Source organism: Pseudophryne corroboree, chromosome 1, assembly GCF_028390025.1.
Source record: "Pseudophryne corroboree isolate aPseCor3 chromosome 1, aPseCor3.hap2, whole genome shotgun sequence".
In the NCBI taxonomy this organism is placed as follows: domain Eukaryota; kingdom Metazoa; phylum Chordata; class Amphibia; order Anura; family Myobatrachidae; genus Pseudophryne; species Pseudophryne corroboree.
The window spans coordinates 1,135,181,673-1,135,470,030 of NC_086444.1; the positions used below are offsets into that span (position 1 = coordinate 1,135,181,673).

Consider the following 288,358-nt stretch of genomic DNA (forward strand, 5'->3'; position numbering starts at 1 on the left):
GATCCACTTCCACCTCGTGCTGAAGCTGCTGCCACTAGTCATGGCCGAGACGATGAAATTCCATCAACGTCGTCTGCCAAGGCCGATGCCCAATGTCATAGTACAGAGCATGTAAAATCCAAAACACAAAATATCAGTAAAAAAAGGACTCAAAAATCTAAAATAAAATCGTCGGAGGAGAAGCGTAAACTTGCCAATATGCCATTTACCACACGGAGTGGCAAGGAACGGCTGAGGCCCTGGCCTATGTTCATGGCTAGTGGTTCAGCTTCACATGAGGATGGAAGCACTCAGCCTCTCGCTAGAAAAATGAAAAGACTTAAGCTGGCAAAAGCACAGCAAAGAACTGTGCGTTCTTCGAAATCACAAATCCACAAGGAGAGTCCAATTGTGTCGGTTGCGATGCCTGACCTTCCCAACACTGGACGTGAAGAGCATGCGCCTTCCACCATTTGCACGCCCCCTGCAAGTGCTGGAAGGAGCACCCGCAGTCCAGTTCCTGATAGTCAGATTGAAGATGTCAGTGTTGAAGTACACCAGGATGAGGAGGATATGGGTGTTGCTGGCGCTGGGGAGGAAATTGACAAGGAGGATTCTGATGGTGAGGTGGTTTGTTTAAGTCAGGCACCCGGGGAGACACCTGTTGTCCGTGGGAGGAATATGGCCATTGACATGCCTGGTGAAAATACCAAAAAAAATCAGCTCTTCGGTGTGGAAGTATTTCAACAGAAATGCGGACAACAGGTGTCAAGCCGTGTGTTGCCTTTGTCAAGCTGTAATAAGTAGGGGTAAGGACGTTAACCACCTCGGAACATCCTCCCTTATACGTCACCTGCAGCGCATTCATCATAAGTCAGTGACAAGTTCAAAAACTTTGGGCGACAGCGGAAGCAGTCCACTGACCAGTAAATCCCTTCCTCTTGTAACCAAGCTCACGCAAACCACCCCACCAACTCCCTCAGTGTCAATTTCCTCCTTCCCCAGGAATGCCAATAGTCCTGCAGGCCATGTCACTGGCAATTCTGACGAGTCCTCTCCTGCCTGGGATTCCTCCGATGCATCCTTGAGTGTAACGCCTACTGCTGCTGGCGCTGCTGTTGTTGCTGCTGGGAGTCGATGGTCATCCCAGAGGGGAAGTCGTAAGACCACTTTTACTACTTCCACCAAGCAATTGACTGTCCAACAGTTCTTTGCGAGGAAGATGAAATATCACAGCAGTCATCCTGCTGCAAAGCGGATAACTGAGGCCTTGGCATCCTGGGCGGTGAGAAACGTGGTTCCGGTATCCATCATTACTGCAGAGCCAACTATAGACTTGTTTGAGGTACTGTGTCCCCGGTACCAAATACCATCTAGGTTCCATTTCTCTAGGCAGGCGATACCGAAAATGTACACAGACCTCAGAAAAAGACTCACCAGTGTCCTAAAAAATGCAGTTGTACCCAATGTCCACTTAACCACGGACATGTGGAGCAGGGCAGGCTCAGGACTATATGACTGTGACAGCCCACTGGGTAGATGTATTGACTCCCGCCGCAAGAACAGCAGCGGCGGCATCTCGCAAACGCCAACTCTTTCCTAGGCAGGCTACGCTTTGTATCACCGCTTTCCAGAATACGCACACAGCTGAAAACCTCTTACGGCAACTGAGGAAGATCATCGCAGAATGGCTTACCCCAATTGGACTCTCCTGTGGATTTGTGGCATCGGACAACGCCAGCAATATTGTGTGTGCATTAAATCTGGGCAAATTCCAGCACGTCCCATGTTTTGCACATACCTTGAATTTGGTGGTGCAGAATTATTTAAAAAATGAGAGGGGCGTGCAAGAGATGCTGTCGGTTGCCAGAAGAATTGCGGGACACTTTCGGCGTACAGGCACCATGTACAGAAGACTGGAGCAACACCAAAAACACCTGAACCTGCCCTGCCATCATCTGAAGCAAGAAGTGGTAACGAGGTGGAATTCAACCCTCTATATGCTTCAGAGGTTGGAGGAGCAGCAAAAGGCCATTCAAGCCTATACAACTGACCACGATATAGGAGGTGGAATGCACCCGTCTCAAGCGCAGTGGAGAATGATTTCAACGTTGTGCAAGGTTCTGCAACCTTTTGAACTTGCCACACGTGAAGTCAGTTCAGACACTGCCAGCCTGAGTCAGGTCATTCCCCTCATCAGGCTTTTGCAGAAGAAGCTGGAGACATTGAAGGAGGAGCTAACACTGAGCGATTCCGCTAGGCATGTGGGACTGGTGGATGGAGCCCTTAATTCGCTTAACAAGGATTCACGGGTGGTCAATCTGTTGAAATCAGAGCACTACATTTTGGCCACCGTGCTCGATCCTAGATTTAAAACCTACGTTGTATCTCTCTTTCCGGCAGACACAAGTCTGCAGGGGTTCAAAGAACTGCTGGTGAGAAAATTGTCAAGTCAAGCGGAACGCGACCTGTCAACATCTCCTCCTTCACATTCTCCCGCAACTGGGGGTGCGAGGAAAAGGCTCAGAATTCCGAGCCCACCCGCTGGCGGTGATGCAGGGCAGTCTGGAGCGACTGCTGATGCTGACATCTGGTCCGGACTGAAGGACCTGACAACGATTACGGACATGTCGTCTACTGTCACTGCATATGATTCTCTCACCATTGAAAGAATGGTGGAGGATTATATGAGTGACCGCATCCAAGTAGGCACGTCAGACAGTCCGTACGTATACTGGCAGGAAAAAGAGGCAATTTGGAGGCCCTTACACAAACTGGCTTTATTCTACCTAAGTTGCCCTCCCACAAGTGTGTACTCCGAAAGAGTGTTTAGTGCCGCCGCTCACCTTGTCAGCAATCGGCGTACGAGGTTACTTCCAGAAAATGTGGAGAAGATAATGTTCATTAAAATGAATTATAATCAATTCCTCCATGGAGACATTCACCAGCAGCAATTGCCTCCACAAAGTACACAGGGAGCTGTGATGGTGGATTCCAGTGGGGACGAATTGATAATCTGTGAGGAGGGGGATGTACACGGTGATGAATCGGAGGATGATGATGAGGTGGACATCTTGCCTCTATAGAGCCAGTTTGTGCAAGGAGAGATTAATTGCTTCTTTTTTGGTGGGGGTCCAAACCAACCCGTCATTTCAGTCACAGTCATGTGGCAGACCCTGTCACTGAAATGATGGGTTGGTTAAAGTGTGCATGTCCTGTTTATACAACATAAGGGTGGGTGGGAGGGCCCAAGGACAATTCCATCTTGCACCTCTTTTCTCTTTCATTTTTCTTTGCGTCATGTGCTGTTTGGGGAGTGTTTTTTGGAACGGCCATCCTGCGTGACACTGCAGTGCCACTCCTAGATGGGCCAGGTGTTTGTGTCGGCCACTAGGGTCGCTTATCTTAGTCACACAGCTACCTCATTGCGCCTCTTTTTTTTCTTCTTTGCGTCATGTGCTGTTTGGGGAGTATTTTTTGGAAGGGCCATCCTGCGTGACACTGCAGTGACACTCCTAGATGGGCCAGGTGTTTGTGTCGGCCACTAGGGTCACTTATCTTAGTCACACAGCTACCTCATTGCGCCTCTTTTTTTTCTTCTTTGCGTCATGTGCTGTTTGGGGAGTATTTTTTGGAAGGGCCATCCGGCCTAACACTGCAGTGCCACTCCTAGATGGGCCAGGTGTTTGTGTCGGCCACTTGGGTCGCTGAGCTTAGTCACACAGCTACCTCATTGCGCCTCTTTTTTTCTTTGCGTCATGTGCTGTTTGGGGAGTGTTTTTTGGAAGGGCCATCCTGCGTGACACTGCAGTGCCACTCCTAGATGGGCCAGGTGTTTGTGTCGGCCACTTGGGTCGCTGAGCTTAGTCATCCAGCGACCTCGGTGCAAATTTTAGGACTAAAAATAATATTGTGAGGTGTGAGGTGTTCAGAATAGACTGAAAATGAGTGGAAATTATGGTTATTGAGGTTAATAATACTTTGGGATAAAAATGACCCCCAAATTCTATGATTTAAGCTGTTTTTTAGGGTTTTTTGAAAAAAACACCCGAATCCAAAACACACCCGAATCCGACAAAAAAAATTCGGTGAGGTTTTGTCAAAACGCGTTCGAACCCAAAACACGGCCACGGAACCGAACCCAAAACCAAAACACAAAACCCGAAAAATTTCCGGTGCACATCTCTACTAGAAACTAGATTATACACAATATAGTCAAAATTGCCTTGACTGCACAGTCTATCTTTTCTTGCGATACCGACCCCACGGGAGAGCGCATCGGTTTCGCAAGCTGTGTACACACGGTGAGATATGTGTTAACTTTTCTTGCGATTTCCACTATATAGTCAAAATTGGAAGCAAACATTGCACTGTGTGTATGCACCTTTAGGCAAGGTTTTCAGATTTTGGGAAAATAAATCCACTCAATTAAGCTGTCATGTTTTCATGTTATTCCCAGGCTATATAACTGAAATGTGAATTAATATTCCATTAATTTTATCTGGAACTTTTTGAATTTTTTTTTTTACACCATTAGCCGTAGCATATTGACAACTTTTCCATTATTAAACAACCTTTAGTAAATTCTATTGTTGTGTTGATTATTTATGAGCCAAGCAATGACAGGTTATCTTGAAATGCTAAATTTTAAGCAGATATAGTTAGGACAATGATAGATCTGATTAAAGTAATTTGAGGTAAGTGTGGGCAACCTGAAGAGCACCCAGCCAGGCTTTAGCTTTGGGTAAACCTGTCTTTATGGTGGTAAAACAGGTTAACAAAGTTTACTTGTGGGGGCATGGCCTGGAGGCTGATCGGGCAGGCTGTGCTTTCCAAGACCTCCCAGGGACCTGGGAGTTTTTACAGCTTATATAACCTCCCCACGCTCGTTTTCTGTTTAAAGGCCCTGTCCTGCATCACCCACTTGTGGAAATAGCAGTGAGCTGGTGCTGCAGAGTCGGGGAGCTGGTTTCCTGACTCCTGCGGATTGCGGCCCACTCACTGCCCTGAAGCCGGGGCCTTGATTTGTGACCGTCACCCCGCCGTGTGGAGAGATCCCCTGGGACGCCTCACCGGGACTCCTAAACCTTGCTCCTGCCCTGCGCTTACCCCAGCCTGCGCTCCGGAGTCCAACGTGCGGAGGGGGAGACTCGGGACCCGACCGGAGCAGAGCCGGGAGCTCCGGAGTTCCAGCGGTGGCCATCTTTACTAGTGGAAGGCGGAGGGAGGGACAGCCGAGGCCCGGCGGAGGTGACCAGCGGCGCCCGGGTGTGTCTATTCCACCGCCCCGACCTGCTTGGGGTGACCTCCTTCCCCCTCTTCCCTCCTCACGAGCTCTTTGCAAGCGTGCGGTCCCCGCTGCTGTGGGCGGACTTCCGGCGTGGCCACGCCCCCCACCCCCCGGCTAGATTTGGCAGTTTTCTGAGGTGGCACCCCTGTGCTTCTGGGGGTTCCCCCTGCTGCCATGCTGCTCCCACCGCACCCCACATTGCCTCTCCCCGCCCCATGTGGCAAATACCGTTAGGCCAGGGGCTTTTTTAGCTACGGCCCTCGGGTCATTTATAACACATAATCCTGCCCCTCCGGTTGCTGACAAGGCCTCATCTGCACAGGCCAGATTTATGGGGCACCGTCTGTCCTGCTCCGTGCTAGGCCAGGTAACTTCCCAGGGTCACACTACTGACACCCCCCCATCCCCCCCCCAAGGGTGAGTCATACTTTAGCAGCTTATTCTTGCTTCCAATTACCGGTACCCTGCTCGTTTATGGGGCCCCTGCCTTCCTCGTTTCTCCCCGTTGCTGATTGACGCCCCGTCCCCTCGGTGCTTCCTGCGGCTCTGTTGTTAGCTGCCAAGGTTACTGCTCCGCACTGTAATGCACACTCCTGAGCTCTCATTCTCTACTATTCTACCCGGGGCCACCTGATGGCCGTCTGAGACCAGGCACGGGGAGTGACCGCTCCACGGGAGCTATGCTGTTGTCTGTATTTTGCTAATCTTGACACATCCTGAGCTACTTGCAAACATCCTTCTTGCTGTTTCCCCCGGAGTATGGGGCGTACCTCAAAATCCTCTAGGCAGGGCAACAACAACCAACCTCAAAAAGTCATGAGGTCCCAAGCTGACCTGAGGCCTTTCCTCCACCCTACGACCTCCCCACAGATAGAGAACCGCTCATCACCCTGTCCCCGACTTCTCCCTCTGCTTCCTCGATCTCGAATCCGGCTGATGACATGGCTGACCCTGCGTCAACAGGCGGTCGTGATCTCCGGGAAATCCTGACCTTCATGAGGTCCCTTCCAACTAAGCGAGACCTTCAAGACACTATCAGGAATGAGCTCGCCTCCATTGAAAGCGATATCTCCCACCTGTCTGACCGCTTGGTGACTCTGGAAGAAGACCAAGAGGCTGGAGCTTCCTGTATGTCCTTGTTGAGAGACTCCGTCCTTGCTCAATCCAAGGAAATCCAGGCCTTGCAGTCCAGAATGACGGATATCGACAACGGGCAGGCAGAACAACATCCGCGTCCGTGGTCTCCCGGAGGAGGTTCACCAATCTGGGCTGGTGGACGCTCTGACCAAGATATTTAGCGAACTCTTGAATAAGGATTCGGATAATGTTATCACTTTTGACAGAGCCCACAGAGCCCTCAGACCGAGAGGCCTCTCCACCGACCAGCCTCGTGATGTCATTTGCCGGTTCCATTATTTCGCCCAGAAAGAGGAAATTATGTCCAAAACTCGGCAATTGGATGGTATCGACTTCAATGGCTGTGATTTAAGCCTCTATCAAGACCTTTCTTGGTATACACTCCAGCAGCGGAAATCCTTGAAGCCCCTAACGGACGAATTACGAAAACGCCAGCTACTTTACCGTTGGGGTTTCCCTTTTAACCTCCCCGTAGCATATTACTGTAACACCCCAGGTAGCAAATCCAAGGGAGTGGCTATCGTTTTCTCCAGGGACTTGCGTGTTTCGGACGTTACCGTCCATAGGGTAGTACCGCGTAGGCTCCTCCTTTTGACTTGTAAAATCTCTGAGCAAATGTTCACCTTTGCTGTGATTTATGCCCCGAACCAGGCCCAATTGTCTTTCTTCAATTCCCATCTCCCGAGGTTAGACTCTCTATTCCAGGGTGTCATCGTTTTAGGTGGTGACTTCAACTGGACATTGGACCCCAGCACTGACAGGTCATCCCAAACCTCTAGATTCGTTGCATCCAAATATCGCCGTGTTAAACGCCTATTCCACACACAACTAGCTGACTCCTGGAGAACCCTCAACCCCTCAGGGCATGACTACTCCTTTTATTCACACCCTCACCGGGTTTACTCCCACATTGATTACTTATTTCTTAGCCATAGACATCTCCCGCTTCTCATAGATGCCACTATTGGCTCCATCACCTGGTCTGACCACGCCCCAGTGACTTTGACTCTAGCCCTTCCTCATGGTCCCCATAAACAATGGACCTGGAGACTCAATGAGTCTCTTCTCTACGATACACACTGTAAGGAAGCCTTAGACAAGGCCCTAGATGATTATATTGCCACAAATGTCACAGACCCCACCTTACTGTGTGGGAAGTACATAAATGTGTCCTTCGCTGCAAATTGATACAACTGGGCACTTATAAAAAGAAACAGAAGCAATCTCTGATCTCAGGACTTTTACTTAAGATTCATGCCCTCGAGACCTCTCACAAGGTATCCCTGTCAGATGTGACCCTTGTGGAATTGTCGGAAGCCCGCTCACAGCTGAATAAACTCCTCTCTGATAATATAATTCACTCCATTCGTAAATGTAAACGGAAATATTATCAATGGGGCAATAAGCCTGGACGAGTCCTGGCTCACGCTATACGTGCCCAACACTCGGCTTCATTTATTAGTTCGGTGAAGGACGCCAGAGGGATCCCCAAATTTAAATCACCTGAGATTGGGGCTTGCTTTGCACAATTTTATGCCTTGCTAGACCTAGAGAGTGCCCCCTCAGATTTAGACCCCACCTTTCACTCCAAAAAATAAGGGACTATCTGAAGTCCATTGACTATCCTGTCCTCCCGCCCTCGAAGCTCAGTATACTGGAAGCCCCTTTCACTGCCCAAGAGCTAGATCAGGCCATCTCCTCTATGCCATCTGGAAAAAGCCCTGGCCCCGAAGGATTCACTATCGCATACTATAAGGTGTTTAAAGATAGGTTGCTCCCCCTACTCCTCCGAGCGTTTAATTCGATTGCGTCTGGCTCGCATTTCTCCCGAGATTCTCTGGAGGCCTATGTTTCGGTGATACCGAAACAGGGAAAAGACCCTTCGGTCTGCTCCAGCTACAGACCCATTTCCTTCCTCAACGTAGACCTCAAAATCTACGCGAAGATTTTGGCGAATAGATTGAGTGCGCTGATCACCCTTTTGATTCTTACTGAACAAGTAGGTTTTGTGGTTGGCCGAGAGGCCAAAGACAACACAACCAAAATCTTCAACCTCATCCATTTGGCATCCCACAGCTCTACCCCTACTATTCTTCTCTCTACGGACGCCGAAAAGGCATTTGATAGGGTCAGTTGGAAATTCATGGAATCCATTTTGGAGCATATAGGCTTAGGTCCCAATGCATTTTCTTGGATAATGGCCCTGTATGACTCCCCGACAGCAAGAGTCCGCGTAAATGGCACCTTATCTGACCCATTCACCATAAGCAACGGTACTAGACAAGGCTGCCCATTATTTCCTTTGATTTTTGTGCTGTTTATTGAGGCGCTGGCTAGGTCTATACGGGCCAATCACGCCATCACGGGTTTTACCATAGGTGATGGAGAATATAAGTTAGCCCTGTTTGCCGACGACCTCTTGGCCATAGTATCCCATCCCACGGACTCTCTACCGCACCTAATGAAAGAACTCAACCTATTCGGACAGCTTTCCAATTTCAAAATTAATTATGCTAAATTTAGTGCTCTTAACATTTCCGCCCCTGCAGGCTCCATCACGGACCTTAAACACTCTTTCCCTTTTTCGAGGCAATCCTGCCACATAACTTATCTCAGTGTTAAGTTGTCCGCTAACGAGTCCCAGTTGTTCCCACTGAATTATTTGCCTCTTTTGCAAACGATTCAAAATGACTACTCTAGATGGAATATGAAATATCTATCTTGTTTTGGGAGGATTAACATAGTTAAGATGAATACCCTCCCTAAATTATTATATGTAATGCAGACCCTCCCGATCCGCATCCCGGAGTCCTGGTTCCGAGCTGTTTCACTTTTGATCCAGCAATTTGTTTGGCAGAGGAGGAGACCTAGGCTTAAACGCTCCCAGTTGACCAAATAGATTGAGAATGGCGGCCTCCAGCTTCCTGATATAAAATATTACTATCAGGCCATTCTTTTGAGTAGAATTATAGACTGGACGAGACACCATGAGCTTAAACAATGGGTGGAACTGGAGGGCCTGTACGTACAGCAATTCTCAGAAATATTTCCTTGGCTCCTCTGCTCCCCTAAGTTGCGCCTTCCCCATCCAACTATAACTCCTACACTTGCTGCCTGAAAGTCATTGCGGGAACTACCTTATATTTCTTCTAAATTCGGCCCCTTGACATCCTTTCTGGCCAACCCTGACTTTGCTCCGGGTGTCAATCCTGCCCACTTCTCGCAACGGGTGCCGTGAAAAAAATTCTGATATTCAAAGGCGCTGTGACTCAAAAAAGGTTGGGAACCACTGCCATAAGGCAAAAGTGATAACTAAGTGGCTTGGGGAACAAAATATTGACATTTTGGGTCCTCGGCCAGGTAACTTCCACAGACCTTAATCCCATTGAGAATTTATGGTCAATCCTCAATGGGCGGCCATCAGATGGCCCAGTATGTGGCCCAGAAGTTGACTGACAGCATGCCAGGGCGAATTGCAGAGGTCTTGAAAAAGAATGGTCAACACTGCAAATATTGAATTTTTGCATAAACTTAATGTAATTGTCAAAAAAAGCCTTTGACACGCATGAAATGCTTGTAATTTTACTTCAGTATATCATAGTAACATCTGACAAAAAGGTCTTTAAACACTGAAACAGCAAACTTTGTGAAAACCAATACTTGTGTCATTCTTAAAACTTTTGGCCAAAGCTAAACTGTGGGGTCGCTCATATATTAAAAAGCGGTCTCCTCCTTCAAATGATGTATTCCCCTCAGCAGCTATTGTCTGGTAAACACATGTAATCCAAAAATAGTTTTCCAAACATTTGGCAAAGACACCGTGGACCTGATTCAGGACCCGATGGATATGCGGTGCAGTATGGGTCTGGCGCAAATGCCAAGTACCAAATATCTCATCAGGGCCAAAACTAGGATTTTAGTCACCCGGGGCAAGTAATTTGGCACCTTCCCACAAAAAAAACCCCACAAAACAAAAACAAACCCTATCAGACTAAAATAATCAGATTATCAAAAATTTTGAAAAAAGGGGCTACTACTGGACAATATTCCCCTACGTGCCTGAAATGCCCTATGCGTCACATGCCCCACCAGCGTGTTCAACTACATGCTCCTCTGTGTGTTCCCATACAGTGCACTATATCATAACACTTAATCACTGCGCTACTCCCCTATCCACTGCACTACATCACTATACTACATCCCCTACACGCAGAACTTTTGTACATCACTACACTACTGCCCCTTTGCACTGCACTACATACCCTATATGCTACACTACATCACTACGTTACATCCTCTTAAATGCTACACCACATCAGTGCACTACATGCCCCTATATACTGCAATACATTACTACACTACATACCCTGTATGGTACACTACATCACTACACTACATCTCCCTATAAGCTACACCAAATCCCCTCATCTGGGAGGCAAAACGGAGGTTTGATACTGCTAACTGGGAGCACAGTGCGCTTCTATAGCTTGCAGGGTGCACCGCACGCTAGTCGCAGCACTGCATGGCAAAGAAGAGAGTTTAAGACAGTAGCCTACATAGGAGAGATCCCAGGTACTGAAGCTCACCTGCACAGCGTCAGAGCTAGCTGTGGGCAGACAGGTGGGTCAGATACATTGCCCTGGAAGCTGTCTGCTGTCTCACTGAAGCATCCCAGCACTGCCGGTTAAAAAAACAAAACCCTGCTCCTCTGTAACTCCTTGGCGCCCCCTCAAATCCTGCACCCGGGGCGCGTGCCCCCTTAGCCCCTCCCTAGTTATGGCCCTGATCTGAGTTTCAGGTGAGATCCGCAAATCCAAAGCAGACTGTCAGTGACTGACAGTCTGCTGCCGTTTGGGGTTAGGGAGGGGGCGGCGATGGCCTCCACTTCCTGAAACAGAGGTGTGGTGCTGCCATTGTGGCGGAGGGGCAAGGTCAGGATCTCCGTCAGAGCACGGAGAATTCTTGGCCTTTTTGTTGTTGCTACGGTAGGCGGGTTGTGCAACCCCATGGGTCATGCAGCCGGCCCTATGGTGTTGCAGATAATCCATTACTACGTCCAAGGACGCAGCTTCGATCGCTAATGCTAGCAGGAGGCGTGATGCCTACTGCTGAATTACCATATTAGTGCTGGGTGTGGTTCATAGGGTCGACCACACTTAGGTCGACAGTGTCTAGGTCAACCACTATTGGCCGACAGTGACTAAGTCGACACCCAAAATAGGCCGACGCAAGCACTAGGTCGACTTGAGTAAGGTCGACATGACAAAATGTCGACTTGAGGTTTTTGGGGGAAGTTTTGGGTGTCGTTTTCCTCGTAGATTGATCGGGAACCCCAGTTAGTGCACCATGTCCCCTCGCATGGCTCGCCATGCTTCAGGCAAGGTGCCTCGCTCCACTACCACTGCATTCGGCACTGGTTACCGTTCCCAATCGTAGTCCACGTGGATCGTAAAGTATGAAAACGTTTTACAAATTTAAAAATTGTGAAAAACTCATGTCGACCTAGTACATGTCGACCTAGTGACCATGTCGACCTAGAAACAATGTCAACCTAATGCATGTCGGCCAATAGTGGTCGACCTAATGTCTGTCGACCTAAGTGTGGTTGACCTAAAGACCGGATACCTTAATGTTTCCATGTTTCAGTGATATCAACTCCAACCACATCTGAATCAGACCCCATGTGCCCTATCTCCTCTTTATCTCCCCCTTACTGTCCCACACACACATGGGGGAACACTGTTTTGTAAGAGGGAAGTCTTCTCTTTTCAAATGATGTGCCCCTTAGTAGTTATCACCAGACAATAATTAAACCAGTACAGAACAATTTATATTTTCTCCCCCATCAAATCAAAACAGTGATCCCTTATTTAATGCTGAAGGTTGACTAGATAAAACGGTAGGCTTTAATGGGCTATCGTATTCTTCCTACACATAATAAGCGTTGAAATCAAGCCAGCGAAATTTTGAAAAAAAAATAGAATTTTGATAACCTACCGGTAAATCCTTCTCTCCTAGTCCGAGAGGATGCTGGGGATGACATCAACGCCATGGGGTATAGACGGGATCCGCAGGAGAAATGGGCACTCCAAAGACTTTTCATTGGGTGTGAACTGGCTCCTCCCTCTATGCCCCTCCTCCAGACCTCAGTTGTAGGAACTGTGCCCAGGGAGACTGACATTTCGAGGAAAGGAATTACTTAACTAGTGGTGAGATATCTACCAACTCACACCCTCAACCATGCCGCACACATGGCATTCAACACAGGGACGTGCAGTCAGGGGAGGCAGTGCCTCCCCTGTGATTAATTAGTAAAAGAATACATAGAATATGTGTCATAAGTATCTTCTATGTCATAAGTATCTTCCTTATGTAATGCCATATTTTTTTTTGTGTGAAATTACTTTGGGAGGCACTGTTAGCAGTGCCTCCCATACAGAATAGGAATGGGGAGAGTGCGGGGGGGCGGAGCCTAGCACTGGGCTGTAAAAGCCCATTGAAAAACAGTGGCAAAGCGGCACTGAAAAAAGTGTCTCGCTGACAGGGACACCACCCCCATGTCAGCGAGGCAGCTGTGATTGGACTGCGGATCCAGCACTGGATCCGCTGTCCAATCACCAAGACGCGGCGGTAGGCCGAAGTTGGGACGGGAGCAGCAGCAGCGGTGGGTCTGCAGTGACTGCTGCTCTCCCCTGTCATGCTCCGCCGGCTCCGTCCCCTCCTCCCGCACACAAGCACCAGACGTCTCTCCTGTGGGCTGCTGACACCTGCCAGAGTCCGGCGGCTCCGTCCTCCCCTCCCGCTGACTGCCACTTGTCCTCTGTGGCTGTGCGGCTCTCCCAGTCCTTCTCCGGCAGCTCCGGCCCCTCCTCCCGCACACAGGCACCAGACGTCTCTCTCTCCTGTGGGCGGCTGACACCTGCCAGTGTCCGGCGGCTCCGTCCTCCCCTCCCGCTGACAGCCACTTGTCCTCTGTGCGGCTCTCTCCGGCTGCTCCGTCCGCACACAACAGCAGGCAGGTTTTTTTTTTATTGGTCTCTCTCTCTCTACCTCTCTCTCTCTCCCTCTCTCCCTCTCTCTCCCCCTCCACTTTCCCCCCTTCCTGTGGATTGAAGCATTTATGTGTAACTTACTTATTTTCCCAGGTATTGGATTCTACTGGACAAGTGGACGTGACCGGCGTGGGATGTAGGCAAGTAATCTCTCTCATTTTTACAGGTCCCCCTATTGGATTCTACTGGACAAGTGGACGTGACCGGCGTGGGATTTAGGTAAGTATGTGTGAGTGTGTACGTGTGTTATAATAAAATTTTACTTTCACGGTGTATGTGTTGTGTTTTTATTTGGGTATTTTTGTTGTAGTATAACTACAGGTACCAGCGGACCCATTATTTCCCCGCATGCTGGTACTTAAGGTTCTCCAAGTACCAGCAAGCGGGGGAGGCTTGCTGGCCCTTGTAGTTCCACAACAAAAAACAATATTTTTTTTTTTTTTTTACACACATGGCTATCAGCCCGGCACCCACCACCCAGGGGTGCTGGGGACAGCCTCGGGCTTCACCCCTGGCCATTGGGTGTCTGGAGGGGGGGACCCCTTGATTTAAGGGGTCCCCACTCCTCCAGGAAACCCCGGCCAGGAGTGACTAGTTGGGGGGGTAATGCCACGGCTGCAGGGACCTACATAAATTTGTCCCCTGGCTGTGGCATTATGTCCCTGGCTAGTGGAGCCCGGTGCTGGTTTTAAAAATACAGGGGACCCCTACATCTTTTGTCCCCCATATTTTTGGAACCAGGACCGGACTAAGAGCCCGGTGCTGGTTGTCTAAATACGGGGAACCCCTGTCCAATTGTTTCCCCAGTATTTAAACAACCAGGACTGGCTCAAAGAGCCCGAGGCTGGTTATACTTAGGAGGGGGGACCTTACGCATTATTTTTTTTTACATCAAGTTACTGGAAGCCCTGGACAACAAAATTGCATTCATGTCCTCCTCCCACTCCCTTCCCAGTCCCAAACACTAATTTTTATTTTTTTATGATGAGCAGGCAGGCAGCGGGCATTGTCGGCATCAGACTGAGATGCAAATTAGTGGTGGAGGGCTGGGTCAGTTGATGGTGGCCGAGTTTGTAAGCCATTGTCGGTGGCAGTGGGCAGCGGCTCAGAGGCAGTAGCGGGCATTGGCTCGGCAGCGGTAGGGGTCATCGCCAGGATTAGGCGGACATTATGGTAGTGCCTCACCAGCCACTGACCTCACCGCACGCCACTAATTCAACATAACACACGCCAACAGGCATGAACTAATTGCAGCAACATGCTGAAACCAAGATAACACAACTTGTGTAACTGTAATAACTAAACTGCAGGTAAAGTACGCACTGGGACGGGCGCCAAGCATCCTCTACGGACCAGGATCGGCTCAAAGAGTCCGAGGCTGGTTATGCTTAGGAGGGGGGACCCCACGCAATTTTTATTTAGAAAATAACCACTTTCCCACCCCTTCCCACTGATATACAAGCACGGATCTCATGGATCCCTGCATGCCTATACAATCACGGATTAAAAAAGCAGGTCTGTTTTTTTTTAGCACTTTTTTACGAGTTGTAATTTTTCACGGCAGTGTTTTATTTTTTTTTGCTTTGCACTTCTTAGTAAATGACCGAGATTCATACTTAAACAGCCGCGTTTTGACCGATGGTGTATTCATTCGTAATTATTTTCATGGACTACCCAAAAAATACGAATGCCCTCATCACTGCCGTGATTTGAGTTTAGTAAATTACCGAGATGACACTTTGAAGAAAAAACGGCATCTCGGTCAAAATCGGGACCTTAGTAAATATACCCCTTTGAATCAGTGAATGTGTCAGTAACTACTGGCACCACAATAGGTTGGTTTATGTGAAAAGCAGAAACCACCTTTGGAAAAAAATGTTGGCGAGTTCGCAACTCTGCCCTATCTTCATGGAAAATCAGGTAAGGGCTCTTGTGAGACAAGGCCCTCAATTCCGACACCCGCCTTTGGGATGCCAATGCCAAAAGCATCACCACTTTCCAAGTGAGAAACTTCAACTCTATCTTTTGTAGAGGCTCAAACCAATCCGATTGAAGAAACTGCGTTAAGGTCCCATGGTGCCACTGGAGGCACGAATGGAGGCTGGATGTGCAGAACCCCTTTCACAAAGGTCTGAACCTCTGGAAGAGAGGCTAATTGTTTTTGGAAGAACACTGACAAGGCCGAAATATGGACCTTGATTGATCCCAATCGTAGGCCCGTCTCCACACCATCCTGCAAAAAATGGAGAAAACGTCCTATGAAACTCTTCCGTAGGAGCTTTCTTGGATTCACACCAAGACACATATTTTCTCCAAATACGGTGGTAATGTTTTGACGTTACTCCCTTTCTGGCCTGAATAAAGGTGGGGATGACCTCCTTAGGAATACCCTTCCTGGCTTGGATACGGCTCTCAACAGCCATGCCATCAAACGTAGCCGCGGTAAGTCTTGGTACACACACGGCCCCTGCTGCAGCAGGTCCTCCCGAGGAGGAAGAGGCCGGGGATCTCCTATGAGTAACTGCTTAAGATCTGGGTACCAAGCCCTTCTTGGCCAGTCTGGGGCAATGAAGATTGCTCAAACCCTTGTCTTTCTTATGATCCTGAGTACTTTTGGGATCAGCGGAAGTGGAGGGAAAACATACACTGACGGAAACACCCACTGGGTCACCAGTGCATCCACTGCTACTGCTTGAGGGTCTCTCGACTTGGAACAGTATCTCTGAAGCTTCTTGTTGAGACGAGATGCCATCATGTCTATTTGAGGAACTCCCAAAGACTTGTCACCTCTGCGAAGACTTCTTGGTGGAGGCCCCACTCTCCTGGATGGAGATCGTGTCTGCTGAGGAAGTCTGCTTCCCAGTTGTCTACTCCCGGAATGAATATTGCCGACAGAGCTTGTAGATGTTTTTCTGCCCAGCGGAGGATTTTTGTCGCCTCTGCCATTACCGCTCTGCTTTTCGTTCCGCCCTGCCTGTTTATGTATGTGACTGCTGTTACATTGTCCACCTGGATCTGCACGGGACGGTCTTGAAGAAGATGCACCGCTTGTTGAAGGCCGTTGTAAATGGCTCTTAGCTCCAGAACGTTTATGTGAAGGCAGGCTTCCTGTTGTGACCAACGTCCCTGGAAGTTTTCTCCCTGAGAGACTGCTCCCCAGCCTCGGAGACTTGCATCCGTTGTTACTAGGATCCAGTCCTGAATCCCGAACCTGTGTCCCTCTAGCAGGTGAGAGCTGTGCAACCACCACAGGAGCAAAATCCTGGTTTTTGACGACAGGATTATCTTTCTGTGCATGTGTAGGTGTGACCCCGACCACTTGTCCAACAGGTCCCACTGGAATACCAAACTGTATGGCCTCGTAGGCCGCCACCATCTTCCCCAACAACCGAATGCACTGATGGATCGACACACTTGATGGTTTCAATATCTGTTTTACCATTTTCTGGATTTCCAGAGCCTTTTCCAGCGGAAGAAATACTCTCTGAACTTCTGTGTCCAGAATCATCCCGAGGAAAGACAACCTTGTCGTCAGTTCCAACTGTGACTTTGGGTAATTTATGATCCACCCGTGTTGTTGGAGTATTGACAGGGAGAGGGATATGTTTTGTAATAAATGCTCCCTGGATCTCACATTTATCACGAGGTCGTCCAGATAAGGGATTATATTGACTCCTTTCTGACGAAGGAGGACCATCATCTCCGCCATCACCTTGGTGAATACCCTCGGCGCCGTGGAGAGACCGAAAGGTAACGTCTGGAATTGGTAATGGCAATCCTGAATCGCAAATCTCAGATAAGCCTGGTGAGGAGGATAAATGGGAACATGCAGGTAAGCATCCTTTATGTCCACCGACACTAAGTAGTCCCCCTTCTCCAGACTGGAAGTGATTCCATCTTGAACTTGAACCTTTTCAGGAAGAAATACAGATCTTTTAGATTTAGGATCGGTCTGACCGAGCCGTCCGGCTTCGGAACAACAAAGAGGCTTGAATAAAAACCCTGCCCTTATTGTGACAACGGTACTAGGACTATAACCTGGTCTTGACGTAATTTTTGGATTGCCGCTGTTACTGCTTCTCTCTCTGGCGGAGAAGCTAGCATGGTCGATTTGAAAAATCGGCATGGGGGAACGTCTTGAAACTCTACTTTGTATCCCTGGGATACTATTTGCAACACCCAGGGATCCAGACCAGACAGAATCCAATCCTGGCTGAAGAGTTTGAGACGTGCCCCCACCCGAGCGGCCTCCCACAAGGCAGTTCCAGCGTCATGCTGGGGATTTGGCAGAATTAGGGGTAGACTTCTGCCCTTTGGAACCTGGAGGCGGTGTGGGCTTCTTTCCCCTTCCCCTACCTGCAAAGAAGGAGGAACCTCTCGCCTTTTTGTATTTATTGGGCCGAAATGACTGCATTTGCGGGTGATAGGTCTTTTTTTGCCGGTGCAGGCGCAGAGGGCAAAAATGTTGACTTACCTGCGGTAGCCGCCGAGACTAACGCATCCAGGCCATCGCCAAATAAGGCCTCACCTTTATATGGGAGAGCCTCCATGTTTCTTTTGGAATCTGCATCCACGTTCCACTGGCGAATCCACAACGCCCACCTAGCCGATCCTGCCATGGTAGCGGCTTGTGAACTCAAGAGTCCAATATCCTTCATTGCTTCCAGCATGTAGGCGGCAGCGTTCTTGATATTCCCTAACTTGAGGAGTATCTCATCTTTATCAATCGTGTCAATTTCTGATGACACGCTTTCTGACCATTTTTCAATAGCGCGACTCACCCATGCGCAGGCAATAGTGGGCCTGAGCAGTATACCATTGGTAACATAAATGGATTTCAATGTCATTTCCATTTTGCGGTCTGCCGGCTCTTTAAGAGAAGCCGTGCCAGGAGCAGGGAGAATTACCTTCTTTGTCAACCTGGAAAGTGCACTGTCTAACACAGGGGGTGACTCCCATTTTTTCCTGTCTTCAACCGGGAAAGGATAAGCTATGTGAATCCTTTTGGGAATACAAAATTTTTTATCAGAATTCACCCACATCCCTTCAAACAGAGCATTTAGTTCGTGTGAAGGAGGGAACATGACTTTGGATTTCTTTTCCTTACATAAATAAGCTTTCTCCTGAGGTACAGGAGTGCTTTCTGTAACCTCCAACACGTCCCTTATAGCCACAATCATATATTGTATACTTTTTGCCAATTTACGATCTTTCTCTCTGGATTCACTATTGTCAACACAAGAATCAGAATCCGTGTCGGTATCAGTGTTTACAACATTTGCAAATGGTCTCTTATGTGAAACAGAGGGGCCGCCCGCATAAGGAATAACAGCATCCTGAAAAATCACATCTTCCACAGATTTTCTCCAGCATGCAGCCTTAGATTCAGACTTATCTAATCTACAGTTAATCAGATGCATACTATCACGTAGCTCTTTCACCCATGCAGGCTCTTGGTGTGCCGGTAGCGCCACCACATTACAACTCTGTGTCCCTAAAATGGCTTCCTCCGGGGAGGAACTCCCTGTCTCAGACATGTCTCACACGTGTACACCACACTCACAGACACACTGGGACTTATTTTGGGGTCAGACCCACAGTAAAATCTGTCAGAGGGACACAGGATAGGAGCAACCAGTTCTTATGCATCTTATGCCCCCTTTTAGCCAGTTTGAGGTATTTTTCTTGCTGCCCAGGGCACCCCCCGCACCCTGCACCCTGCAGTGCCTGTGTGTGTGTGCAGCAATGGAGCGCTGCGCTCCTGCCAGCCGCGCCGCACCTCAGCCGTCACTTACTTGATTGAAGTTCATTCTTCTCATACTCACCTGTCTTCTGACTTCTGGCTCTGTGAGGGGGAGTGACGGCGTGCTGTGGGAGTGAGCATCTAGACACGGCTAGCGTTCAGTTCCCTTCAGGAGCTAATGGTGTCCTGTCAGCCAGAAACAGAGCCATGAAACTCTGAGGAAGTTGGTTCTGCTTCTGCCCCCTCAGTCCCACGAAGCAGGGAGTCTGATGCCAGCAGATCTCCCTTAAAATAAAAAACCTAGCATAAGTCTTTTCAGAGAAACTCAGTAGAGCTCCTCAGAGTGCATCCAGTCGACCTGGGCACATTTCTAAAACTGAGGTCTGGAGGAGGGGCATAGAGGGAGGAGCCAGTTCACACCCAATGAAAAGTCTTTGGAGTGCCCATGTCTCCTGCGGATCCCGTCTATACCCCATGGTCTTGATGTCGTCCCCAGCGTCCTCTAGGACGTATGAGAAAAGCATTTTAATTTCAAGTGCAGATATGTTTTGTCAAAACCTACACATTGGGGCATATCCAATTAGGGTTTAATGCCCAAGGCTGTAAATTATTCAGCGTTTTCCCTAGGTAACGCGGTAACCCATAGATTTTGCATAAAATGCTGGAATCTACGAGTTTATCCACACATTAGATCCCACAAAGCAAGGGCGTAGCTACCATAGGTGCAGGGAGTGCAGCTGCTATGGGGCCCAGAGCTGAGAGGGGCCCATCTTCCCTGTCAAAGATACATGTGTTATATATATTTTTTCCCACTGGGTGATAAATAGAGGCACTTACAAACTTTTGCCTTGGGGTCTACAATATATCTAGTTATGCCCCTGGACCTGCTCATTGTAATGTAATATAAAATAAACATGAGGGTACTATACTGTTATATAATAGGAAGTAGGGGCACTGTAATGTGGCATACTGTGAACTAGGGGCACTGTAATGTGGCATAATATGAACTAGAGGCACTGTGTGTTATAATATGAATTGGGAGTACTGTGTTGTATAATGTGTACTGACAGCTATAAAATGTGACATAATGTGAACTAGGGCACTACTATGGTTCATAAAATAAACTAGGGCATTACTATAGGGCATAAAATTAACTTTTGCAGAGAGGTATTGCTCTAGAATCATTGGGACAGGGCCCCTTCAAAATGTTGCTATGGGGCCCACATAGTTCTGTCTACGACCCTGCCACAAAGTGCATTTTAGCGCAGTCTCTCAGCTCCTGAGGCAGTCTCTGAGCTCGTGAGGAAAAGTGCCCCTTCTGGGGCTTAAAGCGTGGGGTATTGACAACTAACTGAATCAGGCAGCATTGACCTTTAAATCATACTTGCCTACCTGACCCTCTCCATGAGGGAGAAAATACTCTGTTCCTGGACTTTCCTGGTAATGTATGATTGCCATCACCTGTGGTGAAACACCTTTCTTATCAATTACCTAGCTCACCACAGGTGATGGCAATCATACATTACCAGGAAAGTCCAGAAACAGAGCATTTTCTCCCTCATGGAGAGGGTCAGGTAGGCAAGCATGCTTTAAATACGTATGCCCCATACAATCCTGCTCTTTGCTTCTTTGGAAAGCTGGATTATTGGTGTGATGTGGCAGAATGGTATTTTCAAAAAACATATAAAGGCCCAGATTTATCAAGCCTTGGAGAGTGACAAATTGCACAATATAGTACTACCAACCAATCAGCTCCTAACTGCCATGATACAGGCTGTGTTTGAAAAATGACAGTTAGCAGATGATTGGTTGGTACATTATCACTGCAATTTATCACTCTCCAAGGCTTGAAAAAATATAGACCATTTTCTTCTTATAATAACAAGGAATAATTTGTGTGACAATGATATTGGAATGTGACAAGCACTAACCTTGGAAGATGGCCTCAGCACATGGGTGAGAAAACTGCAGAGCAGGGGTTAATAAATAAAATACATCCATTTACCAATCATTCTTCAACCACATCTTAACAACAGTCCTGGAGATGGTGCCCCTTCCATTCTATTTATATTCAGTAGCATTCAATGAGGAATCCCAGCTGGCTTAATATACAATACATCCCTAGTGGTGCTGAGAAGCCAGGTAATTGGAGGAGGGGAACAGCAGGTGCTCTCTTCCATTGCTGCTGCTCTAACTCTCCGGGGATGTGTGTTCTGTATTTATTTGTCCCTGGCTGTAACACTAATGTTATTGCTAATCTTTCCCACAGTAATATCATATTCTATCGAGATAAGGGTGCACACTTTATGTGTCTATTGTCAACACACACTGACCTCCGTGGCGTGAGACACTGTGGGGTAAATTTACTAAGGTGTGAGCTTTTTTAGAACTGGTGATGTTGCCGCATACTTGCCTACCTGACCCTCTCCATGAGGGAGAAAATGCTCTGTTCCTGGACTTTCCTGGTAATGTATGATTGCCATCACCTGCGGTGAGCTAGTTAATTGATAAGAAAGGTGTTTCACCACAGGTGATGGCAATCATACATTACCATGAAAGTCCAGGAACAGAGCATTTTCTCCCTCATGGAGAGGGTCAGGTAGGCAAGTATAGGTTGCCCATAGCAACCAAATTATATGTAGTATCGTCTAGAAGCAAGCAGCTAGATCAGGGGTTCTCAAACTCGGTCCTCAGGACCCCACACAGTGCATGTTTTGCAGGTAACCCAGCAAGTGCACAGGTGTATTAATTACTCTCAGACACATTTTAAAAGGTCCACATGTGGAGTTAATTATTTCACTTGTGATTCTGTGAGGAGACCTGCAAAACATGCACTGTGTGGGGTCCTGAGGACCGAGTTTGAGAACCTGTGAGCTAGATAAATGTTAAGTAGAATCTGGTTGCTATTAGCAACATCACCAGTTCTAAAAAGAACTCCCATCTTAGTAAATTTACCCCTAATTTTCTCATACAATTATGTTTTAAGAGACAGATATTGACTGTGAGACAAATAGAATGATAGTTTAAATAATATAAAAAGGCAAAATGTAAGTTGTTCATTATCATTGTGGTTCATAGTAGCTAATGCAAAAGAGCTAAGCCAATGATGTGGGAGAAAGGATAAGGAAGGGAGATTTATGGGGTTTTGAATGCCTGAGAACAGAGGGGATGTAGTTATGTGGCCGGCGATCACAATACCTCCCCGTACATCCCGCCCCCTTAGAATCCCGACAGTAGGCATGCCGACTAGCTATTTCTATTCCCACGACACCCATAGAGTGGGAATAGAACCTGTGGCGAGCACAGCATGGCGAGCGTACTGAGGCCCACCCACCCCCCCGCCGGCCATTTTGATGCCGGGATCCCATCGTTGGTATGGTGACTGGTCACGCATACCCAACCTGACCAGAGAACAGTGGCCTGCAATAATAATAACAAGAGCCTGCAATAATAAGATAATGAACAAAGATATATAATCATAAAGTTTAGAAACAGGCATCCCATCTGCGGCCACACACACGAATGGGCGCGGAAGTCACCTTACACACCCACAAAACTCCCCGTAGACAGCCATAAACATAATCAATAGTTTTTCAGCTCCATTCTGAAATGCTGGAAGGCGGGTCAAATTGTGATTTAGAAACATATATCTTATTAACAGGGGTGTACCTATAATTATACCAATGAGGCACATGTCTCAATCAGCAACAGGGAAGTGTTTATTGAGAAATGGGTGTTTATTGGCCTGAAATGTAAATACATTGATCATAGAGCATTATGGCATACCATGACCAGATGCCGGCTTCTTTCAAGGCGGTTTAATACTAGAGATGAGCGGGTTCGGTTCCCTGAGAACCGAACCCTACCGGACTTCACCACCCGAGCCCGGATCCGAGCCCGGCTCGGGTTGTCCCGCCTGACTCGGAAACCAGAACGAGGCAAAACATCATCATCCCACTGTCGAATTCTCGTGGGGTTTGGATTCCAAATATGGAGCTGCGCGCCGCCGCCATTTTCACTCCGACATTGGAGAGTGTAGCGAGAGGACATGTCTCCATCCTCAGTGTCCTGCATCAGTACAGTGGTAGTGTCTTGTGCTGCATCAGTCCAGTCACAGTGGTGGTGTCCTCTGCTGCCATATGTCCAGTGCTGCTGTATAAATCCAGTCCAGTGGTGCTGTGTTGTGCTGCATCAGTATAGTGGTAGTGTCTTGTGCTGCATCAGTCCAGTCACAGTGGTGGTGTTCTCTGCTGCCATATGTCCAGTGCTGCTGTATAAGTTCAGTCCATTGCAGTGGTGCTGTATTGTCCTGCATCAGTCCAGTGGTGTCACTGTGCTGCTGTATATGTCCAGTGGCACTGCAGTATAAATCCAGTGATACTGCTGTATAAATCCAGTGGTACTGGCGTATAAATCGAGTCCAGTGATACTGTCGTATATGTCCAGTGGTACTGCCGTATAAATCCAGTGGTACTGCCATATAAATCCAGTCCAGTGATACTGCCGTATAAATCCAGTCCAGTGATACTGCCGTTTATGTCCAGTGGTACTGGCGTATAAATCCAGTCCACTGATACTGCCGAATATGTCCAGTGATACTGCCGTATATTTCCAGTGGTACTGGCGAATAAATCCAGTGATACTGCCTTATAAATCCAGTCCAGTGTTACTGCCGTATAATTCCAGTGATACTGCCGTATAAATCCAGTCCAGTGGTACTGCCGTGTAAGTCCAGTGGTACTTCCGTATAAGTCCAGTGATACTGACATATAATTCCAGTGATACTGCCGTATAATTCCAGTGGTACTGGCGTATAAGTCTAGTGATACTGACGTATAAATCCAGTCCAGTGGTACTGCCGTATAATTCCAGTGGTACTGGCGTATAAATCCAGTGATACTGCCGTATAAATCCAGTCCAGTGGTACTACCGTATAAGTCCAGTGATACTGCCGTATTATTCCAGTGATACTGCCGTATAATTCCAGTGGTACTGGCATATAAATCCAGTGAAACTGCCATATAAATCTAGTCCAGTGGTACTGCCGTATAAGTCCAGTGGTACTGCCATATAATTCCAGTGGTACTGGCGTATAAATCCAGTCCAGTGATACTGCCATATATGTCCAGTGATACTGCCGTATATGTCCAGTGGTACTGCTGTATAATTCCAGTGATACTGCCGTATAATTCCAGTGGTACTGGCGTATAAATCCAGTGATACTGCCATATAAATCCAGTCCAGTGGTACTGCCGTATAATTCCAGTGATACTGCCATATAATTCCAGTGGTACTGGCATATAAATCCAGTGATACTGCTGTATAAATCCAGTCCAGTGGTACTGCCATATAAGTCCAGTGGTACTGTCGTATAATTCCAGTGGTACTGGCGTATAACTCCAGTGATACTGCCGTATAAATCCAGTCCAGTGGTACTGCCGTATAAGTCCAGTGGTACTGCCGTATAATTCCAGTGATACTGCCATATAATTCCAGTGATACTGCCGTATAATTCCAGTGGTACTGGTGTATAAGTCTTGTGATACTGCTGTATAAATCCAGTCCAGTGGTACTGCCGTTTAAGTCCAATGGTACTGCCATATAATTCCAGTGGTACTGGCGTATAAATCCAGTGATACTACCGTATAAATCCAGTCCAGTGGTACTATCGTATAAATCCAGTAGTACTGCCATATTATTCCAGTGATACTGCCACATAATTCCAGTGGTACTGGCGTATAAGTCCAGTGATACTGCCTTATAAATCCAGTCCAGTGGTACTGCCGTATAAATCCAGTGGTACTGCCGTATAATTCCAGTGATACTGCTGTATGGTTTCTAGTGATACTGTCATATAATTTCAGTGGTACTGGCATATAAATCCAGTGATACTGCCGTATAAATCCAGTCCAGTGGTACTGCCGTATAAGTCCAGTGGTACTGCTGTATAATTCCAGTGGTACTGGCGTATAAATCCAGTGATACTGCCGTATAAATCCAGTGGTACTGGTGTATAAATCCAGTGATACTGCCATATAAATCCAGTCCAGTGGTAGTGCCGTATAAGTCCAGTGATACTGCCGTATAATTCCAGTGGTACTGCCGTATAGTTCCAGTGGTACTGATGTATAATTCCAGTGATACTGCCGTATAATTCCAGTGGTACTGGCGTATAAATCCAGTGATACTGCCATATAAATCCAGTCCAGTGGTAGTGCCGTATAAGTCCAGTGATATTGCCATATAATTCCAGTGATACTGCCGTATAATTCCAGTGGTACTGCCGAATAAATCCAGTCCAGTGGTACTGCCGTATAACTCCAGTGATACTGCCATATAATTCCAATTATACTGCATATAATTCCAGTGATACTGCTGTATAATTCCAGTGGTACTGGCATATATGTCCAGTAATACTACCATATAAATCCAGTCCAGTGGTACTGCCGTATAATTCCAGTGATACTGCCGTATAATTCCAGTGGTACTGCTGTATAATTCCAGTGATACTGCCGTATAATTCCAGTGATACTGCCGTATAATTCCAGTGATACTGGCGTATAAATCCAGTAATACTGCCATATAAATCCAGTCCAGAGGTACTGCTGTATAAGTCCAGTGGTGCTGACCCGTGCTGTATATTATTTACTCCATTTAAAGGGGTTATTAATATTTAATCCAAATAAATTTGACAGAGTTTGCCCTGTGTGGTGTAGGGATATGCTGTCCTGTGCACATATTTTGTTATATAACTCCAGAAAAATAATGGAGAACAAAAATTTGGAGGATAAAATAGGGAAAGATTAAGAACCACTTCCTCCTAGTGCTGAAACAGCTGCCACTAGTCATGACATAGACCATAAAATGCCATCAACGTCGTCTGCCAAGGCCGATGACCAATGTGATAGTAGAGGGCATGTAAAATCCAAAAAGCCAAAGTTCAGTAAAAAGACCAAAAAAAATAAATTGAAATGGTCTGAGGAGAAACGTAAACTTGCCAATATGCCATTTACGACACAAAGTGGCAAGGAACGGCTAAGGCCCTGGCCTATGTTCGTGACTAGTGGTTCTACATGACGATGGAAGCCCTCATCCTCCCGCTAGAAAAATGATAAGAGTTAAGCTGGCAAAAGCACAGAAAAGAACTGTGCATTCTAAGATGGTATCACAAATCCCCAAGGAGAGTCCAAGTGGGTCGGCGGTTGCGATGCCTGACCGTCCCAACATTGGACGGGAAGAGGTGGCTCCTTCCACCATTTGCACGCCCTCTGCAAGTGCTGGAAGTAGCACCCACAGTCCAGTTACTGATATTCAAATTGAAGATGTCACTGTTGAAGTACACCAGGATGAGGATATTATTATTATTATTATTATTATTATTATCCTTTATTTATATGGCGCCACAAGGGTTCCGCAGCGCCCAATTACAGAGTACATAAATAATCAAACAGGAAAACAGCGACTTACAGTTGATGACAGTATAGGACAAGTACAGGTTAAATAAACAGTTACATCAGCAGATGACACTGGAATAAGTATCAGGTGGCAGAAGACTGCTGGATGTGGTACAGTTGAAGATTATTAAAGTAAGACAAAGGATAAGCACATGAGGGAAGAGGGCCCTGCTCATGAGAGCTTACAATGGGTGTAGCTGGCGCTGGGGAGGAAGTTGACGATGAGGATTCTGATGGTGATGTGGTTTGTTTAAATCAGGCACCGGGTAAGACAGTTGATTTCCGTGGGATGAATAAGCCCATTGTGATGCCTGGTCAACATTACAAAAAAGCCACCTCTTCGGTGAGAATTATTTCTCCACAAATCCGGACAACAGGTGTCAAGCCGTGTGTTGCCTCCGTCAATCCGTAATAAGTAGGGGTAAGGACGTTAACCACCTAGGAACATCCTCCCTTATACGTCACCTGCTGCGCCTTCATCAGAAGTCAGTGTCAAGTTCTGAAATTTTTGGTAAGAGCGTAAGCAGTCCACTGACACCTAAATCCCTTCTTCCTCTTGTACCCAAGCTCCTGCAAGCCACACCACCAACTCCCTCAACGTCAACTTCCTCCTCAGTCAGGAACGTCAGTAGTCCTGCAGGCCATGTCACTGGCAAGACTGAGGAGTTCTCTCCTAACTGGGATTCCTCTGGAGAATCCTTAAGGTGGTACGCCTACTGCTGCTGTTGTTGCTGCTGGGAGTCGATCGTCATCCCAGAGGGGAAGTCGGATGACCACCTGTACTACTTCAACTAAGCAATTGACTGTGCAACAGTCCTTTGTGAGGAAGATGAAATATGACAGCAGTCATCCTCTTGCAAAGCGGATAACTGAGGCCTTGACAGCTATGTTGGTGTTAGACGTGCATCCGGTATACGCCATTAGTTCAGTGGGACTTAGTGAATTGATGGAGGTAGTGTGTCCCCGGTACCAAATCCTCTCTAGGTTCCACTTCACTAGGCAGGTGATACCTAGAATGTACAGAGACGTCAGAAAAAGTGTCCTCAGTGTCCTAAAAAATGCAATTGTACCCACTGTCCACTTAACCACGGACATGTGGACAAGTGGAACAGGGCAGACTAAGGACTATATGACTCTGACAGACCACTAGGTAGATGTATTGCCTCCCGCAGCAACAACAGCAGCGGCACCAGTAGCAGCATATCTCAAACACCAACTCGTTCCTAGGCAGGCTATGCTATGTATCACTGCTTTCCGTAAGAGGCACACCGCTGACAAACTCTTACGGAAACTGAGGGACATCATCGCACAATGGCTTACCCCACTTAGACTCTCCTGGGGATTTGTGATATCGGACAACGCCACCAATATTGTGCGTGCATTACATCTGGGCAAATTCCAGCACGTCCCATATTTTGCACATCCAATTCATTTGGTGCTGCACAAGTTTTTGAAAAATTACAGGGGCGTGCAGGAGATGCTGTCGGTGTCTCGAAAAATTGCGGGCCACTTTCGACATTCAGCCACCGCGTGATGAAGACTGGAGCACCAGCAAACACTCCTGAACCTGCCCTGCCATCACCTGAAGCAAGAGGTGGTAGCGAGGTGGAATTCAACACTATATGCTTCAGAGGATGGAGGAGTAGCAAAAGGCCATTCAAGCCTACACCAGGGCCGAAACTAGGATATGTACCACCCGGGGCAAAGCAGTAATTTAGCGCCCCCCCCCCCCCCCCCCAAATAAATAAATAAATAAATAAATAAAAATATAATAATAATAATAATAATAAATAATAAAAAAATATATATATATATATATATATATAAATAAAATAAAAATTAAGAATAAAATAAATTATTACAGTTTTGACAAAAATACAAGATCTACAAGTTAGTTTATGAGTGCTGTCCTAATATGTGTGTGTGTGTATATATATATATATATATAGAAGTATAGAAATGCACAAAAATACATATGTATTCGTGTCAAAAAGCACAACAATATATATATATATATATATATATATCCTTGAATGTTATCCACTTTAGATTATGTGAGCATCTATCTACTTTATTGTGGAATTATTAGTTAGGTGTAATTATTTGTTACTCAGCATCGAGCATTAATGTGCTGTAGCACACAATAAAGTAGATAGATGCTCGCATAATCTAAAGTGGATAACATTCAAGGAGATATATATATAAAAAAAAAAATATATATATATATATATAACGCCAGGGTACTTAATAACTCCAACTTCCCACCAGACACATGCCTGCATTGGGATTGTGAGTGTGCAGTGTCGCAGAACTGGTATATTACTATACGTGGCAGAGGCTGTTCAGCAAACCTCACGTTGTCAATCAGTGTACGATGCTTGGGGTAAACAGTGCTACGTTATTTTTGTCAGCTGGATAAATATCAAGGATTTAGAGTTATTTATTTGACTATAGGACAAGCAAGAACAAAGCATTATAGGAGTTTCCCTAGTGTAATGAACATTTTAAAAGTTGTATAATAGTACAGTAATGTTGGCTAATTAAGCATACATGCAAATTCTGAAAAGAGGTTAAAGGTACCTCAATGGAGAATCAGTGGAGGCCAACGCTGCAACAACTGTGCTGCTCGCTGGGTCATGGGCGTACCAGTGCCTCCACTCACACCTTCAGGGAAGTCCCAGGGGAAGCTCCTGATCAACTGTGATGACTACTGGCTGTGCTCCCGGGTGACCAAGAGGAGCTCATCTGCTTCTTGGTAGCTCCCAGCATGAGCGCTGCCTCCTGCCCTCAGAGTTACTGCCTAGTTGTTAACATGTGTCTTCACTGGCGGCGGGGGACTGGCGGTGAAGAGCGGCTGGAAACTTGCAAGCTGGGGACGGTTAATGACAGCAGCGGCAGAAGCAGGCTGGCTGCCGCTGACTGTCACGGCAGTGGCTGCAGCGGCGCAGTACCGTGTGCGGGACTCGGGAGGCAATCGCGGGTGGCGGGAGAGGAGGAGCACTGCAGCTGGACGAGGTAGCCAGGTAACGTTCCCCGCGCCCCCTGACCTCCCGCGCCCGGGGCACGTGACCCCTTAGCCCACCCCTAGTTACGGCCCTGCCTATACATCCACCTACGATATAGGCATAGGAGGGGGAATGCACCTGACTCAAGCGCAGTGCAGAATGATTTCCATCTTGTACAAGGTTCTCCGACCCTTCGAACTTGCCACACGTGAAGTCAGTTCAGGCACTGCCAGCTTGGGTCAGGTCATTCCCCTCATCGGGCTTTTGCAGAAGTAGCTGGAGAAATTGAAGGAGGAGCTAAGGCAGAGCTAAGTATGTGGGACTTGTGGATGGAGCCCTTCATTCGCTTTGCCAGGATTCAAGGGTGGCCAATCTGTTGAAATTAGAGCACTACATTTTGGCCACCGTGCTTGATCCTAGGTTTAAAGCCTACGTCGTATCTCTCTTTCCGGCAAACACAAGTCTGCAGCATTTCAAAGACCTGCTGGTGAGAAAATTGTCAACTCAAGCGGAACGTGACCCGTCAACAGCTCGTCCTTCATTTTCTCCCGCAACTGGGCCTGCGAGGAAAAGGATAAGATTTCCTAGCCCACCCACTGGCGGTGATGCAGGGCAGTCAGGAGCAGGTGCTGACATCTGGTCCGGACTGAAGGACCTGCCAACGATTACTGACATGTCTACTGTCACTGCATATGATTCTGTCACCATTGAAAGAATGGTGGAGGATTATATGAGTGACAGCATCCAAGTAGGCATGTCAGACAGTCCATACGTATACTGGCAGGAAAAAGAAGCAATTTGGATGCCCTTGCACAAACTGGCTTTATTTTACCTAAGTTGCTCCCCCTCCAGTGTGTACTCCGAAAGAGTGTTTAGTGCAGTCGGTAACCTTGTCAGCGATAGGCGTAGGAGGTTACTTCCACAAAATGTGGAGAAGATGATGTTCATCAAAATGAATTATAAATTCATCCGGGAAGACCTTTACCAGCAATTGCCTCCAGAAAGTACACAGGGACCTGTGATGGCGGATTCCAGTGGGGACGAATTAATACTCTGTGAGGAGGAGGATGTACACACTGAAAGGGGTGAGGAATCGGAGGTGAGGTCGACATCTTGCCTCTGTAGAGCCAGATTGTGCAAGGAGAGATTGATTGCTTCTTTTTTGGTGGGGGCCCAAACAAACCAGTCATTTCAGCCACAGTCGTGTGGCAGACTCTGTCGCTGAAATTATTGATTTGTTAAAGTGTGCATGTCCTGTTTATACAACATAAGGGTGGGTGGGAGGGCCCAAGGACAATTCCATCTTGCACCTCTTTTTCTTCTTTGCATCATGTGCCGTTTGAGACTAGTTTTTTAAAGTGCCATCCTGTCTGCCATTGCAGTGCCACTCCTAGATGAGCCAGGTGTTTGTGCCGCACACTTGTGTCGCTTAGCTTAGTCATCCAGCCACCTCGGTGCAACCTTTTGGCCTAAAAACAATATTGTGAAGTGTGAGGTGTTCAGAATAGACTGGAAATGAGTGGAAATGAATGTTATTGAGGTTAATAATACAGTAGGATCAAAATTACCCCCAAATTCTGTGATTTTAACTGTTTTTATGTTTGTTTTTTTCAAAAATCATCCAGATCCAAAACCAAAACACGAAAGGGTGGTTTTGGCAAAACCAATCCAGATCCAAAATACGAGCATGGAACCAGAACCTAAACCAAAACAGAAAACACGAAAAATGCCCGCCGCACATCTCTATTTAATACCCAGGGCAACAGTGAGCATTAAGGTTGCCACGTGCATTAAGAGCCAGCAGTTCTGCATGATTAACTATTGGACCTGCCTCTAGTTTGGTAACACATGTGAACAGCAAGATACTGTACACATCCATTCATACAGTTGGCCGATGACTAAGCTCACGGTGATAGCAGTCGCCATTCGTTAGTTGGCAAACAGCTAAACCCACCATGGCCTCAGGCCCTTTGGTATAAATAGGCCAAGCTGGCAAACACAAATCGAGCTCATGTAACATCTGTTGTAGTAAACCAGTATAGTGGTCACTCGCTAAATTATCCTGACCTGTGTCTGTTGACACCTAATGATGACTCTGTCCTACTGGATTCCGAATAGATTATAATCAGATGGGCTGGAATGTCCGGATCGCTATTGATCCTGCAGGGGGTAGTGTAATTGGCTGATTAAATATGGGACCCCCGTGTAATCTTAAGATGCCAATACACTACAACGATTTTAGGGAAAACGGGACGATTTAGATGCATTGTAACGATAAAACCTTCAGAAAAGTGAACGATAACGATCCCATGTGTGGTCCCGCTGCTCGTTAGACTCATCCTCTGATTTTCCCTCCTGCAGGGAAGATATGGTGTCATATCGATCGTTTTTGGCCAAATCGTTTGTGGTTTTTCACACCAATGTATCTAACGATACATCGTCCGATCAGTATCCTATCAGTCGTTCTAGTGTGTGGGCACCTTTTTTTTTTACCATGTTTATTTCAAAAAAGTACACAAAATACAGCAAGTACTATACGACTGTAAACAAGTAGTAAAGAGAAATGTATATCCGTTTGATAGAAAAATAGGTATTAGCCAATGTACATGGATAACACAGCAGTAGTGACATATCTGCAAATGGTATGAAGAGATAGCCACAGTCCACAATTGCGGGTGTAGTAGGGTATGCCGACGGCTGGGCTCCCGGCGACCAGCATACCGGCGCCGGAAGCCCGACCGCCGGCATACCAACAGCGTGGCGAGCGCAAATGAGCCCCTTGCCACTCTATTTATTCTCCCTCCAGGGGGGTCGTAGACCCCCAAGAGGGAGAAAAAGTATCGGTATGCCGGCTGTCGGGATTCCGGCGCCGGTATAGTGTGCGCCGGAATCCCAGCAGCCGGCAACCTGAAGACCACCCCACAATTGCATATGAATCAATTAAAAGACCAAAAAAAAATCAAAAATCAAAACTGTCACTAAACTGTGACAGCTATGGCAACAATGGAGAGAGAAAATGAAAAATAAAATGAAAAAGGGGAATACAATACAATAAATCAACAGATATAGGGTCTAATTCAGACCCGATCGCTAGCCTGAAGTCCTTTCTGGAGTTTGCACGCGCAGCGGCCCCACTACGCGTGCGCACAGAGTGAGATGCGAAAGCGGGGCAGTCACGGGAGGGGGCGTGCCAATGGTGTTAGAACGCCGTTGGGGGTGCCCAGTCGAGACATCACAGGCATGTCCGGACCATCGCGGGGGCCGGCCGTGGCAGCTGCGTGATGCCACACGCAGCCGCCGCTACCCTGAACGTGTCGGGTAGCCGCCTGCGAAGGTAGGGGGCTACTTGGCGGGTGCGAAAGCATCGCTGCCGTGCGATGCTTTCGCACCTGTGCGGGGAGGGGGGGTGCAGGGCCTGACATGCGGGGCGGACTAGCCCTGTGCTGGGCGTCCCCCCGCATGTCAGAGAAATCGATCGTAGGTATGCTATTTTTAGCACATCTACGGTCAGGTCTGAATCACCCCCATTGTCAGAGTGAGGACCTGGGAAGAGTAGTAGGTACCTAAAACCAAAGTAGGTACGAAAAACCATGCATTTCATAATAATAATCTATCAGTAGTGTGAGCGTATCTCTGCCCACTCATACAAAGAGATATTTTACACAGGCGTGACGTGGTCTAAGTAGACAACAAAAAATACAATCTCATGGGCATGGAACGCAGCGCGCATGCGCTTAGTTATTTAACTAAAAACGTACCAGTTTTGCTATTGTTCGTGTGGCGCTTTTCAGTCGCACTGTTGATCGGTGAGTGATTGACAGGAAAGGGGGGTTTCTGGGTGGTAACTGAGCGTTTTCCGGGAGTGTTCTAAAAAACGCAGGTGTGTCAGGGAAAAACGCGGGAGTGTCTGGAGAAACGGGGGAGTGGCTGGCCGAACGCAGGGCGTGTTTGTGACGTCAAACCAGGAACTAAACAGACCGAGCTGATCGCAATCTAGGAGTAGGTCTGGAGCTACTCAGAAACTGCAAGAAAATATTTAGTAGCAATTCTGCTACTCTTTCGTTCACTATTCTGCTAAGCTAAGATACACTCCCAGAGGGCGGCGGCCTAGCGTTTGCAATGCTGCTAAAAGCAGCTAGCGAGCGAACAACTCGGAATGACCACCATTGTACAGTGCATCCGGAAAGTAGTCACAGAGCTTCACTTTTTCCACATTTTGTTATGTTACAGCCTTATTCCAAACTGGAATAAATTCATTATTTCCCTCAAAATTCTATACACTATACCCCATAATGACAACGTGAAAAAAGTCTTTTTGAGATTTTTGCAAATTTATTTAAAATAAAAAACTAAGAAATCACATGTACATAAGTATTCACAGCCTTTGCTCAATACTTTGTTGATACACCTTTGGCAGCAATTACAGCCTCAAGTCTTTTTGAATATGATGCCACAAGCTTGACACACCTACAGGTATCTTTGGGCAGTTTCGCCCATTCCTCTTTGCAGCACCTCTCAAGCTCCATCAGGTTGGATGGGAAGCGTCAGTGCACAGCCATTTTCAGATCTCTCCAGAGATGTTCAATCAAATTCAAGTCTGGGCTCTGGCTAGGCCACTCAAGGGCATTCACAGAGTTGTCCTAAAGCCACTCCTTTGCTATCTTGGCTGTGTGCTTAGGGTCGTTGTCCTGCTGAAAGATGAACCGTTGCCCCAGTCTGTGATCAAGAGTGCTCTGGAGAAGGTTTTCATCTAGGATTTCTCTGTACATTGCTGCATTCATCTTTCCCTCTATCCTGACTAGTCTCCCAGTTCCTGCTGCTGAAAAACATCCCCACAGCATGATGCTGCTACCACCATGCTTCCTCCAAACATGATGCCTTGCATCCATACCAAAGAGTTAAATCTTTGTGTCATCAGACAAGATAATTTTGTTTCTCATGGTCTGAGAGTCCTTCAGGTGCATTTTGGCAAACTCCAGGTGGGCTGCCATGTGCTTTTTTTACTAAGGAGTGGCTTCCGTCTGGCCACTATACCATACAGGCCTGATTGGTGGATTGCTGCAGAGATGGTTGTCCTTCTGGAAGGTTTTCCTCTCTCCACAGAGGAATGCTGTAGCTCTGACAGAGTGACCTTCGGTTTTTGGTCACCTCCCTGCTAGGGCCCTTCTCCCCTGATTGTTCAGTTTAGACAGCCGGCCAGCTCTAGGGAGAGTCCTGGTGGTTCTGAACTTCTTCCATTTACGGATGATGGAGGCCACTGTGCTCATTGGGACCTTTAAAGCAGCAGATATTTTTCTGTACCCTTCCCCAGATTTGTGCCTCGAGACAATCCTGTCTCGGAGGTCTACAGACAATTCCTTTGGCTTCATGCTTGGTTTGTGCTCAGACATGCACTGTCAAGTGTGGGACCTTATATAGACAGGTGTGTGCCTTTCCAAATCATGTCCAATCAACTGAATTTACCACAGGTGGACTCCAATTAAGCTGTATGAACATCTCAAGGATGATCAGTGAAAACAGGATGCACATGAGCTCAAGTTTGAGCTTCATGGCAAAGACTGTGAATACTTATTTACATGTGATTTCTTCGTTTTTTATTTGTAATAAATTTGCAAAAATCTCAAAATAACTTTCTTCACGTTGTCATTATAGGGTATTGTGTGTAGAATTTTGAGGGAAAAATGAATTTATTCCAGTTTGGAATAAGGCTGTAACATAAAAAAATGTGGATAAAGTGAAGCACTGTGAATACTTTCCAGATGCAATGTAGTGCTAATGGGTCAAGTGGAATTTGTATGGAGAACAGAGCACTAATATATTGCAACACTTTACCCCAAAAGACAGGTATTTTCCCACATTCCCAAAAATCATGACTGAGCGTGGCATGAAAGGCACAACATTTGGTGCAATGCCCTGTTTCACCTGCATCCGTGTGTCACCTCTGTCCTTGTGCAATATATGCTCGGTGTGTCACTTTCACATTTACCTCCTGGAGCAGCGCTGAGGAAAGATTTTCGAGTGTAGATCCGTAGTGTTTAAAAATAGGGTCCGTATCAGCAATTGAGGGAATAGTCAATTTCCAATCCTTAAAATGACTGGCCCATAAGGCGGACGGGTTGGTGTGTGGGCACCTTCACAGTTCAGATCTTTGTGTGACAATGAAGCAGTGCCAGAACACAGTAGACTACATGGTCACTTTAACTTTCTTCCAATGTAGAATTCACATAACGAGGATCAAAGTGAATACCAACCATGGGCCAGATGTAATGACACCCGAGTTATATGGCAAAACCAAGCCTTGTAAGTTATTGCCCCTTTAAAAAATGTCCGAGTTCAGCCGGCCGCCGAACTCTGGCATCATTACCAGCGGTGCAAGTATGCAGGTACGCTCGGGTACGGGGTACCCATAAGAATTTGGCAGCGGGTACTCAGTACCACCTGCCACACACTTTGCCATTACCACAATTATAATGCACCACAAAGCAAAAAGACCATTGTGCTTGGCAGCATCACGGCTCCTCCTACAATGTCAGGGTTACTGGGAGTGCGAAAGTGGCTGTATTTTCCTGTTATAATGGAGGCAGGGAGCTGTTGTGTGGCCACGCCACTAGTGTCATGTAGCCACTCCCACTAGCAGCATGTGGCCATGCCCCCTCACAACACGTGGCCACGCCCATTTTTTTTGGACTCAGTACCACTAAGAAAATATTTCTACTTGCACCACTGGTCATTACATACTACCCCATGTCTTTTAACATAAGGATTATGCTATATATCAAAGTTCATCAGAGGTATCCATCATAAACCCACCCTGTATCCCTTGCTGCCCATAAACAATGCACCAACATAAATGCCACACCCCTACCCCACCTCCCCTAAATACTGCATCCCTATCCCACCTCACCTACATGCTGCACCCCTACCCCACCTCCCCTAAATACTGCATCCCTACCCCACCTCCCCTACATGCTGCACCCCTACCCACCTCCCTTAAATACTGCATCCCTACCCCACCTCCCCTACATGCTGCAACCCTACCCCACCTCCCCTAAATACTGCATCCCTACCCCACCTCCCCTACATGCTGCACCCCTACCTGACCTCCCCTAAATACTGTATCTCTACCCTACCTCCCCTAAATGCTGCACCCCTACCCCACCTCCCCTAAATACTGCATCCCTCCCCCCTCTCCTAAATGCTGCATCCCTAACCACTACCACCCCTTCTCCTAAATGCTGCATTTAATAATAATAATAATAATAATAATAATTTTATTTATATAGCGCTCTTTCTCCAATAGGACTCAAGGCGCTTAATAGATACATAGCACAATATAGTACAGAAAATAATGAGGTACAGAACAGCTTTTCATAAAATACAGAAGCATGTAGATACTAAAGGGACATTATGGAAATGCTTGAGTAAACAGGAAAGTCTTGAATCTACTTTTGAAGGATTCTATAGTTGGGGCCTCTCGCAGAGTCGGAGCCGCATGACTAAAAGCTCGACCCCTAAATGAATTACGGGAGATTCTAGGTACTGCTAAAAGTCTTTCATCTACAGATTGCAGTAATCGTGTGGGGTAGTATAGAGTCAGAAGATGCTTCAGGTACCTTGGGCCCTGGTCATGTAGTGCTTTGAAACTCAGTAAGCCAATCTTGAAGATGAAAACAAAGACGATAGAAAGTGCTGGCACTGTGTAGTAAAAAGGCTTTTTATTATTTATTTTTCCTTTCTATAGCATCCTAAAACAAGAAATTTCATACTTCACACATTATCTTCAATATAATTTTCACACGTAATATGCGACAATAGAAATATTATTTATTTTGGTTATTTCTCCAAGCTCCAGAGATCAGATACATCAAACCAATTCAGCTATGCTAACAACCTCTGCTGAGCTTGGACAAACAACGATACATTTGTTGCAGCTTGCTTCCTAACCAAACATCCACATCTAAAAATACTATTAACCACTGTATAAAAGATATATTGTATCCACAGTTCCCTTCAGAGGGGATTATCCACAACCGTGGATTTAAAGCACCATACCATAATAGTCCTGGTTATTTAACCACTGAGAGTCTTAATCAGTAAAGAGCAATCGATTAAACACAATTGTGCTCAGGTTGTTTCATCGATCCATTTGGTGTAACAAAAGTCATCAGCAATCAATTAAGGATATAACTCTTAGAGTGGCAAGCATCCCTCCAATATGATTAAAACATGGCCATGTATAGTGATTTCAAAAGTCAGTTTTACCGCATCCGTCCTCACTGAACTAATAGGGAACACTGATCCGTCCACTCCCGGCCCTGGTAGCAAATTCCTTTAGTGGGTCATATCTGGAGGTCCGGACCCAGTTCCGCAGCAAAAGGAGATATTGTATGTATAAAAGTTTCTCCTGATGTCCAAAGGGTAATAAAACGCGTTTCTCTGCCTTTACCCATTTTTTGGCATCTTCCTCAGTAGGGGATTTGGTTGGTGCCAGGAAACTTTGTTGTTTTTACAATCTTGAAGATGATTCGCCATCTTACGGGCAGCCAGTGAAGGGAGTAGAGGATGGGTGTTATGTGGATAGAACAGGGATGGTTGGTTAACATCCTGGCAGCTGTGTTTTGCGCCAGCTGTAAGCGGTGCAATTCTTTTGCTGGGAGACCAAGGTAGAGGGCATTACAGTAGCCTAATCGAGATGATACAAATGCATGTATGACTTTTGCCAGATCATCTGAGGGAATTAAGTGCTTGATTCTGGCTATGTTCCTCAGGTGAAAGAATGAGGATTTGATTGTGGCTGATATCTGATGTTTAAGTGTTAAGAGCCCTACACATTTAAAGATCAGCCGCCGAGCTGCCCGACGGCGGATTCGGCCGACGGGCGACCCGGCAGTGGGGGGGCAGTGACGGGGGGAGTGAAGTTACTTTACTCCCCTGTCACACGGCTTCATAGAAGTGCAGGCAAATATGGACGAGATCGTCCATATTGGCCTGCATGCACAGCCAACGGGGCACCAGCGATGAACGAGCGCGGGGCCGCGCATCGTTCATCGCTGGTATCTCCACACTCAAAGATATGAATGGTATCTCATTCATTAATGAACGAGATCGTTCATATCTTTGAGTGATATTGCCCAGTGTGTAGGGCCTATTAATTGTTGGGGACCTACAGAAACTACAAAATTAGAACACAGCAATACAACTGGGAACAATTAATGTGGTTTTATTCTGCAGGATAAATTACGTACTTATTACAATAAAAAGTGATACTGAAAATCAGCAATATGAAGATGAAATTTAAAAAAAAACATGAAAAAATACCATGCATATGGTACATACTTGCATGCATACAGTACAGGGTCTGGGACTCAAGGTCGAGACCACTTAGGTCGACACCAATTGGTCGATACATCTTAGGTTGACACCTGAAATAGGTCAACATGGACAAAAGGTCGACATGAACAATGTCGACATTGAAAAAAGGTCAACATGAGTTTTTTATGGGGGGGGGGTTTGTGTCGTTTTCTCAGTAATGTGACCGGGAACCCCAATTAGTGCACCGTGTCCCATCGCATGGCTCGCTTCACTCGCCATGCTTCGGGCAAGGTTACCGTTCCCAACTGTAGTCTACGTCGATCGGAAAGTATGAAAAAGTTAAAAAAATTAATAAAAATGTGAAACTCACGTTGACCTTTTGCCCATGTCGACGTACTTCAGGTGTCGACCTAAGGTGTTTGACCAGTTGGTGTCAACATAAGTGGTGTCAACCTTATTGATGTCGACCTAGAGTCCGGATACCACAGTACATACATACATAATTTGCATACAATATAGGACTAAAATTCCAAAGGTGGTCCCAATGATTATGCAGAATACACAATTGTTAAGAACAATGCTGCCCTCATTACAGTATTTAGTGGTGTTGTTTGAAATGGGAACACTTAGTTAAAAAATAAACTCAGATATACAGATGAAATATGAAAAATCACAAAACATTTATCATTATTATTATTATTATTAGTATTATTACATTTTATTTATAAGGCGCCACAAGTGTTTCGCAGCGCCGTACAGAGCACAGTACAGGAAGACAAAACTTCACATAACAGTAAATAAATAACAGAAATAGAGTACAGGTAACAAAGAGCACCACAATTCTCAAAACATAATACAGCTAAGATGTAAGTAGTGAGGGAGTAATCATCGTACTACTTGGGGCTGGTGACTATAGATGGAGATGAGCCTTTACCAGCAGGAGAAAGAGCGGGTAAAGATGGTCGCTGAGTAGGAGAGAGCTGCGAGTGAAATGTGTCAAGAAGAGGGCTTCGATAACAAGAGGAAAGAGGGCCCTGCTCTGAAGAGCTAACAATCTAGTGGGAAGGGGAGACAGAAAGATGACATCAGGTGCAAGCAAACGGGAGGTAGCCTGATGGCAGGATGTAAGCAAAGCTGAGATGTTCACGGCATGAGGCAGGGGGGTGGAGGTGCAGCTTCAGCACTGGGTTATGCATCGGGAGGGTATGCTTTGATGAATAGGTGGGTTTTCCGTGCCCGTTTGAAGCTTTGTAAGGTCGGGGAGAGTCTAATGGAGCGGGGGAGCGCGTTCCACTGAAGGGATGCAGCACGGGCAAAATCTTGAACTCGAGCATGGGAAGCAGTGACCAGGGCGGTGGAGAGGCGATGGTCATTGGCCGACCATAGGGGGCGGGAGTGAGTATGAAGGGAGAGGAGGTTGGAGATGTAGGGAGCAGTGGAATTAGAGATGGCCTTGTATGTGAGGGTGAGGAGTTTGAAGATTATTCTTTAGGGGAATGGGAGCCAGTGTAGATATATGTATAAACTGCATACATATATTCATACATACATACACATTACAGTATGCCAAATGCACAGGCATTCATACCAATGTTGCTTTATTAAACAAAACCCTTAAACAGAAGTCTGAATTGTCTGTTCTCCTATTTTCTTCCAGTACTAAGGGCCTGATTCAGAGATGTATGGAAACCTGGTGGTTTAGAGATCAGCGCATGGCTGCTTTCCTTCTGTGAGATCGCTTGTAGAGTCACCAACCCACAGCATGAGTGTAATGCTGCAGCCGTTTGGAAGCGGGGCAGGGGTGGAAAGGTCTTTCCAGGCATATATACTGGCCTCACAGGTGGGCAAGCAGCGGCCATTCTGAGTAAACTTAGGCTTACTCAGATGACCTCTGCTGCAACCACTGTGACCGATGGTTAAGATGTAAGATGCAGAGAGGAGGTGTCTTGTACCTTCAGATGCCTCAGCATATTTACGCACAGCAGCTGCGGTCACAGTAATGCTAATCACTACGCCAACTGTGTCATTTTCATACGTGCAGATGTTTTTCCTTTTCATAAAATGGTAGCACCAGTTTTGACCACGGTTAAAACGATCCAGTCCCAACTGCCGTGCCATTGCAAGCGTATATTTAATGTGAAAAAATATAGCTCTCTCTCACTTTGGCCCTTTACCTGCTTCTCACTGAGAAGTTCTCAGTATTGTCTTCTAATTGTGGTCAGGTCACTACCCCACTTTGTCTAGCACGTTTAAATCTTGCCATTTTCTCCCAGTCATCATTCTCCTGTCTCCAGAGCTGAACACAGCTGTCATCAATTTCACTTTCACTTGCTGCAACTCTGCTGCCAATCTCCTCCGCTCTCTTTAACACCATTATTTATTTCTTAACAGTTTACTTATCTAGCGCCAGCATATTCTATTGCGTAATGCAACTTAAAAGGGATAGTGTAGCCATAATGGTATTTTAATGTCATCTTTGCTAGTCACACGAACATCTGACCCAATTACCAACACAGTCATTGGTGCAAAGATATGAGTCATCACTGAAATCAGCAGAGTGCCACAGGCCTGTTTCGTGCGCCAGCGTCACCGCTGTACCCATCGCAAATGCCCCAGAAATAGGTTTAAAATATGTAAACTGCGATGTTTGCACAAGAAAATAAGGTAATTAACTTGCAGTAATTGATTTTAAGGGTATACTCTAGATCAGAGGTTCTCAAACTCGGTCCTCGGGAGCCCACACAGTGCATGTTTTGCAGGTAACCCAGCAGGTGCACAGGTGTATTAATTACTCACTGACACATTTTAAAAGGTCCACAGGTGGAGCTAATTATTTCACTTGGGATTCTGTGAGGAGACCTGCAAAACATGCACCGTGTGGGGTCCTGAGGACCGAGTTTGAGAACCTCTGCTCTAGATATTCGTTAGCTAATGCAGCTTCAGTTACGGGGGGTATGGGACTCAAGGTCGACACCAATCAGGTCGACACCAATTGGTCAACACGCCTTAGGTCAGGGGTGGGGAATCTTCGGCCCTCCAGCTGTTGTTGAACTACACATACCAGCATGCCTTGCTACAGTTTTGCTATTTGGCCATGCTAAAACTGATGCAGGGCATGCTGGGATGTGTAGTTCAGCAACAGCTGGAGGACCGAAGGTTCCCCATCCCTGCCTTAGGTCGACACCTGAAAATAGGTTGACCTGGAAAAAGGTCGACATTCATTTTTAATGGGGGGTTTTGTGTCGGTTTCTCCGTAATGTGACCGGGAACCCCAATTGGTGCACCGTGTCCCCACGCATCGCTCACTTCACTCGCCATGCCTAGGGCAAGGTGCCTCGCTTCGCTACCGCTGCACTCAGCAGAGGTTACCGTTCCCAATTGTAGTCCACGTGGATCGTAAAGTATGAAAAAGTAAAAAAAAAGTGAAAAACTAATTTCGACCTTTTTGCATGTTGACCTAGTTCATGTCGACCTTTTCTCCATGCCAACCTATTTCAGGTGTCGACCTAAGGTGCGTCGACCAATTGGTGTCGACCTTATTAGTGTCGACCTGGAGTCCGGATACCGTTATGGCAATAGACAAACCATTGAATGAACATGAGCAAAGCATTTTATAAAATGTCACTGATGTTTTGAACTATTTTTGCATTAATCCGGCAGCTTTATCTGTAAAGCTCAGGCTGGATATTTGACATACCAGGTACAACTATACAGCGGTATCACATCACAAGGTTTCAATGACCCCTGTTGGCCTTGCAGCCTGTTAATTGACCGTCTGGCACATTTTTCTATTCATACGATTTAATTAAGTCCGGCTGAATGCATAAAATATACACATGCTTCATAAGATACATTTGTGCAGAAATACAATGCTTCCTCCTATTACTATGACCATAGCGCAATGAAGAAAAGACAAAACAGACCTGTAGGTGGCAATTATGGATTAATTGCCATGGCTACCTTTGATGATGCACTAATCCTGGTTTATCCTACTACTATGATTAATTAGGGATGAAGCTGGAAGTCATGAACTATTAGATCCATGTGCACTATATATAATAGCATTAAATGACACTTAAATATATTGATGCTGATGTCTGTCCATTTACAGAGGCAATGTGAAAACTACCAAAAATAAAAGATGAGAAGATCACAGTGATGTCGTCAGCACGTTATTGTCCGCCGGTTTTTCAAAGCTTTGATTGATGCATTTAAAGCGGCAACAAGAAAAATTGCTAAACCGGCCTGGTTTTAGAAAGTATACAAAAAACAAATATATCTCCTGTTCTCCGAAGCTGGGTGTAGCTTAGTGCATAAGTGGGAATCTCCAACCACAATAACAGTACCAACATATGAACAAGCACTCTCTTGTCAGAGTGAATACAATGTATTTCGCACACAACAGGAACAATCAGAAACACAATCCCTTTTTGGGGTCAAAAGAGTTCCAAAATCATAGATTGAAATATACAGGTGCTAAACCGTGGCCTGAATCATGGAGGTATCCGCACTGAGGGGGTAATTCTGAGTTGATCGCAGCAGCAAGTTTGTTAGCAATTGGGCAAAACCATGTGCACTGCAGGGGGGGCAGATGTAACATGTGCAGAGAGAGTTAGATTTGCGTGGGTTATTTCGTTTCTGTGCAGGGTAAATACTGGCTGCTTTATTTTTACACTGCAATTTAGATTTCAGTTTGAATACACCCCACCCAAATCTAACTCTCTCTGCACATATTATATCTGCCCCCCCTGCAGTGCACATGGTTTTTCCCAACTGCTAACAAAATTGTTGCTGCGATCAACTCAGAATTAGGCCCTGAATTCTCCGTGTTGCGGGAGTGCAGCTATACTTAGAAATGAAACAGAAAAAGCACTTCATTAGAAAGTGTGAAAGTCCCCAGTGTATGACAATTGTCTGGAATCCTTGCTACCTCCAAAAGAATAGAGATGACATGAGTGGAAATGTAAAGACCACTCTGGAAATTACATGTGGCTAAATGTCTTGTACGTAGGCATATAGTGAAAGGTGGTGTCAATCGCGTCGTTTTCCCTCTGAACTTTACTCTGTATAAAAAAAGGAGAACAACTCCATATAGTGTAAAACCAGTTAAACCGGGGGATGGTATCGGAATTCCGGCGCTTGGGATGCATGGCAGTCATAATACTGACAGCGACATCCCATCGCTCAGGATCCCGACACCTAATAGGTAAGTAGTCTATGCTAATTCTCTTAACCTCCTTAACCCCAACCCTAAACCTCCTTCCCCCTGTAGCCTAAACCTAACCTTGTTGCACTTTACAAAATGAACAATAGTACTAGAACAAACCTGGATAATAACAGACATAGAGGTAGGAGGGCCCTGCTCGCAAGCTTACACTCTATAGGGAAATAGGCACTGATACACAAGGATAGGTGGTGTCTATTGAATAATGGTGTGGCCAGATTTCAGAGGTTCTTGGTGGGCTGTATGATAGGATTCAGTAGGATATCCTGGTTGACTGGATCCCGGCGGTCAGGAGACCGATGACAGGATCCCGACAGCCAGAATACCGGTGGCGAGCGCACCACGATGCAGGGCCCACACCCAAGTGCCACGATGCAGGGCCCACACCCAAGTGGGGAATGTGGCCTGTGGTCAGGTTTCTGGAGTCTGCATCCTGACCGCCGTGATCCCGACAGCCGGTAAACTGATTGCCTCCCATATGATATAGTCACACAGCAAAGTTGACCAGAGGTCAGGAGGATGTCAATTTGAAGAAAAAGAAAATATTATGCAATTACAGTTTTATGTATCACATGTACTGCAACATTTCTCTAAAAAAGACTGGAATAACTCTCTAGATTCCCACCTGCTTATACCGCCACCTCAACGCAGGGCGATATCAACTCATAATATTTTAAGGGACATTTTGGACATTGCTAAATAACCGGGAGGGATGTCGAAATGGTTAGACCACTTCCCAACCGAATCGATACCAACCCTGGAGAAGGCTCTCCTATTTTCTAAAAAAAAAACTGTCAGCCAGCATGTATATGGAGTTGTCCCTGAGCACATACCATCATACTTACCTGTCACTGCTCAGGCGTTATCGTATGGGCTCCTCGGAAAGCCACACTTGTTTGCGCTACCACCAAGAGGAAGCTGACATTTTTCATTGTCTATAGGCTTGCCCCTTGGTTAAATATTTTTGGCACCTTGTCCGCAGGTAAGCGGAAGCAAAACTTATTAACCATGTCCCATTCACTCCGGAATGGGCAATACCAAGGAATAATTGATCCCGCCCAGCGCACTACGGTGGTCATTCCGAGTTGTTCGCTCGCTAGCAGTTTTTAGCAGCCGTGCAAACGCGATGCCGTCTCCCACTGGGAGTGTATTTTAGCTTAGCAGAAGTGCGAACGAAAGGATCGCAGAGCGGCAGCAAAATTTTTTGTGCAGTTTTAGAGTAGCTCAATACCTACTCAGCGCTTGCGATGACTTCAGACTGTTCAGTTCCTGTTTTGATGCCTGCATTTTTCCTGGCACTCCTGCATTTTTTCGAAAACGGTCAGTTGACACCCAGAGATGCCCACTTCATGTCAATCACTCTGCGACTGAAAAGCTTCGCTAGACCTTGTGTGAAACTACATCTTTCATTGTAATAGTACTTCGCACGTGCACATTGCGCCGCATACGCATGCGCAGAAGTGCCATTTTTTTGCCTCATCGCTGCACAGTGAACGAATGCAGCTAGTGATCAACTCGGAATGACCACCTACTCCCGAAAGTAAAAAAACTCCTACTCGCATTGAGTGCGGCGGGGAGAAAAACTATACTCCAGGGTTGGTTGGATAGTACACCTCCGCAAATACCCCTGAATTTGATCAAGCTTAACTTTTTATTTAAGATGGATTGGATAGATACGCTTTTGCAAAAAGATAAGAAGGTGGAGCGGTTCTTTACAATGTGGGAATCATATATAGATACATTACCTCTCTTTGTCAAACAACAACTCCACCATAGTTTAAAAAATGCAATGTGGTATTTGCAGAGCAGGCCTTAACCAATATGATGCCCTAGGCAAGATTTTGGCTGGTGCCCCCTAGCACCGCCGCTAGTTCTGCAGGAGATGCCTGGTATGAGTCAGCTGGCAGCTCTGCTAACGTCGGGCGCCTTTTGTTTATGAAAATGCATCTTATTTCCATTACTATGTGGCTAGGATGCACAAGCAGCTTCTGAATGATATGCAGCATGCCTATATTCTGTGTGCGACTGTGGCTGTATCTGCATACGAAATGCTACATTACAGTATTTTCCAGGAATACACTGCAATATAGCATTTCGTATGCAGATACAGCCGCAGTCACACACACAATATAGGCATGCCGCATATCATTTTAATCAGCAGAAGCTGCTGGTGCCCCTAAGCATACCAAATGCCCTAGGCATTTGCCTATGCCTAAGGCCGGCTCTGGGAATTTGACGAAAACTGCTGTGGGTGAACCTCCAGTTGTTTTTTCTTGTATCTCCCAGGCTTCCGCTGACTAGTTCACGTAGACATGTGTTTTACATATCTGGTATGTCGCTTTTCATTTATTACCCTGACGCAAATTTTCGGATCCGATGCTAAGAGTGCATATCATATTTGTAGTCCAAAACTATTTCAATTGTTGCTTCCTACTACTTTGTGTATATGCAGGAAGATGTTAACTGTTATGCCTTTGTTGTATTTTGGCTTGTTTTCTTTTGTCTTTCCTGTAACTTGTTTGCAGATGCCTCAATAAAAAATGTTTAAAAAAAAAAGAAAAAACTGTATGTGAGAATGTCTGGACTGTACAGAGATGTAATTAGACATGAATATATGACAATGGGGGTCATTCCGAGTTGTTCGCTCGTTATTTTTTTCTCGCAACGGAGCGATTAGTCGCTAATGCGCATGCGCAATGTCCGCAGTGCGACTGTGCCAAGTAAATTTGCTATGCAGGTAGGTATTTTACTCACGGCATTACGAGGTTTTTTTCTTCGTTCTGGTGATCGTAATGTGATTGACAGGAAGTGGGTGTTTCTGGGCGGAAACTGGCCGTTTTATGGGAGTGTGTGAAAAAACGCTACCGTTTCTGGGAAAAACGCGGGAGTGGCTGGAGAAACGGAGGAGTGTCTGGGCGAATGCTGGGTGTGTTTGTGACGTCAAACCAGGAACGACAAGCACTGAACTGAACGCACTGGCAGAGTAAGTCTCGAGCTACTCAGAAACTGCACAGAGAAGTCTTTTCGCAATATTGCGAATCTTTCGTTCGCAATTTTGATAAGCTAAGATTCACTCCCAGTAGGCGGCGGCTTAGCGTGTGCAAAGCTGCTAAAAGCAGCTTGCGAGCGAACAACTCGGAATGACCCCCAATATTGTCAAGTTATGCCACAGCGCAATTTTGGTAAGGATGAATCACCTGATCCATTAACTTCTGAAAAGAGGCTGGAGCACCATGCTGAGTTGAAAAGGCAGTTTTCTTCTTAGCTTCCTCTGTCAGCTCTATCTGTCAGTACCCCTTCGTCAAATCAATGGTAAAGATATACCTGACCGAGCTTAGAGTGTCAAGCAGCTCATCCACCCCTGGCATTGGATGGACGTCAAATTTTAAGAAATCTTGTGGAGCAATCTGATATTGGAACCAGGACAATGGGGCTCTACCTGTCACTAATTTTAACATCTCTTGCATTCTTGATTACCTGCTGGTTTCTCTCCTTGGAAGCCTATAGGGTATTTAGGGCACCACTATTTCTGGTGGGCTGGCAAATGTAATGCAGCAGTAGCCTGATCCTCCATGGCTTATCAGAAAAGACATCTGAGAACTCTTTACAAACTCAGCCAAGGAAGTGTCATGACTGAGGTTTTGTGAACCCGGTGCTAGCGAAGTCTGCGCGGGCGACTGGAGGACTACACGAATACCACCACTGACCTGGTTTGGAAGTGTTGTGGACTCGGGGTCTCTTCCGGTGACTGGGAAGAGGAACCGCGGCAGAGATGGCCGAATCCAGGTTCTCCTCATGCAGGATGAGGTCGGCAGACAGGAAGCACGTGTGGGCGCTGAAGGTCTCCTGAAAGAGAGAACTGGAAAGGCGCTGATGAATCAGTGAAGAATAACAGGTACAACTGTGCTAAAGGGCACGGGGTGCTTGGGGACACTGAGATGCTTGGAGACACTGAGGTGCTTGGAGACACTGAGGTGCTTGGAGACACTGAGGTGCTTGGAGACACTGAGGTGCGTAGAGACACTGGGGTGCTGAGGCACGGAGGTGCTGGAAGCACGGAGATGCTGAGGCACGGAGGTGCTGGAAGCACGGAGATGCTGAGGCACGGAGGTGCTGAGGCACGGAGGCACGGAGGTGCTGGAAGCACGGAGGTACTGAGGCACGGAGGTGCTGAAAGCACGGAGGTGCAGAGGCACGGAGGCACGGAGGTGCTGGAAGCATGGAGGTACTGAGGCACGGAGGTGCTGGAAGCACGGAGGTACTGAGGCACGGAGGTGCTGGAAGCACGGAGGTACTGAGGCACGGAGGTGCTGGAAGCACGGAGGTGCAGAGGCACGGAGGTGCAGAGGCACGGAGGTGCTGGAAGCACGGAGGTACTGAGGCACGGAGGTGCTGGAAGCACTGAGGTACTGAGGCACGGAGGTGCTGGAAGCACGGAGGTACTGAGGCACGGAGGCACGGAGGTGCTGGAAGCACGGAGGTGCTGAGGCACGGAGGTGCAGAGGCACGGAGGTGCTGGAAGCACGGAGGTACTGAGGCACGGAGGTGCTGGAAGCACGGAGGTACTGAGGCACTGAGGTGCTGAGGCACGGAGATGCTGAGTCACGGAGGTGCTGGAAGCACGGAGGTGCTGAGGCACGGAGGTGTTGGAAGCACGGAAGTACTGAGCTCTGGAGATCCCAACTACAACAGTAGTAAAACTGAAACACGACAGCTGTGGTTTTCAGTGGAGAACATGGAATTCAGTACTGTGCCTTTAAGACGAAACATTGCAGCTGTGCCTTTACATTGAGACTCAGGGAAATGGTGAAATCAAATGGCAACACACAAGTAAACCAAACGGTAACAAGGGAACAGAGTTTCCACAGGAACTTAGGTACAAAGGTTACCTTAAGGGAGCTCAGCATAAAGACTCACACAAGGCTGTATGTGACACGAGGAACTGGCCCCGTTTCTAACTCAGCCTCCTGATTTATACTTCCTGGTCCTTGGTGATTGGTGAGCAGGATTAGGTGATGCAGAGAGTCTCAGGCTGGCAGAGGATTGAACAACTCTGGGTCAGGTGAACAGTCACTGTCATGTAACTACTCTAGCCAAGGCTGTGATGTAGAATGAGGCCTAGCAGGCCGAGAGAACACTGAAGCCTGGACTTCTGCACAACACAGGATGCTGGCTTTTAGACCTAAAGTTCAGATTACTGAATACAGCCTCACACAGGAGATCACCACAGGTGGAGCTAATTAACTATTACCTCTCAGGCAGAGAACTCAGGAAAACTCAGTGCTGACAAGCTGTTTAACTCCGTGAGTGAAAAGACACAGGATCCAGGACAGATGGCAGGGGTAAGTCACCAAATATAAAACCTACAGTCAGGATTGTGACAGTATCCCCCTCTTCAAGGGTGGACTCCGGACACCCATCTTGAATCTTAGAGGAACTTGAGAAATTCATACAGAAGAATTTAGGACCTTCGTTGATGCAGATTCCAAAGGTTTAGGACTAAATTCTTTAACTACAGCGTTACTAAAAGTCTGTAAGTCATGGAACACAGGATCATTACTCTCAAAGAGCATGTTGGCCCACTCCAAAGCTCTTCCTCTGAATGCCAGGAACAGATATCGAGTAATGTTGGAAGGAGTTACTGCACCTGAAGGATCAGACTCCATCCGAGAGAGAAATTGTTCAACCAGAGCGGCATATTGCAATAAATCTCCATCAAAGTAAATAGGTGGAAAACCATCAGACGAAAGCTTAGAGGATGAAACTGAAGAAAGCTTTGGCTGGACGAGTAGGACTGGATTGGATCCGAGGATACTTGAATTGGCTGGAGCCAAAGGAGACTGACCAGGCTGGTCCTGGAGTATTGCTGGACCGGCTGGAACTGGGACGGACTGACCAGGCGGAGCCTGGAGTATTGCTGGACCGGCTGGAACCGTGACGGACTGACCAGGCAGGGCCTGGAGTATTGCTGGACCGGCTGGAACCGGGACGGACTGACCAGGCAGGGCCTGGAATATTGCTGGACCGGCTGGAACCGGGACGGACTGACCAGGCAGGGCCTGGAGTATTGCTGGACCGGCTGGAACCGGGACGGACTGACCAGGCTGGGCCTGGAGTATTGCTGGACCGGCTGGAACCGGGACAGACTGACCAGGCTGGACCTGGAGTATGGCTGGACCGGCTGGAACCGGGATGGACTGAGCCCTTTCTTCACGGGGCTGAACTAAGGCAGGAGCCCCCTCTTCACGGGGCTGGGCTGAGGCAAGAGCCCCCACTTCACGGGGCTGGGCTGAGGCAAGAGCCCCCTCTTCATGGGGCTGGGCAGCACTCTGTAGAATCTCTGGCTGGGCAGCACTCTGTAGAATCTCTGGCTGGGCAGCACTCTGTAGAATCTCTGGCTGGGCAGCACTCTGTAGAATCTCTGGCTGTGCAGCACTCTGAAGACTCTCTGGCTGGGCAGCACTCTGAAGACTCTCTGGCTGGGCAGCACTCTGAAGACTCTCTGGGGCTGGACGCTCTGAACCCCTCACTTGGGCTGGACGCTCTGAAGACGCCCCTCCTGGGGCTGGACGCTCTGAAGACGCCCCTCCTGGGGCTGGACACTCTGAAGACGCCCCTCCTGGGGCTGTGGACACGGACTCCTCTGTGACTGTAAATGGCTTGAACATTCTTCTCTGGACACCCAACTTGGGATAAGGTCTTTTAACCACCGGACCCCAGTCATAAATTTGAGTCTCTCTCAGAAGAGTAGCCTTCTTGATACCCCCGTCAGCAGCAGAAGGATCGGATACTGTGGATGACTTGTAGACATGAGCACTATGATACTGAGATTTGTCACTATTACCTGGCTTGCGAAGAATGCAGTCTTTAACAAAATGACCAGAATTTCCACAGTAAAGACAGAGATGTAGCTCCTTACGCCGCTGACGTTCAGCTTCAGAGAGCTTGGGCTGTGGATAGCTCTGATGAAAAACTTTCCCTTGCGCAGAGGAAGAGACTCTATTAACTGGATGGGACAAAACAGGATCAACAACGTTGGTAGTATTCCTGAGGAGATCAGGCATCACAGAGAGAATACTAGGCAAAAGTTCTTGTAACTGTAGTAACATCTGGTAGAAAATCTGCAGTTGGTCAGGAGTCTTAGAGCAGAAGGTCAGAGAATCTCTGGAGAAAGAATTCCGCTGCAGACACTGTGCTAATTGATGCTGAGTCGACTCCAGACCTTCCAAGCGTCCTGCAATATTGCTTAGGAGGTCCTGCGTCAGACAAACACTTTCGGCCGGGTCCATGTGGCCAGTTCCTACTGTCATGACTGAGGTTTTGTGAACCCGGTGCTAGCGAAGTCTGCGCGGGCGACTGGAGGACTACACGAATACCACCACTGACCTGGTTTGGAAGTGTTGTGGACTCGGGGTCTCTTCCGGTGACTGGGAAGAGGAACCGCGGCAGAGATGGCCGAATCCAGGTTCTCCTCATGCAGGATGAGGTCGGCAGACAGGAAGCACGTGTGGGCGCTGAAGGTCTCCTGAAAGACAGAACTGGAAAGGCGCTGATGAATCAGTGAAGAATAACAGGTACAACTGTGCTAAAGGGCACGGGGTGCTTGGGGACACTGAGATGCTTGGGGACACTGAGATGCTTGGAGACACTGAGGTGCTTGGAGACACTGAGGTGCTTGGAGACACTGAGGTGCTTGGAGACACTGAGGTGCGTAGAGACACTGAGCTGCGTAGAGACACTGGGGTGCTGAGGCACGGAGGTGCTGGAAGCACGGAGATGCTGAGGCACGGAGGTGCTGGAAGCACGGAGATGCTGAGACACGGAGGTGCTGAGGCACGGAGGTGCTGGAAGCATGGAGGTACTGAGGCACGGAGGTGCTGAAAGCACGGAGGTGCAGAGGCACGGAGGCACGGAGGTGCTGGAAGCACGGAGGTACTGAGGCACGGAGGTGCTGGAAGCACGGAGGTACTGAGGCACGGAGGTGCTGGAAGCACGGAGGTACTGAGGCACGGAGGTGCTGGAAGCACGGAGGTGCTGAGGCACGGAGGTGCTGGAAGCACGGAGGTACTGAGGCACGGAGGCACGGAGGTGCTGGAAGCACGGAGGTGCTGAGGCATGGAGGTGCAGAGGCACGGAGGTGCTGGAAGCACGGAGGTACTGAGGCACGGAGATGCTGAGTCACGGAGGTACTGAGGCACGGAGGTGCTGGAAGCACTGAGGTACTGAGGCACTGAGGTGCTGAGGCACGGAGATGCTGAGTCACGGAGGTGCTGGAAGCACGGAGGTGCTGAGGCACGGAGGTGTTGGAAGCACGGAAGTACTGAGCTCTGGAGATCCCAACTACAACAGTAGTAAAACTGAAACACGACAGCTGTGGTTTTCAGTGGAGAACATGGAATTCAGTACTGTGCCTTTAAGACGAAACATTGCAGCTGTGCCTTTACATTGAGATTCAGGGAAATGGTGAAATCAAATGGCAACACACAAGTAAACCAAACGGTAACAAGGGAACAGAGTTTCCACAGGAACTTAGGTACAAAGGTTACCTTAAGGGAGCTCAGCATAAAGACTCACACAAGGCTGTATGTGACACGAGGAACTGGCCCCGTTTCTAACTCAGCCTCCTGATTTATACTTCCTGGTCCTTGGTGATTGGTGAGCAGGATTAGGTGATGCAGAGAGTCTCAGGCTGGCAGAGGATTGAACAACTCTGGGTCAGGTGAACAGTCACTGTCATGTGACTACTCTAGCCAAGGCTGTGATGTAGAATGAGGCCTAGCAGGCCGAGAGAACACTGAAGCCTGGACTTCTGCACAACACAGGATGCTGGCTTTTAGACCTAAAGTTCAGATTACTGAATACAGCCTCACACAGGAGATCACCACAGGTGGAGCTAATTAACTATTACCTCTCAGGCAGAGAACTCAGGAAAACTCAGTGCTGACAAGCTGTTTAACTCCGTGAGTGAAAAGACACAGGATCCAGGACAGATGGCAGGTGTAAGTCACCAAATATAAAACCTACAGTCAGGATTGTGACAGGAAGCCTCCAAATTTCCCAACCCCAAAGGTCCACAGGAAGGAGGGGCACCATCATACTGGGGACCCTATAGACCAAGATCACTGTGGCTACTACAAGGATGCACAGATACATTTTCCTGTTCCTTGCATGTCTTCAATAGATTAACATGGTAGATCTGTCAACCTTTACAGGAGTCAGGTTGGGCGATCTAATGGTTAACCTCTCCTATCTTCCTGATTACTTCAACAGCCCCTGCCAGTTTGCTAATAACTATCTTTCCTGGGTAACAAAAGGACTTTGGGACTAATTTAGATCTGATAGCAGCAGCAAATTTGTTAGCTTATGGGCAAAACCATGTGCACTGCAGGGGTGGGGGCAGATATGACATGTGCAGAGAGAGTTAGATGTGGGTAGATTATTTTGTTTCTGTGCAATTTAGATTTCAGTATGAACCCACCACACCCATATCTAACTCTCTCTGTACATGTTGTATCTGCCCCCCTTGCAGTGCACATGGTTTGGCCCATTAGCTAACAAATTTGCTGCTGCGATCAGATCTGAATTAGTCTCCTTATCCCCTGGTGCAAAACACTAGCCTGTGCAAGTTGACCTTTAGAACACAAAAGAGAATAACTCTGCGCTTTAGAGACACCTTAAAATTATGTTACGTGTGGTCTGTCATGTCGGATAAATAACTCAGTGAGACTTTGTATATTGATATTTTTTATCTAAGATTGTCAACATGTAACATTTATTATACAAATCTGAGTAATTTAGTAGCTTTTATGTATAAAATCTAATTAGTAGTAGATAGGCAGTTAAAAAGACTTGAAATTCAGCACTAAAAATTACACTTTGTATAACAGTATAATTAGATGTTTATAAACACATGGTAACAGGGTGTGAACCGTTACTCTCCAAGAATAACGGTATAATTAAACATTTAATAACAAAGAATAAAACGTTACTCTCCTAGTAGCTATTAGTATATAGTATTGCACTGGCGTCCCAGTGTGTTATAGGAATAAATGTCCCGCATATAGTTCTCAGTAATTAGAGTCTTATTAAGACAGCAATGGCTTAGGTATAATTACCCCCGTGTTGGTTCCTGACGGTTCCGTTTGGTAATGTTACACGTGGTAAACTTATTGCTGGATAGTACTGTGCAAAACAGCCCCGCTGGGAGATATATGTGTCCCCACTCTCCCGTCAATGCTGCCCGCTGTTACACTCTGCGGCTACTTGATTTTGAAAGGGTGTATAGTCCTCACGGCGGAGGTCAGACCAGACTCACCCGATACACAGCAGCAGGTCCCCGTTATGGTTGATGCTTATGCTGTTTGATGGGGTCTTGTGCGATCACCCGTAGTGCTGCTCAGCAATCTAGACCTCCGTGGCAGAAGGCGTGGGATTCAGCCGAAGAGAGCCGGGTGCATTTACAGCGGTGTGCGGGAGCTGTTTGAGATGGCGGTGAATAGCAGTCGGAGAGTACTTTCAAAGAAGTGGGCGTCAACGCGTTTCGTCTCCTAGCAACCGGAGACTTCCTCAAGACGGATCACACCCTGTTACCATGTGTTTATAAACATCTAATTATACTGTTATACAAAGTGTAATTTTTAGTGCTGAATTTCAAGTCTTTTTAACTGCCTATCTACTACTAATTAGATTTTATACATAAAAGCTACTAAATTACTCAGATTTGTATAATAAATGTTACATGTTGACAATCTTAGATAAAAAATATCAATATACAAAGTCTCACTGAGTTATTTATCCGACATGACAGACCACACGTAACATAATTTTAAGGTGTCTCTAAAGCGCAGAGTTATTCTCTTTTGTGTTCTAATTGTCTTTGTTGTGCAGCTTAGCAAGCTGTTTTACTCAGCAGCTTTAAAGAGACAAAGATCTTAATAAAATAAAATATAACTAATTAGCGCCGGTTGTGGATATTTGGGACTCCTGTCTCAAATTATCCGTTTTTTTCCTGTGCAAGTTGACCTAGCAGATACATGCGGTTACTCTAGCCTGGGCAAGTTGCACTAGCAGGTACATGCGGTAACTCTAGCCTGGGCAAGTTGCACTAGCAGGTACATGCGGTTACTCTAGCCTGGGCAAGTTGCACTAGCAGGTACATGCGGTTACGCATCTGGACATGTTGAATAAGATCTCCCCCTCTATTGGCTGTTCTCTACATTCTTCGAAAGCATGGGAAGGACAACTTGCAGCTTCCTCCCATAGAGAAGGTCAAAGGGGAAATAACTAGTAGAAGCCTGGGTACCTCCCTGACTGCAAATAAAAAGTAGGGGAGAAGCTCATCCAACTTTTTTTCTGTCTCAACAAACTTCTTTAACATGGACTTAAGAGTGCGATTGAATCTTTCCACTAAGCCATCAGTTTGAGGATGGTATACTGAGTTTCTGACAAACTTAATGTTTAACAACCTTCACACCCCAATTAAATTGGACATAAAGTTTGTGCCTTGGTCGGTAAGGATTAAGTAGTAAACCTTAAGAAAAGAAAATACCTCCAGTAGTTCAGTTGCAACCTGTTTGGCCGTAGCCACCATCAGGGGAAATGCATCTGGGTAGCAGTTGGCATAATCAACCATGACAAAAATTAATTTATAGCACCGAGATGGTTATTCAAACAGGTCCATTAATCAACCCCTATTTTCTCAAAAGGGGACCCTTACAATTGTGAGGGGAATCAATGGAGCAGGAGAGGACCAGTTCACTGCTGTCTTTTGACACTGAGAGGGCAGCACAAATCAAGGAATTGCGTGGGATAAAGAAAATAACTTGCTTTTTGAAGAGGCTTGGGACCACCTCCCCCATTTGTTTGTGTTTGTTTAGACAATATAACATCTCTCGGCACAACACAAAACAAAACAAGGATATCTTCATTTCATTTTATATGGAGCTACATGACACCTTCCACTGAAAGTACATTTTCAAAGGCCTATTTAAGAGCAGGGTCTTCCTGTTGGTCCTTTCTTAAATAATCCTGAGGCACAAGGTGAAGAGTTAAGACCTTTTCATTGAATATGACTTATCTGCACCCTAACATGATCATCCCTACTCTCATAGTCATGGGTAGTGGCTTGACCATAGATGAACCACATGACTTCAAGACACATAGGGCCTCATTCCGAATTGATCGCATGCTGCAATTTTTTGCAGCCCGTGCGATCAGATAGTCCCCGCCTATGGGGGAGTGTATTTTAGCTTAGCAAGTGTGTGAAGGCATGTGCAGGGGAGCTGTGCCAAAAAGTTTTGTGCAGTTTCTGAGTAGCTCTGAACTTACTCAGCCGCTGCATCACTTCAGCCTGTCAGGACCCGGAAATTGACGTCAGACACCCGGCCTACAAACGCCTGGACATGCCTGCGTTTTCCTCGACACTCCCAGAAAACGGTCAGTTGCCACCCAGGAATGCCTTCCTGCTGTCAATCACCTTGCGTTTGGCGCTGCAATCCCAATCTTTGTTAGTTTCATCGCTGCCCGGCGTCCCCCGTCGCCGGGCAGCAATGCGCCTGTGCATTGCAGCCACAGCGCATGCGCAGTTCAGACCCGATCGCACAGCTGTGAAAAACTGCAGCGTGCAATCGGGTCGGAATGACCACCATAATTCCTAAGCGTCTCCGCATTAACAGGCCAAGTGCCATGGTAAAACAAAATAGCATTAGCAGGCACATTAGCATTGCTAGGTATATCAGCAATAGGCATAGTATGGTTATATAATCAGCATTTATATGCATATTACGAGGAGTAGCGTTACCAGTCTAAGTGATCCGTCTGTTGTATCCTGGATTTAGGGGACTTTAACCAAAACAGAAACAAATCTGAGGAGAAAGGAAATGTCTCTCCAAGAGTCACTGCAGGAACCTGAGCAGTCACCTGGTCCTCAGGCAGGACAAGAGCCTGATATATTTATGCCAATATGCAACAATACTTACCCGCCGGGACAGCTCTTCTATTATAGAGCTGTCCCGGCAAGGAAGTGACGTCCAGGTTTATGACCTGGGAATCCTAATGTGCGTTCACGGCCATAAGACAGAGCATGCGAATGCCTTGGGAAACACAGAAAGATCCTTTGAGTTCCTTTCTGGGGACTTCTTGTGAAAAAGAGGCCCACAGGCTTCTTTAGGCGTTGCCAATAATGGGGGTAATTCCAAGTTGATTGTAGCAGGAAATTTTTTAGCAGTTGGGCAAAACCATGTGCACTGCAGGGGAGGCAGATATAACATGTGCAGAGAGAGTTAGATTTGGGTGGGTTATTTTATTTCTGTGCAGGGTAAATGCTGGCTGCTTTATTTTTACACTGCAATTTAGAGTGCAGATTGAACACACCCCACCCAAATCTAACTCTCTCTGCACATGTTATATCTGCCCCCCTGCAGTGCACATGGTTTTGCCCAACTGCTAAAAAATTTCCTGCTGCGATCAACTCAGAATTACCCCCAATATTGGGCAAAAGCTCCAGAAGGTAATGCTACAACTCAAAACTCTGCAAGATCAGGAAATTAGGGTGAGGAAAAAATTAAGATAGGCCGACTTGGGAAACAACGGGATGCTCCGGGAAAAAACTGAGACAGGCCAGTTTGCTCATTACTGGCAGTTTACTAGCAAGGGAAACCAGGAGGGCTAGATCTATTGGTGGATATTTGGAATAACCACCCAATTGTTAGGATTGCTTATAAATGTTATGAGTCGCTCACATGCAGGGGCGTCACTATAGGCTGCCACACCAGATGCTCCAAAATAGGGGGAGGTGTCCTCATGGAAAGGGGGCGTGGCCTCACAGTCCGACCCCATTCTCATCACTCATGAGGCACGCACAGCATCTCCAAAGATGCTGGTCTGCGCCTAGAGACTTGTTGGGCTGCACTGCGGCTCCTACACTGTGACAGGATCCCTGAGCTGCATGTAAAGTCACTGAGGAGACGGAATTTTGGTGTCACCCCTTAGAGCAGGGGTCTTCAACCCGTGGCCCGCGGGCCACAGGTGGCCCGCTGCTATGGTTTCCATGGCCCGCCGACGCGCCCGCCCGCAGCGCACATATGAACACAAAAAAAAAAAAAATTTTTTTTCCCTTTCCCGGAGTCATGTGACTCCCCCGCACTGTCACTGGTTGCCTGTGAAGAAGGGGAGTAGCTCCTCTTAGGCTGGTCAGTGGTCTGGTCACCCTTACTGTGTCTCCCTCCCTGTGTCTCCCTCCGCCTGCAGTGTTGAATAGGTGGGTGAGAGCGGCGGGGACCCGGCTGGGGGGGGGTGCGGCAAGTTACCATTGAGAGCAGGGGGCAGTGCGGGAACCCGGCGGGCGGGAGCGGAGGGGGTGCGGCAGCATGTATGCAGCCTGAGCATGGCTGTGTGCGGCGGGGACCCGGCGCGGAGGGGGGGGGGCTGCGGCAGGAGAATAAAAGTGTATAAGTGTTGAGGGCAGGGGGCAGTGCAGGAACCCGGCGTGCGGGAGCGGCGGGGACGGGGGTGCGGCAGCCTGAGCATGGCAGTGAATAAATTAGTATTGAGGGCAGGGGGCGTGGCGGGGGACCCAGCAGGGGGTGTATTAAGTATTAAGAGCAGAGATGGCAGGGAGCATGCTTTGACAATGCTGCTGTCTGTCTGTGATGGGGAGGAGGGAGGGTATGATAGCACCTATGTCTTGACATAGGCGCTATCATACCCTCCCTCCCCCCATCACAGACAGACAGCAGCAATATTGTGAAAGCATGCCCACATTATACCCACCAGTCCAGTGATACTGCCGTATGAGTCCAGTTCAGTGCTTACAGACCAACATCTTGAGAATACTCTGCGCATAGCGACTTCTAACATTGATGCCAACATCGACAAGCTGGCCAAGCAAAAACAATGCCAAGTTTCCCACTGATATGAACTTATTATAATAACAAAGGTAAAGTAGACCATGTTTCATTCATTAAATTACAATAATTATCTTTTGAAGTCTTTTTTATGGTCTTATGAGTCTAGAAAAGGTCTCATTACAATCATAAATTAAAATTTAGATTCTAAATACCGCAGTATAGCTTAGTGGCCCTCGGCTTCGTTTCATTTTTTTATGTGGCCCACACTGTCTTAAAGGTTGAAGACCCCTGCCTTAGAGGGTGAGACCCGGGTGTGACCCACACCTCCCTAGTGATGCCACTGCTCACATGTATTTTGTTGCGGTTACAGCTAAGGTATAAAAGCACTGTTGTGGACAGCCACGAGCTGTGCAAATGGTGGACAAGGGGAACCTTCCCCTCACATCAGGGCTGAAGTACACAACATCACCATTGCGGAGTCCTACTGAAGTCAGGGAAGGAACAAGAACGCTACAGTCACTGCCTGGGTGTTATAGCTGATGCTGGCGTCTTGCAGTAACCTTTGTCACCGCAAACAAGTCTCTCTGTTTATGTTTACTTGGATTATTTCTAGTATAAATGGTTATAAGGTAATTGGGAGGGGAAGACCATCAACATAGGTAGTTTATATTCTTTAGTTCCCTTTTATCTATTTCATATATTCGCACACTTTCTAATTCCAGCGGCATTATAAACTAATAACCAGGAGACAGCAGGAATATCGAAGTTTAAATCCACCAAAGAGTAATTTCCACAGGTGCATTCCATCTCCACACTAAGGCGCATACATGGGATTTGGGAAATGTTCGTCTTCTGGCATCTGGCCACGCTGATCCTCCAGATGTAGTTTGTGTTAAAGGCCGGGAATGTATTCTTCACGGAACTCATTTTATTTTTCTCCACTGTTCATCACTGCAGGAAGTTGTGTGTGTTTTCATGTACTGTGGGGAAGAGCATAGTCGCAAGTTTCAATACAAAAAAATAAAAATAAATGTTAAGTAGTGGCATTAAGAACAAGCCTATCCCCTGTGAATAGTTCGTTTAACTTACAGGAAGAAAAAGCAATACCGTAAATACTCAAATGTTCAGGCCGCTGCGACCGCTAAGCGTGTGTGTAAAACCCCTATGAAATGTGTACACGTTGCGTAAGCACGCCGTCACGCTGTAAGCACAAAGTAGCTAAACGTGCGGCGCAATACACTTTATAGCCCCTAACAGGAAAAGAATGCGCCACCAATTGTATAGGTAATGTTGTGGTCCAACGCAGCAACAAATATTTACTTAAAAGGGGGTACAACAGAAATACAATAATACAAGAGTCCAGTAGCCGAGAAGCAGAGCCCTTAAACTAAGAAGAAGTAGGTCCTGCTTCTTTCCCCTCAGTCCCACGATGCAGGGAGCCTGTAGCCAGCAGGTCTCCCTGAAAATAAAAAACCTAACAAAAGTCTTTTCTAGAGAAACTCAGGAGAGCTCCCCTAGTGAGTGTCCAGTCAGTCCTGGGCACAAAGTCTAACTGAGGTCTGGAGGAGGGGCATAGAGGGAGGAGCCAGTTCACACCCAGTTAAAGTCTTTTCAGTATGCCCAAGCTCCTGCGAATCCCGTCTATACCCCATGGTCCTTTTGGAGTCCCCAGCATCCTCTAGGACGTAAGAGAAATACAATAATACAAGAGAAAAAGGTACAACCAATGGATACATACGTTTGTTCGCCTGCGCCACCCGATTCCGGTCCTCAGTCAATCTGGAAAGATGACTTGAGAATGTGTGTGACCGGCCAGGAGGCTTGGCTTTTATACAATAGTCCAAAGCATGAAACAAAGGAAACTGTAATCTCTTCACCCATAGGTCAAAGGGCTGGTCATTTACAGTACATGAGGGGTCATAGGTTGGTTTGAATAGGTGGGCGATGCCTGGTCCAGGTGCACTTGCAGATGTCCTCCACTGGGTTCCCGTCGAATATCAAGAGTACAGTAAATACAGTGTAACATTAATATGGTACTCCTGCGCATATATATGCACAGGAGCGTGCTACATTCTGCAAACTGCCATCGGAATATTGCCCTTGAAATACTGTACAGCTGGATACCAAACACCACCTCCTAACCTAATTCTGTCCCCTCATATCCTGTAAAGTTGAATCCCTCTGTTGTTATGCCTCTGAAACAAATGTAACTCGCTGGTGTGGTGCGTGTAGGCTATGTGTAAATTCTGCACTATGTGGAGTAAATATCAAATATGTCTTTGTGGTTTTTCCATGCGAATGCTAACGTATTAACTCATACCACGCGTTAATACGCAGGACTTCGTGAGCCAATATACGCAACGTGCGAGTATGCGCACGCACGGCAGAACAAGCACGCGCACGGAGGCCACTCTGTGTGGTGTTTGCACGTGATGCGTGTGGGTATAATATTTGTGACTTCGACACCTGGAATGATTTATCTAGTAGTGGCTTGTGTAATGATGGCTCGCAGATCAGGTCCCCTCTCTAGATATTACTGTGCCATGTATATGGGTGTGGATTATTAGATCTACACCCATGTCGGCCAGTCCTACTGTCTACCTATTCTATGTCGCCCCTTTTGAACTTGTCGACCTAATACATGTCTACTGTTAGTGGTAGACCTGTTGACCTTTTTAGTTTTGATCAGGTATTCCCAACCACGGTCCTAAAGGCACACCAACAGTGCAGGTTTTAGTGATATCCAGGCTGCAGCACAGATGGTTAAATCAAAATAACTGAGCTACTAATTAAGTCACCTGTGCTGCAGCCTGGATATCACTAAAACCTGCACTGTTGGTGTGCCTTGAGGACCATGGTTGGGAATGCCTGGTTTAGATCTATAGTCCGGATACAGGTTGAGTATCCCTTATCCAAAATGCTTGGGACCAGACGTATTTTGGATATCGGATTTTTCCGTATTTTGGAATAATTGCATACCATAATGAGATACAGGGCTGTTTCTAGCCAATTTGGCTCCCAGTGCGAGATTTAAAAATGCGCCCCCCCATGACATTAAAAAATGTGCCCCCCCCCACACACACACACACAAACACACACCTAGATAAAAAAAAAACATGCACGCGTACCCGGCAAGGGGGCGTGGCCTCATCTAAATGGGTGTGGCCTCATTTAAATGGGCATGGCCTCGTCTGAAAATACTACCTCACAATCCAGTTTTTGACCCTGCTTAAACAGATCACGACCACCACAGGAAAAAAAAATTCTACCATATTAAGCCCCACACAGTAATGCCCCCTGCACCATATTATGTCACACACCGCAATGCCCTTGATACATTAAATCCCCACAGTACGGCAGGCAAGAGTCCCCATTTCACACATTACGGCAGGTGTCCCCATTTTACACATAGAGAGAGAGAATACTTACAGAGGCGATTACCGCTCTTCGGCCCGCCTCACCAGTCGCTCCTCGCGCCGGCCTTTCCCTCTTCCTAACTTGGATCCCCCTCTGTACTCCGCTCGGGGGGGGGAGTTTCGCGGAGTGATGGGGTTGCGTCGTGACGTAACGACGCAACCGCGTCATTCCGTGAAACTCCGCCCCTGAGCGGATTACTCGGGGAGAAATAGGAGGGGAATTAGGGAGCCACAGTTAGTGCCGCGGCGGGCGCCCAGTGCGGTTGCACTGCTCGCCTGCCCCAAGAAACGGCCCTGATGAGATATCATGGTGATGGGCCCTAAATCTAAGCACAGAATGTATTTATGTTACATATACACCCAACCTGAAGGCAATTTTAGCCAATATTTTTTATAACTTTGTGCATTAAACAAAGTGTGTTTACATTCACACAATTCATTTATGTTTCATATACACCTTATACACACAGCCTGAAGGTCATTTAATACAATATTTTTAATAACTTTGTGTATTAAACAAAGTTTGTGTACATTGAGTCATCAAAAAACAAAGGTTTCACTATCTCACTCTCATTCAAAAACGTCCGTATTTCGGAATATTTGGATATGGGATACTCAACCTGTACCACATATATCATGGTAATCTTTCGATTGTGAAGCATGTAGGAATGGCCATTATATAGTAGCAACGTTGGCACCATTGCAAGGCAACCATTCTACGGATAAACCATTGATAGTTAATTAATGCACATGTGCAAAGGACCCCTGCAGTTTGTGTATGTGCAAAAAAAGCTCTGCAGCTGACACTCCCCTCTCCAGTACGCTCCAGGATGCATGTCAGCAGACATAAGAAGCATCTCAACATCCCAATACTGGCCTCAAATGGAAAAAGTCTACACACAGAGTCGGAAACATTGTTGGTTCTTAACCATCAGTTTCTAATGACCACCATAGACGCACGTGCCAGGCCAGCCACCTACTTACCTCCTGTAATCCTGTATCACCTACAGATACGTTGGTATAACTAACCAACATGTCAGTAAAAATTGCAAGTTATAAGTAATTTTATAAACAACCTCACATAAAAAATAAATACTGACACAGATCCTATATTATAAATTAGCAATAAAGAACCCTGCAAAATAAACAATACAACTAGCAATAGTGACTCCCAGCCCACTCTGCCTGCAGAGCATTGCAGTACAAGCGCTCCCAGAACAGGTGAGACCCCCACACAAGGAATGCAGCTTAACAGGAAGAGGGGAGTGCTGCTGACCTGCACACATAGAGAGTGGAGACAGTCACAGGAGGAGTAGGAGGGAGAGTGCACATATGGAGATGAGACAGTCGTCAAAAGGAGGGAGAGTGCACATATGGAGATGAGACAGTCGTCAAAAGGAGGGAAAGTGCACACATGGAGGAGAGACAGTCAAAGGAGTGAGTAAATTCAGGGAGAAGAGACAGTTACAGCATGGAGAGTGCACACAGGAAAGTGAGACAGTGACAAGACTATGAGAGTGTGCGTACAGAGAGGAGAGACAGTCACAGTAGGCGGTGGGAGAGTGTACACTGGGTGTAGAGACAGTCGTTACAGGAGAAGGTGGGAGAGTGCAGACGGAGGAGAGACCGTAACAAGTGTGAGACTACACATAGGGAATAGAGAGATAGAGTGCGCGCACAGAGAGGAGGAGGGAGAGCAGCACTGGAGGAGGAGGAGGAGGAGGGTGACATACCGAGGAGGGAGGGACCTCCCATCCAGGAACAAGAGCAGCACCTGCAGCGCCGGCGGTCACGCTGTGTCCCAGGCAGAGAGAGAGAGAGAGAGAGAGGAGGAGAGAGACCCCTCCGAGACCCCCCATGCCATAGGTCTGTGTGCTCAGCTGCCTGGGCTCCAGCAGTCTCTGGGAGAGAGTGCGGGAGAGAGGCAGGAAGGGTGTGCGTAGTGGGCTGTGAGGCAGGGAGGGGTTGCGCTGGCTGCAAGGTGCTCTGAGCTGACAAGTAGCTAGCTGCAACTTTCTACATATCTATTATTATTATGTGTCACGTCTATTGTCTTCATGTTACAGTGTGGCCAGTCAGGGTGGTTGCAGTAACCCGTAAGTGGTGACAAAAATGCTGTTTTGTGAGAAAACTGTTTTTATTGTTTTTTTCTTATTTTTTTCCTTTACAAATTCAATGAGCTTTATTCATCTATAGTTCATGAATTCACTGACCTGTTAGTGTTGTCTGTTCTGTTTTTTTTGTTTTGTTTTTTTGTTTTCTCTTTTTTTTGGGGGGGGGGGGGGGGGTTATTTATTTATTTATTTATTTTTAATTCCACTGAAATGAGTTCCAACAAATTGATATAGTCTGGCCTACACTGCCGAAGAGATCAGTAGTCCTATATAGGAGAAGGGGTCATTATTTACCATAGAGTGGTCATTTGCAGGGATGTTGTGAGTTTGTAATTAACACGCACCTGTTACCTGCACCAGGTGGAGGCGGCCATGTTTGTGGTCTGAATCTTATTCATGAGGATGCTACCTGTTAATTCACTAATGGCATCACTGAAACATGGGCAGATTTTTGTCTAAAGCTGGGTACATACTAGACAGTTTGTGGTGCAATCATGGTACCTGCGACCACTGGGTAGTGTGTACACACAATTCATCGTTTGGTGAATCGTGTGGTCGCATCATTCCATCTGATGTGCTGCTCATGGGATAGGACGATGCTACGCAGTTACATTCATCATGTTTTGTCACTGTACTGAGGATTGTGTAGTGTGTGCATGGACACGATATATCATTACATCATGTTGGTCTGTGTGAGATTGCTGCACCGTCCAAGTGTATACCCAGCTTTATTCATTTAACTGATGGACTGGTTTGCTGTGTATTGGTTCCGGAAGCAAAATATCTACTGCCCCTGGGTGTAGGTGAGACTACACGACAAAGGGCAGCACCTGAATTTTTGTTTTTATTAGACTTCAGATTATAAGGGGTCGATTCAATGTGGCATTGAAACGTTTGTAATGGTGGCACATCACAATGTAATGTAATTTTGCTCATTTGCCCATATGGCCGATATTGTGCTACCTTATTTCCTAGTCATGTCCACAACCACCCACTGCTACTGTACATTGTTCAGAATTGAATAGGCTCCTTAGTGTTCTCTTTCCTGCCGGTGATGGTAAATTATGAATGGTCTATAGTAACTGTTATAAATGCTTTTTTTTTTCTGAGCCATAAGAACACTTTATTTTCTTACAGGTCTTTATTAACTTCTGGACCAAAAAATGGCCTAGCATGACGCACCTGTATCACAGTCCCACGTTCTTTACGCTTTACAGTTTTTGCTGGCAATGTCACAGCATGAGCTGGAGAAGAATGGAGGTCACAATTACCAAGGTAATGCCAGCTTAATTCATTTCCAGTTCACCTGCAGGGCATGACGAGAAGAACTGTGCCAGGGTCTAGGGTGTTTTTGTGTGTACAGTGAAAATAGATCCACTTTCTGCAAGTTCTAGAAGTATGTGTCTCATGCGTGACGACGCAGGAGGCCTTCTCGCTTTGCCAGCTGTCAAGCGTTGCATCCTGTGTTAGCTTTGCAAGGCTGTGGGCTCGCTCATTCTTCCCCCTCTTAAGATGCTTTTGTTTTCACCCTGGGCATTCATCACATTGTAAAATAACTCCTGCTGCCAAGTTTAATCTCTTGCTGTAGAGTTGCAGAACTATAGGCTACTTGCAGTGTGTGTTTGTGTGACTTTTGGTTTTATTGGTTTTCCTTTTATATTAATTTTCTTTACATTTTGTATGTTAATGAGTTTCCTCCCTTAATCCAAAAACATACAGATATGTTTTCATACATCTTTGCTGCAGTCAAGCCAAACAGCCCCTCTTGAATCTTCTTCTAGCATCGGGCATCTTTTTTGTTTCTTTTGCAGAGAATGCTTCTTTGTCGCAGTGGAGTGTGACTAGGATGCACGAGGACACTGCACTGATTAATTTGATATGACACTTGTGCAAACCGAGTCTCGGAATCTATACACAAAGTGCTACAATGTAGCAGCTGCAGCTTTTTTCCAATACAAGTTCTGCTCAGTATACAGACTCAGTCACACAGATATGCAATTGTTCTATATCAATTTAATCAACAGTCTCCTCATGCATCTTAATCGCATTGCTCGACAGTTGCACGGGACCTGGCTGCACACTCGCACCAGGCATCTCATGCTGCATGGCATATTGAGGCTGGATGTATTAGGATACGTGTACAAGGTGGTTTATTGGCTGCTGACTGAAATTGACTTGAGTGTGTGATAGGGAATTTTGGAGTCTATTTATCATCATCTGACAATACTAAACCACCGCCGCTAACCACTGCTTGTTTCTACAGGCTACAGCAGGCATTCCCAACCGCGGTCCTCAAGGCACACCAACAGTGCATGTTTTAGTGATATCCAGGCTTCAGCACACATGGTTAAATCAAAATAACTGAGGTACTAATTAAGTCACCTGTGTTCAAGCCTGGATATCACTAAAACCAGGACTGTTATAGGCCTTACACACTGGGCGATATCAGTCAAAGATATGAACGATCTCGTTCATTAATGAACTAGATACCGTTCATATCTTTGAGTGTGGAGGCACCACCGATGAACGATGTGCGGCCCCGCGCTCGTTCATCGCTGGTGTCCCGTCGGCTGTGCATGCAGGCCAATATGGACAATCTCATCCATATTTGCCTGCACTTCTATGGTGACGGGGGGAGTGAAGAAACTTCACTCCCCCCATCACTGCCCCCCCGCCGCAGGGTCGGCCGTATCCGCTGTTGGGCAGCTTGGCGGTGGATCGTCAATAGTGTAGGGCCCTTCAGTGTGCCTGGAGGACCCGCGGTTGGGAAACACTGGGCTACAGCAAGATGCCTTACTCTTGTGCTCACCCCTCCCTATGAATGCCTTTACTGCATGCTATGTACGTATGGGGCTTTCTGCACATATGGAGTGAAATTGGAAGCCTGAACTTTCTCAAACGTTTTAGAACAACCCCACCCCTCCAGTTTTTTTTGGGTTTTATTTAAAATTCTGCCGTTTAATGTACTGATGTACTCTGAAACTAAAGCATAGCACAAATATGCAAATGGAGATTATTTTAACAAGATCTAATCTTAATTTTTGACTTCTCAAAGAAGCCACCTTTTGTCCATATAGCCACTGAAAACACCTGTTGCATTCTTTCTGCAGTGGAAATCAAATATTGTTTGGGAACTTATTCTGTTGCCAAAGTTCCCACAAATGTGTTGCGCTTGTACAGTGGGTTGCTTTGCTTTCATCGTTGTTTGACGTTCATCCCAACCAACTCTATGGGGTATAAGTCTGAAGGTTGTGCTGGCCATTCCATTATCTGAAGCCTGCCGTCTTGTGCTGTTCATTGAAGCTAATTTTGACTTCGCCCAAAGTATGTGTTGGGCCATTATCTTACTGCAGGAAGAATTCTAGGTTTAGTCCACAGCGTACTGCATTGCGCTGCAAAATACTGTGGGAGTCCTATTGGGTCAGGGTGCCTGTCATTCTGAGAAAGTCGGTGACTCAGAATCCATGTCTGGCGGTTGGTGCCCCAGGGATTTATTTACTAAGCGGCAGCTAGTAAAAGCCGCTGCTTCCAGGCATGTTTAAGCCTGGAATTCAAAAGGGCAATGCTTTTTAATAGCAAGATGCTGCTTAGTTGATAGACCCAACACATTGAACAACCATTTTTTCGCCCACGGAATTCTATACAAAAATCCTGCCTGATGAGCCAAAGATTTGAAAAAGATTTTCCAATCCTTAGTAGTCCACTGGCGGAACTTCATGGCCCTTGGCAAGTCTTTGTTTCAGATGTTACGTTTTTAGTTTTGGTTAACCCGAACTCTGTTTGTTTTTGGTTTATTTATAACTATAAACCTGTAACCGTTTACTGTTTACCATTGTACCATTTATCTAGCTATGTATCTATTCACAAATACACACGCGGCATGCTGTGCTAAGACTATTTATAGCTGGCGATCGCTCCATTAATTTCAAATGGAATTAATTGAGTGATTGGCGGCTGTGAAGAGTCACCACCTAACACGCTATGCAGCACGCCTCATTGCAGTAAGATGAGCATGGCTACATCTGTAACTATGGCCAGGTAAGTGTCTCCCTGGTCTCTAAAATCTATGGAAGAAAGGACTCTGGTTCCATATAAGGGTTCCAGACAGGAGTGTTAAAATGTTATGGTGGTGGAAGAGCTTCCTGTTGCCTGTCAAATGCGCTCGTTCATCGTTAGTGCCGGGTCGCTTATACATGCATGCCAATATGGACAATCTCGTCCATATTAGCTTGCACTGCTGTGGAGCAGGGGGAGTGAAGAAATTTCACTCCCACCCCACCCCGCCGCCAGGTTGGCCGTATCGGCCGTCAGGCACCTCGGCGGCACATCGCCGGGTGTGTAGGGCCCATACAGAGTAGGAGAACACGAATAGGTTGAACTTGATGGACAAATTGTCTTTTTTCAACCTCATAAACTATGTAACTGTAGCTGGAAAGATAATATGAATGTGAGCGTAACAGGTAGCATATTGCTAACTGCTCTTTATACAATGTAACTAGAACGAGATCCGTTTGACTTGCCGGTAAACGTGATCCCGGCGGTCAGGATACTGATGCAAAAATCCCGCCAGTCGGCAATGCTGGCGCTGCAGGACTGTGTCCACGACACCCATGGAGTGAGAACAGATCCTGTGGCGAGAGCAGCGAACTTGCCAGGGGACTCTTTGCTCTTGCTCCGCTGGCAGCATACTGGCGGCAGGGATGCCGCTGTCAATATATTGACAGCCGGCATCACAGCCGCCGGTAAATCATACTGAATTTATTAGAACATTTGTTTTCCACTGCAGCTACAGATGTGTTCTCTTACATTCTTGCTGCAGTCACACTAAACAGCCCTTGAAGTCACGCCATGACTTGGCGGGACTCGGTAGCGACAAGCGTCCTCTTCTTTTTTTTTTTTTTTTTTTTTTTTCCCCCAGCGAAAATGCATCTTAGATGCAACGTAGTGTAATAGGATGCACAAGCAGTCTCTGTTGGTTAAAATGCCATGCAGCATGTCTATATTCTGTGGGGTCGATTCAATTCACCGACTGTTGAATAAGCTCCCGGCGCTATTCGATTCAGCTCAAGTTAAGTCGGCGAATGTCCGTTCTCCCGGACTAAACAGGTTGATTTGTCGGGAGAACGGGCATTCTCCGATTTAACTCCCCGCCGCGATGCTGATTCCTGACCGAATCAGCCTTGTGCCGGCTGCGCGGCAGCACTTTTGTTGGATATCCTCTCTCATTCCCTGGGGGTGAGAGAAGAATTCCCGACAGTTGAGTGTCACTTGGCGCTGTATTGAATGCACTAGCATAGCATTTTGTATGCAAATACAGTCGCAGTCACACACAGAATATAGGCATGCTGCATATCCTTTTAATCAGCAGAGGCTGCTTGTGCGTCCTATTACATCACGTTGTGTCTAAGACACATTTTCGCAGATAAAAAGAAAAAAAAAGATGCTCGGCAATACAGAGTCGTATGGCACTCGCGTGTTGTGGGATGATCTAAACAGAGTAATTCAGTTGTTGGTCCGTTTAGATGCCAGTTAGCGGCAGGGTTGATGTTTCTTCTTGCAGCCTCCTGAGGTGCAAGAAGATGTATATAAAGTCTGTGGTGTAGGCACACTTTGTTACTGAACTCCTTGGGTTCGATTCAATTCAGCGTGGATTGAACAGTGCTTGGAATTAGATCCCAGAGCTCAATTCAGCGCGCAGTGTCACCCTCTGGGGGAACCGAGCAGAAATCCATCAAAAGTATTGGTGCAATACTGATTTCTGCCCTTAGTGCGGTGGAAACAGCATAGCGCTAGGCACTTTTGTCTAAACACCCTGTTTAGTCCGTGAGAACCGGCCTTCCCAGAGATAAGTGAGCTGAATTGAATAGCTCTGGAATCTAATTCCCGGCGCTATTCAATCCCCCCCCCTCTTTGTTCATTCACAGTTAGAGGGAGATTGTCAAGGACTGAGTTGTTGTGAATCCGGACATGGGTCTTGGTGTGATGAGGTGTCAGTGGGCGGAGATGTGAGTCGCTGGTCAGATATAGGTCCTGCTCATATGTGATACGGGATACAAAACCTACCCCTGAGTGTTGGCGGAGACCCAGACCAGGGGCTCAGAGGCTAACCCGCAGGCTGTTTTCACCAGAGACACCTGCAAGGGGATTTGGACTTTGCGGTGTTGGACGAGCAGGTCACGGCCCCCCGGCTGGGCCACTCAGTACTAGCACTGGAACTTGGAAGCAACTGAAAAGTATTGCTGCAAGATTGTGAACCAATGAGAACAACAGGAATGAGTAATGAACTAAATCAGCTGGAACCGATGGTCTGTGGTTATTGTCTGGAATCTGAGAGACCTGACTAGGCTGAACCTGCACCGTTTGGACCTGGAGATGAACTCGACAGGCTGGAACTGGGGGACTTTTACCCGGCTGAACCTGGAGATTAACTGCACTGGCTGGAACCGGGTCTGCGACTATCTGCTGGTGCTAGATGAAATTGCACAGGATTCACACTGAGGACTTAACACAGAAGTGCTCTCTCCTCGAGTAACGAGGGCTGTTAATACAGTGGCACTGGCAGTTTGAGACTTCCTGGCCTGCCCTTTTTTATCCCCCCTGGTCTCCTTCGATTGGCTTCGAAATCAGCTGATTCCGTGTCCGCTCAGGATTGGCAGCGAGCCGGTCAGCTGATCCCTAGAAAACATGGCGGTGTCCAGTACCTAGATTGGAGGAAACCTTGTGGGGTACACGCTGGGAAGCAGGGGGTGCAATGATGACAGCGTCATAAAACTGCAAAACTGCAAACCGGCACACAAGTAGTTACCAGCTAGTCTGTGATCAATGCTGCAATCTGGAGTCTGCACAGGTGCACAATCAGCCTGGGGAAAGTGATGCAGCAGCAACACAGCCTTAAGCTGGGTACACATTAGACGATGTGTACCCAACATGTCATGGGCAGTTTGCATAGTCAGCGACATAGAGCACATACACTGAACAATTTTATTGAAGCGTTGTTCCGATCTGTCAGAATCTGCCACATCGTTAACTAAAGTCGTCTTATGTGTACCCAGCTTAACACTGAAAGGATAGCCGCTTGGAAACTGAGGTCTGTATGAAGTTGAAAGCAAGGCTGAGAGAAACCCTGAAAACACTGCAGGACAAGAGGCAAAACACAAGGAAGTCCGGATCATGACAGGTTTACTAAGCACTTAACTTTCGAAAGAGTGCAAGTGTGCCTCCATTCTATCACATCTGGTGGGTTGGGATATTGGAGACATCATGAGTGTCACTCTCCTGATCACATACCCACCTGGTGTGTTTTCCACATCTCCTAAACCGGGTACACACTAGAGCAACTTCTGCCCGTTGTGCAATTTCCGACCAAATCTGAATGCCATCAGCTGGGTTGGGCAGTGTGTACCTGCAATATGCGCGCTCCCACGGATGTTACCAATGCCATGGCATCCCCTTTTGCTCTGACTCGGATATTAGGTAGGGAACAGGGCAGGCCAGAGGCAACGACAGGAGACACGGACAGCCAGCACATGTTGGAGCTCTGCCGTCCTCTTTATATGTCTCACTGTCTGATTGTAGCTGTGCAGTGGGGTTACTTCTGTCCTGCTACGCCACTCTCTGCCCCTGCTGCTGCAGCACCTCTTTCTGTCCCAGCTGCTGCTGCAGCACGTCTCTCTGTCCCAGCTGCAACAGCACCTCTCTCTGCATTAGAAGCTGCAGAGTACCATGTATAAGCGGCTCTACTCTGGCATAACGTGTATAAATGTCTCTACTGTGCCATAACGTGTTATGTAACGTGTATAAGGGGTACTACCGTGTAGTGTAATGTGAATAACGGACAATACTGTGTGGTGTAATCTGAATTGGTACTATTCTGTGGCCACTCCCCTTTCCCATGAAGCCACTCCCCTATATTTTTGTTGCGTGCCTTAGGCACGTAACATGCACCCAATTCAGTACAGGAGAGGGGGCGCCGAAACATACCCTTGCTCCGGGCACTATGGAACCTAGCTACACCTCTGGATATGTATTACATTCCTGGGTGAAGATATTTTGGTACACTTCTAAAATTGTCTTGTGATGTATTCTCATTAATCAGCATGATTGCTTTTTTTAAAACTGTACCTCGCGTAGTCTGCTGAGAGACCAAACCACCGCCCCTCTTGTGTTTGTTCTTTTGTAAGTTGTTGAGGAAAGAAAAGACTGCATGCTGGTTACATGTAATGTGGCTGCACGTGCCTAGGATAGGATAGTTTGGCTTAATTGCCATGTTGTAAGCAAATCTGACTCGTTTATTGGTTATCAGGCAGATCGTATCTGATATACCAGAATGGAACCTCACTTGGGGGCATATGTACTAAGCTTTGAAGTGTGAAAAACGGGCAACGAACCAGCTCCTAAATGTCGTTTGTCAAACACAGCCTGTAACATGGCAGTTAGGAGCTGATTGGCTGGTACTTTAGCTCCGTCCAATTTATCCCTCTCCAAAGCTTAGTACATCTCCCTCCTTATTCTGGTTGACGCATCTCCAGACGGTGTGTCATTGGCTGACTTGATTTTCCATTCCTGACTGAATGCTAGTAACTAGATTAGCATTTGCGGATTATAGGGCTCATTTATCAATGAGTGATAAAACTTGTTGTGAATGATATAAAACTCATTACGTATAATAAATAAATGCTCCAGCCAATCTGCTTCTGTCATGTGCTCAGCTCCTGTCAAGTGTTTGAAAAAATGCCAGTTGGGAGCTGATTGGCTCGTACACCATTTATCATTCACAATGAGTTTCATAACTCATTGATAAATTGGCCAATTTAGGATGACTTTTATGAGTGACCCATTTCTATAATGCAGTTATCTGAGCAGGACACTCAAAAGGCACAAATTAAAGTTCTTGGTACATAGATTTTCAGAAAAACATTGGCGTTGTAATTGGTTGCTTCTGTACCGAGTTATGTGGCAAAATGTCCGTCTGCCATTTACAGTACATCACCACCATTGTGCTCTGGAAAATGTGACAGTTGGTGAACTCTCCCTGTGCACGTGATGGGTGACTTGCTGGGTGCTCTGGAAACTGTGACCACTATTTGCAGGGATTTTTCTGTAACACGTTTAACTGTGCTAGCTAGCTGATTTTAGTGACATTAAATTGCCACTTGTGACCAGATTTATCCAATCCACATGTGAGAAATTGTGTCCTGACCAGGGCTGGCTCCAGGCCTACTAGCACACCGAGCAAGATTTTTTGAAGCGAACACCACCCATCCCACCCTTCCCTATTTGCTTTCGGCGTGCATGCTCCTTGGAAAGTGGGCATGGCCTATATATAGTTATTAAAGTAGAAATAAATATACTGTATTATCACCCCCCCCCCCTCTACACACACACAATTGGCAGCCTTACACATAATGCCCACAGTAGTACTACTTACACGCAATACCCCTGGTATAGTGCCAGTTGCACACAATGACCCGGTATAATGCCAGTTGCACGCAATGCCCCCTGTAATGCTCACTGCTACTTGGCTTCTGCTGCTTATGCCCTCACTGAACTCCGGTCTCTGGCGGGCATTTGAAATATGGCGCCGGCTCGTGGGCCAATCAGGAGCCACCGCTGCTGGCCCACGAGCTGACGGCCAGCACCACATTAGAAATGACCGGGCACCCTTAACAGCCAGGCTCCCCGTGTGGCTGCTTCTATGGAATGTTTCATGAGGCGCCACCTCTCCTAACCACAGTAACAGATTGGATCTGTGTGTGTGATTAGATTGCCCGCAGATCTTTCCAACAAGCAGGCAACTGAATCCCTAAGCATGAAGCCAGATCTTTGTGACCTTTTATGTTTTACTAATGTGCCACAAATTAAAGCCTATACCAGTGAGAAGTGGATCAATGGAGAAGTTGCCCGTAAGAACCAATCAGCTGCTACCAGTGACGTGGGGTGAAGCAGCGCCTTTCCTGTCATACTAACGTGTAAGCCAGAGTTTTGACTATATAAAGTATATGAAAAATACAAAGGGGGAGATTCAATTGTTTGAAAAGTCGGTTGGGTGTCTGTTTTTTCCCCCCTATCTCATAGACAGGAAAAAACAGACACCCAACCGACTTTTCAAACATTTGAATTCCTCCCCCCCCAAAGAATATATCAGAAATTATTTTAATAGTCAAAACTCTGGAGTATAAAGTCTATGGCAAGTGATGCAGTGTCCCCCTTTCCACCCTGCCTACCTTTTTTGCACAGCTCTGATAAACTCACCAGATTTTTACCAGTATATACTGCTGCACCTGTGTGTAATGCACACATGAACGCTTTAGCTCAGGGCTGGCCAAACCGGTCCTCGAGATCTACCAACAGTTCATGTTTTGCAGGCCTCCTGGAGATCTGTAGAATGGTCAGTTAGGAATGAATGCAGCACATCTTAATTAGTAATGACTACACCTGTGCACCAGCTAGGTGGTCTGGAAAATGTGAACTGTTGGTAGATCTCGAGGACTGGTTTGGCCAGCCCTGCTTTAGCTCATATATTGTGTGTATATCTGGTTCTAGCCAGTGCTTCCTGAACCACTGCATGCCCCTGGCTGCTACCTGTCGTGTTATAGAATGTACTTGATAAATGCTTATTGGTTACTGGGGGTAACTAGTCCAGGTTTTAAGGATATCCCTGCATGTGCACATATGGTATAATCAAACTGACCAAGGTATTACTTAGGTCACCTATGTGTAAGAATATTGATGTTGCCTCTATGGGTTTAGTATGATATTCAGGTGTTTGCATGCCGGCAGTTACATGACCAACCCCAGCCTCCCGGACCCGAGAATCCCAACATGTTTGGGGGTAAATAGGCTAACTCTCCCAACCCCCTCCCTTACTTAATCCTCGTCTGGTGGCGGTGCTAAATCTAGGGAATGGCGGCTGCGGCTAACCACCCCACTAGTGCCTAACCCTAATACCCACACCGATACTTACCTTTGGGAGGAAGGCTGTTGGTGTCCCGGCGCCGGTTTCCTGAGTGATGTTGTGATTCCGCCATCTGTCACATGTCCGCCAGCATCCCGACGCCGGGATGCCAAATGCATCCCGTCTGTACATGAATGCATAGTATGTCTGCTCCCATGGTAAATAATAAATAATAACGTACTATTAGATACTTTGCCGGAGAGCATATCTGATCAGTGATGCAAGCAGGGTACATGGTTCTTTTTGTTAAAATAACATTGCGTTTTAATTTAAGTCTACAAATTGGCACAATTCCTTTAGTTGGGAATATTTATAGACTATTATTTGTCGGCCTTCTAACCCTTTTGTAGCACTGTGTATTCACTTATGATCGTGTGAATTTGAAAAGACATACAAATGGGTGTTGTAATTAGAACAGCTGCCAACACGTGGATGATCTGTGCTCCTTGTAATACGCCTGCAGTGATCGGCAAGTGGGAACACGATGGAGCTACAGTCATGTGTAAAAGAAAGTACACCCTCTACATACAGTGTCTGTCACTAATCATCTAGTTATCATCCTAAATTTGTTTTACATTTAATCATCTCATCTGTTACATCGCAGAGAAGATTTTTTTGGTCTTTAATCATCAATAAACAAAATAATAACAAAAAAACGGCCAACATGAATCCTTGTGGTTGGAAGATATAAAAACACAATCCCATGATTCCCCACTGGAACTCTCTCGTTATCAGACTCTCCACCTCGCTTCAAATGAGCTTTCGGAACTTTTCATTAAAAACTTCAAGCTCTAATTCTAATCCTCCGCGCCATGAGCACTGTCTCACCGCTCTCTGCCTACCCGTCTTCTATAGATTGTAAGCTCACCCTCTTCCCTCATATGCTTTTTCTTCTCTCCCTTACAGTCAGCGCCTCATCATTGCCAACAGTGGCCCTGAACCTTTGGGTTACGGCAGAACTGCTTTTGTGGGTATTATGACTCCTTATGCAGCAGTGTTTATGTAGTTTGTATGTAGTGTTCTGCAATGTGTTGTACTACTGTATGCCGGCTGTACTTTTCTCTTGTTTTGTTTGCACAGCATCTGTATACGTGTTATGTAAGGCGCTGCAGAACCCTTTGGGCCGCCTTATATATAAAGGATTGTAAATATTCTGTAGCTTTTAGGAGGGTCATTGATGTTTGAGGCCATTCATTTATGCAGAGCTCTCATAGGCCTACTTGCAGCACCTCTTAAGGTTGAAGTGTAGACCCTACAAAGAAAGGGTGTTTACAAAAACGTAAAAAAGAGAGACTATATGCCTTTTCTGGGGCACACTTGTAAATTCATTATTTTAAAAATTAGTTTTTAATATATTTTAAAATCCTAGACTTTGTGCGACACGTAGAAATAAATCAAGTCAATCTGCCATAAATTTGCTTGTGAAATATCCATTTTTTTTCATATTCATCTGGAGAGAATTCTCATAGGTTTGTCTACCAATAGAGTATGTTGGAAAATATGGTCGCTTCTTCTAATGAGTATTTTCTATAGGGTATGAGTGGCACACCACCAATCAGTCATGTGGATGACACATCGCCCTATATACAGTAAACCCAACAACCCCTATCAAAGACAGCTCGGTATATATCCTTCCATAAAAGCATATATTCCATGTGTCCTAATAAATAATAGCATGAGATCAGAGAGTATTTCATTGGATATAGCATAAATGGTACACTTTTACTTAATCAAAAATTTCCATGGGCGGGATGTACTAAGCGGAAAATGCGGTAAACCCCCTGTTTACCGCATTTTCCTGATGTACTATCCCCCGGCCGCCAGTTCAGCGCCGCGGCGGGGTTCGCCAGCTTTAGCTGGCGATAGTCCTTAGAAGCCTATAGGCTTCTCTCCGCGGCGCTGTGTGAGGGATCCGATCGGATCCCTCCCAGCATGCCCTGCGGTCACCCCGCGCATGCGCAGACTGACTTCTGGGGCCGAATCCCGGAAGTCAGGCTGCCGCTGTGCATCGCAGAGGACAGCTCTTATCGGTAGAGCTGTCCTCTGCAATGCTGATCGCATATCGCAAATGAGCCCCTTGCGGGCACGGTGGCGCGATACGCTGTTTATTCTTCCTCCAGGGGGGTCGTGGCCCCCCAAGAGGGAGAATAGTTGTCGGGAATCCGGCGTCGGTATACTGAGCGCCGGGATCCCAAAGCCAGCATACTGAATACCTCTGTCTCTCTCCTTGGATATATTAAAAACATGCAAATATAAGTGGCAGCACAGCATGTAATACAGAAGCACTATATACAAACATCTATATGTGTGTGTTCTCGGCTGGAGAAGAGTAGGTGACAGCTTCTGCAGGACCAGGCCCGCCCCTTCATCCCCTCTACAATGCCGTTCTATTCTAATCGGATCTCTCCCGTTCCTTTCCCTCCACCCTGCCACCCAAAATTCTAATTTGCTTCCCCTCCTTCCACTCAACCCTGCCTGCGCCCTTGTTCTACCCTTTAGGAACTCCATGGGACTGAGGAGCTGGGAAGTTAACCTGGAAGGATGATACTAATGTTACAGGGTTGTGTACTGTAGTGATTTAGTGAAGTGTATAGGGAGGGGGATAGAGTGTAGTAATGTAGTCATATAGTGCAGCACATAGGGTGAAATATAGTGTAGGCGTGATGTAGTTCAGTAACTTAGTGTAGTGCAGGGTATATGTAATGCAGAAATGTTATGTAGTGCAGTAAAGTAGTGTATAAGGAGACTGTAATGCAGTGATGTATGTAGGGAGAAATGTAGCACAACGACTATGTGAAGTGGGGAATATGTTCCTGTGGATGCAGCATGTCGGATAATGGTTGCTTTTGGGGCACATAAGGAGCATGTGGAGTAAACTCCTCTGTGGAGTGAGCAAATCCACGGGCACTCAGTGCAGTCATGTCTTATTTTTCTTTAACATAAATGGGGGGGCATGTCAGTGGAAGACCCAAAGCATGTTTTTTTGCACCTGGGCCCCACCGCCCACTAGTTCCACCACTTTACAGTATATACTGTATGTGCAGTGTCGATATAGATGGGGACATCTAAACGCATGTAGGGGACCTGAGGGGCATTTCAGGGTTATGTAGTGATTTAATGCCAGGACATGTGGAGAGGTTGAGGTGTATTAAAAGGGCATGTAGAGAGGTCTGATGGCCATTTAACAGATTTAATAACAAATGATGATGGGACCCAAAAACTATGAAGTGGGACCCCAAATTTCATAAATGATGGGTCCCTGGGACCCACATCATATTCGTCCTAGCGCGATAACTGGCTATAGTAAAGTGGTCAGGCACCTTTCTTGAAGATTTGGATACTATGGATAAGGATGATGTTGACTTATTTTTGCGCAGCATTCAGGATTCAGCTGGATTTCTGGTGGAATCCATGAAAGATCTGGGTTCCATGGTTGCAGGAATTTCTTCCATGTCGGTCTCAGCGCGGCGAGGACTGTGGCTACATCAATGGTCTGCCAACACAGAATCCAGGAAAAGGGCGGAGTCCCTACCGTATACAGGTCAGGCTCTCTTTGGGGAAGCGCTGGATGCATGGATTTCCACGGCTACAGCAGGTAAGTCTCGCCTTTCTTCCCTCAGCTGCTCCTGCTCTGAAGAAACGGTTTTCTTCACCTACATCACGGCCCTTCCAGACTACGAAGCCCAGAATGGCCAGGCCGTCCAACACCTTCTTTCGGGGTGGTAGGCGCAAGTCCAAGCGACCCACTACGGCAGATTCCCAGGAACAGAAACCTATTTAAGGTACCCCAAAGTCCTCCGCATGACGGTGGACTGCTGGTCCCCGAGGTGGGGCCGGTGGGAGCGAGACTCGGGCAGTTCAGTCACGTCTGGGTGTCGTGCGGCCTGGATCCTTGGGTGCAAGATATTGTGTCCCAGGGGTACAGGCTGGAGTTTCAAAATCTCCCCCCTCACCGATTTTTCAAATCGGGTTTACCAGCTCTGCTGGCAGACAGCACGGTCCTACAAGCCGCCGTCCAGAAGTTGGTGGAGTCACAAGTCATTGTGCTCGTACCACCTCATATGCACAACAACGGTTACTATTCGAACCTTTTCGTGGTATTGAAGCCGGATGGTTCGGTCAGGCCCATTCTGAATTTAAAGTCACTAAACCTCTTTCTGAAGGAGTTCAAGTTCAAAATGGAGTCTCTAAGAGTGGTGATATCAAGTCTGGAAGAGGGGGAATTCCTGGTATCTCTGGATATCAAGGATGCATACCTCCACATTCCGATCTGGCTGCCGCATCAGGCGTATCTCTGCTTTGCCTTGTTGGACTGTCATTTCCAGTTTCAAGCCCTGCCATTCGGCCTCTCCATGGCACCGAGGATATTCACCAAGGTGATGGCAGAGATGATGGTTCTCCTTCGCAGACAGGGGGTGAACAGCTTTCCATATCTGAACGATCTGCTGATAAAGGCATCGTCCAGGGAGAAACTATTGCGGTCCATTGCTCTCACGACCGATCTTCTCCGTGTCCACGGTTGGATTCTGAACCTTCCAAAATCACACTTAGAACCAACCAGGAGGTTGTCCTTTCTGGGGATGATCCTCGACATGGAAGTACAGAGGGTATTTCTTCCACTGGAAAAAGCGTTGGTGATACAAACAATGGTCCGGGATGTCTTGCAGCCAGCCCGGGTGTCTGTTCATCAATGCATTCACCTTCTGGGAAAGATGGTGGCCTCTTACGAGGCTCTCCAGTACGGAAGATTTCATGCTCGGTCCTTCCAACTGGATCTCCTGGACAAGTGGTCAGGATCTCATTTGCACATGCACCAGAGAATTTGTCTGTCGCCAAAGGCCAGGATTTCGCTCCTCTGGTGGCTCCAACTACCTCACCTTCTGGAGGGCCGCAGGTTCGGGATTCAGGACTGGATCCTTCTAACCATGGATGCAAGCCTCCAGGGCTGGGGCGCAGTCACTCAAGGGGAGACCTTCCAAGGAAGGTGGTCAATTCTGGAAGTCTGCCTTCCGATCAACTTTCTAGAACTAAGAGCCGTATACAACGGTCTTCAGGCGGCCCATCTTCTAAGAAATTGGGCCATTCAAGTGCAGTCGGACAACGTAACAGTGGCTTACATAAACCGACAGGGCGGAACGAAGAGCAGAGCTGCCATGGCGGAGGTAATAAGAATCCTCCTTTGGGCAGAAAAACACGCGTTGGCGTTGTCCGCAATCTCCATTCCGGGAGTAGACAACTGGGAAGCAGACTTCCTCAGCAGACACGATCTCCATCCGGGGAAGTGGGGTCTCAAACTGGAGGTGTTCAAAGACATAACAGACCTTTGGGGATTACCCCAATTAGACATGATGGCCTCTCGTCTCAACAAGAAGCTTCGGCGTTATTGTTGCAGGTCGAGGGACCCACAGGCAGTGGCAGTGGACGCCCTGGTGTCTCCGTGGGTGTTCGTGTTTCCACCACTCCCACTCATCCCAAGTATCCTAAAGCTCATTAGGAGAACAAGGGTTCAAGCGATCCTCATTGCTCCAGACTGGCTGAGAAGGGCTTGGTACGCGGACCTTCTGGATCTACTACAAGAAGAGCCGATGCCCCTACCTCTGCGAGAGGACCTGCTGCAGCAGGGGCTGTTTGCCTATCAGGACTTACCACCGCTACGTTTGACGGCATGGAGGTTGAACGCCTGATACTAACTCTGAAGGGCATTCCGAACAAAGTTATTCCTACCCTGATACAAGCTAACAAAGGAGTAACGTCTAAACATTACTATCGTATTTGGTAAAAATGTGTCTTGGTGTGAGTCCAAGAGGTTTCCTACGGTGGAGTTTCAACTTGGTTTCTCCTTCCTGCAGGCAGGAGTGGATATGGGCCTGAGGTTGGGTTCTGTGAAGGTCCAGATTTCGGCCCTATCCATTTTCTTCCAGAAACAATTGGCTGCCCTCCCTGAGGTTCAGACCTTTTTGAAGGGAGTTCTGCACATCCAGCCTCCCTTTGTACCGCTTATGGCACCATGGGATCTTAACATGGTGTTGCAGTTTCTCCAGTCTGACTGGTTTGAGCCTCTGCAAGAGATAGAGGTCAAGTTTCTTACGTGGAAGACTGTCACTTTGTTGGCCTTAGCTTCTGCTAGATGTGTGTCAGAGTTGGGGGCTTTGTCTTGTAAGAGCCCCTACTTGATCTTCCATGAAGATAGGGCTGAGCTCCGGACACGTCGGCAGTTTCTTCCTAAGGTTGTGTCGGCATTTCATATCAACCAACCTATTGTGGCGCCAGTTGCTACTGACTCCTCAATTTCATCTAAGTCCTTAGATGTGGTAAGGGCTCTGAAGATCTATTTGAAGAGGACTGCTCGTCACAGAAAATCGGACTCGTTGTCCTATATGATCCCAAGAAAATTGGGTGTCCTGCTTCTAAGCAGACTCTCTCGCTGGATCAGGTTCACTATCCAGCATGCGGATTCTACGGCGGGATTGCCGTGTCCTAAGTCTGTTAAGGCCCACTCTACTCGTAAGGTGGGGTCTTCCTGGGCGGCTGCCCGGGGTGTCTTGGCATTACAACTTTGCCGAGCAGCAACGTGGTCTGGGTCGAACACGTTTGCAAAGTTCTACAAGTTCGATATTTTGACTGAACTTCAGATAATCAGAGGCCAATCAGTTTTGCAGGAGCCTCCGCGCTCTCCCTCCCGTTCTGGGAGCTATGGTACAATACCATGGTACTAATGTGGAGCCTAGCATCCTCTAGGACGTAAGAGAAAATAGGATTTTAATTACCTATAGTAAATCCTTTTCTCGTAGTCCATAGAGGATGCTGGGCGCCCGCCCAGCGCTTCGTTTACTGCATTATTACTGGGTAAGTAATGTTTCAGCTGTTGCTGAAGTTTTTTAAGCTCGTTAGCTTGCTGTGCTTTTTGTATGTGTGAGCTGGTATGAATCTCGCCACTATCTGTGTATAATCCTTCTCTCGAAGTATGTCCTCTCCTCGGGTACAGTTTCTAGACTGAGTCTGGTAGGAGGGGCATAGAGGGAGGAGCCAGCCCACATTCTCAAACTCTTAAAGTGCCAAATGCTCCTGGTGGACTTGTCTACACCCCATGGTACTAATGTGGACCCCAGCATCCTCTACAGACTACGAGATAAGGATTTACCGTAGGTAATTAAAATCCTATTATTTATGCTGTATATTATTGAATGTGGAATCTTGCTTCTAAGCGAATTAATATAGCCGTACTTTATTGGTAAATATTGATATACAGCTAGAGAATTTGTACTGCATAAATTGTATGTATTTTCTCTGGTTATACGCCTCTCACTGCTTGTGCTGCATTTTGGAATATTTTCATAGTGGAATTAGGCTGCCGTTTAATATCAAGTTATGGAGATTTTTGATTGAATATAAGTGTACCATTTATGCTACATCCAAAGCAAATTAAATACTCTCTGATCTCATTCTATTATTTATTAGGACACATGGAATATATGCTTTTTTGGAAGGATATATACAAAGACTGTCTTTGATAGGTGTTTTTTGTTTACTTTATATAGGGTGATGTGTCATCCACACGACTGATTGGTGGTGTGCCACTCATACCCTTTGGAAAACACTCATTAGAAGTGACAAAATAAAAAAAGTGACTACATACTAACGCCAACATTTTCTCTTCTTCCATAATAGAAATTCATGAGGTGGTGAATAGAGCGACCATATTTCCCAGCATAGTCTATTGGTAGACAAACCTATGGGAATTTTTTTCTCTAGATATCCATTTTTTTTTTCATATTTTTGCTATTTCGCAAGCAAATTTATAATAGATTTACTATTTATTTCAGGATTAATTTCTACATGTCGCACAAAGCCTAGGATTTTAAAATAAATCAATTAAAAGCCAATTTTTAAAATAATGAATTTACTAGTGTGCCCCAGAAAAGGCATATACCGGAGTCTCTCTTTTACATCTTTGTAAAAACCCTCTCTTGTATAGTCTATTCTGACTAATTATCTGGGAGCACCACCAACCAAGTGCCACAAAGAAATCCTATCTAGACGCAGCCTATATGTTGGATTATAATATCAAGTATATAATTATACAAAAGGTCCAGTGCGGTTTCAAAACACTTTTATTTTATTTTTTGCCTGAAATCTAGACTCTGACTTGGCCATTCGAAAACCTTGTTTGTTTTCCTTTTCAGCCATTCGTTTGTAGTTTAATTGGTGATGTTAGGTCCATTGCACTTTTGAATGTTGTCTGACAGATGGCCTCAGACAGATGTAGCCAGGCTGATCCCTGAGGCACGCATCGTGGCAGGGACTACACACGCCCAGTCGCACCTGAGAACGCATAATGTATTTCCTTTGGATCGCGGGTGTGACTTTTCGCACATGCACGCTAGTCATGGAAAAAAAGTCGCACTTGCGAATAGTCGTGGGAGCAATCAGCCTGGCTACATCTGTTTTTTCTAGATCCCTCTGTTGTAAGCAGAGCTCATGGAGGATTCATTGATTGTGGGGAATTCAAGCTGCTCTGGCTGGCTCCCACCAAACTTACTGGTTGGTATGAAGCTCTATTTGGTGATTAGGTTGTGTTGTTTTGTGTGTGTGTGTGTGTGTGTGTGTGTGTGTGTGTGTGTGTGTGTGTGTGTGTGTGTGTGTTTTTGTTTTTTTGTCTAAAGGTAGGTACACACGGTGCAATATAACTAGAGATGTGCACCGGAAATTTTTCGGGTTTTGGATTCGGTTCTGCGGCCGTGTTTTGGATTCGGACGCGTTTTGGCAAAACCTCCCTGAAAATTTTTTGTCTGATTCGGGTGTGTTTTGGATTCTGATAGAACATATTCCAGCTACCAAACGGGGAGGAGATAGATTTAAGAAATTACAAAAACAAGAAATCTATTGGATCTTTTAAAATGAATGCACTTCACCCTCATGGACTAAATGAGGGGATGGAACTAAATGCTGTACTTTAAGAATTTCCCTCTATTCTAAATATATAGGGCTAAGTATTTTTTGTTTTTATCTCCCCTGATTGCTTTAAAATAGTATGTATGGTTATATTGTTCTTTCGAAATACATTAGAATATCTTCTGATAAAGAATATAGATATAGAAGATGAGGATGATATATGTATATTGTCAGGAGTGATACTGATAGATATGAAATATATATCTTTATATTTACCAGTATGAATGTTTACATGCATTAAAAAATGAAATTATAGATATTAATATGGCTGTTATGACAGGAGAATACAATACTAATGAAATGGGATGGGTTTAGATATTACTATGGCAACGCGTCCATTAAACTCTGCTAACTGACCAGGGGATTTGCGATCATGTGATCGGACTGAGCACCTATCATTGCATATGAAGGCTAAGCTAGCTTGATGATAAGGATACCACATGACTGGGATCGTACCATTAAAACCAGCTAGTGGAACTGGTATGAATGAATGGGAGGGGGCGCGCCGGTCACGTGACTGATGACGCGTGAGTCACGTGACCGGAGTGATACGACGATAATAAAAAAATAAGGGTAAATAAATGGTACAGGTGAATGGAGGAGGCGTGCCGGTCATGTGACTGATGATGCGTGCGTCACATGACCGGAACTGTAAAATCAAAATAACTAGAGATACCTTGGGGATATAGATCCGGAAGAGAATCATGTGATCGGACCCTTGATCAGGTGATTTAGTGTGGGAAGATGAATACCCGCCATGTGACTTATGATGAATGTGTCACATGACCGGATCTCCTACAAAAACTAGAGAGATTTGTCATGGAGACAAAGGAGCCCATTATATAGCCCTCTATATTGCACTATCAAGTGTCGGAGATCTGTCATGTGACTATTCACTATCATTAAAAACTTCTTTTTCTGGATATATAAACACTCGTTTTTAATAAAAAAGAATTAATGGATGGTTTTGCCTCATAACATATTTTTATCTAAAATAACTATTTTAAATAAAATATATACATATGAAATTCTGATGATTGCAGACAGGTGTGATGATTATTATGGGATGAACACCCCTATAAAAAGGGAGTAATGAAGCAAGGGACAATACCTTTTGATAAAGCTGCCCCCTGTGGCAGTGAAACGCGTTAGAACCCTTCACTTGGACTCTAAAGAAAAGGACTTTCATTGCGATATCCAGACAATCGGACAGTGGACCTTACAGCCTGGGATTTACAATTCTGGTGTGCCATCCAGCTCACATCCACCTTCCAATTCCCTCAACTTTTGCGTCTGAGTTCGTGCCATCTGAACCTTGCTAAAGGAACATTCCATCTCTAGGAGTGGTAATTATTGTGCAAAAAATCCAGTTTACCTAAAAGGCTTAACATCTTCTAGGTCCACCTACCACTGGATAATACTGCCATCTGTCCTTATATGTCCAATATACCAGAGACTGGTTTTTATTAATTGACTTCATCTTTTAATGTTCTAGATATAGATTTATACTGAATATTTTGAATAATTAATGAGTATTTAATGTCAAAATAAAACTTTTTTATTCATCATTTACACCTGTCTGCTTATAAACATCAGCATATATATATTTTCTAAGCGCTGTGTATTGTTATATACATAGTGTTTTGGATTCTGGTGTTTTTTTTCTTTTTCCAAAAACCGCTTAAATTATAGAATTTGGGAGTCATTTTGATCCCATAGTAGTATTAACCTCAATAACCATAATTTCCACTCCATTTCCAGTCTATTCTGAACACCTCACAATATTATTTTTAGTCCTAAAATTTGCACCAAGGTCGCTGGATGACTAAGCTAAGCGACCCTAGTGGCCGGCACAAACACCTGATCCATCTAGGAGTGGCACTGCAGTGTCAGACAGGATGGCACTTCAAAAAAATAGTCCCCAAACAGCACATGATGCAAAGATAAATAAAAAAAAAAAAGAGGTGCAAGATGGAATTGTCCTTGGGGCCTCCCACCCAACCTTATGTTGAATAAACTGGACATGTACACTTTTTAACAAACCCATCATTTCAGCGACAGGGTCTGCCACACGACTGTAGCTGAAATGACTGGTTGGTTTGGGCCTCCACCAAAAAAGAAGCAATCAATCTCTCCTTAACCACCAAAATGTGTGCGCTCGATGTGCTGACACAAAGTTTAATATATCAACTAATTATTTAGTTATATGTTTGGATTCATTGAGGATTAAATGATTGAGAGACTTGCTTTAATAAAAAAGTTTTTACTAAGTTTATGATCTTAATAATGACAAATGTAAAACACCAACATATATAATAAGATCAATGTATATATATTCACATTAAATAGCTGAACATACGGAGAAAGTCTATATTGGACAAAAGATACACTGAGCATATCAGATACTTTTTAGCAATGATGTTACTTCTTAAATGGCAACAGTCACGTATGATGGAAAATAGCAATAAGTTGCTACAATTTGTGAGCATTCACAATACTGATAACCAGGTCCTGCTATACGGTCAATTACTAGCAGTAGTATTTCACCTGTAACCGGCGTCCCGGTACAGGGAGTATGCACAGAGATATTCTACCCGATCCAGCGGGGCTTATGGTATACTGATAATGAAGATGAAATTATCCGGTGTATGCTCACCAAATATAGCTCCACAATATACTTTAATTATGTCGGTGGCTGCTGATGATATGCGGGATGGATGGCTCACCTTTCTCAAGTTTAGAGATTCCCGTGATGACGACTTAACTCTCCAAAGCAGCCTCTTCTGACAAACTAATGCACACACGAGCAGATGAAAGTAAAGCTGGATCCGCCAACCTCCGCTGCTTACCGGACTAGTCTCTGTGTGTTCAGAGAACCGCTGCTACTGCCACGAGCAGGATGAATTAAAGCCGGGTCGGCCAACCTCCACTGCTTGTCCGGCTCAGCTCGTCTCCTTATGCAAATAGTAAATGTGACTGTGATCATTAAAGGTATAGATCGGTAATAGTCCGTAGCTCAAAAGTATCTGCTCACTCAGCTCAAACAACCGGGTAACCGGGATGACGTCAACGCGTTTCGTCCCGTGAACTCGGGACTTCCTCAAGACTTTTGGGCCCTCCCACCCAACCTTATGTCGAATAAACTGGACATGCACACTTTAACAAACCCATCATTTCAGTGACAGGGTCTGCCACACGACTGTAGCTGAAATGACTGGTTGGTTTGGGCCTCCACCAAAAAAGAAGCAATCAATCTCTCCTTGCACAAACTGGCTCTACAGAGGCAAGATGTCGACCTCCGATTCCTCACCCCTTTCACTGTGTACATCCCCCTCCTCACAGAGTATTAATTCGTCCCCACTGGAATCCACCATCACAGGTCCCTGTGTACTTTCTGGAGGCAATTGATGGTAAATGTCTCCACGGAGGAATTGACTATAATTCATTTTGATGAACATCATCTTCTCCACATTTTGTGGAAGTAACCTCGTACGCCGATCGCTGAGAAGGTGACCGGCTGCACTAAACACTCTTTCGGAGTACACACTGGAGGGGGGGCAACTGAGGTAAAATAAAGCCAGTTTGTGCAAGGGCCTCCAAATTGCCTGTTTTTCCTGCCAGTATACGTACAGACTGTCTGACATGCCTACCTGGATGCTGTCACTCATATAATCCTCCACCATTCTTTCATTGGTGACAGAATCATATGCAGTGACAGTAGACGACATGGTAGTAATCGTTGGCAGGTCCTTCAGTCCGGACCAGATGTCAGTTTTCGCTCCTGACTGCCCTGCATCACCGCCAGCGGGTGGTTTTGGAAATCTGATCCTTTTCCTGGCAGCTCCAGTGGCTGGAGAAAATGAAGGAGGAGCTGTTGGCGGGTCACGTTCCGCTTGACTTGACAAGTGTCTCACCAGCAGGTCTTGGAACATCTGCAGAGTTATGTCTGCCAGAAAGAGAGATACAACGTAGGCTTTAAACCTAGGATCGAGCACGGTGGCCAAAATGTTGTGCTCTGATTTCAACAGATTGACCACCCGTGAATCCTGGTTAAGTGAATGAAGGGCTCCATCCACAAGTCCCACATGCCTAGCGGAATCGCTCCGTTTTAGCTCCTCCTTCAATGTCTCCAGCTGCTTCTGCAAAAGCCTAATGAGGGGAATGACCTGACTCAGGCTGGCAGTGTCTGAACTGACTTCACGTGTGGCAAGTTCAAAGGGTTGCAGAACCTTGCACAACGTTGAAATCATTCTCCACTGCGCTTGAGTCAGGTGCATTCCCCCTCCTTTGCCTATATCGTAGGCAGATGTATAGGCTTTAATTGTCTTTTGCTGCTCCTCCATCTTCTGAAGCGTATAGAGGGTTGAATTCCACCTCGTTACCACCTCTTGGTTCAGCTGTTGGCGGGGCAGGTTCAGGAGTGTTTGCTGGTGCTCCAGTCTTCAGCATGCGGTGGCTGAATGCCGAAAGTGGCCCGCAATTCTTCGGGCCACCAACAGCATCTCTTGCACGCCCCTGCTGTTTTTTAAAAAATTCTGCACCACCAAATTCATTGTATGTGCAAAACATGGGACGTGCTGGAATTTGCCCACATGTAATGCACGCACAATATTGGTGGCGTTGTCCGATGTCACAAATCCCAAGGAGAGTCCAATTGGGGTAAGCCAATCTGCGATGATGTTCCTCAGTTTCTGTAAGAGGTTGTCAGCTGTGTGCCTCTTATGGAAAGCGGTGATGCAAAGCGTAGCCTGCCTAGGAACGAGTTGGCGTTTGCGAGATGCTGCTACTGGTGCCGCCGCTGCTGCTGTTGCTGCGGGAGGCAATACATCTACCCAGTGGGCTGTCACAGTCATATAGTCCTTAGTCTGCCCTGCTCCACTTGTCCACATGACCGTGGTTAAGTGGACATTGGGTATAACTGCATTTTTTAGGAAACTGGTGAGTATTTTTCTGACGTCTGTGTACATTCTCAGTATCGCCTGCCTAGAGAAGTGGAACCTAGATGGCATTTGGTACTGGGGAGACACTACCTCAAGAAATTCTCTAAGTACCTGTGAACTAACGGCGGATACCGGACGCACGTCTAACACCAACACAGCTGCCAAGGCCTGAGTTATCCGTTTTGCAACAGGATAGCTGCTGTGATATTTCATCTTCCTCGCAAAGGACTGTTCGACAGTCAGTTGCTTACTGGAAGTAGTACAAGTGGTCTTCTGACTTCCCCTCGACTAGACTATCGACTCCCAGCAACAGCAGCGTCAGCAGCAGTAGGCGTTACACTCAAGGATCCATCGGAGGAATCCCAGTCAGGAGAGGACTCGTCAGATTTGCCAGTGACATGGCCTGCAGGACTATTGGCGTTCCTGTCTAAGGAGGAAATTGACACCGAGGGAGTTGGTGGTGTGGTTTGCAGGAGCTTGGGTACAAGAGGAAGGGATTTAGTTGTCAGTGGACTGCTTCCACTGTCACCCAAGTTTTTGAACTCGTCAATGACTTCTGATGAATGCGCTCCAGGTGACGTATAAGGGAGGATGTTCCTAGGTGGTTAACGTCCTTACCCCTACTTATTACAGCTTGACAAAGGTAACACACGGCTTGATACCTGTTATCTGCATTTCTGTTAAAATAATTCCACACTGAAGAGGTGATTTTTTTTTTTTTTTTTTTTTGTATTTTGACCAGGCATGTCAATGGCCATATTCATCCCACGGACAACAGGTGTCTCCCCGGGTGCCTGACTTAAACAAACCACCTCACCATCAGAATCCTCCTTGTCAATTTCCTCCTCAGCGCCAGCAACACCCATATCCTCATCCTGGTGTACTTCAACAGTGACATCTTCAATTTGACTATCAGGAACTGTACTGTGGGTGCTCCTTCCAGCACTTGCAGGGGGCGTGCAAATGGTGGAAGGCGCAAGCTCTTCCCGTCCAGTGTCAGGAAGGTCAGGCATCGCAACCAATACAATTGGACTCTCCTTGGGGATTTGTGATTTAGAAGAACGCACAGTTTTTTGCTGGGCTTTTGCCACCTTAACTTTTTATTTTTTTATTTTTATTTTCATTTTTCTAGCGGGAGGATGAGTGCTTCCATCCTCATGTGAAGCTGAACCAGTAGCCATGAACATAGGCCAGGGCCTCAGCCGTTCCTTGCCACTCCGTGTCGTAAATGGAATATAAGCAAGTTTACGCTTCTCCTCAGATGCTTTTTAATTTAGTTTTTTGGGTCATTTTACTTAACCTTTTGTTTTTTGGATTTTACATGCGCTCTCTACTATGACATTGGGCATCGGCCTTGGCAGACGACGTTGATGGCATTGAATCGTCTCTGCCATGACTTGTGGCAGCAGCTTCAGCACTAGGTAGAAGTCGATCTTGATCTTTCCCTATTTTACCTTCCAAATTTTTGTTCTCCATTTTTTTACTGTGTGGAATTATATGCCAGTAATGTATCAATAGCAATGCCTACTGTACTGTACTACTATATATACTGGTGGTTACCAAAATGCTGTACTGTACTACTATATACTGCTCACAACAATGCAGCACAGGTATGGATACTTGAAGTGACACAGCTGCAAGGTACAGCAATGGCCTACTGTACTACTATATACTGGTGGTCACCAAAATGCTGCACTGTACTACTATATAGTATATACTGGTCACACAACAATGCAGCAGATATTGAGCACTGATCATCAGGATACTGTCTAGAACTGAGTCTGACACGGAGCTGCAAGATACAGCAATGGCTTACTGTACTGTACTACTATAATATATTGGTGGTCACCACAATACAGCACACTGAGCACAGATTTGCAGCACACAGAGCACAGATATGGAGCTTTTCAGGCAGAGAACGTAGCCACGTCCTCTCCGCTCAATCTCCAATGCACAAGTGAAAATGGCGGCGACGCGCGGCTCTTTATATAGAATATGAATCTCGCGAGAATCAGACAGCGGGATGATGACGTTCGGCCTCGTTCGGGTTAACCGAGCAAGGCGGGAAGATCCAAGGCTGCCTCGGACCCGTGAAAAAAACGTGAAGTTCGGGGGGGAGAGGGTTTGGATCTCGACGAACCGAACCTGCTCATCTCTAAATATAACCTTGCGATTTTGACTGTATAGTCAAAATCGCAAGGAGAGTTGGAACATATCGCACCGTGTGTACACAGCTTGCGATACTGATGCGCGGTCTCGCAGGGTTGGTATCGCAAAGTTAGATACTCAAAATGTTCTTGCCTGCATGGTCTATCTCAGGCATTCCCAACCACGGTCCTTGAGGCACACCAACAGTGCAGGTTTTAGTGATATCCAGGCTTCAGCACAGATGACTTCATTAGTAGCTCAGTTATTTTGATTTAACTATCTGTGCTGCAGCCTGGATATCACTAAAACCTGCACTGTTGGTGGGCCTTAAGGACCGTGGTTGGGAATGCCTGGTCTATCTAGTACTGAAGTTTTATGCTAAACTAAAGTATAGTCAAAATTGCACATAGCCAATATCGCAAGCACACATTGGGGTCGATTCAATTCACAGACAGTTGAATAGCGCCGGGAGTTAGCTCCCGTCGCTATTCAATTCTGCTCAAGTTAAGTCGGCGAAGGCCCGTTCTCCCAGATTGAACAGGTTGAATTGTCGGGAGAACGAGCATTCTCCGACTTAACTCCCCGCCGCCATGCTGATTCCCGACCGAATCAGCCTCGCGTGGCAGCACTTTTGTCAGATTTCTTCTCTCATCCCTGGGGGGTGAGAGAAGAATTCCCGACAATTGAGGGTCACTTGTCGCTGTATTGAAAAGCACCGGGAGCTAATTCCTGGCGCTATTCAACTGACCCCATAGTCAATATTGCATAGTCAAAATCGAAGCTAGACAAAATCTCTAACTTTGTACATGAATAGTAAATACAGTATCTCCACTTGGTCTTGTGCAGCCTCAAATCCTTATTCTAGAAGGCTTGTATTTCATTGAGCACCAATTTTCAAACCTATGCAGTACTGCAATGTTTTGGGAGTTGTTATGATAGAAGTTGATTTCTCCCGGTTATCATTTCATGAAAGCCATAACCTCTTCAGTCATTTTCGGATGGTAGAGGCCTGTAGGTCTTGTATGTAGTTTTCAAGTTCCTTGTGACTTCTTGGAGCCTTTGGTCTGGTGAATGTACTGGGAAGATGGGCTGCTGTCCTCGGCTTTCTCTATTTTCTTTGTAGCTGCCACTTACTTTAGATTGATGGTCTTGGTAATCTAATTTTTTTTTAAATATCTAGACTAGTTGTTCCAAAACTTTTTTGAATCACGGCACCCCTAGGCCAAAAGTTTCTAATTGACAAATTGAAAAAGAAATATTCAATTAAATAAATTGTGTTTGTCATCCTTATGTGCAGTTGTGTGGTGAGGGACAAAATTTCTTTCTGTTTGTCCACATATGTTATGATTGACATCCACCAGTGCCGGTTTTGCCTCTTACATTGACCATAAATAATTTAAATTGGTCCTGGACCACCAATCCAAGGCACCCCTACAGGTGTCCGAAGGCACCCCAGGGTGCCACAGTACACAGTTTGAGTGCCACTGATCTAGACAGTTGAGCAGCAATTATATTTTTTTCTGAGATCATTGTTCCTCACCAGGGTTGTTCATGAGGTGGTGGTGGTTGTTGTTGTCGTCTAACAGTGTTGTGCTACCAAAGCCTGAATACTCAAGACCGAGCTGCCAACTGTTCTGCTTTTATACAGATTAGTAATAATGGAATCTTCCTGATCATCAAATAATGAAGTGAACATGATTCACAGCACTTGCCTCAGATCAGTCTTTCTCTTACGTCCTAGAGGATGCTGGGGACTCCAAAAGGACCATGGGGTATAGACTGGATCCGCAGGAGACATGGGCACACTATAAGACACACTATTCATATATTGAATGGGTGTGAACTGGCTCCTCCCTCTATGCCCCTCCTACAGACCTCAGTTAGATTCTGTGCCCAGAGAGACTGGACACACACTACGGGAGCTCTCCTGAGTTTCTCTGAAAAGACTTTGTTAGGTTTTTTATTTTCAGGGAGACCTGCTGGCTACAGGCTCCCTGCTTCGTGGGAGTGAGGGAAGAGAAGCAGACCTACTTCTTCTGAGTTCAAAGGCTCTGCTTCTTAGGCTACTGGACACCATTAGCTCCAGAGGGTTCGATCACTTGGTGCGCCTAGCTGCTTGTTCCTGGAGCCGCGCCTTCAACCCCCTCACAGAAGCCAGAAGAAAGAAGCCGGGTGAGTATAGAGAAGATTAGAAGACTTCAGTGACAGCAGAAGACTTCAGTAACGAGGTACCGCGCAGCGGTCGCGCTGCGCACCATGCTCCCACACACACTTCCAACGGCACTTGCAGGGCGCAGGGGGGGGCAGGGCGGGCAGCATGTTACTGGAGGTCACAACTGTCAGAATATATATATTATTAGTGCCTAGGCACTAAATATAGCCCCCGCCAGTATAAATATTTGAATTTTGAGCGGGACTACAGCGTTCCGGTGAGGGGGCGTGGCTTAGCCCTCACAGCTTACCAGCGCCATTTTTCTCTTCACAGGCTGCAGAGACGCTGGCCCGGACCTCCACTCTCCTGGACAAGTAACAGGGAGCAAAACGGGGGGGGGGGGGGGGGTCACAGTGATTTGGTGCTATTAACCCTTTTTATAATATCAGCGCTGACATTTGAGGCAGTGTATATTGCTCTCGGTACTGGACTAGGCGCTGGGGTGTGAGCTGGTAAACTCCCTCTGTGTTTCTCTCTCTAACAGGGTTCCCTTTGGGTCTGTCCCCTATAGCCAGTGTGATTGAGTGTGTCGGTACGTGTGTGTCGACATGTCTGAGGCTGAGTGCTCCTCCCCGGAGGAAGTTACAGTGGACGCAGATAAAGAGCTGGGAGCGACTGTCGGCACCGCCGACTGCTGATTGGGTGAATATGTTGAGTACATTGAATGCAAGTGTGGCGTTATTGTCTAAAAGACTGGATAAATCTGATTCTCAGACACAAACGTGGAGAAAATCCATGGAGGACGCCTTGTCTCAGGTACAAGCCCCCTCAGGGTCACAAAAGCGTTCATTTACCCAGATAGCGGATACTGATACAGACACACACTCTGATTCCAGTGTCGACTTTAGTGAGGCCAGTTTACATCCAAAAATTGGTTGAGTATTCAGTACATGATTGTGGCAATTAAAGATGTTTTACATATTTCTGAAGTGCCTGCTGTTCCAGATACAAGGGTTTGTTTGTATAAGGGAAAAAAGCCTGAGGTGACGTTTCCCCCCTCTCATGAACTGAACGCTCTTTGTGAAAAAGTTTGGGAATCGCCTGACAAAAGGTGGCAGATTCCCAAGAGAATTCTAATGGCATATCCTTTTCCCTCTGACGACAGGGAAAAGTGGGAGTCGTCTCCCATTGTGGACAAGGCTCTATCACGACTGTCCAAGAAGGTGATGCTTCCGTCTCCTGACACTGCTGCCTTTAAGGACCCTGCGGATCGTAAGCAGGAAACGACCTTAAAATCCATTTATGTCACTACGGGTGCACTGCTCAGACCTGCTGTGGCGTCGGCATGGGTGAGTAGTGCTATTGGTAAGTGGGCAGACAATTTGGCATCTGACATGGATACCCTAGATAGGGATAACATTCTTTTGACTCTCGGTTATATTAGGGACGCGGCAGCTTACCTAAAGGATGCGGCGAGGGATATTGGCCTCTTGGGATCAAGGGCCAATGCCATGGCAGTCTCGGCAAGGAGAGCGCTGTGGATTCATTAATGGAATGCCGATTCTAAGAAAGCTATGGAAGCGCTCCCATATAAAGGTCTTGTTTGTGTCTTGTTTGATGACTGCCTCGCCCTATTGTGTCTTGTTTGATGACTGCCTCGCTGACCTGTTAACTACGGCTACAGCGGGTAAGTCATACTTTTTTCCTTATGATCCTGCACAGCAGAAAAAGACACCCCATTATCAGATGCAGTCCTTTCGGCTTCATAAATACAAAAAAGGAAGGGGGTCGTCCTTCATTGCCTCAAAAGGTAGAAGAAGGGGAAAAAGGTCGCCTGCTGTGTCAGGCTCCCAGGACCAGAAGTCCTCCCCGGCGTCTGCCAAGTCCACCGCATGACGCTGGGGCTCCCCTTCGGGAGGCCATACCGGTGGGGGCGCATCTCCGACTCTTCAGTCAGGTCTGGTTTCACTCGGACCTGGATCCTTGGGTTTAGACATAGTGTCCCAAGGGTACAGACTGGAGTTTCAGGAGGTGCCCCCCCCCCACCGATTTTTTAAATCAGCCTTGCCAGTTTCTATCCCAGAAAGGGAAGTAGTCAGTGCGGCGATACAAAAGCTGTGTCAGCAGCGTGTCATTGTCACGGTGCCCCCGTCTCAACGGGGAGAAGGGTTTTATTCGAGCTTCTTTGTCGTAGCAAAGCCGGATGGCTCGGTCAGACCTATCCTGAACCTAAAAATCCCTCAATCCGTATTTGAAAACTTTCAAGTTCAAGATGGAGTCTCTTCGAGCAGTGATCTCCAGTCTGGAAGGGGGGGATTTTATGGCGTCAGTCGACATAAAAGATGCCTACTTACATGTCCCAATATATCCTCCACATCAAGCTTTCCTAAGGTTTGCGGTGCAGGATTGTCATTGCCAATTTCAGACGTTGCTGTTTGGTCTTTCCACGGCCCCGAGGGTCTTCACCAAGGTAATGGCAGAAATGATGGTACTCCTATGCAAGCAGGGTGTCACAATTATCCCGTACTTGGACGATCTCCTGATAAAGGCGAGATCAAAGAAGCAGTTGCTAAGGAACGTGGCACTGTCCTTGAAAATTCTGCAACAACATGGTTGGATTCTAAATTTGCCAAAGTCACAGTTGGTTCCGACGACTCGACTGTCTTTCTTGGGCATGATCCTGGACACGGAACGGCAGAGAGTATTTCTCCCGGCGGAAAAAGCTCTGGAAATCCAGACCATGGTCAAGGAGATTCTAAAACCGGCGAGAGTATCGATTCATCAATGCACTGGGGTGCTGGGGAAGATGGTTGCAGCTTACGAAGCCATTCCTATCGGCAGGTTTCATGCCCGGGTATTTCAGTGGGACCTGTTGGACAAGTGGTCCGGGTCTCACCTCCACATGCTCCGGAAAATAAGTCTGTCTTCCAGGACCAGAATATCTCCTGTGGTGGCTTCAAAGTTTTCACCTCCTAGAGGGACGCAGGCTCGGGATCCAGGATTGGGTCCTGGTGACCACGGATGCAAGTCTCCGAGGCTGGGGAGCGATCACACAGGGTAGAAATTTCCAGGCAAAATGGTCAAGCCAGGAAGCTTGTCTGCACATAAACATTTTGGAATTAAGAGCCATCTACAATGGCCTTCTGCAAGCGGAACACTTTCTGCGAGGTCTACCTGTCCTGATTCAGTCGGACAGTGTAACAGCGGTAGCGTACATAAACCGCCAGGGCGGAACAAGGAGCAGAGCGGCGATGGCGGAGGCCACAAAAGTTCTCCGCTGGGCGGAAAAGCATGTAAGCGCTCTGTCAGCGGTCTTCCTTCTGGGGAAGTGACAAGTCGTTGGGGAGTTCCTCAAATAGACATGATGGCGTCTCGCCTCAACAAGAAGCTTCAGCGATATTGTTCCAGGTCAAGGGACCCTCAAGCCAGTGCAGTGGACGCCCTGGTAACTCCGTGGGTGTTTCAGTCGGTATATGTGTTCCCTCCATTTCCACTCATTCCAAAAGTGTTGAGGATCGTAAGAAGAACAAGGGTTCAGACGATACTCATCGTTCCAGATTGGCCTCGGAGGGCCTGGTATCCGGATCTTCAGGAATTGCTCATAGAAGATCTCTGGCCTCTTCCTCTCAGAGAAGATCTGTTACTGCAGGGGCCGTGCGTCTTCCAGGACTTACCGCGCCTGCGTTTGACGGCGTGGAGGTTGAGCGCCAAATCCTAGCTTGGAAGGGTATTCCCGGGAAAGTCATCCCCACTCTCCTTAAGGCTAGAAAGGAGGTCACTGCGAAGCATTATCACCGAATTTGGAGAATTTATGTGTCTTGGTGTGAAGCCAAGAAGGCTCCTAGGGAGGAGTTTCAGCTGGGTCGTTTCTTCCATTTTTTGCAGGCAGGCGTGGCTGCAGGCCTGAAATTAGGTTCCATTAAAGTGCAGATTTCGGCTTTATCTATTTTCTATCAAAAAGAATTGTCCGCCCTTCCAGAGGTTCAGACTTTCATGAAGGGAGTTCTGCGCATCCGTCCTCAGTTTGTGCCACCCGTGGCACCGTGGGATCTTGATGTGGTGTTGCAATTTCTTATGTCTCACTGGTTTGAACCTTTGCGAAAGGTTGAGTTAAAATTTCTCACTTGGAAAGTGGTCATGCTTTTGGCCTTGGCGTCCGCAAGACGGGTGTCTGAGTTGGCGGCCTTGTCTCACAAGAGCCCCTATTTGATTTTCTATGTGGATACAGCGGAATTGAGGACTCGTCAGCAATTTCTGCCGAAGGTGGTTTCTTCGTTTCACATAAATCGGCCTATTGTGGTGCCTGTGGCTACGGATGCCGTGGCTGTGTCAAAATCTCTCGATGTGGTGAGAGCTTTTAAAATTGATGTCGCCAGAACGGCTCCGATTAGGAAATCAGAAGCTCTGTTTGTCCTGTATGCTCCCAACAAGATTGGGGCTCCTGCTTCCAAGCAGACGATTGCACGCTGGATCTGTAATACGACTCTGCATGCTCATTCTACGGCTGGATTGCCGTTGCTGAAGTCAGTGAAGGCACATTCTACCAGGAAGGTGGGCTCATCTTGGGCGGCTGCCAGAGGAGTCTCTGCGCTTCAACTTTGCCGAGCGGCTACGTTATCGGGTTCAAACACTTTTGCTAAGTTCTACAAGTTTTATACCCTGGCTGGTGAGGACCTCATATTTGCTCAATCGGTGCTGCAGAGTCGTTCGCACTCTCCCGTCCGGTCTGGAGCTTTGGTATAGACCCCATGGTTCTTTTGGAGTCCCCAGCATCCTCTAGGATGTAAGAGAAAATAGGATTTTAATACCTACCGGTAAATCCTTTTCTCTTAGTCCGTAGAGGATGCTGGGCGTCCGTCCCAGTGTGTACTGTTTGCAGTTGTATTGATAGTCATTACTTCTGTTGCACGAAGGTTTGTATCGGTTATGTTCAGCTAGTTGCTGTTTTTAGTTCATGCTGTTAACTGGTGTTGCTTAAAAGCCATGTTGTACGGTGTGTTGAGGTCTGGAGGAGAGGCATAGAGGGAGGAGCGAGTTCACACCCATTCAAAGTCTTATAGTGTGCCCATGTCTCCTGCTGATCCCGTCTATACCCCATGGTCCTTTTGGAGTCCCCAGCATCCTCTACGGACAAGGAGAAAAGGATTTACCGATGGGTATTAAAATCCTATTTTTATTCCTTTGTAGTCAATAACAACGTACTTAGATTGTCCCAAAAATATTTGTATTCTCTTATGTGGATGACATAAATTTTTATTTTGTTGTGTTGTGTGTGGGTTTTTTTTTTTTTATGTTTGGTTCAGTGTTTAACATTTTACCTCCATATATTCTCGCTACTTTTGAAAACACCCAAATCTTTGATTTGTAGCAAAAGTCAATGTTGCCGTAGAAACTTTTATTATAATTTTTTTTATTTATTCTATAGTGCACTCAATCAAAAATCATACCTCACTGATAATGGATTATTCGCATCAGTAAACTAGTATTCTCCTGGTATACATTTGTGATCCAGACCAAGTTGCTCATATTGGGCTTGAATCTGATTTTGGAGGTAAAGCAAAAACAGAGCAAGTTGCTGTGCACATGGTCAAAACCATGTTGCATTGCAGGTGGGGCAGATGTAACATGTGCAGAGACAGTTAAGCTGGATACACGTTGGATGATAAATTGGACTATTTGTTGTTTTGATCCGGATCTTAACAGCAAATCGTCCACATTGTCCAGTGTGTATGCACAATCCCACACACTTGTGAGGCGTTTGTCGCATCTTTGGATTGGTAGCGCATGCAGGTCAATTTGATGATATCATTAAAAATATTTAATTAAGGCCCAAACTACCAAACAACGGACAATGGGGGAGATTCAAATGTTTGAAAAGTCAGTTGAGAGTCTGTTTTTTCCTTTCTAATAGACAGGAAAAAACAGACACCCAACCGACTTTTCAAACATTTTGAATCTCCTCCAATATATTGTTAGGTCATTTGTAAGAATGCACAGTTTGTTTACACTGTTTGTTCGGGTGTTCCAGGGAAATCTGGAAGACCATCGTGTTTGTCCATCGTCTAATGTGTACCCAGCTTTAGATTTGGGTGGGCTGTGTCCAAACCGAAATCTAAGTTGCTGTATAAAAAGAAAATCTGTCTAACATTTGTGGACTACATGCAAAAGCAGCTAGTATTTACCTTGTCCCCGTGCATTGCAACATGGTCTGTTCCGGATGCAAAGTTGCTTTCTCTTTTTGCTTTACTTCTGATGTCCATAATGGGAATTCCACTACATATGTGCGTGCAGTATCTATCGATCTCTCTCTGATTTCCACATAGGCGAAGTGTTTTTTTTTTTTTTTTATGTTTTTGTTATATTAGCAACCCTTTATTCAGTATATGGGCAACTATACACCTTTTTCCCAAACACCCCTCTCCTTCTATTGAGCAAAGTGCGTCCACGTTATTCTTCACTCTCCATATGGCCTATAATCACTTGTTCATATATTGAGCTGCCCTGGCAAAGCTATCCACACACATACTGCGAGACCATCTCTGTCCAATTTGCCCACACACTCATTTGCCTTTCCCAAGTGATGAGGTTACACAGTCCCACATAATGCAGTTCATTCCCAAATACACACCCATGTGAATGGAATTATTACTTTGTTTTAAACTGGATATAAGCACTGAATGTTTCCACTTTATTTATCTGTATTTTTGTTTTGCTTCTGTTTCCTTAGCTACCTCTTGGTCTAACATGAATAATGAACTACCATCAATCATCAAGAACATTGGATTTATTGAGGTCCATGACATAAGTGTTGAAGGTGATGGTCACAATCTTGGACAATGGAATAGGAAGGGTTCTCAGTCCTGTCCTTTGCCAGACTTCAGACGCGGCCATTTTGCTTCAGTTGGTGAGAGCAAAAGCGTGACATCAGTGGACTCTGGTATCCCTACTCTCGAGATTGGCAACCCAGAGCCTGTCCACTGCAACGTAAAAACAAACTGTTTAAATGGCGCAGATGAAAGAGTCTTCCAAAGTCCGAAGAGTATCCCCGGCGGTGGTACGCCCACTCTCGGGAACACTGACACCGACCATGTTGTCTGGAAGTCTTCCACTTTTCCCAGAACTGGCTATGACACGGCAAAACTCTACAGCCCGACCTCGGTCAACCGAAGTGACGACATCTCTGACTGTAGCGTCTCCAGCATCAGCACAGATTTCTCCACCACTCTGTCGGTGAGCAATGAAGACATTGTGGACTTTTTGGTAACAAGCAACTCCAGTGCAATTGTCAATTTGGAGAACGATGAGACACATTTTTCAGACGTGACTCTGAACTCTATGAAAGACGGTGCAGGTTCTAAGGGCTACACCCAGGAGGCGGATCTGGAAAGTAAAAAGAAAATCTTGGGACCACTTAGTGACTTCTTCAACAGGTAATGTCTTGGTTTTTTGTAATTTTTAAAAAAAAATATTTAGAGGAGTTGAATTATTTTAGTATTTTTATTTGATATATTGTAATTTTGTAAATGAGTTTAAAATAACATGTAAGACATTATAATAGTACACAATAAAAAAGTATATGCATATATTAACCGTTCACTAAATTTAATTTAATACATCCTTGGAGGTGGATCAATAATAGAACTGATAAATGTCCTATTTATTATCCAGATAATGTGAGGGATAAGTGTTAACGCCGGAGAAATAAAAAATTTCCTGTGCCTTGACTCGCTGCCTCTTACCTCTATGAGCTTAGTGGAATTCATGAAACAACGTAAAACACGGCTAACCGCCGCTGGATCACTTCACTGGGGGGAGATGTATCAAAGCTTGGAGAGAGAGAGAGAGAAAGTGTAAAGTGTTTAAGTTTCAACTATTCAGCTCCTAATGGTCATGTTACTGACTCTGGCCCAGATTTATCAAGAGAGTGATAAATTGCACAGTGATAAAGTACCAGTCAATCAGCTCCTAACTGCCATGTCGCAGGCTGTGTTAGAAAAATGACAGGTATGAGCTGATTGGTTGGTACTTTATCACCGTGCAATTTATCACTCTCCAAGGCTTGATAAATTTGGGCCTGTGTTTAAAAATGTACCGTTAAAATCTGATTGGTTGATACTTTATCTCTGTCCTCTTTATCTCTCTCTGAGGTTTGTGCCAACATTAGCCTTGTATGTGCATAGCATAACAAGGAACTGAATAATCATTTCCTCCATTACCTGGCAGCGTTAGGCTACAGGTTAGAGAGAAAAAACCATTGTTGAGAAGGGTGTTTTCACCACAGCTTGCGGAGTATCCCCCCCCCCCATCATGATAAACACCAGGGGTAATATCTATTGATGGTTACAGCCACCACTAGCCCCCAATGATAAATAGACCCTTACGTTCTAGGAGTTGAGAGAAAGACGCAGTTGCTTTCAGTGTTAGTTAACGCTCTTCTCTGTTATATTAGGACCTGCAGGTATATGATGTGAATCCTCTCAGGATTATACACTGGCAGCTGGATAGTATTGACGTAAGATCCATTTTGGACTTTGTGTTTTGTTTGCCCTTACACCCACTCTGAGGATGAGGCCTGGGAATTAATCTATTTAATATACTGCAGTTATGTATGTGTCGATGCTGTTTCCCAAATAATGAAAACGAGGAAGTTTCCATCGAGATTGAGTCACTAATATTCCCCTGCTCTTCCGTAAACGTTTGTAGTTGGAATTAATGTACCATTGTAATTATAAGCTGGAAACTGTGCTGGTGTCATTTAGTGCTCTGTATATTTTGGGGGGATTGTGAACTCGCTAAAGCAGTTTGATGTCCTATGTGTATTTTTTTTTTTTTTTTTGGGGGGTGGGGAAGAGGTTTCCCTCTTGTTAGTGGCTAAAAATATCTAGTAACTTGAATCAAATAAACCACAGACACACGTATAAAACCCGAAGCGTGGGCAAAATTTCCATATACTAAACATTGGTTTATATGCACGTTACTCTAGTATGGTTGCCGGACGAACTTGGACTTTTTTGTTTAAAGATGAAATCATTTAAAAGGCTAAACCATGCCTTGTAAACTATTGCCCCTTTAAAAAATGGCAGCGTTCATCCACCATCCTGCACGGTCCCTGAACAGACTTGATTAAATCCCGCCCATTGTGTTTCTACAGGTATATATTTAGAAACAATCTGTAAACCTTTCATATATGCACTGCTATTACTCTTGACCTAGGCAAGTGCTGCTTACCTTCAGTTCTCCAGCACGCCCAACTGCTCATGTTTTCAGGATTTCTCTAACCAGTCGGATGGCATTGTCTACTTAACTGTGTCTGTAATTATTCCGCCTGTTTCCATCGACACAAATTCTCATAACGAGCTTGTTTCCAAGGTGGGTGCAGTGGCAATATGCACGCAGTTGGCTGATGTCCTTTCTACTGCCCGTACATCTTTGTGGCACTGCGCATGCCTCCCGATTGTCTGTGCACATAGATGCAATCGGCTGCAGAGTCTGGGCACAATATTGGGCATTCCTGGGAGGTAATAGTGGGTTGGCATGTCGCTGAAAGCTGCTGCATACAGAGACTCTGAACCTCTGACACGGGGCAACACTAGGTTGGAGAAACTGCACCTGCCATAGCGCTAGTGCAAGTTTTGATGCTGCAAGTGGCAGCCTCATTCCTTCCACAAGTGGACACTGAATTAGCATAAAGATGCTGACGCAACTGCTGCAAAAATAAATGCATCCGTAGCGGTCTGTGAACAGCTCTGTATCAACCCCAACGTGGGCTATTTGGGTTGCGTGGGAACTGCAGTTAAACACTGGCTTACACCTATAAATCTTCCTTAAGGTGGTGCTCACCGGCTAGCTTCTAAATACCCTTTTTACCCTTATAACTTATTGCCCGGGTTATTGCCCAGGCAACCCGGGTCCAGGCTTGGGGGGCAATTTAATGGTTTATGTGCGCCCAATCTCCTGTCTGAAGTGACGGGAGATCAGGGGATTTATTTTAATGAGCTGATTGCACCGTGCAGTGCTGTGTTTAGCAGCGTAAAAAAGGCTAAACCTGACCAAAGTGCTTGGTGTGATGAAAAAAGTGCCATTTGAGGGCCCAACTGGGTCACTTTTCACACATTTCTGCTCACCAAATTCTGGCGATAGAAGCTGTTAGCGGCCGAACGGCGCAACAGTCTGATTGCTTCGTCGGGAACCCGACACGGACTGCGCGTGCAAACGATTGAATTCCTCCTTGGTATCAAAGGGTCTACGCAGGTAGCCTGTGGTGTGATCTGGCTTGGATCACCGTAAAAGGACCAGAGAGTCGGATCACCGGTGATTGGAGGTGATGTCGACTCCAAGTGCAGCCAGATCAGGCAGACTGCACGTGGGTACAGGCTGAAAGAGGTCTGCCCAGCAGTATCTCAGGTCCAGCCTGCGGTGTGAACAGGGTTTTAGCAGTTGTGGCGCTGCTTGAAGTAGTGTTCCATAACCAAGCTTGGACCCGGGATTTCAGTTTTAAAAGTGGTATATGAAATGCAGCAATGGTGGGGAGAAGGACCTGAATAACCAGCACATTTTTTGTACTTCTCAAAGGATCTCAACTATTTTAAACCAAATTGAAAAATAGGAATTTAATTGTTTTTGGGTGCCCAGCTACTGTCACAAGTTATGGGGGCTATTCAATTGTTTATGCCACTCTCCTGAGGCACTGGCAAGTAGAAAGCCAAACGGGCCTTTTGGATTTCCAAACTGATGATTTGGCTGTGTGCCGCAAACTTTGCTCTGTTTTAGCCGCTTTTTGCATCTAAACCTGGTACATTTGTGTGAGATAAGTAATGAGCGGCTGCGGCACTCGCACCCATCTGTGGAACAATTTAATAGAACGCCCATTAGGTGCCCCAAATCAGTTTAAAGGCTCATACATCATACACACTGGGCGATTTTGAGCTCAAACTCGGCCAGTGTGTATGGGTGGGCGATGAGCGCTGATGTGCACTCCCGCATCATTGCTGGCCGCCGCTGTCTAACAAGCCGAGTGAACCACTTTCCACATTCTCCTACTGTGGAATGTGGTTCATCGCATCTCCACCCCGTGAGAATCGCTTAGTGTATATGCACTGAGCGATATTCCGCCCAGCGATGTTCACATCGCCCCTGTGTATACACACTGGGCAAAAACGCAAAAAACTTAAGTCCCCCTTCAGACCTGTCAATGAATGCATTTTGCTATAGCTGCTACTAAATACTTGTCAACACAAATACAAGAATTTGTAAGCATGAAAGACGGCTCTGTTGTCATGGACACCTCTAGGACTAAATAGCTTGAATTGTAACATTAGCAGCATGGATAGCAGGGCTTTAAAAGTAAGGATTTTGCTATATTGTACAGATTTATCAAGTGGTTTTCATTATTGTCTTGAACTGTTTTCTTTGTCTCATCTAAGGTTCTTTTTGAATGGTCTGTAACAACCTCGTCCTATTGTATCAAAGTGCTCACTTCAAAATGTTACATATGTTGTATCTACTATTTGTCATGTCTGTTACTGAAGCTCTATGCTTCAATAAAAAAAAAATGTAGAAAAAAAAAGTAAGGATTTTGCAAGATGTGGTATAGTAAGTGCATTTGTGGCATTCATTTGTCAGTTATACCCCTCTTACACTCGCAGCCTCGGGTCATTCCCGGGAATGTGTCCCGGTATGTTTGCCGGGACACATTTCCGGGAATGACCCTTTTACATTAGCGTCCCGACCCGGCATATTTTCGGGTCGGTGACGTCACCGCTGATGCCACCGGAGGCGGTGCTTGAAGATCATCTTCTCCAAGCACCGCCTCCTCCTATGCAGAGAACGGGTGCCGGGTCGCCTTGACCCGGTATACCTGTTCACACTGCAAAGCTTCCCGGGACGGTCCCGGATTCAACCCAGGTCGAGACCTGGGTTGAAATCCCGGGATGCTCGTCCCGGGAAATTGTAAGTGTACTCTTTTACACTGACAAAAATCCCGGGATGATGCGCGTTCAAGTGCAAAATCCCAGGATAAAATTGTCAGTGTAAAAGGGGTATTACAAGAGTCTGGCTCTATACCCTACTTCGTATATTAATACTGACATGATAATCCTGGGTTATTGCACTTGATCCTGGGATTTTTGGTTGTGGAAATTGTTTGACCCAGGTCCAGTCACCCAGGAAACTGTCCTGGGTATCTAGATGGTAGCAGAAGGGGATCAGGTAGATTTCAGGTGCCATAATGTTTTGGATTCATATTCCACACAAAACGGTGTTCTGTTTACCTCAGATTTTCCTATTAGATAGATATTTTATGAGCATGGCCTGAAATGAATGTAACATAAATATCTCAGAGCAACTTACTGCTTCCTTGGATGACCTCTGTCATGGGGAATAGGAAATAATAGAACTGTGAACTAACAATACTGCCCATCATATGAAGGTATGAAAAACACACTGTTATGGACCCTGTCTATTCTTGCGGCTACACATGACCGTGGTGTCTCCTGGTCACTTTGCGCAGGCTCTCTGCTTTGTGCTTTGACTGTTCCGTCAGCAGAGATCATCTGAGGCTCCGCAATTTATTTTTCGCATGTCATTCTTTCCCGCCATACACTACCCACGTGATTTTTTGCTCTCAGTCCGACAAACCTGTAAATTGTAAATCTGCTAAAACCTGATCTGTCAAACTGGGGTCTCTGGAGGAGGAGGGGGGGGGGGGGGGGGCGGTGTGGGCCCCGTATTCCGTAACTTCCAAATGCCAGTTGTACAACAATGGTACACTGAAGTCCTTTCAGCAATTAAAGGAGGAGTTTGGTCTTCCAAACTCTTACTTTTATAGCTTTCTACAGCTCCGACTAGCTTTACAATCACAGTTCGGGGATTCCCACCCGGTGCTTCTCCCCTTCCCCATAAAGACCTTTCTATGCTCATTGGGTCGGGTCAAGGTTATCTCCTTCACTTACTCGTACCTTATAAAAACAATTCATGCAGACCCGCTCTCGAACCTTCGGGAACGCTGGGAGCGGGACGTGGGCCCCATGGATGTGGAGAACTGGGAGGTGGCGCTGGGGAACTCGAGCCAGGTCACCAAATCACAACGGTTCCAACAAATCCAACTCTTTATACTGCATAGATCATATATGACTCCGAACAGGCTGGCCAGATTTGGGGCTGATTGCGCTGCCGCCTGTCCTAAGTGTGGGACCGCTGGCGGAACATTCTGGCACCTGGTGTGAGAGTGTCCATCCTTGCAGGCGTTCTGGTCTGGGGTTGGGTCGATTCTGGAACATACGGGGATAACGAGAGGCATGCTGACTCAAGGATTTTGCATTCTGGGGGCAGGAGGAACTGACTCTGGGCCTAAATGGGAGGACTTGTATGCTCATAGTATATGCGCCCTCGCCAAGGTGTGCATTGTGCGGACATGGATGGCTCCACACTCCCCTACGATGTCTGCATTTAAGGCCCTTGTGAATGACACAGTATTGAAGGATCGGTACATTTATATGAAAAATAATGCCCTTTCTCTGACGTCCTAGTGGATGCTGGGAACTCCGTAAGGACCATGGGGAATAGCGGCTCCGCAGGAGACTGGGCACAACTAAAGAAAGCTTTAGGACTACCTGGTGTGCACTGGCTCCTCCCTCTATGACCCTCCTCCAGACCTCAGTTAGGATACTGTGCCCGGAAGAGCTGACACAATAAGGAAAGGATTTGGAATCCCGGGTAAGACTCATACCAGCCACACCAATCACACCGTATAACTCGTGATATTATACCCAGTTAACAGTATGAAATATAACTGAGCCTCTCAACAGATGGCTCAACAATAACCCTTTAGTTAGGCAATAACTATATACAAGTATTGCAGACAATCCGCACTTGGGATGGGCGACCTGGTGTGCACTGGCTCCTCCCTCTATGACCCTCCTCCAGACCTCAGTTAGAATCTTGTGCCCGGCTGAGCTGGATGCACACTAGGGGCTCTCCTGAGCTCCTAGAAAAAGTATATTTTAGGTTTTTTTTTATTTTCAGTGAGATCTGCTGGCAACAGGGGGGGGGGGGGGGGCGCCGCCGCCGCCCTGAGCAGCAATATTAACACCTTGGCTGGCAAAATAATCACAATATATAGTCCTAGAGGCTATATATGTGTTAAATACCCCTGCCAGGATCCATAAAAAAGCGGGAGAAAGTCAGCTGAAAAAGGGGCGGGGCTATCTCCCTCAGCACACTGGCGCCATTTTCTCTTCACAGTGCAGCTGGAAGACAGCTCCCCAGGCTCTCCCCTGTAGTTTTCAGGCTCAAAGGGTTAAAAAGAGAGGGGGGGGGCACTAAATTTAGGCGCAAATCTGTGTATTATAGCAGCTATAAGGGAAAAATCACTGTGGGTAGTGTGAATCCCTGCATTATATAGCGCTCTGGTGTGTGCTGGCATACTCTCTCTCTGTCTCCCCAAAGGACTTTGTGGGGTCCTGTCCTCGGTCAGAGCATTCCCTGTGTGTGTGCGGTGTGTCGGTACGGCTGTGTCGACATGGTTGATGAGGAGGCTTATGTGGAGGCGGAGCAGATGCCGATAAATGTGATGTCGCCCCCTGTGGGGCCGACACCAGAGTGGATGGATAGGTGGAAGGTATTAACCGACAGTGTCAACTCCTTACATAAAAGGCTGGATGACGTAACAGCTGTGGGACAGCCGGCTTCTCAGCCCGCGCCTGCCCAGGAGTCTCAAAGGCCATCAGGGGCTCAAAAATGCCCGCTACCTCAGATGGCAGACACAGATGTCGACACGGAGTCTGACTCCAGTGTCGACGAGGTTGAGACATATACACAATCCACTAGGAACATCCGTTTGCATGATCTCGGCAATGAAAAATGTGTTACACATTTCTGACATTAACCCAGGTACCACAAAAAAGGGGTTTTATGTTTGGGGAGAAAAAGCAGCCAGTGTTTTGTTCCCCCATCAGATGAGTGAATGAAGTGTGTGAAGAAGCGTGGGTTCCCCCGATAAGAAACTGGTAATTTCTAAAAAGTTACTGATGGCGTACCCTTTCCCGCCAGAGGATAGGTCACGTTGGGAGATATCCCCGAAGGTGGATAAGGCGCTCACACGTTTGTCAAAAAAGGTGGCACTGCCCTCTTAGGATACTTTGAAGGAGCCTGCTGATAAAAAGCAGGAGGCTATCCTGAAGTCTGTATATACACACTCAGGTACTATACTGAGACCTGCAATTGCCTCGGCATGGATAGTGCTGTTGCAGCGTGGTCTATTACCCTGTCAGGACATGGATACTATTTTGCTAACATAGGGCATATTAAAGACGTCGTCTTATATATGAGGGATGCACAGAGGGATATTTGCCGGCTGGCATCCAGAATTAATGCAATGTCCATTCTGCCAGGAGGGTATTAGGGACCCGGCAGTGGACAGGCGATGCTGACTTTAGAAGGCACATGAAGATTCTGCCTTATAAGGGTGAGGAATTGTTTGGGGATGGTCTCTGGGACCTCGTATCCACAGCAACAGCTGAGAAGGAAAAAATTTACCTCAAGTTTCCTCACAGCCTAAGAAAGCACCGTTTTATAAGGTACAGTCCTTTCGGCTTCAGAAAAGCAAGCGGGTCAAAGGCGCTTCCTTTCTGCACAGAGACAAGAAGAGGGAAAAAGCTGCACCAGACAGCCAGTTCCCAGGATCAAAAATCTTCCCCCGCTTCCTCCGAGTCCACCGCATGACGCTGGGGCTCCACAGGTGGAGCCAGGTGCGGTGGGGGCACGTCTCGGGAACTTCAGCGACCAGTGGGCTCGCTCACAGGTGGATCCCTGGGTTCTGCAAGTAGTATCACAGGGATACAAGCTGGAGTTCGAGGCGACTCTCCCTCGCCGTTACCTCAAATCAGCCTTGCCTGCTGCCCTCGAGGGGAGGTAGTACTGGCTGCAATTCACAAGCTGTACTTCCAGCAGGTGATAATCAAGGTACCCCTCCAACAAGGCCGGGGTTTATATTCCACAATGTTTGTGGTACCGAAACCAGACTGTTCGGTGAGACCCATTCTAAAATTGAAATCCTTGAACACTTATATACGAAGGTTCAAGTTCAAAATGGAATCGCTCAGGGCGGTTATTGCAAGCCTGGACGAAGGGGATTACATGGTATCACTGGACATCAAGGATGCTTACCTGCATGTCCCCATTTACCCTCCTCACCAGGAGTACCTCAAAATTATGGTACAGGACTGTCATTACCAATTCCAGACGTTGCCGTTGGTCTGTCCCCGGCACCGAGGGTATTTACCAAGGTAATGGCCGAAATGATGATACTCCTTCGAAAAAAGGGAGTTATAATTATCCCGTACTTGGACGATCTCCTTATAAAGGCGAGGTCCAGGGAGCAGTTGTTCGTCGGAGTAGCACTATCTCAGGAAGTGCTACAACAGCACGGCTGGATTCTGAATAGTCCAAAGTCGCAGCTGGTTCCTACGACGCGTCTACTGTTCCTGGGTATGGTTCTGGACACGGAACAGGAAAAAGGGGTTCTCCCGGAGGAGAAGGCTAAGGAGTTGTCATCTCTAGTCAGAGACCTCCTAATACAAATACAGGTGTCGGTGCATCAATGCACGCGAGTCCTGGGAAAGATGGGAGCTTCTTACGAAGAAATTCCATTCGGCAGGTTCCATGCAAGGATCTTCCAGTGGGATCTGTTGGACAAGTGGTCCGAGTAGCATCTTCAGATGCATCGGCTGATAACCCTGTCTCCAAGGGCCAGGGTGTCGCTGTTGTGGTGGCTGCAGAGTGCTCATGTTCTAGAGGGCCGCCGATTCGGCATACAGGACTGGGTCCTGGTGACCACGGATGCCAGCCTTCGTGGCTGGGGGGCAGTCACACAGGGAAGAAACTTCCAAAGACTATGGTCAAGTCAGGAGACTTCCCTACACATAAATATTCTGGGATTAAGGGCCATTCACAATGCCCTAAGTCAGGCTAGACCCCTGCTTCAACACCAGCCGGTGCTGATCCAGTCAGACAACATCACGGCGGTCGCCCATGTAAACCAGCAGGGCGGCTCAAGAAGCAGGATGGCGATGGCAGAAGCCACAAGGATTTTCCGATGGGCGGAAAATCATGTGTTAGCACTGTCAGCAGTGTTCATTCCCGGAGTGGACAACTGGGAAGCAGACTTTCTCAGCAGGCACGACCTCCACCCGGGAGAGTGGGGACTTCATCCAGAAGTCTTCAAAATGATTGTACACCATTGGGAAAGGCTACAGGTGGACATGATGGCGTCCCGCCTCAACAAAAAGCTAAAAAGATATTGCGCCAGGTCAAGGGACCCTCAGGCTATAGCTGTGGACGCTCTGGTAACACCGTGGGTGTACCAGTCGGTGTATGTGTTCCCTCCTCTGCCTCTCATACCCAAGGTACTGAGAATAATAAGGAGAGGAGTAAGAATTATACTCGTGGTTCCGGATTGGCCAAGAAGAGCTTGGTACCCAGAACTTCAAGAAATGATCTCAGAGGACCCATGGCCTCTGCCGCTCAGACAGGACCTGCTGCAGCAGGGGCCCTGCCTGTTCCAAGACTTACCACGGCTGTGTTTGACGGCATGGCAGTTGAACACCGGATCCTAAAGGAAAAAGGCATTCCGGAGGAAGTCATTCCTACGCTGATTAAGGCTAGGAAAGATGTGATCGCAAAATATTATCACTGCATATGGCGAAAATATGTTGCTTGGTGTGAGGCCAGGAAGGCCCCAACGGAGGAATTTCAACTGGGTCGATTTCTGCACTTCCTACAGTCAGGAGTGACTATGGGCCTAAAATTGGGTTCCATTAAGGTCCAGATTTCGGCTCTGTACATTTCTTCCAAAAAGAACTGGCTTCACTGCCTGAAGTTCAGACTTTTGTTAAGGGAGTGCTGCATATTCAGCCCCCGTTTGTGCCTCTAGTGGCACCGTGGGATCTCAACGTGGTGTTGGATTTCCTGAAGTCGCATTGGGTTGAGCCACTTAAATCCGTAGAGCTAAAATACCTCACGTGGAAAGTGGTCATGCTGTTGGCCTTGGCGACGGCCAGGCGTGTAGCAGAATTGGTGGCTTTGTCATGAAAAAGCCCTTATCTGATTTTCATATGGATAGGGCGGAATTGAGGACTCGTTCCCAATTCCTTCCTAAGGTGGTATCCGCTTTTCATGTGAACCAACCTATTGTGGTGCCTGCGGCTACGTGGGACTTGGAGGACTCCATGTTACTGGATGTAGTCAGGGCCCTGAAAATATATGTTTCCAGGACGGCTGGAGTCAGGAAGACTGACTCGCTGTTTATCCTGTATGCACCCAACAAGCTGGGTGCTCCTGCTTCTAAGCAGCCTATTGCTCGCTGGATCTGTAGCACGATTCAACTTGCACATTCTGCGGCTGGACTGCTGCACCCTAAATCTGTAAAAGCCCATTCCACGAGGAAAGTGGGCTCTTCTTGGGCGACTGCCAGAGGGGTCTCTGCTTTACAACTTTGCCGAGCTGTTACTTGGTCGGATTCAAACATTTTTGCAAGAGTCTACAAGTTTGATACCCTGGCTGAGGAGGACCTTGAGTTTGCTCATTCGGTGCTGCAGAGTCATCCGCACTCTCCCGCCCGTTTGGGAGCTTTGGTATAATCCCCATGGTCCTTACGGAGTTCCCAGCATCCACTAGGACGTCAGAGAAAATAAGAATTTACTCACCGGTAAATCTATTTCTCGTAGTCCGTAGTGGATGCTGGGCGCCCATCCCAAGTGCGGATTGTCTGCAATACTTGTATATAGTTATTGCCTAACTAAAGGGTTATTGTTGAGCCATCTGTTGAGAGGCTCAGTTATATTTCATACTGTTAACTGGGTATAATATCACGAGTTATACGGTGTGATTGGTGTGGCTGGTATGAGTCTTACCCGGGATTCCAAATCCTTTCCTTATTGTGTCAGCTCTTCCGGGCACAGTATCCTAACTGAGGTCTGGAGGAGGGTCATAGAGGGAGGAGCCAGTGCACACCAGGTAGTCCTAAAGCTTTCTTTAGTTGTGCCCAGTCTCCTGCGGAGCCGCTATTCCCCATGGTCCTTACGGAGTTCCCAGCATCCACTACGAGAAATAGATTTACCGGTGAGTAAAATCTTATTTTCGAAGCATGAGAAGATATGGTCCTCTTGGATTAACTCTACATATTCCTCCCCTGCCCTTAGAAATGAAAGATTTATAACTTAACTTGAATTGTAGTACGCCTTTTACGGCGGCCCGGCTACTTTGGACCCGTGGGGGCGAGCCAGGCTCTTCTCCCGTATTCTACACTATAGGGATAATGCACCTCATCTCGCACAACTATAGGAATCTAGGCCTGCTGGCGTTGTTTTGGCCTGTTTCGTTTTGGTTTATGCCATCTTCTTCCCTTTTTTTTTTTTTTTTTTTTTTTTTTTTCCCCTTTCAGGCGTCTTGTAGGTTTTATTAGGCCCCATAGTTGGGGTTTACCGCAGTATTTAGGGGAGAAAATAAGAAATGTTAGTATGTGTTTTGACCTTGTTTGCAGACTTCAGAGAATCTGGTATCTGGGGGTTGGCACTATGTAGACCTGCGACCACTTGTTACACCATGCATATGCACATATTGTTTGAGAAGGGTCTATATATGAATATATTGTATAACAACAAATGAGGCTACCAGTATATACTGAAATGTCTGTAATAAGTTCATTCTTGTTAAATAAAAATACTCTCTTCAAACAAAAAAAAACACCTGATCTGTCACACTGATCCTGTGTGCTGTGCATTGTAGTTCAATGGTAAACACATAAACAATTCATTAGGTGGGCTGCTATCCTATTACTTAGTGTTCTCCCCATTCCGTACTTTTACTATGATGGTAATCTGTCTCCGCGCTTCCATGCCTCAGTAGCTGGGAAAAGACTGTGTAATGACTGCAGAAAGGTGTTGTATCATAGGGACTTGCTCATTGCAGTTTACAATGTATGCCAGACGTAAATGCAGATGACACTAGGCCACCCGATGCACCTGCTGCAGTGCAGCGTAGCTTAAACCTTCTGAAGATTTGTATGCATTTATTTCCGTCCTTTTGTCCTAACATTGGGTTATGAAATATGTGTGATGGAACATCCCTTTTACCAGTGGAGCAAGTGACTGTCTTTAGTCTATTGTCAGAGAGTAGAAACTCTACATTGCATCTTGGGCTTTGCAATTCTCCTTTTCTGTATACCCGGTGGGTGCAGGTATTTTTATGGCGTAAATCTTATAGCAGATTCAGGGAGACATGTACTAAGCAGTGTTTAAAGTAGAGAAGTTGCCCATGGCAACCAATCGGCATTGACGTAACATTTATAATTTGCATACTATAAAAGTATAGAGAGCAGCTGATTGGTTGCCGTTGGCAACTTCTCCACTTGCTCACTTCTCCACTTTTATCAATGCTTAGTACATGTCCCCCTTAGTATGATATCCCAGCGGCCAGGAGAGCGACACCAGGATCCCGATGGCCAGAATACCGGCAGTATTTTACCGGGTGTAGGGTTTCCAGCATCTGTATCCTGGCAGCCGGCAACTTTATTTACTCCCCTAATAGCAGGTTTTGAGGCCGGGCACTGTGGTTTTTGGTTTTACCATTCCTATGAGGTAAGTCTGCAATGATGGCGCTTACCAATCCTTTCCTTTTTGACAACGAACATAGGGCCTGATGAGCATTTGTATGCAAACCAGATGGTTTGTGTACAAATCCGATGTTTTGTTCTGCTTATGTGCAGAATGGGTCTGAGCACCAGGTTCTGCGTCGTCTTATACAGACTTCCTGGACACGACGGTGTGGTTCTGACGGCCAGTCAGAGTAAGCTTGAGCCGATGGTTGTGATGGTGATCTGGTGCTGCATCTTTGGATGCAGCACTTGGATCACTGATGCATGCAGGAGGCGTCCATTTCCTACATTCCTACATCCTGCTTGATTGCAGCTGTGCAATACCAACCACATTGGAATCGGGGCCATAATCAGCATACCTTTGACTCATTGGGGGAGATTCAAATGTTTGAAAAGTCAGTTGGGAGTCTGTTTTTTTCCTATCTAATAGACTGGAGAAAACAGACTCCCAACCGACTTTTCAAACATTTGAATCTCCCTCATAGAAATGGTGCAGACAGATGGTTGGATGGGCTGATAAGGCGCAATGTTGCGGATGGGTGTCTCACCCAAAAAAAGTGAGCAGTGTTTACAGGTTGTAATACAACGTGATCTGTTGGCGGACTGGTCAATCCATGCGCACTACCTCTCAGTCACTGTGCGTATACTTGACCCGACACATGCAGTGTCACCGGTGTCTTTATTCGGGACGTGAGCAGTTTGCTAAAATCCACAAGGTAAGTTTGCATTTCCACTTGGGTCAGAGTCCAAAGTACCTATTGCCTCATAATTGAGACTAACAATGTTACTTGCTGTTGATTTGATAAGCTGGTTCAGCCCATAAGTTGCCTGTGTACAGTGTGTAGGCACACTTTTTAACTTTGAATGGCACTTTGTGACCAATTCATGTGGCATTGGTACTTAATTAATTTAATTGGTACTATGTGTTTTTCTTGCCATACTGCCTAAAAATGTATTAATAGATGCAAGTTTCAAGAGTAATGAAAATGAACAAAGCAAAAAATAAAAAAACAAACAAAAAAAACATATTATATCTCTCTAAATATCAATTATTCTGAGTAATGTTGATGAAGTCATACTCTTAAGTGTCCACAAGAGGGCAGTAATACAGCTAATTAGTTCCTTTTATAGGCGGCAAGGAACATTTCAAATGGCGAGATGTCTGACGTGAACATTTAATTAAATTTCTTTAAGATGAGGTATTTGTCTCTTTCGCAGTGTTACTTTCATATCTGCTTTTATGTGTTTCCTGAAACTGCAAAGTGACACAGTTTTATTACCCTGCAATATTTTGTTTTACTGGGGCCACTAACAGTGACAGGAATATTATTCAGTGTTTTATATGTGCAATATCAATGCAGTATGAATACTTATGAGGCATATAGTTTACCATGTTAACTTTAAAGTTGTAAATAACCAAAGCTAAAATGTTTTTTTCATTTTATTTTTTAAAGACTAGCGCTGGAGCATAAACTTCTATATTGTCTTCTTTCCATTGTCATCTTTATAATCTCCCCATCTACATTTTCCCTTCATCCCTATTAACAGTTCCCATTTATCATCATAATCCTAATTCACTTCCTGCATCATCCTTTTACCCCGGTCTTCTATCACAGGCATGGTCATCCACAATCCGCAGGTATCACTAACGTGATGTTTTGTGGATTTCCGTCTGTAGAAGCAGGCTGGATAATTACTGACCCGAAAATATAGATTAACCAACCTGTGCATGATTAAAGAGATCCGCAAAATGTGATCTGGTTCTTGGTGGCACTTGAGGATTAGGGCTGAGCATCCCTGCTCTGTCATAAGTATCTCCATAATTTAAGGTGTCCATTCTGGATCACTATTAATTCACTCTATATCCTACCATCCTATTATTTAACTCTCACTTCATTAGCACCTTCCACTCTTTAATGACAATCTGATACCTTGGAAATATTGGGGGCTATTCCAATGTTTGTTCTTTAGCGATAATTACAGGGCACCCACTGTTGCTATTCAATTGTTCTGGGTGCCAAGGGTGTAGCTACCCTAGGTGCAGGGAGTGCAGCAGCTATGGGGCCCAGAGCTAAGAGGGGCCCACTTTCCCAGCCAAAGTTTTATATACATTTTTCATCATTCAGTGATACATAGGTGCCCTTACAAACTTTTGCCTTGGGGTCTGCAATGTGCCTTGATATACCCTGGACCTGCTAATTCTAATATGGTATAAAATGAACTGGAGGGCATTATAATGTTACATAATATATGAAGTGGAGGCACTATAGTGTGGCAGATATGAAGGTATGAAGTGGAGGCACTATAGTGTGGCAGATATGAAGATATGAAGTGGAGGCACTATAGTGTGGCAGATATGAAGTGGAGGCACTATAGTGTGGCAGATATGAAGTGGAGGCACTATAGTGTGGCAGATATGAAGTGGAGGCACTATAGTGTGGCAGATATGAAGATATGAAGTGGAGGCACTATAGTGTGGCACAATATGAACTAGGGGCACTATAGTGTGGCACAATATGAACTAGGGGCACTATAGTGTGGCATAATATGAAATTGAGGCGCTGCAGTGTGGCATAATATGATCTAGGGACACTATGTTATAATATAAATGTGTACTGGCACCCCTACAATGTGACCTAACGTGAACTAGGACACTGCTATGGTTCAGAAAATTAACTAGGACACTATTATGGGGCATAAAATTAACAGCTGCTGTGAAGAGGAGTCACTCTGGAAGCACTGGGACAGGGGGCCCTTCAATATGTTGCTATGTGGCCCATAAAGTTCTGGCTACGCCCCTGCTGGGTGCCCTTTCATTATTGCTCTTGACCTGCCCAATTAGACAGGGTTTAGCTGCGTGAAGCGGTAAAACCTGTCTAAACTAATGGGGCAGTGGGGAAAAGTCCTGTCTGGTCGTCCAAACAGACGACTTTTCACACATTTCAGCTTGCAGCCTCCAGAGGTGCGAGCTGAAATACGACTGATATGGCTAATGGGCGTCTGATCGGAGCAACATTTGAATATCTCTGGTAGACGCCCATTAGTTAAAACAATCTCTCCAACAATTGAATAGCCCTCTTTGAGCCCTGTATGAAAGATCTGTACAGTTGTTGTCTTCCTCCAATAACCCTGACTGCCCAGCAATAGTGTAAAGATGGCTCTATTTGGGGAATTAGCAGATCTAGCATCTAGGTAACACCGCACGCTGATTGCCCCACTCTAGGTGAGGAAGAAGTTACAGGTTAAATACTTATGGTTTAATAGTGTTAGTTCCAGTCCTAACTTGCCCCCAGCAGAGCAGGATTAATAGGAGCTGGGGCTGTCACCCAGGGGTAGATGTGCAAAGCCTTAGAGAGAGAGAGTACTACAGCTCTAAACTGTCATGCTATAGGCTGTGTTTACCAAAAAACCAAACCAAAGAAAAAAGCGCTAAGCTAAAATGTGTCAGCTGTCCCAACTATCAGAAAAGAAAATGTAGACAAATTAATTCTGCTCTCCTTATTAAGGACTGCTGCTCTCAAGGTAAATGGGTTGTTGATTCCCAAATTAGTATAGCAACATAGAGAAAAAATGAAAGCGCTGTCCAAAATAAACTAGGGTATTCAATTATCTGCAAATTCGCTGCAATTTTTCACCCGAAAATTTTTCACGGCAATCGGGCGAAAATTGCTGCGAAAACGCTCCGTTTTTCGACCTATTTAATTCCAAACGGGTTTCACGTGAAAATTCTTGCAGTGAAAAGTGCAGGTGAAAATGGGGAAATCAGCCTGTACCCCAGAAAATGCTAAACTAACATAGGAAAACAGAAGAGAAGTGTATTAGAGATCACATTAGAGAGTTTTTGGGGACTTAAATTGTGTGAATTGGCTGTTATATGCATTTATTTTTTTTAAATGCAAAAAAATGATAGAAAGCAAGTTTTTTTTGAGCAAAATAAATGCTTTCATTAAATTTGGGGTACATGAAAATGGGTATAAGTATATATTTGGGTCATTTTAGGGTACTTTAAAAAAAGTGGAAACAGACCGATTACTCCCATCTGCAAGCCTAAAAACACCTATCCCACTCATAAAGCACCCCAATATACCTGTCCCATACCTTGAACCCCAATGTCCATCACTTTGTACTTTTTCACCCCAAAAATTACATGTCATTATTGGACAATTAAAAATAATTAAAAACCTCAACGTGCCTAATTAGTCATTAAGGGGGTGTCCCAGGAGTTCTGTACCATATCCAAACATTTTTACCTTAAAATAGTGACTTTTCCCAACTTTTCTCCTGCTTCAGAGTAGGTGAAGTGAAATTAGTGAAAAAATGATCACCGATAAATTTTCCAGGAAAATTGAATAGGCTGTAATTGCGTTTCGCGGGAAAAGTCCATTATTGCTGCTAAATGAATATACCCCAAAGACTCTCTAATAAAAATGTATTAAAACTTTATCACATAAAATTTATTAATACCACCTATTTATAGAAATTCCATGTAGACCTTGAAGCAACCTCCACAATAATTGTTACTAAACACACCTAGCGCAGTGGCTACACTAACACATATATGAAACAATGTGGCATAAGATACAATTGCCTCCACACTGCACCTTTTAAGAGCACAATAACCACACTGATATATATCCACACTGATATATACCTACTGAAGGCTATAATTAATTCACTGTATACATCACAACCCAGACATATCTAGAGGAATAGATGACATATAAATTCAAGATTGCTTAAATCCTCCCGCTGAGATAGCATTTGTGATGTTTATAATAAGCAATGTCTCTGGACCAGCGATAGCCAATCACGGCTCTTTTATCTGCCGCATGTGGCTCGAGCAGCTCCTAGCCACCACTGCTCCGAGCCCGAGACCCACGCACGCCTCTCCGGCGGCGGTGCCTCTCTTCATACGGCGCCGGCCCGTGAGCCAATCAGCACTCGCGGACCGGCAGCTAAGACTCCTGATTGGCTGCCGGACCGCGAGCTCTGATTGGCTCACGGACCGGCGCCTAATTCAGGAGAGACGCCGCCGGAGAGTGAGCAAAGCACTGAGCAGCAGCAGCGCGGTGAGCGGGGCGCGGGGGCTGGTGAGCACTGTGGGGCATAGCTGGCACTGGGGGCAAAACAGGCAATGTGGGGACATGTGTATCTGGCAGGGGGCATATCTGGCACTGGGGGCATAGCTGGCACTGTGGGGACATATGTATCTACACTGGGGGCATATCTGGCACTGGGGGGACATGTGTAGCTGGCACTGGGGGCATCGCTGGCACTGTGGGGGCATATCTGGCACTGGGGCATAGCTGGCACTGTGGGGAGGTGTCTCTGGCACTGGGGACATAGCTGGCAGGGGCGTCGGAATGGGGGGGGCAAGGGGGCAGCTTGCTCCCCCCAAAACATGAGAGGCGCCAATCCACCTGCTGCTTCCAGCTTCAGCGCTGCCAGCCCGGCAGCGCTGAAGCTGCCTTCCCCGCAGAGCCGATCTGCGGTGCGGCGCTACGTCCCGTCCCCACTCCCCTCCCCACTGCAGCGGCTGCAAGGTAGGCGCAGCAGAGCAGAAAGCAAAGCCACAGACGGGCAGCTGAGCGACGGCTCAGCTGTCCAATAATGTATGAACGATGCAGCCTGCCGCTCGGCTATTGGCTGGGTGCGCAGGCTGCAGGGAAGGAGTGAGATCCCTGGCAGCTCGTGGATCACGGAGCTGCCAGCGTTATTTGGGTGGTGTGTGTGACCGTGTGCTGCTTGGTGAGTCTGTGTCACCAGCAGAGCAATAAAAAGTAAGGCTGGCAGTATTGTGTGTGTGTGTGTGTGTGTGTGTGTGTGTGTGTATATATATATATATATATATATATATATATATATATATATATATATATATATATATATATATATATATATATATATATATATATATATATATATATCATATAGGTTCAGTATACTGACGCCGGCATCCCAGTCATGGCATTGCAGACAAGGGTGTGCAGAGTATCCTAACCACCCTCCCATACCCCCTAACCCTCCATGTCCACAGCCTAATCCTAACCTCCCCTATTGGTGGCTAACCCTAACCACCGCCCCCCCCCCCCCCCCCACTTCCCGCAGCCTGAACCCAATCTTCCCCCCCCCTTAGTGCCTAACCCTACCCCCCCCCCCCCCCCCTTTTCTGCAGGTTAACACTAACCTCCTCCACCCCGCAGCCTAACCTTACCCCTTCCCCCGGAGTGTGCCTTAACTTAACATCCGCCCTAACACACTAAACCTAACCCGGCAGTTCATACTTACCTTCGGAATTCTGGCTGTCGGGATATCTTCATCTGGATCCTGATCTCTTCGGGATTCCGGCATCAGTGTTGCAGCTGGTGGGTCTCCGGTGTCGGTATTACAGCTGCCGGGATCCTGAACGCATACTGACTGTATGTATGTATGTGTGTGTGTACATACATACATACATACATACATATTTTAGCTATATATTGATAGATTTTATCTGCCTGCTCTTTATTAGGGGCCCTACTGTCAGAAGTTCCCCGGGCCCCCCATGGCCTTAATCCGGCTTTGCTTCTCCGTGTGCTCCGCTCTGCGAAGACGTGCTCCCCGTGACCGCAGAGGTAAGCAGCAGCATAGCTGCTGGCTGTGGGGAAAGAGTAGGGAGAGGAGCAATGAGGAGCTGGAGGCACTCTATATCTGTATATTATGGGCTCTACCAGGCGTAATGTGTATAATGGGCTCTACCAGGCATATTGTGTAACATGTGTAATGGGCTCTACCAGGCGTAATGTGTAGTGTGTAATGGGCTCTACCAGGTATAATGTGGAAGAGAGACTGTGAGGCACATTTTCACGGACATTTATCAACGGACTTAATCAATCAAATAAAAAAGCACAGTGCTTAAAGTAAATTTATTTACTACTATCTTTTCCATCATTTATTCGGTACATTATATATTCTGTATAGATCATCTGTAAGGGATACATTTGAATTTCACATTTACCCATTAAGGTGAAAAGGATATAGTTTAAACGGAGCATACACATAGCATTTCAGACAATCAGTGCATATTTAATCAAGCTGGTAGCCCACTACAATCATCAGGATTGAGCGCAGCATATTATTCTGTATTTGCCTTTTGTGAGGTTGGTAACCTCAATTTGCAGCAGCTTTATCCGAGCAAGAAGGGACTCCGTGCGCAGTTAAACCTATATTTTCCTGTAATGTGCTCTACCAGGCATAATGTGTAACATGTGAAATGTGCTCTATCAGGCGTAATGTGTATAATGGGCTTTACCAGGCATAATGTGTATAGGGGCTCTACCAGGTGCATTGTGTAATGGGCTCTACCAGGCCTAATGTGTAACGTGTAATGGGCTCTACCAGGCGTAATGTGTATAATGGTCTCTACCAGGCGTAGTGAGTATAGGGACTATACCAGGAGTAATATGTACAAATGGCTCTACCAGGTGTAATGTGTACAAGCGGCTCTACCAGGCGTAATGTGTATAATTGGCCCTACCTGGCATAATGTGTGTAATGGGTTCTACTTGGCATAATGTGTATAAGGTGCTCTATCAGGTGTAAAGTGTAGAAGGGGCCACTCCCAGCTGTTCCATACAGGTTCAAGAGACCTGTCTAAGGTGGCCAGGAGCTAGGGGCGCCAAACTGAGATTTTATCTTGCCCCCCCCCCAACCAAAAAACGTTCTGACGCCCCTGATAGCTAGCACTGTGGGGACATGTGTATCTGGCACTGGGGGCATATCTGGCACTGGGGGCATTGCAGGCACTGTGGGAACATGTGTGTATATAGCACTAGGGGCATATCTGGCACTGTGGGGACATATGTATCTGCACTGGGGACATATATGTATCTGGCACTGTGGGGACATATATGCCCCCACAGTGCCAGATACACATATGTCCCCACAATGCCAGATACACATATGTATCTATCTGGCACTGGGGAGGCACCCATTTTTTGGCGTTTTTATATGTACTGTACTGGGGCATTATATGTATGTAGCACTGTACAACATGACGAAAAAACGGGGTTATGATATGAGGTCATACTCCTACAAACGTAATACCGAAAGGTGTGCGCACAAAAATGGGGTGGGGCTTTGTGACAACTATGCCACGCCCCCATTTTTGCGCGCACGCGCATCATAGTGCCTCTTGCTTTTGATTACAGATCTTTTCTGGCTCTTCGCTTTTGACTGGTTGGCCACCCCTGGTATATACGCTGGAGTTTGCAGGGAATAGTCGGAGTGATTAAGCTCAATGTATTCTAACGGGCGTCCCCGTTTGCTAAAACAGTGCATGTGTAAGTTCTTGATGAAAGTGTGCCAGATTCACAGTTTATTCTGTGTCCACTGCAGCCATAGCAATTTAAAGTGTGCTCACCAGTGCCGTTTTTTAATGCTGCACCTCTCGCCGGGCATCCGATCCTGTCCCTCACAGCGCTCAGCGGCTTCACCGCTAGCCCAATGCTGTGACTCTCCCGCTGGAAAGATGTTATGCACTGACTGGTATTTAAGAATCGTCCGGCCAGTTAGTTTTACAGTGGATTTGCAGACACTGTTATCAGCTGGATGCTGGCCCGTGGTGAGCAGAAACATGCAGATCCTCACCAGCACTTGGAGAATTGCAGGCTGCTTACAAGATAACTTATGTCCACATCGGCAGTGGTCACACTTAACGCGTTTCTCAGCCCCGTGACTATGGCTGTTCCCTCAGAAGCATACCTCCCCCTTTCCAAGACCACTGCTGCACTAATCACACAGGATGCACTAATCACCGTCTCCATGTGTGTATTAACCCTTGCACCAAACAAGCTACTAAGGGCGGGATGTACTAACCTCCCCCACCGTGTTCTTTGACTTTTCTCAGCGTTCCTTGTCATATCTTCGCAGCTACTGGTCTCCGCTCCGCTACCCGTTTCTCCCCCACGCTCCCCGTCTTCATTCTCCTCTCTCTGCCATCTGATCCGCATCATCACCACCGCGGTCACGGAGTCCTCTGCTCTCCGTAGAGATTGGTCAGCACTGCGCTCCCCCTGGCAGTTGTGCATGTGCACTTGTCACAGCTTCCTGGCTGGCGCGCACTGGCTTGTGGGACGCCGGATCCTGAACCCTGAGAGCGGAGGACTCAGTGGCCGCAGCGGTGATGATGCGGATGGCAGAGAGAGGAGAATGAAGACGGGGAGCAACGGGTAGCGGAGCAAAGACCAGTAGCTGCGAAGATATGACAAGTGGCACTGAGAAAAGCCAAAAAATGCGTCCGGGGAGTTTAGTACATCCCACCCTAACCATCATATTTTTTTTTTTTTTTTTTTTTAGATTATCTCTCTCCACTTTATCACTCTCCAAGGCTTAGTACATCTGACCACCCAGGGGCCCCCACACATCGCTACATGATCAGCGTGGGGGGTATTGTGGCATATATGAACAGGGGTTTTTGTGTGGCATAATATGAACTGGGGGCATTGCGGTGACTAGGTGTGTGCGAATGGTGCTGTCGCACGGAGCACAGGGGGCATATTTACTGGAGTCTGGAGTTACTGGGGCACTTTTACTAAAGTTCAGTTTTTTTAGAAGCTGAGATGTTGCCCATAGCAACCAATCACATTCTAGCTATTATCTTCTAGAAGGTGCTAGATCGAGTACAATATCTAATTGGTTGCAACCACAGCCGTAACTAGGTAGGGGCGAGAGGGGCATTGCACACAGCGCTATGCGCTGTGAGGCGGAATATTCTCTGCATGGACCCGCCGCTCCACACCACATTACGGGCCGCTCGCGATCGCGGGGGGGGGGGGAGAAGGATCAGCAGGGAGGGGAGGGGAGAGGAGGAGGAGGAGATGGATGTATGGGGGATAGGGGGAGGTAACAGCACTGTCCCGGGCAGGGAGAGGAATGCAGCCGCTAGCCAGTGTATGATGAGGTGTAAGCAGCTGTAATGTACCCTCTGGGAGACAGTGCCCGGGGCAGGAAGCTCCTGGTATGTGGGGTATTACACACATATGCTATGTGGTAGTGAGTGACAACGTGTATGGGCAGGAGCAGGAATCACACTGAGTGGACTCTGCTGCTCTATATGTATAGAGTGCTGCCTCCCATTACATTAAGTATATACTTTGTAATACACACCTCACACCCGCTCTCTCCCTAGCCCTCCCCTCGCGTTCCACACACCTGCTCTCTCCCTAGCCCTCCCCTCGCGTTCCTCACACCTGCTCTCTCTCTAGCCCTCCCCTCGCGTTCCTCACACCTGCTCTCTCTCTAGCCCTCCCCTCGCGTTCCTCACACCTGCTCTCTCTCTAGCCCTCCCCTCGCGTTCCTCACACCTGCTCTCTCCCTAGCCCTCCCCTCGCGTTCCTCACACCTGCTCTCTCCCTAGCCCTCCCCTCGCGTTCCCCTCACCTGCTCTCTCCCTAGCCCTCCCCTCGCGTTCCCCTCACCTGCTCTCTCCCTAGCCCTCCCCTCGCGTTCCTCACTGCTGCTCTCTAGCCCTCCCCTCGCGTTCCTCACACCTGCTCTCTCCCTAGCCCTCCCCTCGCGTTCCTCACACCTGCTCTCTCCCTAGCCCTCCCCTCGCGTTCCCCTCACCTGCTCTCTCCCTAGCCCTCCCCTCGCGTTCCTCACTCCTGCTCTCTAGCCCTCCCCTCGCGTTCCTCACACCTGCTCTCTCCCTAGCCCTCCCCTCGCGTTCCTCACACCTGCTCTCTCCCTAGCCCTCCCCTCGCGTTCCTCACACCTGCTCTCTCCCTAGCCCTCCCCTCGCGTTCCTCACACCTGCTCTCTCCCTAGCCCTCCCCTCGCGTTCCTCACACCTGCTCTCTCCCTTGCCCTCCCCTCGCGTTCCTCACACCTGCTCTCTCCCTTGCCCTCCCCTCGCGTTCCTCACACCTGCTCTCTCCCTTGCCCTCCCCTCGCGTTCCTCACACCTGCTCTCTCCCTTGCCCTCCCCTCGCGTTCCTCACACCTGCTCTCTCTCCCTTGCCCTCCCCTCGCGTTCCTCACACCTGCTCTCTCCCTTGCCCTCCCCTCGCGTTCCTCACACCTGCTCTCTCCCTTGCCCTCCCCTCGCGTTCCTCACACCTGCTCTCTCCCTTGCCCTCCCCTCGCGTTCCTCACACCTGCTCTCTCCCTAGCCCTCCCCTCGCGTTCCTCACACCTGCTCTCTCCCTAGCCCTCCCCTCGCGTTCCTCACACCTGCTCTCTCCCTAGCCCTCCCCTCGCGTTCCTCACACCTGCTCTCTCCTTAGCCCTCCCCTCGCGTTCCTCACACCTGCGCATCTCCCAGCTCCGGCTCTGACCTCCGCCGCTATGGCAACCGGCCCGGCATATTGCCGGGTCTGGAAACCAGCGCTGTGTCTCCCATGCCGGATACCACCCGGGAAGGACCTGTTTACAATTCCCGGGTGGGATCCGGCATTGGAGATGTGAAAGGGGCTATAGGGATATCACATATGGTAGTTTACTCACGGTGTGTATTTGCACCTACTGTTGCATTATCTCACTCATTTAACTTTGTATAATGTTCTATATTCCACCCACATTACAGTATATATGCTGGGAGTTGTTTTAGTACCAGTTGTTTCATATGAATTGCAGTACGTGGTCTGTATGATTGGGTGTGGTATGGAAGGTAGATAGTAACTAGGTCGACAGGGTTTCTAGGTCGCCAGGGCCTTTAGGTTGACAGGTCAAAAGGTCGACATGAGTTTAAAAAAAAAATAAAAAAAAATTGGTGTTTTTTTTCTTCGTAGAGTGACAGGGAACCCCAATTAGTGCAACGTGTCCCCTCGCATGGCTCGCTTCACTCGCCATGCTTCGTGCAAGGTGCCTCGCTTCGCTCGGCAGAGATTACCGTTCCAATCGTAGTCCACGTGGATCGTTAAGTATGAAAAGGTTCCAAAAAAAGAAAAAAATCATGAAAAACTCATCTCGACCTAGAGACCCTGTCGACCAATAGCGGTCGACCTAGATAGTGTCCACCTAGTTACTGTCGACCTAGAGACCGGATCCCGTATGATTACAAGACACAAGCTGGGTACACACTGGTTGGTATATCTGCTTTTATGAGCTTCACTGTCATCCTAATGTAAAAGATTTTTTTATTCTATAGATTTCTAAATATAATTTTTTTATTATATGGCATTGATGAGCAGGCTATATTGTGTATGGCTAGAGGGATCCACCTACACCTAGAGGCTGCTGGTCGACAAAATGTGGACTGCAGAGTCGGCCTGAAAGGCGGTTGCAGTCTGTTTCGTTTGCCTGGAGGCTTCTGAGAGCCAGGAGTCCAGACCTGTATGTGGCAGGATGGGACACCAAGCTCTGTGAATGACCTCTACTGTTATAATTGCCAGGCTGGGCCAGCTACAGGACTGGAAAAACTCTCAAGAATTTGTGATTCAGGCTAGCTGTCCAAGCATAGTAAGGGGTGAAGCAGTGAGCTAGTGCCCAAAGTGGGGGCTAGATTGTTTGATATTTTTTTTTATGTTCATTTATGTTGAATGCTGCAAGTAAAGCTTCATTATTGTATTTATTTCAATGGAACAGCTGTGTTTGGATCCCAATTAAGCATCAAGACACTGTACCAATACACCCCTCTACCAAGCAAATTACCCCATATGATTACAAAATATGTTTTCTCTCTTACGTTGCAGCTGCTGCCATGTTGTAGATTGGCACCATCATTAGGCCCCTCCCCCTCATGGCAAAATGCTGCTATTCACTGGTCAGTTGGGAGGGAGCAGAGCCAAAATGATGTGATTCTAATGTAATTGTTTCATGTTGGCTCTGCCTCCTGTCCATTGACTTGCGAATCACAGCATATAAATTGCCCACTCTTGCGGTCTGTCAGTGCGCGCCACTGTTTAAAAGAACCACAGGTGGAGCTAATTATTTCACTTACAATTCTGTGAGGCGAGACGGAAAACATGAACTGTGCGGGGTCCTGAGCACCGAGTTTGAGAACCTGTGGCATATATTGATACAATCCCTATAAGATAGCTGTGGGAGATTGGCTGGATCTTTGCCATAAGCATGTACTATATTAGCTCTATTCTCTAAATGCATTTTAACATACTGGGTTCAATTACTTTTTTACTTTAATGCAGAGGTTCATAAACGCATTCCTCAAGGCACCCCAACGATTCAGGTTTTAGGTATATCCATGGCTCAGCACATATGGTTAAATCAAATTGACTGAGGTACTAATTAAGTTACCTGTGACCAATGGATACACTTTAAACCTGAGCCATTGGGGCGCCTTAAGGACTGCATTTAAGAACCTCTTCTTTAATGTATTTTTATAATGTTAATTATCGTTGCCTTTTGTATGTTTTATTTATAACCTTGTAATTTTCCGTTAAATACTGCATGCTTTCTTGTAATTGATGGGTCCCCGGTTATCTTGACTAGTTTTCTGCGCCTAGGCACAACATGATTTATTGGCATAAATCCATCATCTATTGTTCTCAGCTGCAATACAATACAGACAGAGAACAATACAGCAGGGGATTAAGTCATTACAGCAGGGGATTAAGTCCGACTGGCCAGTCTCAGTTAATCTTATTAAAAGTCCAGATACACCTGGACCCATCTGTAACTATTATGTATTGTTAATTGCATCTAATGTAATAATGGTAAAGCTTCTACCATACTTGCTTACCTGACCCTCTCCATGAGGGAGAAAATGCTCTGTTCCTGGTAATGTATGATTGCCATCACCTGTGGTGAAACACCTTTCTTATAAATGAACTAGCTCACCACAGGTGATGGCAATCATACATTACCAGGAAAGTCCAGGAACAGAGCATTTTCTCCCTCATGGAGAGAATCAGGTAGGCAAGTATGGCATCTACTTGCACTTCCTGAGTGGCGCTGATTATGTGAAACATCAACTGGACAGTGCTAGTACTTTCTTACAGTTGCCTATAGCAGGAGATTCCTCCAATTCGCATAGCAAGGGGACAATGAAGTCTGGTACTTTGGGAACATTTGGCGGGCTGTAATAGAGGTGCAGGATGCCGGATGATCTCTGCCTTCTTCTTTTTTTTTTTTTTCCTTTAAAGGGGCTATCACTTACAAGGCATGGTTTTGTCTTGTGATTGCCCCCTTTAAAAAAATGTGTGAGAACGTTTGGCACCCCGCACCTCCGGCGATCTCTGACTCCATTACGTCCCGTCTATGGTCTGAACAGATCACTAGGTCCATCCCTGAACAAACTAGCTTTTTGTCTCATTGTGGTCATTCACGGAGCTCTGGAGATACCAGAGCATGACACCACGTTCTGTAGGCTGTTTATAAATACATACCTCCCAACATGACCCTCTCAAGGAGGGACAAAATGCTCTGTTCCTGGACTTCTCTGTTTATATAGGATTGCCCTCACCTGTGTTCAACTAGTTACTTGATAAGAAAGGCGTTTCACCACAGGTGATGGCAATCATAAATTAAGAGGGAAGTCCAGGAGCAGAGCATTCTGTCCCCCCTGGAGAGGGTCATGTTGCGAGCTATGTAAATATTGTATTGCATTACTGCACACCGGGCGATGCCATATGTTTTCCATCACTGCTCTGTGGGCCACTACCTTGACCAGTACTGTATAGCAGGAACAGTCCATACGTCACCTCCTTGGTTGTTCTGGTAAATGTATTGAAACTCTGACTCGAGGAGAATAGTAGTTGACCCATTGAGCGCCACACCTTTATCTGAGCTGTGATTCTGATCTCGGTTACACCTTCATGTCTGTGTAAAGGTAGGCAGTACAGGCGTCGTCTTAACGGTTTCTATTCTTTAATGCAGTATTTTGCTGTTTATCCCTTTTGCAGGCCACAATTGATGCCAAAAGTGGTTTTGTGCTGTTGACTGGATTACTGCAATGCTAATAGATCCAAATCCGTTCCGATATCTGATTGCTTTGATCTGACTAATTTCAAATCAATCAGATGATCAGTTTTTGCCTGCATTTCTTGGTCATGTTCTCATTTAACAGGCCTCTGAGATCTCATCCAGTGTAGCCACCTACTCGAGCAGACAAATTGGACATTGAACCTGTTGTCCCGTTCTTGGGCCGAGCGGTAAGACCAGCCCACTTGTGGCCAGCCAAAGCCTTTAGTGAATATTTCGGTCAGGTGATTGGCATGTTTATTTATGTTGGTTTAATTATTCCTTAGGAATATAAATACCGTTACTAGGTTGAAGATTTCTTTAACTTTTGTGGGGCCTCAGTGTTTATTATTTTAGCAGGGGTATAATGAATTACAAGACCTCTTAAGCTTCATCCTAAAAGATAACCGGCTTGAAACCACAGTACCAGCAAAGGGCGGAAGGGCTTGCTGGCACATTAGCTCCACAACAGCCAGAGAGTCCCAGGGGTAGATTTACTAAACATTCTAAAACCGATAGTATCTGGTTGCTATGGGCTGTTCCACCTCTTATCTGTTTTAGAGGTGTTACCTCTGGTTGTCATGTATGGGGGTTGGTATACTTATTTTTACTTAAAAAAAAAATATTTACTAAAGAGATTTGGTACTTTAGCCCATTGCTTTAATCTGTAATACCAATTCAACAGAAACGTATCCATGGTTATAAGAATGAATTGGTACAAGGTCACTTTTAAAAGAGGAATGGAATTCTAATTCTAGCCCGTCTCCGCTATGGCAGTGTTTGCAAACATCCTAAATCTCTTTGGTCATGAAGGTTTAGCAAACACTGCTTGGCAGATTGCCTCGAAAGATGAAATAAACACTTGAAGCCTGTATTAAATATGCCATTAAAATAGTGTTTGAACTGCCCCGAAGGTAGGTTATCCATTGTAATAACCAGTCTTAGATTATTAGTGTTGTTGAAAGGGATCTTGTTGTTAATAGGGGCCAATCAAGTTTTCTGCTTATTAATTGTCCTCTGTTACCGCCACTATTTGCAGTGATAATGGGGGAATTGTCAGACCAATTTATCAATCACTTGATATCAGATGATGGATTTGCCTACTGCATGCTAAAGACCACAGAAGCTTATAGAAGTACTTGGTGCCCAAAGAGTCACCCACCCCTTTCTATAGTTTTGGTTATTGTTGACTGTTTCCAAGCATCTAAGAATCCGTTCTAGAGAGAGGTTATTTTTTTTTTTTTTATGTGTAAAGAAACCCAGAGAGCTCTGGGGATACTGTATATAGTAGTGTTCAGATAAATCTGCATTTATGGGGGGGTGTATGTACATAACAAATATCTTATCTAGTGAAGCTTTGCACTCAATGTTCAAATGTTCAGCAGTAAAACCGGAGAGAACTTTAAACCATTTCTCTCACCCCATACAGAATGGACAGAAACAAGCATCTTATGCGTTTCATGATCATGCTGTCACTTCCTCAGAGGCTGGTGATCGGGGATTGCCAAAGATAGCTGAGCTCAACTTAATGAGCTTGCACCACTCAGTGCATCATCTAAACAATAAATAAAACACTGTTTATCATTTTAAGTTGTTATACAGAATATACAGTATAGACCAGATGGATATAATTAGCGAATATGTAAACGCTACGTGTTTTGTTAATGGGTATAAATAATTTTTTAAATAAATAAGATTAATACCAAATTGAGGATGAAATACTGCATGATAAATGGTTGTATATGTCTCTACAGGTTGCGGTCAATATACCTACCGCCTGTCGGGATCCTGGCGTTCAGTATCCTGACTCCAAAATCCCGACAGACGTGTAAATACAGATGACCGGAAGCCTGGTATTCCCCCTCGGGGGGTGGTCCACACCACCACCACCCGAGGGGTAATAGAATAGTGTCACCGGGCCCGAAGTGTGGCGAGCGCAGCGAGGCCGCAAAGGAACTCGCTGCTATCGCTGCCGGGATTCCAGCATCGGCATCCCCGACCGCCCTGATCCCATACTGAATCCATCTCTAAATATCTAAGCAATTAATTTGCAATATTTGACATTTAAATGCTAAGTTAGGCTGCTTTGTGATGTTAGAAATGGCGGCAGCGCAATAATATCACTATAGAGGAACCATATAGCCTATATTGAATATTCTCATCCCAAAAAGGATTTGATTTCAATGCATGTAGATGAAATACATTCCTATAACATCCCATGTACTTCATAGTATGATGACTGTAGATAAAGGGGCTGATGTGTAAGTGAATGTACGCCGGTTTTTAGAGCGGATCTTGTGTGTTTGTGTATTTCACATGCTCATCAGTGGAGCATATACGGGTACAAGACACTGTAGGGGCAAAATTTACTATCCGATTTTGATTTAGAAGGGATTTTGGCCTTCTGTTTCCATTTGATTTGGCTTGAACAGATTAACTAATGATCCAAATTGAATGTCAAATCGATTCTAAAGCCAAATTCAAATCACATCCCAATAGAAATAGAATTTCTGAAAAACCATTGTTTTCTCATAGTCCAGCATAAAATCCCCTCATTTACTAAAGTTCAATTTGCAAATCGATTTGAAATTTAATTTAAAATCGAACCTCAAATACCCAAATGTTTAGAATGATAATAGACATTCCATTTTGGATTCTAGACGCCAATCTAATGGTAGGAAATTGATAGTGATCACTTTTTAAGTACCCAAAAGCCTGTAGGGCAGTGTGCAAGTAGTAATAATGGATGTCTAAGGTTATGGTATGTTGTGCGTCTACCTGCAAAATGCAAATCATCACCTGACTGAGAACCCTGGAAGAGCAACCGGAGCACCATCAGCAGCTTCATGAGTTTAATAGTGCACATATTTATACTTATAGACATCATACTTATTCTGTGCATGTGCAATAGATGGCAAAAGAGTACAATATTGGCCAATTTGGCTGGATGATCTAATGAATTTTAAAATCATGAGTGTTGTAACTGGCTATCCTGGTTTCTTCCCATGATGCCTACATCCTCAGCAATTCATCCCTGTATGCAAAAATTCTTGTGGGACAAATGCCAGAGGGGAGGTTTGTTGTGTAAGATACCATATGTGCTAATAAAGCAACTAATAGTAATTGTTGTTACTATATTGTTCTAATTTGTTCCCCTTACAACAAAAAAGATTATTTAGGCTATGGCTGTTGCTTATGACTCCATTGTCAAATCCACAAACTCCTGCCAGAGCATAAGTATAAAGAGGCACACACAGCCACCCAATCCGTGACAGAATGCATCTTTTTTTTTTTTTTTTTATTATTTGGAAGGCATATTACTATATAATTTGGCAAAAGTGTTTGATATTGTGCTCTGCTGACATTTTTTGCATAATCGTGCATGAAATAAACCACCCCCAGATTATGCAATAAACAGGGAGCAAGCAGAGGTTTTTTTGTTTTTGTTTTTTAGCAGCAACTGACTGTGAGCACAGAAAGTGGAAGGCAGATTAGGGCTAAACTTATTTCCAAATATTTTAGCTGTAATTATTAAAAAAAAATTATAATAAAAAAGTCATCACTTAGGTATAAAACAGTGTAAAGAGTGAGCTTCCCCTTTATTTAGCGTGCATATGATACATTTGGACCAATAGGAAGCAATGAGGAAGTTCTGTTCGATTTTGCATTAAATTTTGCTGGGGATTTTAATGGGGATTTGAGGTTCTATTTTGGAAGGGATTTCATAAATTCAACTCCAAATCACTTCCAAACATGAATCCACATAGAATTCAATTTGAAAATAATTTTTTTGTAAATGAGGAATTTTTTTTAAAGGATTTTAGAAATTCAAAAATCAATTTCAACTGATTTTTGAAGACTCATAAAGAGGATTCCAAAATCGAATTTTAGTAAATATACCCCCAGGTTTCCGAATTTATATTATAATGACATGGATAGTAATGTGTGCATTTATGTGCTTCTAGTAGGAAATTTAGATTGTATGGTTAAGAATAAATCAGTCTCTTCAGAGCACCAAGTATTTATTTTGGTGTGAAATGATGGTAATAAACTGCACTTGCCAATTATTTGAGTCAAATGTATTTACTCAATCTATTGACAATACAACATCATTTACAGTTCCACTAAAGAGCTCTATGGATTGGGGGTGGATATTGAATGGTTTATTGTCAATGGTGCCATCAATATTTTACATCTATGGCAGGAAACCACAGATTAAAACCCATGGTGTGGAATTCAATGGTTTTTGGGCATCTAATTTTAATGTCTAAACAGGACTGTTGAGACACCAAAACAATGGTCACAATTCCATTTGTTTGGGCACATGCATGTCGCGTCCAAACAGACAGGGTTTAGCCGCGTAAAATGGCTAAACCAGTTTAAAGTCTTGTTGGGGCATCCAAACTCCCATTAGGACACCCAAAGTGCCAACTAAGCGCACAATTCCTCTCGCACCTCAGGAGGCTGCAAGAACAAATGTTATCACTGCAACTACCAGGCATCTAAACGGAACGACAATTGAATTGCTCTGATTTGCGCCCCCTATGGTAGCCATGGGGTAAAACCATTGCATTCACCTAATTGATGGGCATTACTGCTGTGGGACACCGGAATGCAGCGGGCTAACCAGGGAGGGGCAGTGCTAACTAGCTCACGTTCTGGAAGGAGCTAATTGCAATACAGCAACAACAAAAATTAAATAATTGCCCCTTATGACGTCTATTTGTAGAGAAACATTGGGACTCAGTCAGCAATGGCAAAACCATCAACCATAGGTGGCTAATCAATGATGGTCAATGGCCATCCCTACTGTGGAAGACTATAGACCTTGTGCACTATTTAACGCTAGCGGGCTCAACTTCAGGTAATGAAAATCAATTGTTTTATGGAACAAATATTCCTGCAAAACTATATTAGCATAAGCATTGACCCAAAGGGGGCTGATTTATGAGTTTTGTTTATTTGTTTTTTTATCCAAGGGGATATGGTATGCAGGGGCATAGCAGGACATCTGGGTCTGCACTCCCCGCTACCCATTCAGTGTGAGCAGGAAGATGTTTGCCTGGCGTGGCAATGGGTCACCACTTGTTCTTTTGCCCCAGTCGGTGGTATTGGACACAGGACCATCATTATAGCCATGATGGTATGATTACTTTCATGTTCAGCGGTCTACAAGACAGCTTAATGGGTATTGGGCGTTAAAGATAATGTGTCAGTCCAGACTATGGTTACAAACTTGCAGTCTCTCCTATACCAGCAAGTGTGTAAAGTAAAGGAAGTTTTTGCTTGAATTCCTATCCACGTCGACATCTATTGGAAACCGTAACCTGTGGCGGGCAAAACAAGCCACCTTTCCCAAAGCATAGCGAGTGATGGGAAACCGTGAGGGTACACGTCTATGCTGATGGTGATCACATAACATGAAATATACAGTATTTGGCCCAAAAACCTTGGATCAACCTTTTAACATTGTCGATCAAGTGATCCATGCCCCTGCTTAAAAGCTTGCAAGTACCAAAAGTGTGTCCACTAGTTAGTAGAAAATTCTGGAATCGGCATCCCAGTTTTGCTCAACAGAAATGGGAGGACGGAGCAAGTGATCACTTTTGCAATGAATTCTTGTCTATTTCTTGCAGTTGTTTTTGTTTCATTCTCACTTGTACAGAATGTTTCCGTTCCTTTCCAAATTCCTCTTCAAACGAGAGAGATTTTGGATATTTAAATTTGGTATAGTAAACAAATAGGTGTAATCTAAATTTGAGGCATTCCATTATTTCCTAGCATAATAAGACATACCATTCTGCCTGTCTTACTCATTTTACATAATATCTATAGTTCCATCTTCTCATTTTGTGCCTTGTGTAGAACTGAATGGGAATTGTCCACGTACAAGTCACTGTCCTTTTATTTTTCATTATTGGTATGCCAATGTTTTCAATAGCATATGTTCTAATCGGACAGTCTTTCCATGATTGGGTTGCCAATTCAGTGAAATGATTTAAAAAAAAAAAATTTTTTTTAGTATTTAATGTTTTTATTTTTTTTAATTTAGTTCTTACTTACTTATTTTATGCAGGCTCTTCTGTAGTTTTGGTTGCACTACTACTTAGCCCTCATTGAGTTGGAGTGCTGCAGGGGATCCGGTCTCTAGGTCGACACTATCTAGGTTGACCACTGTTGGTCGACAGTAACTAGGTCGACGGGGTTTCTAGGTTGACAGGGTCTCTAGGTCGACAGGTTCTAGCTTCTAGGTCGACAGGTCAAAAAGTCGACATGAGTTTTTCACAAATTTTTTTTTTTTTTTTACTTTTTCATACTTTACGATTCCAATCGTAGTCCACGTGGATCGTTATCTGCCAGCCATGTGAGGGGACACGGTGCACTAACTGGGGTTCCCAGTCACTGTACGAAGAAAACGACACCAAAAAAACAAAAAACCTCATGCCGACCTTTTGACCTGTCGACCTAGACCCTGTCGACCTAGTTACTGTCGACCAATAGTGGTCGACCTAGACACTGTCTACCTAGTTACTATCTACAGTACCTTCCATACCACACCCGTTCTGCAGCAGCTGTCCAGGTAACCTGCATTGAATGCTTGGATGTCTTTTTCCTCTGTGACCTATAGTATAAACACACCTAGGTGAGTTTCTGAGAATGTAACCTGAGCGGTTTCAGTGCAAGGTATCTGTGGGTGTGTTATGTAAAGCAGCCCTGTGATTACCATTGCACTGTATGTGCCCTTCCCTGTTGACGCAGCAGCTAACTAGCTGGACTGTGAAACACAGCCCTCCTTCTCCCCTGCTCCAGTCTCCTGGCAGCAGAGGAAGATGGATTTAAAATGTCATCACTAAACCCTGTGCTGGAGATTATAATTTTGCTTAAATATGTGCCGTTTGACCTGTGAGATGAGTTCCGCCTAGACCCTCTGAGACCAGGACTGAGGCTGCTGTAATCTGTCCAATCATGGCTGCTCCCCCGCTGCTCCTCTTAGTAGACAGGTGTGTATAAAACACTGCATAAAAGTTTAATGCAAGTCTGTTAAGTCTTTTCTTTCTGCAGCGCCTCTTACACTGAGCTTGCATTATCCAGTCTGGTTTTTTTCCAGTCCTATTAGTAAAAAGTCGGCTGCTCAGTTGTCCCCAAGGCTCTTTAATAATGTTTTGCCAGCAAATACCTTGGAACTTGTCAGATCTGTGTCTTTTTGCTTTGATTGATGCATTTGGTTATAGCCGGCAAGGCACGGTTCTCAGAAATGTTTGTCGCTAGTTTGTATATGTCTGCTGTAAATAAAGGTACATCACATGACCCTGAGCAGCATTTTATGAGTTTGTGTTTTGCAGTTGCGATACTTAATTGTTAAAGACAAAATTATTAACACGCCACTTGTTTCCTCTTCCTTTGTTTTACCATTAGATGATAAAAACTCCTTTTATTATTTTAACTTTGACTAGTTTACCTGGCGGAAGGTAAGTGATTACTATTAACTCCAGAAGAGGCTGATGTTGAAAAGTAGGGACCCCTTTGTTGGGGCATGCTGGAATGTGTAGTTCAGCAGAGACCGGAGTGCCTTGCGTTACCTACCTCTGATCTATCTTATGTTATTCACCTGGGTTATCGATTGGTTATTTTAGCATTAACTTGGGTTACACCCACTCCTTTTTGAATAGGACATGGTGGCAATTTATTTTTTATTTTTTTTACAACTGTTGGTTCATCATAGGCAGTGTAGTTAGTTTACGATCAATGGGGACTGGTAGCTGCTGGGTATTGTAGCCCATACAATGGAATTTTCTGCAGGCGAATAAGGGTTTATTAGCTGTGCATTGTTCTGGGGGGTTTTCGCTTACAAAATGATACCATTACATTTATTCTGTGCTTTTCCTAGTGACTTTTTTGAGTCTCTCTACTCAAATGTATGTGCACCAATAATTTATTGGCGCTTACATGATCCAAAGTGGGGAAGTGATACGCTTCTACGGAGCTTCCGTCCCACCTGCAATTATCAGAGTTTACTCGCGGTCAAGGCAATAAAGAGGGCGGGGAGAACGGTTAACATAAAAGGTTCTCCCGTATGAATCATTGCATTATATAGTAATTCCACCTGTATGACTTTCTATTAATAATCGGGACATATACAGATATATGTAGCGTCTGTCGTTTTCTTACTGTTAATGTGGTTTATAAATTTTGCTGCCTCCGTCCATTTATACGGACGAGGATTTAATTGTCTGTCTCTCGGTGTTGCAACCTCTGCTCCAGGTGTTTACTGATGTTTCACTTTTTATTTACTTTACCGTACACAATAATATTGTTATATATAAGGAATAGGAAATAAAGGCTTGCACTCTATTTATTTATTTATTTTTCTCTAACGTCCTAAGTGGATGCTGGGGACTCCGTAAGGACCATGGGGAATAGCGGCTCCGCAGGAGACTGGGCACATCTAAAGAAAGCTTTAGGACTAACTGGTGTGCACTGGCTCCTCCCCCTATGACCCTCCTCCAAGCCTCAGTTAGATTTCTGTGCCCGACGAGAAGGGTGCACACTAGGGGCTCTCCTGAGCTTCTTAGTGAAAGTTTTAGTTTAGGTTTGTTATTTTCAGTGAGACCTGCTGGCAACAGGCTCACTGCATCGAGGGACTAAGGGGAGAAGAAGCGAACTCACCTGAGTGCAGAGTGGATTGGGCTTCTTGGCTACTGGACATTAGCTCCAGAGGGACGATCACAGGCCCAGCCTGGATGGGTCCCGGAGCCGCGCCGCCGGCCCCCTTACAGAGCCAGAAGAGCGAAGAGGTCCGGAAAAATCGGCGGCAGAAGACGTTCCTGTCTTCAATAAGGTAGCGCACAGCACTGCAGCTGTGCGCCATTGCTCTCAGCACACTTCATACTCCGGTCACTGAGGGTGCAGGGCGCTGGGGGGGGCGCCCTGAGACGCAATAAAACAGGATAAAAATACCTTACATGGCAAAAAATACATCACATATAGCTCCTGGGCTATATGGATGCATTTAACCCCTGCCAGAATATACAGAAAAACGGGTGATAGGCTCCGCCCCCTTTTCGGCGGCCTTATCTCCTCAGCACACTGGCGCCATTTTCCCTCACAGCTCAGTTGGAGGGAAACTCCCGGTCTCTTCCCTGCAGTCACTACACTACAGAAAGGGTTAAAAAAAGAGAGGGGGGCACTAATTAGGCGCAGTATTAAAACATACAGCAGCTATAAGGGGAAAAACACTTATATAAGGTTATCCCTGTATATACATATAGCGCTCTGGTGTGTGCTGGCATACTCTCCCTCTGTCTCCCCAAAGGGCTAGTGGGGTCCTGTCCTCTATCAGAGCATTCCCTGTGTGTGTGCTGTGTGTCGGTACGTTTGTGTCGACATGTATGAGGAGAAAAATTATGTGGAGACGGAGCAGAGTGTCTGTAACAGTGATGTCACCACCTAGGGGGTCGACACCTGAGTGGATGTACTGTTGAAAATTACGTGACAGTGTCAGCTCTGTATAAGAAAACAGTGGTTGACATGAGACAGCCGGCTACTCAGCTTGTGCCTGTCCAGACGTCTCATAGGCCGTCAGGGGCTCTAAAGCGCCCGTTACCTCAGATGGCAGATACAGACGCCGACACGGATACTGACTCCTGTGTCGACGGTGAAGAGACAACCGTGATTTCCAGTAGGGCCACACGTTACATGATTGAGACAATGGAAAATGTTTTATACATTTCTGATAATACGAGTACCACCAAAAAGGGGTATTCTGTTCGGTGAGGGAAAAACTACCTGTAGTTTTCCTGAATTTGAGAAATAAAATGAGGTGTGTGATGATGCGTGGGTTTCCCCCCGATAACAATGTATAATTTCTTAAAAAGTATTGGCTGTATACCCTTTCCCGCCAGAGGTTAGGGTGCGTTGGGAAACACCCCCTAGGGGGGATAAGGCGCTCACACGCTTGTAAGAACAAGGGCTCTACCCTCTCATGAGATGGCCGCCCTTAAGGATCCTGCTGATAGAAAGCAGGAGGGTATCCAAAAATGTATTCACACACATACTGGTGTTATACTGCGACCAGCAATCGCCTCAGCCTGGAGGTGCAGTGCTGGGTTGGCATGGTCGGATTCCCTGACTGGAAATATTGATATCCTAGATAAGGATAGTATATTATTGCCTATAGAGCATTTAAAAGATGCATTTCTATATATGCATGATGCACAGCGGAATATTTGCCGACTGGCATCAAGTATAAGTGCGTTGTCCAATTCTACCAGTAAAATGGTCAGGTGATGCGGATTCCAAACGGCATTTGGAAGTATTGCCTTTGAAAGGGGACATTTGGGGTCGGTCTTTTAGACCTGGTGGCCACGGCAACAACTGGGAAATCCACGTTTGTACCCCAGGTCGCCTCTCAAAATAAGACGCCGTATTATCAGGCGCAGTCCTTTGTTGGCAAGCGGACAAAAGGTTCCTCTTTTCTGCTCGTGACAGAGGGAGAGGAAAAGAGATTACCCAGTTCCCTGGAACAGAAACCCTTTCCCGCCTCTGCAAAGCCCTCAGTATGACGCTAGGGCCTTACAAGCTCAGGCACGGTGGGGGCCCGTTCTCAATGAATTTCAGTGCGCAGTGGGCTCACTCGCAAGTAGACCCCTGGATCCTTCAGGTAGTATCTCAAGGGTACATATTGAAATTCGAGACGTCTCCCCCTCGCCGTTTCCAAAAGTCGGCTTTACCAACGTCTCCCTCTGACAGGGAGGCAGTTTTGGAAGCCATTCACAAGCTGTATTCCCAGCAGGTGATAATCAAGGTACCCCTCCTGCAACAGGGAACGGGGTATTATTCCACACTATAGTGGTACCGAAGCCAGGCGGCTCGGTGAGACCGATTCTAAATCTAAAATCTTTGAACACTTACATACAGAGGTTCAAATTCAAGATTGAGTCACTCAGAGCAGTGATTGCGAACCTGGAAGAAGGGGACTACATGATGTCTCGGGACATCAAGGATGCTTACCTTCATGTCAAAATTTACCCTTCTCACCAAGGGTACCTCAGGTTATGGTACAGAACTGTCACTATCAGTTCAGACGCTGCCGTAGGGATGGTCCACGGCACCCCGGGTCTTTACCAAGGTAATGGCCGAAATGATATCCCTTCGAAGGAAGGGAATTTTAGTTATCCCTGATAAGGGTAAGATCCAGGGAACAGTTGGAAGTCGGTGTAGCACTATCTCAGGTAGTGTTGCGGCAGCACGATTGGATTCTCAATATTCCAAAATCGCAGCTGGTTCCGACGACTTGTCTTCTGTTTCCTAGGGATGTTCCTGGACACAGTCCAGAAAAAAGGTGTTTCTCCCGGAAGAGAAAGCCAGGGAGTTATCCGAGCTAGTCAGGAACCTCCTAAAACCGAACCAAGTCTCAGTGCATCAATGCACAAGGGTTCTGGGTAAAAATGGTGGCTTCCTACGAAGCAATCCCATTCGTTAGATTCCACGCAAGAACTGTCCAGTGGAACCTACTGGACAAATGGTCCGGGTCGCATTTTCAGATGCATCAGCGGATAACCCTGTCACCAAGGACAAGGGTATCCATCCTGTGGTGGTTGCAGAGTGCTCATCTTCTAGAGGGCCGCAGATTCGGCATTCAGGACTGGGTCCTGGTGACCACGGATGCCAGCCTGCGAGGCTGGGGAGCAGTCACACAGGGAAGGAATATCCAGGGCTTAGGGTCAAGCCTGGATACATCACTTCACATAAATATCCTGAAGCTAAGGGCCATTTACAATGCTCTAAGCTTAGCAAGACCTCTGCTTCAAGGTCAGCCGGTGTTGATCCAGTCGGACAACATCATGGCAGTCACCCACGTAAACAGACAGGGTGGCACAAGAAGCAGGAGGGCAATGGCAGAAGCTGCAGGGATTCTTCGCTGGGCGGAAAATCATGTGATAGCACTGTCAACAGTATTCATTCCGGGAGTGGACAACTGGGAAGCAGACTTCCTCAGCACGACCTCCACCCGGGAGAGTGGGGACTTCACCCAGAAGTCGTCCACATGATTAAAAAACTCGACAGGTATTGCGCCAGGTCAAGAGACCCTCAGGCAATAGTTGTAGACGCTCTGGTAACACCGTGGGTGCACCAGTCAGTGTATGTGTTCCCTCCTCTGCCTCTCATACCCAAGGTACTGAGATTGATAAGATGGAGAGGAGAAAGCACTATATTCGTGGTTCCGGATTGGCCAAGAAGGACTTGGTAACCGGAACTTCAAGAGATGCTCACGGAGGATCCGTGGCCTCTACCTCTAAGAAGGGACCTGCTCCAGCAAGGACCCTGTCTGTTCCAAGACTTACCGCGGCTGCGTTTGACGGCATGCCGGTTGAACACCGGATCCTGAAGGAAAAAAGGCATTCCGGATGAAGTCATCCATATCCTGATCTAAAGCCAGGAAGGATGTAACCGCAAAAACATTATCACCGCAATTGGCGAAAATATGTTGCGTAGTGCGAGGCCAGTAAGGCCCGACGGAGGAAATTCAACTGGGTCGATTCCTACATTTCCTGCAAACAGGAGTGTCTATGGGCCTGAAATTGGGATCCATTAAGGTTCAGATTTCGGCCCTGTTAATTTTCTTCCAAAAAAGAACTAGCTTCAGTCCCTGAAGTTTAGACGTTTGTAAAAGGGGTACTGCATATACAGCCTCCTTTTGTGCCTCCAGTGGCAATTTGGGATCTCAATGTAGTTTGTGTTCCAAAAGTCACATTGGTTTGAACCACTTAAATCTGTGGAGTTAAAATATCTCACATGGAAAGTGGTCATGCTGTTGGCCCTGGCCTGGGCCAGGCGCGTGTCAGAATTGGCGGCTTTATCCTGTAAAAGCCCTTATCTGATTTTCCATTCGGACAGGGCGGAATTGAGGACTCGTCCTCAGTTTCTCCCTAAGGTGGTTCCAGCGTTTTCACCTAAACCAACCTATTGTGGTGCCTGCGGCTACTAGGGACTTGGAGGACTCCAAGTTGCTGGATGTTGTCAGGGCCCTGAAAATATTTCCAGGACGGCTGGAGTCAGGAAATCTGACTCGCTGTTTATCCTGTATGCACCCAACAAGCTGGGTGCTCCTGCTTCTAAGCAGACTATTGCTCGTTGGATTTGTAGTACAATTCAGCTTGCACATTCTGTGGCAGGCCTGCCACAGCTAAAATCTGTAAAAGCCCGTTCCACAAGGAAAGTGGGCTCATCTTGGGCGGCTGCCCGAGGGGTCTCGGCTTTACAACTTTGCCGAGCAGCTACTTGGTCAGGGGCAAACACGTTTGCTAAATTCTACAAATTTGATACCCTGGCTGAGGAGGACCTGGAGTTCTCTCATTCGGTGCTGCAGAGTCATCCGCACTCTCCCGCCCGTTTGGGAGCTTTGGTATAATCCCCATGGTCCTTACGGAGTCCCCAGCATCCACTTAGGACGTTAGAGAAAATAAGAATTTACTTACCGATAATTCTATTTCTCATAGTCCGTAGTGGATGCTGGGCGCCCATCCCAAGTGCGGATTGTCTGCAATACTTGTACATAGTTATTGTTACAAAAATCGGGTTATTATTGTTGTGAGCCATCTTTTCAGAGGCTCCTCTGTTATCATGCTGTTAACTGGGTTCAGATCACAAGTTATACGGTGTGATTGGTGTGGCTGGTATGAGTCTTACCCGGGATTCAAAATCCTTCCTTATTGTGTACGCTCGTCCGGGCACAGTATCCTAACTGAGGCTTGGAGGAGGGTCATAGGGGGAGGAGCCAGTGCACACCGGTTAGTCCTAAAGCTTTCTTTAGATGTGCCCAGTCTCCTGCGGAGCCGCTATTCCCCATGGCCCTTGCGGAGTCCCCAGCATCCACTACGGACTATGAGAAATAGAATTATCGGTAAGTAAATTCTTATTTTTTTTTATATATTTTTTGTATAAGTTTGGTTTAGTAATTCCTGAGGGGATAATGATCTACTATAACGACAAGGAAACACACTCGCAGATACCCATGGGCCTTAGGTCCTCTTATGTAGAGGGTTGCCTCTAGAAGACACCATTTTCTCCAGATATGGCGGCTTCCACAAGGCCAGTGTAGCAAATTCATGGTTTTATACACCAATGTATATATTGTTTACATTGCTTATTTAATGTCGGGGCAGTACGGATGGTGTAATGGTTAGCATTACTGCCTCACAGCACTGAGGTCATGAATTAAATTCCCACCATGGCCCGGTGTGGAGTTTGTATATTCTCCCCGTACTTGCGTGGGTTTCCTCCGGGTACTCCGGTTTCCTCCCACAATCCAAAAATGTACTGGTAGGTTAATTGGATCCCAACAAAATTAACCCTAATGTGAATGTGTGTGTGTGTGTACATGAGATAGGGAATAAAGATTGTAAGCTCCACTGGGGCAGGGACTGATGTGAATGGCCCAATATTCTCTGTACAGCGCTGCGGAATATGTGTGCGCTATATAAATAACTGGTGGTGGTAATAATAATGATAATGTCCTGGTTCTCTTCTTTGAATGGAAAATCTTCAAAGAGTAAGCAAGTTGTCTGGTGATGCAATCTCTGCAGGAAAAATCTATGTATTCTTTTTGTCACTGTATTTACTGCTGTCTAACTTATTAACCTTTTGCCACAGTGATAAATCATTAATCGGCTTCAGTACATAAATATTTCCAGATTTTCATGTTACTGTTACCAAAGGGTCGAACTTCAAGTTCACCGCCTGTAGTAAAACGTTTACAAAGTTGATCTCTGCCCCGTGCACTAATGGACCTGGGTGCATGCCTGTGCAGGGGGCAGTTATCCTGCGGTGTCACTTGACTGACTGCTTGCAGTGGCAATAATCCATTTGTAGGCTGCTGCAATAATCATGATCATGCGGCCTATCAATAGGGCTCGGTGACTGCACCGGACTCGCACAATGTACCTGGTGCTGTTGTAATCTCGGTGGGTTATTTTATCATGAACTTGGGTTCCGCTCACTGGGTGCTTGTGTATCGGGGATGGGGGCACTTTTAACTTTTGCATCTGCTGGTCCATCATAGGCAGTGTAGTTCAGGGACTACCAATAGGGACTGGTAGCTGCTGGTGGTATGGTTACACATCTCCTGAATCCAGGGTGGATCACACATAAGGTTAATCAGTCTGCCATGTGCGCATCAGCTCTCCCCCCATGCTTTCTCTGTACACTGCTTCACCTAACATTTCTCTGACGTCCTAAGTGGATGCTGGGACTCCGTAAGGACCATGGGGAATAGCGGCTCCGCAGGAGACTGGGCACAACTAAAGAAAGCTTTAGGGCTACCTGGTGTGCACTGGCTCCTCCCTCTATGACCCTCCTCCAGACCTCAGTTAGAATCTTGTGCCCGGCTGAGCTGGATGCACACTAGGGGCTCTCCTGAGCTCCTAGAAAAAGAAAGTTTATTTTAGGTTTTTTATTTTCAGTGAGATCTGCTGGCAACAGACTCACTGCTACGAGGGACTAAGGGGTCGATTCTATTCGGCAACTAATGAATAGCGCCGGGAATTAGCTCCCGACGCTATTCAATTCAGCAACTAATTACCTGCAATTGTCGGGAATTCTTCTCTCATCCCCGGGGGATGAGAAGAGAAACCCGACAAAAGTGCTGCCTCGCGGCCGGCGCGAGGCTGATTCTGTCGGGAATCAGCCTCGCGCCGGGGAGTTAAGTCGGAGAATGCCCGTTCTCCCGACAAAACTACCTGTTTTGTCGGCGAGAACGGGCCATCGCCGACGTAACTAGTTGCTGAATTGAATAGCGTCGGGAGCTAATTCCCGGCGCTATTCATTAGTTGCCGAATAGAATCGACCCCTAAGGGGAGAAGAAGCGAACCTACCTGCTTGCAGCTAGCTTGGGCTTCTTAGGCTACTGGACACCATTAGCTCCAGAGGGATCGAACACAGGGCCCGACCTCGATCATCCGGTCCCGGAGCCGCGCCGCCATCCCCCTTACAGAGCCAGAAGCAAGAAGACTGTCCTGGAAATCGGCGGCAGAAGACTTCGGTCTTCATCAAGGTAGCGCACAGCACTGCAGCTGTGCGCCATTGCTTCCCATGCACACCTCACACTCCGGTCACTGATGGGTGCAGGGCGCTGGGGGGGGCGCCCTGGGCTGCAATATTAAGTACCTTGGCTGGCAAAACTACACATAATATAGTCATAGAGACTATATATGTGTAAAATCCCCTGCCAGATATACCTACAAAAAAGCGGGAGAAGTCCGCCGAAAAAGGGGCGGGGCTATCTCCCTCAGCACACTGGCGCCATTTTCCCTCACAGCTCCGCTGGAAGGATCGCTCCCAGGCTCTCCCCTGCAGTTTCCAGACTACATAGGGTAAAAAAGAGAGGGGGGGCACTAAATTTAGGCGCAATATTGTGTATACAAGCAGCTATTGGGAAAATCACTCGGTTACAGTGTTAATCCCTGTGTATATATAGTGCTCTGGTGTGTGCTGGCATACTCTGTCTCCCCAAAGGGCTTTGTGGGGTCCTGTCCTCAGTCAGAGCATTCCCTGTGTGTGTGCGGTGTGTCGGTACGGCTGTGTCGACATGTTTGATGAGGATGCTTATGTGGAGGCGAAGCAGATGCCGATAAATGTGATGTCACCCCCTGCGGGGCCGACACCTGAGTGGATGGACTTGTGGAAGGAATTACGTGAAAGTGTCAACTCCTTACATAAAAGGTTTGACGACATAGCTCGTGCCTGCCCAGCTGTCTCAAAAGCCATCAGGGGCTCTAAAACAAAAGGATAAGATTACAGCGCTAACACAACCGATACTGAATATGCAAATGTATTAATTTAAATAAACTGGTAATCCTTTTGTACACTTTTTACGGAGACCGACCATCTCCAACTCACAGCAGCTAGGAGGAACCACCCATTTCTGCGCCTGTCTATTATATACTTGTTATATATTTCTCCCTCCAGGGGCTCTAAAACGCCCGCTACCTCAGATGGCAGACACAGATGTCGACACGGATACTGAATCCAGTGTCGACGACGATGAGACTAATGTAACTTCCAATAGGGCCACACGTTACATGATTGAGGCAATGAAAATTGTGTTGCACATTGCTGATGTTACCCCAGGTACCACAAAAAAGGGTATTATGTTTGGGGAGAAAAAACTACCAGTGGTTTTTCCCCCATCTGAGGAATTAAATGAAGTGTGTGAAGAAGCGTGGGCTTCCCTTGATAAGAAACTAGTAATTGCTAAAAGGTTTCCCGCCAGAGGATAGGTCACGTTGGGAAACATCCCCTAGGGTGGATAAAGCGCTCAAACGCCTGTCAAAAAAGGTGGCACTACCGTCTCCGGATACGGCCGCCCTAAAGGAGCCTGCTGATAGGAAGCAGGAGGCTATCCTGAAGTCTGTGTATACACACTCAGGTATTATATTGAGACCGGCTATTGCTTCAGCATGGATGTGCAGTGCTGCAGCTGCATGGTCAGATTCCCTGTCGGAAAATATTGATACCCTTGACAGGGACACTGTATTGCTAACCATAGAGCATATAAAAGACGCAGTCTTATACATGAGAGATGCACAGAGGGATATTTGCCGGCTGGCATCTAAAATAAGTGCAATGTCCATTTCTGCCAGGAGAGGGTTATGGACTCGGCAGTGGACAGGGGATGCAGATTCTAAAAGGCACATGGAAGTTTTGCCTTATAAAGGTGAGGAGTTGTTTGGGGATGGTCTCTCGGACCTCGTTTCCACAGCGACAGCTGGGAAGTCAGCTTTTTTACCCCATGTTCCCTCACAGCCAAAGAAAGCACCGTATTATCAGGTACAGTCCTTTCGGCCCCAAAAAGGCAAGCGGGTTAAAGGCGCCTCCTTTCTGCCCAGAGGCAGAGGTAGAGGGAAAAAGCTGCAGCATACAGCCAGTTCCCAGGAACAAAAGTCCTCCCCCGCTTCCTCTAAGTCCACCGCATGACGCTGGGGCTCCACAGGCGGAGCCAGGTACGGTGGGGGCCCGTCTCAAGAACTTCAGCAATCAGTGGGCTCGCTCACGGGTGGATCCCTGGATTCTACAAGTGGTATCTCAGGGGTACAAGCTGGAATTCGAGACGTCTCCCCCTCGCCGTTTCCTCAAATCTGCCTTGCCAACAACTCCCTCAGACAGGGAGGCTGTGCTGGAGGCAATTCACAAGCTGTATTCCCAGCAGGTGATAGTCAAGGTGCCCCTCCTTCAACAAGGACGGGGTTACTATTCCACAATGTTTGTGGTACCGAAACCGGACGGTTCGGTGAGACCCATTTTAAATTTGAAATCCTTGAACACTTATATAAAAAAATTCAAGTTCAAGATGGAATCGCTCAGGGCGGTTATTTCAAGCCTGGACGAGGGGGATTACATGGTATCACTGGACATCAAGGATGCTTACCTGCATGTCCCCATTTACCATCCTCACCAGGAGTACCTCAGATTTGTGGTACAGGATTGTCATTACCAATTCCAGACGTTGCCGTTTGGTCTGTCCACGGCACCGAGGGTATTTACCAAGGTAATGGCCGAAATGATGATACTCCTTCGAAAAAAGGGAGTTTTAATTATCCCGTACTTGGACGATCTCCTGATAAAGGCGAGGTCCAGGGAGCAGTTGTTGGTCGGGGTAACACTGTCTCGGGAGGTGCTACAACAGCACGGTTGGATTCTAAATATTCCAAAGTCACAGCTGGTCCCTACGACACGTCTACTGTTCCTGGGGATGGTTCTGGACACGGAACAGAAAAAAGTGTTTCTCCCGGAGGAGAAAGTCAAGGAGCTGTCATCTCTAGTCAGAGGCCTCCTGAAACCAAAACAGGTGTCAGTGCATCACTGCACGCGAGTCCTGGGTAAAATGGTAGCTTCCTACGAAGCAATTCCATTCGGCAGGTTCCATGCAAGGACTTTTCAGTGGGACCTGTTGGACAAGTGGTCCGGATCGCATCTTCAGATGCATCGGCTGATAACCCTGTCTCCAAGGACCAGGGTGTCTCTGCTGTGGTGGCTGCAGAGTGCTCATCTTCAAGAGGGCCGCAGATTCGGCATACAAGACTGGGTCCTGGTGACCACGGATGCCAGCCTTCGAGGCTGGGGGGCAGTCACACAGGGACGAAACTTCCAGGGACTATGGTCAAGCCAGGAGACTTACCTACACATAAATATTCTGGAACTGAGGGCCATTTACAATGCCCTAAGTCAGGCAAGACCCCTGCTTCAAAACCAGCCGGTACTGATTCAGTCAGACAACATCACGGCAGTCGCCCATGTAAACCGACAGGGCGGCACAAGAAGCAGGATGGCGAAGGCAGAAGTTACAAGGATTCTCTGATGGGCGGAAAATCACGTGTTAGCACTGTCGGCAGTGTTCATTCCGGGAGTGGACAACTGGGAAGCAGACTTCCTCAGCAGGCACGACCTCCACCCGGGAGAGTGGGGACTTCATCCAGAAGTCTTCCAGCTGATTGTAAACCGTTGGGAAAGGCCACAGGTGGACATGATGGCGTCCCGCCTAAACAAAAAGCTAGAAAGATATTGCGCCAGGTCGAGAGACCCTCAGGCAATAGCTGTGGACGCTCTAGTGACACCGTGGGTGTACCAGTCGGTTTATGTGTTCCCTCCTCTTCCTCTCATACCCAAGGTACTGAGGATAATAAGAAAAAGAGGAGTAAGAACTATACTCATTGTTCCGGATTGGCCAAGAAGAGCTTGGTACCCGGAACTTCAAGTACTGATCTCAGAGGACCCATGGCCTCTGCCGCTCAGACAGGACCTGCTGCAGCAGGGGCCCTGTCTGTTCCAAGACTTACCGCGGCTGCGTTTGACGGCATGGCGGTTGAACGCCGGATCCTGAAGGAAAAGGGCATTCCGGAGGAAGTCATCCCTACGCTGATTAAAGCTAGGAAAGAAGTGACCGCAAACCATTATCACCGCATATGGCGAAAATATGTTGCGTGGTGTGAGGCCAGGAAGGCCCCAACGGAGGAATTTCAGCTGGGCCATTTTCTGCACTTCCTACAGTCAGGGGTGACTATGGGCCTAAAATTGGTTTCCATTAAGGTCCAGATTTCGGCTCTGTCGATTTTCTTCCAGAAAGGACTGGCTTCACTGCCTGAAGTTCAGACATTTGTTAAGGGAGTGCTGCATATTCAGCCCCCTTTTGTGCCTCCAGTGGCACCTTGGGATCTCAACGTGGTGTTGGATTTCCTAAAGTCACATTGGTTTGAGCCACTAAAAACCGTGGATTTAAATTTCTCACGTGGAAAGTGGTCATGCTGTTGGCCTTGGCTTCGGCCAGGCGTGTGTCAGAATTGGCGGCTTTGTCATGTAAAAGCCCTTATCTGATTTTCCATATGGATAGGGCAGAATTGAGGACTCGTCCCCAGTTTCTCCCTAAGGTGGTATCAGCTCTTCACTTGAACCAACCTATTGTAGTGCCTGCGGCTACTAAGGACTTGGAGGATTCCAAGTTGTTGGACGTAGTCAGGGCCCTGAAAATTTATGTTTCCAGGACAGCTAGTGTCAGGAAAACGGACTCGCTATTTATCCTGTATGCACCCAACAAGCTGGGTGCTCCTGCTTCAAAGCAGACTATTGCTCGCTGGATTTGTAGTACGATTCAGCTTGCACATTCTGCGGCTGGACTGCCGCATCCTAGATCAGTGAAAGCCCATTCCACAAGGAAGGTGGACTCTTCTTGGGCGGCTGCCCGAGGGGTCTCGGCTTTACAACTTTGCCGAGCAGCTACTTGGTCGGGGTCAAACACATTTGCTAAATTTTACAAGTTTGAAACCCTGGCTGAGGAGGACCTAGAGTTTGCTCATTCGGTGCTGCAGAGTCATCCGCACTCTCCCGCCCGTTTGGGAGCTTTGGTATAATCCCCATGGTCCTTACGGAGTCCCAGCATCCACTTAGGACGTCAGAGAAAATAAGATTTTACTCACCGGTAAATCTATTTCTCATAGTCCGTAGTGGATGCTGGGCGCCCATCCCAAGTGCGGATTGTCTGCAATACTTGTATATAGTTATTGTTAACTAAAGGGTTATTGTTGAGCCATCCGTTGAGAGGCTCGGTTATATTTCATACTGTTAACTGGGTATAGTATCACGAGTTATACGGTGTGATTGGTGTGGCTGGTATGAGTCTTACCCGGGATTCAAAATCCTTCCTTATTGTGTCAGCTCTTCCGGGCACAGTATCCTAACTGAGGTCTGGAGGAGGGTCATAGAGGGAGGAGCCAGTGCACACCAGGTAGTCCTAAAGCTTTCTTTAGTTGTGCCCAGTCTCCTGCGGAGCCGCTATTCCCCATGGTCCTTACGGAGTCCCAGCATCCACTACGGACTACGAGAAATAGATTTACCGGTGAGTAAAATCTTATTTTAACATACATGTGTGTAACCCACTCCCTGGGGTAATTTTTCTTACGTCCTAGTGGATACTGGGGTCTTGTATTTACGTACCATGGGGTATAGATTGGGTCCACTGGAGCCTGGCACTTTAAAACTTTTAGTGTATGTGTGTGCTGGCTCCTCCTCTCTATGCCCCTCCTACCAGACTCCGTTTAGAAAAATGTGCCCAAGGAGCCGGGTGCACTTCTCTGGAGCTCCAGAGATTATTTTTTCTTCGTTATTTTAGTTTATTATTTTCAGGTAGCTCTGGTTGGCAACCAAGCTACCTGCTTCGGGGGGCTTAGAGGGGGGACCGAACCAACCTCCTGAGGGTTAATGGTTCGTAATCCCAGCTGACAGGACATTGAGCTCCTGAGTTACTGGTCACCAGAGCCGGCCATAGGCATAGGTAAACTAGGCAATTGCCTAGGGCGTTTGATATGCCTGGGGCATCAGCAGCTTCTGCTGATTAAAATGATATGCGGCATGCCTATATTCTGTGTGTAGCATTTCATATGCAGATACAGACAGTCTCACACAGTATATAGGCATGCTGCATGTCGGTTTAATCAGCAGAAGCTGCTTGTACATCCTAGCCACATAACAATGCAAATAAATTGCATTTTCATAAAAAAAGGTGCCCGACATTAGCATTGAGGCAAGATTTATGTAGACACAACTGTAGCCAAGCAGAGGCAGAGGTCACAGTGTTAGTGGAAGTGTGAGTGCTGTGTGCATGTGAGTGGGTTGGTTGTGCAGTAGTGTTCAGATTATGTGTAAGGAGCATTGTGTGTCATGTAAAAATGCATTAATAATGTGCAACATGTGTAAGGGGCACTGTGTGTATCATTATGTGTATAAGGGCATTAATAATGTGTGACATATATGTAACGGTACTACTGTATGTGTGTCATTATGTGTATAGGGGCACTAATAATGTGCAGCAAATGTGTAGGGGGCACTGTGTCATGATGTGTATAAGGGCATTAATAATGTGCGGCATATGTTTAAGGGACATTATGTGTAAAAGGGCATTAATAAAAGTTGTCATAATGTGTAAGGCGCATTATGTGTATAAGGACATTAATGTCTCATATGTGTAACTGGCATTACTGTGTGGAATTGTGTATAAATGCATTACTAATGTGTGGCATTATGTGTATACGGTGCTCTACTATGTGGAGTTGCATATAGAAAGGGCACTACTGTGTCTAATGTGAATAAAGAGCAATAGGGTGTGGTGTAATGTGAATAAGGAGCAATTCAGTGTGATGTAATGTGAATAAGGGGCTCTACTGTGAGGAGTAATGTTTATAAGGTAAAGTGATACTACTGTGGGATGTAATATGAATTATGGACACTATCGCTTGATAAAATGTGTATAAATTTGCAGTACTGTGTGGCGTAATTGGAATTGAGGGTACTATTGTGTGGCCATGCCCCTTGCCAGCAAAAACACACCACCCCTTTTTGGGCTGTGCGCCAAATGCGCAAACTGTTCCTATTTAAAATATAGGGGGTACAAACACCAAAATAAGGACTGCTATGGGTGAGGGGTGATGGTACTGGGAAAGAGGTGCAAGGTCAGAGGTGGAACCAGCGGTGGTGCTAGGGGGCACCAGCCAAAATCTTGCCTAGGGCATCATATTGGTTAGGGCTGGCTCTGCTGGTCACACGTCATTAGTATGTGTGCCCACACCAGCAGCTAGCTGCCACCCTCTAACAGATGCCAAAGACCCAGGTGCGGTGAGTGTTACGTCAGGGTCCCGGTTAGTGGGTTTCCGGTGCAGTTTAGCTGCAAGTCACGCGGTGGTCACTGGCCCGGAGCTGCGGTGCCCGCTGTGGACAAACTGGCTCAGGGCTGTTGTCCCGCAGTGCTCACTGTCTTTAAGGCTTTGTGTGAACTGTATAATACATTTCTCATGTGATTTAATACTGAGGCCAGTATAATCTCTGTGAGGGACCGTGCGCCATTGCAAGGGACGGGACCAGAAGCGGGAAGGCGCCATTTCCTTCTGCTGCGGATCATCAAAGCTGCATGCACGCTACTCCTCCAGGACCCACGCTGTTACAGACTGTTAAAACTGGTACATGGGGGTCATAGACGGGGGGGGGGGGGGGGGTAGTACGCCAGCGATAGCGCCGCTGCACTCCTATCACATACACATATATCAACATATTGTGCTGATGTATTCTCTGTGCTGGTGCCCGCTCCTCAGTGTCACTCCAAGGGCTCTCTAGGGTCAGTGTGGGGTGTTGATCAGTGGGCTGCGCTGTAGTTTCCTGTATAATGTCTGTAGACATGGTTATGTGTGCTGCTTGTATTTCTACCCTGTCTTCAGCGGGGTCACTCATGTGTGAGCAGTGTTCTTTATCTCCTCAAGGGCCCAGCTCACAGGCACCTGACTGGTTAGATAGCTTTAAGCAGAGCCGGCGCTTCCATTAGGCAGGACCTGAGGGGGCGCCCTGCTGAGACTGCCTGGTAGAAAAATGAAGGATGTCTCTGAAAGAGGGACACCCTTGGCATAGGAGCAGCGCAGGTGTAGTCAGCTGCTCAGGGAGTCAGGCACACGTGACTCCCAGCCGTAGAGATCGGTGCCACTGCCAGCAAGAAAGGACGCAGAGCTGACAGGCAGGCGCCAGGGACAGAGGAGGACAGTGCGTTACCTGTCGCCGAAACTTCCATGTTCACTGCAGGCGTCTAAGTGGCATTGCGCTTGTGCAGAAGCTGCAGCTATACCCGGCCAGCGCTTTCACCTGCAAGTCCTGAATTCTTGCCAGCAAGGACCGCTGTACAAACAGTGCTTGACCTGATCCGCTCCCACAGCACAGTATAGTCACCGGGCAGAGGAGTAGACATGAATTTGAGGTAAGAATTTCCCCTCAGCATACACAACACTGAACTGCCAGTGTAGTGCGGGATCCTGTATCCCACCCCCCGATGCTCACTTCCTCCATGATGTTCCCAGGTGAGGTCCTGTGTCCCAGCTCCCCCCTGATGTCGCTAGGTCCTTTGTCTCACCCCCCCCTCGATGTCCCTAGGTTCTGTATGCTTCTTCTCTCCCCCCCTTCCCCCCATGTCTGTGGGTCCTATGTACCTCCCCCCCCCGCCCCCCGATGTCCTTCCTCACCCTTCCCCAGTCTTGTGCCCAATGTCCTGTGTCACCCTTTCCCCCTCGTGTATTTACATGTCCTGTGTCACCTCCCCCTGTGGCCTCAGTTCCTGTGTCCCTCCTCTCCCTCTCCACCCTCATGTGCCCAGGCACTGTCACCTCCCCCTCATGTGTGAATGTCCTGTGTCGCCTCCCCATGTCCCCAGGACCTATGTCCCACCTCTCTCCCGTTAATGTCCCTAGGTTTTATGTCCCTCCTTCCCTTTCCACCTATCTTGTGCCCATGTCCTGTATCACCCCCTCCCCACTCACAGGGCCGGCTCCAGGCATGTTCGACTCGAGCGCCCGCGCAGGGCGCCACCCTTAAAGGGCGCTGCACGCTGGCACCGCCATTTTGGAGCTTGGAGCCAGCCCTGTCCTATGCTAAAGTAATCTGAGCGGCGCCGACGTCCGATGTCAGACACCGGCGCCGCACAGATTACTTACAGGCACTGGCGCCGCACAGCGCGCACAGATCACTTTAGCATAGGACCGCCTACAGTAGCACTCCCCCCTTCCTCATCGCCGGCACAGCAGGTACTCTAGGGGCATATGTGGCACTGTGGGGGGCATTAATGTATCTGGCAGTGTGGGGGGATATCTGGTACTGTGGGGGCATTAAATGTATCTGGCACTGTGGGGGGCATTAATGTATCTTGACTATCCAGGCAATTGGTACTCAGTCCTCGCAGGGTGTCTATACATCTTTGCATCCAATTACTGGGCAAGATGGTGGCTGCTTACGAGGCAATCATATACAGCATGTTTCATGCCCGACCTTTTCCACTGGATCTGCTAGACAAATGCTAGGGTTCTCACCCTCATATGCATCAGGAAGTGACCCTATCTCCGAAAGCCTGGATTTCTCTATTATGGTGGCTTCAAATTCCTCACCTGGTAGAGGGCAGAAGTTTCAATATACACTCGGGAATTCTACTGACAATGGATGCCAGCCTCCGTTGTTGGGGAGCGGTGACCCAAGGGACCCAGTTCCAAGGGATATGGTCAGTTCAGGAATCGGCTTTGCTAATAAACATTCTGGAACTCAGGGCGATTTACAATGCTCTTCTGCAAGCTTCCAAACTCCTGAAGGATCAAGCGATCAAGGTTCAATCGGACAACGCCACAGCAGTGGCGTACATAGACCGACAAGGGGGAACAAGAAGCAGAACGGCGATGCAGGAAGTGTCAAGGATTCTCGTCTGGGCAGAGGCCAACGCAAGGGCCATCTCAGCCATATTCATTCCAGGAGTGGACAACTGAGAAGCAGACTTCCTCAGCAGGCATGACCTCCATCCGGGTGAGTGGGGCCTACATCCCCAGGTGTTTCAACAGTTAATTCACCGGTGGGGCTGTCCGCAGATAGATCTGGAAAAAATGTTTCCTGGTGTGAAAGTAGAAAGGTTTCTCCCATGGAATTTAGAATTTGTTGTTTTTCTACCCTTCCTGCAAGCGGGAGTGGATATGGGCCTACGTTTAGGCTCCATCAAAGTCGAGATTTCAGCGCGCTCTATTTTCTTCCAAAAACATCTTGCCTTGTTGCCGGAAGTACAGACCTAATTAAAGGGATTTCTTCACATGCAACCGCCCTTTGTACCTCCCACGGCTCTGTGGGATCTCAATGTGGTTTTGTCTATTCTCCAATCACACTGGTTTGAACCCTTATATAGGGTGAAGTATAAATTTCTCACCCGAAAGACAGTGATGTTATTGGCATTGTCGTCTGCCAGGCGTGTCTCTGAATTAGGGGCCTTATCCTGTAAGAGCCCTTATTTGATTTTTCTTGAAGACAGGGCGTAACTTAGGACCCGTCCTCAGTTTTTGCCTAAAGTGGTGTCCGCTTTTCATGTGAAGCAGTCTATCGTGGTTCCAGTGTTATCTGACGCTTCCGTTGGTCCTGAATCCTTGGATGTGGTCAGGGCTCTAGAGATTTATATCAAAAGGACAGCCCATCATCGGAAATCTGACTCACTGTTTGTCCTTTATGATGCCTCCAAGATTGGTCGGCCAGCTTCTAAGCAATCTATTGCTCGTTGGTTCAGGTTGACCATTCAACAGAACTATACTTCGGCGGGTCTGCCCTTGCCGACGTCTTTTCATGCCCACTCTACGAGGTCGGTGGGGTCTTCCTGGGCGGCTACCCGGGGTGTATCTGCCCTACAGTTGTGCCAAGCTGCAACTTGGTCTGGTTCGAACATGTTTGTTAAGTTTTATAGGTCTGATACCTTGGCCAAGGATGACCTTCAGTTTGGTCAGGCGGTTTTACAGGGGTCTCGGCACTCTCCCACCCATTTGGGAGCTTTGGGACTTCCCCATGGTACTAAAGTACAAGACCCCAGTATCCACTAGGACGTAAGAGAAAATAGGAATTTAATACCTACTGGTAATTCCTTTTCTCCTAGTCCGTAGCGGATACTGGGTGCCTGCCTCAGTGCTTCGTTTCTGCTTACCTATGTAAGTATTTGTTTGGACCGACGTTGTGGTCCCTTTTATGATGTTGGGATAGCTGTGCTATCCGGGTTAGGTTGGTGTTGCTATCCTCTGTTCTGGTTAGCACCCTCCTTTCGTTTATGGTTGTGTGTTGGCTTGTTGCCTTACCACTGTTGTATTGTTTCTTCTCTCATATTAGGTTAGTCTCCTCGGGCACAGTTTCCTAGACTGAGTCTGGTAGGAGGAGCATAGAGGGGAGGAGCCAGCACACACACACACACACTAAAAGTTTTAAAGTGCCAGGCTCCATAGTACCCAATCTATACCCCATGGTACTAAAGTACAAGACCCCATTATCCACTATGGACTAGGAGAAAAAGAATTGCCGGTAGGTATTACATTCCTATTTTTATTAAGATAGGAGTTCGACTAGCACCTTCTAGAAGATACTACCTGGAATCTGGTTGCTATGGGCAACATCCCTTCTTAAATAGAACTCCCATCTTAGTAAATTTACCCCCCCAGTCTCTAGTGCAGACTCCTTTCACCTCAATTATGCAGCAATGTAGAGTATTTTAAAGCCGCACACATTAAGGATAATATTAATTTCTTTGTTCCTCATACCATAGAGCTTTGGATGTTTGTCACTGACCCATTTAACCTGCCACATACAGTCTTACCTGTATTCTTCACCTTATCTGTGGCCTTTCCTCACACCTCACCTGTTCACTACCTTTACCTGAGATTTTCACCATTTGTCCCACTGTTCATGTGCGTACGCCTCTGTAAAGGATATCGGCCAGCGTGCAATGTACATTTGGCGCAGCTTACACAATTTATTTTACCATAAGTTAGATCATGAAGTGTTCCACAGCCTGTAAACTGCAGAACTATTTATTATGCTTTGTAAAGAAACATTGGGGCAGCTGTATTAACCGGGAGAAGGCAGAAGAAAGTGATAAACCAGTGATAAATGTAAGGTGATAAACGCAGCAGCAAATCAGCTCCTAACTGGTCATTTACATATTGAGCTGATTGGCTGGTGCGTTTAATACTTTACACTTATCACTGGTTTATCACTTCCTTATGCCTTCTCCAGGTTAATACATCTGCCCCATTGTGTGTAAACTGTGTCGTTGTCACCCTCAACACCAGAAAACAAACTTCTCACACAATCGCGAAAACCGAGAAACAGTGTATCTCAGAATGATTTTTATTAAATGTTCTATCTCAATCCAGATATTAAATGTAAATATCTAGAAACAGGACTGTATGCAGAACATTGACAGGATGACAACATGATAATAAGCTCTGCTTTAGTAGATACACTGTCTGGGTTATAGACTTTGCTTGCTGTGTGTAGGGGAAGAATAGCAGTGAAGTGTGCCTGGTTTCTATGCTCACCATTTGTTTGAATGCTTCACTCAACTATTGTTCTGTCTGTGAGAGATTATCCATCCTATGTTACGCTTGGGCTTCACTGGTAACCAGTAATACTATTTACATTTCTCTTCAGTGGCTTGAGCATGGTTACACGTGTAGGAGACGCTCTCCTGGAAATACCTGTGCCACGTGAAGGACACGTCTGTCGGCTCAGGGCTGTAGGTAGTGTTTGGAATTTTGGATACATTAAATGCATAACGCCCCCAAAAATTAGAATGTGTAAGTGTGAAGGGGGTTATAATAGTTTTAGAAAAGTTACCATATAATTTAATATACTATAATGTCTTCTTTCTTTAATAAAAAAAGGAAATGCGTTTGAGGTATGCCAAATCCATCGACCCTGTTAAATCCTCTCTGTGAGTACAGAGTTCTTTGTACTGCCGCATTACGGTGGTGCCAGGTGCCTTACCTCTTCACCATAGCAAGGACTTTCTTCCTCATCCCCCCCCCCCATGGGTAGGCGGCCATCATGTTGACAGTAACGAAACTTACCCATACCCTCCCATGTCACGCATGTCACCCTCCATAGCACATTTTTATTTCTTCCCCTCTCTATAGTAACGTAGTGTTCCTCCCCCCCAGCACCTCTGTAGGGATACATTTTCTTCCCTCATCCCCGTAGTAACACATTCTAAGCTCCCCAGTCCCCACAACTGCAATGGAAGTGAGAGTCAATAGATACAGGGGGACAAACACTGCAATCACATTTCAATCCCGGGTCCCCCTGTATCAGGTCTGCTTCTGAAAAGCAATGGTCTTTACAGAGTCCATGGGTTTGTGCGTCAGTGATGTATCTGTAAAACCCTGAGCAGTTCCCCCACCTGGTTGGGGAAGATATTTAGTTACATTCAGCTTGAAGTGAATTCCATGCGTAAGATTTCTGATGATATTTCATATAAATATTTCATTTTCATGCATTTTGTGCACCGAACGATTTACCAAAATGTAAACCTATATAGATGTAGAAATGGGAAACCAGACACTAATGACCTGTGTAATAGCGATGATGATTCTGAACAGTACTTGCATTTTCATTGTTGTGCTCTGTAGCAGTTTGCAGCTCCTGAAATAACTTACTTAGTTTTCTATCGAACACTTGAGATCCGAAACATTTAGAAATATCTTTTATATCAATGTAACATTATCGCAAACTTGAACTGGATTTCTCCTGTGTTACAAATACGCCAGTTGGAAATGTTATTTTACAGTCATTCGTAGAAATGCTATAGTATGTCCTACCTCAAGATACAGCTTTCATTCCTTGCTTTAGTGAGCCAAACAATGAGCTTGTGATTAATAAAATCTAAAAAAAATTTTTTTTAAATCACTGCAGTCCAGTGGTTCTCATACTCGGTCCTCAGGACCCCACACAGTGCATGTTTTGCAGGTAACCCAGCAAGTGCACAGGTGTATTAATTACTCACTGACACATTTTAAAAGGACCGCAGGTGGAGCTAATTATTTCACTGGTGATTTTGTGAGGAGACCTGCAAAACATGCACCGTGTGGGGTCCTGAGGACCGAGTTTGAGAACCTGTGCTGCAGTCATATTTACTATCACTAGACTTAATAAACATTGGCGTTAAGACTTTACTACGCTAGTCATGAGGCTATATCCATGCAGCGCTTTCTCCTAAAGCTTTTTGAATTGTTGGGTGTTTTATCTATGATGCTAAAATGAGCCTCTGTTTAATTCAAATGGTATTTTTCTTTCTTTGTACTAAAAGCCTACGAGCCTTATTTGTTCTAAAGTATTATCAATGCTAGGTGATTACCCAAAGTGCTTTTAACAAGTTACTGCTAGTCCTTAAGTGTATGTTTAGCTCTACCAGGCATGCACCAGTTTCAAGTTTACAACAATTCCTATATACCAAACTACATCCTGGATTTTGTCACTCCCTAGTTAGTAATATTATCTTCTATATGTCTATTAATACTCACCGGATCCTGGTAATGGCCCATCTATGTGGGGTTTACATGTCCTCTCTTCGCAAGTGTTTCCTCCCACACATCAAAATATACTGGTAGGTTAAATGGACTGTAATCAAAGTGTGCAAGTGGTTGCATGTTGGGGAATGCCAGTGGCACAGAGACTGACATTTCTCTCACAGCTAAACAGCATTGGTCCATTAGGAGGGTTGGCTACACTGGGATTAACAACCTTTTTATTTTTATATTTTGCAACTCTTCTGTGGGGTTCACCTCCTGGATCCCTCCACCATTACCTGATTTAAGCTACTGTAACGCGCTCTTACTCTTCAATTAACTTTTTATTTCATTTTTTTGTTCGCTTAGGAACATATTTGCACGGAAGAAGAGTGTCCAAGTGAAAGAACAGAATGACCTTGGCTGGAAGTTATTTGGAAAAGTCCCTCCTCGTGAGTCCCAGAGAAGCAACGTGCAGAAAGTACAAAAGGTATTTACTTTTTGGTTTTTCCCTATTTATTACTTACTTTTCCTGCTCAGTGAGAATCCTGTCGTTGCGCTCAATAAGTTTGTGTGTGCTCTGTTTACCCAATTAGCTTGCCACCTCTTGAAAGATGAGCATAGAGATGCCTAAACCCCTTATTTTTGCCTTCCTACTTGCATAATCTTAATATGTTCCTGCAGTTTGCTCATTTTGGTGAACCATGTTGTTGATTTATATTCTAAAATTTGTTTTACGAACACCTTTATATATTGCATACACCGTCCAGTGTATAAGGAGATCAGTGTGTACATAATATGATCAGGATTGGTGCTAGGTTCTTCAGCCTCACTGAACATTTCAAGAGCAGAATGTTTGTGGTTCCTGTAAAAGTGAGGACTGCATTGCAGCCTTTAGTATCTGGTTATATGCAAAGTATTCTCTGTTTCCCTCAATCCCTGTCTAGACCAGTTGGTGTGCTTTTAAGTGCCCGCTGGTGTAATGACAGAAGAATACAGCCATGTCTCAAATGTAAATCAGTGCCCATATCAATTGTATGTCAAGGATAGTTGTCCTCTATATAGACTCTCACCTTCCAGTTGTGCCCAAACTCGTCGTCTGCCAGTGTCCTTTGATATTGGCGGTTGGTTCACTTGGAAGGGAATGGTAGGCGGAGTCTAATTATTTTTTGGGATTAACATGGGATTTAGTCTCCATTCCATTTGAGGGGTCGTTGGTGTCCTCGGGGTGAGTTAGATTTGTGTAAACAGTAAATGGAGATACAATTTTGATATCCAGATAAATTCTCCCCGGTGCTTGCGTGGGTTTCCTCTGGGTACTCTGGTTTTCTCCCGCATTTCAGAAATATACTGGTAGGTAAATTGGCTCTCAAAAATGAACCCCAGTGCGTAAGTCTGTACATGGGCCAAGTGGTTCTTATCTGCTGTCAAATTCTATGTTTCTATGATTTAGTTCTTTTTTACGGTCACACAGAATTCAATTGAGCCTTACACTGTGGGGGAATTAGACACAAAAAGTCTGGAGAAGAGGGTTTTCCACCTCTTTAAACTTTCACCTTGTTCTATATATACATCCCATCTGGAGAAGAGGGTTTTCCACCTCTTTAAACTTTCACCTTGTTCTATATATACATCCCATCTGGAGAAGAGGGTTTTCCACCTCTTTAAACTTTCACCTTGTTCTATATCCCATAAATTAAAAAAAAGATAATTATTTGAATATGCTACCAAATGAAAGCATTGTATGAGCTGAAAAGAAAATGTAAAAAAAAGTAGTTATTCCCAGTGTAAATTATGAATTTCCAAAACGTAACAATTAGAGGGGTCATTAAAGGGTGAAAACTTGCAATCGTTAAGTAATTAACGAGCAGATCCGGAAGCAAAGCTAATGGATTTATGTCAAGTTTGGCAACACACATGACACATTCCCGTTTAGTCATGATGAGCATAAATTGTATTGCACAGTCATCAGTTTGTAGGCTTTGTATTTTAATCCTTCAGTTCAGCTCAAGCTATTACATATAGCACATAGGGCCTAATTCAGACCTGATCGTAGCTCTGCACGATCAGTTACTCAGACATACGGGGGGACACCCAGCACAGGGCTTTTCCGCCTGCATGTCTGGGCCTAAAATGACATAACGCAGCCGCGGCGGCCTGGACTGCGCCCCCAAAACAGCGTACAAATGCCGCCGCCCCGCCCACTACCACCCAGCGAACGCCTCTGCCTGTCAATCAGGCAGAGGCGATCGCTGGGCTGAGATGGCCATCGGCTGTCTGGCATGCTCCGACGCACTGCGGCGCCGGCACATACGCAGTTCATACCTGATTGGCTGCTGTGTGAAAAACGCACCGCAGCGATCAGATCTGAATTAGGCCCATAGTCACTGATGGATAACGGGAAGTAGTGTTTGCCGAATGATTGGCGTTGTAAAAATCTGCTAACCAAAGCTTAGACAAAACTTATTACACTGTCTCTCTTAATAGTGCGTTAGGTGCATGTTCATTAATGTGTCTTGAGGCTTCCCTGCAACATAGTGTGTTGATATTTAGATAAGTTAAATACATTCATACATTGTATGACTTCTATTGTCTATCTCTGCACTTATCCGGAAAACTAGGTACACTTTTGTACATACTCCGCACTCTTGTGCCCACTTCTCGCTGGCTACCTACCTTACTATACCAGTACTTTGCTCATAATAATAATACTAGTATAGCGATAAATAAGGCTATAATCAAGATTCAGTTTGCAGAGCACTCTATTTTGCACTTGCAATAAAGACACACTGCTGCCATGAGTGTGAGAGAGAAGTAATGTGCAGAGGTACAAATTACATTATGCTGCCACTTGCCTGCTTTTCTGTGTGATGCTGCTTGTGTTTATGGGAGGTGCTGGGCAGAACTCGTGCACCATTTGATGGATATTGGACCTGCTATAACTCATGTGCAGCGTAAATGGCTCTTACCTGTTATTGGCTACAAAGTGAAAATTAAATGGCTGCTCTCTAAGCAAAGGCTCCCACTTGGTGGCCCATATATAGCTGGTGAACTGGCAAAAGGCCCATTTTTTGCCCATCCCTTCTTTAAACGTCTCAGCTGGGTTAGCTACACACCCTACTGAGGTCCCCTTTTCTCCCTATTTCTTGAGTCTTGGCTGCTTGGCCTGATTTCATCCCCTCCGTCAACATGGTAGAAGCCCCCCGCCAAGTTGCAAAGCTCATGGGATGCAATAGTCTGCAGCAGTGGTGTTGCCTACTCCAGCACTTGTATCAGCGTTTACATAAATGACAACATTCTCATGACTATGGAATTGTACATTTTAAGGTAAGCCCCAACCCTGGGACAGTTACATTTCCTTCACTCTTAAGATATGGCACCCCCCCCTGCACAGGTACAAAAGCATTGCACGGCGGCGATGCTTTTGAACCTGAAGAGTAGCACCCTACCAGCGCAGCTTCTGCACGCTGGCAGGGAGCTACCCGTCGCTCTCCAGGTTGCAGCGGCTGCGTTGCCTGTGCCGCGCCCCCAACACGGCGGCCCAACGCCGCTGGCCCACCCAGTGAGCACCTCTGGTAGGAGGCAGAGGCGATCGCTTGGCTGAGATGCCTATCGCATATTGCATCTCTGGCATGCGCCGGCGCACTGCGGTGCAGTTCAGACCTGATCGTCCGCTGTGCGAAAACGCCCAGCACCGATCAGGTCTGAATTAGCCCCTATGACAGGGCTGTATCATTTCAGACCCATAAATCCCCCCTTCCCTTCTGTTATGACTTGGGGATTTCTAACCAGTTACAAAAATGGGTATTACGCAAGTTAACAAAGGAACACTTGTCCCAGGTTAGGACTAGGCAGGTCTCATTGTAACCCATGACATGCCTTATAACTGAAATGCAGCTCTCTCTTGATCGGGTCACCTTGTCTCAGTGTTGGGACAGGATTCTTTCAAGTCATATCATCAGGAATTCCTAATACTGACCCATCCTCACCATAATAACTCACCTGGCTACACTAACAGTGTAACTACCCACAGCACACTTCTGCTGTTTGACCCGTAGAATACACTGCAGTATAGAGAGTACACCACAGTTACACTAATATATATCAGCCATCCTTCGTGTGATTTTTCACTACAGATTTGGGTGGTGATGAAAATAAATGGATTCTTTTGTTTATGATGAAGATTGAGTGCCCTTAAATTTATTTATTTTTTGTATTTTTATATATATATTTTTTTTTATTCCTGTACCATCGGGTCATGCTACAAGGGGCACCTTAAAGCCTGTAACCCCCTCTGCCCTGCAGCCTAACCCTGACCTTTCCCCCAGGGGTGCCTAACCTTAACCCCACCGGCTGGCACCTAAAGGTAAGCGCAGGGGAACAGCAGACTGCCTGTGCTTGAACTCCCCCACTGCCTTCAACTTCCCTTTGCCTGGCCACCCGCTAGTGTTTATAGCTTGGGCGGAGGCTCAGAACACTGGGTAAGTACTGGAGGAGGGAAAAGCAGTCTCTAAGTCAGAGAGAAAGGTGACCATCCCCGCAGGCCTAGGTTCAGTGTTGGCAACCCTAGCAGATCTCACGGTGAGGATATACCCTGATTTCAAAAGGCAGTCCATGGACTGACTGTGTGCACATGCCAGTACGTCCCCCAAAAACGACAGGTTACCACCTTTAATGACTCTCTACTTCAGTTATATGAAGGGGCACAAATAAAGTACAGGTCTGTGGTGCAAATGGATGACATGGTTCATTACCCCGTGGAGTTCAACACCCTCAACCCCTCTGGCATCCCAGTTCACAAGCTTCTCCTCAAAGTGGGGATTCCAGTGATGTTGCTGTGGAACCTCAATCCACCCAAACTCTGCAATGTCTCTGGGTTGTGAGTGAAGGCTGTCCACAGGAACTTCGAGGCCACAGCATTCACCTGTGCTCTGGGGGTCTGTGTTCATACCATCAGAGAACACCTCTGTTTAAGTGGCTGCAGTTAGCCCTAAAGGTCTGCTTTACAGTGACCATCAACAAGTCCCATGGGCAGTCACTAAAGATGGCATGGATTGACATGAGGTAGGACTGCTCCTCACATAGGCAGTTCTTTATAACCAGCTCCCAGAGTGAACTCGCCCAGCAGACTGGTGATCTTAGTGCCTGGCGAAAACAACCAATATGATTTACAAAGAAATCCTTAAGTAACTTTCAAAACTAAAAGTGGATAAATCAATAGGACCAGATGGGATACACCCAAGGATACTCAAAGAGCTAAAAGATGTGCTGGTTACACCTTTGACAGAATTATTTAACCAGTCACTAAATACAGGTGCTATTCCAGAGGACTGGAAAAGAGCAAATGTAGTTCCACTGCACAAAAGTGGAAGCAAGTAACTACAGACCAGTAAGCCTTACATCAGTAGTAGGGAAAGTAATGGAAAACCTATTAAAAGAAAGAGTAGTGGAATATCTTAAATCAAACAACTTACAGGATCCAAAACAGCATGGATTTACTGGTGGGAGATCATGCCAAACAAATCTTATTGACTTTTTTGACTCTGTGACGAAAATAATAGATCAAGGGGGAGCTGTAGATGTAGCATATCTAGACTTTAGTAAGGCATTTGACACTGTCCCACATCGCAGACTGCTAAATAAACTTGAAAGCCTGGGAGTGGATTATAAATCAGTTAAATGGATAAGAACCTGGTTGCAGGATAGGAAACAGACAGTCATAGTTAATGGAGTGCAATCTATGGAGGGAAATGTTACCAGTGGAATACCCCAGGGATCTGTACTTGGTCCAGTTCTCTTTAATATCTTTGTTGGTGACATTGCAGATGGTATTGAAGGGAAGATATGCCTTTTTGCAGATGATACAAAGACATGCAACAGGGTAGACACACCGGGAGGGGTCAAACAAATGATTAATGACCTAGGTAGGCTTGAGAAATGGTCAAGAACGTGGCAACTACAGTTTAATGCTAAAAAATGCAAAATCATGCACTTGGATCTCAAAAACCCAAAGGCTAAATATAGTATCAAGGGTACTATAATGGAAACTACTGAGGAGGAAAGAGATTTAGGAGTCACTATTTCAAGTGACTTGAAGGCAGGAAAGCAATGCAACAAAGCAATGAGAAAGGCAAGTCAGATGCTTGGTTGCATAGGGAGAGGAATCAGTAGTAGGAAAAAAGAAGTGATAATGCCACTGTATAGGTCATTGGTACGGCCCCATCTGGAATACTGTGTCCAGTTCTGGAGACCATATCTCCAGAAGGATATAAATACATTAGAGAGTGTACAAAGAAGGGCAACTAAAATGGTGCATGGCCTACATCACAAAACTTACCCGGAAAGGCTAAAAGATCTTAACATGTATAGTTTGGAGGAGAGAAGGAAAAGGGGGGACATGATAGAAACTTTCAAATATATCAAGGGTCTTAACAAAGTTCAGGAGGGAAACATTCTTCAAAGGAAAAGAAGTATAAGAGTTCGAGGGCATACATTGAGACTGGAGGGGGGGAGGTTCAGGGGTAATTTAAGGAAAAATTACTTCACAGAAAGGGTAGTGGATAAGTGGAATAGCCTCCCATCAGAGGTGGTAGAGGCTAAGACTGTAGGGCAATTTAAACATGCTTGGGACAGGCATATGAATATCCTTACAAAGAATTAAGGTTAAAAAAGGGTTGAGATTGCCTAAAGCAGGGGTGGGGAACCTTTTTTCTACCAAGGGCCATTTGGATATTTATAAAATCCTTCAGGGGCCATACAAAAATTATCAACTTAAAAATTAGCCTGCCCCAGTCAGTAGTTATGCTCCCAGTCAGTTGTTATGCCTGATTATATTTGCCCCCAGTCGGTTGTTATGCATCATTAGATATGCCCACTGTCAGTTGTTGTGGCCCATTAGATATGCCCCCTGTAGTTATGCCCCATAGATATGCCCCCTGTAGTTATGCCCCATTAGATATGCCCCCTAATAGCGCCACTTACACACATTAAAAGAAAAAAAACCCCACAATGCTCATCAGCCCTGCTGCTGCTTCCGGACCGCTGCCCTACCTTTCCTCGGAATTATGGGAGAGATGTCATGACGTCTCTCCCATAGCGCCGCACAGCCACACATGTACACTGCCTGAGCCGGAAGCTGGAGCTCAGGAGTGAGCTCCTGCCTCCGGCTGCTGCTGAGAAGGAGCCGGGCGCCCGCTGGTGGTAAAATCTCAGCGGGCGCTTGGCATCTCCTCTCGGTTAGGTGAGCCTGGCCGGATCAAGTGGCTTTGAGGGCCTTATACGGCCCTCGGGTCAGAGGTTCCCCACCCCTGGCCTAAAGGATAAAATAAAAAAGGGTCAGACTAGATGGGCCAAGTGGTTCTTATCTGCCGTCAAATTCTGTTTCTATGTTTAAAGGAAAAAAGGTTTACATACGTCATATAACTCGCCTTCAATCCATTCATATTAGAAATGTTTAAATACCTTACTTTATTTAATCTTGATACTACCACACATACCTAAGGTCTACCTGGGTTGATACCTGGCACATCAGGTAGTAGTAAACACAGGCTAAAGTTACCGACAAGTAACCGGGTACTGACCCCCTCCCGCTTGCACCCTGGGACACTGGAGAAGACTTTAGTATAGAATCATAGATTATACTCTGAGAGTCATCCATACTAGGTAGAAATGCTCCTCGGCCTGTGACGCCGTCCTCCTGTACATGTGCGCTTGTGAACGGGTGACTGACTAGCGTTATTTAAGTTGTAGTTAATTGCAGTATGCCACTTTGCAGTGTCAGCGGACATTTACCAAACGCCATGCTTTATGAATGGCATATGCTGTGTTTGGCTGCGATTTAAGCTTGACAATACTATAGTTCAAATTAACATTGGCCCAAGAGAGGAATAATAAGGTTGGATCCAGAATTAAAATACCGGAGATATTAAAAAAAAATAAAAAAAATAAATAAATTTATTTTGTTCATCTAAATATGCTCTGGCTTTACCCACAGGGAGTCTCATAGCTGTAAATTAGCATAGCCTAGTACAGCGTGGGCAGCAACTAGCTGTCATATTAGATTGAGATGATGTTACATGAAATATTAGTTTGCTAACAAAAGGAGCTTTGAATATGTGTTAACTCACCGCACTCAGTATGTGCTATATCCGGGCTTAGGGGTCTATTCAGTTGTCGGGGAGGGGCGGGTAACGTTGTGGCGTTTTGTAGGCACAGTCCAGACGACGCGGGGTGGCCCCACAAACATGCGAGGCGACCTTGCCCTGCACTGCGCGGCCCCCAACATGTGATTAGATGGATGCAGATCTTGCTGTTGGAATTAGCAATTGAAAAGGCTTTCAATACCTTTTTAAATATGGTGTGGGTTTGTTCCCTCATGGTGGTTTCACGTGGTATCCGGATGATAGATCGACAATGTATTGGTTTATACTGAATAGGTTGACACCATATGGTCAACATGCATTAGTTCGACAGATGAAAGATCGACATGATTTGGGGTTTTCACATTTTCACAACATTTGCTTGATTCACAGTCCTCGTGGAGATTTTTGGGGAAATAATAACCTGCGGCAAGCAACGTGCAGTGGAGCGATGCACCTTCCCAAAGCATTGTGAGTGAAGCGAGGCTGCGAGGGGACACGTTTGTAGTGATGGTGGTCGCATAACATAAAATATACAAAATTTAGCCTGAAAAAAAAAAAAAAAAAACTCGTCGACCTTTTGAACCCATTGACCATATAAGGTCGACCTAAACATTGTCACTCTGTTATACCAAACCGGTTTCGCATATCTATCCATTTATCCACTTAGGGGTTCGTATGGGTGATGCAGTGCGCATCAAACTGTTATGGATCAAAGAGTCGACAATGTCTAGGTCTGCACCAAATGGTCGACATGCACAATGTAAACAGGTCAACACGGAAATTGTTGACACGTGAAAGGTCAACATGCGTTTTTGATATCAAAATTTTCCTTTCTGCGCGTGGGCCCCTAATTAGTGCATCGTGTCCCCTGTCATGGCGTCCTTTTCAGTGTCTACCTATCATCCAGGTACCACATCAAACATGGTAGCCCGGAAATCTTGCACTTTAATATGCACTCCTATGCGGCTAGTACAAAAATGCCTGCTTTATGGGTGGAATTGCTGTAATGTAAGGGTGATGAAGGGTGCAATTGCAGGTGTTCCAACAGCATATTTGGGGGCATTGCCCCTGATTTAATCCACCTCTTAGCGTTCAGAGCGCGAATCCACATTGCTCCAGATAGAGCCATGATTTCATCAGAATCTCAAGTACAGGTTAACAATTCATTCTCAATTAAATTACTTGTAAATTGACAAGTTTTACCAATGAAGACAGGTATCTGTACATTATTTGATATATGCTATATGCAACACGGCTGTGGACAGTCTCTAAATTAAGAACTATATAAAATGCGTAGACGTTTCTGAAGCAATGCTGTAATCACAGAACAGAGACACAGGGATAGATCAGGGGTCTGTTGAACTGAGAACATGTCATTGGTAGCTGGGATCAACCTCAACTGAAGTCATATTGAGTTTTAAAATAAATCGTTGATATGTGGAAGGGGTCTTAGGCCATTCATACTATTATTGTAGTTGTTTAGCTATTGGGTCTTTTCAAATTCCATCCCGTGTTTTGAGACTATGCTTTGTTTTTATTGTTAGTGCTGTTGTACCTCGGCAGATTTAGAATTTGAAAGTTTGTCTCACTAGTGCCCTGGGTATCCAGATGATAGTTCGACAATGTATTGGTTGACAGTAAAAAGGCTGACAGGTTCAAAATGTCGAAGCTGTCGACACGTGTTTTGGGGTATTTGCATGTTTTTCCAACATTTGCTTGATTTACTGTCCACGTGGACATCTGTTTGGAATAGTAACCTGTGGCGGGCGAAGCAGAGCCACCATGCCTGAAGTGTGATAAGCGAACCTGCAAGGGTTTACGTTTGTACTGATGGTGGTCCCAAAAAATGAAATGTACAAGATGTGGCCCCAAAAAAACGTGTTGACCATTTTTGTCGACCTTTTGACCCCGTAGACCGTTTGTACCGGTCAGCCTAATGATGTTAGGCTGGAACATCATTGATCTATTATCCGTCACACTATTCAATTTTGCTCTTAGCAAGTGTATAAAAGATTTTGCGGGTTGCTAATGCTGTTTGCCGTTGGTTTTTTTTTTTTGGGGGTGGTGAGGTAACAAGTGGTTTAACTTTTTTTTTTTCTATCCTTCTAATCACACAAATCTTTAGAGGCCCCCCCCCTAAATGTTTTGCCTAATATGTTTGTATGCTGTACCAGGCACTCCCAACCTCAGCCGTCAAGGAACACTAAAGGTGCGTACACACTGGCCGATATATAGCGGGTCCGTCGGCCAGTGTGTACGAGCGATATGTCTGTGAACGCCGTCGTACACATGCTGCAGCACCAGGTAGTAATTGACGGCTGAACTGGGCAGTCGCATGTAAACGCCGGCCCAGTTCATGACGACAGTCTCGAAGGATCGGGAGGTGTGTATGCTCGACACACTGCCCGGTCTGTCCATAGATATATCTGAAGATCAATTGATCTGTAGATATATCTAGTAGTGTGTACCCAGATTAAAAGCCCAGGTTTTAGCTGAGCACAGGTGACTTAATTAGTGCCTCGGTTATTTTGTACTGATGCCTGGATATTACTAAAGACTGCACTGTTGTTGTGCCTTGAGGGACGAGGCTGGAAATTCTTGATCTACACCCTTTTCGTCGTCATCGTCATCATGAGGTTTTTTCTTCTTCTGTGTTTGTGCAGTCAAAACTGGGAATTGAGGTATAGTTACCGTGTTAAGGTTACTCGCATGTCACCTGACTCAACAAATTGATTTTCTTACATTGATTTCAAGTCAATAATGCGCATCAGCTAATCTTTCAAGGAATATTGGTGTAACGCGATCACACCTTGTCTAATGCCGAAGGCATTTTAGCACGTGGATGAAAAGTCCTGAGTTAAGAACAGGAATGCGCAGTGACGCAAATGCTCCTGCAAGCACACGCGGCGTGTCCTGCGGGGAAAGGCAGGGAGTTGTAGATGGTTATGCTCACTTATTTTCTACTGTTCTTCTCCCTCATACGAACGTGCCTGCTTTATTCTTCTCCGACGGTCACTTTTTTTTGTTTTTGTACAGAGATGGAGTCCCATACCTCCATTATTAAGGGCGGGATGTACAAAGAATGCGGAGTACGTTCCGCCAAATATAGCAATCAAACGGATCTCATATGTACTAACATATGCAATTAGTATCGCAAAGGACAGCTCTTCTGAAAAGAGCTGCCCTTTGCGAAGACTGCCACGGGTGAGACGGTGTCCCCAGGTCTCCTCCACTCCAGAGTACTGGGAGCCTCCTGTTAAAGACTTCAGCAGCCAGTCCTGGGCTCCTCCTCCTCCCTGCAGCCGGACAGTGAGGCCAGACAGCTGGCTGTGTAGTTGGGAGAGGTTTGGGGGATCTGGGAGTGCGCCGGTAGGCTGCCAGCAGAGGAGGTGAGGGGGCCGGAGTGAGCAGTGCTGCGTGGCAGCAGGATGCAGTAAGAAGCCCAAGGCTTCTATAGGCAGCGAAAGCTGGCATTACCCTCCGCATCAAGCAGCTGGGGCATAGTATATACAGTATGAAAATGCGGAAAAAAATCCCCCAAAATGGGTTTTTACCGCATTTTCCTTAAAGCACATTCTATAAATGAAGCACCATGCTACACTATACAAATATAAAAGCCAATCTGATTCTGCCCTGGAAGAAAAAAAATACACAAGAAATTAGTGATGCGTAAGTTAGTCGTTACCAAGCAAAAATACAGTAATGCCCCTTTTTTTTTTTTTCCTTGTCATTTCTTGTGTGACTGAAGCCTAGCAGCCACACAGTGAGGACAGAGGGCTTATTCTCCATCGTGTTACATAATAGAAGGTTGTCTTCTATAATTGATTATTTTTCTCCCTTTTCTAAAATAAGATTTTGTTTACCTACCGGTAAATCCTTTTCTCGTAGTCCATAGAGGATGCTGGGGTCCACATTACTACCATGGGGTATAGACTGGTCCATTAGGAGCCATTGGCACTTTAAGAGTTTGAGAGTGTAGGCTGGCTCCTCCCTCTATGCCCATCCTACCAGACTCGGTCTAGAAACTGTGCTTGAGGAGACGGACATCTCCGAGAGAAGGAATTTACACAGATAGTGGTGAGATTCACACCAACTCACGGGTGGTCTTCAGGTTGCCGACTGTCGGGATCCCGGCGCACAGTATACCGGCGCCGGAATCCCGACAGCCGGCATACCGACAGTTTTTCTCCCTCGTGGGGTCCACGACCCCCCTGGAGGGAGAATAAATGGCGTAGCGCGCCACTGTGCCTGCAGCGTGGCGAGCGCAGCAAGCCCGCATGGGGCTCATTTGCGCTCGCCACACTGTCGGTATGCCGGTGGCCGGGCTTCCAGCGCCGGTATGCTGGTCGCCGGGAGCACGGCCGCCGGCATACCATACCACACCCCAACTCACACATACAAGGCACATCAAGCAACTAGCTTGAAACTCAGCAACTGCTGAAACATTACCTACCAAGTAACAACACCGTACCTAACCAACAAGGCTGTACTGAACTAAGTAACAAAAGCAGGAAAACGAAGCGCTGGGCGAGCGCCAAGCTTCCTCTATGGACTACGAGAAAAGGATTTACCGGTAGGTAACCAAAATCCTATTTCTCTGACGTCCTAAGTGGATGCTGGGACTCCGTAAGGACCATGGGGAATAGCGGCTCCGCAGGAGACTGGGCACAACTATAAAGAAAGCTTTAGACTACTGGTGTGCACTGGCTCCTCCCACTATGACCCTCCTCCAGACTTCAGTTAGAATCTTGTGCCCGGCTGAGCTGGATGCACACTAGGGGCTCTCCTGAGCTCCTAGAAAGAAAGTATATTTAGGTTTTTTATTTTACAGTGAGATCTGCTAGCAACAGACTCACTGCAGCGAGGGACTAAGGGGAGAAGAAGCGAACCTACCTAACAGGTGGTAGTTTGGGCTTCTTAGGCTACTGGACACCATTAGCTCCAGAGGGATCGACCGCAGGACCCGACCTTGGTGTTCGTTCCCGGAGCCACGCCGCCATCCCCCTTACAGAGCCAGAAGCATGAAGAGGTCCGGAAAATCGGCGGCAGAAGACTTCGGTCTTCACCAAGGTAGCGCACAGCACTGCAGCTGTGCGCCATTGCTCCTCATGTACACCTCACATTCCGGTCACTGATGGGTGCAGGGCGCTGGGGGGGCGCGCCCTGAGGGCAATATAAGACACCTTGGCTGGCAAATCTACATCATATATAGTCCTAGAGGCTATATAGATGTAAAAATACCCCTGCCAGTATTCCAGAAAAAGCGGGAGAAGTCCGCCGGAAAAGGGGCGGGGCCATCTCCCTCAGCACACTGGCGCCATTTTTCCCTCACAGCTCCGCTGGAAGGAAGCTCCCTGGCTCTCCCCTGCAGTCTGAAAACTACAGAAGGGTAAAAAAGAGAGGGGGGGGCACTAAATTTAGGCGCAGGATAGATATATATATATATATATATATATATATATATATATATATATATATATATATATATATATATATATATATTATATATATATATAGCAGCTATAAGGGAAAACACTCATTTATAGTGGGATCCCTGTGTTATATAGCGATCTGGTGTGTGCATACTCTCTCTCTGTCTCCCCAAAGGGCTTTGTGGGGTCCTGTCCTCTGTCAGAGCATTCCCTGTGTGTTTGCGGTGTGTCGACATGTTTGATGAGGAGGCTTATGTGGAGGCGGAGCAGATGCCTGTAAATGTGATGTCACCCCCTGCGGGGTCGACACCTGAGTGGATGGTGCTGTGGAAGGAATTACGCGACAGTGTCGACACCTTGCATAAAAGGTTTGACGACATACCAAATGTAGGACAGCCGGCTTCTCAGCCTGTGCCTGCCCAGGCGTCTCAAAAGCCATCAGGGGCTCTAAAACGCCCGCTACCTCAGATGGCAGACACAGATGTCGACACGGATACTGACTCCAGTGTCGACGACGATGAGACTAATGTAACTTCCAGTAGGGCCACACGTTACATGATTGAGGCAATGAAAAATGCGTTGCACATTTCTGATGTTACCCCCGGTACCACAAAAAAGGGTATTATGTTTGGAGAGAAAAAACTACCAGTAGCTTTTCCTCCATCTGAGGAGTTAAATGAAGTGTGTGAAGAAGCGTGGGCTTCCCCTGATAAGAAGCTAGTAATTTCTAAGAGGTTACTAATGGCGTACCCTTTCCCGCCACAGGATAGGTCACGTTGGGAAACATCCCCTAGAGTGGATAAAGCGCTCACACGCTTGTCAAAGAAGGTGGCACTACCGTCTCCGGATACGGCCGCCCTGAAGGAATCTGCTGATAGAAAGCAGGAGGCTATCCTGAAATCTATATATACACACACAGGTGTTATACTGAGACCAGCTATTGCTTCAGCATGGATGTGCAGTGCTGCAGCTGCATGGTGTGATTCCCTGTCAGAAAATATTGATACCCTAGACAGGGACACTATATTGCTAACCGTAGAGCATATAAAAGACGCACTTTTATACATGAGGGATGCACAGAGGGATATTTGCCGGCTGGCATCCAAAATTAGTGCAATGTCCATTTCTGCCAGGAGAGGGTTATGGACTCGGCAGTGGACAGGAGATGCAGATTCCAAAAGGCACATGGAAGTTCTGCCTTATAAGGGTGAGGAGTTGTTCGGGGATGGTCTCTCGGACCTCGTTTCCACAGCAACAGCTGGGAAGTCTACATTTTTACCCCATGTTCCCTCACAGCCAAAGAAAGCACCATATTATCAGGTACAGTCCTTTCGGCCCAATAGGGGCAAGCGGGTTAAAGGCGCGTCCTTTCTGCCCAGAGGCAGAGGTAGGGGAAAAAAGCTGCAGCATACAGCCAGTTCCCAGGAGCAAAAGTCCTCCCCCGCTTCCTCTAAGTCCACAGCATGACGCTGGGGCTCCACAGGTGGAGCCAGGTACGGTGGGGGCCCGTCTCAAATATTTCAGCAATCAGTGGGCTCGCTCACGGGTGGATCCCTGGATTTTTCAGATAGTATCTCAGGGGTACAAGCTGGAATTCGAGACGTCTCCCCCCCCCCCCCCCCGCCGTTTCCTCAAATCTGCCTTGCCAACCACTCCCTCAGGCAGGGAGGCAGTGTTACAGGCAATTCACAAGCTGTATTCACAACAGGTGATAGTAAAGGTACCCCTACTTCAACAAGGACGGGGTTACTATTCCACAATGTTTGTGGTACCGAAACCGGACGGTTCGGTGAGACCCATTTTAAATTTGAAATCCTTGAACACATACATAAAAAAATTCAAGTTCAAGATGGAATCGCTCAGGGCGGTTATTGCAAGCCTGGACGAGGGGGATTACATGGTATCACTGGACATCAAGGATGCTTACCTGCATGTCCCCATTTACCATCCTCACCAGGAGTACCTCAGATTTGTGGTACAGGATTGTCATTACCAATTCCAGACGTTGCCGTTCGGTCTATCCACGGCTCCGAGGGTCTTTACCAAGGTAATGGCCGAAATGATGATACTCCTTCGAAAGAAGGGCGTTTTAATTATCCCGTACTTGGACGATCTCCTGATAAAGGCGAGGTCCAGAGAGCAGTTGTTGGTCGGGGTAGCACTATCTCGGGAGGTGCTACAACAGCACGGCTGGATTCTAAACATTCCAAAGTCACAGCTGGTCCCTACGACACATCTACTGTTCCTGGGGATGGTTCTGGACACAGAACAGAAAAAAGTGTTTCTCCCGGAGGAGAAGGCCAAGGAGCTGTCATCTCTAGTCAGAGGCCTCCTAAAACCAAAACAGGTGTCGGTGCATCACTGCACGCGGATCCTGGGAAAGATGGTAGCTTCCTACGAAGCGATTCCATTCGGCAGGTTTCATGCAAGAACCTTTCAGTGGGACCTGTTGGACAAGTGGTCCGGATCGCATCTTCAGATGCAGCGGCTGATAACCCTGTCTCCAAGGACAAGGGTGTCTCTGCTGTGGTGGCTGCAGAGTGCTCATCTTCAAGAAGGCCGCAGATTCGGCATACAGGACTGGGTCCTGGTGACCACGGATGACAGCCTTCGAGGCTGGGGGGCAGTCACACAGGGAATAAACTTCCAAGGACTATGGTCAAGTCAGGAGACTTCCCTTCACATAAATATGCTGGAGCTAAGGGCCATTTACAATGCCCTAAGTCAGGCAAAACCCCTGCTTCAAAACCAGCCGGTACTGATCCAGTCAGACAACATCACGGCGGTCGCCCATGTAAACAGACAGGGCGGCACGAGAAGCAGGACGGCAATGGCAGAAGCCACAAGGATTCTCCGATGGGTGGAAAATCACGTGTTAGCACTGTCAGCAGTGTTAATTCCGGGAGTGGACAACTGGGAAGCAGACTTCCTCAGCAGGCACGACCTCCACCCGGGAGAGTGGGGACTTCATCTAGAAGTCTTTCAAATGATTGTAAACCGTTGGGAAAGGCCACAGGTGGACATGATGGCGTCCCGCCTAAACAAAAAGCTAGAAAAGTATTGCGCCAGGTCAAAAGACCCGCAGGCGATAGCTGTGGACGCTCTAGTGACACCGTGGGTGTACCGGTCGGTTTATGTGTTCCCTCCTCTTCCTCTCATACCAAAGGTACTGAGGATAATACGGAGAAGAGGAGTATAACTATACTCATTGTTCCGGATTGGCCAAGATGAGCTTGGTACCCGGAACTTTAAGAAATGATCTCAGAGAACCCATGGCCTCTACCGTTCAGACAAGACCTGCTGCAGCAGGGGCCCTGTCTGTTCCAAGACTTACCGCGGCTGCGTTTGACGGCATGGCGGTTGAACACCGGATCCTGAAGGAAAAGGGCATTCCGGAGGAAGTCATTCCTACGCTGATTAAAGCTAGGAAAGAAGTAACCGCAAACCATTATCACCGCATTGGGCGAAAATATGTTGCGTGGTGTGAGGCCAGGAAGGCCCCAACGGAGGAATTTCAGCTGGGCCGTTTCCTGCACTTCCTACAGTCAGGGGTGACTATGGGCCTTAAATTGGGTTCCATTAAGGTCCAGATTTCGGCTCTATCGATTTTCTTCCAGAGAGAACTGGCTTCACTACCTGAAGTTCAGACTTTTGTTAAGGGAGTACTGCATATTCAGCCCCCTTTTGTGCCTCCAGTGGCACCTTGGGATCTCAACGTGGTGTTGGATTTCCTAAAGTCACATTGGTTTGAGCCACTGAAAACTGTGGATTTGAAATATCTCACGTGGAAAGTGGTCATGTTGTTGGCCTTGGCTTCAGCCAGGCGTGTATCAGAATTGGCGGCTTTGTCATGTAAAAGCCCTTATCTGATTTTCCATATGGATAGGGCGGAATTGAGGACTCGTCCCCAGTTTCTCCCTAAAGTGGTATCCGCTTTTCATCTGAACCAACCTATCGTGGTGCCTGCGGCTACAAAAGACTTGGAGGCTTCCAAGTTGTTGGACGTAGTCAGGGCCCTGAAAATCTATGTTTCCAGGACAGCTGGAGTCAGAAAGACTGACTCGCTCTTTATCCTGTATGCGCCCAACAAGTTGGGTGCACCTGCTTCAAAGCAGACTATTGCTCGCTGGATCTGTAGTACGATTCAGCTTGCACATTCTGCGGCTGGACTGCCGCATCCTAAATCAGTGAAAGCCCATTCCACGAGGAAGGTGGGCTCTTCTTGGGCGGCTGCCCGAGGGGTCTCGGCTCTTCAACTTTGCCGAGCAGCTACTTGGTCGGGGTCAAACACGTTTGCTAAATTCTACAAGTTTGACACCCTGGCTGAGGAGGACCTAGAGTTTGCCCATTCGGTGCTGCAGAGTCATCCGCACTCTCCCGCCCGTTTGGGAGCTTTGGTATAATCCCCATGGTCCTTCCGGAGTCCCAGCATCCACTTAGGACATCAGAGAAAATAAGAATTTACTCACCGGTAATTCTATTTCTCGTAGTCCGTAGTGGATGCTGGGCGCCCATCCCAAGTACGGATTGTCTGCAATACTTGTATATAGTTATTGCTTAACTAAAGGGTTATTGTTGAGCCATCTGTTGAGAGGCTCCGTTGTTATCATACTGTTAACTGGGTATTGTATCACGAGTTATACGGTGTGATTGGTGTGGCTGGTATGAGTCTTACCCGGGATTCAAAATCCTTCCTTATTGTGTCAGCTCTTCCGGGCACAGTATCCTAACTGAAGTCTGGAGGAGGGTCATAGTCGGAGGAGCCAGTGCACACCAGTAGTCTAAAGCTTTCTTTATAGTTGTGCCCAGTCTCCTGCGGAGCCGCTATTCCCCATGGTCCTTACGGAGTCCCAGCATCCACTACGGACTACGAGAAATAGAATTACCGGTGAGTAAATTCTTATTTTTCTCTTACGTCCTAGAGAATGCTGGGGTCCACATTAGTACCATAGGGATGTACCAAAGCTCCCAGAACGGGAGGGAGAGCGTGGAGGCTCCTGCAGACCAAACTTTAGGTCCTCAGAGGCCAAAGTATCGAACTTGTAGAACATTGCAAACGTGTTCGACCCAGACCAAGTTGCTGCTCGGCAAAGTTGCAATGCCGAGACAACCCTGGCAGCCGTCCAGGAAGAACCCACCTTATGAGTAGAGTGGGCCTTAACAGACGTAGGACACTGCAATCCTGCCGTAGAATACGCATGCTGGATAGTGAACCTGATCCAGCGAGAGATCGTCTGCCTAGAATTTTCTTGGTATCATATAGTACAAACAGTCCTTTTTTCTGTGATGAGAAGTCCTCTTCACATAAATTTTCAAAGCCCTCACAACATCCAAGGACTTTGAAGAAATTGAGGAGTCAGTAGCCACTGGCACCACAATAGGTTGATTGATATGAAATGCCGACACAACCTTTGGAAGGAACTGCCGAAGCGCCCGGAGCTTAGCTCTATCTTCATGGAAGATCAAGTAAGAGCTTTTACAGGACAAAGCCCCCAACTCAGACACATATCTGGCAGAAGCTAAGGCCAACAAAGTGACAGCCTTCCACGTGAGAAACTTGAGCTCAACCCTCTGAAGAGGCTCAAGCCAGTCCGATTGGAGGAACTGCACCACCACGTTAAGATCCCATGGCTCCTTAGGCGGTACAAAGGGAGGTTGGATGTGCAGAATTCTCTTCAAACAAAGTCTGAACCTCAGGGAGGTCAGACAATTGTTTCTTGAAGAAAAAATGGATAGGGCTGAAATCTGGACCTTCACAGATCCCAAACGTAGGCCCATATCCACACCTACATGTCCCAGTTCAAACTCCACCATAGGAAACCTCTTGGACTCATACCAAGAGACATACGTTTTCCAAATACGATGGTAATGTCTAGCCGTGACTCCTTTCCTAGCCTGGATCAGGTTAGGAGTAACCTTGTTCGGAATGTCCTTCCGAGCTAGTATCAGGTGTTCATCCTCCATGCCATCAAACGTAGCTATGGTAAGCCTTGATAGGCGAACGGCCCCTGCTGCAGCGGGTCCTCCCGAAGAGGAAGAGGCCTCGGCTTTTCACGCAGTAGATCCAGAAGATCTGCGTACCAAGTCCTTCTTGGCCAGTCTGGAGCAATGAGGATCGCTTGAATGTTTGTTCTCCTTATGAGTTTTAGCACTCTTGGGATGAGTGGGAGTGGTGGAAACACGTACACCGACTGGAATATCCACGAAGTCACTAGGGCGTTCACCGCCACTGCTTGTGGGTCCCTCGACCTGGAACAATATCGCCGAAGCTTCTTGTTGAGACGAGAGGCCACCATGTCTATTTTGGGTATTCCCCAAAGATCTGTTATCTCCGTGAACACCTTCGGATGGAGTCCCCACTCTCCTAGATGGAGATCGTGTCTGCTGAGGAAGTCCGCTTCCCAGTTGTCTACTCCCGGAATGAAGATTGCTGACAGCGCCAACGTGCGTTTTTCTGCCCAGAGGATGGTTCCTATCACCTCTGACATGGCAGCTCTGCTCTTCGTTCCGCCCTGTCGGTTTATGTAAGCCACTGTCGTTACGTTGTCCGACTGCACTTGGGTGGCCGATTTCTGAGAAGAGGGGCCACCGGAAGCAGACCGTTGTAGACGGCTCTTAGTTCCAGAATGTTTATCGGTAGGCCGGCTTCTGGACTGGACCACCGTCCTTGGAAGGTCTCCCCTTGAGCGACAGCGCCCCATCCCCGGAGGCTAGCATCTGGTTAGAAGATCCAATCCTGAACCTGCGGCCTTACAGAAGGTGAGGTAACTGCAGCCACCAGAGGAGTGAAATCCTGGCCCTTGGCGACAGACGTCTTCTCTGGTGCCTGTGCAGATGTGATCCTGACCACTTGTCCAGGAGAACTAGTTGGAAGGGGTGTAGTATGGTATGCCGGCTCCCGGCGACCAGGAGCCCGACTGCCGGCATACCGACAGTGTGGCGAGCGCAAAGGAGCCCCTTGCGGGCACGGTGGCGCGCTACGCGCGCCACACTATTTTATTCTCCCTCCAGGGGGGTCGTGGACCCCCACGAGGGAGAATAGCTGTCGGTATGCCGGGTGTCGGGTTCCCGGCACCGGTATACTGTGCGCTGGGATTCCGACATTCGGCTTACTGAAGACCACCCGTTGGAAGGAGAGCATCAGTAGCGGATCTAGCTACTAGGGATTTTTGCCCCGGGTGCCGCCTTCCAGAGGGCGCCAAGGGAGCCACCGCCGTGGCAAGATCCGCTACTGGTGGTGCCCCCGGTGCCGGTACTGCTGTGTGGTGCGCGAAGAAGTCATTGCGCACCGCACTGCATTGTGGGAGCGGCACTCAGACACAAGGGGTCATGATTGACCTCTAGTATGCGGTTCTATGGGAGAGACGTTATGACGTCTCTCCCATAGATCAGAGGAGCGGTGCCAGCGGCCAGAGATGGAGGGCAGCAGCGGTCGGGCATCAGGAGCGAGGATGGTAAGTATTTTTTTTTTATTTTTTTTTTTTTAAAGCGGGGGCAATACTACTGGGGGCAGAAATGGGGGCAATACTACCGGGGGCACAAATGAGGACATTACTACTGGGGGCACATTGACCACACCCCTTTATGAAGCCACACCCCTATTTTCGCCCGGGGTGTCGCAAGGGCTAAAACCGGCCCTGCCGAGCATGCAACCTCCCTTACTGTAGAGCCTCGTAGGAGGCCACCGACTTTTAGCTCTGTAAGGGGGTGGTGGCATGCTGCTGGGGTGAGCGAACCCCTGTGGCAGGAAGCGATCTATCCCTTCAAGAGCTCAGTGTCCTGTCAGTGGAGTAAGTGGCTCAGACCCCACAGGACGGACACTGCTCCCCCCCTTAGTCCCACGAAGCAGGGAGGCTGTTGCCAGCAGCCTCCCTGTAAAATAATAAACTCTAAAAATGTACTTACTAGAAAAGCTATGTAGAGCTCCCCTAGCTGTGACCGGCTCCTCCAGGCACATTTTCTAGACTGAGTCTGGTAGGAGGGGCATAGAGGGAGAAGCCAGCCCACAATCTCAAACTCTTAAAGTGCCAATGGCTCCTATTGGACCCATCTATACCCCATGGTACTAATGTGGACCCCAGCATCCTCTAGGACATAAGAGAAAAATAACTCTTGTGTGTTCAAAGCACAATTCCTAAACCTACACCCAGATTTCCCACTTTTCATCCCGGGGATAGTGAGGATTGACCTCTTGCTGCTTGCACAATTCCACTTATGGCACGTTACTTCGTTCTAACAGTATTTTAATAATTGAGTGCAGAGACAATACCCGGAGTCAGCAGAAATGAGCTGAGGGAGTTCTGGGTGAGTGACTTAAAAATAGATCTGTACAGGTTGCAGACCTGGTTAAGCAAGAACTGAAGAAACCGGACTGACTGCTGTTTTTAATAGGGTGGACGCCAAGCCTTAGAGAGTGCGTGCTGCTCAGATAATACTTCTATTTATACCATCTCATGCTTTTCATAACCATCTCTTGCAAATTTCATGTCAGTCACATGAGCTGAAGAATGCTTGGCACACATAAGACCAGTCAGACTGTGGAACAAGGTCCCAGTGAACCAACTATGTGGCAGTGTAGCTAGTCATTTGTCTTGTAGTTTTAACCAGTTGAACAGAGATGCCTTTCTAATTTATCTATCACCACGTCTGTAAATTAAGGGGGTACACACAGCGATTTTTGTGTAATTTCTAAGCAATCTGATTACACATACATCGCTCCGTGTGTATACTTCGCGCAACGATATCGCCGGCTCTAGATGGGCTGCATGCAGGCAAAATCTAGTCAGATGACTTAGCACAAAACTTGATATCGCTCATGAGTACATGAATGAGTGATGGCGATTGACATCACCCACCACTCCCCAGCCTGATCCCTCCTCTTCAAGTTTCACTGCACCGCGCTGCACGATGAAGCAAGGTGCCGGAGATGGTGTGCGTGATAAAAGGCAAGAAGCACTTTTAAAGAAACCGCAAACTCTCAAAGCACAGTGCAGAAGACAGAGCAATGAAGGCACTGATTTTAAAATGGCCACCGAAATACCTAGAAAAAAAAAGGACCCCCCCCCCGAATACCAACCCACGATTTAAAATGGCTTTTTTTTTTCTTAGCGCAAATTGCTCGATACAGATCGCTACGTATGTGTGAGTGATCTAGACACCGGGATGTTCAAGGGACATCGCCTATGCTAAATCTCTCAGCGCACGTCTCTTGCAGAATTCTCTCCGTGTCTACCCCCCTTTAGAGTCGTGTTGTGTTACTCTAAAGTCTGCCTTTTCCAGATGATTATTAATTTAATACTCTTTGACGTGTTGGATTATTGAACTTTTGTTTCATTTTGAGCCAATCCATTCTTAAGTTAATTACAATAAACTGTGCTGTTTTGGTAGCCATCAACTATTATGTTTTCATAAGCACAAAAGGCCACGTGTGACCCCCTCCATAGTAGTGTGGCTAGTATTGTATGGCCAGCATGGTTTTATAAAACTGTGGGTTTAGCTTTTTGCTATTCAATTAGAATTTAGGGGGACATTTACTAAGAAGTGACAAGAGCGGAGAAGTGAGCCAGTGCAGATGTTGTCCCATCAACCAGTCAGAAGCTCTGTATAATTTTATAGTATGCAAATTATAGATGTTACTTCAGTGCTGATTGGTTGCCATAAGCAACTACTCCACTGGCTCACTTCTCTACTCTTATCACTCTTAGTAAATGTCCCCCCTTAGTCCCCGATGATGGGCCTGGCTTTGTCGTCACTCCTCTGTTGTCCTGGACATGCCTGCGTTTTACTCCCCACTCCCCGAAAACGCTCTCCAACGGTCCGGATCCGCCCATCCTCGCCTCCTTCCTGTCAGCCTTCTTAGCGGTCGCCACGGTGACCGCTTCAGTCGGTAGCCGTGACGTAACCCGGCCACACCTGTCGCCGGGCAACGTCGCGCACTGCGCCCGCCACGCATGCGCATTCCGTACCCGTTCGCACCGCAGCGAAAAACCGCTGTGTGCGAATGGGTCAGAATGACCCCCACAGTGCAGTATCTGATACACCATCCCCAATTCAGAGTAATGTATTCAGGTGCTAGGGTAACTTCTAAGGATTATAATAGAAGAAGCAGATGTGCTAACCCTATAGATAATGAAAGGTCAAAAGGAAATATCTCCATGATGCATTAAGGGCGCTCCTCAGTTATTTTGCTTATTATAGCCAGCTTCAAATAAGTTTGCGCTTACGTAGAATATACAGATGTAGTGTGGACATTGAGAAGAATAAAGTGGGGTCTGCTGAGGTACAGATTTGGCACAGACCCTCTCCTGGTTAACCCTTAACTATTGTGGTACACGTGTAGATTATTAACTCTTTCTGTAAAGGGGGATATGCAAGTGACTAAGCAGTGCTGCGCTGTGTCCAGCCTACAGTGATTCAGCAGTCCTGAGAATGCTGCAGCATGCATGCTCTGACGTCACGGGATGTCACCTAATAAGCCGTAAATTGGCTTAATGCTGCACCACAGCAGCAAAACAGATGGTCAGGTCATCAGCCAAATCCTGCTGTATGGGGGAGATGGGTGGCGGGAAACCATTAACAATCCTTAGTCTTTAGGGAATGTGAAGGGTTATTACACCTACCTCTCCTTTTATCTTTAGTGTGTTTTACTCATTTACAGTAGTAGCATGTAACTTGCTGGCCATTTGCAGAGCCTGGCTTTCTCTGTCTGGCCAGTTAGATTACTGGTAAGAAAAAGCTTGCCCAAACATGCCCTGCCCTCTGCTTTATAGATGTGTGGCGTAACTATGCAATAAAACTTGTGGTCTCGTGTGCTTGGCCAATTCCCCTTCCTTGTGCGGTTAGGTTGGGTATCTTGCCTCCTGATTGAGTCATACCTGTCCGTTCTATTGAAGTTCCCCGTGAGGGCTTTCATTCTGTAATATAAAGCGAAAAATTCAAAATGATGGGTGTTGTATTTTTGGCGTCTCTCTCATTTATCGACTAGGAGGCATGCTGGGACTTCTGGTTTTACAACAGCAAGGGTGCCTCAGTAGAAAAAAGTGAAAGAATTTTTTTTTTTTAAATGTTTAACAAACTGCATTGTACTTATTCAGTGTCTGAGAGGGGTTAATCTGCCTGTGTCTGGTGCCCCAGGAGCTGGCAATCTCTAATGCAACCTCCCTTCATACATACAAAAGCCATGAGGGGAGGCTGGTGCTAGATGATTGGATGCATTCTGTCTGCAGCTGATTGAAATGGCTGTTGCAGCCTGCTCTCCCGTCTCCCAGCCCACTGTGCTCTTTAAAGAAAGGAGCTGACAGGAGGAATGCACGTGATGGGCCTCTGAGGGGATCCTGGTAATCTCCCAGGCATGCTCTGCTAGCTGGCTGAATCTCCCCTGCTATGGGAGCCATAGGATGCTTCTCTTACGCGCAGGGCCTGGTGTGATGCAAGTCAGGATGGGGCAGCAGTTTCAATGTCTCTGAGGGACTGAAGCTTTCATGGTGAGTGCAGACAAGGATCACGGTGCTGATTGCTGGCTTCTCGCTGGGCGTGACATGTACTGTGGAACAACACGTAAAGTGCCCTGTGCTAGGCATCCCCACCTTATTCCAGGTGACCTTGCCGGGCATAGATGCATGTATAAGACCTCATCACTGTACCTATTTCTCTGTCTACTCTGCCTTTCTCCAAGGACATTTAAACTGCTTCATTACAGGGCTTAAATATGTGTATATTGCTTATATTGTATATTCTACGTTTCTGTTCTGTGACTTAGGTAATTATATACAGTATGTTTTCCTTTCCTTTGGGATTTGGATAGTGTTCTATCATTTATTTATGTTCGTGTCCTTGCTTAAAACAATAACCCATTTTTTTGTTGTAGTCATCCCTTGTATTTTATTAGTGGCATGTTTTGTGTTGTTGAAGCCAACCAAGACCTAGAGATGCCCTGGCTGTTTATGTCTAAATACCGGTATATGGTTTCAGTACTGCATTACCTATCTGCTTCCGTCTGGGCAACTAGAAGTGTTTGTCATCAGAATGAGCCCTGACGAGGGTCAGCTGGAAGTGATCCCTGTTTCTGGTCATTCGCATTGTGCAGCCTGAAGCTGGCCTCTTTTGGAAGCCTCACATAGTGGTCGATAGGAAGGCTAAACAGGGAGAAAAACGGCTGAAGATTAAGGGGTTTAATTATATTGAAGAGTTCCGTTTTGTAAACTTACACCATATGGTAAGGCAGTGAGCGTTGTGCATAATTAATGCAACAGTGAGAGCAGAAAGATTATATCCCATACTGTGCCAGCAAAAAAAAATACAAAACTATATATATATATATATATATATATATATGTGTTATATATAGATATAGATATAGATATAGATAGATAGATAGATAGAGATATATATATATATATAGATATATATAGATATATATAGATATATATAGATAGATATTTTATAATGTGTATGTATGATTTAATATGACAAAAAAATTTTTTTTATTTTTGTATTGAGGAAAAGCTGTGGCCAAAGATAAAGTACCAAGCAATCAGCTCCTAACTGCCATGTTACAGGCTGTGTTTGATAAATGACAGGAACTGATTGGTACTTTCTCTCTCCAAGCCTTAGTACATCTCCCCCATAGTGATCTGTATTGTGCACAATTCCATTCCTGGTGCTCTTCTTCCAATGCAATAAATGCAAGAGTCTGAAGTCTCAGATTGTACTTCAGAGTATCTCCGCGTTTAGTTCTGACAGCCGCCATGTATTGCATCTGTTATCATGGTTGTGTCATAAAAAGGGACAAAGTTTTGGCTCTAAGTTGCACTCTAAGTAGGTGAGTGCTGGACGGGTGCCAGGAAAACCAGGGCCAACACACCTGATAAATTACAGCCTGTACCTAACTCGTGGGTGTCCTTTATATTGCCGCTAATTAATGATTCTCTTTCCTGTGTCCTGCTGTCTCCTAGGTTTGACAGACTCCTAAATTCTGTATTTCCTCCAGCCTTGGACTAGATTCCTAATATACTAATGGTTATAGCTGCCATGGCAAATGCTCATGTGCGTTTGATTGATTGAGTGCACTTTCTTGGTGCATTAATAAAGGACTCCTCAGCAGTGGACAAGTGATGTAATAAAAAGCCCCTGCATCCTCCCCGAACATTTACTGGTTTTACAGCACAAGAGTCAGTGATACTACTGATTGTTATTACAGTGCTCTTTATCTTGATTTTAATGCATTTCTAGTCAACTTGGTACACTTTGCCCCTGTGCCTTTCCCCTTGTGCTGGCGTCACTAGGGCAGATCCTCATACTTGGCCGAGACTACAGGAACAGCGTATAGTTGGTAACATATGTTGGAAGAGATTCAGCACAGGAGTAAAATACGAAGGTCTTTCCTAGGCCAATAGCAGTTATTTTGGAACTCTATTTACCAGCATGCCCTAGTAATCCGTGCAGTTTCAGCTGTTGGTCTGTATGTGATATTGGACCTGCTGCCGGCAGTAGCCTGGACACTGGTAATCTGTCAGTCTGACCGCAATGAGTACCCTGTGTGATTGTCCAGGCAGTGTTTGTCCAAGAGGTCACGGCTTTCCTTTCACTTTCAGAAGGTGTCCAGATGCGGTGTGAGGTTCGCCAAGTAACAGTTAATATTAGAATTTTTTGAAAGGCACTACAAATTGTCCATAAGGGATTGTCTGTTTATGGGATCATACTTGTTATTTATCCAGTGGGACCTCTCTGATGTATCCTTTTAAATAGGAGTGCTATTACTTTTATCCTTATCAACTCCTTGTCTGTGTGACTGATTAAATGGAGTGTAACGCCTCCGCCTCCTCCTCCTTCTGTTCTCCTTCTTTTTTTTATTTTTATTTTTTTTTAACTTGGATGGGTTTTTTAATATTTTGGTTTTTTTTTTGTTCTGTCCCCAAGTTGCGTACGTAGTGTGTCTATCATGCGTACGACTTAAGGGCCCCATACACTAGAATGATAATACCCGATTTCGGGCATTCGGCCCGATATATCAGATGAAATCGGGCATTTTGGAGGTGGATCCGATCCGATGTGCGTTCCCGTGAGCACCGGATCGGATCCTCCAGATTGACCGTGCTGCACTAACGATCATGTCTGACCCTGCAGGCATGGCTGCGATCGCCCAGGATACATCGTAGGCAAAAGCACAGCATACGATGTATCTTGGCTGATCCTGCCACCTGGGAGGCTGCCGGGGTGATCGCCTGCGACATGACGGTCGGACATGTTGCGTTATTGTATGGGGCCCTTTAATCTGTTCTCCTTGTCTGCACCATAAGTGGCAGGCATTCATCAGCACAGCTCATTGTCTCGGCTGATGTTTGACCCTTCCAGGAGATGAGTTGCACAGAGAACTATTTCAGTTGGTCCAGAATTTGGACTTCCCCCAAATTCATCTGATGGCAAAAATGCAGAACACTAAAGTGGATCAGTATTACTACAGAATTATACCAGAGTGCAAGTAATGTTTCTCTGTCTGTTCCATGAAAATTCAGACTTGTGCAGTATATGTTTTAGATATCATTTCCTGAATGTAGCTGTGGAGGGTACCGAGGTCATTCAATGTAGGCTCCACTGAACAACTTTGGCCTCTGCCACCGGTTAGATCTTCTGCATCGGAGACCAATTATTTTTACCAGACCTTGACCACCACCTCTTGCTTGCTGTGGAGATTGAGCAGCTCGTTCCAGAGATGTGGGGGACGGAGTCTCTGACTAGGTGACTGGTGTGCATCTTCAAGCTTGGAAACCGTTTTTCTTCAGTTTACTATGGAATTTAGAGGAGATTCATCCGGTGCTGCAGAGACTGATTCTAATTCCTGCTACCATGTTCTTCATTTTCTTCAGGCTGTCTTCAACAGGGGCCCAGTCCCTCACTACCTTGAAGGTTCAGTTGCCTGTGCTTGGTGTTTTACTAGTAACCGGACTCAAATTTTACCTTCATGGAGGAAGCCGTGCAGACTATTCACCCTCCTATCATTGCTTTTGTAGCACTCTGGGATCACATCGGTTTACTTTTTCCAGAGTGGATGAATTCAGAAAGCCGGACCAGCTGTTCGTCCTTCCTATGGGACCCCATATAGGGCATGCTCTATCCAAATAGCCTCTTGCAGGATGGATCTGGCATTGTTTACCCAGGCCTATGTGATGAGTGGGCATGAGGTGTGAGGTGGCAGGATTCTAAGGGAGCATTCTACAAGGCTGATTCTCCGCCCTGTCTATACTCGGCTGACTAAGGAGTTAACACAATCATGTAAGGCTGTCTTGGCGTACTTCAAGAAAATTAAATTAACTTAATTCTTGCATTTGTCTGCCAGGCCGCAGAGTCTGATAGCATGCAGGGAAGTGTCCTGCCCAATACAAGAGACAAAAGCTTTACTGTATGTGGGTTAGATGCTTGGCTGCCACTTGTCACACTTGCTCACAGAACCAGGACTTAGAACCTTCCACAAAGCTGTTCTGATAGTGCTCTCCTGTAGTTGTCAGCGCAGCTGTACCAGGAGCTGAGTGAAGGTAAGGGTTGGTATTCCGGGACATGGAGACCCACTGAAGGAATGAGTAGGAGCTGGTGGGCAAGGTTAAATAGCTGGTGCAATACATGGGGGCAAAAGGGGATGATATGAGAGTTGCATATTGGTGCATTTTTTATTTTTTTGCTATATCTTTTTCCAAACTTCAGTAGATGATTTAGTTGGCATAGTCGATGTTTGGTGACCTCGGCGATATGTTATCTCACTTCTGTTTATGCAGAAATAGTTACAATGTTTATTAAAGCGCTAGATCCTTTGTTCATTAGTGAAGACTGCTGTTATATCATCCAGTATCTTTGTTTAGACTAGGACAGTATTTAGAACATTGCGTTTCCTCTGTTTGTTTTGTTTCTAAATTTATAAATGAAAATGCTGCCGCTCATTTCTTCATTACTACCCTTCAGTACTACCATGGTTCTACACAGAGCCAGAGTAGCAATAATGATCTATACAGAGATTGTTATGAAAGGATTATGCAATCAGTTACTTACAATACATCTGTCAATTATCTTTCTGCAAGCACACAATATTAATTGTCATCTGTGTCTGTTTCTCCAGGAATATGAAGAGCGAATAGGATGCACTTCAAAGTCTCCATCTCCAAAACAGAATGTGAGGAAGAACCTGGTGTTTGAACCCCTGTCCACGACTGCTCTTATATTGGAAGACCGGCCAGCGTGAGTGATACCTGTTTTATTGTACATCACAAAAAGCTTACTGACCATAAAAAATAAGTCACTTTTTCACCCGTCATTAAATTATTATTATTTTTTGTGTTGGTAAGCCAATGTCAGTCACTACCCCTCTTCTGTCACTACAATATTTACATAGTGGGGAGTTCCAGTTCACCATAGTGTACATGCATTGGGGCGGATTCAGTTGTTCTTTGTGCTCCTTGTTGGGCATCTATTGGAGCTATTCAATTGTTGCTCCAATAAGTCTTTTTTTTTTTTTTTTAGTTTTTAGTTTTTGTCACACTTGAAATTACTTAAAATGATTGGCTCTTACACCACCTTCTGCAGCTAATTACTATATGTTGCTTCATCTTTCTGGCTTTGTTTGGTTCTGTTATGCTCTGCTATGTATTTATAGCTTGGTGCAGGGCTGTGGTGTTTTTGTTATCCTGAGATGCAACAGATCTTTACTATATACCCAGATTGGAACATATAGCAGGCAGAGGAGTAGGAGGCACCTCTCTCCCTCATAGCTCCCCCCCAAGCGAGGACACGTCTAGCATATAATGGCGCGGCACAATGTTTGCTGTTTTTTGTTTGTGGTCTTTGAATGAGCACTGTGTAAATAAAACCTTCTGTACTGTACTTTCTAATGATGCTCTTTTAATGCATCCGTATTAGATCAGCGCAGAACATGAAGCACTGTGTGACTGGTGCTCCTTATTACAGCCAATGTGTAGTTGGTACGTTCAGGCATATGCACACTGACCGAGCAATGTGTCTGTTCTTCCCAGAAACCTGCCAGCCAAACCAGCAGAGGAGGCCCAGAAGCACAGACAGGAATATGAAGAAATGGTGGCCCAAGCTAAACGGAGAGGTAAATCCTATACAGACCAGTATGGTCAGTGCATTGCCGCTGTCCAACTACAACTCCCATGATCCTCAGTGTCAGAGAGAATTGGAATATGCCTACAGTGGGTGATCAGTCTGTGTTTATATGACTGCATTGGGTTATGTGAGTGAAGTTTGCATATGTCTTTTAGGAGGAGCGCAGACTCTCAGTAATGTTACAGGTTTGTGACTCAGTGATTATTTAAATATATATGATCATCTAGAGAGCCATAGATCTATATTCCGCCAGCAGCCAGTCTGCTTTCAGCAATGTATGAAAAAAAAAAAAAAAAAAGATGTAAAAAGATTGCTGTTTGCAAAAACTGTTTATTTTTTATTCCTGTGTTATGGCATCTGGTTACGGCAGGGGGAAAATAAATCCATCAGGTGCTGTCCTGTACAAAATGATGCAAAATGTCCAAGCAGGAGTTTGGGTGTCAAATGTTGAAAGTTACAATTTGCAGGTTTTTTTTTTTTTTAAAGTATTGCATCATTTTGGTAATTTGCATTGGCTCACTTCTCGTTAGTTTCAACAGTTGTCATGCCTTTTTTTTTTTTTTTTTGTCTCGCACATGCTGCTATAGTTGCAGTGTATTAAAAGGCTAGGGCTGATGGCTGTATTTCTTTCTGTACTGCACTGGATATTTATGGTGTTTAGACGGGTTCACTACGATATGCCGGCGGTCGGGCTCCCGGCGCCCAGCATACCGGCGCCGGCTTACCGACAGTGTGGCGAGCGCAAATGAGCCCCTTGCGGGCTCACTGCGCTCGCCACGCTACAGGCACGGTGGCACGCTACGCGCGCCACACTATTTTATTCTCCCTCCAGGGGGGTCGTGGACCCCCACGAGGGAGAATAAGTGTCTGTATGCCGGCTGTCGGGGATCCCGACAGCCGGCATACTGAAGACCACCCGTTTAGACAATAATGCATCACACAGAGATGGCGCTGCCTTCATTGAAGCCGATGGACGAGAGTTTTCCAACTTCAGATTGTTTTGGGAAATGCTGCCATCCAGCCGCTCTCACCCACTGTTCTCCTCTGCTTCACTACTCACTCTCAGGTGTTTCTCTACCTTTACTGGAGCTCACATTTTCTCTCTACCTCTCCGGAAACCAATTATTTGCTTACTCTCCCCAACCACGTTGCTTGCCTGCACCTTCTGCCTTCCCTTACACTGTCTAAAGGACTGGAAATAGAGTTGGTAGCATACAGTCAAAATCGTAAGAAAAAGTTAGCACATATCGCACCGTGTGTACACAGCTTGCGATACCGATGCGCGCTCCTGCAGGGTCGGTATTGCAAGAAAAGATGGACTCTGCTGGCAAGCCAATTTTGACTATATTATGTACAATCTAGTTTCTAGTATAGTCAAAATTTATATATAGTCAAAATTGTACATAGTCAAAATTGCACCGTGTACAGTCAATAGCTGTGGTTCTGGGCTCCAGGGAGTTCAAGGGAAATCGCAAAATCCGCGTTTAGCCAGAATTGCACCTTTTAGATAGCCTTAAAGAGCTATGGGAAAAAAAACATTACCATGCTAGGAAATGAATCCCCCCTACACAGCTTTTCAGTAAGGACATGCTAAAACTGTGTCAGGCCATGCTGGGATGTGTAGTTCCACAGCAGATGGGCTGCCAGACATTGCCTACCTGTGAAATAGATTTTATATTTACCCCGGTTTAATTTGGAAAAATCTGCGTTTCGTTATGTTACGGTTCCTTAATATTGTTGGATAAAAAATGACATTATAGGCGTATGCAATAAAAACAGCTGTTACAAAATCATTTGCCAGGACAGATAGTAATTTAACTTCCCAGATTCATCTTTTTTAAAATAAGGACAACTGGCTCTGGGCATGTGAGCCGATCTGGAAAACCTTGGGTTAATGAGTGCTAGTCGCTAAGGTCTTTGATTAACTTTCTGTCTGGAACTTGTATCCTGACAAATGTCCAACAGTCCGATCAATACAGAGTTCTGTAGACACTCGTGCAAATGTGCATGTTTTATTCATAGGCGGGAGAAGTCCGTTAACCGTGTACATTTCCTGCCTCGCGTAATGGTGTACAGAGGCGATACAGCCAGTAACTCATTGCATTATGTACATACATGACAGATTGAATGCCAGGATACAGTGTCTGAGTGCCGCCTGTCTGCAGCTACTACCCTGCTCTCTCTCTGATATTCATCTCTACCATCAATTCTTCCTGACGTTCACATTGCCTTTATGCACACTCAGAAACCAGTCCCTGTTATACCCCTTTTCCACTAGCTTTTTTAAACACGGGTAAATGCGCGGGGGCGGGCATTTACCCGTGTTTTTCCCTAGTGGAAACGGGTCCCCCGGCAAATTCCCGGATCAAGTGATCCGGGAATCCTACCTGGGTAGCTAGCCGGGTTGAACACGTGTTCAACCCGGCTAGCTGTCTAGTGTGAACGGGAGCCGCGCCGAGGCGACACAGCTCCCGTTCACAGTGCATAGGGAGGGCAGCGCTGGAAGATCATGTGATCTCCCAGCTCCGCCCCTGCCGAGTCACTAGCGTGTCACCAACCCGGCAATTGCCGGGTTGGTGAGCGCTGTCTGCAGGGGGCTGTAGCACGGGTCGCAGCCGTGTCAGGCGACACTGCTGCGACCCGTGCTACGCTAGTGGAAAAGGGGTATTACATGCACACATCCATTAGAAATATTCTTTTTGTCTACATTGATACAGAGATCCTGGGGACTGAAAGCAGCAGCCAACTGTAATTTGCTTTAGTTTTGTCACATTGGGGCAGACGTATTAAGCCTGGAGAAGGGATGAAGCAGTGATGGTCACAAGCACCAGCCAATCAGCTCCTGTCATTTTTTTTTCCAAATCTGTAATGATTGGCTGGTGCATTATCACCTTGCGCTTATCACTGATTTATCACTTCTTTATCCCTTCTCCAGGTTAATACGTCTGCCCCACTGTGCAGGTCAGCCATAGCTGGTGGCCCTCACATTCCTTTGAACCAGGTTGTTTTGATGGACCCACCAGGCTGCATAAATCACCGTTGCATGCTTAATGTTCTATTTGTGAGGGGCGCCTCCACTACCTAGAATATCTTGCATGAGGTTGGATTTCTAATCTAAAAGTAGTTTGCAAATATGAAGTGTTGAACTGGACTTTACAGACATTATCCAGGTATACGGACATGTTTTATGAGTAAAAAAAAAGAAAAGTTATGTGCCATATATACTGTACGATGTTGATGAGATTAAATCGGAACAAATTTGTTTAATGATTGTGAGGTACCAAAGATAAATAGTGACTCTTCTGTATCAGACCTGCTATAGGCCCACCAGGGGATACACTGTTATTTTAAAGATCAGGTCAAAACCATAGTAAGTATAACGCGGAATGATCTTCCAGGTGTGTTTTTATACTGGTGCTGGATTGCAACCCCTGTGACCTGCCTTTACAAAAGTTCCCTAGTAGCTGCCTCAGTAAGTGCAATGTAGACCGTTCTATATAAATAATGTAGTGAAGTCTTCACTTATTCATGAAGAACTTTTTTTTTTTTTTGTCCTGCAGGCTATAACATACCCCTAAGAGTAGTTTACAGGGAGTTCTGTGTACTTATATTTTACATAAGAAGGCCCAGTAGCCCGTATGTTGTATATGGTTCTGTATAATATACTGGCACAGTTTACAAAAATAATTGGTCCAGTTATGGATATTTCATTCCGGCCTTTTGCATGTTACATGTTACATGTTTCAAGTTTCAAAAAAAATGCTGTAATCCAGAGTGTCCTGGCAACGTAGGCCAAACCACTGGTACATATATTATACATCAGCCTGCTTGGGAGACTTACAAATATTCTGGCATTCCAGAATAGACGTGACAGGCTGTCATTGTGAGCTGTGTTTCTGTGCCCAGATTTGATAAATCTTTTTACCTCCTGCCAGATCCCTCATTTAAAATGAGCTGATCGCAGATGGTTTCTGATGTCCCCATAGTATGGAAGAAATGTCCTTTTCATCTCGGCAATTTTAACATCTCCTGCTCTTTAGCTTTTGTGGCCCTAATACCAGTTTGTAGCATGTCCCATTTTTCTAATTATACTTTTTGATTTCAGAATACAAAGAGGCCCAGAGAAGGAAAAAACAATTGGAGGAGAGGTGTAAACTGGAAGAAAGTATTGGAAACGCTGCTTTAACGTGGAACAATGAAATTCTACCCAACTGGGAAACCTTGTAAGAGAACCTGGGCCGCCGAGGGGGCATTATACTTCTGCTACAGTAATTTGCCAATAATGCATATTTCACGTGTGCTATTTTACACTTGGATAGGTTGAGTCCGTTAACAGCAATTGGAGGTGCGATACGAGAAATGCAGGAGTGCACATATATATATTTGTGATATACACTACCACCTAAAATGCAGCTGCATTGTTTGTGTGTGTTTGTGTGTTTGTGTGTGTGCGTGTTTGTGCTCCTCTTTGGCAGCGAACAAAATTCTACGCTGTCCTCTTCTCGTAGGATTTATGTTCCAGGACCTTTGCACCCACAATTCACAGTTAATTCAATTGACCAAACTCCCCCCCCCGAATGATAGTTATACCATATCCACTATATCAGAGCAGCATAAAGTTATGTGCATGCTGGTTATGTAGAATGTATTTAGCCCTATTCTTATGAAAAGTACTGGTACATGTACCTTGGACAACTGTATCCAGAAAGTAATTTTATTTTTGTATCTGTGTAGCATTGAGGACAAATAAATGTTACACACGCTCTTCTGCTGTAGCTCTGCTTAAAAAGTAAGAGGCAATACGTAGGGGTGAATGCAGAATTTCAGAGCTGTCCTATTACCAAGCTAATCACCTGGATTAGTGGAGCTCTAGCTTTCTATGCTCAATTTTTGCATTTTTTGCAGTAGATTCAATGTTGATCTCTGGGCAGGGGCGGATTGGCCATAGGGCTCACCAGGAAGATTCTTGGTAGGTCGATGTGTCTGTTGGGCGCGTTATGTGTGTTGCCATGTGGCGCCACATGGCAGGCAGCCCACCACACTCTATACTGCATTGTCCCCATTCATTCTGTTATTCCATCTCTGCAGTGCAGCAGCTCTGCCATCCAGTGATGTTGCCATGGCTACACGGTATGTTATACCTCTTGTGCTGCCCATGTCGGGCCACTTCTACACAATAGTACAGGGCCACTTTTATATCCCAGTCTAACCCTGGTCTCCGACACAACTGCAGCAAAACACGTAAGGATGGCTGCAACTGCGTACAGTCAGACCCTATGAGGATAGATCCCGGCCCTCTCAACAGACCCCACCCCCTATCAGACCACACACCCATTAGGGCTGCTTCCATAAATTTCCAGGGCTGGTTTGCCATCCCAATCTGCTCCTGTCTCCTGGTACTGAAATATGACTTGGCATGCAGGACAGATAAAGCTAAAAGTTTTAGTTTATTTTAGGTACATCATACACATTCAGTATGGTATACTGGCGGGCGTGATACTGATTGTCCATATCCCGACGGCGGCATCCTACTCGCCAGAATGCCGGCAGCGGGGCGAGCTCGGAGTACCCTTTCAGGCTCACCACGCTGCGGGCTTGCTGCACTCTCCACAGGATCTATTCCCACTCTATGGGTGTCATGGGGTTAGTCCTGTTTTGCCGGCATTCCGGCTGGTGGCATTGTCGGCTGGCACGATAAAGTACCAACCAATCCGAACTGTCATTTTTCAAACACAGCCTGTACAACTATAGGAGCTGATTGGCTGATACTCTCTCTCTCTCTCTCTCTCTCTCTCTCTCTCTCTCTCTCTCTCTCTCTCTCTCTCTCTCTCTCTCTCTCTCTCTCTCTCTTTTAAGATAGAATTGTTAAATGCCAACATAAGATTTAATTTATAACATAGTATTGTATTAGGAGGAACAGCAAATTACCTGAGATGTGTGGTACTGAAGGACTTTCAAGTGGCATTAACACTTTTGTGCGCAGATTGTTGTTTTCGGGGGGGGTTTGCCTCTTCTCGTAAATAAAGGTTACCGTGATTTGCGCTGGGTGGACTATTGAGACACACTGGTGCCAATCAATGCTATTGCACATTTCACATTGTGTGCGCTTTGTGAAATGACTTCCATAGAATATTACTATTTGACTTAGAAATGTATCTTTATTTTTTTGTTATTGTGGGTGTTATTACATCATTTAAATGGTCACCTTTTACATAACACCACAGGCTTAATGATGGTTCTTTAGCTAGTCCTTCCAATAGACCGTGGCTGCTGCAGTATTACTCTTCTTAATTTTGGATTATCCCCCTATTCCAGTTCTCCTGCCCTCCCTTGTGACATCATGGATGTGCAGCTGCTTCCCGATACCTTAGGCTCTGAGCTTATGATATCAGCTAGCAGCAAAAGAGGACTTTGTCCATCCTGTCCCTCGCTGTAATACTGTATGGTAGAGGACTGGGTAGACCTAGGTCCACCAGGAGCCACGTAACATAGTTAATAAGGTTGAAAATAGACAAATTGTCCATCGAGTTCAACCTGTGATTTACACTAGTTTGTATAGTTCAAATATAGTGACCCTGGTGTAGTTATGTTAATAAGTTTAACAGCTATAATTCGCAATATTTCTAAAATACGTTCTTTTTTTTTAAAGATATTTCTTTCGGTTAGTAATTTATCTAATCCATTTTTAAATATATTGACTGAGTCCACTGTGGAGATAGGCAGTTTTCTATAGGTGACTGTAGCAGAGATGATCTCATACGTAACACCCTAATGCTCTAACGTAGCGCCATGTGTTGGGTGAAACACTTGTGAAGAAAATGCTTGTGCTTTCCCTCCTGCAATAGGTGCTGCTCTCGGAAAGTCCGGGAGCTGTGGTGGCAGGGAATCCCACCTAGTGTCAGAGGGAAGGTCTGGAGTTTGGCAATTGGCAATGAGTTAAATATCACACACGGTAAGACCGGAATCTGCTTAAGTTTAAGATTTGTTTCACTAAATTATGTACTAGACCAGGATGTTTGTGCACAATGGGGGGTCATTCCGAGTTGATCGCCAGCTAAAAATGTTTGCTGCGCAGCGATGATGCCAAAAAACGGCACTTCTGCACATGCGGAGCAATGCGCACGCGCGACAAACTATTACAACGAACGATGTAGTTTCACACAAGGTCTAGCGAAGCTTTTCCGTCGCACTGCTGGCCGCAGAGTGATTGACATGAAATGAGCGTTTCTGGGTGTCAACTGACCGTTTTCAGGGAGTGATCAAAAAAACGCAGGCATGGCTGGCCGAACGCAGGGCGTGTTCGTGACGTCAAAACAGGAACTGAACAGTCTGAAGTCATCGCAAGCGCTGAGTAGGTCTGAAGCTACTCTGAAACTGCACGAAATTATTTTGTAGCCGCTCTGCGATCCTTTCGTTCGCACTTCTGCTAAGCTAAAATACACTCCCAGTGGGAGGCGTCATAGCATTTGCATGGCTGCTAAAAACTGCTAGCGAGCGATCAACTCTGAATGACCCCCAATATCTTATTTACAATAAGAAAGCCGCATGGCCTTCAAAATTTTCTTAAATATCAATAATTATTACATGATTTGTATGTGTCTATTAGGTATGAGAGGCCAGGTATCGTGATTAGTGTAGTTACTCATAATCTGTATTGACTCTAACTGTCCAAGCTTGCGTTAGACTTTGGTGGAACGCTGCAAGAGACTGGTCCAATAATGTTACTGGTTACAGAATTTGTTAGCACCTGGTGTTGTCAGTCTCCCTCTTGCTTGTTTTTTCCCTGGGAAATCCTTAGGGTGATGAGATTGGAAAGGAGATGGACTGTTTTAGATAAGGATACAAATCTACATCTTCCATCATCTTTAGGTAACATTGTCCTTTTCTCATCTGAGTTTGTGGTGTTGGAGGATTAGCACTTGGCCCTAGAAGTATTAAGTATTTAACAAATCATTTGTGTGACAGTAGAAGTAAGGAGGTCTATAATATAAAATCAGTAGCCTACGAGGTTTCCTTTCATTACTGTTTGTTGTGGAAAGTTATTATAGAATGTTGTGAAAGAGTAATTGTGTATTATGTGTTTTGTAGAGCTTTATGACATATGCTTATCTCGTGCTAAGGATCGATGGAAATCACTGAGCATGGGAGGATCTGAAGTTGAAAATGAAGGTAATAGTTTCCCCAGTCTGTCACTGCTGTGATTTTATGTGGCTTTCTGCTGCTCCTCACCCTCACTATACATATCGCTATGGCTTATGTGGTTTTCTGCTGCTCCTCACCACCATATCCCTATGGGTTATTGGCTTTTTGCTGCTCCTCACCATCACTATACGTATCACTATGGCTTATGTGGCTTTCTGCTACTCCTCACCAACACTATAGGGCCCTACAGACTGGGTGACCAGCCAGTGACGGGGGGAGTGAAGTTTCTTCACTCCCCCTGGCGCCATAGCAATGCATACTAATATGGACAATCTCTCGTCCATATTGGCCTGCATGCATAAGCGACGGGGCACCAACGATGAACGAGCGCGGGGCCGCTCATCGTTGGTGCCTACTCACTGCAAGATATGAACGAGAACGTTCATATCGTGCGGTGTTATCTGCCAGTGTGTAGGGCCCTTAAACGTATCACTATGGCTTTATGTGGCTTTCTGCTGCTCCTCACCAACACTATACAGATCACTATGGCTTAGGTGGCTTTCTGCTGCTCCTCACCAACACTATACATATTGATATGATTTATTTATCTTTCTGCTGCTCACCAACATGGCTGCCACTCCCCTCCCCATGCATTTAAATGCTGTATGCTTCCAGTCTCCTGGCGCCTGTGCCATTACAGACCCAGCTATTCGTCGCCCACCCCTCTGTACACAGCATGGAGAATAGTCATACAGGTGGGGGCAGGCTGACCAATGTTCTGGCTGCACCTCTCTCTATGTACCATGGATTTGTACAGTCGTGCAGAGAGAACCTAGGTGCTGGAATGGTAAAATGCATCGTTGTTAAATCAGCAGCAGGGAAAGCCAGTGGTGGCCAGTACTATTACTTTTACATAAAGTACTACCGACAAGATATTCAGGGTTTTTTTTTAACCCCTTCTTCACCCGAGGTAGTTTGACCCATAATGACCAGAGGGATTTTGCGGTTTTACTCTACCTTGCTGAGGTCTTGCTAATAGGATTGTTCCTGCAAGCAAGCACTTAGTGTGATCACAGTGAAAACCAATCACAGAACTGATGTGGCTGGGAACCAATGTAATTGTTTTCCATTTGTTGTTCCATGTCCTCAAGGTGTGTATACACTAGTCGACGTGCTCTGAGCAACGTCGCCTAGTGTTTCCCGCGCCTGGGATGGTCCTCGGCCGGACATACACACTGAGCGATATGACGTTCGTATTGCTCAGTGACGTCACACAGTGGCCGGGCCGTGCAGGCAACTCTTGGACGCCGGTCCAAATTTAGTTGCCAACAGCGAGTGTCGTTAAAGGCCCGCGGATCCACGCACCGGTGGTCAGCTGCGGCATACACACTTGCTGAGAAAATGAGCGACGCCACTCAGGAAGGGTGAAAATGAGCGACGTCGTTCATTTTCTCGGCAAGTGTATATGCACCTTTAGGCTGTCCAAGAAAGCTAGTCCTTCCTGCTATCTACAGTACCTACGTCAGCAGGATTAAAGGAAAAGCTATGGCCATTCGTCGTTGCACATGTCCAGCTAATATTTGTGCGACGACACCCTATAATAAATATTTGAAAGTTTTTTAAATTGCAAATAATTTTTTCCCATGTACAGATAAGATACAGTTTTACATGGTATGGCTATGTACGATAGATAGTTTGATACCTCGCTAACCTGGAATAAATTGCTACTAAAGGAGAGTTTATCTGCCTGCATATTATGACATCTTATGTCTTGACATAACATTATTATGACATTATTATAACATTGTTATGACAACTTGAGGGTAACTAGAGCTACACTATACAATTATCTGGCAGATCATCCGTGATGTATCCAATTTGTATGAACGACAAGTTATTTGGATTTTCCAGTGCTTGGGAGCATTTGCCCTCATCCATTACCAGATTTTAATTCCAACCACCCAGATCTGGCAGATGATCTGCCAGATAACTGTATAGTGTATGACCAGCTTAGGTGGTAATTAGCTATTTTTAACTGTTTTGTTTTTGTTTTTCCTTGGTAGACTCCGGTTTGTCTGCGGCAGACCGGGAGGCCAGCTTGGAGCTAATAAAACTGGATATATCCAGGACGTTCCCAAATCTGTGTATTTTCCAAAAGGTATGTCATCATGTGACATCCAATGCATAGTTTTGTTGTTGTGTGTTGTTTTTTTTTTTTCTTTTTTCTTGCATGAATAAAGACCTAATATTGTATAAGCAGAATGCAGTCTCAGCATTCTGTTCTCATTCCATTTTCAACTTGGCTTTAAACCACCTAGCAGAGGTTGAGCATAGCCAGTACTGGGCAGACAGCTTTGTACAAATGCCCGTCTCGTATTTGCGATTTCTCTAAAGTAAAAGCTAGGGAACGACACATACAATCATTAGTGCTAATGACTCGCGCAAATAAAAAATAAGAGCATCAATCTGTAGAAATCCACTTAAAATGCATCAGAGCAAGAAAATACATGTGGTGTTATACCCCAAAAAAACAGAAATGTCACATGCAACGCCAACCGGAAATAGAAGGGTAAAGAAAAGGTAGCAAGCGGTACTAGATTACAAACGGGCCAGTTGGGGCTATTGCTCAGGGGCCTGCACATTCTGGGCCCCCACATATAGTAACATCACTGGGGTATGTGTGTGTGCTGGTGTTTCGGTGTGGCATACTGTAACCTGGGGGCACTACAGTGTGGTACTGGGCGTATTTACACATTATACTTTTTACTAACCTTGTCAGCACATCTTATGGACTATTTTATTGGTAGGGGCCCGCACGAACCTTACTCCAGCCCTGTTAGCAAGGAAAATAAAGGCGAGGATGGCAGCCTCTAAACTGGAAGGTCTGGGGGGCAGCCAGTCCTGAATATAACTGACTGGTTATGCAAGTTACAAGTAATGCATCCTATGCGGTACACTTTATTACTTCTACGGTCAGTCACAGTGGAAACATAACCACTTCAATCTAGCAAGACGACAACATACAAGGGAATGGACGAAATACTGAAATAAGACCACTTCACGAGTGACCATAAAACAGTCTCAGTGCAGAATATCATGCACCATTACCAGCATGCTGGGGACACGGATAGTGAGGGGAGAAATAAGAGAGGAGGTTGAGGGAGACTACAGCCTGGAAAGAGAACTGAGAGGATCTTATTGATAACAGCCGTGAGAGTAGGGGTTCCAGTTACCAGTTCTATTTACCTACTATGTAGTGTTTTAGAATAAGTCCGTAATAGTTAATGGTTTAGGTGTATATGGGAGAGGGTGGGGGAGAAAAGAGTAAGATGGATAAGTGGGGAGTAACACACCGGTCATTCAGCTTAAAAGCGTGTGGACGGCTCGCCAAAAACAATGTTGATACATACATATATACAAGCACAGTTGCAGCTGCCTATCATGGCAATCTTTGTACTGTACGGGGGCAGTCTCAGGAGACGCACTTTACTGTTCATCTGAAAAAATCCAGTTGCTGTTTATTAAAAGCATCCAATGTGACCTGGGCATTAGAGGCTGCTACGTGCCCTCTTTAAGTCATGATGTAACTAAATATTCTTTTTGGTATGACTGGAGCGATGATCGTACCTATTCATCGTTTGTCTCATTTCAGGGTGGCCCTTATCACGATATGCTGCACAGTATTCTAGGGGCCTACACTTGTTACAGACCTGACGTTGGCTATGTGAGTATAATTGGAAATGTACATTTCCTCCTCTGGCCTAATAACAGCACTTTATCTTGTGCTGCAGATGCGGATCATGACATGCACAATAAATATTTGTCCTGCTTTGCCATCTGTGCTGCAGAACCTGCCGTTCCTTGTTGCTGATAGCATCTCATTCTCCTCCCTATCCCAGGTACAGGGCATGTCCTTTATCGCTGCTGTGCTGATCCTGAACCTAGATACGGCTGATGCCTTTATCGCTTTCTCAAACCTCCTAAATAAACCCTGTCAGATGGCATTTTTCCGAGTGGACCATGGCCTTGTAAGTCTTAGCACATCCTTGTCAAGTTCTTGTTATTTTAGAATATAATGCTGTAGATTGAGATTCGCTGTAAGGACAAAAAAATAAGGTTTACTCTACAGTCTGTGTTAAGTGGAAAAAAAATAAGCAATGTTCATTGCACCATTCTACATAGGGGTTGGGTATGTGTGACCGGCGGTCAGAAGCCTGCTGGTCACCATACAGACGGCGGGATCCCGGCGGTGGTATGCCAGCGGTGGTGATGGTGGGGGGGATTAGGGGCAAGCGCAGCAAGCCCCTCGGACACCCACGAGTAAGAATAGTCCCTGCTAGCCAGCATGCCGACTGTCTGGATTGTAATAACCCTTTCAGATCTCCAATGCTGGATCCCACCCGGTAATTGGAAACTGGTCCTTCCCGGGTGGGATCCAGCATTGGAGCCTCTGCGCTGGTTTTCCGACCCGGCAATATGCAGGAGCGGTTGCAGTGGGGGCGAGGGTGAAGGTGGCGCTGGGAGATGAGCTCATCTCCGCGCCGCCTCTCCCCATGTAGTAAACGGGTCCCAGGTCGCATTGACTCAGGAATCCGTTTATGCTGCCCCTGACCTGGTATTCAATGCGGGAATAACCCTTCACATCGCACACTGATTGAATATGCCGGGTCGATACCGGGTTATTTCTCTAACGTCCTAGTGGATGCTGGGGACTCCGTCAGGACCATGGGGGGATTAGCGGCTCCACAGGAGACAGGGCACAAAAGTAAGCTTTTAGGATCATATGGTGTGTACTGGCTCCTCCCCCTATGACCCTCCTCCAAGCCTCAGTTAGGTTTTTGTGCCCGTCCGAGCAGGGTGCAAGCTAGGTGGCTCTCTTAAAGAGTTGCTTAGAAAAAGTTTTTAGGTTCTTTATTTTCAGTGAGTCCTGCTGGCAACAGGCTCACTGCATCGAGGGACTTAGGGGAGAGAAGTGAACTCACCTGCGTGCAGGATGGATTGGCTTCTTAGGCTACTGGACACCATTAGCTCCAGAGGGAGTCGGAACACAGGTCTCGCCCTGGGGTTCGTCCCGGAGCCGCGCCGCCGACCCCCCTTGCAGATGCTGAAGATTGAAGAGGTCCGGAACCAGGCGGCAGAAGACTTTCAGTCTTCATCAGGTAGCGCACAGCACTGCAGCTGTGCGCCATTGTTGTCAGCACACTTCACACAGCAGTCACGGAGGGTGCAGGGCGCGGGGGGGGCGCCCTGGGCAGCAATGTATAATACCTGTATGGCGAAAAATACATCACATATAGCCCTTGAGGCTATATGGATGTATTTAACCCCTGCCAGATATCACAAACTCCGGAGAAGAAGCCCGCCGAAAAGGGGGCAAAGGGGGCGGGGCCTATTCTCCTCAGCACACAGCGCCATTTTCCCTCACAGAAATGCTGGTGGGAAGGCTCCCATGCTCTCCCCTGCACTGCACTACAGAAACAGGGTTAAAACAGAGAGGGGGGGCACTGATTTGGCGATATGAATATATATTAAATGCTATAAGGGAGGAACACTTATATAAAGGTTGTCCCTGTATAATTATAGCGTTTTGGTGTGTGCTGGCAAACTCTCCCTCTGTCTCCCCAAAGGGCTAGTGGGTCCTGTCCTCTATCAGAGCATTCCTTATGTGTGTGCTGTATGTCGGTACGTGTGTGTCGACATGTATGAGGAAAATGTTGGTGAGGAGGCGGAGCAAATTGCCTGTAATGGTGATGTCACTCTCTAGGGAGTCGACACCGGAATGGATGGCTTATTTATGGAATTACGTGATAATGTCAACACGCTGCAAGCCGGTTGACGACATGAGACGGCCGGCGAACAAATTAGTACCTGTCCAGGCGTCTAAAACACCGTCAGGGGCTGTAAAACGCCCATTTACCTCAGTCGGTCGACACAGACCCAGACCCAGACACGGACACTGATTTCAGTGTCGACGGTGAAGAAACAAACGTATTTTCCTTTAGGGCCACACGTTAAGGGCAATGAAGGAGGTGTTACATATTTCTGATACTACAAGTACCACAAAAAAGGGTATGATGTGGGATGTGAAAAAACTACCTGTAGTTTTTCCTGAATCAGATAAATTAAATGAAGTGTGTGATGATGCGTGGGTTTCCCCCGATAGAAAATTATTGGCGGTATACCCTTTCCCGCCAGAAGTTAGGGCGCGTTGGGAAACACCCCTTAGGGTGGATAAGGCGCTCACATGCTTATCAGAACAAGTGGCGGTACCATCTACAGATAGGGCCGTACTTAAGGAGCCAGCTGATAGGAGGCTGGAAAATATCCTAAAAAGTATACACACACATGCTGGTGTTATACTGCGACCAGCGATCGCCTCAGCCTGGATGTGCAGAGCTGAGGTGGCTGGGTCGGATTCCCTGACTAAAAATATTGATACCCTTGACAGGGACAGTATTTTATTGACTATAGAGCATTTAAAGGATGCATTTCTATATATGCGAGATGCGCAGAGGGATATTTGCACTCTGGCATCAAGAGTAAATGCGATGTCCATATCTGCAAGAAGATGTTTATGGACACGACAGTGGTCAGGTGATGCAGATTCCAAACGGCACAAAGATGTATTGCCGTATAAAGGGGAGGAGTTATTTGGGGTCGGTCCATGGGACCTGGTGGCCACGGCAACTGCTGGAAAATCCACCGTTTTTTACCCTAAGTCACATCTCTGCAGAAAAAGACACCGTCTTTTCAGCCTCAGTCCTTTCGTCCCTATAAGAGTCATATCTGCCCAGGGATAGAGGAAAGGGAAGAAGACTGCAGCAGGCAGCCCATTCCCAGGAACAGAAGCCCTCCAACGCTTCTACCAAGTTCTCAGCATGACGCTGGGACAGTACAGGACCCCTGGATCCTACAAGTAGTATCCAAGGGGTACAGATTGGAATGTCGAGACGTTTCCCCCTCGCAGGTTCCTGTAGTCTGCTGTACCAATGTCTCCCTCCGACAGGGAGGCAGTATTGAAAACAATTCACAAGCTGTATTCCCAGCAGGTGATAATCACAGTACCCCTCCTACAACAAGGAAAGGGGTATTATTCCACACTATATGGTGGTACTGAAGCCAGAAGGCTAGGTGAGACCTATTCTAAATCTGAAATATTTGAACATTTACAAAAGTTCAAATCCAGATGGAGTCACTCAGTGCAGTGATAGCGAAGGGAAGAAGGGGACTATATGGTGTCCCGGGACATCAGGGATGCTTACCTCCATGTCCCAAAATTTGCCTTTTCTCACCGAGGGTACCTCAGGTTTGTGGTACAGAACTGTCACTATCAGTTTCAGACGATGCCGTTGGATTGTCTAAGGCACCCCGGGTACTTACCAAGGTAATGACCGAAATGAGGATTCGTCTTCAAAGAAAATGGACGACCTCCTGATAAGAACAAGGTCCAGAGAACAGTTGGAGGTCGGAGTAGCACTATCTCAAGTAGTTCTACGACAACACGGGTGGATTCTAAATATTCCCAAACCGCAGTTGTTCCGACGACACGTCTGCTGGTCCTAGGGATGATTCTGGACACAGTCCAGAAAAAGGTGTTTCTCCCAGAGGAGAAAGCCAGGGAGTTATCCGAGCTAATCGGGATCCTCCTAAAACCAGGAAAAGTGTCAGTGCATCATTGCACAAGAGTCCTGGTAAAAATGGTGGCTTATTACGAAGCGATTCCTTTCGGCAGATTTCACGCAAGAACTCTTCAGTGGGATCTGCTGGACAAATGGTCCGGATCGCATCTTCAGATGCATCAGCGGATAACCCTATATCCAAGGACAAGGGTGTCTCTCCTGTGGTGATTACAGAGTGCTCATTTCTAGAGGGCCGCAGATTCGGCATTCAGGATTGGATGCTGGTGACCACGGAGGCCAGCCTGAGAGGCTGGAGAGCAGTCACACAGGGAAAAAATTTCCAGGGAGTGTGATCAAGTCTGGAGAATTCTCTCCACATAAATATACTGGAGCTAAGAGCAAATTTATAATGCTCTAAACTTAGCAAGACCTCTGCTTCAAGGTCAGCCGGTATTGATCCAGTGGGATAACATCACGGCAGTCGCCCACGTAAACAGAAAGGGCGGCACAAGAAGCAGGGGGCAGTGGCAAAACTGCAAGGATTTTTCGCTAGGCGGAAAATCATGTGATAGCACTGTCAGCAGTGTTCATTCCGGGAGTGGACGACTGGGAAGCAGACTTCCTCAGCAGGCACGACCTCCACCCGGGAGAGTGGGAACTTCATCGGGAAGTTTTCCGCATGATTGTGAACCGTTGGGAAAGACCAAAGGTGGACATGATGGCGTCCCGCCCGAACAAAAAACGGGACAGGTATTGCCAGGTCACGAGACCTTCAGGCGATAGCTGTGGATGTCCTGGTAACACCGTGGGTGTTACAGTCGGTGTATGTGTTCCCTCCTCTGCTTCTCATAACCAAGGTATTGAGAATTATAAGACGTAGAGGAGTAAGAACTATACTCGTGGCTCCGGATTGGCCAAGAGGGACTTGGTACCCGGAACTTCAAGAGATGCTCACAGAGGACTAATGGCCTCGGGAGCTAAGAAGGGACTTGCTTCAGCAAGTACCATGTCTGTTCCAAGACTTACCGCGGCTGCGTTTGACGGCATGGCGGTTGAACGCCGGATCCTAAGGGAAAAGGCATTCCGGAAGAGGTCATACCTACCCTGGTCAAAGCCAGGAAGGAGGTGACCGCACAACGTTATCACCACATGTGGTGAAAATATGTTGCGTGAGTGAGGCCAGGAAGGCCCCACGAAGAAATTTCAACTAGGTCGATTTCTGCACTTCCTGCAAACAGGAGTGTCTATGAGCCTCAAATTGGGGTCCATTAAGGTTCAAGTTTCGGCCCTGTAGATTTTCTTCCAGAAAAAATTGGCTTCAGTTCCTGAAGTCCAGACATTTGTCAAGGGAGTATTGCATATACAGCCCTTTTTGTGCCTCCAGTGGCACCGTGGGATCTCAACGTAGTGTTGGGATTCCTCAAATCATATTGGTTTGAACCGCTCAAATCTGTGGATTTGAAATATCTCACATGGAAAGTTACCATGCTGTTGGCCCTGGCCTCGGCCAGGCGAGTGTCAGAATTGGCGGCTTTGTCTTACAGAAGCCCATATTTGATTTTCCATTCGGACAGGGCAGAACTGCGGACTCGTCCCCAGTTTCTTCCTAAGGTGGTGTCAGCGTTTCACCTGAAACAACCTATTGTGGTGCCTGCGGCTACTAGGGACTTGGAGGACTCCAAGTTGCTAGACGTTGTCAGGGCCCTGAAAATATATATATATATATATATATATATATATATATATATATATATATATATATATATATATATATATATATATATATATATATATATATATATATATATATTTATATTTAATTTCCAGGACGGCTGGAGTCAGAAAGTCTGACTTGCTGTTTATATTGTATGCACCCAAAAAGCTGGGTGCTCCTGCTTCTAAGCAGACTATTGCTCGTTGGATTTGTAGTACAATTCAGCTTGCACATTCTGTGGCAGGCCTGCCACAGCCAAAATCTGTAAATGCCCATTCCACAAGGAAGGTGGGCTCATCTTGGGCGGCTGCCCGAGGGGTCTCGGCTTTACAACTTTGCCGAGCAGCTACGTGGTCAGGGGGGAACACGTTTGTAAAATTCTACAAATTTGATACCCTGGCTGAGGAGGACCTGGAGTTCTCTCATTCGGTGCTGCAGAGTCATCCGCACTCTCCCGCCCGTTTGGGAGCTTTGGTATAATCCCCACGGTCCTGACGGAGTCCCCAGCATCCACTAGGACGTTAGAGAAAATAAGAATTTACTTACCGATAATTCTATTTCTCGTAGTCCGTAGTGGATGCTGGGCGCCCATCCCAAGTGCGGATTGTCTGCAATACTTGTACATAGTTATTGTTACAAAAATCGGGTTATTATTGTTGTGAGCCATCTTTTTAGAGGCTACTTCGTTGTTATCATACTGTTAACTGGGTTCAAATCACAAGTTGTACGGTGTGATTGGTGTGGCTGGTATGAGTCTTACCCGGGATTCAAGATCCTTCCTTATTGTGTACGCTCGTCCGGGCACAGTACCTAACTGAGGCTTGGAGGAGGGTTATAGGGGGAGGAGCCAGTACACACCATGTGATCCTAAAAGCTTACTTTTGTGCCCTGTCTCCTGTGGAGCCGCTAATCCCCCCATGGTCCTGACGGAGTCCCCAGCATCCACTACGGACTACGAGAAATAGAATTATCGGTAAGTAAATTCTTATTTTTTGCAATGTGAAAGGAGTATAAGTGTGCGGAATGTAGGGATAGGTATTGTGACCGGCGGTCTCCAGACTACATCCTGTACATAGGGCCTAATTCAGACCTGATCGCTCGCTAGGCCATTTTTGCAGTCCTGCGATCGCATCGTCTCCGCCCATAGGGGAGTGTATTTTAGCTTTACAAGTGTGTGAACGCATGTGTAGCAGAGCTGTACGAACAGGTCTTGTGCCGTTTCTGAGCAGCCGCTGCGATCACTTCAGCCTGCCTAGGACCGGAATTGACGTCAGACACCCGCCCTGTGAACGCTTAGGCTCGCCTGCATTTTCCCAACCACTCCCAGAAAACGGTCAGTTGCCACCCACAAACGCCCTCTTCCTGACAGTCACCTTGCAATCGGCTGTGCAAATGGACTCTTCGTAAAACCCATCACTCAGCAACAATCCGCTTTGTACCTGTGCAACGCACCTGCGCATTGCGATGCATGCGCAGTTTAGCCCGGTGACTAGGCGATCGCAGGACTGCAAAAAAAAACCTAGCATGCGATCAGGTCTGAATTACCCCCATAGTAATCAGTGTACCATGGTTCTATGATTCTCTCAGATACTTCGTATGTGGGTGGTACCTTACCTTTGGTGGTGGTGTAATACAGATGCCTCACTATGAATACTGTCATAGCATCAAACCAGAATAATGTTTTAATACAAGCAATTACAGCTAATGTGTGTCACAATTCAGTGTTAGTCAATATAGTATACGTTGCATTTTGTTCTCATTACTATTGTTGCTATTGTATGTTTTTGTATATCGCCACCATATTGTGTGGTGAATAATGTTGAAAAACAATGCCATATTTTATGCAAATATCTGTGTAAGAAAATTCTAGCACTTTGGTAGTACTATTCCTGATGGCGGATCTCTAGGATAACAGGTTGTTAGACAGGTAGTCATGTCGGTTAACAGTTAGATTAACATTCTATAGGCTTTAGACTGCACGTAGCCTAAACTCATTAGCGAAATGCACTTTATCCAGTGATTGTATTCCCTTCTCTACGCTAATAATTAATAGTGTGTGACAGCACTTTGTCTATATCAGTGGTTCTTAAACTCTGGGGCAGATGTATTCAAAGGGGGGTACACACGTAGAGTTGTGTGCTGAGCGATCTATCACAGACCGCTCAGCACACATCTCTCCCCCCTACTCAGCGCGATGTTTGCTGAGCGCAGGTGGGGGGACAGGGCGCTCACGTGACCTGACTAGATTTGGCATGCATGCCAAATCTAGAGCCGGCAATAGCGACACACGGGAGGGAGCGTGCGTATCGGAGCTGGCAACCCTATACACGGAGCGATGTCAGCTCCGTGTCTAGTCAGATTGCTTAGAAATTCAGTAAAAATCGCTCCATGTGTATCCCCCTTAAGTTTGGAGAAGCGATAAAGAAGTGATAAGTGCAAGGTGATAACGCACCAGCCAGTCATTACAGATATGAAAAATAACTGGCTGTTGCGTTATCACCTTATCACTTATCACTGCTCTATCACTTCTTCATCCCTTCTCCAGGCTTAATTCATCTGCCCCTTTGTCCTCAGGACCCCAAACAACTTACGTTTCCCAGGTCAGCCAGCAGGTGCATAGGTGTATTCATTACTGACACATTAAAAGATCCAGAGGTGGAGACCAGGAAAACGTGAACTGACCGTTTGCAAACCTATGCTCTACCTCCGTGGTTCCCATACTCTGTCCTCAAGGACCCCCAACAGTTCCTGTTTTCCAGGTCAGCCAGCAGGTGCACAGGTGTATTCATTACTCAGACACTTTAAAACATGGGTCTTCAACCTGTGGCCCTCCAGTTGTTGTGGAACTACACATCCCAGCATGCCCTGCTACAGTTTTGCAATTAAGGCATCTTTAAGGGCATGGTGGGATGGCTAGTTCCGCAGCAGCTGGAGGGCCGCAGGTTGAAGACCCATGCTTTAAAAGATTCACAGAATTATTTATCTCGTGTTTCTGTGTGAAGACCTGGAAAATGTTAATTGTTGGGGGTCCTTTGTAGAGTTTGGTAACCGCTGCACTACCTCCTTCCATCTTCAACACCCTCTCATTTACTTTCACCTTGCCAGTCTCTTTAATATTGTTATATTAAAAAACAAAAAACTACTGCTGTAATACTATGTAACATCACTTATTGTGTAGGCTTTAAAGTGTCCACATCCTGGTGTCTGCATTCTGGTGTCCCCATAATGCTTGTCAACATTGAGATGATCGACAAGTAAGCTACTGGCCATAAGTGTATATAGCCCATTCCGTGTCTGGTTTTATTTATTGTAAAAAAAGACCATACAATGTGCGTTTATGGCAGAGGTTTTTTGAATCCCTGCACCCTAGAGCATCACAAATTTTTTAACGGCACCCCTGGGCCAAAAGTTTCCTGTTGAGAAATGTAGAAAAAATATTACATTAAGTAAACTCTGTTTATATATCACCCTTAGGTCATTTATGTGGTGAGGGCTAGGATTTGCATCAGTTTGTCCACATATTTTATGACTGGCAGCCACAAGCACTGTTTTTGTCCATTACATTGACCACTAAATAATTTGAATTGGTCCTGGATTACCAACCAAGGGCACCCCTGCAAGAGCCTCCCCGCACCCTAGGGTGCCACGGCACACAGTTTAAGAACCACTGATCTAGGGGGAAATATATTTAAATGTGTTTATGCCGCCATGTATTATGCTTGTCTGCTCCGTGTTTGTCCCTATGTATCCCAGAAACTCTCCTTTTAGAGTAGGTCACATGATTGAAGCCTCTTTACCAGTTGGAATGTTGCCATACCTTTAGCAAACACAGCTGATTTGGCTATCCTTTGGAAATTGTGTCTATGAAATAATTGATTTTTTATTGTCTTTGTAAATAATACTGTTCCCTTGCTGGTTTGCCAAAGTAAACAATATGTTGTCCATTTGTCTCGTGTTTCCAATGTATTTTTATCTATTGTTTTTGTAGATGTTAACTTATTATGCATCATTTGAAGTGTTTTTCGAAGAAAATTTACCGAGGTTATTTGCTCACTTCAAGAAAAATAATCTGACGCCAGATATATACCTAATAGACTGGTAAGGATGCACTGGCAATGTCAAAAGTGTTTTTCATGTTTTTAAAATATGTATGTGTATTTTTAAAGAGCTGTTAATAAGATTGCATATCAACGATACCAATTTCTAAAAACGTGTCTAAAATAGTTATATTGAACGACTTTTCAGACACTCTATCTGCTATCGCCTTGAAAAGGTTGCATGTATCTGAAGCTGGTTAATAGTGTTTCACAGATTAATTGGGGGTGATAGGCTTGCAGTGTTATAGGTAACATGAACTGTACAGATTGATGGGCTTGATGGGCTCATAATCTGAAAGGTTACAAAACATGAAATAAACCCAGTATGCGTTTGTTTAGAAGTTTTGAGCTTTTTGACCTCTGTCTTTAGTCTTTTGGTCATTCATTTTTTATTTTGTGTTGCAGTTTTATGACAAGGAGATATAAAATACTTTGTTACATTTTAACTTTTACACAAGTGCTTAATAGACAACTAACTGTGATATACTTGTGATACTTGTCTGTGTCGTTTCTGAATTTATAGTAATGGCTCAGGGTTTTCTAGATAAGGGATTTTACTGTAAATTCGATCACTATAGATAAAGTTTAATTCATTATGTTTAATATTATCCCCATATTACCCAGCACTACTGTTGCTGTTCTCCATATTAACTCATTGAGCAGTGTTCCTTACGGGTGTGGATCATAGGATTGACCACACTTAGGTCGACAGTCATTAAATTGACCAATATTGGTCGACCGTGACTAGGTCGACACCTGAATCAGGTCAACATGAACATGGTCGACATGATCTTTTAAAATTTATTTTTTGGTGTTTTCTTCAAAAAAAGTGACAGGGGAACACCAGTTAGTGCACAGTGTCCCCCCGCCACGCTTCAGACAAGGTGCGTTGCTCCGCTTCCAATGCGCCCGGCACAGGTTACTATTCCCAATCATAGGCCACGTATGAAAAAGTACAAAAAAATGAAGAAGAAAAAAGTGGAACTCTTGTTGACCTTTTTCCATGTCGGCCTAGTACATGTCGACCAATAGTGGTCCACCTAATGACTGTCGACCTAAGTATGGTTGACCTAAAGACTGTATACCGTTCCTCACAGCGATTATTGGAGTATATGCTCAGTGTTGAGTCCTGTATGTGAATTATTACATAACGGCAGCAGTCATTTATTTATGTATTTATTGTCTCTTTCTGGTTCTCGGAGCTTTGTGAAGAATTGTTTTTCCATATAAAAGATTCCATACCATGCTACCAATGGATCCAATAAGTTCTATCCCTAAAGTGAATGTATCCCTATATCTGAGCATTTAGCATTCCCTATTTATGGGGCAATCTGGCCATAGTGAAAAAGGCAAACAAGTTGTATCAAAAACAGAGCGGAGAAATCCTCTTAAAGGATTAAAACAATTTATTCCAAATCCTGTGTTTTATGGGTTGTCTCATGCAGCTCTGCCACCTGGTGTTCAGAAGGAGTACTGCACTTATTCCTGTTAATGTGAAGTCTGGAAAACAATGTTTTAGGAACCCAAGGACTCTACCCTAACGTAATTTATTAACCTGAACACATCACAAGCTTTAAATTGCCAACAAATATCTAATCAGAGATCACTTTAACGGCTCTTCTCATTAACTGCTGTCCTTTGTAAATGGCCTTAACAATACCTGTTTTCTTTATAAATGGTTAAGATCTCTACCTACTGTATGTGGATCCAATAATGGGAATATGCATTGTAAGGACACATTGCAAATTTTAGGAAGGTTTCAGCAAACACAATAAGCTTGCAGTGCACTGGCCCCATGACCGCACACAACATGACTTTTAGTTGTTGTCTGGACGGGATGTAGTTGTGACCGTCAGTCACAGGGGTGGTCTTCTGTTTGCCGGCGGTCGGGCTCCCGGCGCTCAGTATACCGGCGCCGGGAGCCCGACAGCCGGAATACCGACAATTATTTTCCCTCGTGGGGGTCCACGACCCCCATAGAGGGAGAATAAAATAGTGTGGCGCGCGCCACCGTGCCCGTAGCGTGGCGAGCGCAGCGAGCCCGCAAGGGGCTCATTTGCGCTCGCCAAGCTGTCGGTAAGCCGGCGGTCGGGCTCCCGGCGCCGGGATGCTGGTCGCCGGGAGCCCGACCGCCGGCCAGCCGTAGTGAACCCCAGTCACAGTACTGACTGCTACATCCCGACCCCTCTAAATCCCGCCAGTCAGCATGCCCATAGAGCGGGAATAGAACCTGTGGCGAGCCTAGCTCACCACCGAGCCAACAAGGGGCTGCTTTGCACTAACCTTCCCCCCCCCCCCCCCCCCAGCTTTCTGCTGCCGGGATACCGCGGCCAGTATACAGACCGCCAGGGTCCCCAGTGCCGGTAAGCCATACCCAACCCTCCTGGACAAATAGTCGGTGTAAGTGACGGTTACCAGTCCATATACTGACAGAGGCATGCTCAGTTTGACATCGGGGCCCATGGTACCTGAAGCCACGCTCTATTACTGCGATCTCTAGGTGAAGGACTATGAGCAGTACAGTACCTACAATTTTCACAAAATTGATCTGGGGGTTGAGTTTTTAGCTATGCAGCTCCAACTCTATAGAACTTACAGTTTGAGAGGCCCCCAATCTAGAATCCTTCAGAGAGTCAAGACTTTGCTATCTGCATGCTCTCTGAATTTTACAAAAAACTTTTCTGCACTTTATTGTTTCTGTACTTTATTATGTTAATTCTGTTAATTGCTTTGAGTCCTTTTGGAGAAAGAGCGCTATATAAATAAAATTATCATCATCCTCAACCTGCCAGCTTGTAGTACATTGGCTCTAAATGATCACATGACCTCACAGTCACGGGAACTAAACCCAACATCAGTAGCTAATTTACATAATTTGAAAAGGTGAGATTTATCAAACATTCTAAAGACAAGTGGAGGTGTTGCTGATAGCAACCAATCAGATGCCCTCTATCATTTATCTAGCGCAGTCTATAAAATGATAGCTAACCCTGACTGCTTACTATGAGCAACACCTCCACTTGTCCATAGAAGGTTTCATAAGTCTCCCACAAAGCTTTCTTGCAGAGGTCCAAATCATGTGATACAACTGTATTTATACATTAATAGAGCTGGGATGGGGCAGTTGATTAATTCTTTTGTGTGGTTAGGGTAACTCTCCATAACATTTTGCCAGCAAATATTCAGAGGAACAGTTGTGAGGGGCTGCTATTGGCTGGAGACCTACCCCTTGTGGCCAAGATAGCGGCTGTGGCATTAAAGGGGTTAATTGTTATGCTGCAGTAATATTTTTAAAAGAACTAATGGCACTAGGTGCCAATTTCAAACAGCGTGCCAGAACCAGTGTATATAGACACAAGATCTTTAAACAGTCCTGTGACCCAGTATAAAATGCTGCTATATCAGGTGTGTAAAAACTATTTTACTGGAAAGCCGTGCTGGTTTGCTGTATAAAGTGTGTGTGTGTGTATGTATGTATATTATATAAATTTTATTTATTACCAGTTATTTATATAGCGCACACATATTCCACAGCGCTTTTACAGAGAATATTTGGCCATTCACATCAGTCCCTGCCCCAGTGGAGCTTACAGTCTATATTCCCTACCTCATGTACACCTACGTACATTCACATTAGGGTTAATTTTGTTGGGAGCCAATTAACCTAACAGTATATTTTTGGATTGTGAAAGGAAACCGGAGCATCTGGAGGAAACCCACGCAAGTACAGGGAGAATATACAAACTCCACACAGTTAGGGCCATGGTGGGACATATATGTGTGTGTGTGTATATATAAAATAAGTAAGAATTGCACTTTAGGAAATGTATTTTATTTTATAAGGCATTTGCCATTTGGGACAGATTGTTCTCGGGACATTCTCATGTAGGACGTGGTAACGATGTTATCCAGAGATCAGCAAAGGACGTATGTTAATGTAAAGCGCTTTCTTAGAAATGCACCCTAGGGGGGGGTCTAATGTGTGTCTGTGTAACATGGACAGCATGTATATTTGAGGAAGTCTTATGCTAATTGTATTACTGTTTAAACATGGATACTTTTATTCTGGGGGATAGATGAAAGGAAGAAGACAATTGCACAGTTCATGTGAAATGTAAGATGCATTTATATTTTGGGAGACAGTTGTCTGATTTGTGTACAAGTCTTGGAGGTATATGGGCAGGATTACAATCTACTGTATTGTGCCCTCTTACCATATATTATGGACTCCATGTGTCTCTGTAGACAGTGCATGTTCTGACCATCCATGGAGGACGGTACGTCTGTGACATCTGTATACTGTGACATCTAATCTGCTAAAGGGATGGTAACTGAAGTGGGACACTGTGGGCTCAATGGGGGCCGAATGTGTGAATTACACTTGGAGCCACCCCAATGGCTTTGTCTGTTCATGCGTGGACTGTGTTTGCCTCTAGGGCAGTGACTTAAAATAGCCATGACATAGTTCCCTGCTTCTTCCCGGACCACAGGGCCATTCTCTTCCGTGGGGTGATGGCTAACTGTTTTTTTCTTTTATCATGCACAGAGTATATATGTGTGTGTATGTGTGTGTGTGTGTGTGTGTGTGTGTGTGTGTGTGTATATATATATATATGTATGTGTATGTATATATATATATATATATATATATATATATATGGATATGTATGTATATATATATATATATATATATATATATGTATATATATATATATATGTGTGTGTGTGTGTGTGTGTGTGTTTTTATATATATATATATATATATATATATAATATACACACACACATATATAGTATCCGGTACCCCAGGTCGACAACAAAAAGGTCGACACACCTTAGGTCGACGCCAATTGGTCGACACACCTTAGGTGGACATGGACAAAAGATCGACATGAGTTTTTCACAATTTTTTTCTTTTTTGGAACCTTTTCATACTTAACGATCCACGTGGACTACGATTGGAACGGTACTCTGTGCCGAGCGGAGCGATGGCACCATGCCCGAAGCATGGCAAGCGAAGCGAGCCATGCGAGGGGACGCGGTACACTAATTGGGGTTCCCGGTCACTCTACGAAGAAAACGACACCAAAAAAAACAAAAAAACTCATGTCGACTTTTTTCCATGTCGACCTTTTTCCATGTCGACCTTGTTCCTGTCTACCTTTTGTCCATGTCGACCTAAGGTGTGTCGACCTTTTTGTTGTCGACCTGGAGTCCCAGGCATATACGTACATATATATATATATATATATATATATATATATATATAATTTCTCTTACGTCCTAGAGGATACTGGGGACTCCGTAAGGACCATGGGGTATAGACGGGCTCCACAGGAGACATGGACACTATAAAGAACTTTAGAATGGTTGTGCACTGGCTCCTCCCTCTATGCCCCTCCTCCAGACCTCAGTTAGATCCTGTGCCCAGAGGAGACTGGGTGCATTACAGGGAGCTCTCCTGAGTTTCTCTGAAAAAGAATTTTGTTAGGTTTTTTATTTTCAGGGAGCACTGCTGGCAACAGGCTCCCTGCATCGTGGGACTGAGGAGAGAGAAGCAGACCTACTTAAATGATAGGCTCTGCTTCTTAGGCTACTGGACACCATTAGCTCCAGAGGGAGTAGGAACGCAGGTCTCCCCCCGCCGTTCTTCCCGGAGCCGCGCTGCCGTCCTCCTCGCAGAGCCGGAAGATAGAACCCGGGTGAGTATACGAAGAAAGAAGACTTCAAAGGCGGCTGAAGACTTCAGATCTTCTATGAGGTAACGCGTTGCTCCCACACACTACACACACTGCAGGCACTGATGGGTGCAGGGCGCCCTGGGCAGCAATAAACCTCTAGGGCTGGCTCATATGAATATATAGGCTGCGGAGGCAATATATTTTATAATCCCCCGCCAGTATAAATAAATTTGAGTGGGACCGAAGCCCGCCGCTGAGGGGGCGGAGCTTGATCTCACAGCACTAACCAGCGCCATTTTCTCCACAGCACACTGCAGAAGCTGGCTCCCCGGACTCTCCCCTGCTGAACACGGTGACAGAGGGCAAAAAAGGGGGGGGGGGGGGGGGGGGGGCATTTGTAAGGCGCAGTGAGTGTATAGATTTATCTATATAATTATATAACAGCGCTGTTTATCTGAGAATTTTGTTTCCAGTGTTATTGGCGCTGGGTGTGTGCTGGCATACTCTCTCTCTCTCTCTCTCTCTCTCTCTCTCTCTCTCTCTCTCTCTCTCTCTCTCTCTCTCTCTCTCTCTCTCTCTCTCTCTGTCTCTCCAAAGGGCTTTATTGGGGGAACTGTCTATATATATATATATATATATATATATCTCTCTCTATATATATATATATATATATATATATATATATATATATATATAATACAATCCCTGTGTGTGTGGGGGGTGTCGGTATGCCTGTGTCGGCATGTCTGAGGCGGAAGGCTCTTCTAGAGAGGAGGAGGAGCAGATGATTGTGGTGTCTCCATCGGCAACGCCGACACCTGATTGGTTGGACATGTGGAATGTTTTAAATGCAAATGTGACCTTGTTACATAAGAGATTGGACAAAGCAGAGTCCAGGGATAATACAGGGAGTCAATCAATGGCTTTGACGGTGTCACAGGGCCCTTCAGGGTCTCAAAAACGTCCCCTTTCCCAAATAGCAGACACTGATACCGACACGGATTCTGACTCCAGTGTCGACTACGATGATGCGAGGCTACACCCAAGGGTGGCCAAAAGTATTCATTATATGATTATTGCAATCAAAGATGTTTTGCATATCACAGATGACCCCTCTGTCCCTGACACGAGGGTACACCTGTTTAAGGAAAAGAAACCTGAGGTAACATTTCCCCCATCTCATGAGCTGAATGCGTTATTTGAAAAAGCTTGGGAAACTCCAGACAAAAAACTGCAGATTCTCAAGAGTTCTTATGGCGTATCCTTTCCTGGCACAGGACAGGGTACGGTGGGAATCCTCACCCAGGGTGGACAAAGCTTTAACGCGCTTATCCAAAGAGGTGGCGCTACTGTCCCCAGACACGGCAGCTCTCAAAGATCCTGCTGATCGCAGACAGGAAACGACTTTAAAATCAATTTATACACATACTGGTGCTTTCCTCAGACCAGCTATAGCATCGGCTTGGGTCTGTAGCACGGTAGCAGCTTGGACAGATACCTTGTCAGCTGATCTTGATACCCTAGATAGGGATACCATTTTGTTGACCTTAGGTCACATCAAAGACGCAGTCTTGTATATGAGAGACTCTCAGAGAGACGTCGGACTACTAGATTCAAGAGCCAACGCGATGGCGGTCTCGGCTAGGTGAGCACTGTGGACCCGCCAATGGACGGGTGATGCCGACTCAAAGAGGCATATGGAAGTTTTACCTTACAAGGGTGAGGTTTTATTTGGGGAAGGCCTCGCGGACCTAGTTTCCACAGCTACCGTGGGTAAATCTACCTTTTTGCCTTATGTTCCCCCACAGCAAAAGAAGGCTCCTCAGTATCAGATGCAGTCCTTTCAGTCGCATAAGTCCAGAAGAGGTTGGGGCTCTTCCTTCCTCGCCATAGGTAAGGGTAGAGGGAAGAGAATGCCTGCTACGGCCAGTTCCCAGGAACAGAAGTCCTCCCCGGCTTCTACTAAATCCACCGCATGACGCTGGGGTTCCACTGAGGGAGGCCGCACCGGTGGGGGCACGTCTTCGACTCTTCAGCCACGTCTGGGTTCAGTCGGACGTGGATCCTTGGGCGATGGAAATTGTATCCCAGGGCTGCAAGCTGGAATTCGAAGACATGCCTCCTCGTCGATTTTTCAAATCGGCTTTACCAGTTTCTCTCCCAGAGATAATTTTAGCTGCAATTCAAAAGCTGTGTCAACAGCAAGTGATTATCAAGGTTCCCCTAACAACAGGGGAAAGGGTACTATTCAACCCTATTTGTGGTCCTGAAACCGGATGGCTCAGTCAGACTCATTCTAAATCTAAAATCCCTGAACCTGTTTTTAAAAAGGTTCAAGTTCAAGATGGAATCACTCAGGGCAGTCATCTCCAGCCTGGAATGGGGGGATTTTATGGTGTCATTAGACATAAAGGATGCATACCTTCACGTCCCCATATATCCTCCTCATTAGGCATACCTGAGATTCGCTGTACAGGACTGTCATTACCAGTTTCAGACGTTGCCGTTTGGGCTTTCCACGGCCCCGAGGGTGTTCACCAAGGTAATGGCAGAAATGATGGTGCTCCTACGCAGGCAAGGAGTCACAATTATCCCGTACTTGGACGATCTCCTGATAAAAGCGAGATCAAAGGAACAGTTGCAGAAAAGCGTGTCGCTCTCCCTGGGAGTGCTACAGCAACATGGATGGATTCTAAATCTACCAAAGTCACAGTTGGTCCCGACGACTCGGCTGTCTTTCTTAGGCATGATTCTGGACACGGAACAAAAGTGTTTTTCTCCCGAGGGAAAAAGCCCAGGAACTACAGAACATGGTAAGAGACCTGTTGAAACCGAAAAGAGTGTCAGTCCATCAGTGCACTCGAGTACTGGGGAAAATGGTGGCGACCTACGAGGCCATCCCCTTCGGCAGGTTTCATGCGAGGACGTTTCAGTGGGATCTTCTGGACAAGTGGTCTGGGTCCCACCTACAAATACATCAGAAAATAACTCTGTCCCCCAGGGTCAGGGTATCTCTCCTGTGGTGGCTCCAGCGTGCTCACCTTCTAGAGGGTCGCAGGACTGGGTTCTGATGACCACGGACGCGAGCCTCCGAGGATGGGGAGCAGTCACACAAGGAAGGAATTTTCAGGGACCGTGGTCAAGCCAGGAGGCTTGTCTACACATCAACATACTGGAATTGAGGGCCATATACAACGGCCTACGACAAGCGGAGAATATTCTTCGCGACCTACCGGTTCTGATTCAATCAGACAGCGTCACAGCTGTGGCTCATGTAAACCGCCAAGGCGGGACAAGGAGCAGAGTGGCAATGGCGGAAGCCACCAGGATTCTGCGCTGGGCAGAAAATCACGTAAGCGCTCTGTCAGCGGTATTCATTCCGGGAGTGGACAACTGGGAAGCAGACTTCCTCAGCAGACACGATCTCCATCCAGGAGAGTGGGGACTTCATCAAGTAGTCTTTGCAGAGATAACAAGTCTTTGGGGACTTCCTCAAATAGACATGATGGCGTCACGCCTCAACAAGAAGCTTCGGAGGTATTGTGCCAGGTCAAGGGACCCTCAGGCAGTAGCGGTGGACGCTCTCGTGTCACCATGGGTGTTTCAGTCGGTCTATGTGTTCCCTCCTCTTCCCCTCATCTCAAAGATACTGAGAATCATAAGGCGAAAAAGAGTGCAGACAATACTCATTGTTCCAGATTGGCCTCGAAGGGCCTGGTATTCTGATCTTCAGGAGCTGCTCACAGAAGCTCCATGGCCTCTTCCTCTCAGAGAGGACCTGTTACAACAGGGGCCCTGCGTGTTCCAAGACTTACCGCGTTTACGTTTGACGGCATGGCGGTTGAACGCCAAATCCTAGCTGGGAAGGGTATTCCGGAGGAAGTCATCCCTACTCTGATAAAGGCTAGGAAGGAGGTGACGGCGAAACATTATCACCGTATCTGGAGGAAGTATGTTTCTTGGTGTGAAGCCAAGAATGCTCCTACGGAAGACTTCCACTTGGGCCGGTTTCTCCACTTTCTGCAGACTGGAGTGGATATGGGCCTAAAGTTAGGCTCCATTAAGGTACAGATTTCGGCCCTGTCTATATTCTTCCAGAAAGACTTGGCTTCTCTCCCAGAAGTCCAGACTTTTGTAAAGGGAGTGCTGCACATTTAGCCTCCTTTTGTGCCCCCAGTGGCACCATGGGACCTTAACGTGGTGTTACAGTTACTAAAATCTCACTGGTTTGAGCCTCTTCAAACTGTTGAGTTAAAATTTCTCACTTGGAAGGTGGTCATGTTGTTGGCCTTGGCATCTGCAAGGCAGGTGTCCGAATTGGCGGCCTTGTCTCATAAGAGCCCCTATCTCATTTTCCATGTTGATAGAGCAGAGTTGAGGACTCGTCCTCAATTTTTGCCTAAGGTGGTGTCATCGTTTCATATGAACCAACCTATTGTGGTGCCTGTGGCTACAGGAGACTTGGAGGATTCCAAATCCCTTGATGTAGTCAGGGCCTTAAAAATTTACGTAGCCAGGACGGCTCGAGTTAGGAAAACAGAAGCTCTGTTTGTCCTGTATGCAGCCAACAAGGTTGGCGCTCCTGCTTCTAAGCAGACTATTGCTCGCTGGATCTGCAACACGATTCAGCAGGCTCATTCTACGGCTGGATTGCCGGTACCAAATTCGGTAAAGGCCCATTCCACTAGGAAGGTGGGCTCTTCTTGGGCGGCTGCCCGAGGCGTCTCTGCTTTACAGCTTTGCTGAGCAGCTACATGGTCGGGTTCAAACACTTTTGCTAAATTCTACAAGTTTGATACCCTGGCTGATGAGGACCTCATGTTTGCTCAATCGGTGCTGCAGAGTCATCCGCACTCTCCCGCCCGGTTTGGAGCTTTGGTATAATCCCCATGGTCCTTACGGAGTCCCCAGCATCCTCTAGGGCAGGCTTTTTCAACCAGTGTGCCGTGGCACAATAGTGTGCCGCGAACAGTTGCAAGGTGTGCCGCGGAGCCACAGCAGCTTCCTGCACCTTCAGAGTGAACTGTTGGCCCGGGCTCTTCTTAGAGGATCAGTCGTGCTCCGGCCATGATGTATGCCTTGAAGACGTGGTGGTTTGATATCATAGGTCACGCCGCCGCATCTCACCACCCAGCCAGCTCACCCGCCTGCATACACATCTTCCAGTTCCTGCCTGCATACACAGCTTTCCTTGCCCACCCACTTCCACACCTGCACGACCACCCACTGCTCAGTATTCGCAGCACTCTACTATGAACAACCCCCGCCACTGAGGGACAGGGATGAGGACAGCTGACTGGTAGCTTGCTATTTATTTTCTCCTGTGGGGAACAATAGGATTCATGTGAGGAGAATAAGGATTTATGAATTTATGGGGGGAACAATGTGAATAATTTATGTGGGGAGCAATAGATTTATGTAGAGAGCAATATGATTTATGTGGGGAGCAATGTGATTGGCCTACACAGAAAAAACAATGTATGTATGGATTTTTTTTTACTGTGAGGGCCAATGTGTGTGGTTTTTTTTTCTGTGGGGAACTGATGGTGTGCCTTGCAAATTTTAAAATATTGTTCTGTGTGCCGCGAGTGAAAAAAGGTTGAAAATCACTGCTCTAGGGTGTAAGAGAAAATAAGATTTTAAACCTACCGGTAAATCTTTTTCTCCTAGTCCGTAGAGCATGGGTCTTCAACCTGCGACCCTCCAGCTGCTGTGGAACTACACATCCCAGCATGCCCTGCCTCAGTTTTAGCATACCTTAATAGCAAAATTGTGGCAGGGCATGCTGGGATGTGTAGTTTCACAGCAGCTGGAGGGCCACAGGTTGAAGACCCATGCCGTAGAGGATGCTGGGCGCCCGTCCCAGTGCGGACATATATCTGCATGATTTGTATATAGTTCTTGCTTACATAAGGGTTATGTTACAGTTAAGATCAGTCATTGACTGATACTGTTTGTTCATACTGTGAACTGGTTGCGTATATTCCAGGTTATATGGTGTGGGCTGGTATAAATCTTGCCCTTAGATTACCAAAATCCTTTCCTCGTACTGTCAGTCTCCTCTGGGCACAGTTTCTCTAACTGAGGTCTGGAGGAGGGGCATAGAGGGAGGAGCCAGTGCACACCCGTTCTAAATTTCTTTATAGTGCCCATGTCTCCTGCGGAGCCCGTCTATACCCCATGGTCCTTACGGAGTCCCCAGCATTCTCTACGGACTAGGAGAAAAAGATTTACCGGTAGGTTTAAAATCTTATTTTATATATATATATATATATATATATATATATATATATATATATATATATATATATATATATATATATATATATATATATATATATATATATATATATATAATATAGCCCACTGCCAAGAGAGTGCTAAGTGATCGAGAGGGAAGACCAAATAGACAATTGCTTTTATACCTATTTATCTCACTACTAGACCAGATACTAGGCGAGTTTGTGACACCACTCCTTCACAACAGAGGTGGGCCAGTTGTGGAACCACAAGTACCAACATTCCTTGCTTCTAGCTAGCCTTGTGGTCTGGAACAGGCTGCCTTCCTCTGTCTGGCAGTGCATGCTGGAGACGTCATTCAGCCAGGGCAGCCTGGCTTAGGAACACAGCAAGGAAAGGCTGTGATCCTTGTCTGGGGGATAGAACTTAGCAGGAGCGCTGGCTACGTGACACATAATGGGGCGTTTTTAATGGTTTAATGCTTTTGCAGAATCTGTATGCACATAAGCAGATGCCTGTAATGGAACGCTGTATTAGACAAATTGTCATTCTTTAGAGCCAATGCATTATGTCAGTAGGCTATGTTATAACATGGGGATTTAGTCCGAACCGACGGGTCAAAATACCGACTACTTCAAAGGGTAAGTGTTGAGGTTAGGCTACGGGAAGGGTGGGGTTAGAATACCTAGATCGGGATCCTGCAGCCGGTAGTCTGACCGTCTGGATGCTGTACCCCACCCATAACATGCTGTATACACTATTTGCTGAGCTTCAGAGGCGTTACTGCTGTAGTGTCTAGGGAAATCCATTCCAGAACATGGTTCCTCTGTGTACCTGAAAGCTTCACCTTTTTTTGGATTATGATGATGATGATTATTTATGCTGCTTGTACATGATACAGACAAACGGAACCTACTGCGATCACCATAGAAGAGCATACAATAGAACAAGGTGAGCGGGCCCTGCACCAAAGGTTCTGATCTAAAGGCGATCAGGAACGTAAAACACAAGGGCCCTGCTTTGTACGGAGGACCAGTCACTTATATGTTCATATGCGCTGTGCGACTTTTTAGCAACTTAACACATGCGCAGACCTTCTGCCATTTTATGTGCGACTTTTTAGCAACTTAACACATGCGCAGACCTTCTGCCATTTTAGTGAATATCTAGTTACTGTTCAAACTGAGAATGAGGCCCCTAACATTGTAATAGAATCCAACGGAATGTGTCCTAAATAGTCTGTTAAGTAGACCCCTGTAGCACATGATAACAGAGCATGACTGATGTAGTGTAGCATTGTGCAGGAGTCACATAGGGTAGAGCTACCTGCTGAGCTGGGGCTTTCTGTGAATGGTTGTATAGTAGAGATGTGTAAAGTAGCTCAGTGGAGATAATAAGGGAGAGCGATAGGTGTAGGTCCATGTCAGGTTGGGGAATGCAGACATTTCATTGTACGCTTGTTTGTCATAGGATTTTGGCTTGGTCCTTATAATAAAGCAAGTGGTATTTTATCATACTAATACATTTTGGTCTTTCTTCCCCAGGATATTTACCCTTTACAGCAAGTCTCTCCCTCTGGATTTGGCGTGCCGAGTGTGGGACGTGTTCTGCCGCGATGGGGAGGAGTTTCTGTTCAGAACTGCCTTGGGAATACTTAAACTTTTTGAAGACATTTTAACAAAGATGGATTTCATTCACATCGCCCAGTTTCTGACTAAGCTGCCTGAGGACTTAACCGCTGATGATTTATTCCTCTCCATCGCCGCAATACAGATGCAGAGCCGGAATAAGAAGTGGACTCAGGTACGGCTGTGACGGGGTGTGTTACCAGTCTGGGTAGCCTAGTTTCCCATCCGTTAAAGTGATACAAAGAAATAAGTTGTTGACAAAGCAGAAAACAAACTTTAAACTTGAACTACAAAGAAGGGACCCCCTATCACCCCTTGTAAATTGAATGACTGTAATGACTTTGCTGGCAATGTATTGTCTGCCTATAAAGGATTTTTTTTTTTTTTTTTAATGCAAATCTCCTATCTCACCTGTTTGTGTGGAGTGGCTACTGCACAATGTATTACACAGGTGGCACTGTGGGGCAGATGTATTAAGCCTGGAGAAGTGATAAAGCAGTGATAAGTGCAAGATGATAATGCACCAGCCAATCGGCTCCAATATGTAAATTGACAGAGCTGATTGGCTGGTGCGTTATCACCTTCCACTTATCACTGCTTTACCACTTCTCAAGGCTTAATACATCTGCCCCTGTGTTGGTTGGACATGGGCTGAGACCTACTTACATAGACGATTTATAAACTGTGTGGGGCATTTGAGTGCAGTGATAGTTATTGGGGCTTCATTTTATTTTGTTACGGCCGACTCTTTATAAGCATAAACTGGATCCAGTTCAAAATTTTCCAACGCTTTGTAATGAATTGCCATATATGATTTTGATACACAGGACTGATGTGTCCGTAAGCTGTACCTAGAGAACTCCATGCTTGGTAACCTTTTTTACAATATTGGTGTGGGGTCCCAATTAACACAAGATGACCTTGCAAAACTACTCATGGGTATATGGTATTAGCTGCAAAAACAAAGAGAGGAATCCCAGTCTTTGCTAGCTTTTAATTAAGTAACTGATGCCCATTTTGAAACACCCTGTATAGCGCAGTCTGTCTTCTAATCATATGCAGAATTTTACAATTCCAAGAAATTGGTAGGTGCAAGGTTCTCTCAGTAAAAGCCATCTTAGAAATTAATTCATTTTATTTATTTATTTATATTGTTTGTTTTTTCAGATTCTGTCGGGACTGCAGAAAGATAATCGTGAAATGGAGAACAGGAGCCCCAACCTTAAACGCTGAATATGATCTCAGGATTGGGGTAGTGTTCCCCACGGGAATGTCACAGATTAGGTTTTCATCGCGGACAGAGAACCGAATTCTATTACAGGACTGTGTAAAACACTGGAATTGGCCTTAAATTATTTAAGTCTGTACTTTCTGATCAGCTTTACTCCAGAAACCGTTTTCAACGCTGTTAATCAGCAGGACATTGATGTTGATACCGAAACCAGGGTTCCGGGAGGGCTGACGTTGGTTTTGATTACCCTCCTGCACAAGCCCCAGCCTGTGCAGTAGGGTAATTTTATATGCGGTTCTAGGGTTCCTTTCCACTGCAAAGAACAACACAGGAATATTATTCTTTTCGTGGACCATTGCTTATAGTGGGTAACCTGGCAGCTCGCAAATCATATTGTAGGAAAACCGTTGCTATTGTTATGAAAGAGCATTTTCTATCATAATTTTAAATGATATATGTTTTATATATTTATATATAATATATGTATGTGTGTATATATAGCATATATGTATGTATGTATATTATATGTATTTGTATCTGGTCACCAGTGCCAGCCAAAACTAAAATGAAAAACTAGAATGAGATTAATACTGTAATACCCTGCAGCTAGCAGAACCATGTGGATGTGGTCACTTGCGACGTTCAGAAGATATTAATCCCTGGGACATTCAAATAAAAAATGGTGACTGTAACCTGCGCTCCCAGGGGGCAGCTTGATCTAGAACGGACACCTAATGTTCCAAACTAACCAAAAATAAACAAATACATGTCATAAAGCGGGGACTAGGTGGGTTTTGTATTCAGTGTAGTCACTCTATATGAAGCTGCTGATGCGTTAAAAGAAATAGAAAATAATAGTTGGAAAATATGGTACTGTACTCTTATGTGTAAAGTAGGGAAGGTCCCAATCACCCCTGTCACTGGTGAGTGCTCATGTGGGAGTACCAATTTGGCACAAGTGATCCTAACCCAATTGTGGACCTTCCTTACTGTTCACATGAGTGGTTCCTGTATAGTTCCATATTGCTTTACCTAGTTGTATTATTTTCTGCTCTTTTTTTTTTTTTTTTTTTTTTTGCATCACTGGAACCATATGGAGTGACTACACCAGTGACGTGCGGTGAGGTCAGGACCTAGGGAGGCAGTCTCACCACTGCAGCCAAGAGTCGTGACCGGCCAGGCTGCTACTGTCTTTTACGTGCAGGTGGGTAGGCTGCAGACAGGAAGCCAGTCACTGGCTGCTACTCACCCCACATGGCTGCTGCTGGCACCTCGGGTAATGATCTCCATCCTCACCTGCCATGCTGCTCTGCTGGCACTTCTTGGATTAGTTGCATGACTAATCCGAGGTGTCAATCAGAGCTCCGGTACATTCCCTGCTGTGAGGCATACCTTCATTGGCTCACATTCTTTCCATTTTATTGGCTGCAGTGTTGCCCGCTCTACTTTACACTGTACTCTCTAGAGGTAGTGTATAGCTATGAGAGATGAGGCCGAGATGTTGCTGTCTCATCTCTCGTCTGTCCCAGCAAATCCAGGTAGCCTCCGCAATGTGGCAAGTTTTAACTATAAAAATGATTGCAATAATACAAAGAAGATGCTTATAAGTTAAAATTACTTTCTTTGTAACATTCTAGTCATTTTTATAGACAAAACTCTGAAGTATGACAGGGGAAGCTCAGCCTCCCCTGACTGCATGTTCCTGCACCAAATTCAATATCCACCTTTGCAGTTCATGACTTGTGTATTAGATCCTAATTCCTGGCACCTGCTCAGTGGGTGGAGGAAAAGTGTTTTGTGATCACTGAGCAGATTACTCCACAGCTGTCCAATCGGCACTCTCGTCACTAGCGTAGTCAAAACACTGAAAAGCTAAGTGCTCCTGCCTAAACCGAGAGGTAGAATGACTGAACAGTGATCTGGTGGGTCCTAAAATGTGGTGCTCCACAATGCACCCGTAGACCCTTCATGTCATCTTACGTCCGGAACACTTCTGTCAGTGGATAATGTTGAAAATGGGGACAACGGAAACATTATTTGGGTAACCTAAAATAATTGTAAGACCAATGCTTAACCCTGCTGCAGATGATCCTGGGTATTAATGTATCCTGACCAATGTGATGCTTTTATTTGACTATTATTGTAAAATGGTAATACAATCCAAATAAGATCCTTATTTCTGCTTCGGGTCACAGAACATACTGTATATCAATGTTTGAAAACGGACTATAGTTTCCCTCATTGTGAATATTGTAAAATCCCTCCAGTTGGTCACCTGGTTTGATGACCTGGAAATGAGGATGTTTAATTCTCTAGAAAGACCTGTACTTTTACTTACATTCCGTGGGCAATGACCAAAGATGCACGCAAATCTGTGATCACGTCTGAATTTGTATGGCTCCACTGTAGATGAAAATCATGATCACTTAACTTAAGCCATCATAGACTCAGAACTGTGTTATATTTTGGATTTGTCGCATATATACATATATATATATATATATATATATATATATATATATATATATATATATATATATATATATAATTTGTTGTTTGTGTTTAGGTTTTCTAACATTTCTCACCACTGATGCTTATGGACTGGTAACATGCCAGGTTTTCTACCTAGTCTCTCAAAATTGCAGGAGAGTGCCACAAGGGGCTGTTCCTTAATGAATGGTTCACTAATCCACACACAGGAGTTCTTCATGGGGTGTGGAAACCTGGACTGTTGGCCAGGCCAGGCTTAGTAATGAGGAGGAGCGGACTGTTTCTAAGACTCCTCAAACATCAGGAACATCTGGTTAGCCACCTCCGAGGCAGTGGTGGTGTTACTAGTCTTGACACTGGGATAGTACAATTTTATTTTTACAGTTTAGAAAACTGGTGACTATTTGGGATAGATGGGGCATTATCTGAATCTAATGCACAAATCACTTATTACACTTGCCCAGTTCATTTGTCTGTTTGTATGTATACTGTAATGTAGGCCCCACTGGAGGAGAAGTCACTAGAGGCAAAATACACACATGACTTATATTACGACTGCTATGGTAAAGTAATAGCATGGTATGAATGTTGTACATATGCTGCAGTCCATTTCCAGCAATCAGATATTTGTGTTGATCGTCTGATCATTCAAGTACAAATTATCTAATAAAATCTCAAAATGGTTACTATGGGTTAACAGTATATATGTGGAATTTGAAAGGCTCTAATTCAGGATAATTCCACAGGGTATCAAGATTCTGTACAGGGACCTGTAATAAGTATACCCATCAATGGGGGAGCCATTTTGTGGACTGGACCCAGCTTTTCAGTGGCCTGAAAACTGCTCCCAATATTTGGGGCACGAGATGCAGAGTGCCACAGCGGGGTCTCTAGTTTCCAGTGAATTGATCAGGCTGCCATTCTCATTAATGAAAAAATGGCTGCTTCCTGTAGGTGGCTAATCCTCTATACCAAGACTCATTCTGCTGATGGGATGTAGTTATGTGACCGGCGGTCAGGAGACAGCTGGTCATGATACCAACGCCGGAATCCCGCCCCCTCACAGTCCTGACAGTCGGCATGGCGACTAACAGGGACTATTCCCACTACACCCATAGAGTGGGAATAGAACCTGTGGCGAGTACAGCTTGCCACCGAGCCTGCAAGGGGCTTTGTTGCACTCATCCCCCCCATTCCCCCCTGCAGGGCATCTAAAAGCCAGGATCCCAGCGTCAGTATGGTGACCGGCGGTCTCCCGACCCCAACCCCTGCTGACACAGACACAAGTATATTTTTTAAATGGTTAACAGGTAGCTGTCATTTTGTGATCAAAAATCATCATGTATGTTAAACTAAAGCACTTTATAAATAATGGGCAAATGCTGGATTGGATTTTTTGTTTTTCTAATCTGTGATTAATATGATCAAATGTGACTAACTTATCACCAAAGTTCATAATATGATTTGCAATGTAAGGGTCAAGTACAATGTTTGCTGGATCGAGATGTTATATACAGGGTGATTAAAAAGTCGCAGTATACCCTTTTTGTTTAAAAAAACTGTGCAGGATTTGGGAAAACTGAATACTCCAGTAAGGTATGGGTGAGGTGGGCTATCTTTTTAAGGTATGTACCGAACATGGGCGCCATCTTGAATCTAAGTCACTTTTCCCATTTTCTGCACAGTTTTTTAAACAAAGGGGGTACTGCGACTTTTGAATCACCCTGTGTATATATATATATACACACACACACACACACACACACACACTGTAATATACATATCTGTCATGAGACCTTTTTTTATTGTCACTTTTGTGCCTTTGCACTATATTTGTAACTAGTTTGCTCAGTAAACCGGATTCTTTTTATTTATTATTGTTTTTGGTCTGAATTCTTCCACTGTTTCTGTAGGACATGTCTGGCAGTTACTGCATGAAAATAAGGGTGCATAATATCCTATAGGAGATTTGAGGTGCTGGGCCAGTATTGGCAATCCATGTCACTTGTGCAATGGCTTGCAGCTCCCCCACAGGCATAATTAGGGTTGCCACCTCATACCTTTAATTCCGGACACATATTAATTACACAGGTTCTGTGGCTGATTAAAACCAGGTGAAATGAAGTCTTGAAGCCAGCCAGCCACAGAACCTGTGAAATTAATGTGTCCAGAATTAAAGGGATGAGGTGGCAACCCTAGGCGTAATAGAATTGCTTGTAGAAATGAGGTGATTACCACTGTAACATTATGTACCGTAGTATAGTAAATGCTGCAATGAAAAGGGCAACATGTTTTCAAACACGGTCCTAAGACTTACCTGGGCGCCGCCCTTGTGGACCCATGGAGTATATTCCATAGAAAAGAGTCTTGGGGGTAGAATTACTAAAGCTTTTACAGATGAAGAGGATGCAATAGAGTAGGGGTTCTCAAACTCTGTCCTCAGGACCCCACACAGTGCATGTTTTGCAGGTAACCCAGCAAGTGCACAGGTGTATTAATTACTCACAGACACATTTTAAAAGGTCCACAGGTGGAGCTAATTATTTCACTTGTAATTCTGTGAGGAGACCTGCAAAACATGCACCGTGTGGGGTCCTGAGGACCGAGTTTGAGAACCTGTGCAATAGAGAAATGATAGCTGGATTCTGATATCTTACTATGGGCTCCACCACTACTTCTCATTCTTTTAGTACATCTACACCTTGGACTCGCAGGTAATGAATTTGGATCCCCAGATCTTTTAGCTCCACATGTGAAGGAAGGTCAGATCAGGTCACATAATGTGTTGGTGTGTTTGTCAGCAATGCCTTTTGTGAGATGTGAAGGGATTGCGGATGTGGAGCCATGGATGTTCTAGGAAGCATATGCTGCAGGAGTAAACGGACTAGGGCGTATTAAAGCTACAGTGGTTGTTACCGTCCTTATAGCCGTGAAAATGTATCACTAGTTTTATAAGCACCAAAGCTGCAGTTATCTGAACCCTTACTTTTAATTTGTGTATGTTAAAAATAACTAACACTTGTATGTTTCCATTTTAATTTGAATATCATTTAGAGAAGGAATTGAAAAAAACACATTTATCTTAACAGTCTGGTACATAATGCCTTTTCGCTGTCACCAGTGATACCGATTATTACACGTTAAATCTCCTAATACCAAGCAAACTGTACGTCTGTGTTCACCTTTGCTGTATTTAGTTTGTGTATACTTAAAAATAGTTCACATAAATGGTCTTTTTTTTTTTTTTTCTTGTGTACAGTGGGGGGTAATTCCAAGTTGATCGCAGCAGAATTTTTTTTAGCAGTTGGGCAAAACCATGTGCACTGCAGGGGGAACAGATATAACATGTGCAGAGAGAGTTAGATTTGGGTGTGGTGAGTTCAATCTGCAATCTAAATTGCAGTGTAAAAATAAAGCAGCCAGTATTTACCCTGCACAGAAACAAAATAACCCACCCAAATCTAACTCTCTCTGCACATGTTATATCTGCCTCCCCTTCAGTGCACATGGTTTTGCCCAATTGCTATCAAAAATCCTGCTGCGATCAACTTGGAATTACCCCCAGTGTCAGAACGAAAGAAAACAGTTCTTCTACCACTGTAATGCTCCACATTGATAAATAGCAGTTCCTGATAATACTGTAAGAAGATTTGCATTGTGAATAGGCTCTAAATAGACGGTTTCTCTGGTTAGCGTTATACCAAATCGTTATTTAAGAACTGCTAAGGACCATCTGTGTCCTATTCAATTCAGGGATAATGGAAACAAGCAAACCACCATTTCTGTGTATATACTGTATAAGGTGTAAATGTTGGTGGTTCAAATCGCAGTCATGGTGTGGACTTATCCAGCAACTAAATGTGTTTTTTTGTTTGTCTATTATGGCTTTTTTTTTCTTTAAATAATTTAAAACTCTGGGACACCTGTGTACATGACTGTGGGGGAGGTTTATCAAAGCTTGGAGATAAAGTACCAACCAATCTGCTTATAGCTGTTATTTTACAGGTTGTGTTTGAAAAATTACACAGCTGGTTGGTACTTTTATCTCTCTCCAGGTTTTGATAAATCTCCCCCTGCCTGTGGGACTGCCTTCAGATGCCCATAGTTTTGACACGCAGTGGAGGGAACTGTTCTGTAGCTCTGAACCAGTATTCATCCCAGCAAAATGGCCGCCTACACTGTGGGTAAATGACGGGTATGCTTTATAGTTGCAGTGTTTTGTTTTAAATGGTAGAAAAATGTGGAAGAAGACAGCAGAAACATAACACTGAAGGTTCTGGACCTTTTTAAAGCTGCACTGCCACATAAAGGTGGAGATGTATCCAATCTTGGAGAGAGAGAGAGCGTAATAATCTGCTCCTATTTGCCATTTTTCATGCAGTGTTTTGAAAAATGGCAAGAGCTGGTTGGTACTTTATCTCACTCCACTGTATATTTACACCTCCTCGCGAGCTACAGTCTAATAACCTTTGTGTAGCCATTTTACTCAAGACTCTTCTGGTTCTTTTCATAGCCTGAGCAGAAAACTGGAGTTAGTAAGGGAAAGGGGTCTGTGATCGGGAGAATCACACGCCAGACGCAGTGATGATCCTGGTCAGAGGTCTTACGTTCTCACCTCCCTCACTAGCTGCCAATGTCATTTTAAAATGGCGTCTTGAATGTATTTTGCTAGCTCTGTGTGGGGCAGCCCCTGGTGCTCAGGCTATGGGAGGGAAGAGCTGGTAGAATGGAACATTTAGGTGGTAGTGCAGATTTAAGAATCCACATATATTAACGACATGTTCTATATGTTTTCTCCATATTGGATATAGAATAATTACATAATACTTGCTGGAATCATGTTAATGTGAAATCCTAAAACAATAAAAAGCAAAATAAAAAAGGCCATCCTTTCTTGTGCGGCTGTATGACCATGACCAAACCCGGTGTAATGATGTGTAAATGTACAGTAATCTGTGTAGGATTGATTCAATTTGGGGGGGGGGGGGGGGGGGGGAAGGTTTTCAGTTGTATTTTTGAAGTGTAAATATGGTTTTAGTAAATAAATTTATGCAAAAATTGTCTCGTTTACCTGCTTTGTTGAGTAGCGTTATGAATATGATGTTTACTTAACTTTTTGTGTGCGTGGATAATAGAATGCCATGCTTGGACACGATGTCAGTTGACTCCAGTGACTTTTCTGGTGTCCGTCTATCTCCCTAAGGGGTCTATTTACTAAGCCTTAGATGGAGGTAAAGTGGACAGAGATAAAGTACCAGCCAATCAGCTCCTAACTGTCATTTTTCAAACCCAGCCTGTGACTACGCAGTTAGGAGCTGATTGGCTGGTACTTTATCTCCATCCAAGGCTTAGTAAATAGACCCCTAAGGGGGACATTTACTAAGCAGTGATAAGAGCGGAGAAGTGAGCCAGTGGAGAAGTGGCCCCATCAGCAGCTCTGTATCATTTTATAGTATGCAAATTATAGATGTTACTTCAGTGCTGATTGGTTGCTACAGTCAACTTCTCCACTGGCTCACTTCTCCGCTCTTGACTGTGGCAACCAATCAGCACTGAAGTAACATCTATAATTTGCATACTATAAAATGATACAGTGCTGCTGATGGGGCCACTTCTCCACTGGCTCACTTCTCCGCTCTTACCACTGCTTAGTAAATGTCCCCCTATGTCTAACAAAAAAAAACACTTTAATCACTAGTGTCATAATCCATGGATTTGCTAGTGTTTTCCCAAGTGCAAGTTTAGAATTGGGATCCAGAGTCCATACCCACTATCATTTGCTCTTGCTGCCTGCAATGTTTGGTTTGTAGTGCAATTTTTTTTTCTGCAAGATATTGTTTGACATGGCGCCACTGATTAAGGTACACACTTGCTGATGTCACATCAGATGTGAAATCGTCCAAGATTTCCCCACTTCCCCCTGCACATACACACTGAACGATATTGTTTGCTTCTCGTAAGTGACTGCATGCACCCACATCCAGGTACATGCCATCTTGTACAATATCTTTAGATTTCAAGGTTAAAACTAAAGATATTCGGCATGTACTAATGTACATCGCCGCCCTGCGCCACGATGCTGATCGCATATGTACTTATGCGATCAGCATTGCGGAGGACAGCTCTTCCGATAAGAGCTGTCCTCCGTGATGCATAGCGGCAGCCTGACTTCCGGGATTCGGCCCCAGGAGTCAGTCTGCGCATGCGCAGGGTGACGGGGGTGGCCGCAAGGCATGCTGGGAGGGATCCGATCGGATCCCTCACACAGCGCCGCGGAGAGAAGCCCATAGGCTTCTATGGACTATCGCCAGCTAAAGCTGGCGAACCCCGCCGCGGCGCTGACCTGCCGGCTGGGGGATGGTACATCAGGAAAATGCGGTAAACGGGGTTTACCGCATTTTCCGCTTAGTACATCCCGCCCATTGTACGTTGTTAATGACCCGCAGGAGCGTGCATCATTAATGATATAGTGAATACACACCAGACGATGTGAATGATATATCGTCTGATCGGACGATATATCGGGTGCACGTTGCCAAGTGTGTACCCAGCCTAAGGCTTAGCAAATGGGGTATCCAGCCAATGGTAGTTAAATGATAATTGACTCAAAAAATGTATTTTAGGGTGCAGTCCATAATAAAAATAATCACTTTGGTTACCTATAAGACACCTGGAAATGTCCCCAGGTCAAGCAGCTTATTAACTGGCTTTCTGTGTACTCAACAACAGTAGTCACATGACACAGGAAGTAGTGTGGAGAGAGGCATAGGTGTAGACAGTGTGGCCAGGCACGGTCAAGGGGGTGTGGCCACATCACCTTACAAAAAAATATCATGAAAAATAGTATTTGTGGCAAAATGATGCTGCGAACTCCACATGGGGATGCCGTGCACTTCTGCAAATCATAGAAACAGCATCCTATTCAATATCTGTTTTCTCAATGAAATGTAAAACACAACATGCTGTACAAATTAAGTATATGCACATTGTGTTCCATAGTTGTTTTGCAATAACGAGATTTATGGTAAGAACTTACCGTTGTTAAATCTCTTTCTGCGAGGTACACTGGGCTCCACAGGGAATGACATTGGGGTGTAGAGTAGGATCTTGATCCGAGGCACCAACAGGCTCAAAGCTTTGACCTTCTTTCCAGAATGCATAGTGCCGCCTCCTCTATAACCCAGCCTCCGTGCACAGGAGCTCAGTTTTTGTTAACGAGTCCAATGCAGTAGCAGGCAAAAGAGACAACAACTGTTAGTAGCCACATACACCACATTTTCACGACAGGAGAAAGTGTCAGCGGCTAATGCCATACCAACCCAAAGAAGCGAAGTGCGTCAGGGTGGGCGCCCTGTGGAGCCCAGTGTACCTTGCAAAAAGATTTAACAACTGTAAGTTCTTACCATAAATCTCGTTTTCTGCTGCGGGGTACACTGGGCTCCACAGGGAATAACATCGGGGATGTCCTAAAGCAGTTCCTTATGGGAGGGGACGCACTGTAGTGGGCACAAGAACCCGGCGTCCAAAGGAGGCATCCTGGGAGACGAAAGTATCTAAGGCATAAAACCTTACGAACGTGTTCACTGAGGACCACGCAGCCGACTTGCAGAATGGTTCAAGGGTCGCACCACGGCGGGCCGCCCAAGAAACACTGAGTAGAATGGGCCTTTATGGTAGCAGGAGCTGGAAGGCCAGCCTGTACATAAGCCTTTGCAATCACCATTCTAATCCATCTGGCTAGAGTCTGCTTGTGAGCAGGCCAGCCACGTTTGTGAAAATCAAATATAACGAAGAGAGAATCCGACTTCCGGATGGAGGCAGTTCTCTTCACCTAGATACGGAGAGCCCGTACCACATCCAAAGACCGCTCTTTGGAAGACAATTCAGGAGAGGCAAAGGCCGGAACCACAATCTCCTGATTAAGGTGGAAAGAAGACACCACCTTAGGTAAATACCCGGGACATGTTCTAAGAACCGCCCGATCACGGTGAAAAATCGGATATGGTGACCTACAAGATAAGGCACCCAAATCCGACCCCAGTCTAGCAGAGGCAATAGCCAGCAGAAACAACAAGAGAAAGCCACTTAAGGTCTGCAGATTCAAGGGGCTCAAACGGAGACCCTTGCAAGGCCTCCAAAACCACCAAGTCCCAAGGGGCCACAGGCGGGACATAGGGAGGTTGAATCCGCAACACACCCTGAGTGAACGTATGTACATCAGAAAACGTCGCAATTTTCCTCTGGAACCAAACCGACAAGGCAGAAATATGAACCTTGATGGAGGCCAGACAAAGGCCCAAGTCCAGGCCCTGTTGTAGAGAGGCCAAAAGTTTGGCCGTACTAAACTTGTAAGTGTCATGATTGTTAAAATCCGAGCAGAAGCCGGTTTCCGGGCCTTCAACATAGTTTGAATGACTGCCTCAGAAAAACCTTTGGCCCTCAAGACGGAAGCTTCAAGAGCCACGCCATCAAAGCCAACCGGGCTAAATCCTGATATTCACAGAGGCCCTGAACAAGGAGATCTGGGCACTGTGGAAGTAGAAGGGGACGCTCTATCAAGAGACCCTGAGGGTCTGAGAACCAATGCTGTCTGGGCCACGCGGGAGTGATCAAAAGTAGGATTCCTCCTTCTTGCTTGAACTTCCTTATTACTCTGGGCAGGAGTGACACCGGAGGAAACACGTATGGCAGCTGAAAGTTCCATGGAATTGCCAGTGCGTCCACGAACACTGCTAGAGGATCCCTTGTCCTTGCTCCGAAGACCGGAACCTTGTGATTGTGTCGAGACACCATCAGGTCTACATCTGGAAGGCCTCACCTGTCCATGAGTAGTTGAAAAACTTTTGGATGGAGGCTCCACTCTCCGGCGTGTACGTCCTGATGACTGAGAGAGTCCGCTTCCCAATTTAGGACCCCCGGAATGAATACTGCCGATATGGCTGTCAGATGGCGTTCCGCCCACTGAAGAATCCTTGATACTTCCCTTATTGCCATGCGGGTTCGAGTGCCGCCTTGATAATTGATGTACGCCACCGTGGTGGAGTTGTCCGACTGTACTTGGACAGGTCTGTTCTGTATTAAATGCTGGGCCAAGTTCAATGAGTTGAACACCGCCCGCAATTCCAGAATGTTTATCAGGAGGAGAGACTCCTCCTTGGTCCACCGACCTTGAAGGGAGTGTTGCTCCAACAATGCGCCTCAACCTCTCAGATTGGCATCCGTCGTCAGAAGGACCCAGTTGGAGATCCAGAAAGGACGACCCCTGCTCAATCGGTGATCCTGAAGACACCAGGTCAGTGACAGACGGACCTCCGGAGACGAGGAGATCATTTGAGACCTGATCCGGTGAGGCAGGCCGTCCCACTTGGCAAGAATCAGCTTCTGCAGAGGGCGGGAATGGAATTGAGCGTACTCCACCATGTCGAAAGCCGACACCATGAGACCTAGCACTTGCATTGCCGAATGTATCGACACTTTCGCACAAGATAGGAAGCATCGAATTCTGTCCTGAAGCTTCAAGACTTTCTCCTGAGACGAGAACAACCGCTGGTTGTGAGTGTCCAACAACGCCCCCATGTGCACCATGCTCTGAGCAGGGACCAGGGAAGATTTCTTCCAGTTGATGAGCCACCCATGGGCATGCAGAAACTGGATAGTCAGATCCAGATGGCGTAGGAGCATTTCTGGGGAATTTGCTAGGATCAACAAGTCGTCCAGGTATGGTAGGATCCTGACCCCTTGACGGCGGAGAATCAGCCGTCATTATTGCCATGACCTTGGTGAAGACTTGCGGAACCGTGGTCAAACCAAAAGGTAACGCCCGAAATTGGTAATGGAAGTTGCCAACTGCAAACCTCAGGTATTGCTGATGAGACATTGCAATGGGAATACGCAGGTAAGCATCCTGTATGGCCAGGGAGACCATAAAATCCCCAGGTTCCAATGTCAGAACAATAGAGCGAAGAGTTTCCATACGAAACTTGGAGACCTTCACAAATTTGTTCAAGGACTTGAGGTTGATAATAGGCCAGGATGACCCATTCGGTTTCGGGACTAGAAACGGCGGTGAATAGTACCCCATGCCTCTCTCAGCCTGAGGCACCTGTACTACCACTCCTGTGCCTAGGAGGGACTGTACCACCAAATGAAGAGTTTTTGCCTTCACCTGATCTGAAGGGACGTCTGTCAGGCAAAATCAATGAGGGGGACAATTTTTGAAGGATATGGCGTAACCTCGAGTGATGACTTCCCGTACCCAGGCATCGGAAGTGGTCTTCAACCATTTTTGGGTATACCCTAGAAGTCTGCCCCCAACCCTGGGATCCCCCAGAGGGAGGCCGGCCCGTCATGCGGCAGGCTTATCAGTCTTGGAAGCAGGCTGCCGGGCAGCCCAGGCCCATTTGGGTTTGGGCTTATTGTGTTTGGAAGTGGGAGCCTGTTTCGGGTACGCCTGACCCTTTGCTTTCCCTGAAGGACAAAAGGAAGTACTCTTAGCCTTTGGTACCGAAGGAGCAGTACGAGGTAGACGAGCTGTTTTAGCAGAAGCTAAGTCAGCCACAATCTTGTTGAGGTCTTCTCCGAAAAGGATGTTTCCCTTAAAAGGGAGTACCTCCAGGGTTTTCGTATAGTCCAGATCCACAGACCAGGACCGCAACCATAGAATCCGGCGAGCCAGTATGGACTTAGTAGAAGTCTTGGCCGCCAGGATACCGGCATCAGAAGCTGCCTCTTTAATGTAATGAGAAGCTGTGACAATATACTATAAGCATTGTCTAGCGTGATCAGAAGCGTTGGAAGACATCTCAGCTTCCAACTCCTGAGCCCACGCTTCAATAGCCTCTGCAGCCCATGTCGCTGCAATGGTGGGCCGGTGCGCAGCACCTACTAAAGTGTATATCGCCTTTAAACAACCCTCCACACGTTTATCCATCGGTTCTTTCAAAGACGTGACGGTAGTTAGTGGCAGAGCTGAGGATACTACTAGCTGCGCCACCTGCGAATCCACTGGCGGGGGTATGTCCCAATTTTTACTTAGTTCTGCAGCGAGGGGATAGCGAGCCAGCATCTTCTTGTAAGGCGTGAATTTCTTTCCTGGATTTTCCCAGGCCTCCTGACGTATGTCAACTAAATGATCAGAATGAGGTAAAACTTGTTTAACCACTTTCTAACGTTTAAATCTATCCAGTTTCTTAGGGTCAGCATCAGGCTCCGTGTCATCAGTAATCTGAAGAATGATCCTGATAGCTTCCAACAAGTCAGGAACATCCACCTGTGACACAGATTCCCCATCAGAAGCATCAGGATCAGAATCTGTGGGGTCAGTATAAACGCCATCCTCATCAGACGAGGTGTCTGGGATGGTGGATTGTGAGGAAGTAATGGCCCGCTTAGAGGACCCCTTGGTCTTAGGCGGGTGAGGGTTAGACTTCTGAGTAGTCAGTGATTGGTTCAATTGCAGTAACTGAGCAGACAGTTGATCTGCCCAAGGCGGGTTAACCGCGGGGACTTTAAGTGGTTGTACCAGCACAGGAGGTCCCATAGGGGGTGTTAATCTAGTTGCCAGCATATTCAAAAGCGTGGAGAAAGTAGCCCAAGGTGGGTCCTTTTGAACCCCCGTTCCTACGATCCTACTGGGGGGGGGGGGGGAGAAGGGTGTAAGGAGCCCCCAGAACCTGAACCCTCAGCTGCTAGCGTCACTACCACACAATGTGGGAGCAGCCCCAGCGCCGTTGCCCCTTGTAGCTGACATATCCGAAAGCTCAATGCAGGGCAACCCAGTACAATATCAGCAGCACAATACCTGACGAGAACCCCCTGTGCAGTGTAACAGCACAAACAGGGAATTCAAGAAGTATATGGTGACTAAAAATCACAGAGAAAAATACACACTGAGTATATCTTGTGAAACACCTATATTAAACGATAAACCTGACGCACTTCGGCCCTCATTCCGAGTTGATCGCTAGCTGCCATTGTTTGCAGCGCAGCGATCAGGCTAAAAATCGGCACTTCTGCGTATGCGCAACGTACTTTCACAAAAGCCGATATAGTGTCACACAAGGTCGAGCGATGCTTTTCAGTCGCACTGCTGATAGCTGAGTGACTGACATGAACGGGCGTTTCTGGGAGGTAACTGACTGTTTTCATGGAGTGTGCTGAAAAAACGCAGGTGTGTTAGATACAAACGCAGGCGTGCCTGGGGCAACGGGGGAGTGGCTGGCCGAACGCAGGGCGTGTTTGTGATGTCAAAACAGGAACTAGTTAATCTGAAGTGATCGCAAGGTAGGAGTAGGTCTGCAGCTACTCAGAAACTGCTTGAAAAAAAATTGCTGCCGTTTTGCGATCCTTTCGTTCGCATTTCTGCTAAGCTAAGATACACTCCCAGAGGGTGGTGGCTTAGCGTTTGCACTGCTGCTAAACGTAGCTAACGAGCGATCAACTCGGAATGAGGGCCTTAGCCCCCTCAGGTTATAGAATATAGGGATAGCAATCTGAGTGAGATACACAAAATGGAGGTTATCATAGTCACATTACACAATGCAGAAATTATGACTTGCAATAAAACTGCACTGGACTAGCAATACAAAGTAATACTAAGTATAGCTATACACTCAATAGATATACATCCAGTCTTTACTGTGCATTGTTATATCACAGGGTACTTGTACTATATAACCCTGACTAAATGCACTCTTTCTTAACTAACACTCAGCAGCCATGAAGAATACTTAAACATACATCCCAACTGTCCCGATTTTTGCGGGACAGTCCCGTTTTTTGGGGACTGTCCCACCCACGGCCGGCGGGGCAGTTGGGAGGCTGTCTCTCGCTGCCCTGCTTAGCAATGCGCACAGCGTCTATTCACTGGACTCAGGAGAGGGGGCATGCCAGCGGCTCACAGAGCACCCTCAGTGATAAAAATGGGGGCGTGGCTCACGATCGCGGGTCCTCCGCTAATCTACGCCGCCTTTTCTTAGACCACGCCCCCTTTTTGGGAGCGCACGCGGCTTTGCTGTGCGTGTGTCCCTCTTTCTTAACATGAAAAGTTGGGAGGTATGACTTAAGTGTCCTGTAAAATGCACAGCGCTGCCATGCAGGCGGATTTACAGAGGAGGATTTGCCCAAACAATCCCAAGATCAGCTCAGCTTGTCCTAATGGTGCCCAAACGCTGACAGGGAGCGTGAGAGATGCAGCTCCAGGGTGGGAACATTTACTCTAAATGGCGCCCTGGGGGAGGGGCTACAGGTCAAAGCCTTATCCCCCTGCTGGACTTCACCACCAGGTGCTGTGGTCTTATAAAAATGGTTTATGAGAGGAAACCAACCTGTGCCCTAGTGTCTAGTGGGGTCCCTGTACTGCCACAGTGTCCACGCCAGCGCGTGCGGCTTGCATCCCACCGGCCGTGCAGGATTGCGATTTACAGCAGGTCCCGCCGAGGGGACCCACTTACCTCCTCCCTAAGTGCGGCCACGCGATCCAGGAGAACAGCGGTAGAGTGTGCGACTAACTGGAAGAAACCGGAGCCTCCGCTGTAAGTACCCGCCATCCAGGGCGTAGGAGTATACAACACCGCTGGGGGAGGTGATGGAGCTGCAGCAGGAGATGTCTGACTGACATCTAACACAGTCAGTGTCTCTGCTGCAGCCCTTGAAGTCTTAATTTTTCATTAAAAGCTTCTTCTCAGGGCTGCTGGAGCAGCCCCCCTGTTGTACGCCTGCTTACTGCATGGCACCCACTACAAAACTGAGCTCCTGTGCATGGAGGTGGGGTTATAGAGGAGGCGGTGCTATGCATTCTGGGAAGAAGGTCAAAGCTTTGAGACTGTTGGTGCCTCGGATCAAGATCCTACTCTACATCCCATTGTCCTTCCCTGTGGAGCCCAGTGTACCCCGCAGCAGAAAAACAGAATTATATTTACTGTATGTTTCATGTATTTGTGTTTAAGTACGTGTTCTTTAAAAATCTACACATTACTCCTGTGAGAGGTATTACAGCCCACAAAGTTTTCAGTGGCAAAATGGTTTGTTCCTATGTGTAAGAAAACAGATATAAAAATAATAATAATGCAGAAATAGGTGACCTTTTCACAACCATCTCTCCTGAAAGATTTGAAGCACATATCCAAAAATTCAAGCTTTTGTTAAACTGTATATTTCAATAATTAATTTATCCCTTTCAAGCACAGATGTCACTACAGTGGACAACTGTTTTAAAATCATCATCGCTATCACTATTATTATTACATTTGATTTATAAGGCGCCACAAGTGTTTTGCAGCGCCGTACACAGGACAGTACAGGGAGACAAAACTTAGCATTACAGTAAATAAATAACAAAAATAGAGTACAGGTAACAAAGAGCACCACAATTCTCAAGACATAGGGGGTCATTCCGAGTTGATCGTAGCAGTGCTAAATTTAGTACAGCTACGATCTTCCCTGACATGCGGGGGGACGCCCAGCACAGGGCTAGTCCGCCCCGCATGTTAGTCCGGTCCCCCCTCGCAGAAGTGCAAAGGCATCACACAGCGACGATGCCTTTGCACTTCAAGAGTATCTCCCGGCCAGCGCAGCTTTAGCGTGCTGGCCGGGAGCTACTCATTGCTCCCCGGCCCGCAGCAGCTGCGTGTGACATCACACAGCCGCTGCTGCCCGCCTTCCTACGAAACGGCGGCCAAACGCTGCCATTCCGCCCCTCCCGCCCAGCGATCGCCTCTGTCTGTCAATCAGGCAGAAGCGATCGTATCCCTGCTACGGCCTTCGGCCGTAGTGCGCCGGCGCATGCGCAGTAGGGACCCGTTTGCTCTGCTGCGTTAAAATGCAGCGAGCGAACGGGTCAGAATGACCCCCATAATACAGCTAAGGTGTAAGTAGTGAGGGAGTGATCATCGTACTACTAGGAGCTGGTGGCCATAGATGGATATGAGCCTTTTCCAGCAGGAGAAAAAGCAGGTAAAGGTGGTCGCTGAGTAGGGGAGAGCTGCAAGTGAAATGTGTCGAGAAGAGGGCTTGGATAACAAGAGGAAAGAGGGCCCTGCTCTGAAGAGCTAACAATTTAGTGGGAAGGGGAGACAGATGACATGAGGTGCAAGCAAGCGGGAGGTAGCCTGATGGCAGTATGTAAGCAAAGCTGAGATGTTCAAGGCATGAGGCAGGGGGATGGACGAGCGGCCTCAGGGCTAGGTTATGCATCGGGAGGGTATGCATTGATGAATAGGTGGGTTTTCAGTGCCCGTTTGAAGCTTTGCAAGTTTGGGGAGAGTTTAATGGAGCAGGGGAGTGCATTCCACTGAAGGGCTGCAGTATGGGCATAGTCTTGAACTCAAGCATGGGAAGCAGTGACCAGAGCAGTGGAGAGGCGACGGTCATTGGTCGACCGTTGGGAGCGAGAGGGAGTATGAAGGGAGAGGAGGTTAGAGATGTAGGGAGCAGTGGAATTAGAGATGGCCTTGTATGTGAGGGTGAGGAGTTTGAAGAGGATTCTGTAGGGGAATGGGAGCCAGTGTAGAATTTGTCGTAGGGGAGTGGCAGAAGTGGAGAGGCTGGAGAGGAAGATAAGCCTAGCTGCGGAGTTCAGGACAGATTGGAGGGGAGCAAGTGATGCCAGTGAGAACATTGCAGTAGTCGAGTCGTGAGAAGATCAGTGAGTGGATGATAAGTTTAGTTGCACTCTGGGAGAGAAATGGCCTGATGCGAGCAATGTTGCGTAGCTGGAACTGACAGGATTACGCCAGAGCTTGGATGTGGGGTGCAAAGGAGAGGGAGGAGTCAAGAGTGATGTCCAAGCAGCGGAGTTGGGGAACGGGGGAAATTATGGTGTTGTCAACAGTGATAGAGATATTGGTAGGGGGTGTTGCTCTGGATGGAGGAAAGATGATGAGTTCACTTTTGTCCATGTTGAGCTTCAGAGAGCGCGCAGACATCCAGGAGGAGATTGCGGAGAGGTAGTTGGAAACCTGGGAGAGGACAGAGGGGGACAGATCAGGAGAGGAGAGGTAGAGTTCTGTGTCATCAGCATAGAGGTGGTATTGAATGCCAAAGGAGTTAATGAGCGCACCCAGGGAAGAGGAGTACAGGGAGAACAGAAGGCGGCCTAGGACAGAACCCTGAGGGACACCAACAGGAAGGATGGAAGGGTGTGAGGTGGTGCCGGAGGCAGACACAGAGAAGGAGCGGTTATTGAGGTAAGAGGAAAACCAGTGAAGGACAATGCTAGAGAGGCCAGCGTTTTGGAGTGTGCGGAGGAGGAGAGTATGATCCATGGTGTCAAAGGCGTGTCAAACTAGTGTTTGGTGTCTTACTCGTTATACCTCTACTAAGCAAAGGGTGTATGTACTAAGCCTTGGAGAGAAATAAAGTACCGGCCAGTCAGCTCCTAGCTGCCGTGTTTGAAAATGACAGGAGTTGGTCCTTTATCTCTCTCCAAGGCTTAGTGCATAGACCACTTGCAAGGTATGCCACCTAGTGGCAGCTTATAATTCCTACACCTGAGATCACCAACACCGAGCACTTGATTTATGTAAAATATTTTTTCTGAAAGATAGCGAAGTAGGTAAAAAAAAAAGAAATATATATTTTTGTTCCTTCTCCAAGTGTTGCAATGAAAAGCCGAGCATGAGACCTGATAAGTTTCTCTTCCTCATTCCTGTCCCACATACACAATGAGGTTAATGCAGACTCCAGCCCAGAAAGAAGACGTGGAGGGTATTGTTCCCACTGGGATGTTTTTAACACAGGGATATTAGTGTTACACGACCCCTTTTCCGTTTGAAAAAACAAACTTAGATTCAAGATGGCGTCCATGTTCGGTACACATTTGGTTAAGGTGAGAATCAAACCCACGACTAATCTGTACTTCCCAAAACATAGCGATACCGAGGATTAAATCCGGGGCCTCATACATGCAAATCATGCACTCTACTACTGAGCTATACAGCAGCCTCATTTGGATCCGTAGTGACGGATGTAGTGGAAGCACACACTGACTCTGAACTTCTTCCCTGTTTTATTGCATTGGCATACCTCCCAACATGACCCTCTCCAGGAGGGACAGAATGCCATCCCCTGTGGAGAAACACCTTTTTTCTTATCAAGTAACTAGATCAACACAGGTGATGGTAATCATACATTAAGATGGAAGTCCAGGAACAGAGCATTGTGTCCCTCCTGGAGAGGGTCATGTAGGGAGGTATGCATTGTGATGACCGCAGACCGGTTACCATTACAGAGTAAATGTTCACAGCCCTGTCATTCAGTAACTGAGACCTACTCCCTAGTCACCGAACAGCTTTTCTGCCGTTGGTCACACAGACAAATGGCCCAGGCAGACCTTATATACCATTTCCTAGACTGACAGGAAAACAACACTTCTACTTTGTCTTTAAAAGGGAGCTAGTCACAGCTGCTCTTATTTGATCGGTCACATGCCTTCAGCTGTGCTAGGCTCCAGAAAGAGACTAAAATCCACAAACAGGTAAGTCACACGTTTTTTTTTGTTGTTGTTTTTTTTAGCCCTGCAGCACACAGTTGCTGTTGCCACATATCGCTTCCCTTAGTGTTGATAAATCAGGTGACGACCTCACAAGGAGTGCAAATTTGGCTGACCGGTGTTATTTCTGGTAATGGATGAGAGCAAATCAACCGAACGCCAGAAAATGGACAAAACAGACAAAAATGGTCATTCTGACAAATTGGTTCAATTAAACTGATTGAACCAATTTGTCTGAATGACCATTTTTGTCTGTTTTCCAGTGTTTGGAAGCAAATGCTCAACTGTCATTTGTTCCCATTGCAAAATTTTCATTCCAACCAGCCAGATTGGACGGATAATATTAAAGTGTGTAGACTCCTTTAGGTTTTGACCAATTTGTAACGGCCTCAACTTTTGCTATTTGAGGTTTCACATGACCATGTATAACCATGTAACCCAAATACTTTGCTTCTCTTTGGGCCACTGCACACTTCTCAGGGTTAGCTGTGAAGCCTGTGGATTTCAATTAAGCCAGTACGCCCTCAACCTTAGGAAAATGAGCACACACACTGACTCTGGGCTTCTTCACCACAGTTTTATTGCGTTGTGATGACCACAGACCAGTAATCATCACACAGCCCTGTCACTCACTAACAGACTTAGGGGGTCTATATACTAAGCCTATGTACTGATTGGTTGGTACTTTGGGGGACATTTACTAAGCAGTGATAAGAGCGGAGAAGTGAGCCAGTGGAGATATTTCCCCATCAACCAATCAGCAGCTCTGTATCATTTTATAATATGCAAATTATAAATGTTACTTCAGTGCTGATTGGTTGCCAAGGGCAACTTCTCCACTGGCTCACTTCTCCGCTCTTATCACTGCTTCGTAAATGTCCCCCTTTATCTCTGTTCACTTTATCTCCATTCAAGGCTTAGTAAATAGACCCCCTAAGTCTGTTAGTGAGTGACAGGGCTGTGTAATGATTACTGGTCTGTGGTCACCGGACAGATTTCCTGCTCATATAGACAAATGGCCCAGATAGACCTTCTGTACCCTAGACTCCCCTTCCCAGACTGGCAGGCAAACAACACTTGCCTTTAACCACTTGCCTGGCATCACATGATGCGACCAGTCAGATAGAGAGTGTTAGCAGCTGCAGGGAAGATAAACTTCCCTCCGCTGCTGCTGTCAGAGGGACCGGAAGGTCCCTCTGCCTCCCTGCACTCTCCCCCTGTGTCTGCCAAGCTGCTGATCACTGCTGATTGGTCAGCACGGCAGGATCCCACCCCCCCTCCAGTGGCTGCAGACATTGGGCAGCCGCTGGGGAGTGTAAATGAACCCTCCCAAGCCACCCCCAGACTCCCCCCTGTATACCTGCAGGCAGGGCCGGCGCCACCACTAGGCAGCTGCCTATGGGCGCCGGCCACGTGAAGGCGGCAGCTCACACTGCCGATGAGCGATTCTCCTCTTCTTTAAGAGGAATGTTACGGGCGTTACCGCGGCGAGGAGCGGAAGACAGTTGCTATAGCAACTGTAACAATATCCGGCAGCACGCTGCTTACTCTATGTGCATAGAGTATTAGAGCCGCTGCCGATGGGTTACACTGACCGTGCTGAAGGGATGACGCGGCCGCCCAACTGTTATCAGCTGGCCGCCCGCACGGACAATGTCAGTGTAACCCATCGGCAGCGGCTCTAATACTCTATGCACATAGAGTAAGCAGCGTGCTGCCGGATATTGTTACAGTTGCTATAGCAACTGTCTTCCGCTCCTCGCCGCGGTAACGGCCGTCATACTCCCGCCCCGCACCACGAGAAGAAGCTGCCACAAACTCCCAGTGCGATTGTAAGAGCTCGATTTCTTATATAAAGGGTCAGGGTGGGAGGGGGGAAATACTTAGGGGGTGGGGGATCATTATATCTATACAGTAAAGGGCGGGGGTGAGGGTGTACATTTAAATATATAAAAGGCAGAAAGGAATGACATTTTATATATATATATATATATATATATATATATATGTATGTATGTAACACCCCAAAGGTTCACACATGTTAAAGGTTACAAAATGTATATGGTCCACTGTATGCAGCTAAATACTAACATATCTATGACTGTACGTTCCTCACAGAGGGAAATATAACGTTGGATAGGAAGGATATATGTTCCCTCATAGAGGGGATATGGAAGAAGTAGCTGGAATGTTCGGCAGCGCGGGGACACGAGTGTGCAGGGACCGCTCGTGACGGAGCGGTTGAAGCACGCGCTAGTGGCTAGAGGGAGCTGCGCAATCGGCGCGTGTGTTGGTTGCTACCGGAGGCTGGAGGGAGACGCTTGGGGAAGAGACGGCGGCGGTGACTCCCAGCTGTACCCAGACACAGAAGGCGGACTTGCGGCAGTGAGACGCTGGAAGCCCTGGTGACGTCGCGGGTAGGCGGTGATCGATCCGTCCCAGGAGGCGGGAGGAGGTGGCGCCGGAGCCAGTTAACAGGGTCCGGGGAGCGGCCTACTTTGATTGGCAGCCACAGGCGGAGTCTCGGTTGATTAAAAGATTGCTGGGATCTGACAGCAGAGAAGGCAACCTGACAGGTACATAAAATATCAGAGACACTAAACCTCATCTCAAGAGTAACACTTTACAGTCAGAGACTCTTATATCCAGCTTTACTAATAACTGTATGTATGACCATCAAAGACATTATTTAAAATAGGTTATCAGCCACAGGAATATTTAATATAGTAATAAAATGCGACAGTAAGAGCAGTTGCCGCCAGTGGAAGTGCGAGAGGAGGTATTGCGAAGTGTCAATGTATAACATGTCTATTCCTTAAAGGAAGCTACCATCTCCAAGCTAATTCAAGCTTACTTATACTCGCATTTATTCAGTCGGTCAGCATAGAGAGTCCTGATTTGCCATGGCTGTGTACATCTAACCGACCTGATTATAGCTGTCACAGGCTACTGTTAAGGAAGGAACATATGGAAATGCGGTACTTCCGTTAAATACATAGGGGAGAGTTGTATATTGCTTATACTGCAGGCACCCTGTTCTCAGACACTGGAGTGGATCTAATGACTGTTATCTCCGTCACAGGGAATATCGACTAGTGCAGGAAGACCTGTTATGGGCCGTTAAATAGTTGGAAACCAGAACCACGGCCGCCGGGTAGCATTGCCTAGCACAGTAAAATCTCTTTGTCACTTGTCAGGGAAGAGCGGCTTAGCTTCACCACGTAACTGAATAGTAAGAAATTTCGCCTAGATCTGGAGCCATTAATACTCTGTATGCCGTTACCGATCGGTGTACACCAAAGTTAAAATAGCACACAGCTATACCGGCTTAATTCAGGGAATTCAGCGATCGGCAAAGAAGGAGTCTAAAGTAGCGCTAACAAACCCGGGTTTGCAACATTCAAGTAATTAAAGTATAGCGCCATCTTATACAAATAAGGTACCACGTATGTTCAGGAAGCTAGCTTATAAACAACAACTTAAATCTCTGAATTCAGGAAATAAAACAACCACTAGTTTGCCAGGGACTAACTCTTCGTTGAAATAAACTATCATTCCTGTCGCACCGAACTAGGCTTCATATCGTAAATGTTTCATTTATTGTTTGTCCAATGTTGTATTCAGTAACTCTCTGAGATGATATGCGCATATATGGTTATATAGAAAGTGTCATTAAGTCATATTTCTATGTTGAAACATAGTATAGGGAAACCTTATATTTCTTCTAACTGAACTCTAGGTATTTGAACTCTCTGAGAAGATATCGTTTTACTCCGGAGCAGTAAAATAAACATTCCGCTTTCTATGGATATTCCTTTCCGAACTACGGATAAGTGATTGGAGTTGTGTCTAAAGTTTTCTTTGTAATTTATCTTAATTAATATTTTTTTGACTTAAAATAAATCTTTATATTTTGTTTTACTGTAACCATAATTGTGTGGAATTTATTAAGAATACGTTCCAACCAAACAACTATTTGGTTATTACAATTAAAATCTTGGCGTCCACGAACAGGATACGGACAAACATAAATAATGTCTAATCCTCAAACTCCTACATCGGCATCAGGTCGAAGGTTGTTACCAGCAATAAATCCATCACCCAGTAGGAGGGTGACATCAACAATGGAAGCATCACCCATCACGATGCCGTATTATTTTGGCGCTCCATGGTTGCCAACGTTCTCCGGAGATAATCGAACACCGGGCACCAGTACATTTAAAGAATTTAAGGATAGGATGCAAGCTATGTTCAGACTATATCCATTAAGGGACGCCCAACAAGTAGAAATAGTAGTTGGGCAGTTGAAAGGATCTGCATGTCGTGAGGTGAAAGCATGGTCAGATGAGGAGAGACGAACCGTTGACAGCATCTTTAGGAAATTAGCTAGCATCTACGATTCGCGAACAGTCGCCGAACTCAAAGGCCGCCTCTATGCGCGAAAACAGCGACCGCGCGAATCAATGAGAGATTTTGCCCTGGGGCTTCAGGAGGCTATGCGTGCCATAAAGGCCAAAGATTTGAGTGGAGAAATACAAGAAGACGAGACGCTGATTAATTTGTTTATCGAAGGGGCCCGTGAGGAAGCCATGCGAGCTCAGCTTCGGATGTGGAGGCGTCAGCACCCAAAATGCTCGTTTCCTGAATTCAAGGAAGAAGTATTACAGATCCTTGGCCTTAACCCCACCATGGATGCCGATTATGAGGCGGACCCTGAAAATCTGGAGGATGAACACTCAGAGAACATCGGACAAGTTATGAAGGTGGAATACATGTTATCCAAAGGTGCAGTGGCCCAACAAACACAATCTGGACAGGACCCCATGGGAATCCTTACAGATAAGATCTCTGAACTAGTTCGGAATATGTCAGAACTGGGGCGTGAGGTGAAAGAAATTCGACAGAAACAGGCTGGAACCAGACGTCAAGAATGGCAGCCAGATCGTGGAGGGAGAAATAGAACACGTTGGGAGGTTCCACGTGAGTCTGGTCGACGAGCAACTGATAAATTCGATGCCCAAGGTCGACCTATTTGTAGACGATGTCAGCAGGGTGGACACATTGAAAGAAACTGTACTAGCGAAGGTTTAAACGACGAGGTCCCGAGGCAACGGACCGATCCTCGGGAGGAGTCACACCAGTAGGTCCACCATCTCAAGAGTGGTGGCCTCGCTATGTTGGAGAGTGCCCCCACTTGAAAATCAGTGTCAACGGGATAGTTATTCCGGCTCTTCTAGACACTGGGTCACAAGTCACAACAATCCGGATCACTGAATTTTTGAAGTACTGGGATGAACAAGAAATAGTAACTCCACCGATGACATGGCTGCAACTTTTAGCCAGCAATGGTCAACAAATTCAATACAGTGGTTATTGGGAGGCCAATTTCTGCATCGGCAAAGCAAAACTCGAAAGACAAGGATGTTTGGTTACCTCTACTTATAATGAACACCTACCTCCCATTATTTTGGGAATGAATGTCCTTAGAAATTGCCCCGAGGAGCTTGTAGAGGTGCTCCGTGGAGAAATGCAGTCAGCCACCCTCAAAGAACGAAAGGCTATGCAGCAGACGGTGCGGCTGCTTGTAGGACAAATGAAATTCGTTAATGCCTGGGGGGAAGTAGGAAAGGCTAGATTCACTGATAATAGGCCTCTACTTTTAAGGCCCAATGCTGAATATGTCATCTGGTGCAAAGCGAGAAGCGGACCCGGTGGGCAAGATTACGAGGCTATTCTAGAACCTTGTGATAAAGAAGGGAAATATCCTTTCGCTGTAGCGCGGACTTTAGCAAAAGTCGAGAGTGGCAGGGTACCAGTCCGCATTTTGAATCCACACAGTTACCCCATAAAACTGTTTAGGAATTGCCCAGTAGCCCGGATAGTTCCCATACATTTCCAAGATGTGTTCGTAGACAGCACACCAGTGGTGCACCAGATAACAACTAATTGTGAGAATCCGTGGTGGAAGGAAATTCAGATTGGAGACGCGGATACCTCGCTAGAGCAACGGGAGGGTGTGCTTCAAGTTGTTCAGAAGAATGCAAGAACTTTTAGTCAGCATCCGTCTGACTTTGGGAAAGCGGAAAACATTTATCACCACATCTCTACCGGGACTAGTCCTCCCATTAAAGAGAGTAATCGGCCTATACCACCAGCATTGTATCAGCCTGTGCGGAAGATGCTTACAGAGATGAAGGAGTCAGGGGTGATTCATGAGAGCCACAGCCCATGGGCGGCACCCATAGTAATTGTAAGGAAAAAGGATGGTAGTTTACGGTTCTGTGTTGACTACCGAAAATTGAATGCTGTAACCCATAAAGACGCTTACCCGCTGCCCCGGATCGAGGAATTGCTGACGGCATTGAAGACAGCGAAATATTTCTCGACGCTCGACCTGACCAGCGGATATTGGCAGATACCTATGGCATCGGAAGACAGAGAGAAGACGGCTTTTACAACTCCAATGGGCCTCTTCGAATTTGACAGAATGCCTTTTGGCCTTTGCAATGCTCCAGCCACTTTCCAGCGGGTAATGGAGCACTGTCTTGGCCATTGTAATTTCGAAATGGTTCTGTTGTACTTAGATGACATCATCATTTTCTCTAAAAGTTACGAGGAACATCTTCAACACCTAGATGATGTATTCACTCTTCTGACCAAGTGCGGACTGAAACTTAAACCATCCAAGTGTCACTTATTGAAACCAAAGGTGCAGTATTTAGGGCACATAGTCAGTGCTGAAGGGGTAAGACCAGACCCTGAGAAGATTCGAGTGGTGCGAGACTGGGCCACCCCCAAAACAATAAAAGATGTCCGCAGCTTCTTGGGATTTGTCGGCTACTACCGACGATTCATTGAACAATTCGCCAGAATAGCAGCCCCATTACATGAACTTTTACGGGGAAAATCAGGGCAGGAAAAGCGGAGTACCTCTCCGCTAACATGGACAGAGGTACAACGGAATTCATTCGAACAATTAAAGTTGTCACTGACTGAGGCTCCGCTTCTAGCATACCCGGACTACGAGAGACCTTTCCGGGTCTATACAGATGCCAGCCACCAAGGATTAGGGGCCGTATTATCCCAAGTGCAGGGTGGTCAGGAGAGAGTCATTGCTTATGCCAGCCGAGGTCTGAGAAAAACAGAACGAAACAATGAAAATTACAGTACGTTTAAGTTAGAACTTCTCGCCCTCATCTGGGCTGTCACCGAGAAATTCAGAAACTACCTGATTGCCACGCCCTTTGTTATTGTGACAGATAATAATCCATTGGCCCATTTATCTACTGCCCGTTTGGGAGCATTGGCGCAAAGGTGGTTATCCCGATTAGCTAACTTCCGCTATACGGTCACCTACCGCAACGGCAAGTCTAACACTAATGCCGATGCGTTGTCACGACTGCCGACTAGTGACATCGCGGAAGAAGAAAAAGACTGGGCTGAGGAGGTAGAAATTCCATTGTTCCAACTTCTCCAACCCGGACCACCAGTGGTGACCTCTGACCCTGTATCTGCAAAAGGGGTAGGGGAACCCGAAAGTTCTTATGAGAATTTACAGCATGTTGATTGGCATATTATACAGAAAGAGAGTCAGGTGATACAAGAGCTATCTGCTCTCATTTTGCGGAATGGTCAACTCACTAAGGCTCAGAGAGAGGACGCCAGTCCGGAGTTAGTTAAATTACTAAGGCACCGGGACCGCTTGACATTCCGACGGGGACTTTTAGTCCGGATTAGTCTTGATCCTGGAACACATCAGCAAATTACACAAATAATTGTCCCCAGACAATGGGCTGAATTCCTGCTCAAAGCCTACCATGATCAGTCTGGTCACTTTGGCTTTAAGAAAACTGAGGCTGTATTAAGGAAGAGGTGCTTCTGGCCTGGAATGAAAGCGGACATTGAACAATGGTGCCGTGACTGTGTGGCGTGCAGTCTTACGAAATTTCCAAAATCCAGCCAAAAGGATCCTTTACATCCAATAATCAGCAACCGTCCATTGGAACTGGTAGCATTAGACCACGTAAAACTCGATCCTAACCCAAATGGGTTCCAGTACGCTTTGACCATTATTGATCATTTCAGTAAATTCCTGGTTGTTGTCCCAGTGAGAGATATAACCGCCAGAACGACGGCTGCAATGTTCCTGAAGTACTTCGGTCGCCCATATGGATTTCCTGATCAAATATTGACAGATCAAGGCCCAGCATTCGAATCGCAGATGTTCCAGGAACTATGCGCCCTGTATGGTTGCAAGAAGTTACACACGACAGCTTATCATTCACAGTGTAATAAGTTGTGTGAAAAGGCAAACCAGACTATAATCGGGATGCTCAGAAGCCTTTCGGCGGAAAAGCGCTCACAATGGCCTTCCCTGTTACAGGAGTTAGCGTATTTGTACAACAACACCGATCATTGCTCCACCGGTTTTACGCCTTTCTATTTAATGTTTGGACGACAGGGGAGACTACCAAAAGATTTAGAGTTGAACCCCGGAGTGACTGAGACGGTGACTTTTCCGACCAATTGGGTTAACGAACATCAACGTCGCATGGAGACTGCTAGAGAGATTGTAGAAAAGCGTATGGAAATAGTACACCAACGACAGGAAAGAAATTATAATGCTGATGCTAGAGCAACTCCGTTGCAAATGGGAGACAAAGTCTGGAAAAGAAAGAATCACCGATCCAGCAAGTTAGATACTATGTGGGAAGAGACTCCTTATGTGGTGGTTGGAGTTCCGTCCAATAACTGTCATACCTATCGAATTCAGAAAACTAAAGATGGACCTGTTAGCACAGTACCACGGGAGCAATTAAAAATATGCACTGGAGAGGTCCCTGACCTCCTACCCAATAACGTAATTGGCCCTAAGGACGGGAGAACCTTTGAGAATAATCCTTTTGAAAGTCCCATAGACTTACTGGTGTATATGTGTGGACCTGTACCTTTGAGTATCACGAGGGACGTCATTCCCGCACCTTTAGCGGTTCAAACTGCAGAGGAAAAGATCGATCTCACAGAAGAAAAGAACACTGAAGTAATAGTCAGAAGGTCAGAACGTAGCACCAAGGGTGTTCTACCTTGGAGATACCGAAAGTAAATTGCTACGAAAGTCTGTATATATGTAGTGTAAAGTAGTTACAATTGGTAGAACTTATAACTGTATTAGAAGTATAAGATAAGGTTGTTATGCGTGAGGACACGCATCTTTCTAGGGGGGTATATGTAACACCCCAAAGGTTCACACATGTTAAAGGTTACAAAATGTATATGGTCCACTGTATGCAGCTAAATACTAACATATCTATGACTGTACGTTCCTCACAGAGGGAAATATAACGTTGGATAGGAAGGATATATGTTCCCTCATAGAGGGGATATGGAAGAAGTAGCTGGAATGTTCGGCAGCGCGGGGACACGAGTGTGCAGGGACCGCTCGTGACGGAGCGGTTGAAGCACGCGCTAGTGGCTAGAGGGAGCTGCGCAATCGGCGCGTGTGTTGGTTGTTACCGGAGGCTGGAGGGAGACGCTTGGGGAAGAGACGGCGGCGGTGACTCCCAGCTGTACCCAGACACAGAAGGCGGACTTGCGGCAGTGAGACGCTGGAAGCCCTGGTGACGTCGCGGGTAGGCGGTGATCGATCCGTCCCAGGAGGCGGGAGGAGGTGGCGCCGGAGCCAGTTAACAGGGTCCGGGGAGCGGCCTACTTTGATTGGCAGCCACAGGCGGAGTCTCGGTTGATTAAAAGATTGCTGGGATCTGACAGCAGAGAAGGCAACCTGACAGGTACATAAAATATCAGAGACACTAAACCTCATCTCAAGAGTAACACTTTACAGTCAGAGACTCTTATATCCAGCTTTACTAATAACTGTATGTATGACCATCAAAGACATTATTTAAAATAGGTTATCAGCCACAGGAATATTTAATATAGTAATAAAATGCGACAGTAAGAGCAGTTGCCGCCAGTGGAAGTGCGAGAGGAGGTATTGCGAAGTGTCAATGTATAACATGTCTATTCCTTAAAGGAAGCTACCATCTCCAAGCTAATTCAAGCTTACTTATACTCGCATTTATTCAGTCGGTCAGCATAGAGAGTCCTGATTTGCCACGGCTGTGTACATCTAACCGACCTGATTATAGCTGTCACAGGCTACTGTTAAGGAAGGAACATATGGAAATGTGGTACTTCCGTTAAATACACAGGGGAGAGTTGTATATTGCTTATACTGCAGGCACCCTGTTCTCAGACACTGGAGTGGATCTAATGACTGTTATCTCCGTCACAGGGAATATCGACTAGTGCAGGAAGACCTGTTATGGGCCGTTAAATAGTTGGAAACCAGAACCACGGCCGCCGGGTAGCATTGCCTAGCACAGTAAAATCTCTTTGTCACTTGTCAGGGAAGAGCGGCTTAGCTTCATCACGTAACTGAATAGTAAGAAATTTCGCCTAGATCTGGAGCCATTAATACTCTGTATGCCGTTACCGATCGGTGTACACCAAAGTTAAAATAGCACACAGCTATACCGGCTTAATTCAGGGAATTCAGCGATCGGCAAAGAAGGAGTCTAAAGTAGCGCTAACAAACCCGGGTTTGCAACATTCAAGTAATTAAAGTATAGCGCCATCTTATACAAATAAGGTACCATGTATGTTCAGGAAGCTAGCTTATAAACAACAACTTAAATCTCTGAATTCAGGAAATAAAACAACCACTAGTTTGCCAGGGACTAACTCTTCGTTGAAATAAACTATCATTCCTGTCGCACCGAACTAGGCTTCATATCGTAAATGTTTCATTTATTGTTTGTCCAATGTTGTATTCAGTAACTCTCTGAGATGATATGCGCATATATGGTTATATAGAAAGTGTCATTAAGTCATATTTCTATGTTGAAACATAGTATAGGGAAACCTTATATTTCTTCTAACTGAACTCTAGGTATTTGAACTCTCTGAGAAGATATCGTTTTACTCCGGAGCAGTAAAATAAACATTCCGCTTTCTATGGATATTCCTTTCCGAACTACGGATAAGTGATTGGAGTTGTGTCTAAAGTTTTCTTTGTAATTTATCTTAATTAATATTTTTTTGACTTAAAATAAATCTTTATATTTTGTTTTACTGTAACCATAATTGTGTGGAATTTATTAAGAATACGTTCCAACCAAACAACTATTTGGGTATTACATGTATATATATATATGTATATATATATGTATATATATATATATATGTATATATATATATGTATATATATATATATATATATATATATATGTATGTATATATATTGGTCGTGTTTTTTTTAAATGGCCTAGCATGTTCATGTTCCCCCCACCGCTGCTCCCAGTCACGGCGGTCGGTGCCGGAGCTCTGAACCACACTACTCCCCAGCAGTTACGGCGGACACACACTCCCCCTCCTTCCTCCAGCAGCCGCCCGTGCACAGTGCCTCGATTCCTCCAATTACTCAACCGGGCGCCTCCAATTACTCAACCGGGCGGCCACGTCACCATGGGGCTGCATAGACGCTGGCGCTCGGTTCCTCCTGCTGCCGGCCCCTTCTTCGGACTGTGCCTGGGTCCGTGATGTGGGACTCCCTTGTTGACAGTGACACCCTGCAGCTCAAGCTAAGGTTGACTGGACATGGCAGCGGTGAGTGTCTGCTGGAGAGCCCTGTGCCCTCCTGCCACCCTCCCATTCCCCATATGTGTGTGGACCCTCCCTCTGTGTGCGTGACACCTTGTGCCCCCCTGCCCCCCCCCCCCACTGCCTTTGTGTCACCCAGTGCTCCCCTACCCCTGTTGCCCTGTGTGATGACCCTCCGGCCCATGTATGGTGCTTTGTACACCCCCTGCGTGTGTGACACCCTGTCCCCCATGTTTCGGCTCATACTGTGTGCTATAATGTGAATTTCGGCTCCTTCTGTGTGCTATAATGTGAATTTCGGCTCATACTGTGTGCTATAATGTGAATTTCAGCTCATTCTGTGTGCTATAATGTGAATTTCGGCTCATTCTGTGTGGTGTAATGTGAATTTTGTCTCATTCCGTGTGCTATAATGTAAATTTCAGCTCATTCTGTGTGCTATAATGTGAATTTTGGCTCATTCTGTGTGCTATAATGTGAATTTCGGCTCATACCGTGTGCTATAATGTGAATTTCGGCTCATACCGTGTGCTATAATGTGAATTTCAGCTCATTCCGTGTGCTATAATATGAATTTCGGCTCATTCTGTGTGGTGTAATGTGAATTTCGGCTCATTCCGTGTGCTATAATGTAAATTTCAGCTCATTCTGTGTGGTGTGATGTGAATTTCGGCTCATTCTGTGTGGTGTAATGTGAATTTCGGCTCATTCCGTGTGCTATAATGTAAATTTCAGCTCATTCTGTGTGCTATAATGTGAATTTTGGCTCATTCTGTGTGCTATAATGTGAATTTCGGCTCATACCGTGTGCTATAATGTGAATTTCGGCTCATTCTGTGTGCTATAATGTGAATTTCGGCTCATACCGTGTGCTATAATGTGAATTTCAGCTCATACCGTGTGCTATAATGTGAATTTCGGCTCATACCGTGTGCTATAATGTGAATTTCGGCTCATATTGTGTGTTATAATGTGAAAGGGGCACCAGTACTAGATAGTATAAGGGATACTACACTAAAGGACATGCCCCCTTTTGAGTGGCCTCTCCCCCTTTTCCGGAGCGAGCGCACCATAGGCACGCACATAATTGCAACCTTTACTTTTCTATACACCCACTTCAAAATTTCCACTTCGACCACTGCATAGATATGTATATAGGCCCCCTGAAGGCTTAATCCAGCCCTGGTCTAGCAGTTCTCGCGCACCCTGGGTAGAACGCCTACAGCATTACAGCAGCAAACTGTCCTGAAGTTCCCACTAAGAGTCAGCTGGATGGGATGTACTAACAGTAAAGTGCGATAAAACCTGTTTTCTGGGTTTTAACGCATTTCCTGTATGTATTAAGACTCGATGTGTGGTTTGGGGGGGGGGCGTAGTCTGAAATTTTGCCTAGGATGTTGAGAAGCCTTGCACCGGCCCTTTCAAAATGAAAACCGCAATGGTCGCGATGATCCCGATGTTCCAATGGTCGCGATGTTCTCGATCGATGTTTCGATGTTTGGGAGAGAGGAATATTTTAAAAAATAATATATTTTTTTTCCCTTTTTTTTTTTTTTTTACTAAAATCATTTGGGATAGGGTTAAAGTCATGTTCTTCACCTAATTCACTCATAGAAAGACCCCAACAATTTCGGAGTGGTTTTCGGCGAAATAAATAGTCAGTTAAGTGGTTAAAAGGGAGCTCTTCACAGCTGAGAGTGATCGGGTTAAGCCATAGAACAGGCATGTGCAAACTGCGGCCCTCCAGCTGTTGTGAAACTACGTATCCCAGCATGCCCTGACACAGTTTTGCTGTCAGAGAATGCTGAAGCTGTGTCAGGGCATGCTGGGATGTGTAGTTTCTCAACAGCTGGAGGGCCGCAGTTTGGACATGCCTGCCATAGAAGGTTCCAATTTGAAAGTGGATTTAATAGGCAATCTGTTGATTGTTACACAGAAAGACATTTCTCACAGTGTATGGCCTGATATACAGTATCTCACGGTCAGTGTCGAACTGGGGCATGAAGGGCCCACCAGGGGAATGCACTGATAGGGGCCCATACTTAGGGGTGTGGCCAGCCTAAACAGGGGGTGTGGCCAGCCTCCACTGAGGCTTGAAATACACAATAGTTTAGTGCAGTGTAATGCAACATATCTACCATGTATAATGCAAGTGCACAGTCTGGAACCTGATCCCTAGAGGAAGGAGTGGGCACTCAGGCAGTGGGGCCTACCGGTGGTTTCCCTGGTACCCCTGTGGGCCAGTCCGACCCTGCTCACGGTGTATGGCCACAATATATACCGACACATTACCAAACAGACATAGCTACAAGCATCAGGCCCATGACATCTCCTGCGATGTTGGAACAGGATATAGTTATGTGACCGGCGAGCAGCAGTTGAGACTGAATATTAATTCAATCCTGATTTACAGTATATAGACCCTATTAGAATTACATTTGCACCCAGGGGGGAAAGATCCTTGCCTATTATTGCTAGATGAGCCAACACTATCCATCTCCAGTGATATAACACTGCATTATTATATGCAATTTACTGAATATGACCTATGTGCTAACTGATAGGCCCTACACACATGCCGATATCACTGCACGATATGAACGATCTCATTCATTAATGAACGAGATAACGTTCATATCGTGCAGTGTGGAGTCATCAGCGATGAACGATGCGCGGCCCCGCGCTCGTTCATCGCTGGTGACATGTCGGCTGTGCATGCAGGCCAATATGGACGAGATCGTCCATATTTGCCTGCACGTCTATGGAGCCAGGTGACAGGGGGAGTGAAGAAACTTCACTCCCCCCGTCATTGCCCCCCCGCCGCCGGGTCGCCCGTCGGCCGTATCGGCCGTCGGGTACCTCGGCGGCACATCGCCTAATGTGTAGGGCGCCTGAGACTATGGGGGTAATTCCAAGTTGATCGCAGCAGGAATTTTTTAGCAGTTGGGCAAAACCATGTGCACTGCAGGGGGGGCAGATATAACATATGCAGAAAGAGTTAGATTTGGGTGGGTTATTTTGTGTCTGTGCAGGGTAAATACTGCCTGCTTTATTTTTACACTGCAATTTAGATTGCAGATTGAACTCACCACACCCAAATCTAACTCTCTCTGCACATGTTATATCTGCCTCCCCTGCAGTGCACATGGTTTTGCCCAAGTGCTAAAAAATTTCCTGCTGCGATCAACTCAGAATTACCCCCTATATGCTATTGATTGTATGCAGCACATTGTTAACATTAGAATATAATTCTATGGACACACACTGCTTGATTCAGAGTTGCACACAAAATGCATACATCTGGGATTATCTGTACTGCGCATTCACCCAGGGCAAGCATACATCTCTGCGTGTCTGAGGACTAGTGCCACGCAACTGTGCCACATCACCACTTGTGGCTAAATAGGTGTAAGTGGGCAGCAACAGGGCATTCGCCCGTAGTGTTGTGGGCATGGAGGAGGAACTAGCATTCACAGAGATCCAGCAGATTTCAGGCAGATCTTTTTGCACCAATGGGGGAGATTCAAATGTTTGAAAAGTCAGTTGGGAGTCTGTTTTTTCCTATCTAATAGACAGACACCCAACCGACTTATCAAACATTTGAATCTCCCCCAATGATTGAGCTAGTACAAATGTGCACAGATCATGACTGCTATTCCACAAGCAGCTAATATAGGTGCAGAACTGCCACATACATGTGTCCGACTCTGAATAGCATCTGAGACCTGCGTCTATTTTGAGCACTGAGGGGGTTATTCAGGGTGGATCACTATTGTGATCCCCTGCGCATTTTCCAGATTATCGGGAAACTGCACAGGCGCAGGACCCGATCTACGCATATGCAGAATGGGTACTGTATCGCATCGCAGTATTGTGAACACCTCTATCTGACTGACAGGCAGAGGCATTCCCGGGGAGGAACAGGAGAGGCCGGCGTTGCCAGAAACTAGGGTGTGTGTGCTTCATGAGATGCAGTTTCCCTGGCCTCACAAACCTCCCTGCAACGGCCTGCCTGAGACTCAGCTGGCAGTCTGCGGGGAACATCGCAACCATCGGTCACAATGTTGATACCAGGCTGCGATGCTGTCGCATCACTGGGATCGCAAATGCAGCAAGGAGGTGTGTAACACCTTCTACTGCATTTGCATTATTATGGATCACATCTGCAAAGCTGCCTGCGCGCAGCTTTACAAATGCAATCTATGCTGAAGTAGGCCCTGAATATGTATGTGTCCAGCTAATGGGTGAAATTAGGGGCAACGTGGTGGCACTGTCATTAGCATTGCTGCCTCACAGGACTGGGGTCATAGATTCAATTCTAAAAAGGGCCCCGTGACAGGGGGACAAAGAGGACACCCATAATAGGCCCCAAGACTGAGAGCGGCCCCCAGGATCAGGGGCACAAAAAAACAGGACTGCAGCGCCTCTTAATACTTATTAAACTGTGCGCTCTGCCTGCCAATGAACATTCCTCCCACCTCTAAAATATCGGTTATAGAGGATTGCTGCGCCTCAGAGAGCGGCAGTGGTGATGTCTACAGGTGGTCACTCAACCACCCTGGGGCATGGAATACACAAAAAAATGAGAAATCACGTCTGCGCTCATCCAAAGATGGAACAATGTAAAATGGTAAGTTTGTAATAAACAGTCTTTGATAAACACTCTGTTCTTTTCCTTAGTTCTTTTTCATAGACAATGTGCACAATGACTTGATGCGTACCGTACTCACGTTAATACGTGATATATCCCTCATATAAAAGGTATCTTTAGAGCTTCATTGCCGTCTCTTCTCCTACTTCTCCAAATAGGGCCCTCAATGAGTTCGTATCGTTAAAACGTGATGTGCCTCTCATGTAAAGGTATCTTTGGTGTCCCTTTCCTTCGTTTCCTCCTATTCCTCCAAACAGGACTCTCGACTGGTTCTTATCCTCGAGAATGGGAAAAAAAGAGACAGGAAAACGGCTGATAGTGTAGTAAGTACGTAGTAAGGGGTGACCATTTAACAGGAGGGTAACCCCCTGACCGTATTTCTTAAATGAAGGGGTGCGTACCGTACTCACATCCGTGCAGAAATGGTGAAAACACATAAAGGTATCTTTATTTCTACCAGTGGTTCATAAATCTTAGTCCTGATAATATCATACAGAGCCACTTTCACACAGGTAGGATAGATGATGAAAATGATGGGCGTACCCAACTCACACTGGATAATGCGGAGACCACCCTCAAACGCCCTCTTCCTGTCAATCTCCTTGCGTTCGCCGGTGTGATGGATTTTTTTGCACCATCCCGTTGCGGTGGACTGTTGCACCTGAGCATTGCGGTGCATACACAGGCGCAGTTCAGACCTGATCGCCCGCTACGCAAAAACGTACAGCAGCGATCAGGTCTGAATCGGCCCCTGTGTGTAAACCATGCATTCCATCAGGCACAGGTCATTACTGTGGGGGAGCCTCTAAAGTGAGAACACCGTCTCCTCGAGGACAGTCAGACTGTCACATGGAGAGCGCGCAAGTGAGATCTGCAGAACTGAGCCATCTCTCTGGGGTACAAAAGGCGCCTTTAGGGTCAACGGGGACAGTGTTCCACACTACAAGTGGGCTGCATTTACTAGCGGTCAGGAGTCCAAATTTTCTTTTAAAGAGCGCGCGCGCGCACGCACGCACGCACGCACACACACACAATTTATACATAATAATATATACCATATACAGTATATGAACATTTATATACATCTTAAATACAGATTTTATACATGATCCTATACCTCTTTTATATTTATACTACCTTATATGCACATATGACGTGCAGGGGAGGGATGTTTACAGGAGGGGGCCCCCAGCGAGATCAGTGTAGCAGCCCCAAGATTTCTGTTGCCAGCCCTGTTTTTATGTTATCTCCATGATTGCATCAGTTTCTCACCTGCAATCCAAAAACATGCTGGTGGGTTAACTGGGCGAGAGTCAAATGTCACCACCCCCCCCCCCCCCCCCCCTGCAGGCAGCTATTCAAATGTTGCTGCCAACTATGAGGGTAATGCTAGCTGAAATATTCAAACAGTGACCCTAGCACATCTACGATCAGAATCTCTGACACGTGGGGGGACGCCCAGCACAGGGCTAGTCCTGCTCGCATGTCAAGCCCTATCCCCCCCCCCCCCCCACAGTGGTACGAAATCAGTGCACGGCAACTACACGCCATGTTTTAGGTTGCAGCGGTCGTCACGCAGCCACCGCGGCCCGCCCCAAGCAACGGGCCGGACACACCTGCCCTGTTGTCTGGACTGCTACCCCCCAACGGTGTTCTAACACCCCCTCTTGCCCCACGACTGCCTCTGCCTGTCAATCAGCCAGAGGCGATCGCAGCAGTGAGATGCTTTCGCTGCGTGAGTGCACTACACAAAGGGCTTCAGGCTGCGAACGTTGCAGCGATCGGGTCTGAATTAGGCCCATAGAGTGTAAGCTCCACTGGGGCAGGCACTAATGTGAGGGAGTAAAATAGTGTCTGAAAGCGCTGCGTAATATGTGGGCGCTATATAGACAACTGTTAAATATGTATTTTTCTGTTGCTGATTATTTGTTCTATTGAACAATAAGAATAAACACATTATAGTAATACGGAGTCAGCCACTTGTAAATATAATAAATGCGGACATCGGTAAAAGCACAACGATTCCAGCAATACTAATATGATAAATGTCACTTTAAACATGAAAAATAAATACAGAATAGAAATCAGGCAGAATAGGTGATCTATGTGATGTGATGATAATATACATAGTATAATATACATGGTTCTCTGGCACATCTGCCTCCTGGTTTCCTTTCATGAAGTGTCAGCAGCTCAGTTGCTTCTTCCCATCCCAATCCCATGAATGAGCAGCAGCTCCCAGGCACAGCCCAGTGTCTCATCATACTGGGGGAGGGATCCTGGGACTGGGAGGGGGCGGGATTATTGCTGCTGCTGCTGCCCATACAATGGCTGCAGCCTACGGTTACCTTGTGTGTATACTCTGCTGCTAGTGCTCTCTCCCTGTAACACACACATGTCACACACACTGGTGTGTATGCTGTGGTGATATACTGCTGCTGTGTGCATGCATCTGATGCAGCTGATGCAGTGATACCCGGGAGTAACAGTGTGCTGCAGCCTGATAGGTACCCACTGGGTGCCCCCCTGGCAGTGGGCACAATGAAGGACACGGAGGAGAAGCAGAGGAGTATAGTGGAGGTCAGTATTACAGTATATATAGCACGGTAATGTTACTGATTGTATACAATGTATCACTGTGTGACTGTCACTATGGCTGCTCCACTTCCTGCGTGCCTGTAGCTATAGATACCCAGTATCACTGGCAGGAGACACTGCATGTGCTATTGTGCTGTTACACTACATCCCCGGCAATGGAGGATTGTTTTGTTGTGGGAGGGTGTAATGGGTAACTGCTGCCGGTGTGGGAGGGTGTATGGGGTAACTGCTGCCGGTGTGGGAGGGTGTATGGGGTAACTGCTGCCGGTGTGGGAGGGTGTATGGGGTAACTGCTGTTGGTGTGGGAGGGTGTATGGGGTAACTGCTGTTGGTGTGGGAGGGTGTATGGGGTAACTGCTGTTGGTGTGGGAGGGTGTAATGGGTAACTGCTGCCGGTGTGGGAGGGTGTATGGGGTAACTGCTGCCGGTGTGGGAGGGTGTATGGGGTAACTGCTGCCGGTGTGGGAGGGTGTATGGGGTAACTGCTGTTGGTGTGGGAGGGTGTATGGGGTAACTGCTGTTGGTGTGGGAGGGTGTATGGGGTAACTGCTGTTGGTGTGGGAGGGTGTAATGGGTAACTGCTGCCGGTGTGGGAGGGTGTATGGGGTAACTGCTGCCGGTGTGGGAGGGTGTATGGGGTAACTGCTGCCGGTGTGGGAGGGTGTATGGGGTAACTGCTGTTGGTGTGGGAGGGTGTATGGGGTAACTGCTGTTGGTGTGGGAGGGTGTATGGGGTAACTGCTGTTGGTGTGGGAGGGTGTAATGGGTAACTGCTGCCGGTGTGGGAGGGTGTATGGGGTAACTGCTGTTGGTGTGGGAGGGTGTATGGGGTAACTGCTGTTGGTGTGGGAGGGTGTATGGGGTAACTGCTGTTGGTGTGGGAGGGTGTATGGGGTAACTGCTGTTGGTGTGGGAGGGTGTATGGGGTAACTGCTGTTGGTGTGGGAGGGTGTATGGGGTAACTGCTGTTGGTGTGGGAGGGTGTATGGGGTAACTTGCTGGTGTGGGAGGGTGTATGGGGTAACTGTTGCTGGTGTGGGAGGGCGTTTGGGGTAACTGTTGCTGGTGTGGGAGGGCGTTTGGGGTAACTTGCTGGTGTGGGAGTGCGTTTGGGGTAACTGTTGCTGCTGGTGTGGGAGGGCGTATGGGGTAACTGCTGTTGGTGTGGGAGGGCGTATAGGGTAACAGCTGCTGGTGTGGGAGGGTGTAATGAGTAATTACTGTTGGTGTGGGAGGGTGTAATGGGTAATTACTGTTGGTGTGGGAGGGTGTAATGGGTAATTACTGTTGGTGTGGGAGGGTGTAATGGGTAACTGCTGTTGATGTGGGAGGGTGTAATGGGTAACTGCTGTTGATGTGGGAGGGCGTATGGTGTAACTGCTGTTGGTGTGGGAGGGTGTAATGGGTAATTACTGTTGGTGTGTGAGGGTGTATGGAGTAACTGCTGCTGGTGTGGGAGGGTGTAGTATGGAGGATAACTTTTGAAGTTGTCAGAGGTTGTGTATGGATAACAGTTGTTGCTGTGGGAGTTGTTACTGTGTGAGAGGGAATATATGGATAACTTGTAGAAGTTGCCGGAGGGTGTATATGGCTGACTTTTGTTGATGGTGTCGGAGTGTGTAAATGTCCGATTGTTGTTGTTGGTGTGGGAGGGTGTATATATGGCTGACTGTTGTTGGTGCGGGAGGGTGTATATATGGCTGACTGTTGTAGTTGGTGCGGGAGGGTGTATATATGGCTGACTGTTGTAGTTGGTCGGGAGGGTGTATATATGGCCGACTGTTGTAGTTGGTGCGGGAGGGTGTATTTATGGCCGACTGTTGTAGTTGGTACGGGAGGGTGTATATATGGCCGACTGTTGTAGTTGGTGCGGGAGGGTGTATATATGGCCGACTGTTGTACTTGGTGCGGGAGGGTGTATATATGGCTGACTGTTGTACTTGGTGCGGGAGGGTGTATATATGGCCGACTGTTGTACTTGGTGCGGGAGGGTGTATATATGGCCGACTGTTGTAGTTGGCGCGGGAGGGTGTATATATGGCCGACTGTTGTAGTTGGCGCGGGAGGGTGTATATATGGCCGACTTGTAGTTGGCGCGGGAGGGTGTATATATGGCCGACTGTTGTAGTTGGTGCGGGAGGGTGTATATATGGCCGACTGTTGTAGTTGGCGCGGGAGGGTGTATATATGGCCGACTGTTGTAGTTGGCGCGGGAGGGTGTATATATGGCCGACTGTTGTAGTTGGCGCGGGAGGGTGTATATATGGCCGACTGTTGTAGTTGGCGCGGGAGGGTGTATATATGGCCGACTGTTGTAGTTGGCGCGGGAGGGTGTATATATGGCCGACTGTTGTAGTTGGCGCGGGAGGGTGTATATATATGGCCGACTGTTGTAGTTGGCGCGGGAGGGTGTATATATGGCCGACTGTTGTACTTGGCGCGGGAGGGTGTATATATGGCCGACTGTTGTACTTGGCGCGGGAGGCTGTATATATGGCCGACTGTTGTACTTGGTGCGGGAGGGTGTATATATGGCCGACTGTTGTAGTTGGCGCGGGAGGGTGTATATATGGCCGACTGTTGTAGTTGGCGCGGGAGGGTGTATATATGGCCGACTTGTAGTTGGCGCGGGAGGGTGTATATATGGCCGACTGTTGTAGTTGGCGCGGGAGGGTGTATATATGGCCGACTGTTGTAGTTGGCGCGGGAGGGTGTATATATGGCCGACTGTTGTAGTTGGCGCGGGAGGGTGTATATATGGCCGACTGTTGTAGTTGGCGCGGGAGGGTGTATATATGGCCGACTGTTGTAGTTGGCGCGGGAGGGTGTATATATGGCCGACTGTTGTAGTTGGCGCGGGAGGGTGTATATATGGCCGACTGTTGTAGTTGGCGCGGGAGGGTGTATATATGGCCGACTGTTGTAGTTGGCGCGGGAGGGTGTATATATATGGCCGACTGTTGTAGTTGGCGCGGGAGGGTGTATATATGGCCGACTGTTGTAGTTGGCGCGGGAGGGTGTATATATATGGCCGACTGTTGTAGTTGGCGCGGGAGGGTGTATATATGGCCGACTGTTGTACTTGGTGCGGGAGGGTGTATATATGGCCGACTGTTGTAGTTGGCGCGGGAGGGTGTATATATGGCCGACTGTTGTAGTTGGCGCGGGAGGGTGTATATATGGCCGACTGTTGTAGTTGGCGCGGGAGGGTGTATATATATATGGCCGACTGTTGTAGTTGGCGCGGGAGGGTGTATATATATGGCCGACTGTTGTAGTTGGCGCGGGAGGGTGTATATATGGCCGACTGTTGTACTTGGCGCGGGAGGGTGTATATATGGCCGACTGTTGTACTTGGCGCGGGAGGGTGTATATATGGCCGACTGTTGTAGTTGGCGCGGGAGGGTGTATATATGGCCGACTGTTGTAGTTGGCGCGGGAGGGTGTATATATGGCCGACTGTTGTAGTTGGCGCGGGAGGGTGTATATATGGCCGACTGTTGTAGTTGGCGCGGGAGGGTGTATATATGGCCGACTGTTGTAGTTGGCGCGGGAGGGTGTATATATGGCCGACTGTTGTAGTTGGCGCGGGCGGGTGTATATATGGCCGACTGTTGCAGTTGGCGCGGGAGGGTGTATATATGGCCGACTGTTGTAGTTGGCGCGGGAGGGTGTATATATGGCCGACTGTTGTAGTTGGCGCGGGAGGGTGTATATATGGCCGACTGTTGTAGTTGGCGCGGGAGGGTGTATATATGGCCGACTGTTGTAGTTGGCGCGGGAGGGTGTATATATGGCCGACTGTTGTAGTTGGTGCGGGAGGGTTTATATATGGCCGACTGTTGTAGTTGGTGCGGGAGGGTGTATATATGGCTGACTGTTGTAGTTGGTGCGGGAGGGTGTATGTATGGCTGATTGTTGTTAGGCAGGTCCTAAACAGGAACCTACTGTACAATATGCTAGAGAACAGTCCATTAGGACAGGAGTCGAATGCTAATGTGATTATTAATTTTATTTATATTTAATTTAAATTATTCTGTGTTCAGTAATATTTGGTGTTCTGAGTCTTATCCTGCTACTTGTGGGTGCCCCATACATTTTTCAGGGTGTTTCAATGAACTCAATAATGTTTTCTATAGCAGTAAACATGTCACGATCCGGGTAATTCATCACCATTTCTTACCTTCCTAGCGTCTCCTGAGACTGGCTCAGCGCGCCAAGCCTGGATCCAACCTTCGCTGTCTCCGTGCAGCACGCTGTGTAACATGGCCTCAGTCTCTCACATGCTAAAGTTCAAACAGACTTTTCCTCCAGATTCAAACATGGGCGCACATATATATATACGTGTGTGTGTGTGTGTGTGTGTGTGTGTATCTATCGATCTATCTACCTATCTATCTATCTCAATCACAGCACGGTCAGTAACCGGAGGATATATCAGAATACTCGTACAATATATTCTGGAAACAATACAGTCTTTCTCAACTAACGCCGTCTTTATAAAGACATGTAGGATACTTAAGTGTTTGTAAAGACTCAGTGCTGTACACAGGCGGCTTTACAAGGGAGACCTTGCCCTGCAGTCCCAGAGACCAGCCACAGCTATGCTCAGAAGATGGCGCCCAGCGTCTCAGTCAGGGAGTGAGGGAGAGTGTGAGGCAGCTCCAGGGTGGGAAATCTGCGAGGAGATGGCGCCCTGGGCTGGGGGAGGGGCTACAGGTCTAGCGCCACCTCCCCTATGCTGGATTTCCACCCTGGGTACTGAGAGTCTTATTAAAGTGGGTGTTAGTACACCCGACCTGTACTCAGATGGCCCTGGGGTCTACTGCGGTCCCTGCTTGGGAGGTGATGGAGCTGCAGCACTGAAGTGTCACCCTAACATACAGCGCTGCCAGCCCAGGGAAGAAATCTTCTGTCAGAAAGCTTTTTCAGGGCTGCCCAGTGCAGCCCTCCTGTTAGTGCCTGCAGCAGCAGGTCACCTAACTCGAAACTGAGCTCTCAGTGTCTGGAGGCGGGGTTATAGAGGAGGCCCCAATGCATCCTGGGATAGCCTAAAGCTTTAGCCTGTTGGTGCCCTGGATCAAGATCCACTCTACACCCCCGATGTTTCCCTGTGGAAACCAATGTACCCTGCTGCAGAAAAAAACAAAAGCAAACATATTTTGGAAGGTATATTTTGGAAGAGTAGAAGAATGTTTACAACTTTTTATTTTATTTTTATTGATAACTAGTATATTGGACCCACCACATGTCCATCTCCTCCCTCCCCCACCCTGATGCCCTGTGCTGACATGTCTCCCCCACCGCCATGCTCCGTCCTGGTGCCAATACTTACCCTGATCAGGCAGTAAGTCCTCCTAATCGCCACCAACTGGCTAAGCTCTGTCCCATCTACCTTGCTGTGTGAGACACTGGGGTGCTCGTCCAGGCTTCCACTCCACTTGCATTGAGGAGGCGACACAGGCCTTCTGAAATTATTATATAGATTACATTGTCTAGGGCATTGACTGACACAGAAGATTCCAACATAGGATACATTTTGATAGAAAGCTATCAAATTATTCATATGTATCTAAATATCCCAAACCGTATATTTTAGTGCTGTAAGTGATTATATTGTGTTATAAACCGCAATGCCACAGCTCTGATTCATATCTCATGGAGTCTTTCTGGGTTAGATGCGGAATTTGGCAACTGAATAATCATCCGTACTGTGCTTTTTTAATTTCATCAGGAGCTTTTGGCCAATGATGATGAGGCTCAGGTGGAGCGCTTAAAGAAGACTTTGAAAGCCCAACATGAGAAACTGAAGAAAGAGGTATGATTTTAGGGAACATTTATTAGTGTTCATTCTAGCACCCTGCACCTTTCAAAATCCATGCAGTTCTCTGCTCTGGTGCTTCTCAGAACACTCTGGTCTGTATCTCAGCATTGAAATACAGACCAGAGTGTGCTGAGAAGCACCAGAGGAGAGAGCGACACCCCAGGCAGGAAAGAGTAACTGCACATATTTTGAAATGTGCAGGGTGCTAGAATTAACACTATTTATGGAAAAGACACCATTTTCCATAGCAACCTATCACATTCTACAATGCAGACAGTCTATATTTGGTATATTAATTGCTTCCACTTTTTTGGGAATGCAGATTAGTATTTGTCAGATAAGGAGGCATTTGCTTGTTTTCTATATGATGTTTCTGTCCTGAGAACATGTTTCTGTTCTTATCCTGATTATGGCTGTAGTAAAATTGTGCAGGGGAGTATCAGAGTAAACCTTGTTGTTACCAACTGCTGTTCTGTCTCCTCAGCTGAAAGCCAATGTCATAGATGCACCTGGCGGTGATCTAGTGGAAGATATCGGGCCTGTAACACAAGGACGGCGCAGTGAGTACAACCACAAGGTTACAGCCAGTTTGGCATCATCTGAACGTGTGTGGTGTGATTGGTTGATACCAGAATGTTGACAGGGTCAAACTATCAGCTTTCTGAGCATGTCGACAGTGATTATGTCAACATTCATCATGCCTACCCGGAAGATATGTTGACAGCGATAAACCGTCAACAAACCGTCCCTGGTGGTCTACTGGGCCCTCACCTTCTCCCGGTGACAGTCACTTCTGATGCGGACATGCAAAGCTGCAGCGTTCCAGTGAATATTTCTCTGTCTATCTTTACCCTAACCCACCCCCCAGTGCCTAACCATTTCCCCTCCCCCCAGCAACCTACCCTCCAGCCCGTAGCCTAAACCTAACCCTCTGACCTGCAGCCTAACCCTTACCCTGCTATGTGGATGATAGATCAACAATGTCTAGATAGACGGTCAATAGGTCGACACCATATTGTCGACAGGTAAAAGGTAGACAGGGCTTAAGGTCGACAGATATAAAGGTCGACATGACAATGGTTATCATCCATATGGATTATGATTGGGAAGAGTGACCTGTGGCGAGTGCAGTGAGGCACCTTGCCCGAAGCCTGGAGAGCAATGCGAGCTCGTAAGGGTACATGTTTCAACTGATTGTGGTCACATAGGAAGAAACATAAAAATGACACCCAAAAAAACCTGTGGCGACATTTTGAACCTTTCAAGTTTTCCTATTGTCTACCTTTTCCATGTCATCCTTTTGACCCTGTCAACCATATGGGGGCGACCTTTTGACTGTCTGTATAATTACTGTTGAGTTTCAATACCACACCCCATAACCCTAACCCTCCCGCCTACAGCCTTACTCAAGTTGTCGACATCCTCGGACTGTTTCGCGTGATGACGTTTCACATGGTAACATTTCGGATGTTGACATTATGAACCTTGCAGCAGTTTAAGGATGTCAACCATGGTGACATTCTAATGTCGACAAATTGGTGTCGACTTTATGAACGTCAACATGATTACTCTTGACCATTCGACCTGGGTCCGGATGTAATGACGGCCGTGTGGGATGCTGGCAGAACTTTGATGTTTTTTTAAAGGGGCAATCATGTACAACGCTAAACCATGTCTTGTACATGATTGCCCCTTTAAAAAAAAGTCAGAGTTCAGTCGGCATCCCGCACAGCCGCCGAACTTTGGGCACTCTGGACCACTGAGAAAGGAGTTGAATAAAAATGACATGCCGTGGTAAGTGTTTGTGTTGGAGATGAGGAAATACTCCATCACACCTTTATAACAAAACACCTCATTGTGTGCAGGTTCATCTGAGCAACGTATCCACCGTTGTCTTCCCCTGCATCAGTCCCTCTCTCTGGGAATCTATATAATAATTGAACAGGCTAGTGTTATATTACATTTAGAGCAAGCTAACAACCTTTCGGCCAACGACCCCGTGTCAGTTTGGAGAGATATGTAAGCCATAACCAGCTACAAGAAAACCCAAAAAGCCACTGTCATGCACCAGGAACTGGCGGACGAGCTTAACAACTTTTACTGCAGATTGGAGAAGGAGGCCCCCTGTCCCAATCCTGCCCCTGTCCCGGGCGAAGCTGACCACCCACTCCCCTATCCTGGTCTCCACTCCCAGGCACTGTGGGTGGATCAGAAAGAGGTAGAAGGATTGTTCAGAAGGGTCAAACCTAGGAAAGCCACAGGCCCAGACGGAGTATCGCCATCTGCCCTAAAGAACTGTGCTGCTCAGCTCGCCCCCAGACTACTAACATTTAAAATAACAGTGTTATTATGATCCCTTTGTCATCACCATCATCCAATAAAACAAAACAAATCGTTTTTCAGAAAATTGTTATATGCCACCTTCACCCACTCGCCTCTGTAACTGTGGATAGTCTGTCTATAGGGATTATCATGCTCAGTGGGAGCAAGGGTGTGTGGCACAAGTGCTCCCCAGTGCCTCGCTGCAGCAACGGACAAACAAGTTTCCTGGCCAGGGGTGAAAGCACTGGCACAGATTCCAGGGTGACCCGACATTTGCCGAGTCCAGATTACTAGTATATAATAACGTAAAGATTATTAGCAACATCCACTTAAACATTATACACCATAACAGAGGTTTCATTGCTCGTAGCCAGGCCAAATGCAACGAACGCAGCAAAATCTTTCTGGAGGCGCAGATTTTACAGCACAGCTTTATGAATGGTCATCGTCTGTATATTATAAACACATCGCTCGCTGCAGTTGTTGGCAGCGATCGGGTCGGAACTGCTGGTTGACAGGCAGAGGCGTTCGCAGGGGGGGTGGGGGGAGCGGCACGGCAGCGTTTAGCCGCCGTTTTTGCAGCGCGGTTCGGTGACGCAGGAGTGGCCAGACCGTGCGGGGGGCAGGCTGCAGCGGCTGCGTGACGTCACACGCAGCCACTGCGACCCGGGGCAGCGCCGAGTAACTCTCGGCCAACCGCAGGAGCTGCGCTGGCCGGGAGTTACTCTTCAAGTATAAAAGCATCGCCGCTGTGCGATGCTTTTGTACGTGTGTGTGTGTGTGTGTGTGTGTGTGTGTGTGTGTGTGTGGGCGGGCGGACTGACATGCGGGAGGACTAGCCCTGTGCTGGGCGTCCCCCCGCATGTCTGGGAAGATGATCGTAGCTGTGCTAAATTTAGCACAGCTACGATAAATTTGGATTGACCCCAATTGCTTCCAGTGTAACCTCACAAGGAGACTTTCCAAACCAAATCTATTGGTTCTACACATATGAGAGAGAAAATATTACAATCATTTTAAAATAACGTCCTTTATTCTTTAGCCCAAATGCCTGCAAGCTGGAGGTGCGGGACTTTGTGCGAGTCTGCCTGTTATTTAAAGCAGCAATCATTTACAAGGCAAAACCAGGTTGGTAAATGATTGCTGCTTTAAAAAAAAACGAGAAGACTTGCACAAAGTCCCACACCTCAGCCATCTTTCTGGCCATTACAGTCCTTTATTTCTTATCAAAAGCAATGAATTAAAAAAAAAAAAAAAAAAAAAAAAATATATATATATATATATATATAAAAGTTGGCTCCAGTTGTATTCTCTAACCTAAGTGTCATCCTGCTGTAGGCTTGCCACCACTCATTACCTCTACTCCGGGGGCCAGCTTTGGTGAATCTTCCCTGAGAGAGCGTCTGAGAGAGAAGCTGAAAGCCGGGAGGGTAAGAAGAACTCAGTGTTTCTGTTTATATGCTGGGTCTACATCTGTTCATGGTGGTGCACTTTACGGTCAGGCATACAGGTAAAGAAATTGTTCTAGAGAAATGTGCAGAACCGTAGAACTGTCTTCTTGTAATGAGACATCTTATAAATATTGGGAAGCTGGTACATACTGAAGGAAAGCTTCACTTGGGAGCTCGTCTTGCCTAATAAACCATAAAAAGATGAAAGTTATAATTTCAGAGTTGTTGAATCCTTGTAAGTTAAAAAATTAATTGAAGCAGCTGTATTAGATCCAGTTTCTACAAATGAATTACTGACAAAGGAACCACCAAAGACACCAGGGTTTCCCCAAGTTTGTATACAGGATTACACACATTACTATAACACAGATTGGGCAGGGTAAATAACGTGGGTAAGGGTAGGGCAACTCCCTGTAGCAGAAGGAGCATGCAGTGTTCAGTTGTGGGGTGTCAGTGAACCTGCAACTAACATATAGCTACATGAACAGTGGGGGTCATTCCGAGTTGATTGCATGTAGCAACTTTTTACTGCTCGTGCGATCAACTTGACCCCACCTATGGGGGAGTGTATCTTAATATAGCAGGGTTGCGATCGCTTTTGCAGCCCTGCTGTGCAAAAAAGTTTCTTGCAAAACAAGACCAGGGTCAGACCTACTTACACTGTGCGGCGGATCCAGCGACGAAGGTCCCGGGATTGACATCAGACATCCGCCCTCCAAACGCCTGCGTTCGGATCTCCATGCCCGGAAAACTGTGAGTAGACGCCCCCCGGAACGCCTCCCCGCTGTCAGTCTTCTTGCGATCGCCGTTGCGATCACTTTCAGCGCTAGCGTTGTCGCTGCCCGGCGATGACCGTGCGCCGCGCAGCCACAGTCCCGACCCGTTCGCACCGCAGCGAAGAACCGCTGTGTGCGAACGGGTCGGAATGACCCCCCAGTGTCCAAGAGACTAGCGAGCAGAGCATCGGTGATATGGATAGAGCTAGTACAACAGGGAGGCCGGCTCTGCCTGTGAGCACTTATAATACTAATGTAAATGGCTGGAGAGGGAGGAGATACATGGCAGATTGGTAATATATAAAATACGCGGCTTACATATACTGTGTATTTAACACAGTATGGTTATTTTCAAGAGACATTGTGAATCACTCTTCTACGTAAATTCATTGTTTTGCAGTAAACAGTATGTTCTCTCTACTTATTTCTTCCCTATAAAAAAAGATAAAAATACACATTTATTCAAACATACTTCCAAAAGAAAGCCTTATCCACTCAAAAAATAATAAACCATTTACTTAAAAAAAAAGTTAATTCCAATATAATGTGTTGCACCAGAAGTTTAAAATATTGAAGGTGCAAAACACTTTGGTCATGTAATAGAAACACTGGGCCTAATACAAGGTTGATCGCAAAAGCATAATCTTCCTCTAATGGGCAAAACCATGTGCAGTGCAGGTGGGGCAGATGTAACATGTGCAGAGAGAGTTAGATTTGGGTGGGGTGTGTTCAAACTGAAATCTAAATTGCAGTGTAAAAATAAAGCAGCCAGTATTTACCCTGCACAGAAACAATATAACCCACCCAAATCTAACTTTCTCTGCACATGTTACATCTGCTCCCTCTGCACATGGTTTTGCCCCTTGGAGAAAGATTTTGCTTTTGCGATTAACCTTGAATTAGGCCCATAGTCCCATTGCTGTGCAGATCCACTGTTGGAGTGTGTGTTGTACGTTAGACTTATAATAGATCTGGTATCAGAAAGGAGCGCAGTTATCTGAGGGAAGGTATGAGGAACCAGAGAATAGTGAGACAAGCCACAAAGCACACAGCTAGTTAGGCCGAGAAGAGTGAGTGAGGAGCCTGTGTGGTACACAGGTAATAATAGTAGGAGTAGCAATGCCAGGTCACAGATACAAATCCCAATAAGAGAACAGGAACCTGCTGGGTGTAAGTAGCCCAGTGCTGCCTCTGACTACTCGCAGATTAGGAATCCCTGGAAATAGTCATTTCAGTACAATATTGATATTAGGAAAGAATATCTGGTCGGTCTACATATCTACAGGGAGCTCTATTCAGCATGTTGGGCATGAGAAAATGCTGATGCGTGCATTTAATGCTAAGTACATAATGAGTTCTGACAGCTTTTTACTATGTTTCATAGTGTGATGTAATGAGGTCTCTGGAGAATCACATCTGAAGTGGCACAAAATTGCTAGCAGGGCCCTCAGACCCTGCATGGTGTATTGCTGGGCCCAGCGTCTTCCTTGTCTACTGCTGAAACTATTTATTCTTTTTACATTTCAGTCCAAAGCGGAAAGTGCGTTCCACCACGTGTCACCCAGTGTCTCCCCTCGGAGCCTTACTAGACACGCAGACACTGTTACCAAGTTTGATGAGGTAAGTACATAAACATAATATTTATCTCCCATTCTACGCTATAGCGTGATAATATTATTATTATTATTACATTTTATTTATAAGGCGCCACGTGTTTCGCAGCGCCGTACAAAGGACAGTACAGGGAGACAAAACATAGCATTACAGTAAATAAATAACAGAAATAGAGTACAGGTAACAGAGCACCACACGTTCTCAAGACATAATACAGCTAAGATGTAAGTACTGATGGAGTGATCATCGTACTACTAGAGGCTGGTGGCCATAGATGGAGATGAGCCTTTACTAGCAGGATAAAGATGGTCGTTGAGTAGGAGAGAGCTGCAAGTGAAATGTGTCGAGACGAGGGCTTAGATAACAAGAGGAAAGAGGGCCCTGCTCTGAAGAGCTAACAATCTAGTGGGGAGGGGCGACAGACAGATGACAAGAGGTGCAGGCAAGTGGGAGGTAGCCTGATGGCAGTATGCAAGCAAAGCTGAGATGTTCACGGCATGAGGCAGTGGGGTGGAGGAGCGACCTCAGGACTAGGTTATGCATCGGGAGGGTATGCTTTGATGAATAGGTGGGTTTTTAGTGCCCGTTTGAAGCTTTGCAAGGTCGGGGAGAGTCTAATGGAGCGGGGGAGTGCGTTCCACTGAAGGGGTGCAGCACGGGCAAAATCCTGAACTCGTGCATGGGAAGCAGTGACCAGGGCGGTGGAGAGGCGACGGTCATTAGTCGACCATAGGGGGCGGGAGGGAGTATGAAGGGAAAGGTGATTGGAGATGTAGGGAGCAGTGGAATTAGAGATGGCCTTGTATGTGAGGGTGAGGAGTTTGAAGAGGATTCTGTAGGGGAATGGGAGTCAGTGTAGATTTTGTCGAAGGGGAGTGGCAGATGTGGTGCGGCGGGAGGGGAAGATAAGCCTAGCTGCGGAGTTCAGGACAGATTGGAGGGAAGCAAGATGGGAGCAAGCGAGGCCAGTGAGGAGAACATTGCAGTAGTCAAGTCGTGAGATGACCAGTGAGTGGATGATGATAATGGGGCGCCCGCTGAATGTACAGCCCTTTAGTGGGCTGATACAAATGAAACAACATAGGAAGAGACTAACTTCTGATATCATAAAACACCTTAGTCTGTGTTTTAGAGTATGAGTCCCATTGAAGGGGGAGATGTATCAAACATTGGAGAGCGATAACCAACCAATCATCTCCTCCTAACTGTAATTTTTCCATACACGGTCTATGAAATGGCAGTAAGAAGCTGATTGGTTAGTACTTTATCTCTCTCCAAAGTTTGATACATTTACCACTAAATCTATCTGCTTTAAAACTATTGGAATGCTGGGAAGAAAGTCCTATCAGGCGGTGTTCTGGTTTATCGTGTATGAAAACACTGGGAGCGAGCGGGTCATAATTAAAGAATTCCAGTCAGGCTACTGAGGTTTTATGGCTAAAACATTGGGGCAGATTTTGTAAAACTTGGAGAGAGGTAAAGTACCAGCCAATCAGCTCCTAGCTGCCAAGTTACAGGCAGTTTTTGTTAAAAAAATTTTTTTGCAGGAGTTGATTGGTACTTTATCTCTCTCCAAGGGGTACATTTACTAAGATGGGAGTTCTATTTAAGATGGGATGTTGCCCATAGCAACCAATCAGATTCCAGGTATTATCTTCTAGAAGGTGCTAGATAAATGAGAAGTAGAATCTGATTGGTTGCTATGGGCAACATCCCATCTTAAATAGAACTCCCATTTTAGTAAATTTACCCCCAAGCTTTGATAAGTATGCCTCATTATTTCTAAAGTGCTATGACACAGTAGATAACAGGCAGGGGAACTTACAGCTGTGTTTACTGTATACATTTTACATTCCGCCTCCTTGTTTTTATATTCATGTATTTCTATAGTGGTTCATGGATATGCATTGTTTACAGTCATATTTTTATTACAAGTACTAATATGAGAAATTTGCCTTTACCACAACATAACTGGATGACTTCTTCAGTAGAATTAGATCAAACTGACTTTATACACTGGTGACAGGCAGCGAGAGCTCTGTAACACATCTAGCTGTCAGCTCGCCTGCCTTGTGATGAGTGAAGATAAGGCGCCATGGATCGGCACCTTATTGGCCAATATGTGCAAGCATTTGTCTTATGTTCCCAAAGCAGGAGATTGTCCCACTTCAGAGAGTGAAAGACGTGGAAACCCAGCTGAAGTCCAGAGTAAAATTCCGTGATGCCGTTAAGTCAATCCAGAGAAAGTCACACGTGAGTTGTGTGATTATTATTTTAATTATACTTTCATATGTCTTTTCCTGAAAAGATTACTGGCAGGTACAGATTGTCAGGTATTCATCTGTATGATCACAACTATTTTCTATAGGCAATTATAATGTAATATTATTTATTTATATATATATATATATATATATATATATATATATATATACAGTCCATGTATTCCGGCTCTCCATTGAAAAGATAACTGCACCGGGTGCCTTCGTGAAAGATTCCGTACACAGCCAGCAAACGTAGCACTCCTAGTGTCTTATTGAATAAATCTCTTAGATAGGCAGTTTAGTAAAACAACGTTTCAATGCCGTTTTATTGTTAAGGCATTTTCCTCAGGTTACAAATACATACAAAACAGTCTTACCTTTAAAGGCTGCTAATCACCCTGTGCCCCTGCCGCGTGTGGCGGGCGGGACACCGCCTGCTCCGTCTGGCGCAGCAGTAGTGACGTCAGCCTACGTCATTTCCCCCATGTGTGCTCCCCATCACCATAGCTACGTATACAGGACAGCCGGGTTACCATGGGAACAAGCAAAAACAACAACAAATGCTGCAGGCGGATCTGGACAACATAAATGAATCATAATCGACGTACATCCATAGCTACAATATATAGGCATGTATGGTGGACAGTGTCTTGAGATCCAATGTGGTATTTGTACATAAAACAAGATGCTAGCAGTACATCATTTTCGTATAAAGAGGTTGTGATGATATCAACACCATATACATATAAGACGTATCATGGCGACCGAAGGTAAACAATGGTAACACCTAAAATACTGGGGATGTACATTTGGGCACACAAGCTCATGGCTCTACCCTATTCCCCCTTTTTTTTTTGTTTTTATTTGTGCTCCCGGAATAATATGGGTAGATCTAATGTGCAGTGTCGGATGGTCAAAAATACTGATGGGATTTACAGCGATAGCAATTGCGTGTGTTGACAAGCACATATGGCTACCTATGGTGGCAAGCTGCATATATAGACAAGGAGGCTGGAGTGACTATATTTTTTATAAAAAACAATTAAATCCCTGGGACTCATTGAGTTCCCTTGGATGGATGGTGCCTAGACGGTAAATCCATCGTGCTTCCAATCTCAGCAGTTTACCACCCCGATCACCGCCTCGAATATAGGCCGGTACGTGATCGATCATACGATACTTGAGCGTAGTCAAAGGGTGCCTACTGTGGGCAAAGTGCCTGGCTACTGGTTGTTCACTTGAACCCTTGGCAATAGCTAGTTTAATTGCAGACCTGTGGGCTGCCATGCGTTCTTTGAACATTCGTTCTGTTTTGCCGATGAATGCCATAAAAGTAAAAATTGCAGAATTCGAGACCAGCCATAAACCTATCCTACAGGCGGACACCAGTATCAACTGGTATGAGAAACTCAATGGCCAGCTACAAATTCATAAACGTGATTTAATTAAGTTTAAAGCACAAAAACGAAGTAAAGTTGATGGCAACTACGAGAATCACAATGTATACAGATGGACGGATTCCTCTACCCACCATGACCAAAAAAAACCATTCTTCCGGCGAAGACCATACCGCCAGAGAGACTTTGAGTCATCTAATGAACATACTCCATCTACGAGTGAATCGGACTCCGCTAGCCATCAGCACCTGGGTCACCGCCCTTTAGGCAGTGCTTCACGGATCCAGCCACCAGACAAAAGTGAAGCAAGCGGCCCTACACCAGACGAGGGCATCAATGGCAGAGGCAGAAACAGAGTAGGGAGACCACCGAAAAATCAGAGACGCTAGTAGTCAATTTATCAGATTATGAACTATCAAGAACCGAACAACAAGTCTTGTCCAGAGGTCTATCATTCATCCCGACTGCTAGGCGCGACCCGTTTACTTGGCAGATAGAAAAATATCGGCTGCAGCGACAATTAAAAGTGAAAGAACACTTTCACAAACAGATGCCATCAGTAACAGATGTGCAAATCCCAAGTAAATTGCAGCAAATTCTGCCCAAATCCAAATTTGAACCTCAGTCTCAAAATGCTTCAATCAAAAACGTTTAGCAGATTGCTAGATGAACAAACCAATATGTAAGTGACCAACATGCCACAATTACGCTATAATCTAACCAAAGCCGAGAATGAAGCCTTACACCATCTTGCAGCACAGGATAACCTCATCTTTCGCCCCGCAGATAAAGGCGGGGCACTAGTGATCCAGAACAAAAAGGACTATAAAGAGGAAATCCAGCGTCAATTACAAGATTCTGAGACATATTGTCGGCTGACTAAGGACCCTACTAATGAATTCAAATGTCAACTGACTGCACTACTAGATAGTGCAGTACATGAGGGTTTAATAACGAGTGCTATACGTAATGCACTTATTCCAGCACATCCTGTCATGCCATTGTTGTACACAACACCCAAAATCCATAAGTCACTCAGTAAACCACCAGGGCGCCCCATCATTTCTGCTCGATCATCCTTATTTCAACCTACTGCCCTGTATCTAGATTCTTTGCTCCAACCATGTATACAAACGCATCCGCGGTTCCTGTTAGATACAACTTCATTATTGCATAAATTACAGCAACTACCTAGGTTTGATGACAATATTTTACTTTGTAGTATTGACGTTCAAAACCTATATACAGTGATTCCCCATGACATGGGCCTCGCGATTATGGAGCAATATTTGAGTAATCATGTTGAATTTCAGGGTAATAGTTTGAAATTGTGCAGTCAATTATTACAAATAACCTTACAAAAAAATTTCTTTCTATATGATGGTCAGATTTATCTGCAACGGAAGGGGTGTGCCATGGGGTCTTCTGTGGCCCTGGCATACTCCAACATTTTCATGTTTCATGTAGAACAGGAAATATTCTTTACAAATCCCGATGTGGCGAGCAGTATTTTGTTCTACTGCCGCTACATCGACGACCTGTTGTTAATCTGGCAGGGTCCTAAAAGCAAACTTGAGGATGCCATTCAAGCACATAATATGTTGCAGCACCCTATCAAACTTACGTATACCATCAGTGAGCATGCCATTAATTACCTAGATGTGCACATCTCTCTTGAACAGGGTAAGATAACAACTTCCCTCTACTCTAAAGCCACCGATAAGAATAACATGTTGCATTATAAGAGCTTTCACCCCCAGCCACTTAAGAGGGGGCTGCCATTCTCCCAGCTCCTTAGAATTAGACGCATTACTTCTGACCCCGCCATAGCGAATGCTCAGATGGAAGTGATGATAGAGCAGTTTGCCCAACGGGGGTATCCCATGCACCTCCTTAGAGCAGCTAAGGATAAGGCATTGAGAGTAGATCGGGACACATTAATTCGTCCATCTAAAACTCCTAATGTAGAAAGCCCCATGATCCCTTGGGTGGTGCAATACCACGCTGCCAGTACAGGGATCAATCAGATCTCAAAAAAACTGTGGCCTATCATCCAGAGCGATCCTGAATTGGGTTTACAAAATACCAAATTGATGTCCTGTTACAAACGTAATAAAAACCTTAGAGACATCCTAGTTAAAGCAGATGTCTCTCAACATGCATCTCCCCAACTTATGTTCAACAAAAAGGGATGCATCCGATGCACGTGCACCACGTGTCTGTTCCTAATACCGGGCGACACGTTCCAACACCCTCAATCTGGCAAGACCATGTATATTCTTCATACGCTTACATGTTCTTCTAAATTTGTTGTATATCAGCTTATATGCCCCTGTGGGCTGTCATATATCGGCAAAACAGAACGAATGTTCAAAGAACGCATGGCAGCCCACAGGTCTGCAATTAAACTAGCTATTGCCAAGGGTTCAAGTGAACAACCAGTAGCCAGGCACTTTGCCCACAGTAGGCACCCTTTGACTACGCTCAAGTATCGTATGATCGATCACGTACCGGCCTCTATTCGAGGCGGTGATCGGGGTGGTAAACTGCTGAAATTGGAAGCACGATGGATTTACCGTCTAGGCACCATCCATCCAAGGAAACTCAATGAGTCCCAGGGATTTAATTGTTTTTTATAAACAATATAGTCACTCCAGCCTCCTTGTCTATATATGCAGCTTGCCACCATAGGTAGCCATATGTGCTTGTCAACACACGCAATTGCTACCGCTGTAAATCCCATCAGTATTTTTGACCATCCGACACTGCACATTAGATCTACCCATATTATTCCGGGAGCACAAATAATAAGAATTTACTCACCGGTAATTCTATTTCTCGTAGTCTGTAGTGGATGCTGGGAACTCCGTAAGGACCATGGGGAATAGACGGGCTCCGCAGGAGACTGGGCACTCTAAAGAAAAGATTAGGTACTATCTGGTGTGCACTGGCTCCTCCCTCTATGCCCCTCCTCCAGACCTCAGTTAGGGAAACTGTGCCCGGAAGAGCTGACATTACAAGGAAAGGATTTTTGGAATCCAGGGTAAGACTCATACCAGCCACACCAATCACACCGTACAACTTATGATAACCTTACCCAGTTAACAGTATGAACAACAACTGAGCCTCACTCAACGGATGGCTCAGAACAATAACCCTTATTTAAGCAATAACTATATACACGTATTGCAGAAAGTCCGCACTTGGGACGGGCGCCCAGCATCCACTACGGACTACGAGAAATAGAATTACCGGTGAGTAAATTCTTATTTTCTCTGACGTCCTAGTGGATGCTGGGAACTCCGTAAGGACCATGGGGATTATACCAAAGCTCCCAAACGGGCAGGAGAGTGCGGATGACTCTGCAGCACCGAATGAGCAAACACAAGGTCCTCCTCAGCCAGGGTATCAAACTTGTAGAACTTTGCAAAGGTGTTTGAACCCGACCAAGTAGCCGCTCGGCAAAGCTGTAAAGCCGAGACCCCTCGGGCGGCCGCCCAAGAAGAGCCCACCTTCCTTGTGGAATGGGCTTTTACTGATTTTGGATGCGGCAATCCAGCCGCAGAATGAGCCAGCTGAATCGTGCTACAGATCCAGCGAGCAATAGTTTGCTTTGAAGCAGGAGCACCCAGCTTGTTGGGTGCATGCAGGATAAACAGCGAGTCAGTCTTCCTGACTCCAGCCGTTCTGGAAACATATTTTCAAAGCCCTGACTACGTCCAGCAACTTGGAGTCCTCCAAGTCCCGAGTAGCCGCAGGCACCACAATAGGTTGGTTCAAATGAAACGATGATACCACCTTTGGGAGAAATTGGGGACGAGTCCTCAATTCTGCCCTGTCCATATGGAAGATCAGATATGGGCTTTTACATGACAAAGCCGCCAATTCCGACACACGCCTAGCGGATGCGAAGGCCAACAGCATGACCACTTTCCACGTGAGATACTTTAGTTCCACGGTCTTAAGTGGCTCAAACCAGTGGGATTTCAGGAAATCCAACACAACAGGGTGCCACTGGTGGCACAAAAGGGGGCTGAATATGCAGCACTCCCTTAACAAACGTCTGAACCTCAGGCAGCGAAGCCAGTCCTTTTTGAAAGAAAATGGATAGGGCCGAAATCTGGACCTTTATGGACCCCAGTTTTATGCCCATAGTCACCCCTGACTGTAGGAAGTGCAGGAAACGACCCAGCTGGAATTCCTCTGTAGGGGCCTTCCTGGCCTCACACCAAGCAACATATTTTCGCCATATACGGTGATAATGCTTTGCTGTTACGTCTTTCCTAGCCTTTATCAGCGTAGGAATAACTTCATCCGGAATGCCTTTTTCCGTTAGGATCCGGCGTTGAACCGCCATGCCGTCAAACGCAGCCGCGGTAAGTCTTGGAACAGACAGGGCCCTTGTTGCAGCAGGTCCTGTCTGAGAGGCAGAGGCCATGGGTCCTCTGTGCGCATTTCTTGCAGTTCCGGGTACCAAGTCCTTCTTGGCCAATCCGGAACAATGAGTATTGTAATTATTCCTCTCTTTCTTACTATTCTCAGTACCTTGGGTATGAGAGGAAGAGGAGGAAACACATATACCGACTGGTACACCCACGGTGTCACTAGGGCGTCCACAGCTATCGCCTGAGGGTCCCTTGACCTGGCGCAATATCTTTTTAGCTTTTTGTTGAGGCGGGACGCCATCATGTCCACCTGTGGCAGTTCCCATCGCTTTGCAATCTTTGTGAAGACTTCTTGATGAAGTCCCCACTCTCCCGGGTGGAGGTCGTGTCTGCTGACGAAGTCTGCTTCCCAGTTGTCCACTCCCGGAATGAACACTGCTGACAGTGCTTGCACGTGATTCTCCGCCCACCGAAGAATCTTTGTGGCTTCCGCCATTGCCATCCTGCTTCTTGTGCCGCCCTGGCGGTTTACATGGGCGACCGCCGTGATGTCTGACTGAATCAGCACTGGCCGGTTTCGAAGCAGCGGCTCTGCTTGACTCAGGGCGTTGTAAATGGCCCTTAGTTCCAGTATATTTATGTGTAGAGAAGTCTCCAGACTTGACCACAGCCCTTGGAAGTTTCTTCCCTGAGTGACTGCCCCCCCATCCTCGGAGGCTTGCATCCGTGGTCACCAGGACCCAGTCCTGTATGCCGAACCTGCGGCCCTCGAGAAGGTGAGCACTCTGCAGCCACCACAGAAGAGACACCCTGGCCCTTGGGGACAGGGTGATCAGCCGATGCATCTGAAGATGCGATCCGGACCACTTGTCCAACAGCTCCCACTGAAAGATCCTTGCATGGAACCTGCCGAAGAGAATGGCTTCGTATGAACCCACCATCTTTCCCAGGACTCGCGTGCAGTGATGCACCGATACCTGTTTTGGTTTCAGGAGGTCCCTGACCAGAGATGCTAATTCCTGGGCCTTCTCCACCGGGAGAAACACCTTCTTCTGTTCTGTGTCCAGAATCATGCCCAGGAAAAGCAGACGCGTCGTAGGAATCAGCTGCGACTTTGGAACATTCAGAATCCAGCCGTGCTGTTGCAACACTTCCTGAGAGAGTGCTACGCTGATCAACAACTGCTCTCTGGACCTCGCCTTTATGAGGAGATCGTCCAAGTACAGGATAATTATAACTCCCTTCTTCCGAAGGAGTATCATCATTTCGGCCATTACCTTGGTAAATATCCTCGGTGCCGTGGACAGGCCAAACGGCAACATCTGGTACTGTTAATGACAGTCCTGTACCACAAACCTGAGGTACTCCTGGTGAGGTGGGTAAATGGGGACATGCAAGTAAGCATCCTTGATGTCCAGCTACACCATAAAATCCCCCTCTTCCAGGCTTGCAATAACCGCTCTGAGCGATTCCATTTTGAACTTGAATTTCTTTATATAAGTGTTCAAGGATTTTAAATTCAGAATGGGTCTCACCGAACCGTCCGGTTTCGGTACCACAAACATTGTGGAATAGTAACCCCTTCCCTGTTGAAGGAGGGGGACCCTGATAATCACTTGCTGGAGGTACAGCTTGTGAATTGCCACCAGTACTACCTCCCTTTCCATGAGGGAAGCTGGCAAGGCTGATTTGAGGTAACGGCGGGGGGGGGGAGTCGCTTCGAATTCCACCTTGTATCCCTGAGATACAATTTGTACAGCCCAGAGATCCACCTGTGAGCGAACCCACTGGTTGCTGAAGTTTCGGAGATGCGCCCCCACCGCACCTGGCTCCGCCTGTGGAGCCCCAACGTCATGCGGTGGATTTAGTGGAAGCAGGGGAGGACTTTTGTTCCTGGGAACTGGCTGCATGGTGCAGCTTCTTAACTCTACCCCTGCCTCTGGCAAGAAAGGATGCGCCCCTGACCCTCTTGCCTTTCTGAGAACGAAAGGACTGCATTTGATAATACGGTGCTTTCTTAGGCTGTGAGGAAACCTGAGGTAAGAAAGTCGACTTTCCAGCTGTCTCTGTGGACACGAGGTCCGATAGACCGTCCCCAAACAATTCCTCACCCTTATAAGGCAAAACCTCCATGTGTTTTTAAGAATCATCATCTCCTGTCCATTGCCGAGTCCATAAGACCCTCCTGGCAGAAATGGACATAGCATTAATTCTAGAGCCCAGCAGGCAACTGTCCCTCTGAGCATCCCGCATATATAAGACGACGTCTTTTATATGGCCCAGGGTTAGCAAAACAGTATCCCTGTCGAGGGAATCTATGTCGTCTGACAGAGTATCTGTCCATGCTGCTACAGCGCTACACATCCAGGCTGAAGCAATAGCAGGTCTCAGTAGAGTACCAGAGTGTGTATACACTGACTTCAGGATAGCTTCCTGCTTTCTATCCGCAGGCTCCTTTAGGGCGGCCGTATCCTGAGACGGCAGGGCCACCTTTTTAGATATGCGTGTCAGCGCCTTGTCCACCCTAGGGGATGTTTCCCAACGTAACCTGTCCGTTGGCGGGAAAGGGTACGCCATCAGTAACCTCTTAGAAATCACTAGTTTCTTATCAGGGGAACTCCACGCTTCTTCACATAATTCATTTAATTCATCAGATGGGGGAAAAGTCACTGGCTGCTTTTTCTCCCCAAACATATAAACCCTCTTGGTATTAACAGGGTTAATCTCAGAAATGTGTAATACATCTTTCATTGCAATAATCATGTATCGGATGGC

General features: G+C 46.3%; 2 protein-coding genes and 1 long non-coding RNA gene across 9 annotated transcripts in view; 2 read left to right on the forward strand and 1 right to left on the reverse strand.

Moving 5' to 3' along the window:
• Window positions 1-59,797: 59,797 nt before the first annotated feature.
• On the reverse strand, window positions 59,798-64,265 carry LOC134928250 (uncharacterized). Its single transcript, XR_010177872.1, has 2 exons — window positions 64,192-64,265; window positions 59,798-60,022 (listed from the first exon to the last, which is right to left on the reverse strand). It is a non-coding gene; the product is annotated as an uncharacterized LOC134928250 (long non-coding RNA).
• Window positions 63,764-231,026, forward strand: TBC1D14 (TBC1 domain family member 14). Of its 5 annotated transcripts, none has more exons than XM_063923731.1 (15): window positions 63,764-63,895; window positions 65,710-65,847; window positions 100,446-101,148; window positions 159,998-160,118; window positions 189,307-189,425; window positions 190,217-190,299; window positions 194,416-194,533; window positions 197,156-197,262; window positions 198,399-198,479; window positions 200,516-200,610; window positions 202,105-202,176; window positions 202,352-202,480; window positions 211,774-211,883; window positions 225,348-225,606; window positions 226,599-231,026. In XM_063923731.1, the coding sequence occupies exons 2-15, from the start codon at window positions 65,802-65,804 to the stop codon at window positions 226,662-226,664; spliced, it is 2,109 nt and encodes a 702-aa protein (XP_063779801.1). In that variant the 5' UTR covers window positions 63,764-63,895; window positions 65,710-65,801; the 3' UTR covers window positions 226,665-231,026. The 5 variants fall into 5 exon arrangements, with proteins under 5 accessions (XP_063779801.1, XP_063779792.1, XP_063779810.1 ...); XM_063923722.1 differs by lacking the exon at window positions 63,764-63,895 and adding an exon at window positions 64,241-64,324; XM_063923740.1 differs by lacking the exon at window positions 63,764-63,895 and adding an exon at window positions 64,445-64,554.
• A 34,250-nt stretch (window positions 231,027-265,276) lies between these two features.
• Window positions 265,277-288,358, forward strand: part of CC2D2A (coiled-coil and C2 domain containing 2A) — a 205,272-nt gene continuing 182,190 nt past the window's right edge. Inside the window, exons 1-6 of one of the 3 annotated variants that reach the window (XM_063923787.1) lie at window positions 265,277-265,532; window positions 271,285-271,368; window positions 271,859-271,934; window positions 275,035-275,126; window positions 277,451-277,543; window positions 279,689-279,790. In XM_063923787.1, the coding sequence (XP_063779857.1) occupies window positions 265,494-265,532; window positions 271,285-271,368; window positions 271,859-271,934; window positions 275,035-275,126; window positions 277,451-277,543; window positions 279,689-279,790 (486 nt within the window). In that variant the 5' untranslated portion in view covers window positions 265,277-265,493. Of the gene's footprint in view, window positions 265,533-269,412; window positions 269,549-271,284; window positions 271,369-271,858; window positions 271,935-275,034; window positions 275,127-277,450; window positions 277,544-279,688; window positions 279,791-288,358 lie in introns of those variants that run through there. The other 2 variants (XM_063923779.1, XM_063923772.1) reach the window with 2 other exon arrangements.

Excerpts from the sequence above, each read along its gene's own strand:
- TBC1D14 (XM_063923731.1), top strand. The coding sequence starts at position 65,802 with ATGTCACAGCATGAGCTGGAGAAGAATGGAGGTCACAATTACCAAG. Across the intron at positions 65,848-100,445 it reads TGGAGGTCACAATTACCAAG|CTACCTCTTGGTCTAACATG; the intron begins GTAATGCCAGCT and ends CTGTTTCCTTAG. Across the intron at positions 194,534-197,155 it reads CTACCCAACTGGGAAACCTT|GTGCTGCTCTCGGAAAGTCC; the intron begins GTAAGAGAACCT and ends CTCCTGCAATAG.